Source organism: Dendrobates tinctorius, unplaced genomic scaffold, assembly GCF_039654945.1.
Source record: "Dendrobates tinctorius isolate UK_male_01 unplaced genomic scaffold, ASM3965494v1 ptg000134l, whole genome shotgun sequence".
In the NCBI taxonomy this organism is placed as follows: Eukaryota; Metazoa; Chordata; class Amphibia; order Anura; family Dendrobatidae; genus Dendrobates; species Dendrobates tinctorius.
Window position 1 is genome coordinate 18155073 of NW_027361802.1, and position 288358 is coordinate 18443430.

Here is a 288358-nt window from a genome sequence, read left to right on the forward strand (position 1 = left end):
GCTACAGTGGGTACGGAAAGTATTCAGACCCGTTTAAAATTTTCACTGTTTGTTTCATTGCAGATTTTTGATAAATACCAAAAAGCTCATTTTGTTCTCATTAATGTACACTCTGCATCCCATTTTGACTGAAAAAAACAGAAATGTAGACATTTTTTCAAATTTTTAAAAAAGAAAAATTTAAATATCACATGGTCATAAGTATTCAGACCCTTTGCTCAGTATTGAGTAGAAGCACACTTTTGAGCTAGTACAGCCATGAGTCTTCTTGGGAACGCTGCAACAAGTTTTTCACACCTGGATTTGGGGATCCTCTGCCATTCTTCCTTGCAGATGCTTTCCAGTTCCATCAGCTTGGATGGTGAATGTTGGTGGACAACCATTTTCAGGTCTCTCCAGTGATGCTCAATTGGGTTTAGGTGAAGGCTTTGGCTGGGCCAGCCAAGGATGGTTACAGACTTGTTCTGAAGACACTTTTTTATTATTTTAGCTGTATACTTAGGGTCATTGTCTTGTTGGAAGGTGAACCTTTGGCCAAGTCTGAGGTCCAGAGCACTCTGCAAACGGTTTTCATCCAGGATATCTCTGTACTTGGCCACATTCAAGTTTCCTTCAATTGCAACCAGTCATCCTGTCCCTGCATCGTAAAAACACCCCCATAGAATGATGCTGCCACCATCATGCTTCACTGTTGGGATTGTATTGGGCACGTGATGAACAGTGTCTGGTTTTCTCCACACTTACCTCTTAGAATTATCACCAAAAAGTTCTACCTTCGTCTCATCAGACCAGAGAATCTTATTTCTCATAGTCTGGGAGTCCTTCATGTGTTTTTAAGCAAACTCTATGTGGGCTTTCATATGTCTTGCACTGAGCAGAGGCTTCCGTCGGCCACTCTGCCATAAAGGCCCGACTGGTGGAGGGCTACAGTGATAGTTGACTTTGTGGAACTTTTTCCCATCTCCCTACTACATCTGTGGAGCTCAGCCACAGTGATCATGGGGTTCTTCTTTACCACTCTCACCAAGGCTCTTCTCCCATGATTGCTCAGTTTGTTTGGACAGCCAAGTCTAGGAAGACTTCTGGTGGTGCCAAACTTCTTCCATTTAAGGGTTATGGAGGCCACTTTGCTCTTAGGAACTTTGAGTACTGCAGAAATTCTTTTGTAACCTTGGCCAGATGTGTGCCTTGCATCATTTCTGTCTCTGAGCATCTTGGCCAGCTCCTTTGACCTGATGATTCTTATTTGGTCTGACATGCACTGTGAGCTGTGAGGTCTTAGGCTAGGTTCACATTTGTGGATGGCTGAGCTGTGGAGGGCTGCAGACTTCCTCTGTGAAGCTCCGACCACTGCCACACCTTCTCCGGTCAGCTCCGCCTATGTCAGCATGCAGCCTGCGTACCTATCTTTAGGTACATTAGGTACATGCGGATGTATGCAGATGCCTTCGCATGCGTCGTTTTGACGATGCGGCGACCACATCAAAATTGCAACATGTTGCGTTCGACATGGGTCACCACATCGTCACAACGATGCATGGGGATGGGGGCCATGCATACCAGGATGAGGATGAGGGGGCCATGCATACCAGGATGGGGATGAGTGGGCCATGCATACCAGGATGTGGATAAGGGGGCCATGCATACCAGAATGGAGATTAGGGGGTTATGCATACCGTGATGAGGATAAGGGAACCATGCATACCAGGTTGGGGATGAGGGGACCTTGTATACCAGAGTGGGGATGAGGGGACCATGCATACCAGAATGGAGGATGAGGGGACCATGTATACTTGGATTGGGGACATTAGTACAGAATTGACCACATTTTTTGCTTCTATTACTTTTTCATTATTTTCCTCAAAAACCTAGATGTGTCTTGTCGTCCAGTGCATCTTATAGTCTGAAAAATACGGTAACTTATAGATCCAATAAGATTCTCTTTTTAATAACCAAATCTCCACTTCTTGCTGATCCCTTCCAATTGCTTCTTGAAATATCATCTATCTTAGCTCCCATACCTGATGTCTATGTTCCAAAAAATGCCAAGCAATGGTTGTTTCTATGTATTTTTTCTCAATCTAAATTTTTTAGGATGTTTATTTTCTATTTCTTTTTTCTTCCGTTCAAACATTCTGATAGCTGAATGATGTTGTTACAAATGAGTTTTAATTATTCCCGATGTCTATCCCACATATGCCATCCCACATAAGCATTTCTGTGGTTACCTCAACACCAAGAGAAAAAGTGCAGCTCAGTGACTTCACCTCAGTTCAGCCCTGTGACTTCAGTTCAGCTGCACCGTGAGACATTTTCTTGATGTCACAGGACAATACAAAGGTGACATCAACCCCACAAATATGATATATCAAATATCGATGGGTCTATCTCTGCTATATCTCGGTGATAGGCTGCATTGTTGCATGATGCAACAATACAGTCTTCCAGCAGAGACACTGAGTAGTATGTGCTAGCCAACATCGATGGCATCTTACCAGCCTGAGAATACCAATCCCCAGCTGTCACCTTTAGCTCGGCTGGTTGTCAAAAATAAGGGGGACCCTAAGCCATTTTTTATAATTACTTATTTAAATAATTTAAAAAACAGCATGGGGACCCCTCCATTCTTGATAACCAGCCTTGCTAATGCTGACAGCTGAGGGTTTCAACCCACAGCTGTCAGTTTTGATTGGCTGGTTATCAAAAATACAGGGGAACACAATTTTTTTTTAAATTATTTATTCAAATTGCAATTGACAGGTTAATTGATTCCACTTTGACTGGTGTCTGCCCCTGATTTGAGCTGTTTTGGTGGTTTTGGGCTCCCCTTGAAACTGTATGCATTTGGTTTTAACTCCCATTGAATTCAATGATGTTCTGTTATGTTGGTTGAACTATTCAGCAAAAATAGGGAAGTTCAGCGAACATTACCTAACCGAACATTAAAAGGTTCGCTCATCTCTAGTGGAGACATTTCAGCATAAAAAGGAACATTAAATTTGCAGAGAATAATTTCAATTCAAATTTCCTGGTAAAAACACGTGAACAGGCAAATTTGGATTTTGCATGATCTGTTCATCTCTACTAAACAGAATGTTAAAGTAAAAATTACCTATTTTAAAAGTAAATGCAGTTCACTAGTAAAATTTGTTTAATAGGGATAATCTGATATGGGACTGCTACTAAAGACTTTAAATATTGTTTGACGATATTTCCATTTCTTTATTTCATTGTGGCCAAATAGATTTAGCAAAACATTAACATTTCTTATACTGCATGACTCTACAGAGAAACAGAGAATGTTTTGGAACATTTGCCACAGAATGTTTTACCTGGCACACTTGGTAGCATGGAAAAACAACTGTACAGCCATTGATGCAACTGCAGGTGAACAAGGTTTTGGATGCAAGACAGATTAATTTTGCTGATTTTAAAAAGCTCAGCTGTTGCTGTGGCCCAGACACTGCCAATGACCACATGGTTTTGTATTGTAACCTGCAACCAATGACCACCTGAGGGTGGGCACTGTTTTGACTACATCAATAGCCAGGGCAATGCTAGTCTTAATGAATTGGTGCCAAAATCTTACATAAAACAAGTGGTGCATCATCTGACAGGAGCAAGGTTGCTAACAGTCCAGAAATTTCAGGACAGTATGTAAAAATAGGGCACTTTTTTACCCTGTCTGTAGAAAAAATTGATGCAAAACAGAAGCCGCAGAGACACCATCACATGTTTCTCAATGCAAGCAATGACTAGCCAGGTCTTTCACCGGGAAGGAACAACCACGGGAAGGGCAGTCTCCAATGAAGGAAACCACCTATGCCAAAACATGGTATCCATCCACAGACAGCTGTTTCGGGGTATTTGCCCTTCATCAGTGTGGAGTAGGAAACTCGCTAGTAGGAGCAATGCCTAGTAGAAGACTGTGAAAAATGAGGTCAATCATCCTCATTTTTCACGTAAAAAAAATTGAGGCATCCATGATGGTTTTTGAGGCTGAAGAATATTATTCTGTAATTATCATTTTAGAGTTTACAGTGAATGCAGCTAATGTCTTATTATCATAATTATAGACTGTAGACAAGTATCACTTATAATCAAAATGATTTATGATGGTTTTCCAATGTGTCCTTAAATATTATTGTCTGTCTGTGGTTTTTTTATAAGGTGTCCAGAAAAAATAAAAACTTCATGTTGGCAACCCTGATCAGGAGCCAGCAATCACATATGTTGTAGCACAAAAAAGCACATTGAACCCTGTTTTAGACAAAAAAATGAGTTTAAATTTATTTATGTCTCTGCATGTTGGACTATACAGTTTTGACTGTAAGGGTACTGTCACACTTAGCGATGTACCAGCGATCCCGACCAGCGATATGACGCGGTCAGGATCGCTGGTACATCGCTAAGTGGTCGCTAGTGAGCTGCCACACAGGCAGATCTCACTAGCGACATCGCTGGGGATGGGGGTCGCTACTTACCTGTCACACCAGGCGATCCTGCGTCCTCCCGCCCGGCTCCACGCGTCACTCGTCGTCACAGCAGGAAGCCCAGCAGGAAGCTGACGACGAGAAACAATCCAGGAGCTTCTCGCGTGATCAGCGATAACCAGCGGGGGAGCCGGTCGGAGGTAAGTATCACACACAGCGATATCGCTAGCAATATCGCTATAACGTCACTAGTTATAGCGATATTGCTAGCGATATCTCTTAGTGTGACATGCCCTTAAGGACTCGTTTACAGTATTAGGTCAGTATTTTACATCAATATCTGTAAGCCAATACAGGTGATAAATCCAGAAATGGTGACGTGGGTGATAAATCCAGAAATGGTGACGTGTTTCCATTATACTTTTCCTCTGATTGTTCCTCTCCTGGTTTTGGCTAATAGATACTGAGGTAAAATACTGACCAAATACAAATAATGGTAGTAGCATAAATATTCTGATAAAAGGTTGGAACATATACACATATAAGATAATTCATTACATAAATGCAATGTGTGTCCAGAAATATATATATATATATATATATATCTATCTCAAACATGTAGCACATGATGCATAATTGCCTTTTATGTCCATGTTATATGGTGGGTACTGAAAGTATTCAGACCCCTTTAAATTTTTCACTCTGTTTCCTTATAGCCTTTTGGTAAATTCAAAAAAGTTCATTTATTTCTCATTAATGTACATTCTGCACCCCATCTTGACAGGAAAAAACCAGAAATGTAGAAATTTTTGCAAATTTATTAAAAAAGAAAAACTGAAATATCACATTTTCATAAGTATTCAGACCCCTTGCTCAGACACTCATATTTAAGTCAAATGCTGTCCATTTCCTTGTGATCCTGCTTGAGATGGTACTACTCCTTCATTAAAGTCCAGCTGTGTTTAATTAAACTGATAGGACTTGATTTGTAAAGGCACACATCTGTCTATATAAGACCTCACAGCTAGAGTTGAGCGACTTTTGGTTTTTTAGGGTGGCGTTTCGTTTCGTGAAACCCGACTTTTCCAAAAGTCGGGTCGAGCAAGATCGTCCGATTATAGGGAAAAGTCGGGGTCGTCCCGAAACACGAAACCCAATGTAAGTCAATGGGGAATAAAAGTCGGCAGTGAGAGGAGGACAGGAAATACACCTACAGTGCCCATTTGAATGCCAAAAGCATCAATTTCTCTTACTTAAGCTTGTCAACCTTAATTAACTTCATAATATAAGTTACGCACTGAAAAATGGGGGTTATTTGGCTAAAGTTGTGGGGGGGGGAGGGCTGGCTGCAGGTTTTCATGTGCCCTGGGCGAAAGAGCGCCCCTTTAACACATACCACAACTCATCATGCTCCGATACGGCAGATAAATAGCGGTATAGTACAATGAAAAACACCTCACTTTTTACATCTCATGACGAGGCCCATCTATTTCTCCATACAGAATCATTGGTCCCATATAATGTTTGAAACAGTATATGATGAGCTCCACATAATGCTACAGTATATGTTGGTCCCCATGGATGAAGCTCCACTGTCTTATGGGCCCAAATAATGCTCCAAACATAATGGGCCCCATTTCTAATGCTCTAGTGTATAATGGGCCCTGTAAATGCTGCTCCAGTGTCTGATGTCCACCTTTGGAATGTTCCAGTGTATGGTGGGCCCCAGCTATCATTCTCCAGAGTATAGTGCTCCCCAAAAATTGCTGTCCCAACATTGAAAACAATCAAATAAGTCTCCTCGCTAGGGAATCCCTGTACTTGTCTGGACAGGTGCTGTAGCTTGCTTAACAGCTCGCCAGCCGTTCTCACGCCCAGTATGGATTGCACGTGATTGCACAAAGGTTAGAAAGGGTACCGTATCCCTGGATAACATGTATGGATAGCGTACACATTCAAAATATATGTCTCAGGAGGCAGGCTCAGACGGTGTCAGGCCCAGTATGGATTGCACGTGATTGCACAAAGGTTAGAAAGGGTACCGTATCCCTGGATAACATGTATGGATAGCGTACACATTCAAAATATATGTCTCAGGAGGCAGGCTCAGACGGTGTCAGGCACAGTATGGATTGCACGTGATTGCACAAAGGTTAGAAAGGGTACCGTATCCCCGGATAACATGTATGGATAGCGTACACATTCAAAATATATGTCTCAGGAGGCAGGCTCAGACGGTGTTAGGCCCAGTATGGATTGCACGTGATTGCACAAAGGTTAGAAAGGGTACCGTATCCCCGGATAACATGTATGGATAGCGTACACATTCAAAATATATGTCTCAGGAGGCAGGCTCAGACGGTGTTAGGCCCAGTATGGATTGCACGTGATTGCACAAAGGTTAGAAAGGGTACCGTATCCCCGGATAACATGTATGGATAGCGTACACATTCAAAATATATGTCTCAGGAGGCAGGCTCAGACGGTGTTAGGCCCAGTATGGATTGCACGTGATTGCACAAAGGTTAGAAAGGGTACCGTATCCCCGGATAACATGTATGGATAGCGTACACATTCAAAATATATGTCTCAGGAGGCAGGCTCAGACGGTGTTAGGCCCAGTATGGATTGCACGTGATTGCACAAAGGTTAGAAAGGGTACCGTATCCCCGGATAACATGTATGGATAGCGTACACATTCAAAATATATGTCTCAGGAGGCAGGCTCAGACGGTGTTAGGCCCAGTATGGATTGCACGTGATTGCACAAAGGTTAGAAAGGGTACCATATCCCCGGATAACATGTATGGATAGCGTACACATTCAAAATATATGTCTCAGGAGGCAGGCTCAGACGGTGTTAGGCCCAGTATGGATTGCACGTGATTGCACAAAGGTTAGAAAGGGTACCGTATCCCCGGATAACATGTATGGATAGCGTACACATTCAAAATATATGTCTCAGGAGGCAGGCTCAGACGGTGTTAGGCCCAGTATGGATTGCACGTGATTGCACAAAGGTTAGAAAGGGTACCGTATCCCCGGATAGCATGTATGGATAGCGTACACATTCAAAATATATGTCTCAGGAGGCAGGCTCAGACGGTGTTAGGTCCAGTATGGATTGCACGTCATTGCACAAAGGTTAGAAAGGGTACCGTATCCCCGGATAACATGTATGGATAGCGTACACATTCAAAATATATGTCTCAGGAGGCAGGCTCAGACGGTGTTAGGCCCAGTATGGATTGCACGTGATTGCACAAAGATTAGAAAGGGTACCGTATCCCCGGATAACATGTATGGATAGCGTACACATTCAAAATATATGTCTCAGGAGGCAGGCTCAGACGGTGTTAGGCCCAGTATGGATTGCACGTGATTGCACAAAGGTTAGAAAGGGTACCGTATCCCCGGATAACATGTATGGATAGCGTACACATTCAAAATATATGTCTCAGGAGGCAGGCTCAGACGGTGTTAGGCCCAGTATGGATTGCACGTGATTGCACAAAGGTTAGAAAGGGTACCGTATCCCCGGATAACATGTATGGATAGCGTACACATTCAAAATATATGTCTCAGGAGGCAGGCTCAGATGGTGTCAGGCACAGTATGGATTTGACGGCCCAGATTACACAGCGGAGGAGCAGGGAGAGGTAAAGATTGCAAATGCTGGGGCCCTGCCCAAGCAAGGGGGGCCCACTCGTGGGCGTCGGTACTGGCACTGGGCCCCTCATAGTACAGCGGTGTGTCTGACGGTGGGTGTGCTCCACCAGCGTCAGAGACACTTGATTGCACTATGAGGGACCCTGTGCCAGTGCCCGCGCCCAAGAGTCGGCCTACCCACCTGTCCAGGGCAACGGCACTCGCACGGTGTCGTGCGCTAGGTGGTGACCCCGGCCATGGGGGGGAGGCAGCACAGTTAGGGAGTTTTAGAAAGTGGCATATGTTGATGTTGGACATTCAGCTGATGCAAAAGGCGAAATAGGTGAAGTACCAGGAAGAGGTGGACCAAAGCAAGCCATTTTTCTGTCACCCTATGTGTCATCAGGGGAAGGTGGGACAAAATCCTTGGAAACCCATGCGTGGTTCATTTTAATGAAGGTTAGATCATCCACATTTTGGGTTGACAGACGGGTCCTTTTTTCTGTCAGGATTGATCCAGCTGCACTGAAGACTCTTTCCGATAGCACACTTGCAGCTGGGCAAGCGAGCTCCTGTAAGGCATATTGGGCCAATTCAGGCCAGGTGTCCAGTTTAGCGGCCCAATAGTCAAAGGGGAATGACCTGTGTGGGAGAACATCGATATGGGAGGAAAAGTAGTTTGTAACCATAGTTGACAACTGCTGTCTCCTGTCACTTTCCATCGATGCAGTATTACCAGTTGTGTGAGCGGTATTTGAAAAATCAGTCCACAACATTGTCATGAAACCCCTGTCTCCAACGCCACTTCTGCTGTGTGCACCACGAACACCTCTGCCAAGCTGCCCCTGGCCCGTACGACTCGTGTGAGAACCATCACCGCTGCTGTGTGCTGGGAATGCCTCAAGCAACCGATTTACCAGAGTTGCTTGTTTATTAGCCAATATTAGGTCAAGGTTCTCCTGTGCATGATGTTTTGTAATTTGCCTTTATAGCGTGGATCCAGGATGCTGGCCAACCAGTAGTCGTCATCGTTCATCATTTTGGCAATGCGGGGGTCCCTTTTTAGGATCCGCAAGGCATAATCTGACATGTGGGCCAATGTTCCCGGTGTCAATGATGCACTGCGAGTGCTGGGTGGAGGAGCACTTTCTGGCAAATCCACATCCCTCCAGTCACGCACAAACCCTGTACCAGACCTTGCCACGCCAACATTTTCACTTGCCCCACGAGATGCATCCTCCTCCCCTAAGTAATCATCCCCATCATCCTCCTCCTCCTCCTCTTCTTCCTCCACCTCGTCCAGGAGAGGTCCCTGAGCAGACAATGGCTGAATGTCATCAAGGATTCCCTCCTCCTCTTCCTCCTCATCAACATTGGCTGCAGACGCCTGCTCCTTAAGGTGCGTCAAAGTTTGCATGAGCAGACGCATAAGTGGGATGCTCATGCTTAGGATGGCGTCGTCTGCGCTTACCAGCCGTGTGCATTCCTCAAAACATTGAAGGACTTTATAAAGGTCTTTCAGCTTCGACCACTGCACGCCTGTCAACTCCATGTCTGCTCTCAAAGTGCCTGGCCGTGTATCCTCCCACAAATGCATTATGGCCTGCCTCTGCTCGCACAGCCGCTCCACCATGTGCAGGGTGGAGTTCCACCTTGTTGCAATGTCGATAATGAGGCGGTGGTTGGGAAGGTGGAGCAATCGCTGCAGCTTCTGCATACGAACGGAGTGTACAGGCGACCGGCGGATGTGCGCGCACAGTCTTCGCACCTTCTGGAGCAGGGCTGTTAACTCCGGATAATTTTTGAGGAAGCACTGCACCACCAGGTTCAAGGTGTGAGCCAAGCAAGGTATGTGGCTGAGTTTTGAAAGGGCTATGGCTGCCACAAAATTACGCCCGTTATCACTAACTACCTTGCCTGCCTCAAGATGTACACTGCCCAGCCATGACTCAGTTTGTCGCTTCAAGTACTCGGCCAGCACCTCGGCGGTGTGTCTGTCGCCCAAACACATCATCTGCAACACAGCCTGCTGACGCTTTCCACTAGCTGCTCGATAGGGGGACACATCGTGTGCAACAGTGGCAGCTGCAGATGGAGTGCTCGTACGACTGCGCTCTGTGGACGAGCTTTCGCTTCTGGAGGAGGAGGAGGAGGGTCGAACGCCTACAGCCAACTGTTTCCTATACCGTGGGCTAGGCAGCACTGTCCCACCACTGCTGTCCCCTGTGGACCCTGCATCCACCACATTAACCCAGTGCGCAGTGATGGACACGTAACGGCCCTAGCCATGCCGACTGGACCATGCATCAGTTGTGAGGTGCACCTTTCCGCTCACTGACTGCTTGAGTGCATGGACAATGCGGTCTTTCACTTGATGGTGGAGGGCTGGGATGGCTTTGCGAGAGAAGAAGTGGCGACTGGGTAGGTCATAGCGTGGTACTGCATAGGCCATGAGTTCGCGGAAAGCTGTGCTTTCCACCAACCGAAAAGGCATCATCTCAAACGAGATTAGTTTGGCAATGTGGGCGTTCAAACCCAGTGTACGCGGATGAGAGACTGAGTACTTTCTTGACCAACTCATAGTGTCTGGGAGGGTGAGCTGGACTTGAGAGCTGCATATGGTGGAAGTAGCGGTGGACAGGGCGGACTGAGAGAGGGTTGATGATGGTGATGGAGTTGGTGTTCTTTCTGATGGCCTAGAATCAGTCTTTCGTTGATATAACAGTGGGATTCCCTGACTGCTGTGGCCTTGCAACGACACCTCAACATTTGCTGCTGTGCTAACCGGTGGGCTTACAGTGGGGGAAACAATGTAGCGTTGCTGACTACCTTCGTTGTGATCAGTTGCACATGTGGCACTTGAGGTTTGGTGTTGTGTCCACGCTTGCAAGTGCATGCTGGTTAAATGTCTAAGCATTCAACTGGTATTCAAATTTTTCAGATTTTTCCCTCGGCTAAAGGTCTTTGTGCACTTCTTACAGATAACCTTGGCCTGATCATGAGGATTTTGTTCAAAAAAGTGCCACACTGCACTCTTCCTACTTTGGCAGACATTTTGCGGCCTAGCACGCTGTGATCTTTTGACCCTCTGGACAAGCTGTCCAGCAACTCTTTTGATGTTTGGAACCTGTCTTTGGAGTGCTCCGGACCTGCCAGATAACAGCTGTTGAGATGTCGATGTCTGCTGTGGATGCTCCTCATCTGAGCTATTGGAAGCAGCACCCTTTTCCCCCAATGGATGCCAATCTGGGTCAACAACTGGGTCATCCATCACCTCCTCTTCTATGTCATGTGCACCTTTCTCTGTGTCACCGTGTATGGTGGTATAGTGTGCGGGAAGGGGGACCTGAGTCTCATCAGGGTCAAAATCTGGCTCTGTACACTGCGAGGACAATGTAGTGCTCTGAGTGAATGTACCAGCAGAATCATCCATCAGCGGCTGTGCATCAGTGCACTCCATGTCAGATTCATCTTGGCCTGGGTAATTCACCATTTGACTTGATAATCCAGGCATGGTATGTGAAAACAGCTCCATGGAGTAATCAGTAGTATGGCCTGCGTCATCCTTCAATCTTGGTTGGGGTGAAGGACACAAGGAAAGGTGTGGTTCATGAACATGAGCCTCCAATGACGACTCAGTGCTTTTACTTTTTACAACTGAAGAAGAGGAGGCGATAGAGCTGGAGGCTGAGTCAGCAATGTAAGACAAAACTTTTTCCTGATGCTCTGCCTTTAAAAGCGGTTTGCCAACTCCTAGAAAACTAAGCGTTCGAGGCCTTATGTAGACAGACGATGACGCAGGGTCAGCACCTCCTGCATTCGGTCCTATTTTGCTCTTGCCACTACCATCAGATCCACCACCAACACCATCATTACCAGCTGCCAACCCCCGCCCAATTCCACGGCCTCTTCCACCAGCCTTCCTCATTTTTGGTAGAAATGTAGACAAAATCCAACAAACTATATAGTAATGTAAAACAAGGTACAAGGTGTCTATAGGACAGGGGAGATTTAGAATTTCTGCACACACTTGTGGACAGTGGACACTTTTGGATTGTGTGAGGCCCACTGATATCTGAGCGCTATGTCACACGCTCTATGGCACAGCTGCCTGTGACCAAAGTGACGAGAGGATAATGGAGATTTTGAATCTCTGCGCACACTTTTGGACACTGGACACTTGTGGATTGTGTGAGGCCCACTGATATCTGAGCGCTATGTGACAGGCTCGATGGCACAGCTGCCTGTGACCAAAGTGACGAGAGGATAATGGAGATTTTGAATCTCTGCGCGCACTTTTGGACACTGGACACTTGTGGATTGTGTGAGGCCCACTGATATCTGAGCGCTATGTGACACGCTCGATGGCACAGCTGCCTGTGACCAAAGTGACGAGAGGATAATGGAGATTTTGAATCTCTGCGCACACTTTTGGACACTGGACACTTGTGGATTGTGTGAGGCCCACTGATATCTGAGCGCTATGTGACAGGCTCGATGGCACAGCTGCCTGTGACCAAAGTGACGAGAGGATAATGGAGATTTTGAATCTCTGCGCACACTTTTGGACACTGGACACTTGTGGATTGTGTGAGGCCCACTGATATCTGAGCGCTATGTGACATGCTCGATGGCACAGCTGCCTGTGACCAAAGTGACGAGAGGATAATGGAGATTTTGAATCTCTGCACACACTTTTGGACACTGGACACTTGTGGATTGTGTGAGGCCCACTGATATCTGAGCGCTATGTGACACGCTCGATGGCACAGCTGCCTGTGACCAAAGTGACGAGAGGATAATGGAGATTTTGAATCTCTGCGCACACTTTTGGACACTGGACACTTGTGGATTGTGTGAGGCCCACTGATATCTGAGCGCTATGTGACACGCTCGATGGCACAGCTGTGACAAAAGTGACTAGAGGATAAGGGAGATTGGATTGCTTTTAAAAAAGCAGTTTGCGGAGCAGTGGGTAAACAGCAATGCCAGCGTGTCAGGAAGCCTTAAAAGGCAGCCCAACAACCAACACCACTGATACACCACTATATAGCTTCCCCTTGCACTGCACACACAGTGACTTGTGTGTTGTGCAGGCCAAATCGCTAGCAGCAGAAGCAGTTTTTTTGTCTTCTTCCCTGCCTAACGCTCTCCCTACAGAATCAGCAGCAACCTCTCCCTATACTAAGATCGGCAGAAGTAAGATGGCGGTCGGCGTGCACGCCCTTTTATACCCCCTGTGACGCCCACCAAAGCAAGCCAATCACTTGCATGCCCTTCTGAAAGATGGTGGTGACCCGTGCCTAGGTCATCACGTTGCCCACAGTGTCCGTGGATCCTGATTGGCTGAAAAAGAGCGCAAAACAAACTTTTGAAACGCGACTTTGGGGTGTAAGTCGCCAACCTCGTGGCCGACCTCATCCTAGGGTCGGGTTTCGTTTCATGAAACCCGACTTTGCCAAAAGTCGGCGACTTTTGAATTTTTTCGACCCGTTTCGCTCAACTCTACTCACAGCTCACTGTGTATGTCAGACCAAATGAGAATCATGAGGTCAAAGGAACTGACCAAGGAGCTTAGAGACGGAATTGTGGCAAGTCACAGATCTGGCCAATGTTACAAAAGAATTTCTGCAGTACTCAAGGTTTCTAGGAGCACAGTGGCCTACATAATCCTTAAATGAAAGAAGTTTGGGACCACCAGAAGTCTTCTTAGACCTGGCTGTCCAGCCAAACTGAGCAATCGTGGGAGAAGAGCTTTGGTGAGAGAGGTAAAGAAGAACCCCAAGATCACTGTGGCTGAGCTCCACAGATGCAGTAGGGAGATGGGAGAAAGGTCCACAAAGTCATCTATCACTGCAGCCCTCCACCAGTCAGGCATTTATGGCAGAGTGGCCCTACGGAAGCCTCTCCTCAGTGCCAAACATATGAAAGACCGCATAGAGTTTGCTATAAAACACATGAAGGACTCTCTGACTTTGAGAAATAAGATTCTCTGGTCTAATGAGATGAAGATAGAACATTTTGGTGATGATTCTAAGTGGTATGTGTGGAGAAAATCAGGCACTGCTCATCACCGGCCCAATACAATCCCAACAGTGAAACATGGTGGTGTGTTAAGATTGGGTCACCGAGGAGGAAAACAAGACAAAGCTAAGCCACAGAAAACTAGAGAGGTTGGTAACTAAGCGGATTGCAGACCCCTGATCCTATCCACACAACTAGCACTAGCCTTGGAGCATACCTGGGATGATTCTAGACACCTCGACAAAGCCGGAGGACTAAATAAGCCTAAAGCAAGAAAAGGGGAAATCTAAACTGCCCCAGAGCAGACCCCAAAGGAATAGATAGCCCCCAAACATATATTATCAGTGAATCAAGATGAAAACACAAACACAGGTAGGAAAATAGGCTGAGCAAATGATGGGGACCACACTAACTAGAAAGGACAGGAAAAGAAAGATACTGTCTGCAATCACGCCAAAAAACCCTGCAAAAATGTCCAACACTTCTGATAGCAAAAAAAACCCTGAAGTCACTAGACTTCACCCACTATATCAGCACTCTGGCGTATTCTGAAAACAGAGCAAAAAGAGGCCAATCTAATAAGGGACAAAAAGCAAACTGGCACAAACAGTAATATAAGGATGGAAATTCAGCACAGCCCCAGCCGGGGCAGGCTGACCACAAAAAACTGAATAGACAAAACCAAATCAAATGTGAACAATAGCAAAGAACACTTAGCTTGAGAATGCAGGGACTGAAGTGGAAACTAAGACCTCAGGGGGCAGGAAAAATCACCAGCAGGGATAGGAGTCGGCTATCTTAAATCCAGTCAGAGACTCCAGATGTCCAATCGTCATCCTCCTTATCAGGTGGCAGGTCTCTGTTAATTAGATTAGCTTCATTACCTCCTGCAACCACCAGAGGGAGCCCGGAAAGAGAACTCATGACTAGAGCTGAGCGACTTTTGGTTTTTTAGGGTCGCGTTTCGTTTCGTGAAAGCAGACTTTTCCAAAAGTCGGGTCGAGCAAGATCGTCCGATTATAGGGAAAAGTCGGGGTCGTCCCGAAACACGAAACCCAATGTAAGTCAATGGGGAATAAAAGTCGGCAGTGAGAGGAGGACAGGAAACACACCTACAGTGCCCATTTGAATGCCAAAAGCATCAATTCTTCTTACTTAAGCTTGTCAACCTTAATTAACTTCATAATACAAGTTACGCACTGAAAAATGGGGGTTATTTGGCTAAAGTTGTGGGGGGGGAGGGCTGGCTGCAGGTTTTCATGTGCCCTGGGCGAAAGAGCGCCCCTTTAACACATACCACAACTCATCATGCTCCGATACGGCAGAGAAATAGCGGTATAGTACAATGAAAAATACCTCACTTTTTACATCTCATGACGAGGCCCATCTATTTCTCCATACAGAATCATTGGTCCCATATAATGTTTGAAACAGTATATGATGAGCTCCACATAATGCTACAGTATATGTTGGTCCCCATGGATGAAGCTCCACTGTCTTATGGGCCCAAATAATGCTCCAAACATAATAGGCCCCATTTCTAATGCTCTAGTGTATAATGGGCCTTGTAAATGCTGCTCCAGTGTCTGATGTCCACCTTTGGAATGTTCCAGTGTATGGTGGGCCCCATCTATCATTCTCCAGAGTATAGTGCTCCCCAAAAATTGCTGTCCCAACATTGAAAACAATCAAATAAGTCTCCTCGCTAGGGAATCCCTGTACTAGTCTGGACTCCTCGTCGTCCCCATCTTCCATCTCACTGCACAGTATTTCAACCTTGCAAGTGCTGTGATCCTAAGCAAGCAGGGGGGGCCCACTCGTTGGCGACGGCACTGGCACAGGGCCCCTGATAGTACGGTGGTGTGTCTGATGGCGGGTGGGCCGAACCTGCACTTTCATCTGCAGCTTCCTCTTTGTCACAGTGTAAGATGGAACTGTATATGGGAAGGGTAACCTGAGTTTCATCAGGGTCAGATTCAGGCCGGGTAGCGTGCGAGGGGAATGTAGTGGTCTGGGTCAATGTACCAGCAGATTCATTGAGCAATGGCTGGGCATCAGTGCACTTGTGTCGCCCCCAGGAGTACGGTCGCCACAGTGGCATTACCTTCCTCCTAGGGAGTGTGATGTCATGCTTGGGAGCAACGAACGATCTCTCTAGCAGGTTAACTGATTGGGCGGCGTTATTCCCACGAGTCATGACCCTCCAAACAGCGTTCATGAAGGCAAAGTGTTTGTTTTACGTGGGCAGTATGGTTGCAAAGCTGAACCTTAAAGGAATGTCCAGAAAGGCACCAGCAGGAGTGGAGCCAACGGCGTAATTTGACTCAACACTGGCAACCTCAACCATGCCAGCTACAGAACAGATGCACACATTGCAAGCTTAATTCCGTTAACGAACGAGACTCCGTCATGCCCCGTGGTCCGAGTCCGGCTTACTAGAAGGACACGTGAGGCTCTGGCACATGAGATTGGCCAATAACTGGTGTGTCATGCCCTTACATGTCCGTGGCTGCATGTGCGCTACACTGAAAAGGCCAGCGTTTGTCGCTTACGGGTGCAGATAACCCGCTGAACAACGTTAGTGATGGGGATCACTGATTACAATTATTACCCGCGAACGATGATTTCCCAGTAAGTGCAGGTCAACCGCAGTTCCGGAATTAGGCCTAACCGTCATTCCTGAAAAAATAAAAAACTTACGTGTGCAAACCACAGGTGCTGTAGCTTGCTTAACATCTCGCCAGCCGTTCTCACGCCCAGTATGGATTACACGTGATTGCACAAAGGTGAGAAAGGGTACCGTATCCCCAGATAACATGTATGGATAGCGTACACATTCAAAATATATGTCTATACATCAGGAGGCAGGCTCAGACGGTGTTAGGCCCAGTATGGATTGCACGTGATTGCACAAAGGTTAGAAAGGGTACCGTATCCCCAGATGACATGTATGGATAGCGTACACATTCAAAATATATGTCTCAGGAGGCAGGCTCAGACGGTGTTAGGCCCAGTATGGATTGCACGTGATTGCACAAAGGTTAGAAAGGGTACCGTATCCCCAGATAACAAGTATGGATAGCGTACACATTCAAAATATATGTCTCAGGAGGCAGGCTCAGATGGTGTTAGGCCCAGTATGGATTGCACGTGATTGCACAAAGGTTTGAAAGGGTACCGTTTCCCCGGATAACATGTATGGATAGCGTACACATTCAAAATAGATGTCTCAGGAGGCAGGCTCAGACGGTGTTAGGCCCAGTATGGATTGCACGTGATTGCACAAAGGTTAGAAAGGGTACCGTATCCCCGGATAACATGTATGGATAGCGTACACATTCAAAATATATATCTCAGGAGGCAGGCTCAGACGGTGTCAGGCCCAGTATGGATTGCACGTGATTGCACAAAGGTTAGAAAGGGTACCGTATCCCCGGATAACATGTATGGATAGCGTACACATTCAAAATATATGTCTCAGGAGGCAGGCTCAGACGGTGTTAGGCCCAGTATGGATTGCACGTGATTGCACAAAGGTTAGAAAGGGTACTGTATCCCCGGATAACATGTATGGATAGCGTACACATTCAAAATATATGTCTCAGGAGGCAGGCTCAGACGGTGTTAGGCCCAGTATGGATTGCACGTGATTGCACAAAGGTTAGAAAGGGTACCGTATCCCCAGATAACATGTATGGATAACGTACACATTCAAAATATATGTCTCAGGAGGCAGGCTCAGACGGTGTTAGGCCCAGTATGGATTGCACGTGATTGCACAAAGGTTAGAAAGGGTACCGTATCCCCAGATAACATGTATGGATAGCGTACACATTCAAAATATATGTCTCAGGAGGCAGGCTCAGACGGTGTCAGGCCCAGTATGGATTGCACGTGATTGCACAAAGGTTAGAAAGGGTACCGTATCCCCGGATAACATGTATGGATAGCGTACACATTCAAAATATATGTCTCAGGAGGCAGGCTCAGACGGTGTCAGGCCCAGTATGGATTGCACGTGATTGCACAAAGGTTTGAAAGGGTACCGTTTCCCCGGATAACATGTATGGATAGCGTACACATTCAAAATATATGTCTCAGGAGGCAGGCTCAGACGGTGTCAGGCACAGTATGGATTTGACGGCCCAGATTACACAGCGGAGGAGCAGGGAGAGGTAAAGATTGCAAATGCTGGGGCCCTGCCCAAGCAAGGGGGGCCCACTCGTGGGCGTCGGTACTGGCACTGGGCCCCTCATAGTACAGCGGTGTGTCTGACGGTGGGTGTGCACCACCACCGTCAGAGACACTTGATTGCACTATGAGGGACCCTGTGCCAGTGCCCGCGCCCAAGAGTCGGCCTACCCACCTGTCCAGGGCAACGACACTCGCACGGTGTCGTGCGCTAGGTGGTGACCCCGGCCATGGGGGGGAGGCAGCACAGTTAGGGAGTTTTAGAAAGTGGCATATGTTGATGTTGGACATTCAGCTGATGCAAAAGGCGAAATAGGTGAAGTCCCAGGAAGAGGTGGACCAAAGCAAGCCATTTTTCTGTCACCCTATGTGTCATCAGGGGAAGGTGGGACAAAATCCTTGGAAACCCATGCATGGTTCATTTTAATGAAGGTTAGATCATCCACATTTTGGGTTGACAGATGGGTCCTTTTTTCTGTCAGGATTGATCCAGCTGCACTGAAGACTCTTTCCGATAGCACACTTGCAGCTGGGCAAGCGAGCTCCTGTAAGGCATATTGGGCCAATTCAGGCCAGGTGTCCAGTTTAGCGGCCCAATAGTCAAAGGGGAATGACCTGTGTGGGAGAACATCGATATGGGAGGAAAAGTAGTTTGTAACCATAGTTGACAACTGCTGTCTCCTGTCACTTTCCATCGATGCAGTATTACCAGTTGTGTGAGCGGTATTTGAAAAATCAGTGCACAACATTGTCATGAAACCCCTGTCTCCAACGCCACTTCTGCTGTGTGCACCATGAACACCTCTGCCAAGCTGCCCCCGGCCCGTACGGCTCGCGTGAGAACCATCACCGCTGCTGTGTGCTGGGAATGCCTCAAGCAACCGATTTACCAGAGTTGCTTGTTTATTAGCCAATATTAGGTCAAGGTTCTCCTGTGGCATGATGTTTTGTAATTTGCCTTTATAGCGTGGATCCAGGATGCTGGCCAACCAGTAGTCGTCATCGTTCATCATTTTGGCAATGCGTGGGTCCCTTTTTAGGATCTGCAAGGCATAATCTGACATGTGGGCCAATGTTCCCGGTGTCAATGATGCACTGCGAGTGCTGGGTGGAGGAGCACTTTCTGGCAAATCCACATCCCTCCAGTCACGCACAAACCCTGTACCAGACCTTGCCACGCCAACATTTTCACTTGCCCCACGAGATGCATCCTCCTCCCCTAAGTAATCATCCCCATCATCATACTCCTCCTCCTCTTCTTCCTCCACCTCGTCCAGGAGAGGTCCCTGAGCAGACAATGGCTGAATGTCATCAAGGATTCCCTCCTCCTCTTCCTCCTCATCAACATTGGCTGCAGACGCCTGCTCCTTAAGGTGCGTCAAAGTTTGCATGAGCAGACGCATAAGTGGGATGCTCATGCTTAGGATGGCGTCGTCTGCGCTTACCAGCCGTGTGCATTCCTCAAAACACTGAAGGACTTTACAGAGGTCTTTCAGCTTCGACCACTGCACACCTGTCAACTCCATGTCTGCTCTCAAAGTGCCTGGCCGTGTATCCTCCCACAAATGCATTATGGCCTGCCTCTGCTCGCACAGCCGCTCCACCATGTGCAGGGTGGAGTTCCACCTTGTTGCAATGTCGATAATGAGGCGGTGGTTGGGAAGGTGGAGCAATCGTTGCAGCTTCTGCATACGAACGTAGTGTACAGGCGACCGGCGGATGTGCGCGCACAGTCTTCGCACCTTCTGGAGCAGAGCTGTTAACTCCGGATAATTTTTGAGGAAGCACTGCACCACCAGGTTCAAGGTGTGAGCCAAGCAAGGTATGTGGCTGAGTTTTGAAAGGGCTATGGCTGCCACAAAATTACGCCCGTTATCACTAACTACCTTGCCTGCCTCAAGATGTACACTGCCCAGCCATGACTCAGTTTGTCGCTTCAAGTACTCGGCCAGCACCTCGGCGGTGTGTCTGTTGCCCAAACACATCATCTGCAACACAGCCTACTGACGCTTTCCACTAGCTGCTCGATAGGGGGACACATCATGTGCAACAGTGGCAGCTGCAGATGGAGTGCTCGTACGACTGCGCTCTGTGGATGAGCTTTCGCTTCTGGAGGAGGAGGAGGAGGGTCGAACGCCTACAGCCAACTGTTTCCTATTCCGTGGGCTAGGTAGCACTGTTCCACCACCGCTGTCCCCTGTGGACCCTGCATCCACCACATTAACCCAGTGCGCAGTGATGGACACGTAACGGCCCTGGCCATGCCGACTGGACCATGCATCAGTTGTGAGGTGCACCTTTCCGCTCACTGACTGCTTGAGTGCATGGACAATGCGGTCTTTCACATGATGGTGGAGGGCTGGGATGGCTTTGCGAGAGAAGTGGCGACTGGGTAGGTCATAGCGTGGTACTACATAGGCCATGAGTTCGCGGAAAGCTGTGCTTTCCACCAACTGAAAGGGCATCATCTCAAACGAGATTAGTTTGGCAATGTGGGCGTTCAAACCCAGTGTACGCGGATGAGAGACTGAGTACTTTCTTGACCTACTCATAGTGTCTGGGAGGGTGAGCTGGACTTGAGAGCTGCATATGGTGGAAGTAGCGGTGGACAGGGCGGACTGAGAGAGGGTTGATGATGGTGATGGAGTTGGTGTTCTTTCTGATGGCCTAGAATCAGTCTTTCGTTGATATAACAGTGGGATTCCCTGACTGCTGTGGCCTTGCAACGACACCTCAACATTTGCTGCTGTGATAACCGGTGGGCTTACAGTGGGGGAAACAATGTATCGTTGCTGACTACTTTCGTTGTGATCAGTTGCACATGTGGCACTTGAGGTTTGGTGTTGTGTCCACGCTTGCAAGTGCATGCTGGTTAAATGTCTAAGCATGCAACTGGTATTTAAATTTTTCAGATTTTTCCCTCGGCTAAAGGTCTTTGCGCACTTCTTACAGATAACCTTGGCCTGATCATGAGGATTTTGTTCAAAAAAGTGCCACACTGCACTCTTCCTACTTTGGCAGACATTTTGCGGCCTAGCACGCTGTGATCTTTTGACCCTCTGGACAAGCTGTCCAGCAACTCTTTTGATGTTTGGAACCTGTCTTTGGAGTGCTCCGGGCCTGCCAGATAACAGCTGTTGCGATGTCGATGTCTGCTGTGGATGCTCCTCATCTGAGCTATTGGAAGCAGCACCCTCTTCCCCCAATGGATGCCAATCTGGGTCAACAACTGGGTCATCCATCACCTCCTCTTCTATGTCATGTGCACCTTCCTCTGTGTCACCGTGTATGGTGGTATAGTGTGCGGGAAGGGGCACCTGAGTCTCATCAGGGTCAGAATCTGGCTCTGTACACTGCGAGGACAATGTAGTGCTCTGAGTGAATGTACCAGCAGAATCATCCATCAGCGGCTGTGCATCAGTGCACTCCATGTCAGATTCATCTTGGCCTGGGTAATTCACCATTTGACTTGATAATCCAGGCATGGTATGTGAAAACAGCTCCATGGAGTAATCAGTAGTATGGCCTGCGTCATCCTTCAATCTTGGTTGGGGTGAAGGACACAAGGAAAGGTGTGGTTCATGAACATGAGCCTCCAATGACGACTCAGTGCTTTTACTTTTTACAACTGAAGAAGAGGAGGCGATAGAGCTGGAGGCTGAGTCAGCAATGTAAGACAAAACTTTTTCCTGATGCTCTGGCTTTAAAAGCGGTTTGCCAACTCCTAGAAAACTAAGCGTTCGAGGCCTTATGTAGCCAGACGATGACGCAGGCTCAACACCTCCTGCATTCGGTCCTATTTTGCCCTTGCCACTACCATCAGATCCACGACCAACACCATCATTACCAGCTGCCAACCCCCGCCCAATTCCACGGCCTCTTCCACCAGCCTTCCTCATTTTTGGTAGAAATGTAGACAAAATCCAACAAACTATATAGTAATGTAAAACAAGGTACAAGGTGTCTATAGGACAGGGGAGATTTTGAATTTCTGCAGACACTTTTGGACACTGGACACTTGTGGATTGTGTGAGGCCCAATGAATATCTGAGCGCTATGTGACAGGCTCGATGGCACAGCTGTGACCAAAGTGACTACAGGATAAGGGAGATTTTGAATCTCTGCACACACTTTTGGACACTGGACACTTGTGGATTGTGTGAGGCCCAATGAATATCTGAGCGCTATGTGACAGGCTCGATGGCACAGCTGTGACCAAAGTGACGAGAGGATAAGGGAGATTTTGAATCTCTGCACACACTTTTGGACACTGGACACTTGTGGATTGTGTGAGGCCCAATGAATATCTGAGCGCTATGTGACAGGCTCGATGGCACAGCTGTGACCAAAGTGACTACAGGATAAGGGAGATTTTGAATCTCTGCACACACTTTTGGACACTGGACACTTGTGGATTGTGTGAGGCCCAATGAATATCTGAGCGCTATGTGACAGGCTCGATGGCACAGCTGTGACCAAAGTGACTACAGGATAAATGAGATTTTGAATCTCTGCACACACTTTTGGACACTGGACACTTTTGGATTGTGTGAGGCCCAATGAATATCTGAGCGCTATGTGACAGGCTCGATGGCACAGCTGTGACCAAAGTGACGAGAGGATAAGGGAGATTTTGAATCTCTGCACACACTTTTGGACACTGGACACTTGTAGATTGTGTGAGGCCCAATGAATATCTGAGCGCTATGTGACAGGCTCGATGGCACAGCTGTGACCAAAGTGACTACAGGATAAGGGAGATTGGATTGCTTTTAAAAAAGCAGTTTGCGGAGCAGTGGGTAAACAGCAATGCCAGCCTGTCAGGAAGCCTTAAAAGGCAGCCCAACAACCAACACCACTGATACACCACAATATAGCCTCCCCTTGCACTGCACACACAGTGACTTGTGTGTTGTGCAGGCCAAATTGCTAGCAGCAGAAGCAGTTTTTTTTTCTTCTCAGCAGGAGAAAAAAAAAAATGGGATTGCTTTTAAAAAAGCAGTTTGCGGAGCAGTGGGTAAACAGCAATGCCAGCCTGTCAGGAAGCCTTAAAAGGCAGCCCAACAACCAACACCACTGATACACCACAATATAGCCTCCCCTTGCACTGCATACACAGTGACTTGTGTGTTGTGCAGGCCAAATCGCTAGCAGCAGAAGCAGTTTTTTTGTCTTCTTCCCTGCCTAACGCTCTCCCTACAGAATCAGCAGCAACCTCTCCCTATACTGAGATCGGCAGAAGTAAGATGGCGGTCGGCGTGCACGCCCTTTTATACCCCCTGTGACGCCCACCAAAGCAAGCCAATCACTTGCATGCCCTTCTGAAAGATGGTGGTGACCCCTGCCTATGTCATCACGTTGCCCACAGTGTCCGTGGATCCTGATTGGCTGTAAAAGAGCGCAAAACAAACTTTTGAAACGCGACTTTGGCGCGTAAGTCGCCGACCTCGTGGCCGACCTCATCCTAGGGTCGGGTTTCGTTTCATGAAACCCGACTTTGACAAAAGTCGGCGACCTTTGAAATTTTTCGACCCGTTTCGCTCAACTCTACTCATGACTCCTCTGTCAATACAACCAGCTCCAACACCCTCACCAGCAACCAGAGGTAGACCAGAAAGTGAATTCACAACAGTGGTGGCAACTCCATGCTATGGGAGTGTTTTCAGCTGCAGGGACAGGACAACTGGTTGCAATTGAAGGAAACATGAATGCGGCCAAGTAAAGAGATATCCTGGATGAAAAGTGCTCTGGACCTCAGACTTGGCCGAAAATTGACCTTCCAAGAAGACCATGACTTAAGCACACAGCTAAAATAACAAAGGAGTGGCTTCAGAACAACTCTGTGACCATTCTTGACTGGCCCAATCAGAGCCCTGACCTAGCCCAATTGAGCTTCTCTTTAGAGACCTGAAAATGGCTGTCCACCAATGTTCACCATCCAACCTGACGGAACTGAAGAGGATCTGCAAGGAAGAATGGCAGAGGATCCCCAAATCCAGGTGTGAAAAATTTGTTGCATAATTCACAAAAGAAGACTCATGGCTGTACTAGCTCAAAAGTGTGCTTCTACTCAATACTGAGCAAAGGGTCTGAATACTTATGACCATGTGAAATTTCAGTTTCTGTTTTAATAAATTTGCAAAATTTTCTACATTTCTGTTTTTTTCAGGCAAGATGGGGTGCAGAGTGTACATTAATGAGAAAAAAAATAAACCAAAGGGGTCTGAATACTTTCCAAACCCACCGTATAAGATATTATGGCATTGGTTCTACATTTTAAAAATTTGAAACAGAAGTTTATTATGGTAACTTTATATGAGACTGTAAATTGCCATACTGCAAATAATAAAGGTCAGAAGAAAGGAGGAAAGTGACCAATAATATAAAAAAAAGATAAACGGGTGAACCAACTTGTACTGTCTTTCTATCTACAGTAGGCATAATTTGAAGATCGTTCTAATGGCGGATACAAACTGTGACTTTTTTGCAGATTTTCAATTCTGTTATTTTTTTAACTTGTCATTTTCCTTTGCATTATGTGTCCTTTGATTGACTGTATTCATATTTCCATTCACATCTCCCTTTTATCTATGAGAAAGATCACAAAGTTACCGGTTGCATCCAATATGAATGAATCTGTGCCAACTTGCAAAGCATGCTTTGTAAACAGTGTAATTTTGAGTAGCAGGAGCACTAGCCACAATGCCTCAGCAGACAATTACATTTAAATGTGTCTTCTATTTCTTTGGGACAACAAAAAGAGGAAGCAGGACATCACTTGTGTACAAACAATGTACCGCTTCACTCAAGACCACCTGCACACAATTGTATCTTCTCTCCGCTGGAGAATTCAATGCTGCGTCAATGCAATCAATTGTCCATGGAAGCCTAACAATGAATCGAGACCTGTTAGAAACTTACATTTACTAAAATTAGTTAGAAATTATAAAGAAAAGTTTTTATGTTTTATTTTGTTTTGTATTTTCTTAATAATATGTTGACGCTTTGAAACCAAGCAAAATGAAATAAAACAGATTCAGAAAATCAAGGCAATGCTTACTACTTTCTTTAAAATATAATTGTTATAGCAAGTAAATACAAGAATTCTAAATTATTTATGATGGAAATCATTGCTCGGCGTATATTTCTCTAAATGGAGTGAATTGGTTAACTGTATGTAATAAGAGGGCAAGAAAGAGTTAACTTAATCCAGAGAAATCAATTTATTATTCTTTTTGTGTGAGAAATTACGTTCTCTAAGAGCAAAAATCGTCATCAACCTCAAATAATGCTACTGTTCCATTTTTTCCTGAATTGAAAAAAGGTTATGTCTTACAAGAGTTGACTGGATGTACCAACGCAACTTACAATATAGCCATGTGTAGAAGGCTGTACAGCAGCATGCTAAGACCATGCTTCCACGTGGTGTAAATACTGTGCTTTTTCCACTGTATTTTTGAGTTCAGAAAGTCTTCAGAATTTACAGTGGGTACGGAAAGTATTCAGACTCCTTTAAATTTTTCACTCTTTGTTTCATTGCAGCCATTTGGTAAATTCAAAAAAGTTAATTTTTTTCCTGACGGAACAGGAGAGAATCTGCAAGGGAGAATGGCAGAGGATCCCAAATCCATTTGTGAAAAACTTGTTGCATCATTCCCAAGAAGACACATGGCTGTACTAGCTCAAAAGTGTGCTTCTACTGAATACTGAGCAAAGGGTGTGAATACTTATGACCATGTGATATTTCAGTTTTTCTTTTTTAATAAATTTGCAAAAATTTCTACAGTTCTGGGTTTTATAAGTCAAAATGGGGTGCAGAGTATACATTAATGAGAAAAAAATGAACTTTTTTGAATTTACCAAATGGCTGCAATGAAACAAAGAGTGAAAAATTCAAAGGAGTCTGAATACTTTCTGTACCCACTTTAACTGCCCAAGCAAAGTGGACAAGATTTCATGAAAACTTCTGCCCACTGTAACGCTGCAGCTATGCAGGTAGCTGCAAGCTCCACTACATGGCAATAGAGTGGGAGGAGGACAGCACATCTGCAAGAGCAGACCTGCAGCGCTGCAGTGAGGCTACCACCAGGTGGCAGCAGAGTAGCAATCAAGCTGAGTCAAAACCTAGATTGTCACGCAGTACAAAGAGAAAAAACAAGCACAGAGTCAGCGGAGCACCAGAGAGTCAATACCAGTCCAAAGCAGAAGTACCAGAAGAAAAAGACAGAGTCAGGTCAGAGCCAAAGCTGAATCAGACACCGGGAAATCCAAAAACAAAGGAAAACACCAAGACGGGATGGGCAGAGAGGAAGGAACAGACACAGTCAAAGTCAGTAAGCACAGCAGGACAAATCAGGGTACTACCAGAGTCAGAAACTCACGCCGTAGGCAGAAAATATAACTGACATTGCCTGCAGGATGCAGCGGGGAGATATAGCCGACCTGAAACCAAACCGAGGCAAGGCAAAGTTAACCCCTGACATGACCAGTCTGAGAAAAGGGGCAGACAGGACTCCAAACCCGGTCTGGATCATGACAGTACCATCCTCTCAAGGGCCATCGGACCCCCAGGTTTCCCAGGATAACGTTCATGAAATGCCCGAACCAGACGATCAGCATGGATGGATCGTGCCGGAACCAAAGATCGATCCTCAGGGCTGTAACCCCTCCAATGGACCAAGTATTGAAGTGCACTGGAACTCTGAGAATCAACAATCCATTCATCTTCATACTCAGTTTGAACACTTGCAGAGACAGGAGGTGGACGGGGTGGAGACACAGCAGAGGAAGGTATACATGGCTTAAGAAGGGACTTATGGAATACAGTCATATGTTAAAGTTTGGGCACCCCTATTAATGTTAACCTTTTTTCTTTATAACAATTTTGGTTTTTGCAACAGCTATTTCAGTTTCATATATCTAATAACTGATGGACTCAGTTATATTTCTGGATTCAAATGAGGATTATTGTACTAACAGAAAATGTGCAATCTGCATTTTAACAAAATTTGACCGGTGCAAAAGTATGGGCACCTCAACATAAAAGTGACATTAATATTTCGTAGATCCTCCTTTTGCAAAAATAACAGCCTCTAGTCACTTCCTGTAGCTATTTATGAGTTCCTGGATCCTGGATGAAGGTATTTGTGACCATTCCTGTTTACAAAACAATTCCAGTTCAGTTAAGTTTGATGGTCGCCGAGCATGGACAGTCCGCTTCAAATCATCCCACAGATGTTCAATGATATTCAGGTCTGGGGACTGGGATGGCCATTCCAGAACATTGTAATTGTTCCTCTGCATGAATGCCTGAGTAGATTTGGAGCGGTGTTTTGGATCATTGTCTTGCTGAAATATCCATCCCCTGCGTAACTTCAACTTCGTCAATGATTCTTGCACATTATTGTCAAGAATCTGCTGATACTGAGTTGAATCCATGCAACCCTCAACTTTAACAAGATTCCCGGTGCCGGCATTGGTCACACAGCCCCAAAGCATGATGGAACCTCCACCAAATTTTACTGTGGGTAGCAAGTGTTTTTCTTGGAATGCTGTGTTTTTTAGCCTCCATGCATAACGCATTTTTGTATGACCAACAACTCAATGTTTGTTTCATCAGTCCACAGGACCTTCTTCCAAAATGTAACTGGCTGGTCCAAATGTGCTTTTGCATACCTCAGGCGACACTGTTTGTGGTGTGCTTGCAGAAACGGCTTCTTTCGCATCACTCTCCCATACAGCTTCTCCTTGTGCAAAGTGCGCTGTATTGTTGACCGATACACAGTGACACCATCTGCAGCAAGATGATGCTGCAGGTCTTTGGAGGTGGTCTGTGGATTGTCCTTGACTGTTCTCACCATTCTTCTTCTCCGCCTTTCTGATATTTTTCTTGGCTTGCCACTTCTGGGCTTAACAAGAACTGTACCTGTGTTCATCCATTTCCTTACTATGTTCCTCACAGTGGAAACTGACAGGTTAAATCTCTGAGACAACTTTTTGTATCCTTCCCCTGAAAAGCTATGTTGAATAATCTTTGTTTCCAGATCATTTGAGAGTTGTTTTGAGGAGCCCATGATGCCACTCTTCATAGGAGAATCAAATAGGAGAACTACTTGCAAGTGGCCACCTTAAATACCTTTTCTCATGATTTGATACACCTGGCTATGAAGTTCACAGCTCAATGAGGTTACAAAACCAATTTAGTGCTTCAGGAAGTCAGTAAAAAGTAGTTAGGAGTGTTCAAATCAAGAAAATGATAAGGGTGCCCATACTTTTGCACCGGTCAAATTTTGTTTAAATGCAGATTGCACATTTTCTGTTAGCACAATAAACCTCATTTGAATCCAGAAATATAACTGAGGCCATCAGTTATTAGATATATGAAACTGAAATAGCTGTTGCAAAAACCAAAATTGTTATAAAGAAAAAAGGTTAATATTAATAGGGGTGCCCAAACTTTAACATATGACTGTACATTGGAGGTCCAAAGAGACGGAGGTAAGCGTAAACAGAAGGCAACTGGGTTGACATCCTTAATGATCTCGTAAGGACCAATAAACTTAGGACCCAGCTTAACAGAAGGAACCTTCGGACGTATGTTCCTGGTAGACAACCACGCCTTGTCTCCCACCAGCATCTTAGGTCCCACAGATTGTTGCTTATCATTAAAATGTTTTTGTTTGCCCAGAGCCACCCCAATGTTCTTCTGAACCTCCCTCCACACTTCCTCCAACTGTTGGACCGCCGAATCAGTCACAAGACACCTGGAATCCAGCCTGGAAAATTCACCAAAATGGAGGTGAAAACTGTAGTTACAGAAGAATGGAGAAGAACCAGTGGACTGATTAACCTGATTATTAAATGCGAATTCAGCCATCGGCAGAGAGGAGCACCAATAATCTTGCCAATATGTGGCAAGACACCGCATAATTTGTTCAAGTGGCTGCTTGGTCCTCTTCGTCTGCCCGCTGGTTTTAGGATGGTAGGCTGAGGAGAATGTCAAGTCAATACCCAATCTCTTACAAAATATCCTCCAGAACTTGGACACAAATTGTACCTCTCTATCAGACACCAAATTCAGAGGCACCCCATGCAACCACACAACATGCTCAATAAATAACTTGGATAAATTTTCCGCATTAGGTAGTCCTGCCAACGGTACAAAATATGTCTGTTTACTAAATCTGTCAACCACCCCCAAACCACAGTATTGCCATTGGAAGAAGGGAGATCAGTAATAAAACCCATGGACAAATGAGTCCATGGTCTATCCGGAATTGGCAATGGCACCAATTCCCCAGCTGGCTGGTTATGGGAGCTAATAGCATGTTCATACATATCACAAGCAGACACAAACAAGGACCACCAGAACAGTCTAGCAATAGCTCTCCGGGTAGCTGAGACTCCTGGATGCACACTGAGAGCAGAGTCATGAAACTCCTGGAGAACTCTCAACTGATACTGAACAGGAATGAAGAGCTTATTATCAGGCAATGACAAGATACTGAGCCTTATGAATCTCCCGCTCCAACTCGGAGGGCACCCCAGCAATGACCACCCTGTGCTGAAGAATGGAGGAAGGAGATTCAGGAGGTGATACTGGATCCAAACTGTGAGACAAGGCATCGGCCTTGACATTCTTTGAACCAGGTCAAAAGGTGATGGAAAAATTAAAACGTGAAAAAAAAGTGACCACCTCGCCTGTCTAGCAGTTAGGTGCTTAGCCAACTCAATGTAGGACAGGTTATTGTAGTTTGTAATCACTGTAATCCAATGAACAGCCCCCTCCAAAAAGTGCCTCCATTCTTCAAAAGCCAGTTTTATGGCTAATAACTCTCGATTCCAGACATCATAATTACTCTCAGCAGGAGAAAATTTCTTGGAGAAAAAGGCACAAGGTCTTAATTTAGTCAAAGTGGCGGGTCCCTGGACAGCACTGCCCTCACCTCCACCTCCAATGTGTCCACCTCAACAATGAATGGTTCAGACGGATGAGGCTGGACAAATACAGGAGCAGAATGGAAACATTTTTTCAATGAAGAAAAGGCTGCAACTGCTGGGATCAACCAGTTTTTAAGATCAGCCCCCTTATGAGTGAGATAAGTGAGAGGCTTGACAACCTGAGAAATCCCTCTAACAAATTTACGATAGTAATTGGCAAACCCTAAAAAATGCTACAGACTAGAGTTGAGCGACTTTTGCTTTTTTAGGGTCGCGTTTCGTTTCGTGAAACCCGACTTTTCCAAAAGTCGGGTCGAGCAAGATCGGCCGATTATAGGGAAAAGTCGGGGTCGTCCCGAAACACGAAACCCAATGTAAGTCAATGGGGAATAAAAGTCGGCAGTGAGAGGAGGACAGGAAACACACCTACAGTGCCCATTTGAATGCCAAAAGCATCAATTCTTCTTACTTAAGCTTGTCAACCTTAATTAACTTCATAATACAAGTTACGCACTGAAAAATGGGGGTTATTTGGCTAAATTTGTGGGGGGGGGAGGGCTGGCTGCAGGTTTTCATGTGCCCTGGGCGAAAGAGCGCCCCTTTAACACATACCACAACTCATCATGCTCCGATACGGCAGAGAAATAGCGGTATAGTACAATGAAAAACACCTCACTTTTTACATCTCATGACGAGGCCCATCTATTTCTCCATACAAAATCATTGGTCCCATATAATGTTTGAAACAGTATATGATGAGCTCCACATAATGCTACAGTATATGTTGGTCCCCATGGATGAAGCTCCACTGTCTTATGGGCCCAAATAATGCTCCAAACATAATGGGCCCCATTTCTAATGCTCTAGTGTATAATGGGCCCTGTAAATGCTGCTCCAGTGTCTGATGTCCACCTTTGGAATGTTCCAGTGTATGGTGGGCCCCATCTATCATTCTCCAGAGTATAGTGCTCCCCAAAAATTGCTGTCCCAACATAGAAAACAATCAAATAAGTCTCCTCACTAGGGAATCCCTGTACTTGTCTGGACTGGTGCTGTAGCTTGCTGAACAGCTCGCCAGCCGTTCTCACGCCCATTATGGATTGCATGTGATTGCACAAAGGTTAGAAAGGGTACCGTATCCCTGGATAACATGTATGGATAGCGTACACATTCAAAATATATGTCTATACAGCATGAGGCAGGCTCAGACGGTGTTAGGCCCAGTATGGATTGCACGTCATTGCACAAAGGTTAGAAGGGGTACCGTATCCCCGGATAACATGTATGGATAGCGTACACATTCAAAATATATGTCTATACAGCATGAGGCAGGCTCAGACGGTGTTAGGCCCAGTATGGATTGCACGTCATTGCACAAAGGTTAGAAGGGGTACCGTATCCCCGGATAACATGTATGGATAGCGTACACATTCAAAATATATGTCTATACAGCATGAGGCAGGCTCAGACGGTGTTAGGCCCAGTATGGATTGCACGTCATTGCACAAAGGTTAGAAGGGGTACCGTATCCCCGGATAACATGTATGGATAGCGTACACATTCAAAATATATGTCTATACAGCATGAGGCAGGCTCAGACGGTGTTAGGCCCAGTATGGATTGCACGTCATTGCACAAAGGTTAGAAGGGGTACCGTATCCCCGGATAACATGTATGGATAGCGTACACATTCAAAATATATGTCTATACAGCATGAGGCAGGCTCAGACGGTGTTAGGCCCAGTATGGATTGCACGTCATTGCACAAAGGTTAGAAAGGGTACCGTATCCCTGGATAACATGTATGAATAGCGTACACATTCAAAATATATGTCTATACAGCATGAGGCAGGCTCAGACGGTGTTAGGCCCAGTATGGATTGCACGTCATTGCACAAAGGTTAGAAAGGGTACCGTATCCCTGGATAACATTTATGGATAGCGTACACATTCAAAATATATGTCTATACAGCATGAGGCAGGCTCAGACGGTGTTAGGCCCAGTATGGATTGCACGTCATTGCACAAAGGTTAGAAGGGGTACCGTATCCCCGGATAACATGTATGGATAGCGTACACATTCAAAATATATGTCTATACAGCATGAGGCAGGCTCAGACGGTGTTAGGCCCAGTATGGATTGCACGTCATTGCACAAAGGTTAGAAGGGGTACCGTATCCCCGGATAACATGTATGGATAGCGTACACATTCAAAATATATGTCTATACAGCATGAGGCAGGCTCAGACGGTGTTAGGCCCAGTATGGATTGCACGTCATTGCACAAAGGTTAGAAGGGGTACCGTATCCCCGGATAACATGTATGGATAGCGTACACATTCAAACTATATGTCTATACAGCATGAGGCAGGCTCAGACGGTTTTAGGCCCAGTATGGATTGCACGTGATTGCACAAAGGTTAGAAAGGGTACCGTATCCCTGGATAACATGTATGGATAGCGTACACATTCAAAATATATGTCTATACATCAGGAGGCAGGCTCAGACGGTGTCAGGCACAGTATGGATTTGACGGCCCAGATTACACAGCGGAGGAGCAGGGAGAGGTAAAGATTGCAAATGCTGGGGCCCTGGCCAAGCAAGGGGGGCCCACTCGTGGGCGTCGGTACTGGCACTGGGCCCCTCATAGTACAGCGGTGTGTCTGACGGCGGGTGTGCACCACCACCGTCAGAGACACTTGAATGCACTATGAGGGACCCTGTGCCAGTGCCCGCGCCCAAGAGTCGGCCTACCCACCTGTCCAGGGCAACGGCACTCGTGCACTCGGCACTTGTGCGGTGTCGTGCGCTAGGTGGTGACCCCGGCCATGGGGGGGAGGCAGCACAGTTAGGGAGTTTTAGAAAGTGGCATATGTTGATGTTGGACATTCAACTGATGCAAAAGGCGAAATAGGTGAAGTATCAGGAAGAGGTGGACCAAAGCAAGCCATTTTTCTGTCACCCTATGTGTCATCAGGGGAAGGTGGGACAAAATCCTTGGAAACCCATGCGTGGTTCATTTTAATGAAGGTTAGATCATCCACATTTTGGATTGACAGACGGGTCCTTTTTTCTGTCAGGATTGATCCAGCTGCACTGAAGACTCTTTCCGATAGCACACTTGCAGCTGGGCAAGCGAGCTCCTGTAAGGCATATTGGGCCAATTCAGGCCAGGTGTCCAGTTTAGCGGCCCAATAGTCAAAGGGGAATGACCTGTGTGGGAGAACATCGATATGGGAGGAAAAGTAGTTTGTAACCATAGTTGACAACTGCTGTCTCCTGTCACTTTCCATCGATGCAGTATTACCAGTTGTGTGAGCGGTATTTGAAAAATCAGTCCACAACATTGTCATGAAACCCCTGTCTCCAACGCCACTTCTGCTGTGTGCACCACGAACACCTCTGCCAAGCTGCCCCCGGCCCGTACGGCTCGTGTGAGAACCATCACCGCTGCTGTGTGCTGGGAATGCCTCAAGCAACCGATTTACCAGAGTTGCTTGTTTATTAGCCAATATTAGGTCAAGGTTCTCCTGTGGCATGATGTTTTGTAATTTGCCTTTATAGCGTGGATCCAGGATGCTGGCCAACCAGTAGTCATCATCGTTCATCATTTTGGCAATGCGGGGGTCCCTTTTTAGGATCCGCAAGGCATAATCTGACATGTGGGCCAATGTTCCCGGTGTCAATGATGCACTGCGAGTGCTGGGTGGAGGAGCACTTTCTGGCAAATCCACATCCCTCCAGTCACGCACAAACCCTGTACCAGACCTTGCCACGCCAACATTTTCACTTGCCCCACGAGATGCATCCTCCTCCCCTAAGTAATCATCCCCATCATCCTCCTCCTCCTCCTCCTCTTCTTCCTCCACCTCGTCCAGGAGAGGTCCCTGAGCAGACAATGGCTGAATGTCATCAAGGATTCCCTCCTCCTCTTCCTCCTCATCAACATTGGCTGCAGACGCCTGCTCCTTAAGGTGCGTCAAAGTTTGCATGAGCAGACGCATAAGTGGGATGCTCATGCTTAGGATGGCGTCGTCTGCGCTTACCAGCCGTGTGCATTCCTCAAAACACTGAAGGACTTTACAAAGGTCTTTCAGCTTTGACCACTGCACGCCTGTCAACTCCATGTCTGCTCTCAAAGTGCCTGGCCGTGTATCCTCCCACAAATGCATTATGGCCTGCCTCTGCTCGCACAGCCGCTCCACCATGTGCAGGGTGGAGTTCCACCTTGTTGCAATGTCGATAATGAGGCGGTGGTTGGGAAGGTGGAGCAATCGCTGCAGCTTCTGCATACGAACGGAGTGTACAGGCGACCGGCGGATGTGCGCGCACAGTCTTCGCACCTTCTGGAGCAGGGCTGTTAACTCCGGATAATTTTTGAGGAAGCACTGCACCACCAGGTTCAAGGTGTGAGCCAAGCAAGGTATGTGGCTGAGTTTTGAAAGGGCTATGGCTGCCACAAAATTACGCCCGTTATCACTAACTACCTTGCCTGCCTCAAGATGTACACTGCCCAGCCATGACTCAGTTTGTCGCTTCAAGTACTCGGCCAGCACCTCGGCGGTGTGTCTGTTGCCCAAACACATCATCTGCAACACAGCCTGCTGACGCTTTCCACTAGCTGCTCGATAGGGGGACACATCGTGTGCAACAGTGGCAGCTGCAGATGGAGTGCTCGTACGACTGTGCTCTGTGGACGAGCTGTCGCTTCTGGAGGAGGAGGAGGAGGAGGAGGGTCGAACGCCTACAGCCAACTGTTTCCTAGACCGTGGGCTAGGCAGCACTGTCCCACCACCGCTGTCCCCTGTGGACCCTGCATCCACCACATTAACCCAGTGCGCAGTGATGGACACGTAACGGCCCTGGCCATGCCGACTGGACCATGCATCAGTTGTGAGGTGCACCTTTCCGCTCACTGACTGCTTGAGTGCATGGACAATGCGGTCTTTCACATGATGGTGGAGGGCTGGGATGGCTTTGCGAGAGAAGAAGTGGCGACTGGGTAGGTCATAGCGTGGTACTGCATAGGCCATGAGTTCGCGGAAAACTGTGCTTTCCACCAACCGAAAGGGCATCATCTCAAACGAGATTAGTTTGGCAATGTGGGCGTTCAAACCCAGTGAACGCGGATGAGAGACTGAGTACATTCTTGACCAACTCATAGTGTCTGGGAGGGTGAGCTGGACTTGAGAGCTGCATATGGTGGAAGTAGCGGTGGACAGGGCGGACTGAGAGAGGGTTGATGATGGTGATGGAGTTGGTGTTCTTTCTGATGGCCTAGAATCAGTCTTTCGTTAATATAACAGTGGGATTCCCTGACTGCTGTGGCCTTGCAACGACACCTCAACATTTGCTGCTGTGCTAACCGGTGTGCTTACAGTGGGGGAAACAATGTAGCGTTGCTGACTACCTTCGTTGTGATCAGTTGCACATGTGGCACTTGAGGTTTGGTGTTGTGTCCACGCTTGCAAGTGCATGCTGGTTAAATGTCTAAGCATGCAACTGGTATTAAAATTTTTCAGATTTTTCCCTCGGCTAAAGGTCTTTGCGCACTTCTTACAGATAACCTTGGCCTGATCATGAGGATTTTGTTCAAAAAACTGCCACACTGCACTCTTCCTACTTTGGCAGACATTTTGCGGCCTAGCACGCTGTGATCTTTTGACCCTCTGGACAAGCTGTCCAGCAACTCTTTTGATGTTTGGAACCTGTCTTTGGAGTGCTCCGGGCCTGCCAGATAACAGCTGTTGCGATGTCGATGTCTGCTGTGGATGCTCCTCATCTGAGCTATTGGAAGCAGCACCCTCTTCCCCCAATGGATGCCAATCTGGGTCAACAACTGGGTCATCCATCACCTCCTCTTCTATGTCATGTGCACCTTTCTCTGTGTCACCGTGTATGGTGGTATAGTGTGCGGGAAGGGGCACCTGAGTCTCATCAGGGTCAAAATCTGGCTCTGTACACTGCGAGGACAATGTAGTGCTCTGAGTGAATGTACCAGCAGAATAATCCATGAGCGGCTGTGCATCAGTGCACTCCATGTCAGATTCATCTTGGCCTGGGTAGTTCACCATTTGACTTGATAATCCAGGCATGGTATGTGAAAACAGCTCCATGGAGTAATCAGTAGTATGGCCTGCGTCATCCTTCAATCTTGGTTGGGGTGAAGGACACAAGGAAAGGTGTGGTTCATGAACATGAGCCTCCAATGACGACTCAGTGCTTTTACTTTTTACGACTGAAGAAGAGGAGGCGATAGAGCTGGAGGCTGAGTCAGCAATGTAAGACAATACTTTTTCCTGATGCTCTGCCTTTAAAAGCGGTTTGACAACTCCTAGAAAACCAAGCGTTCGAGGCCTTATGTAGACAGACGATGACGCAGGTCAGCACCTCCTGCATTTGGTCCTATTTTGCTCTTGCCACTACCATCAGATCCACCACCAACACCATCATTACCAGCTGCCAACCCCCGCCCAATTCCACGGCCTCTTCCACTAGCCTTCCTCATTTTTGGTAGAAATGTAGACAAAATCCAACAAACTATATAGTAATGTAAAACAAGGTACAAGGTGTCTATAGGACAGGGGAGTTTTAGAATTTCTGCACACACTTGTGGACAGTGGACACTTGTGGATTGTGTGCGGCCCACTGATATCTGAGCGCTATGTGACACGCTCGATGGCACAGCTGCCTGTGACCAAAGTGACGAGAGGATAATGGAGATTTTGAATCTCTGCGTACACTTGTGGACAGTGGACACTTGTGGATTGTGTGCAGCCCACTGATATCTGAGCGCTATGTGACACGCTCGATGGCACAGCTGCCTGTGACCAAAGTGACGAGAGGATAATGGAGATTTTGAATCTCTGCGTACACTTGTGGACAGTGGACACTTTTGGATTGTGTGCGGCCCACTGATATCTGAGCGCTATGTGACACGCTCGATGGCACAGCTGCCTGTGACCAAAGTGACGAGAGGATAATGGAGATTTTGAATCTCTGCGTACACTTTTGGACACTGGACACTTGTGGATTGTGTGCGGCCCACTGATATCTGAGCGCTATGTGACACGCTCGATGGCACAGCTGCCTGTGACCAAAGTGACGAGAGGATAATGGAGATTTTGAATCTCTGCGTACACTTTTGGACACTGGACACTTGTGGATTGTGTGCGGCCCACTGATATCTGAGCGCTATGTGACACGCTCGATGGCACAGCTGCCTGTGACCAAAGTGACGAGAGGATAATGGAGATTTTGAATCTCTGCGTACACTTGTGGACAGTGGACACTTGTGGATTGTGTGCGGCCCACTGATATCTGAGCGCTATGTGACACGCTCGATGGCACAGCTGCCTGTGACCAAAGTGACGAGAGGATAATGGAGATTTTGAATCTCTGCGTACACTTGTGGACAGTGGACACTTGTGGATTGTGTGCGGCCCACTGATATCTGAGCGCTATGTGACACGCTCGATGGCACAGCTGCCTGTGACCAAAGTGACGAGAGGATAATGGAGATTTTGAATCTCTGCGTACACTTTTGGACACTGGACACTTGTGGATTGTGTGCGGCCCACTGATATCTGAGCGCTATGTGACACGCTCGATGGCACAGCTGCCTGTGACCAAAGTGACGAGAGGATAATGGAGATTTTGAATCTCTGCGTACACTTGTGGACAGTGGACACTTGTGGATTGTGTGCGGCCCACTGATATCTGAGCGCTATGTGACACGCTCGATGGCACAGCTGCCTGTGACCAAAGTGACGAGAGGATAATGGAGATTTTGAATCTCTGCGTACACTTGTGGACAGTGGACACTTGTGGATTGTGTGCGGCCCACTGATATCTGAGCGCTATGTGACGCGCTCGATGGCACAGCTGCCTGTGACCAAAGTGACGAGAGGATAATGGAGATTTTGAATCTCTGCGTACACTTTTGGACACTGGACACTTGTGGATTGTGTGCGGCCCACTGATATCTGAGCGCTATGTGACACGCTCGATGGCACAGCTGCCTGTGACCAAAGTGACGAGAGGATAATGGAGATTTTGAATCTCTGCGTACACTTTTGGACACTGGACACTTGTGGATTGTGTGCGGCCCACTGATATCTGAGCGCTATGTGACACGCTCGATGGCACAGCTGCCTGTGACCAAAGTGACGAGAGGATAAGGGAGATTGGATTGCTTTTAAAAAAGCAGTTTGCGGAGCAGTGGGTAAACAGCAATGCCAGCGTGTCAGGAAGCCTTAGAAGGCAGCCCAACAACCAACACCACTGATACACCACAATATAGCCTCCCCTTGCACTGCACACACAGTGACTTGTGTGTTGTGCAGGCCAAATCGCTAGCAGCAGAAGCAGTTTTTTTGTCTTCTTCCCTGCCTAACGCTCTCCCTACAGAATCAGCAGCAACCTCTCCCTATACTAAGATCGGCAGAAGTAAGATGGCGGTCGGCGTGCACGCCCTTTTATACCCCCTGTGACGCCCACCAAAGCAAGCCAATCACTTGCATGCCCTTCTGAAAGATGGTGGTGACCCGTGCCTATGTCATCACGTTGCCCACAGTGTCCGTGGATCCTGATTGGCTGAAAAAGAGCGCAAAACAAACTTTTGAAACGCGACTTTGGCGCGTAAGTCGCCGACCTCGTGGCCGACCTCATCCTAGGGTCGGGTTTCGTTTCATGAAACCCGACTTTGCCAAAAGTCGGCGACTTTTGAATTTTTTCGACCCGTTTCGCTCAACTCTACTACAGACTATTAAGGTCTCTGGGTTGCACCCAATCAGCAATGGCCTGCACCTTTCCAGGGTCCATGCGAAACCCCTTAGCAGACAGAATGACCCCCAGAAAGGACAGTTCTTGGACAAAAATACAACATTTCTCAGGTTTAGCAAACAGCAAGTTTTCCCGGAACCTCTGAAGAACTGCACGCAGATGACCCATGTAAGATTCCTTGTCAGATGAAAATATCACGATGTCATCTAAATATATCACCAGAAAGCGCCCAATGAAGTCAGAAAAAACATTATTAATGAAATCCTGAAACACCGCTGGCGCATTAGTGAGACTAAAGGGCATAACCAAGTTTTCAAAAAACCTTCAGAGGTGAGAATTGCTGTTTTCCACTTATCCCCCTCCCGAATATGGATAAGATTATATGCTCCCCGGAGGTCTAACTTGGAAAACCACTTAGCCTTGGACAATTGGTTGAAAAGATCAGGGATAAGTGGCAGAGGGCAGGTATTTGTCACCGTAATCTTATTAAGTTCCCAAAAATCAAGGCAAGGGCATAAACCACCATCTTTTTTCTTAACAAAAAAAATCCAGTAGTCACAGTAGAGACAGAAGGATGGATGTGTACTTTACGTAAACCTTCTCTGCTTGATTTCTGACCTGCCCATCCGTCTTCCGTTCCTGTTTTGGATTGTTCTGATAGCTCTGATCTTTGTCATGTTTCTGGCAGTGATTTTGTCTCGTCCACTTGATACAGAGCTCCTGACCGGCTTTTTGACCTCTAGCTTGCTTCAGACCTTGCTCCTGCCTTCCGCTCTGACACTGCTTTCCTGGCTGTTGCTGAGTTGGCTTGTATGACTGCTTTACTGCCCCCTAGCAGAGTTTGCTCAGGTCTACAGGTCTTCGCTTGAGGTGAGCTCCTGTTACCTCTCTTCCTTGCCCTCTGGTGGTTGTCCTTGTATTGCACGACAGTCAGTAAGTGCAGCAGGACAAATCAGGGTGCTACCAGAGTTAGATACTCATGCCGTAGGCAGAAAATATAACTGACATTGCCTGCAGGATGTAGCGGGGAGAAATAGTCAACCTGAAACCAAACCAAGGCAAGGCAAAGTTAACCCCTGACATGACCAGACGGAGAAAAGGGGCAGACAGGACTCAAAAACCGGTTTGACACCCACTAGATGCTTTTGAACTGTGTGTTTTCCTGTTGTTTTTTTTTTATTTATAGGAACCAGAAACAAAAAACAAGTGAAAAATTCATGTAAATAAGCATGTAAAAAAGTGTTTGTTTTTTTTAGTGCAGAATACAAACTTAACAGTATTAAAAAATGAGTTATAAAAACATTGCTTCAAATCTGCACCAAAAACACATCAAATATAAAGGAAAATATTTTTAAGAAATGCAGCAAAAATACAATAATCAGAGAAGATTGGTATTGCATTTTATCATATGGATTTCTGCAGAAAATGTAATAACGTGCAGGAGTAGAGATGAGCGACTTTGCCTTTTTTCGGGATGAGTCGGGTTTCACGAAACCCGACTTTCGCAAAAGTCGGGTCGAATGCAATCGGCCGATTATCGTGAAAAGTCGAAGGCCGACTGAAACATGAAACCCAATGCAAGTCAATGGGGAAGAAAAGTCGGAAGTGAGTGAAGTACAGGAAACACACCTACAATGCCCATTTTAATGCCTAAAACATCAATTCTTATTACTTAAGCTTGTCAACCTTAATTTACTTTATAATAATAGTTAGGCATTGAAAACTGGGGGTTATTTGGCTAAAGTTGTGGGGGGGTAGGGCTGGCTCCAGATTTTCGTGGGCGCAGGGCCAAAGAGTGTCACTGGGCTCCTTTAACACATGCCACAATTCATGATCCTCTGATATGGCAGAGAAATAGTGTTATAGTAAAATGACTGATATCCTTTTTAAATTCTCCAATAGCTCCAAAAACGGACAGTATATTACTCCATACAGTATTATGGCCACTGCATAGTGCACTATATAGAGTAATGAGGCCCATATATTTCTCTATACAGAATCATTGGTCCCATATAATGTTCGATACAGTATATGATGAGCTCCACATAATGCTACAGTATATGTTGGTCCCCATGGATGAAGCGCCACTGTCTTATGGGCCCAAATAATGCTCCATATATAATGGGCCCTATTTCTAATGCTCCAGTGTATAATGGGCCCTGTAAATGCTGCTCCAGTGTCTGATGTCCCCCATGTGGAAAGCTCCAGCATTTGATGGGCCTCACGGATGATGCTCTAGTGTACGATTGGTCCAAATATTGCTCCATATATAATCTGCCCCATTTACAATGCTCCAGTATATCATGGGCCCCATGGATGATGCTCCAGTGTCTTATGGGCCCAAATAATGCTCCATATATAATGGGCCCCATTTCTAATGCTCCAGTGTATAATGGGTCCTGTAAATGCTGCTCCAGTGTCTGATGTCCACCTTTGGAATGCTCCAGTGTATGGTGGGCCCCATATATCATTCTCCAGAGTATAGTCCTCCCCAAAAATTGCTCCCAACCTTTAAAACAATTAAATATGTCTCCTCGCTAGGGAATCCCTGTACTCTGGACTCGTCATCCCCATCTTCCATCTCTCTGCACTTGGACTGTTTAGGCAGAGGGCGTACAGACGTGATGTCATCGTGCTCTCTGAAAAGAATGTCACTGTCAGGAAATGCGGAAGACGTCACGGCGGTGGAGCAGGGAGAGGTAAGTATTTCAACTTTGTAAGTGCTGTGATCCTGAGCAAGCAGGGGGGCCCACTCGTTGGCGACGGCACTGGCACAGGGCCCCTCATAGTACGGCGGTGTGTCTGACGGTGGGTGAGACGGGCCCTCCCACCGGCAGAGACACTTTTGTGTACTATGAGGGGCCCTGTGCCAGTGCGTCGCCCAAGAGTATGCCCCCCACCTGCTCAAGGAACCTTCACTTTCATCTGCACCTTCCTCTTTGTCACCGTGTAAGGTGGTACAGTATGCGGGAAGGGGAACCAGAGTTTCATCAGGGTCAGATTCTGGCTGTGTAGAGTGCGAGGGAATGTAGTGGTCTGGGTCAATGTACCAGCAGAATCATCTAGCAGTGGCTAGGCATCAGTGCACTTGTGGCGCCCCCAGGAGTACGGTCGCCACAGTGGCATTACCTTCCTCCTAGGGAGTGTGATGTCATGCTTGGGAGCAACGAAGGATCTCTCTAGCAGTTAAACCAACACACAACACAGTTCCCACTCCAGGCCAGCAGGGAGAGCTCTGAACCTGACTGCTGAGGAGCTGCTCTCTGTGGTCAGGCGGAGGGAAGTTAGGGCAGTCTGTGAAGGGAAGGGGAAGTGTGTGGACATGAGAAGGGGAGCTGGAGGATGAGCAGAGTTAAGGCACACTCCTAGCTGGAGCGCATGGTCCAGATTCCGGTCTCCGAGTTTGTAGGGACACTGACGGTCCTGCAGCAGAAACCGGAGGAAGTAGCAGCTGTAAATGCTCTGTTCCCAATGAAGGCTCGGAGGCCCCAGTAGCGACGTGTGTGAGCCAGAAGGAAAAGGCTGCGGCTGCCTGCCATATGAGAAAGTTCCAAAAGAGAGTCAACAGGGGGAACTTCAGTGAACTCAGTACTGCGAGTACCTCAGATAAGCGCTAGAATGGAGGCCACACTACCTATCTGCAGAGAGAGAATTCCTAATTTGCTTCCAGGCTGACCAACTCCTTCTCCATCTGTACTCTGGGTCCTGGATGGCATTTACCAAGTGCAGGTAAAGGAACTGCACGACTGTGTCTGTCATCTTTCTCTTGCTCCTGGCACATGGCTCTGCTACATCCTGCACTGCACACCATCTACCAACTCTTTCATCTGCCCTGCGACTACGGCCCTACCTGTGCAGGGCTTCTACATCTTAGCTGCACCAAAACATCTGTCCCAGAGAAGCGACACTGCAGCCCTGGTCAATCTGATCAGAAACCACAAGTGGCGTCATGTATCATTCACCTATAAACGTTATTCACCCCTTTGCATAGACGCCCAGGGCCACGGACCGGGTCACCACCACCGTGACACATCCCTCTGAGACACCGGTACCGATTAACCCCACTGCCCTGGCTGGCGACCCACACTCCATATCAGATTCATATTGGCCTGGGGAATTCACGATTTGACTTGATAACCCAGGCATGGTATGTGAAAAGAGCTCCTTGGAGTAATCTGTAGTGTGGCCTGCTGCATCCTTCACTTTTGATAGGGGTGAAGGACACAAGGAAAGGTGTTGTTCCTGACTAGGAGCCTCCACTGACGACTCAGTGCTTTTATTTTTGAAACTTCAGAAGAGGAGGCGATAGAGCTGGAGGCTGTATCAGCAATGTAAGCCAAAACTTGCTTCTGAAGCTCCGGCTTTAAAAGCAGTTTACCTACTCCCAGAAAAGGGAGCCTTCGAGGCCTTGTGGAGCCAGATGATGATGCAGGCTCAAAACCTCCTGCCTTAGGAGCTATTGTGCTTTTGCCACTACCAGCAGATGCACCACCACCACCACCATCAGTACCAGCTGGCAACCCCTGCCCACTTCCACGGCCTCTTCCACCATACTTCCTCCTTTTTGGGAAAATGTACCCAAAATACCACCAGCTATATGGTACTGTAAAACAAGGTACAAGGTGTATACAGTATTGGGGAGAATTTGAATCTCCCTAGAGATTGTATGAGGCTGAACAATTATTTCAGGCCCACTTTAGATTACACCTCAATTTAACAGGCTGAAATTGGCTGCTGTATGGCAAGGTACAAGGTGTATATAGTATTGGGGAGAATTTGAATCTCCCTAGAGATTGTATGAGGCTGAACAATTATTTCAGGCCCACTATAGATTACACCTCAATTTAACAGGCTGAAATTGGCTGGTGTATGACAAGGTACAAGGTGTATATTGTATTGGGGAGAATTTGAATCTCCCTAGAGATTTTAGGAGGCTGAACAATTATCTTAGGCCCACAATAGATTACACCTCAATGTAACAGGCTGAAATAGGCTGGTGTATGGCAAAGTACGAGGTGTATATAGTATTGGGGAGAATTTTATAGCACCTGTGACGCCACACAAAGCAAGCCAATCACTTGCATGCCCTTCTCATAGATGTTGGTGACCGCTGCCCATGTCATCGCATTGCCCACAGTGTGCGTCCTCCATCATTGGCTGAAAAAGGGTGCTGGAAGCATCATTTGAAACACGACTTTGGTGCTCTGGTCATTGACCTCATGGCCGCCCTCACGCTATGGTCAGGTTTCCACTCCTTTATTGAGAGTGTCTTGATAATCGCCAATAATTTCCATCTGTTGTCTATTCCATTTGCACAACAGCATGTGAAATTGATTGTCAATCATGGTTGCTTCCTAATTGAACAGTTTGATTTCACAGAAGTTTGATTTACTTGGAGTTATATTTTGCTGTTTATGTGTTCCCTTTATTTTTTTGAGCAGTGCATTATGTGAATAATGAATATGTATGTAATTTTCCTTTTTTTTTTTTTTTTAACAGTGAGCACAGGTGCCGGCAGATGATACTACTCTCCCATCAGCGGCAACTGTTGTCACTGTTATCAGTGACACCAGACATAGCCGGATGGGAGCAGTGGTCTCATCGGGCCAAGCCTGCTTCACCGCTGCGGGTCACAGTCAGCTCCGGAATCACGCTGACACCTGACAGCATGAACCCGCAGTGCTGTGACCGACAGTATCGGCGGTAGCATTACCGCACACACAGTCATGTGCACACACCTGCAGACACACGCACACACACACACAGACACCCTCACACAGCTGCACATACAGACAGCTGCACACACATGCAGACACCCACACACACGCAGATACCCACACACCCCCAGACACCTGCACACACACAGACAACTGCACACGGACACAGACAGCTGCAGAGAGACACACACATTCTCTGCTAAATTTCAAAACGCAACATTCTTCACAGCTGTGACCTGGGAGTCAGAAATGCTTCCAGGTGTCTTCCCCATTCTGTTGTCATGTCATTTGAGCACTTTTCCCATTAATTTTCCACAGTTTATCGACCCTCAAAAGACATTTGTGGGATTGCGGCCTTAAAGCTTTGGTTTCCCATAGACTTACATTGGGCTCGTTGCTCGGGTCGAGCACCCGAGCATTCCAATTTACTTGACCCGAGCAACGAGCACCTGAGCATTTTAGTGCTCACTCATCACTGCTTATGTGTAATAATGAGAAATGACACAGGGAAAAAGTATTGAACATGCTTACTGAAATATATTCAATACTAAATACAAAAGCCTTTGTTAGTGAGAACAGCGTAAACAGCCTCCTGTATGGAGAAACTAGCTGCTCAGGTATGATTTTGGCCCATTGCTCCACATAAAGACTCTTCAAATCCTGAAGGTTCCATGGGCTCCTTCAATGACCTCTGAGCTTAAGTTCCTTCCATACATTTTCTATTGGATTATTGTCAGATGATTGGCTGGGCCATTCAAGCAGCTTTATTTTATTTTTCTGAAACCAATTGAGAGTTTCCTTGGCTGTGTGTTTGTGATCTTTATCTTGCTGAAATGTCCACCCTCATTTCATCTTCATCATCCTAGTAGATGGCAGCAGATTTTTATCAAGAATGTCTGTGTACATTTGCTTATTCATCCTTCCTTCAATTGCATGACATTTTATTGCAATATTCTGAAAAACAGCCCCATAAAAAGATGGTCTCACCTCCAAACTTCACTGTTGGTATATTATTTTGGGGTAATATGCAGTACCTTTTTGCCTTCAAACATGGGGTGTATTATGGCATCCAAACAGTCCAATTTTGGTCTTCTCTGACCAGACTATATTCTCTCAGCATTTCTCAGGCTTGTCTAAATGTTCTTGATCAAACTATAAATGCACTTGAACAAGCTTTTTGTTTAGCAATGGAGACTTGTGGGTGAGCATGCATATGGGTCATGGGGGTTGAGTGCATAATTTTCTTTGAAACAATTGTACTTGCTGATTACAGGCCTTTCTTTAGCTCCCCAAAAGTGGTTGTTTTCTCTTCAACAACTCTTCTGATAATTTTTTTCACTCTGTGAAATCTGGCAGGGAGCACCTGGTTGTGGCAGTTTATGGTGATAAGATGTTCTTTCCATTTTCAAATTATGGTCCCAAAATTACTCACTGGAACCTTCAGTAGTTTAGAAATTCTGCTGTAACCAATGCCATCAATATGTATTGCAACAATAAGGTTGCAACAGTCTTCAGACAGCTCACTAGTTTTACCCATCATGAGAGGTTTCTAGTGTGGCACCTTGGTAATGAGACACTTTTTTATAGGCCATCAGTTGAACCAGCTGATATTTTTCACTAAGTGGGAGGATTGATTTCTAATTACTGATAGATTTCAGATGGTGTTGTGATTTTCCATACCTTTTTGCATCTCTCTTTCTTCATGTGTTCAATACTTTTTCCCTGTAAAAATAAATCAAAAGAGAGGGTGCTCAATGTGAAGAAAGTCACAACACATATGTGGCAGGGCCGTACTCAACTTACCTCTGGTAGCTGTGCATGCCAATGATGATGCTAAGCGAAATGACGGTGGTCCGGGAGCGCTGCAGCACCTTTCACCCACTCCCGACATCCTGCTCAGGAGCCATAATGCAGTAAAAAACAAGTGAAGGGTGGGTGGTGGAGATCCACAGGGCACAACGCTCTGAGTCACGAACCACCCAGGTCACATAAGAAAAATTGTTTTATTGAACTTGAATAAATTGACTTTTCTTATTGGACATGGGTGATTTGTGACTCAAAACGTGGCGCCTTGTGGATCTCCACTCTTTATCGTTTTTCAATACTTTTTTCCAGTGTTACTTCTCATTATTACACATAACCTAATGTACGAACATCTATGGTTTGATTTCCTTGTCTGTGAGGATTTGATGGGTTGTTACCAACATCTGGTGAGAATTTCATGTCAATAGCACCTTTAGAAAAATATTTAGTTTGAAAATTGGTAATGTGTTCATTACTTATTTCACCTGATATATACATGTATACCATAAAGAAAATACATGCATACCATCTAATTATACGCACATCAAACAGTAAATCTTTTGCTCCAAAAGTAATGATTCACAGAAATCACAATAATATAAATTGAAATATAATACCTGCTGTTTGACCAGCAGGTAACTTTAATGCATAAATATTCAGGCAAATAAAAAGGTGATGAAAACTTACCAAATAAACTACACTGTAGAAGGAAACAAAAATGCTGAAGAGAAATAGTCTTCAAACAATTTCCAATGACAGCAGGATTTACATTATTCACATTTAACAAGAGGATGACAATGTATTTCAGTGTATTTCTAGTCTCACACTGCTTCCATGAATTGTATCTGAATTTCAAGAAATGTTTTTTTTTTATTGTTACGGTTTTCTTTTGGTTAAGAGAATGTATTGATTTGATGTTTATACACCGATTAACCATGCCACTTAAACCACTGACAAGTAAAGGGAATTTCATTTTTACATCTGTCAAGAAGTGATAATGAGGCAGCAATTGGTCATTTTGTAAAGTTGGAATTGGAAGCATGAAAAGTGGGCTGGTGTAATTTTGATCTGTAGACTGTCCCAGCATTTGTAAAACAGGAAGTCTTGTGGGGTGTTTCCAATATGCAATGATTATTATGTCCCACAAATGGTCCAAGAATGTCAGACAGTGGACCAAAGTAAGAGTGCACCCTCTGTGACCGTAATCCATTCTTTGTGTTAGTGGGGCAAATGTATTGTGGTGAAGAGAGTGGTAGCTACCAGCATTGCAATACACCTCAATGGGCTATAAGAATCCAGCAGCTGACATCAGGGTGCCAGTCACAGGAAGCTCATGGAAGTGACATTGCAAGGTGCCCAGGACGGTAGACGTGAGTGAGCTGCTTCTCCATAACGCCCTTGCACATTACAAGAAAATAGTGTCCCAGTCCATATGTGTTGTTCTGTGTATGGTCAGTACACTCACTTTCTCTATGTCCATAGTTCCAGGAACAGCTACACACCCCTAAGGGGACACCAGGTTCATGTTAACAAGTTCAGCTTTACTGGATAGTTCAATCACATGAGTTTTTAACATTCAGTATAGGGCACAGCACCCTTCACCACTTACTTTGTTCACGCACTACATTTTCATCATTTTCTTAAGTTCAGCTCAGACTATTCCTACTTTAAGAGATCCTGTTAGTCCTAGGATATTCCCAAGTGGCAGCTCCGGATTGACCTGTGGGCGATGTCAGTGAGAATGTTTGGACTGGAGCATTGGGTATAAAAGGCTCCCAGCGATGCCTGCGGGTGCGCTAGTATCATTAAGTTATGTGTGTGTAAGGAACATTGTAGCAGTGTGATCTTTTCCATCATGCGCGCACGGTAGGCGGTAAGCCATTAGAATTCCGGTACCTCCGAAGAGGAGTTTGTGTGAATTCAGGGCTGGTGTCTATCCATTAGAATTCTGGCACCTCCGGAGAGGAGTTTGTTGAGTGCATTCGCTATTTGTGTGATCTCTGTGTAGGTAACAGCAGGTTCGCAGGATGCAGTGACGAGACGCGAGACTGGTTGAACTTTGAAAAGCAAACTCTTTATAATTTAAAGCCGGTAGGGCTATACTAAGCAACCAAAAAGGGGTAACAACAGTTGTCCTCGCAGGGACTCAGTACAACCAAACACTATTTGGAAAGAACACGGCTAACCCGGCCGAGGCCGGATACTATGGGGCCACGGTATGGCCGTCTACGAGTCCTTATACTCTATAATGTCACTTATCTGTCCTGACATCCCTCGGCATCTCTGTGGAAGCTGCGTTGCTGATGAAGCTGCTTTGGCATCTTTGATGAGGCTGCTGTGGCGTCTTTGATGAGGCTGCTGTGGAGTCTTTGATGAGGCTGCCTTGGCGTTGCAGCCGCTGGGCCCAGCTGCTGAAGATTTGGAGTAGTCTTCGGGCGCCCCAGCGCCCAGGAGGAGTTGGGGCACAACAGGCCCTGATGGAGTCCTGAGATGAAGTAACCCCCTGTTGTAACAGCGGGGTTGCACTTGTTAGCGAGTTCAATGGGACTCCTGTCCACAAGCAGGGTGGTGTTGCAGTGCTCAAGAGTGGCGGTTTACTGGCCGCGTGAACAGCCTGGGGCTGTGTGCAGAGTGTCTCTGTTGACGAGGAACAGGCCCCCATTGCCGACTGCAGCGGGGTGCAGGCGGCTGTGAGCGGTGATAGACAGGCCGCAACCACGGGCTGACGTGAACCGTCAGCGTCCGCGGGTGGCAGCGGGCAGGCCGCAACCGCGGGCTGAAGAGGAATAGCAGCAGCCGGGAGAGGGAGCGGACAGGCCACGGAGGGCTCGAGTTCAGCGGTAATGGCCGAGGATGACCGGGGGCAGGCCGTAACCCGGAATTGGGGTGGAGAGACAGTCCCCTGTCAGTAGGCTCTGCAACTCTTTCCTGAGGGCCACGGCGTATCTACCCTCTGCTGCTGGTCTCTTCTTTCAACTGTCAGTGTCCTTCACGCTCTGTCACGCCTCCTCCGTCTCCTGCTCCGTGTCTGAAACGATGGTAGTATCCGGCCAACCCCAGGAAGGCCCGCATGTCTTTTATCGTCTCGGGGGTAGGCGATCCCTGAATGACAGCAACCTTTTCCTGGGATGGCCTTATGTCCTCTGCCGAGACGACATGGCCCAGATATTCGATCTGGGTGCGAAATAGGTGGCATTTTTTGGGTTTTACCTTCAACCCGTACTTTTGCAACTGGCCAAGTACCTTCCCCAACCGCTTCAGGTGGTCCTCAAACTTGGCAGCATAAATGATGATATCGTCCAGGTATATCAACGTGGCCTCAAAATTGAGATCTCCCAGACACCGCTTCATCAACCGCTGAAAGGTCCCCGGGGCGTTGGCCAGTCCAAACGGCATTCGATTGAACTCAAATAGTCCCATAGGAAGTATGAACGCCGTCTTAGCCCTGTCTTCTGACATGGGCACCTGCCAGTACCCACTGGCCAGGTCCAAAATAGAAAAGTACGTCGCCTTCTCCAAGGCGGACAAGGATTCTTCTATTCGGGGCAGTGGGGTACAAGTCTTTGATGGTGCAAGCATTCAGCTTTTGATAGTCCACGCAGAATTGTAAGGTGCCATCCTTTTTGCAGACCAACACAATGGGAGCTGCCTAGGGGCTTTGGCTTTCTCGAATCACTCCCTTTCGTAGCATTTGGGCCAGCAAAGTTTTTTATCAATTGGTAGAGTTGTGGAGGAATCTGTCGATATCGTTCACGGATGGGGGCTGCTCCTGCCGTCGGAATTCCATGGGTGATGGTGGTGGTACATCCAAAATCTTCCTCATGACTAGCAAATACCTTGTGGTAAAAAACCTGAGCAGTGTTTTTATCTGAGAGAGCTGGGCCGCAGTTAGTCCAGAGAGCTTGGCCCGCATTTGTTCCAGGATGTCTCAACCCTTTTCCTGAGTTGAAATCTCGGTAGCCTGCAGAGTCTGGATAGTTACTTCCCAAGGGTCCTCGGACTGCACTCACAATTGAACCGCAGGGGTCGGTAGCACTTCTTCAAAAGGCCTTACTAGCTTGGCCAATTCTGTCCGGGGCTTCAGGATGATGTCTTGGTCTTCAAGGTTGACACAGCGCACCAGGACAGTCCCCTTCTGCACTGTGGTCAGGGAGCGAGCCACCAGTATGCCAGGGGGTAAGCGCTCCGAGTAGCATGGCTCCACCTGCATCTCCACGCCTTCCAATGGTATCGGGGCTCGGATGGGTAGAGCCACCACTGTCTGTCCAGGGGGCCGTACAAGCAGGGGAGCCACTGGCGTGATGACTTTGACCAGGGCCTTGCCCTCCTAGCAATCCTGGAGGACTCGTGCTTCCCGCACCAACTGCTGGAATACATGTCCTTGGGCCGTGCGGGAACCCCACTGTTTCAAGGTCTCATTGGTGGGATCATTGAGGAGTAGGTTGCCAAACTCTCGCAGTATGTTCATGCCCAAAATGACTGGGTGTTGTTTATCAGTTTCTCCATGGGTAAGAACCACTCCTCTGCGGCCGAGGAATTTACTGCACAGCGTCACCTGTACCCACACCACCCCGGCAACAGGGACTGGTAGTTGATTGGCGGCTACCAGTCTGATCATGGGTCCCCACTGGGGTCTCGCTGCTTCAGGAAAATTTTGCCGGAAATAAGTTGCAGGCATAGTTGTCACTTGTGACCCTGTGTCCACTAGGCACCCTAGGACTAGGATTGCCCGGCCCTCTACTTCTGCCCATACCACCGGACATTTTGCAACAAAATCTTCAGGACTTCCACTACCCCTAATCATGGGTTCTGGCCCCGAACGACGTCCCCCAGCCCGGAGCCCTCTAGTTTTATTGGCCGCTGAGGTGGGTATCTCCCACGCCGCAGACACTCTCGGGCGAAGTGGTCCGGCTCCCCGCACTCTTAGCACCGGGTCTATGCAGACCGACCGCCCTGGGGGGAGCGGGGTCCCCAAGGACCAGGGTTAACACTAGCCCGTCCAGTCCAGGACTCCGTCCTTCTTTTCACTTCAGTCAACTAGCCCTGGATGTTCTTCAACTCCTGTTTCATTTCCTCTACCCATTGAGGCTCTGCAACTGCGTTCAGGGAAGCCTCCATGCTCCGGACCTACTCCACGGGGACCAACATTCCCTGCTCTTGCTCTCGAGCGTGTGCTTGACTTCCCACCTCGGAAAAGTCTATACGTGGATTCATTCTAATCTGTTCACGTAATGCCTGCTTTACTAATGGGTCCCGCAGTCCAGTCACCAACAGGTCGCGTAGTGTAATGTCAACAGGTCCTACCCCTACACCATCCTTTCTTTCGATGGCCATATGTAACTCTTGGAGGACATTCATATACTGGGTGATGGTCTCCCCCTCCCCCTGCATCCGACTGAACAACCGGTTACTATGGGGCCACGGTATGGCCGTCTACGAGTCCTTATACTCTATGATGTCACTTATCAGTCCTGTCATCCCTCGGCATCTCTGTGGAAGCTGCGTTGCTGATGAAGCTGTTTTGGTGTCTTTGATGAGGCTGCTGTGGCGTCTTTGATGAGGCTGCCTTGGTGTCGCAGCTGCTGGGCCCAACTGCTGAAGATTTGGAGCAGTCTTCGGGCGCCCCAGTGCCCAGGAGGAGTTGGGGCACAGCAGGCCCTGATGGAGTCCTGAGATGAAGTAACCCCCTGTTGTAACAGCGGGGTTGCGCTTGTTAGCAAATTCAATGGGACTCCTGTCCACAAGCAGGGTGGTGTCGCAGTGCTCAAGAGTGGCGGTTTACTGGCCGTGTGCACAGCCTGGGGCTGTGTTCAGAGTGTATCTGTTGACGAGGAACAGTCCCCCACTGCCGACAGCAGCGGGGTGAAGGCGGCTGTGAGCGGTGATAGAAAGGCCGCAACCACGGGCAGGAATGACAGCAGCCGGGAGAGGGAGTGGACAGGCCATGGAGGGCTCAAGCTCAGCGGTAATGGCCGAGGATGACCGGGGGCAGGCCGTAACCCAGGATTGGGGTGGAGAGACAGTCCCCTGTCGGTAGGCTCGGTGCCTCTTTCCTGAGGGCCACTGCATATCTACCCTCAGCTGCTGGTCTCTTCTCTCAACTGTCAGTGTCCTTCCCGCTCTCTCACGCCCCCTCTGTCTTCTGCTCCGTGTCTGATGTATCACCAACTAACTCCCCTGTGCGCTCCCTGTCCCTTTTATACTCACCCCTCTCCTTGCTGTCCTGTCAATCTCAGCAGTCCACTCTCCTCCTCTGCTCCCCGGGTACTGTTTCCTTAGCAACTCAGATGGCGGTCCCCTTGGTTCCGGCCCAGACACTCTGCGGGGGTCCTCCTCCCTACATCTAATAATAATAATAATAATTTTTATTTATATAGTGCCAACATATTCCGCAGCACTTTACAATTAAGCGGGGACATGTACAGACAATAAATTCAATACAAGTTAAGACAATTCAAACAATGACATTAGGAGTGAGGTCCCTGCTCGCAAGCTTACAATCTACAAGGAAATGGGGGGACACAGTAGGTGAGAAATGCTTGTTAATTCAGGTCTGGCAATTATAATAGGGATTTTCATATAAAGCTGCATGATCCGGTCATCAGCCCGTGTGTTTAAGTGCAATAGACAAGTATCAAGTGCAGTTATCATGTGCATTAAGGGTGTGAAGACAGATGAATAGTAGGGTGCAGATTCAGAATAATATTTGGAAGGAGGGAACAGGGCAAAGTTAGCTTGCTGAGTAGTTGATATGATAGGATTCTTTGAAGAGATGGGTTTTCAAAGCGCGCTTGAATAGGTCAGGGCTAGGTATCAGTCTGATCGTCTGGGGAAGTGCATTCCAGAGAGCTGGAGCAGCACGAGAGAAGTCTTGGAGACGGAGGTGCGAGGTTCGGATTACGGGGGATGTTAGTCTTAGGTCATTTGTAGAACGGAGGGCACGTGTAGGGCGATAGACAGAGATGAGAGAGGAGATATAAGGCGGTGCACAACAGTGGAGAGCTTTGTGGGTGAGAGAGATGAGTTTATCCTGGATCCTGTAGCGAATAGGTAGCCAGTGTAATGACTGGCACAAGATGGAGGCATCGGTGAAGCGGCTGGACAGAAATATGACCCTGGCTGCCGCATTCAAGATGGATTGGAGAGGAGAAAGTTTGGTAAGAGGGAGACCGATCAGAAGAGAGTTGCAGTAGTCCAGACGAGAATGAATAAGAGCGACAGTAAGAGTCTTAGCAGTTTGAAAGGTGAGAAAAGGTCGGATTCTGGAGATGTTTTTAAGATGCAGGTGACAAGAGTGACTGAGTGATCGGATGTACGGAGTAAAGGAAAGTTCAGTGTCGAATATGACCCCGAGACAGCGGGCATGCTGCTTGGGAGTTATGGTTGAACCCTCCAGGGTTATTTCGATGTTAGGTAGAGTGAGGTTAGTAGAGGGGAGAAACACAAGAAGTTCAGTTTTAGAGAGATTTAGTTTCAGATAGAGGGAGGACATGATGCTAGAGACAGCAGACAGACAATCCTTGGTATTTTGAATTAGGGTAGGGGTGATGTCAGGGGAAGAAGTGTATAATTGGGTGTCATCAGCATAGAGATGATACTGGAACCCAAATCTGCTGATTGTTTGTCCAATAGGGGCAGTGTATAAAGAGAAGAGGAGGGGGCCTAGGACTGAGCCCTGCGGGACCCCGATAGTAAGGGGACGAGAAGAGGAAGAGGAGCCGGAAAAAGATACAGTGAAGGAGCGGTCAGAGAGGTAGGAGGAGAACCAGGAGAGGGCTGTGTCCTTGAGGCCTATAGAGCGGAGCATAGTGAGGAGGAGCTGGTGATCCACAGTGTCAAATGCGGCAGAGAGATCCAGGAGAATCAGCAGGGAGCAATGACCTTTCGATTTAGCTGTTATTAAATCATTAGAGACTTTAGTGAGGGCAGTTTCAGTAGAGTGTAAAGAGCGGAAACCAGATTGTAAGGGGTCGAGAAGAGAGTTATCCGAGAGATAGAGGATTAGACGGGAGTGGACCAGGCGTTCCAGGAGTTTAGAGATGAAGGGAAGGTTAGAGACAGGTCTGTAGTTAGCAGTGCAGTTCTGGTCCAGGGATGGCTTTTTAAGTAAAGGGGTTATGATGGCATGTTTAAATGAGGAGGGAAATATACCTGAAGAAAGAGAGGTTAAATATTTTAGTCAGGTGAGTGGTGACCACTGGTGAGAGAGACTGCAGGAGCTGTGAAGGAATAGGGTCACTGTTGCAGGTTGTAGGCCGAGCAGAAGCGAGGAGCTTGGAAACTTCTTCTTCTGAAACAGGCTCAAAGATGTCTAGTGAGCTTGAGGTGTGGCAGGGAAGGGGATCCAGGCACTGAGGAGATAGGGCTGAGATATCCTGATGGATGTGGTTGATTTTTTCTAGGAAATAAGTGGCCAGATCCTCACCGCTGAGGTTGGTGATGGGGGCCTGTACTTTAGGTTTCAGGAGGGAGTTTAAGGTTTCAAAAAGTCGTCTTGGGTTGTTGGATAGTGAGGTGATGAGGGTGGTGAAGTAGGATTGTTTGGCCAGATGAAGGGCAGAGTTATAGGTTTTGAGCATGAACTTATAGTGGATGAAGTCTTCTGCTAAGAGAGATTTTCTCCACTGCCGCTCTGCACACCTCGAGCAGCGCTGAAGAGAGCGTGTTTGCGTTGTGTGCCAGGGCTGCCTTTGTCTGTGTCGGGTCTTTCTGCGTATAGAAGGTGCTGCTTCATCTAGGGCATTCTTCAGTGTATTATTGAAGTGTGACAATGCTATGTCTGGACAGGAGAGGGTGGAGATGGGGGCTAAAGATGTGTGGAGATTGTCCCTAAGCTGTTGGGTATTAATGGTACGTGTATTCCGATAAGTGTGGTAAGTGGGGGTGTCCCGGGTGAGGAGACAATTCTTGACAGAGAAGGAAAGAAGGTTGTGGTCCGAGAGCGGGAGAGGTGAATTAGTAAAGTCGTGCAGCGAGCCGGGACGGGAGAAAACCAGGTCCAGAGTATTCCCGTCCTCATGTGTAGGAGAATTAGTATACTGTGAGAGGCCGAATGAAGAAGTTAGAGAAAGAAGATGAGAGGCAGACTGGGAGAGCGGATCATTGATGGGGATGTTAAAGTCTCCCATGATGAGGGTGGGGATGTCACAGGACAGAAAGTGAGTAAGCCAGATGGTGAAGTGGTCTAGAAACTGGCGGGAGGAGCCTGGAGGGCGATAAACGACTGCCACTCGTAAGGAGAAGGGCTTAAAGAGTCTGACGGCGTGGACTTCAAAGGAAGGAAATGTAAGTGAGGGAACCGGGGGGATGACCTGGAAAGCACATTGTGATGAAAGGAGCAAACCAACACCTCCACCCTGTCTGTTCTCAGGTCTGGGGGTATGTGAAAATTTCAGCCCACCAAACAAGAGAGCGGCAGCAGCGGTGGTGTCTGAATGCTGGATCCAGGTTTCTGTAATAGCCAGAAGGTTAAGGGAATTAGAGAGAAAAAGATCGTGAATGTAAGTCAGTTTGTTACACACAGACCGTGCATTCCAGAGAGCACATTGGAAAGTGAGAGGAGAAGGAATGCACTGAATGTTAATAAGATTAGCAGGGTTTCTATATGCAGCTGGAGGAGAGTAATGTATGCTGGTGGAGGGAGGCCCAGGGTTGGGGGAGATGTCACCTGCAACTATTAAAAGGAGAAAAAACAGAAAAAGCAGGTGGTGGGATGATTTGTATGAACGTTTTGAGTGCTGCATGGAGGTTTTGGATGGTTTGGTGTGGGTAAGAAATGTCAATAGAGCCTCAGAGTTATACATGGGAGAGGGGAAAAGGGAGGGGTGGATATGCAGAGAGTGCACAGAATGTGTAAAAGGGCAGGCGAGTTGTTAAAAAGCAGAAGTGAAGACAAATAAGCAGCAGGTTAATATGATCAATGCATATGTAGTACGACTGACCAAGAAGCATGCGTGCATGAAAAGCTTATGCACCTTACCTGTCTCCTGCCCAACTGCATTGTCTAACTGCTAAGCACTTTATCCTGTTGCACTTAATATCTGTTGCACGCGTGAGCCCGCACGCTATCCCAGCCAGAGCTAAATATATATGAAATGAAATGTCTGCTAGCTTCAGCCACCAAAAGGCCACAATCAGTAATTAACCAATTAGCACAAGGCCAGAGCAGGCATTGCTATGCAGGGTAAATAACTAACGCTGGACAAGGCCATCAAACAGAGAAAGGAAAAAAAAAAAAAAAACACCTTTCTACACTTCAAAGCAGAAAACAAATAGATAAAAAATAAAGACCCACCACAGGAGTGATGGAATGAAATACCATAAAAATATCTGGCAATATACAGTATATGATGCAGTTCACACTTGTCAGACAGCATACATGGATGATGGAATGAAATACCATAAAAATATCTGGCAATATATGATGCAGTTCACACTTGTCAGACAGCACACATGGATGATGGAATGAAATACCATAAAAATATCTGGCAATATATGATGCAGTTCACACTTGTCAGACAGCATACATGGATGATGGAATGAAATACCATAAAAATATCTGGCAATATATGATGCAGTTCACACTTGTCAGACAGCATACATGGATGATGGAATGAAATACCATAAAAATATCTGGCAATATATGATGCAGTTCACACTTGTCAGACAGCATACATGGATGATGGAATGAAATACCATAAAAATATCTGGCAATATATGATGCAGTTCACACTTGTCAGACAGCATACATGGATGATGGAATGAAATACCATAAAAATAACTGGCAATATATGATGCAGTTCACACTTGTCAGACAGCATACATGGATGATGGAATGAAATACCGTAAAAATATCTGGCAATATATGATGCAGTTCACACTTGTCAGACAGCAAACATGGATGATGGAATGAAATACCATAAAAATAACTGGCAGTATATGATGCAGTTCACACTTGTCAGACAGCACACATGGATGATGGAATGAAATACCATAAAAATATCTGGCAATATATGATGCAGTTCACACTTGTCAGACAGCATACATGGATGATGGAATGAAATACCATAAAAATATCTGGCAATATATGATGCAGTTCACACTTGTCAGACAGCATACATGGATGATGGAATGAAATACCATAAAAATATCTGGCACTATATGATGCAGTTCACACTTGTCAGACAGCACACATGGATGATGGAATGAAATACCATAAAAATATCTGGCAATATATGATGCAGTTCACACTTGTCAGACAGCATACATGGATGATGGAATGAAATACCATAAAAATATCTGGCAATATATGATGCAGTTCACACTTGTCAGACAGCATACATGGATGATGGAATGAAATACCATAAAAATATCTGGCAATATATGATGCAGTTCACACTTGTCAGACAGCATACATGGATGATGGAATGAAATACCATAAAAATATCTGGCACTATATGATGCAGTTCACACTTGTCAGACAGCATACATGGATGATGGAATGAAATACCATAAAAATATCTGGCAATATATGATGCAGTTCACACTTGTCAGACAGCATACATGGATGATGGAATGAAATACCATAAAAATAACTGGCAATATATGATGCAGTTCACACTTGTCAGACAGCATACATGGATGATGGAATGAAATACCATAAAAATATCTGGCAATATATGATGCAGTTCACACTTGTCAGACAGCACACATGGATCATGGAATGAAATACCATAAAAATATCTGGCACTATATGATGCAGTTCACACTTGTCAGACAGCATACATGGATGATGGAATGAAATACCATAAAAATAACTGGCAGTATATGATGCAGTTCACACTTGTCAGACAGCATACATGGATGATGGAATGAAATACCATAAAAATATCTGGCAATATATGATGCAGTTCACACTTGTCAGACAGCATACATGGATGATGGAATGAAATACCATAAAAATATCTGGCAATATATGATGCAGTTCACACTTGTCAGACAGCATACATGGATGATGGAATGAAATACCATAAAAATATCTGGCACTATATGATGCAGTTCACACTTGTCAGACAGCACACATGGATGATGGAATGAAATACCATAAAAATATCTGGCAATATATGATGCAGTTCACACTTGTCAGACAGCATACATGGATGATGGAATGAAATACCATAAAAATATCTGGCAATATATGATGCAGTTCACACTTGTCAGACAGCATACATGGATGATGGAATGAAATACCATAAAAATAACTGGCAGTATATGATGCAGTTCACACTTGTCAGACAGCACACATGGATGATGGAATGAAATACCATAAAAATATCTGGCAATATATGATGCAGTTCACACTTGTCAGACAGCATACATGGATGATGGAATGAAATACCATAAAAATATCTGGCAATATATGATGCAGTTCACACTTGTCAGACAGCATACATGGATGATGGAATGAAATACCATAAAAATATCTGGCACTATATGATGCAGTTCACACTTGTCAGACAGCATACATGGATGATGGAATGAAATACCATAAAAATAACTGGCAATATATGATGCAGTTCACACTTGTCAGACAGCACACATGGATGATGGAATGAAATACCATAAAAATATCTGGCAATATATGATGCAGTTCACACTTGTCAGACAGCATACATGGATGATGGAATGAAATACCATAAAAATATCTGGCACTATATGATGCAGTTCACACTTGTCAGACAGCATACATGGATGATGGAATGAAATACCATAAAAATAACTGGCAGTATATGATGCAGTTCACACTTGTCAGACAGCATACATGGATGATGGAATGAAATACCATAAAAATATCTGGCAATATATGATGCAGTTCACACTTGTCAGACAGCACACATGGATGATGGAATGAAATACCATAAAAATATCTGGCAATATATGATGCAGTTCACACTTGTCAGACAGCATACATGGATGATGGAATGAAATACCATAAAAATATCTGGCACTATATGATGCAGTTCACACTTGTCAGACAGCACACATGGATGATGGAATGAAATACCATAAAAATAACTGGCAATATATGATGCAGTTCACACTTGTCAGACAGCATACATGGATGATGGAATGAAATACCATAAAAATAACTGGCAATATATGATGCAGTTCACACTTGTCAGACAGCATACATGGATGATGGAATGAAATACCATAAAAATATCTGGCACTATATGATGCAGTTCACACTTGTCAGACAGCACACATGGATGATGGAATGAAATACCATAAAAATAACTGGCAATATATGATGCAGTTCACACTTGTCAGACAGCATACATGGATGATGGAATGAAATACCATAAAAATATCTGGCAATATATGATGCAGTTCACACTTGTCAGACAGCACACATGGATGATGGAATGAAATACCATAAAAATATCTGGCAATATATGATGCAGTTCACACTTGTCAGACAGCATACATGGATGATGGAATGAAATACCATAAAAATATCTGGCAATATATGATGCAGTTCACACTTGTCAGACAGCATACATGGATGATGGAATGAAATACCATAAAAATATCTGGCAATATATGATGCAGTTCACACTTGTCAGACAGCATACATGGATGATGGAATGAAATACCATAAAAATATCTGGCAATATATGATGCAGTTCACACTTGTCAGACAGCATACATGGATGATGGAATGAAATACCATAAAAATATCTGGCACTATATGATGCAGTTCACACTTGTCAGACAGCATACATGGATGATGGAATGAAATACCATAAAAATATCTGGCACTATATGATGCAGTTCACACTTGTCAGACAGCACACATGGATGATGGAATGAAATACCATAAAAATAACTGGCAATATATGATGCAGTTCACACTTGTCAGACAGCATACATGGATGATGGAATGAAATACCATAAAAATATCTGGCAATATATGATGCAGTTCACACTTGTCAGACAGCACACATGGATGATGGAATGAAATACCATAAAAATATCTGGCAATATATGATGCAGTTCACACTTGTCAGACAGCATACATGGATGATGGAATGAAATACCATAAAAATATCTGGCAATATATGATGCAGTTCACACTTGTCAGACAGCATACATGGATGATGGAATGAAATACCATAAAAATATCTGGCAATATATGATGCAGTTCACACTTGTCAGACAGCACACATGGATGATGGAATGAAATACCATAAAAATAACTGGCAGTATATGATGCAGTTCACACTTGTCAGACAGCATACATGGATGATGGAATGAAATACCATAAAAATATCTGGCAATATATGATGCAGTTCACACTTGTCAGACAGCACACATGGATGATGGAATGAAATACCATAAAAATATCTGGCAATATATGATGCAGTTCACACTTGTCAGACAGCATACATGGATGATGGAATGAAATACCATAAAAATAACTGGCAGTATATGATGCAGTTCACACTTGTCAGACAGCATACATGGATGATGGAATGAAATACCATAAAAATATCTGGCAGTATATGATGCAGTTCACACTTGTCAGACAGCACACATGGATGATGGAATGAAATACCATAAAAATAACTGGCAATATATGATGCAGTTCACACTTGTCAGACAGCATACATGGATGATGGAATGAAATACCATAAAAATATCTGGCAATATATGATGCAGTTCACACTTGTCAGACAGCATACATGGATGATGGAATGAAATACCATAAAAATATCTGGCAATATATGATGCAGTTCACACTTGTCAGACAGCACACATGGATGATGGAATGAAATACCATAAAAATATCTGGCAATATATGATGCAGTTCACACATGTCAGACAGCACACATGGATGATGGAATGAAATACCATAAAAATATCTGGCAGTATATGATGCAGTTCACACTTGTCAGACAGCACACATGGATGATGGAATGAAATACCATAAAAATAACTGGCAATATATGATGCAGTTCACACTTGTCAGACAGCATACATGGATGATGGAATGAAATACCATAAAAATATCTGGCAATATATGATGCAGTTCACACTTGTCAGACAGCATACATGGATGATGGAATGAAATACCATAAAAATATCTGGCAATATATGATGCAGTTCACACTTGTCAGACAGCATACATGGATGATGGAATGAAATACCATAAAAATATCTGGCAATATATGATGCAGTTCACACTTGTCAGACAGCATACATGGATGATGGAATGAAATACCATAAAAATATCTGGCAATATATGATGCAGTTCACACTTGTCAGACAGCATACATGGATGATGGAATGAAATACCATAAAAATATCTGGCAATATATGATGCAGTTCACACTTGTCAGACAGCATACATGGATGATGGAATGAAATACCATAAAAATATCTGGCAATATATGATGCAGTTCACACTTGTCAGACAGCATACATGGATGATGGAATGAAATACCATAAAAATAACTGGCAGTATATGATGCAGTTCACACTTGTCAGACAGCATACATGGATGATGGAATGAAATACCATAAAAATATCTGGCAGTATATGATGCAGTTCACACTTGTCAGACAGCATACATGGATGATGGAATGAAATACCATAAAAATATCTGGCAATATATGATGCAGTTCACACTTGTCAGACAGCACACATGGATGATGGAATGAAATACCATAAAAATATCTGGCAATATATGATGCAGTTCACACTTGTCAGACAGCATACATGGATGATGGAATGAAATACCATAAAAATATCTGGCAATATATGATGCAGTTCACACTTGTCAGACAGCATACATGGATGATGGAATGAAATACCATAAAAATATCTGGCACTATATGATGCAGTTCACACTTGTCAGACAGCACACATGGATGATGGAATGAAATACCATAAAAATAACTGGCAATATATGATGCAGTTCACACTTGTCAGACAGCATACATGGATGATGGAATGAAATACCATAAAAATATCTGGCAATATATGATGCAGTTCACACTTGTCAGACAGCACACATGGATGATGGAATGAAATACCATAAAAATATCTGGCAATATATGATGCAGTTCACACTTGTCAGACAGCATACATGGATGATGGAATGAAATACCATAAAAATATCTGGCAATATATGATGCAGTTCACACTTGTCAGACAGCATACATGGATGATGGAATGAAATACCATAAAAATATCTGGCAATATATGATGCAGTTCACACTTGTCAGACAGCATACATGGATGATGGAATGAAATACCATAAAAATATCTGGCAATATATGATGCAGTTCACACTTGTCAGACAGCATACATGGATGATGGAATGAAATACCATAAAAATATCTGGCACTATATGATGCAGTTCACACTTGTCAGACAGCATACATGGATGATGGAATGAAATACCATAAAAATATCTGGCACTATATGATGCAGTTCACACTTGTCAGACAGCACACATGGATGATGGAATGAAATACCATAAAAATAACTGGCAATATATGATGCAGTTCACACTTGTCAGACAGCATACATGGATGATGGAATGAAATACCATAAAAATATCTGGCAATATATGATGCAGTTCACACTTGTCAGACAGCACACATGGATGATGGAATGAAATACCATAAAAATATCTGGCAATATATGATGCAGTTCACACTTGTCAGACAGCATACATGGATGATGGAATGAAATACCATAAAAATATCTGGCAATATATGATGCAGTTCACACTTGTCAGACAGCATACATGGATGATGGAATGAAATACCATAAAAATATCTGGCAATATATGATGCAGTTCACACTTGTCAGACAGCACACATGGATGATGGAATGAAATACCATAAAAATAACTGGCAGTATATGATGCAGTTCACACTTGTCAGACAGCATACATGGATGATGGAATGAAATACCATAAAAATATCTGGCAATATATGATGCAGTTCACACTTGTCAGACAGCACACATGGATGATGGAATGAAATACCATAAAAATATCTGGCAATATATGATGCAGTTCACACTTGTCAGACAGCATACATGGATGATGGAATGAAATACCATAAAAATAACTGGCAGTATATGATGCAGTTCACACTTGTCAGACAGCATACATGGATGATGGAATGAAATACCATAAAAATATCTGGCAGTATATGATGCAGTTCACACTTGTCAGACAGCACACATGGATGATGGAATGAAATACCATAAAAATAACTGGCAATATATGATGCAGTTCACACTTGTCAGACAGCATACATGGATGATGGAATGAAATACCATAAAAATATCTGGCAATATATGATGCAGTTCACACTTGTCAGACAGCACACATGGATGATGGAATGAAATACCATAAAAATATCTGGCAATATATGATGCAGTTCACACATGTCAGACAGCACACATGGATGATGGAATGAAATACCATAAAAATATCTGGCAGTATATGATGCAGTTCACACTTGTCAGACAGCACACATGGATGATGGAATGAAATACCATAAAAATAACTGGCAATATATGATGCAGTTCACACTTGTCAGACAGCATACATGGATGATGGAATGAAATACCATAAAAATATCTGGCAATATATGATGCAGTTCACACTTGTCAGACAGCATACATGGATGATGGAATGAAATACCATAAAAATATCTGGCAATATATGATGCAGTTCACACTTGTCAGACAGCATACATGGATGATGGAATGAAATACCATAAAAATATCTGGCAATATATGATGCAGTTCACACTTGTCAGACAGCATACATGGATGATGGAATGAAATACCATAAAAATATCTGGCAATATATGATGCAGTTCACACTTGTCAGACAGCATACATGGATGATGGAATGAAATACCATAAAAATATCTGGCAATATATGATGCAGTTCACACTTGTCAGACAGCATACATGGATGATGGAATGAAATACCATAAAAATATCTGGCAATATATGATGCAGTTCACACTTGTCAGACAGCATACATGGATGATGGAATGAAATACCATAAAAATAACTGGCAGTATATGATGCAGTTCACACTTGTCAGACAGCATACATGGATGATGGAATGAAATACCATAAAAATATCTGGCAGTATATGATGCAGTTCACACTTGTCAGACAGCATACATGGATGATGGAATGAAATACCATAAAAATATCTGGCAATATATGATGCAGTTCACACTTGTCAGACAGCACACATGGATGATGGAATGAAATACCATAAAAATATCTGGCAATATATGATGCAGTTCACACTTGTCAGACAGCATACATGGATGATGGAATGAAATACCATAAAAATATCTGGCAATATATGATGCAGTTCACACTTGTCAGACAGCATACATGGATGATGGAATGAAATACCATAAAAATATCTGGCAATATATGATGCAGTTCACACTTGTCAGACAGCACACATGGATGATGGAATGAAATACCATAAAAATATCTGGCACTATATGATGCAGTTCACACTTGTCAGACAGCATACATGGATGATGGAATGAAATACCATAAAAATATCTGGCAATATATGATGCAGTTCACACTTGTCAGACAGCATACATGGATGATGGAATGAAATACCATAAAAATAACTGGCAGTATATGATGCAGTTCACACTTGTCAGACAGCATACATGGATGATGGAATGAAATACCATAAAAATATCTGGCAATATATGATGCAGTTCACACTTGTCAGACAGCACACATGGATGATGGAATGAAATACCATAAAAATAACTGGCAATATATGATGCAGTTCACACTTGTCAGACAGCACACATGGATGATGGAATGAAATACCATAAAAATATCTGGCAATATATGATGCAGTTCACACTTGTCAGACAGCATACATGGATGATGGAATGAAATACCATAAAAATAACTGGCAGTATATGATGCAGTTCACACTTGTCAGACAGCATACATGGATGATGGAATGAAATACCATAAAAATATCTGGCAATATATGATGCAGTTCACACTTGTCAGACAGCATACATGGATGATGGAATGAAATACCATAAAAATATCTGGCAATATATGATGCAGTTCACACTTGTCAGACAGCATACATGGATGATGGAATGAAATACCATAAAAATATCTGGCAATATATGATGCAGTTCACACTTGTCAGACAGCATACATGGATGATGGAATGAAATACCATAAAAATATCTGGCAATATATGATGCAGTTCACACTTGTCAGACAGCATACATGGATGATGGAATGAAATACCATAAAAATATCTGGCAATATATGATGCAGTTCACACTTGTCAGACAGCATACATGGATGATGGAATGAAATACCATAAAAATAACTGGCAGTATATGATGCAGTTCACACTTGTCAGACAGCATACATGGATGATGGAATGAAATACCATAAAAATATCTGGCAATATATGATGCAGTTCACACTTGTCAGACAGCATACATGGATGATGGAATGAAATACCATAAAAATATCTGGCAATATATGATGCAGTTCACACTTGTCAGACAGCATACATGGATGATGGAATGAAATACCATAAAAATAACTGGCAGTATATGATGCAGTTCACACTTGTCAGACAGCATACATGGATGATGGAATGAAATACCATAAAAATATCTGGCAATATATGATGCAGTTCACACTTGTCAGACAGCACACATGGATGATGGAATGAAATACCATAAAAATATCTGGCAATATATGATGCAGTTCACACTTGTCAGACAGCACACATGGATGATGGAATGAAATACCATAAAAATATCTGGCAATATATGATGCAGTTCACACTTGTCAGACAGCATACATGGATGATGGAATGAAATACCATAAAAATAACTGGCAGTATATGATGCAGTTCACACTTGTCAGACAGCATACATGGATGATGGAATGAAATACCATAAAAATATCTGGCAGTATATGATGCAGTTCACACTTGTCAGACAGCATACATGGATGATGGAATGAAATACCATAAAAATATCTGGCAATATATGATGCAGTTCACACTTGTCAGACAGCATACATGGATGATGGAATGAAATACCATAAAAATATCTGGCAATATATGATGCAGTTCACACTTGTCAGACAGCATACATGGATGATGGAATGAAATACCATAAAAATATCTGGCAATATATGATGCAGTTCACACTTGTCAGACAGCATACATGGATGATGGAATGAAATACCATAAAAATATCTGGCACTATATGATGCAGTTCACACTTGTCAGACAGCATACATGGATGATGGAATGAAATACCATAAAAATATCTGGCAATATATGATGCAGTTCACACTTGTCAGACAGCACACATGGATGATGGAATGAAATACCATAAAAATATCTGGCAATATATGATGCAGTTCACACTTGTCAGACAGCATACATGGATGATGGAATGAAATACCATAAAAATATCTGGCAATATATGATGCAGTTCACACTTGTCAGACAGCACACATGGATGATGGAATGAAATACCATAAAAATAACTGGCAATATATGATGCAGTTCACACTTGTCAGACAGCATACATGGATGATGGAATGAAATACCATAAAAATATCTGGCAATATATGATGCAGTTCACACTTGTCAGACAGCATACATGGATGATGGAATGAAATACCATAAAAATATCTGGCACTATATGATGCAGTTCACACTTGTCAGACAGCATACATGGATGATGGAATGAAATACCATAAAAATATCTGGCAGTATATGATGCAGTTCACACTTGTCAGACAGCATACATGGATGATGGAATGAAATACCATAAAAATATCTGGCACTATATGATGCAGTTCACACTTGTCAGACAGCATACATGGATGATGGAATGAAATACCATAAAAATATCTGGCAATATATGATGCAGTTCACACTTGTCAGACAGCACACATGGATGATGGAATGAAATACCATAAAAATAACTGGCAATATATGATGCAGTTCACACTTGTCAGACAGCATACATGGATGATGGAATGAAATACCATAAAAATATCTGGCAATATATGATGCAGTTCACACTTGTCAGACAGCATACATGGATGATGGAATGAAATACCATAAAAATATCTGGCAATATATGATGCAGTTCACACTTGTCAGACAGCACACATGGATGATGGAATGAAATACCATAAAAATATCTGGCAATATATGATGCAGTTCACACTTGTCAGACAGCATACATGGATGATGGAATGAAATACCATAAAAATATCTGGCAGTATATGATGCAGTTCACACTTGTCAGACAGCACACATGGATGATGGAATGAAATACCATAAAAATATCTGGCAATATATGATGCAGTTCACACTTGTCAGACAGCACACATGGATGATGGAATGAAATACCATAAAAATATCTGGCAATATATGATGCAGTTCACACTTGTCAGACAGCATACATGGATGATGGAATGAAATACCATAAAAATATCTGGCAGTATATGATGCAGTTCACACTTGTCAGACAGCACACATGGATGATGGAATGAAATACCATAAAAATATCTGGCACTATATGATGCAGTTCACACTTGTCAGACAGCATACATGGATGATGGAATGAAATACCATAAAAATATCTGGCAATATATGATGCAGTTCACACTTGTCAGACAGCACACATGGATGATGGAATGAAATACCATAAAAATATCTGGCACTATATGATGCAGTTCACACTTGTCAGACAGCATACATGGATGATGGAATGAAATACCATAAAAATATCTGGCAATATATGATGCAGTTCACACTTGTCAGACAGCATACATGGATGATGGAATGAAATACCATAAAAATAACTGGCAATATATGATGCAGTTCACACTTGTCAGACAGCATACATGGATGATGGAATGAAATACCATAAAAATAACTGGCAATATATGATGCAGTTCACACTTGTCAGACAGCATACATGGATGATGGAATGAAATACCTGTGTGAAGAAGAGAAGAGAGGAACATCAGCTTCAATGCATTGTCTAACTGCAAAACACTTGATCCTGTTGCACTTAATATCTGTTGCACGCGTAAGCCCGCACGCGTGCTATCCCAGCCAGAGCTAAATATATATATTTATATAAAAATATATATATTTATATAAAACATCTGCATGCCTTTTACCCCGTGAGTGGGTTACGTATCTAGCGCCATATCTCTTTACTTTGCACCAAACTGCATCGTTCTGTGCAGGGACAGCTCTATTTCTGTGTGCACCTCTCTGAGTAGCTATCAGAGTTGGGTAATTAGTGTTCTGTTCACACAGGGTGACATTTAACCCCATGTGCTCTTTGAGATTGCTCATTGAATGGTTCTGATATTACTCACTAGCAGCAGGTTAACATCTCTGCATGGTGGACCCTCAGTTGTGATCACACTTTATTAGTTATTTATATTTTAGTGCAATCCGCCATCCTTTACACATACACATAGGTCCATCAAATTCAACATTTCTCCACTAGTTATACACTGTCTATTTCTAGATTATATATAACCCACAATGCCATTTTGGTAAGAAATGCATCCAGCCCTTTTTTAACCGCTTAGTGACTGAGCCAATTTTGACCTTGATGACCAGGCCAATTTTTTTAAATTTGACCATTGTCCATTTATGTGGTAATAACTCTGGAACACTTAAATGGATCCTGCTTATTCTGAGACTGTTTAAGACTTTTTGTAAATATCGAACATTTAAAATTTGTTATTCTTATGCCCTTAAACCAGATAGTTATGCCACACAAAAAAGTTAATAACATTTCCCACATGTTTACATTACATCTGCATAATTTTTAAACATAATTTTTTTGCTAGGAAGTTAGAAGGGTTAAAAGTTGACTAGCAATTTCTAGTCCTGACGAAGAAGGTCTGTGAAACGCATCGGCAGTAGTTTGGTCCTCCTGTGCTCCCATCCCCACTTGCGGTGATGTCACCCAATCCTGCCTCCTCACCCCCGCCGCTGGTTTGGCGCTGGTCCGCACGTGTATGCTGTAACATGCTGCCGCTGCCTGCTCTTCCCAACTCTCAGCTCCTATGGAATTTTTAGTGCACCACACAGGGGGGACGCCCCCTTGGTGCCGTCACAGCACGCCTCATTACAGTACCTCCTTCAGCACTGAACCACCAGCATGTGTCATTACTACCACAAGTTCCAGCATTAACCCCATCCAAGCCTCTTATCAAAATAAGTTCAATACTACTTATGTCTTTTATTGTGGGCACAATAGCGATTATTGGTAATAACCACTGAGCTTAATCTAATCATTGAGCACCATGGAGTACCATTTGTTTTGATGTATTCCTACCATTAACTGTACCTGCTTAACTTTACAATTGACTCTCCTCCTGCGTATAAAACACATTCAGATAAACTGTCTTTACAGACAGTTAGCGCAGGTGTCCTATCTAATATATAAAGCTCAAAGTATGTATGTATGTATGTGTGTGTGTGTATGTATGTGTGTGTATGTCCGGGATAGGCATCCGCACCGTCGCAGCTACAGCCACAAAATTTGGTACAGTCGCACGTCTGGACCCCGAGAGCGTCCTAAGCTATGTTGTGAGGCAAAATTTTAACCCCGCGCGTTCCAATTAACCAAACAAATTTGCCCCCATCTTCATACTGGGGAAAAAGTGTGTGTGTGTCAAGCCCCGTCCCTCATTATGATGTCATAATGCCCCTATTTGCATACTGGGGAAACAGTGTGTGCGGATCAAGCCCCACCCCTCATTATGATGTCACAATGGTGCCATGGCGACTCTGATGTCATCATAGGTTGCAAGCCCTGCCGCCGCTCATTATGATGTCATAATGGTTGACTATGGGATGGAGGATGTGTGATGGGTATATGGGCACTGGACTATGGGATGGAGGATATGTATGACAGGTATATGGGCACGGGACTATGGGATGGCGGATATGTATATGGGCACGGGACTATGGGATGGAGGATGTGTGATGGGTATGTGGGCACTGGACTATGGGATGGAGGATATGTATGACGGGTATATGGGCACAGGACTATGAGATGGCGGATATGTATGATGGGTAGTGTTGAGCGATACCACCCAATACTGAAAAATATCGTATCGGAATGGATCGGCCGATCTAAAAAAAGTATCAGGTATCGCCAATTCCGATCCCGGAAGTCCCATTCAAGTCAATGGAACGGAAATATCGGAATTAAAAAAAACCCTTTCTTTCCCTGTTGGTTAATTCTACATGGAGAAAAGCAACTAATAATAATGTAGAATGTATTGTGGGAGGTGTAGGAGACATTAAAGCCATAGAGCTTTAGCCCAATCAAATGGAATAGCAGGAATTTGTTTTTTTTTTAAAGAGGTTCGTAGTTACAAAGATATTGACTATGTTAAAGACTTTAATTTTTTGTCAGATATGTTTGTTTCACTACTTCCATGCTCTTCACCTTCTTTTTTACTTCTCCCACACTTTCTCCTTCATCATCTTCAGCAGCAGCAGTATCTTCTTCTTCTTATTTGTGTCAGGCATTCATGTAGTTGTTATCTCTAAAAGTTTCAAGATTACACCTTCCGTTCAGCCTGTCACAAAAGATTTACAACAGGATTTGTCCGCGTTCAGTTTGGCCTGCAGCAGCAGGCCTTTTCCAGGGGCACCACGAGGAGGAACGGACTCACCCCCATACACTGCTTAGTCTTCTTCTGCTTATAAATTTGATAATCTCATTTGCTCAGATTTTTAGTCTTATGCTTAATGTTCTTCTGCTTTTGGTTTTTATGCTTCTTGGTCTTCTGTCTCTTGTTGTTCTGCATCTTGGTGGTTGTCTTCCTGTTCTTTGTCCTCTTGGTCATCTTCTTCAGGGTCATCTTTTAGGTATTCTTCTGTGTGGTCTTCAGGGTCGTCTTCAGGGTCATTGTCAGGGAGATCCAGAGTGAGAATCAAAAACCATTTCCACAAGCTTGAACTTTGAAAAGTAGCAGAAGTTACAAGAAGGCTGAGGAACTGGCGAGAACCAGCTGATGGTACTGGAACCCGGAATGGCAGCAGAATGAACAAGAGCCAATGGCACAACCGTGGACCAGCTGACGGTGCTGGAACACGGTTACTAAGCAGGAGGTACCTGTGCTCCAAAGCACTACCAAGGACCAGCAGACGTTGGTGGAACTCGGATACCGACAAGGAGGCACATAGGCCAAAGGCACTGCCGAGAACCAGCTGACGGTGCAGGAACCCGGATGGGCAGCATAAGCTGCAAGAACAAATGAAACTAGCGAGGATCAGCTGATGGTGCTGGAACCCGGAGGGGCAGCAGAAGAACAAGAGCCAATGGGACAACCGTGGAACAGCTGACGGTGCTGTTACTAAGCAGGAGGTACCTGTGCTCCAAAGCACTACCAAGGACCAGCAGACATTCCTGGAACTCGAATACCGACAAGGAGGCACCTAGGCCAAAGGCTCTGCCAGGAACCAGCTGACGTTGCTGGAACCCGGAAGGGTAGCAGAAGGTACCCATGATTAACAAAGTGTCGCGTCCGCGAGCAGGCCGCAGTTACCGAAACCCACAGTCCTACAGGGGGTGCTTTTCCTATTGGCTCTATGGAACCAGCCTTTGTTACCAGAACCCGCAGTCCACATAGGAAGCACTGAAACTGCAGGCACCATAGACTCGGCTAACCTGACCGCAACACCACAGGACAATGTATCAGCGGCAAAGTGACATTGACACTACCCGGAAACAGCAGGCGTGCTGTAACCAGGCTGGGCAGGAGGGAGTGCCCATGCCAAAGACACTTCTGAGAACCAGCTGACGGTGCTGGAACCCGGATGGGTAGCATTAGCTACAAGAGTCAATGGAAATACCGAGAACCAGCTGATGGTGCTGGAACCCGGAGGGGCAGCAGAAGGAACAACAGCCAATGGCACAACCGTGGACCAGCTGACGGTGCTGGAACACGGTTACTAAGCAGGAGGTACCTGTGCTCCAAAGCACTACCAAGGACCAGCAGACGTTGGTGGAACTCGGATACCAAGAAGGAGGCACCTAGGCCAAAGGCACTGCCGAGAACCAGCTGACGGTGCTGGAACCCGGATGGGTAGCAGAAGGTACGCAGGAAAAAGCATAGTTGCAAGGCCGTGAGCCGGCCGCAGTAACCGAAATCCACAGTCCAACAGGGGGTGCTTGTCCTATTGGCACTACGGAACCAGCCTTTATTACCAGAACCCGCAGCCCACATAGGAAGCACCAAAACTGCAGACACCATAGACTCGGCTAACCCGGCCGCAACACGACAGGACAATGTATTGGTGGCAAAGTGATGTTGACACTACCCGGAAACAGCAGGCGTGCTGGAACCAGGCTGGGCAGGAGGGAGTGCCCGTGCCAAAGACACTTCCGAGAACCAGCTGACGGTGCTGGAACCCGGATGGTTAGCATTAGCTACAAGAGTCAATGGAACTACCGAGAACCAGCTGACGGTGCTGGAACCTGGAGGGGCAGCAGAAGGAACAACAGCCAATGGCACAACCGTGGACCAGCTGACGGTGCTGGAACACGGTTACTAAGCAGGAGGTACCTGTGCTCCAAAGCACTACCAAGGACCAGCAGATGTTGCTGGAACTCGGATACCGAGAAGGAGGCACCTAGGGCAAAGGCTCTGCTGAGAGCCAGCTGACGGTGCTGGAACCCGGATGGGTAGCAGAAGCTGCAAGAGCAAATGACACTAGCGAGGACCAGCTGACGGTACTGGAACCCGGAGGGGCAGCAGAAGGAACAAGAGCCAATGGGACAACCGTGGACAAGCTGACGGTGCTAGAACACGGTTTCTAAGCAGGAGGTACCTGTGCTAAAAAGCACTACCAAGGACCAGCAGACGTTGCTGGAACTCGGATACCATGAAGGAGGCACCTAGGCCAAAGGCTCTGCCGAGAACCAGCTGACGGTGCTGGAACCCGGATGAGTAGGAGGGAGTACCCGTGGCAAACACACTTCTGAGCAGCAACATGCAATGTTGAAGCCCAGGGGTCAATCAGGCAGCAGGCTGAGGCCAACTTGGAACGAGTTTTATATTGGTTGTACACAACTACTGATTGTAACCGTGATCCACTTTGGCCTCTGGCTCTACTGTCTCTAGTATTTCCCCTGGCCTCCAACCACGGCAGTTGCTGCTCTGCAGAGTTGTCTGCACAATCCACACTTGTTCCTGAGTTACTGGGGCTCAGTCACGTCAGTTGATCCCCTGATGTGTGTCCGGCAAGGTGTCCTGCTCTGTCCACATTCCCACAACTATTAATGGGAATGGGGACAGAGCAGGAGACATTGCCGGACACACCACAGGGGATCAACTGACGTGACTGAGCCCCAGTAACACAGGAACAAGTGTGGATTGTGCAGACGGCACATCAGAGCAGCGACTGGCGGGGTTGGAGGCCAGGGGAAATACTAGAGACAGTGCAGCCAGAGGCCAAAGTGGACCACGGTTAAAAGTCAGTAGTAGTGTGATGTTGTAGGCAGCAGGAGACTTTGCCATCCGCATAGCAGGGGAACAGCTGTCGTTATTGAACCCCACAGACACAGGAGCGAGTGTTTCTATCTGTGCGGACGGCACTTCCAAGCTACAACTGGCTGTGTTGAAGCCCAGGATCAATGCTCCGAGCAGGCTGAGGCCTACTTGGAGCAAGTGGAAAATAACGTGTTGTGTGATGTTGCAGGCAGCAAGAGACTTTGCCATCTGCACAGCAGGGGAACAGCTGGCATTACTGAACCCCACTAACACAGGAGCTAGTGTGTGTTTCTCTGTTAAGATGGCACTTCTGAACACCAACTGGCATTGTTGGAGCCCAGGATGAGGCATGGAGTTGGCTGAGGTTGTAGACTACTACTGATTGTAACCGTGCTCCACTTAGGCCTCTGGCTCCACTGTCTCTAGTATTTCCCCTGGGCTCCAACCCTGCGAGTGACAGCTCTGAAGTGGCGTCAGCACAATCCACACTTGTTCCTGTGTTACTTGGCCTCAGTCCCGTCAGTTGATCCCCCGATGTGTGTCCGGCAAGGTCTCCTGCTCTGTCCTCATTCACACTACTAGTAATGGGAATGTGGACAGAGCAGGAGACCTTTACAGACACACATCAGAGGATCAACTGACGTGACTGAGGCCAAGTAACACAGGAACAAGTGTGGATTATGCTGAAGCCACTTCAGAGCTGTCACTCGCGGGGTTGGAGGCAAGGGGAAATACTAGAGACACTGAGAGACACTGGAGCCAGAGGCCTAAGTCGAGCATGGTTAAAAATCAGTTGTAGTTTGAATGTGTATGGAGCAGGAGACTTTGCCGTCCACACAGCAGGGGAGCAGCTGGCATTACTGAACCCCACTAACACAGGAGCGAGTGTTTCTATCTGTGCGGATGGCACTTCCAGGCTACAACTGGCTGTGTTGTAGCCCAGGATCAATGCTCCGAGCAGGCTGAGGCCTACTTGGAGTGAGGAGAAAAAGCGTTGTAGTGTGAGTTTGGAGGCAGCTGGAGACTTTGCCGTCCACACACCAGGGGAACAGCTGGCATTACTGAACCCCACTGACACAGGAGCTAGAGTGTTTTTCTCTGCGGAGACGGCACTTCAGAACACCAACTGGCGTTGTTGGAGCCCAGGATGACGCATGGAACAGGCTGAGGCCTGATGGTGTTGGCATGTGTATGGAGCAGGAGACATTGCCGTCCACACAGCAGGGGAACAGCTGGCGTTACTGAACCCCACAGACACAGAAGCGAGTGTTTCTATCTGTGCGGACGGCACTTCCAAGCTACAACTGGCTGTGTTGAAGCCCAGGATCAATGCTCCGAGCAGGCTGAGGCCTACTTGGAGCAAGTGGAAAATAACATGTAGTGTGATGTTGGAGGCAGCAGGAGACTTTGCCATCCGCACAGCAGGGGAACAGTTGGCGTTACTGAACCCCACAGACACAGGAGCGAGTGTTTCTATCTGTGCGGACTGCACTTCTAGGCTACAACTGGCTGTGTTGTAGCCCAGGATGAAGCATGCAGCAGGTGGAGGACAACTTGCAGCTGGTTTTATAGAGGTTGTAGACTACTACTGATTGTCGCCATGCTCCACTATGGCCTCCGGCTCCACTGTCTCTAGTATTTCCCCAGGCCAACAACCATGCCAGTTACAGCTGTGAAGTGGCGTCTGCACAATCCACACTTGTTCCTGTGTAACTGTGGCTCAGTCCCATCTGTTGATCCTCTGATGTGTGTCTGGCAAGCTCTCCTGCTCAGTCCTCATTCACACTACTAGTAATGTGAATGTGGACAGAGCAGGAGACCTTGCCGGACACACTTCAGGGGATCAACTGACGGGACTAAGCCACAGTAACTCAGGAACAAGTGTGGATTGTGCAGACACCACTTCACAGCTGTAACTGGCGTGGTTGTTGGCCAGGGGAAATACTAGAGACAGTGGAGCCAGAGGCTTAAGTTGACCAAAGTTACAAATCTGTAGTAGTTTGCATGTGGAGGCAGCAGGAGACTTTGCCGTCCACACAGCAGGGGAACAGCTGACGTTACTGAACCCCACTAACACAGGAGCTAGTGTGTTTTTCTCTGCGGAGACGGCACTTCTGAACACCAACTGGCGTTGTTGGAGCCCAGGATGAGGCATGGAGCAGGCTGAGGCCTGATGGTGTTGGCATGTGTATGGAGCAGGAGACATTGCCGTCCACACAGCAGGGGAACAGCTGGCATTACTGAACCCCACTGACACAGGAGCTAGAGTGTTTTTCTCTGCGGAGATGGCACTTCTGAACACCAACTGGCGTTGTTGGAGCCCAGAATGAGGCATGGAGCAGGCTGAGGCCTGATGGTGTTGGCATGTGTATGGAGCAGGAGACATTGCCGTCTACACAGCAGGGGAATAGCAGGCATTACTGAACCCCACTGACACAGGAGCTAGAGTGTTTTTCTCTGTGGAGATGGCACTTCTGAACATCAACTGGTGTTGTTGGAGCCCAGGATGAGGCATGGAGCAGGCTGAGGCCTGATGGTGTTGGCATGTGTATGGAGCAGGAGACATTGCCGTCTACACAGCAGGGGAACAGCTGGCGTTACTGAACCCCACTAACACAGGAGCGAGTGTTTCTATCTGTGCGGACGGCACTTCCAGGCTACAACTGGCTGTCTTGTAGCCCAGGATGAAGCATGCAGCAGGCGGAGGACAACTTGCAGCTGGTTTTATAGAGGTTGTAGACTACTACTGATTGTCGCCGTGCTCCCCTATGGCCTCCGGCTCCACTGTCTCTAGTATTTCCCCAGGTCAACAACCCCGCCAGTTACAGCTGTGAAGTGGCATCTGCACAATCCACACTTGTTCCTGTGTAACTGTGGCTCAGTCCCGTCTGTTGATCCCCTGATGTGTGTCTGGCAAGCTCTCCTGCTCAGTTCTCATTCACACTACTAGTAATGTGAATGTGGACAGAGCAAGAGACCTTGCCGGACACACATCAGGGGATCAACAGACGGGACTGAGCCACAGTAACTCAGGAACAAGTGTGGATTGTGCAGACGCCTCTTCACAGCTGTAACTGGCGTGGTTGTTGGACAGGGGAAATACTAGAGACAGTGGAGCCAGAGGCCTAAGTTGACCAATGTTACAAATCTGTAGTAGTTTGCATGTGGAAGCAGCAGGAGACTTTGCCGTCTACACAGCAGGGGAAGAGCTGGCATTACTGAACCCCACTAACACAGGAGCTAGTGTGTTTTTCTCTGTGAAGACGGCACTTCTGAACACCAACTGGCTTTGTTGGAGCCCAGGATGAGGCATGGAGCAGGCTGAGGCCTGCTGTTTTTAGGCATGTGGAGGCAGCAGGAGACTTTGCCGTCCACACAGCAGGGGAACAGCTGACGTTACTGAACCCCACTAACACAGGAGCTAGTGTGTTTTTCTCTGTGAAGATGGCACTTCTGAACACCAACTGACATTGTTGGAGCCCAGGATGAGGCCTGGAGCAGGCTGAGGCCTGATGGTGTTGGCATGTGGAGGCAGCAGGAGACTTTGCCGTCTACACAGCAGGGGAACAGCTGGCATTACTGAACCCCACTAACACAGGAGCTAGTGTGTTTTTCTCTGTGAAGACAGCACTTCTGAACACCAACTGGCGTTGTTGGAGCCCAGGATGAGGCATGGAGCAGGCTGAGGCCTGCTGTTTTTTGGCAAGTGGAGGCAGCAGGAGACTTTGCCGTCTACACAGCAGGGGAACAGCTGGCATTACTGAACCCCACTAACACAGGAGCTAGTGTGTTTTTCTCTGTGAAGACGGCACTTCTGAACACCAACTGGCGTTGTTGGAGCCCAGGATGAGGCATGGAGTAGGCTGAGGCCTGCTGTTTTTTGGCATGTGGAGGCAGCAGGAGACTTTGCTGTCTACACAGCAGGGGGACAGCTGGCAATACTGAACCCCACTAACACAGGAGCTAGAGTGTTTTTCTCTGTGAAGACGGCACTTCTGAACACCAACTGACGTTGTTGGAGCCCAAGATGAGGCATGGAGCTGGCTGAGGCCAACAGCAGCACGTTTTATAGAGGTAGTAGACTACAACTGATTGTAACCGTGCTCCACTATGGCTTCCGGCTCCACTGTCTCTAGTATTTCCCCTGGTCTCCAACCCCGCCAGTGACAGCTCTGAAGTGGCCGATCTTAAAAAAAAGTATCGGTATCGCCGATTCCGATACCGGAAGTCCCATTCAAGTCTATGGGACTTCCGGTATCGGAATAAGAAAAACCCTGTTTTTGCCTTGTACAGCCTCTCTGGCGTCTGTACGGGCCTTTCGGGGGGCTGTGCCGGCCTGCCAGGGGGTCTGTGCAGGCTCCGGTGGTCTGTGCCGGCCTGCCGGGGGATGTGCCGGCCTGCCGGTGGTCTGTGCAGGCTCCGGTGGGCTGTGCCGGCCTGCCGGGGGGCTGTTCCGGCCTGCCGGTGGTCTGTGCAGGCTCCGGTGGGCTGTGCCGGCCTGCCGGAGGGCTGTGCCGGCCTGCTGGGGGGCTGTGCCGGCCTGCCGGGGGGCTGTGCAGGCTTCGGGGGTCTGTGCAGGCATCGTCCGATGGGACTACAAGTCCCATTGGGCGATGCCTGCTACACTGACAGTGATTGACACATTAGCCAATGATGGGACAGTAGTAGTCCCATCATCCGGCTAATGTGTTGAATGTAAAAAAAAAAAAAAAATTACATGCTACATACATGCTACATTCATACTACATACTACATACATGCTACATTCATACTACATATATACTACAGGCAACATACATACTACATATATACTACATGCATGCAACATGCATACTACATATATACTACATGCAACATACATACTACATATATACTACATGCATGCAATGGCATAAAGTGAGACTAGGGACTTTTTTTTTTTTAAGTGGCGGAGGAATACAGTGCGGAAGGATACCTACCTTCCGTCATTGGATTCCTGCAGCCCGTAGAGAACGGCAGCATCAGCTGATGCTGCAGTTCTCTACCCAAGATCGTCGTGGGACACACTCGTGGACTGCTTCGGATCGTGGGTGAGTATTTTTGTGGTTTGTTATGTTAATATTTATTCCGTAAAAGACAATGGCTTCGGGGAACAATGTGACAAGTATTGGTAAGTATGTTACTCTATGTTATATGTACTGTATGTCTATGTATGTATTGTATGAATGTATTGTATGTAGTATGTATGTAGTATATATGTGGTATGTATGTAGCATGTAGTATGTATGTAGTATGTATGTAGCATGCATGTAGCATGCAGTATGTATGTAGCATGCATGTAGTATATATGTAGTATGTATGTAGCATGTTGCATGTAGTATGTATGTAGTATGTATGTGGTATGTATGTAGCATGTAGTATGTATGTAGCATGCATGTAGTATGTATGTAGTATATATGTAGTATGTATGTAGCATGTAGTATGTATGTAGCATGCATGTAGTATATATGTAGTATGTATGTAGCATGTAGTATGTATGTAGCATGCATGTAGTATGTATGTAGTATGTATGTAGTATGTATGTGGTATGTATGTAGCATGTAGTATGTATGTAGCATGCATGTAGTATATATGTGTTATGTATGTAGCATGCATGTAGTATGTATGTAGTATGTATGTAGTATGTATGTAGCATGCATGTAGTATGTATGTAGTATATATGTGGTATGTATGTAGTATGTATGTAGCATGCAGTATGTATGTAGCATGCATGTAGTATATATGTAGTATGTATGTAGCATGTAGTATGTATGTAGCATGCATGTAGTATATATGTAGTATGTATGTAGCATGTAGTATGTATGTAGCATGCATGTAGTATGTATGTAGTATGTATGTATGTAGTATGTATGTAGCATGCATGTAGTATATATGTGTTATGTATGTAGCATGCAAATGAGTATGTATGTAGTATGTATGTAGCATGCATGTAGTATGTATGTATTATATATGTGGTATGTATGTAGTATGTATATAGCATGCAGTATGTATGTAGCATGCATGTAGTATATATGTAGTATGTATGTAGCATGTAGTATGTATGTAGCATGCATGTAGTATATATGTAGTATGTATGTAGCATGTAGTATGTATGTAGCATGCATGTAGTATGTATGTAGTATTTTTTTTTTTTTTTAACATTTAACACATTAGCCGGATGATGGGACTACTACTGTCCCATCATTGGCTAATGTGTCAATCACTGTCATGGTAGCAGGCATCGCCAGATGGGACTTATAGTCCCATCGGACGATGCTTGCACAGACCCCCGGACATCAGCACAGCCCCCCGGCAGGCCGGCACAGCCCCCCGGCAGGCCAGTACAGACCCCCACAGGGTGCACAGACCACCGGCAGGCCGGCACAGCCCCCCGGCAGGCCGGTACAGACCCCGGGCAGTCCACACAGCCCCCCGGCAGGCCGGCACAGCCCCCCGGCAGGCCGGTACAGAACCCGGGCAGTCCACACAGCCCCCCGGCAGGCCGGCAGAGACCCCCGGAAGGCCCGAAATGACGGCGCATCATGATGCGCACACACCGCGCATCATGATGACGTCAGGCTGTCAATCAACTTTGAACTTCCGATTCCGATGCCGACTTCCGATATTGAAAAAATATCGGAAGTCGGTATCGGAATTCCGATACAGCAAGTATCGGCCGATACCCGATACTTGCGGTATCGGAATGCTCAACACTAGTCAGTGATGGTGTAGCCAATTGTGGCGGACACACAAAATTTTGCCACATTTGGGCCATAGTGGTCTTGCCCTGTGCTGAGGCGTTGCCTCTGCTCCCTCTTTGTGCCGAGTTTCCTCCACTGGGTCGACGCACAGAGGTGCTTTGTAAAGCGCTAGCACCACTGCTGTCGGGTGGAATGGAAAACATGATGGACTGCACCAGTGTGTCTTGGTACTCCCGCAGTTTACGCTCCTGGTTCAACGTTGGTATGAGGGTTTGCAAGTTGTCCCGGTAGCAAGGATCTAGGAGGGTGTACACCCAATAATCAGCCTTGTAGAGAATGTGGGCGATGCGGCGGTCGTTTCTCAGGCACTGCAGCATGAAGTCAACCATGTGCTGCAGACTCCCAACTGCCAAAGAACCGCTGTCCCCTGCTTGAGTCGTGATCTCTGCCTGCTCTGTGTGACGAACAACCCACGGCCGTTCGTCTACTTACGGGCGACTAACGGGGGTCCCGCTGCCACCAAAACGCGACGGACAGCGGACCCTGTGTCACCACTATGTCACAGTCCCACCACTGACACGGGTGTATCAGCGGACGGAGGGACGAGACACACTGCCGGCACACGGCTATCACAGGCACAGTTGGGGCTTATCTTAGTTATCCTACCACTGGCACCATGTGACCAAAATATCCAGCAAGCTACTCTCGCTCTACAATTTGCCGCAGGGGGAGTTTAATTTGGATGCCCCGCTACTGCTATCAATCTTCCAAGTACTGCGGGGATTTGTGTATATCCCACTTTCTCAGTTCCACTTTGGAACTCGCAGCTCTCCGGCGCCCCCCTTACCCTCAGGTCAGTCAGGGAACTGCACCTAGGATAATTAGTCGCCAGACGGGCTGCCTGTTGTGAACCAGCAATCAGGCTTCTGCAGTAAGGGAATTATCAATGCTGTGGCCGCAGCCCCTCATTCAGCAATATAAGACCCTTCTAAACTGCCAGCAAGCCGCAATAGCTGTACACAACGCGCTGCCACCAGTCACGGTTACTTAATTCACAGTGTTAAATTAAGAGGGTCCGTGGCAAACCCCTTGAATTAATAGCGATTATCTATCAAAGGCGTATAGTTCGATTCTTAGAGCATGGAGACAGATCTAAATAATTATATCATTTATTTTCCGAAAGAGGACAGTGATTACAGATAAAAGTTGCTATAAAATTGAGACATAAAATATGTACAGTACAGATATAAAATAAAAGGATTAAAAGGATAGAAAGTCACACTCACATGTGGTCAGTTGGCATCCCATGTGGCTTTAAGGGGGGTGGAGGCGGAGCTGCACGTCTCCGCTCATCTGGGTTCTGCTCAGCACAAGGATTGGAGCTCTTGTGAGCTGGTTTTTCCAGGGAATGCCTTATAGACTTTCCTATATGACATCACGGAGAGGTGCATTCTGGGTTGATCCCACCTCTCTTATCCAAGTTATGTTTTGGCTACAAAACTTAGATTAGCTATAACTTTATGGGAGAAGCTGGTATGGACTCATCAGTGGTATCATGTTTCCCAGCGTAATGAGCCTATCAAGAAAACATCAAACATCTATGCGATATGACCGTCCATTTGGGCGCAAATCCTATCTCATGTTCTGGACAGGGTAGAACTTCGAAAGATATGCGGTATCGAAGCTGGGACCGCTCAGGTTACAAAAATATGATTTTCATATCTCTACTTGGTACGGTTTTCGCAGGGCAGGCTCTTATAGTTTTATTCAAACCTCTTTGTTTCAAACAAAGAACCATCCTGCACTTTGTCTCTCAGCTGTGGAGAGGAAACAAATGGTTGTAACAGCAGGGGGCCTCCTATTACTAGTGTGAACACAGGCTGTAGAGGAGGGGGGTGGCACTGCTCTGTGTGTGTGTGAAGGGAGGAGGGGTGAAGCTGCAGAGCTAGCAGCCTGGATTGTCATATGTGCCGGATCTTTCTGGAAAGTTACAACAGAAAACATCATATTTTGTAGACAAAACCCCATACCTCACAGACATTGTACATCACACTCTGCATCACCCCACCCTCGCTGTACATACTGACTACAGCTTTGTGTACCTCCCTCCTGTGGAGAGATGTCTTCCTCCTCCATCGACTCCTCCTCATCCTCCTCACAAAGTGTCCCCTGCCTAGGCCTTTGTGAGGAAGCACGTAGCGCAGACTGTCCAGAAGCAGATGGCATTTGGGACTCATCATCCTCCACCTCTTCCAAAACCTCATCCCTTAGTGCTTGCAGTGTTTTTTGAAGCATGCAGATAAGGGGGACAGTCATGCTGACTAGTGCATCATCTGCACTCGCCATCCGCGTGGAATTATCGAAGGCACGCAAAACGAAGCAGATGTCCTTCATAGAGGCCCACTCAGTGGTGCTGAAGTGTGACCGGCGCACATTGCGACTTGTTTGCGCCTGATGCAGCTGGTACTCCATGACTGCTGCCTGCTGCTCACACAACCGCTCTAACATATGTAACGTTGAATTCCACCTGGTGGGTAGGTCACATATGATGCGATGTTCCGGAAGGCGTAATCGGCGCTGCAGAGCAGCAAGGCGCTATCTTGCCGTGCTGGAACGCCGCAAGTGAGCGCACTCTATGCGGACCTTGTGCAGCAGTGCATCAAGATCTGGATAGTCCCTCAGAAAGCTCTGCACGACCAAGTTGAGCACATGTGCCAGACATGGGATGTGAGTGAGGTTGCCAAGGCCAAGAGCTGCCACCAGATTTCGGCCATTGTCACACACTACCAAGCCTGGCTGGAGATTCGCTGGCAGAAACCACACATCGCTCTCCTGCTTGATGGCATTCCAGAGCTCCTGCGCTGTGTGGCTTCGATTCCCCAATGAAATTAATTTCAGTATGGCCTGTTGACGTTTGGCCACGGCTGTGCTCACATCGGTCGTAACAGGCTCCTGCTGCGCTGTTTCAAAGGAACTGGAGTAGGAGGAGGAGTCAATGTGTACAGACTGGATTCCTGCAATCCGTGGAGTTGGCAGAACACGAAGAGCGCCACTCTCCAGATCTGTACCCGGCTCCACAACATTGACCCAATGGGCAGTGAGGGAAAGGTATCGTCCCTGTCCATGGTTACTGGTCCACGCTTCGGTGGTCAGGTGGACCTTGCTAGTGACGCCGTTTAGTAGCGCATGTTTTATGTTTGCCTCCACATGTTTCTGCAGGGCAGGGACGACTCGCCTGCTGAAATAAAAGCGGCTGGGCACAGTGTATTGTGGGACTGCCAATGCCATGAAGTCCCAGAAGGAGTCAGTCTCCACCAGCCTGAATGACAGCATTTCAAGGGCCAATAGTTTGGCAATGCCAGCATTCTGAGCCTGTGCTCGGGGATGGTTTGCTGAGTATGGCCGTCTTTTCTCCCATGCCTGTGCTACCGACGGCTGCCGAGTGGCCTGGGAGTGTGAGAATGACTGGGAACGTGGTGCTGTGGGTGGAATGTCACAGGGTCTCCGGACAACAGAGGTTCTTCCTTGGCGATCCTGTGAGGAAGCCGAACCAGCTGTGTGTGAGCTGGAGGAAGAGGCCCCAACACGAGCTGAAGAGGTGGTAGGTGGTGCTGTACGTTGGCCTACGTCTTCAGTGTGTCTGTGTAACTCCAGCTCGTGCTTGGTCCGCACATGTTTCCACATATTAGTGGTATTGAGGTTGCTGACATTTTTCCCTCTTTTGACTCTCTGATGTCACAGCTTGCATTTGACAAAGCAAATGTCATCTGCAACTGTGTCAAAAAAGGACCACGCACTGCAAGTCTTGGGAGCGCCCTTTTTGCCTTTTGAAAGTGGAATGCTCCTAACGGGTGCCGAAGTGGAGGCTACAGGCAACCAAGTCTGCCCCCTCCCTCTCCCTCCGGTTTTGGCCGTTCGGGGAATCTCTTCCTCAGAGCTGCTCCCACCACCTTCCTGTTCCTCACGCCATGATGGGTCAAGGACCTCATCATCTACACTCCCCTCTTCAAACACCTGCTTCTCCTGGGTTGTCTCGCCAGCACCGTATGCAACAGAAAGTGGTAACTGAGTCTCGTCATCATCTGATGCGTACTGAGGTGTGCTGACCATAGGCACTGGCCCACCCAACTCTTCAGATTCTGAGGGACAAAGAAGTTGCGCATCACTGCATACTCCCTCTTCTTCACATTCTGGAATGCTGCTTGGCTGGCCCCCTCTTTCCAAACCAACAGATTCCGAGAACAGAAGTAGAGACTGTGATGGCTCCTGTCCAGGGGTCTCTGACTGCCTGGGCACTTTGGCAGGTGGTGAAGAGACAGATGGTTGCTCTTCGGTGCTTTGGCCTTGAGAGGATGTGGAAATAATTGAAGTCGATGCGTTAGCTGCCATCCATCCGACAACGGCTTCAATTTGTTCCTCCCGCAGCAGTGGGGTACCGTGAGGTCCTACAAAGCTGCGCATAAAGGACTGTTGCCTGCTAAAACTGGGGGATGCTGACTCACTGGTGCCAACAGCAGGCACGGAATCCCCACGTCCTCTCCCTGCAGAATCCCCACGTCCTCTCCCTGCAGAATCCCCACATCCTCTCCCTGCTGAAACTCCACGCCCACGGCCACGTGCCTTACTCCCTGCCTTCTTCATCTTGCTAGACTGAGAAAGATAGGCAGAAAAGTACAAAGGGGGGCCTTAGTGTGCTTATTCCTGAACAGCTGGTTACAGGTATAAGAAACACTAATTTTATAAAGTGTGTGTGTCGACTACACTTTAATAGGAGATAATGTGGCCTACACAACTTTCAAATGTAGTGTTTGGTGAACTTTGTTGTTTTTTTTGGGGGGGAAAAAAACTAAAAGGATGTGACCAAAGATTTAAAAGTCAGAGTATCACCAACTTTCTGGAGCTATTACAATGCAGGCAGGTAACCTACAATGCAAAAGATGAGGCTCCATAAAAAATTGGGTAATACTAATCTGGCTGCAGCTGAAGGGCACAAGCCAGAAAAAAGGCTCCTCTATCTACTCCTATATAGTGTTTGCAACCAACCAATGTAGATGGATATGGATGGATGCACACTAATAGGAGAAGAAAAAATGAGCTGCAATTAAAGAAAAATATGTGTGAGGCAGTGACGCACGCTGAGCAGCCTACAACCAGACGTAGCTGCAGGACACACTACTCAGCGTGAGCTGCACTCACACACATTCAGAACCTCTCAGACAGCCGTGAACAGTGCAGCTAAGTGGGCACTAGCACTGACAGGATGCAGAAAGGCTCCGCTGTGTACTCCTAGAGTAATTGCAACCACCGTATATGGATACGGATAGATGCACACTAATCGGAGAAAAAATGAGCTGCAATAAAAGAAAAATGTGTGAGGCAGTGACACGCTGAGCGGCCTACAACCAGACGTAGCTGCAGGACACACTACTCAGCGGAGCTGCACTCACACACAGTCAGAGACCTCTCAGACAGCCGTGAACAGTGCAGCTAAGTGGGCACTAGCACTGACAGGCTGCAGAAAGGCTCCGCTGTCTACTACTAGTGTTTGCAACCAACGTATATGGATACGGATGGAAGCACACTAGATAGAATTTTTTTAAAATAAGCAGCTCAAAAAGAAAAATATGTATGAGGCAGCAGTGAGGCACGCTGAGCGGCCTACAACCAGACGTGGCTGCCGGACCCACTCCACAGCGTGAGCTGCACTCACACAGCCCTTGCAGACAGCTGTGAACACTGCTGCTAGGGAAAAGCAAGCTACAGTGGTGGTTTATGTAGCCTGGGTAAAGCACAATATTGTTTTGAGAATCGCTATTTCTAACTGTCCCTCACAGTCTTCAACAGCAGCCTGTCCCTAGCTGAATTCACAGCAGAGTGACCAGAAATGGCGGCGGCAGTGGCTTTTATAGTGCATCATGACATCATTTCAGCAGCCAATCACAGCCATGCCAATAGTTAACTTGCCTACATGCCTAACAGGATGTGCCCACACTTCTGAGGAATCCCATTGGCTGAATCAAAGCGAGCGGGCTGATAGCATTATGGGAACTTCCGATTCCGGTATCCGATATGAAAAAAGAATTGGAAGTCAGTATCGGAATTCCGATACAGCAAATATCATCCGATACCCGATACTTGCGGTATCAGAAAGCTCAACACTAATGATGGGTATATGGTCACGGGACTATGGGATGGAGGATATGTATGATGGGTATATGGGCATAGGAGTATGAGATGAAGGATGTGTGATGGGTATATGGGCACTCGACTATGGGATGGCGAATATGTATGATGGGTATATGGGCATGGGACTATGGGATGGAGAATATGTATGATGGGTATATGGGCATGGCACTATGGGATGGAGGATGTGTGATGGGTATATGGGCATGGAACTATGGGATGGAGGATGTGTGATGGGTATATGGGCATGGGACTATGGGATGGAGAATATGTATGATGGGTATATGGGCATGCGACTATGGTATGGCGAATATGTATGATGGGTATATGGGCATGGGACTATGGGATGGAGAATATGTATGATGGGTATATGGGCATGGGACTATGGGATGGAGAATATGTATGATGGGTATATGGGCATGGAACTACGGGATGGAGGATGTGTGATGGGTATATGGGCATGGGCCTATGGGATCGTGGATATGTATGATGGGTATATGGGCAAGGGACTATGGGATGGAGGATAATTATAATTTGCTATAACTAACCACAGTTAGTTACTATGCCCAGGCAGCGCCGGGCTCTTCAGCTAGTATATATATATATATATATATATATATATATATATATATATATAGCAATTTCTCATTTTTCTAACGAAATTTACAAAACCATTTTTTAGGGACCACATCATATTTGAGGTAACTTTGAGGAGTCTATATGACAGAAACAATGCAAAAGTGGCACCATTCTAAAAACTGCACCCCTCAAAACCACATTCAAGAAGTGTATTAACCCTTCAAGTGCTTCACAGGAAATAAAGCAATGTGGAAAGAAAAAATGAAAATTTACCTTTTTTCACCCAAATTTTACTTTATCCCCATTTTCTTATTTTTACAAGGGAAACAGGATAACATGGACTTCAAAATTTGTTGCACAATTTCTCCTGAGTATGCTGACACTCCATATGTTGGGGAAAACCATTATTTCGGTGCACGGCAGGGCTCGTAAAGTAAGGCCGGGGTCACACTGGCGAGGAATACGGCCGAGTGAGAGGCACTAAAAGCCCGCATTAGACACGGACCACTGATTCTCTATGGGGTCCCTCGCACCAGCCGTATATTTCTCATCCATATTCTATGCTCCGTGCCAATCGCAGCATGCTGCGCTTGTCAGCGTACTACGGCCGTAGTACGCCAATGCAAGTCTATGGGTGCATAAAAAATACGGATTACACACGGACCACACATGTGACTTGCGAGAAATACGCACCCAGTGTCTTTTAGCAAAGCCGGCAATTCAGTGCGCTATACAGTAAACTCACACTGACAGTTTTAATAAAGAAACGAAAGAATAGATATATACACATAGAATACATATATATATATATGCATTCTTAGGCCAGGGTCACACTGGCGAGGAATACGGCCGAGTGAGAGGCGCTAAAAGCACGCATTAGACGCGGACAAATGATTCTCTCTGGGGTACCTCGCACCAGCCGTATATTTCTCATCCGTATTCTACGGTCCGTGCCAATCGCAGCATGCTGCGATTGTCAGCGTACTGCGGCCGTAGTACGCCAATGCAAGTCTATGGGTGCACAAAAAATACGGATTACACACGGACCACACATGTGACTTGCGAGAAATATGCACCCGGTGTCTTAGCAAAGCCGGCAATTCAGTGCGCTATACAGTAAACTCACACTGACAGGTTTAATAAAGAAACGAAAGAATAGATATACAGTGGGGCAAAAAAGTATTTAGTCAGTCAGCAATAGTGCAAGTTCCACCACTTAAAAAGATGAGAGGCGTCTGTAATTTACATCATAGGTAGACCTCAACTATGGGAGACAAACTGAGAAAAAAAAATCCAGAAAATCACATTGTCTGTTTTTTTTTAATTTTATTTGCATATTATGGTGGAAAATAAGTATTTGGTCAGAAACAAAATTTCATCTCAATACTTTGTGATATATCCTTTGTTGGCAATGACAGAGGTCAAACGTTTTCTGTAAGTCTTCACAAGGTTGCCACACACTGTTGTTGGTATGTTGGCCCATTCCTCCATGCAGATCTCCTCTAGAGCAGTGATGTTTTTGGCTTTTCGCATGGCAACACGGACTTTCAACTCCCTCCAAAGGTTTTCTATAGGGTTGAGATCTGGAGACTGGCTAGGCCACTCCAGGACCTTGAAATGCTTCTTACGAAGCCACTCCTTCGTTGCCCTGGCGGTGTGCTTTGGATCATTGTCATGTTGAAAGACCCAGCCACGTTTCATATTCAATGCCCTTGCTGATGGAAGGAGGTTTGCACTCAAAATCTCACAATACATGGCCCCATTCATTCTTTCATGTACCCGGATCAGTCGTCCTGGCCCCTTTGCAGAGAAACAGCCCCAAAGCATGATGTTTCCACCACCATGCTTTACAGTAGGTATGGTGTTTGATGGATGCAACTCAGTATTCTTTTTCCTCCAAACACGACAAGTTGTGTTTCTGCCAAACAGTTCCAGTTTGGTTTCATCAGACCATAGGACATTCTCCCAAAACTCCTCTGGATCATCCAAATGCTCTCTAACAAACTTCAGACGGGCCCGGACATGTACAGGCTTAAGCAGTGGGACACGTCTGGCACTGCAGGACCTGAGTCCATGGTGGCGTAGTGTGTTACTTATGGTAGGCCTTGTTACATTGGTCCCAGCTCTCTGCAGTTCATTCACTAGGTCCCCCCGCGTGGTTCTGGGATTTTTGCTCACCGTTCTTGTGATCATTCTGACCCCACGGGGTGGGATTTTGCATGGAGCACCAGATCGAGGGAGATTATCAGTGGTCTTGTATGTCTTCCATTTTCTAATTATTGCTCCCACAGTTGATTTCTTCACTCCAAGCTGGTTGGCTATTGCAGATTCAGTCTTCCCAGCCTGATGCAGGGCTACAATTTTGTTTCTGGTGTCCTTTGACAGCTCTTTGGTCTTCACCATAGTGGAGTTTGGAGTCAGACTGTTTGATGGTGTGCACAGGTGTCTTTTTATACTGATAACAAGTTTAAACAGGTGCCATTACTACAGGTAATGAGTGGAGGAAAGAGGAGACTCTTAAAGAAGAAGTTACAGGTCTGTGAGAGCCAGAAATATTGATTACTTGTTTCTGACCAAATACTTATTTTCCACCATAATATGCAAATAAAATGAAAAAAAAACAGACAATGTGATTTTCTGGATTTTTTTTTCTCAGTTTGTCTCCCATAGTTGAGGTCTACCTATGATGTAAATTACAGACGCCTCTCATCTTTTTAAGAGGTGGAACTTGCACTATTGCTGACCGACTAAATAATTTTTTGGCCCCCTGTATACACAAAGAATACATATATATATATATATATATATATATATATATATGCATTCTATGTGTCTATATCTATTCTTTGGTTTCTGTTAGGCCGGGGTCACACTGGCGAGGAATACGGCCGAGTGAGAGGTGCTAAAAGCACGCATTAGACACGGACCAATGATTCTCTATGGGGTCCCTTGCACCAGCCGTATATTTCTCATCCGTATTTTACGCTCCATGCCAATCGCAGCATGCTGCGATTGTCAGCGTACTATGGGCGTTGTACGCCAATACAAGTCTATGGGTGCGCAAAAAATACGGATTACACAGGGACCACACATGTGACTTGCGAGAAATACGCACCCGGTGTCTTTTAGCAAAGCCGGCAATTCAGTGCGCTATACAGTAAACTCACACTGACAGGTTTAATAAAGAAACGAAAGAATAGATATAGACACATAGAAAACATATATATATATATACGCATTCTATGTGTCTATACCTATTCTTTGGTTTGTGTTATAAAACCTGTCTTAGGGCTCCATTATATGTCCATTTTGCAAGCCTGCGAGAAAATCTCGCCATACGGATGCCATACGGATTACGTATGGATGCTGACATGCGCAAAATATGCGACCACACCTTGCTTACGGATGACATACGGAGCACTGTTTAGGGGCCATTCTTCCGTATTACGCATGTAAAATACTGACCGTATTTTGCGTCTGTTAGTGTGACCCCGGCCTTAGAAACCCTGTCATAGGGCTCCATTATATGTCCATTTTGCAAGCCTGCGAGAAAATCTCACCATACGGATGCCATACGGATTACGTATGGATGCTGACATGCGCAAAATACGCGACCACACCTTGCTTACGGATGACATAGGGAGCACTGTTTAGGGGCCATTCTTCCGTATTACGCATGTAAAATACTGACCGTATTTTGCGTCGGTTAGTGTGACCCCGGCCTTAGAAACCCTGTCATAGGGCTCCATTATATGTCCATTTTGCAAGCCTGCGAGAAAATCTCACCATACGGATGCCATACGGATTACGTACGGATGCTTACATGCGCAAAATACGCGACCACACCTTGATTACGGATGACATACGGAGCACTGTTTAGGGACCATTCATCCGTATTACGCATGTAAAATACTGACCGTATTTTGCGTCGGTTAGTGTGACCCCGGCCTAAGGAGCACTGTTTCTCAAAAATAGCTGGAATCGAGAGCGGATGCCATTTCACATTTGGATAACCCCTGATGTGCCTACACAGTGAAACCCCCCACAATTGAACCCATTTTAGAAACTATACCTTTGAATGAATCTGTTTAGATGTGTGGTGAGCACCTTGAATCCCCAGTTACTTCACAGAAGTTTATAACATACAGCTATGAAAATAAAAAAAATCTAATTTTTCCCACAACAATCTACTATTAGTCCTCAATTTTTTTTATTTTCGCAAAGGTAACTGGAGAGCATGGACCCAAAAATTTATTGTGCAATTCCTCCTGAGTGCACCGATACCCCATATGTGGGAAAAAATTACTGTTTAGGTGCACGGCAGGGCTTAGAAAGGAAGGAGCGATGTTTTGGCACGCAGACTTTGATGGAAAGGTCTGCGGGAGTCAGGTCGCATTTGGAGAGCCCCTGATGAGCCCCCTCCAAGTGACCAAATTTTGAAAACAACACCCCTCAAGGATTTCATCTGACATTTTGAACCCACGGGTACTACACAAAATGTAATAATATTAGGTCATCATATGGAAAATTCTCATTTTTTTCTCAAAAATTAATAATAGGTAAAAACAGACAACATAATTTGTTCCGCAAATTTCTCCACAATGTGATCATATGTGGTCAAAAACTTTTGCTTGGGCACATGTCAGGGATAGGAAACGAAAGCATGCTATTTGCTTGGAATAGATTGTGAATGCAATGTCACAGTTGTAGAGCCGCTGAAAGGGAAAAACAGCAGAAAACACCCTCAAATTACTGCATTTTGGAAACTAGATCCATCAAGTAATTCATCTAGGGGTTTACTGAGCATTTTATCCTACAGGTGATTCATAAAACTTAATAATATTTAGATGTTGTTAGGTTTGGGTGTGAGACCCTCAGAGTATATTGGACGGCTGCCAAATTGGATGTACTTGCTCATTCCTGACAGCTGACATATGCAGTTTAATCTCTATCTCTTTCTTTTCTACTATCCAAAGCACGTTTTTAGTCAAATACCTCAAATTTTGAATCAAGCCACTCTGATTCCTATTAAGTGGTGTATTTAAAAGGGGGGTAAGGAAGGGAGGACAGCCATTGTTTTGGTTTTGTTTTTGCTCTCATATACTGTAAGTTAACATGACACAAGAATCTTTAAGTTTTTCACATGTTTCTAATGTACCTCTCACTAATCCAGATGTTGAGCTTTTTTTGTAAAAGGTTCAAGAAACATCGGTGAGGACGGACGGTTCCACACTGGGTATGCAGTGGTCACACAGTATGAGGTAGTAAAAGCAGAACCACTCCCTCCTCATTTGTCTACAAAAGAGGTGGAGTTGACGGCACTCACTAAAGCGCTTAAAGGAGCTCAAGGTAAGCAATACACGGTGTACACAAAGTCCAGATATTGTTTCGGAGTGGCCCACGACTACGACCTCGTATGGAGGGCATGGAACTTTCTTACATCAGCAGGCATTCCTGTCAAACATGGGCACCTCGTCAGACAGTTGATGGAGGCCTTACTGCCCCAAAAGAGGTCGCCATAGTGAAGGTAAGGGCACATACAAATCTCAGTACCAGTGAAGCCAGAGCTATTGACAAGGCGGACTGTGCAGCTAATGAAGCAGCAAAGAAGCCAAGGCAAAATGAGACCCCTGAGGCACCTCCATTAGTCATGATAAGCACTGAGTGTAACCAGCTAGACTAGAGTATCTTGCAGGCTCTGACTTTGAGAGCCACCAGGGAAGAGAGAGAGATCTGGTTGAGGGCTGGAGCACTGGAACATGAAGGTTTGTGGATGGTGGGACAGCGTGTATGCCTGCCAAGATCCTTGTATCTCGCAGTGGTTCAAATGGCTCATGGTCCAACGCACTTGTCCGAAGATGACATGTCCGCTCTGGTAGCTAGCCAATGGGTCGCTCCTGGTTTCATAATGGTTGCTATTAGCTTTACGCAAGCATGTTTAACATGTGCACAACACAGGTAGAATAGTAGACCACAGAAACACATACCTAAGCCCCTCTACCCGTTTCAATGACTGCAGAATGACTTCATACAACTACCCCCAGGTAGGAACGTATGCATGTGCTCGTGTATGTTGATCTCTTCTCCGGGTGATCATAAGCCTTCCGGATGCCAAGAGCCACTACAGCAGGAGAGGTAATGCAATGTGTTATGCACATGTTGGTAGTAACGTAGGCCACACAGAAAGTGAGGGATGGGGTGTTTGGGTCAGCATCAAGGTTAGGCCTGTGCTTCCTCACAAACATTGCAACTACAGTGTGACAGCCTCACCAGCCATGTCCAGAGTCTCCAAAAGAGACTCTCATCTGTGCATAAACTAGTCTTTGGTTCTATTCCAGGAGATTGAGTAAGTGACCAAAAGACATACAAGGAAAAACCACTGAAGCCAAGGTCTGACGGTCCCTTCCAAGTTCTCCTCACTACAGCCACATCAGTAAAGCTTGAGGAAAAACTGACTCATATCCATGATGAACCTGTTCCTGATAGCACTGTCAGCCTCACCACAGGAGGGACAGATGGCTAAGATAACTCGAGATGATGGAGAAATAACCATGTGGTTTGATAATTCTAAGAACTCTACTACCTTTAGAATTGAATTATGTAACATAGTGAAATGCCAATGGGAAAAGTTTGGTAGGGAAAGTAGTGATCCTAACTATAATTTCCTGACAGGGATCGATGAGGCTACGGTATTTATTTGTGCAACTAGACCTGGGAATGAAAATTGTAACTACTGGTCAGATGCAGCCTGGAATATGGGGGCCTCATGGAGACATAAGCCAAAAGAAGCTAATGTATGACTCATGTTAGTTTATCAGGGAATCCTCTTCTGGAAAGGATGAGAATTGCTATAGCCCGTCCGAGATGGGCTTGTGATCCGGACACTGTAGCCTGGGCATCATCTTGTAACCCTTTCCTCATAGCCATAGAAGAACCTTCTCCTGGAGATGAAGGACTTTATGTGCTAGGGCTATATGTCCCACAAAGAGAAGTTCAGCAGGAAACATTTTGGTTGAAGGCTATTCCTCAATAGGACAGTGAAAGCACGGGGAAAGCAGGGGAGAGATCAAGGTTCAATGTAATTGAGGAGATAAGCTACGAGGAGAAGTTAGCCATAGAAACAGGTTATACAGAAAGAAATGAGTGGCTTATGTGGATGAAGTATACTACAGAGCAGAATAGTAAATCTAACTGTATTGCATACGCAACTGCCAGACTCTATTTAGGGACAATTCCTCTTAGACTCTCAGAGCAGGACCAAAGAGATTTGCAATGTATTTTAGCCTTGTATAATGCTACATATGACCCTAGTGATAATACCCTGTGTTACGCTCTCTCAGCCTTGTACCCACCAGTAAAAACTGCCAAGTGCCCCCTATGGTTTTCACTTACCCAGGTACATACACCTATTTCCTGAGGAAAGGGACAGGACCATGAAGATGGGTAGAAAACCTAACTTCAGAATTTTGTGAATCCACCATCCCTATAGACAGATACGGGTGGTTTTAAAGCTAAATGGTTTGAGGCGCAAACTGCAGCTAGAAGTGATATATGGTGGTTATGTTGGGACCTAAAGCTAAGGGCCAGATTACCAACAAACTGGATAGGTGGCTGGGCCTTAGCCCAGATACTCATGCTATTCCAAATAATTTCATCAGAAGAAATACAAAGGGGTGAGATGAATGCTGGAACCCTGCATAGAAATGATCCAAGAATATACATAGATAACATAGGAGTTCCTAGAGGGGTACCAGATGAATACAAAGCTAGGAACCAGATCGTAGCAGGGTTTGGATCAAGTTTCTTTTGATGGGTTACAATTAATAAAAATGTGGACTGGATCAATTACATCTACTATAATCAGTAAAGGTTTATAAAGTATATGAGGGATGCATTAAGGGGATAGCAGATCAACTAGGTCCAACTTCTTTAATGACTTGACAGAATAGAATGGCTAGCAGAAAAAGGAGGTGTCTGTAAAATGTTTGGGACTTATTGCTGTATGTTTATCCCCAATAACACAGCGCCAAATGGCAGCATCACAAAGGCACTGGGGGGTTTTACATCACTATCTTACAAACTAGCAGAAAATTCCAGAGTCAACAACCCATTCACAGAATGGCTTGAATCTTGGTTTGGAAGATGGAGTCATCTAGTATCGAGTCTTCTCATCTCCCTGGCAGTCGTGACAGCGATACTTGTGACCTGTCGATGCTGCTGCATGCCATGCATCAGAGGACTGTTTCAAAGACTGATAGATGCAACCATTACTAAAACTATGTACATTGAAGTGAAACCCCACAATGATGAATATGATAAAATAATATAGAGTTGAGAATAGGATATGATTTCCTCTCCTTACGGGGAATTTGGCCAAAGAAAGTAATGATAAGTTAGGCACTGTCATTAGGACTTTGAATGTACCTGTGGGTTAAGGGAAGAATCATATCTGTTCTCAAAAGGGGGGATTGATAGAGAATCCAGTGACCAAGGGTCTTCTCTCATATATATATATATATATATATATATAATTCTGACATAAGTCAAACTATGGCTGGATTATTGTCTTACCTCTTATCTCTGTACTTCTCATGCCTCAAACAGCTGACAGCTAGGAGCTGCACCCCAATGAATATTGACTTTACATGGCTAATATGTGTATAGTTCTAGAAATAGCCAGATCAATGTAGATAACAAGGCTATAAACCTCATTAGGAAAGGCCAATTACAAGGACATTAGGGTCTTGTATAACAAACACCTGTCCACCTTTTCATATGGTTGATAAATCACTTCATGAATAGTAATAATGATCTCATTCCTGACAGCTGACATATGCATGATAGGATATTTCACTGTAATAAATAATTTCAATAACAAGTCCTGACATGCTTACAGCATAGAGATGATGTAATGTGTATGCCCATTTTGAAGTGTATATAAACAGCCAACTTTGGAATAAATGGCATGTGACTTTGTCTGTGTTCATTTGTCCATCACCTTGCTCGAGCAAGTACATCCAATTTCGCAGCTGTCCAATATACTCTAAGGGTGTCACACCCAAAAAAAAAATGTTTCCACTAAAATACTGCTTTAGCACCAAATTTATAATTTACACATGGGGTAATGCGAGAAATTGGACCCCACAATGTTTTATGCAATTTCTCCAGAATGTGGCAGTATTCCATATGTGGTTGAACACTCTTGTTCATGACAGGATCGGGTGTGAAGCAGTGCTACTTGGCCTTAAGAATGCAGGTTTCATTTAAATAGATTGTGGTCTCCTGTTATGAATGGGTCACCGAGGAGGATGGTAGGAACAGGCTAAGCCACCAGAAGACCAGAGAGGTTGGTAACTAAGCGGATTGCAGACCCCTGATCCTATCCACACAACTAGGAGTAGCCGTGGAGCGTTCCTATGATGCTCTAGATGCTTCATCACAGCCGGAGGACTAAATAAGGTTAAAGACAGAAAGATGAAATCTAAACTGCCCCGGAGCAGATCCCCAAAGGAATAGACAGCCCCCAAACATATATTGTCGGTGAGACAAGATGAGACAAAAACACAGGCAGAGAACAGACTGAGCAAACGGCGGGGCCCAAGCTGTCTAGACAGGACAGGACAGAAAAGATACTGTCTGCAATCACGCACAAAACCCTGAAAAAGTCCAACACTTCTGATAAACAAAATACCTGAGGTCACACGACCTCACCCCCGCTAGAGCAGCACTCTGGTATAAACTGGCAGCAAGCAAAAAGATACTAACATAACATGGGACTGAACAAGCTGCAACATATGAAGTAGGGCCCAGCGCTGCCCCCAGCAGGGAGCACACTGAACCCTAGTAGCAAAACAGAAAGCAAAAAAAGACATAACCAGATTAGATGCAAAGGATTAGCAAAAGAATCACTTAGCTGAACCATGCAGATCAGGCAGGGGACAAAAGAACTCCAAATGCACACAGAGGAAATCACCAGCAACCTCCAAGAGCAGCCAGCTCAATTATATGCTCCCAGCCAGTAATCCCAGGTTACCAATTATTGACGGCAGGTGGAGAACTTCCATCTACCTGGCTAGCTCCACTACTCTCAGTAACCACCAGAGGGAGCTTCGGCTCAGAACTTCGAGCAAGGGAATTCACAACAATCTCCATTAGCTAAACCCCTGAAGTGACAAAACAGCAGAAATTCCCCCCCAGTGACCCCATATTGTAAACTTCACTGCCTAAGGAGTTCATCTATGGGTGTACTGAGTATATTTAACCCATAGGTGCTTCACAACATTGAGATGTGGAAATATAACATTTTAGCTGTAAAAATGTAATTTTTGCATTCATTGCAAATTTATCAGGTACACAAGGATTAGTAGGTGGAGCTTTTGCGCAATTTCTCCCGAATGTGGTGATGTCCAACATGTCATCAGAAATTACTGTTTTGACCAGGACCACACATCAGGGCTGATAAGGAAAGAGTGCTGTTTTGCTTTTGGAGCATACATTTTGCTAGAATAGTTTATTGGCGACATTTGCAGAACCCAGCAGGTGCCCAAATAGCATAAGCATAAAAGCCCCAAAAGTTTCCGCATTGTAGAAGTTGCACCTCTCATGGAATTAATCTATGGCTGCAGTGACTATTTTATAACATCCTTTAACATAATGTGCTTTATTCTGTAATATTGCAAATATGCCAGTTTAGTGCCCATACAATGTGCTGCCATAAAGTGTAGTACCCCCATATATTGTAGCGCCCCCATACATTTTGCCCAGCTTGTGCTTCTGGAGACACGCACCCCATAAATTGCTACAATAACACTAAACATGTGGCCGCTTACAGTTGCATATGCACATGTCGCTTTTCCAGAGTATTTGTTACACCAGTAACGTGGGAACCACCTATAGTTCCAATGACAGAAGACAGACCCCCGGCAGCCCACACAGACCCCCGGCAGGCCCGTACAGACCCCCAGCAGGCCTGCACAGACCCCCGGCAGGCCCGCACAGACCGCCGGCAGGCCCATACAGACCCCCTGCAGCACCCACAGACCCCCAGCAGACCCGCACAGACCCCCGGCAGGCCCGTACAGACCCCCAGCAGGCCTGCACAGACCCCCGGCAGGCCCGCACAGACCGCCGGCAGGCCCATACAGACCCCCTGCAGCACCCACAGACCCCCAGCAGACCCGCACAGACCCCCGGCAGGCCCGTACAGACCCCTGGCAGCCCGCACAGACCCCCGGCAGCCCGCACAGAGCCCCAGCAGGCCCGCACAGACCCCCAGCAGGCCCGCACAGACCCTCGGCAGCCCGCACAGACCCCCAGCAGGCCCACACACACCCCCGAGAGGCCCGTACAGACCCCGCCCGCACACACAGACACGCAGTGTCCACCCACGCACCGCCCACACTCTTCCCCCCTCCCAAACTGGATGTACAAGTAAAGAAAGGGTTTTTTTTAATTCCAATATTTGTGTCCCATTGACTTGAATGGGGTTTCCGGTATCGGAATCGGCGATACCCGATACTTTTTGGGTATCGGTCTGATCCAATCCGATCCGATACTTCACGGTATCGGATGGTATTGCTCAATACTAGTTGTGATTACACCACTTTTATGTAATCCCAGTTGCATCAGGTTCATGGGCCCAGGGACCAAATAGAATTGTGTAGAAAGAAAGAAGTGGAAAAAAATGGACCAAAAGAAAGTCACATGGTGTGTCAAAGTTCATCTTTTGCATTTTGGTATGACAGAAAAAATTAAAGAAGAAATGGTGGTAATAAAAGTTTAAAAAGGTATCATTGCATACTAATCACAAAATAAAATGCACTAAAATTGGAAAAATAAAGATATAAATGTGTGTTTGTAAATTGTGGTGGTTTATTTCATTTAAAATAATTATAAATGTGGTGTAAAAATAGTGTACAATGTACATAAAAGGCTACAAGTCATGTTTAAACAGGATTATTGTAACATGATGGTGAAGTACCACAGAGGAGATTGAGTGAACCCAGTAGGATAGAGATAGATGAGGAGCCCGATGGAGCCAGGTTTATTCAAATAAAATTGTAGTGGTTAAAATTATTTTGATGGATTAATATTCACATTAAAATATCAAAATGTTAAAAAAATATGTTAATATATAAAGGAAAGAACCAAGAAATACTAGAAAGCAATCCATAGAAATTGCTACAGACATACTGTAGCGTTGGAAAAAAATACAGTGGGTACAGAAAGTATTCAGACTTCTTTTAATTTTTCACTGTTTGCTTCATTGCAGCCATTTGGTAAATTCAAAAGACTTCATTTTTGTTCTCATTAATGTACACTCTGCATCCTGTCTTAACTGAAAAAAACAGAAATGTAGAAATGTTTGCAAATTTATTAAAAAAGAAAAACTGAAATATCACATGGTCATAAGTATTCAGACTCTTTGCTCAGTATTGAGTAGAAACACCCTTTTGAGCCAGTGCAGCCATGAGTCTTCTTGGGAATGATGCAACAAGTTTTTCACACCAGGATTTGAGGATCCTCCGCCATTCCTCCTTGCAGATCCTCTCCAATTCTATCATTCATGTTTCCTTCAATTGCAACCAGTCCTGTCCCTGCAGCTGAAAAACACCCCCAGAGCATGATGCTGCCACCACCATGTTTCACTGTTGGGATTGTATTGGGTAGGTGATGAGCAGTGCCTGGTTTTCTCCACACATACCACTTAGAATTATCACCAAAAAGTTTGATATTCATCTCATCAGACCAGGGAATCTTATTTATCATAGTCTGGGAGTCTTTCATGTGTTTTTTTTTAGCAAACTCTATGTGGGCTTTCATATGTCTGGCACTGAGGAGAGGCTTCTGTCGGGCCACTCTGCCATAAAGGCCCGACTGGTGGAGGGCTGCAGTGATAGTTGACTTTGAGGAACTTTCTCCCATCTCCCCACTGCATTTGTGGAGCTCAGCCACAGTGATCTTGGAGTTCTTCTTTATCTCTCTTACAAAGGCTCTTCTCCCATGATTGCTCAGTTTGACTGGACGACCAGGTCTAGGAATACTTCTGGTGGTTCCAAACTTCTTCCATTTAAGGATTGTGGAGGCCACTGTGCTCATAGGAACTGTGACGAGGTCAGCTTACGCTGAGTTGACTTTTTCTTTAGAGTGGACCCTCTGGGTCGTGGCACCCACCCACCTAGGGCGGGCTGACCTTGTGAGGAATGACCCCCTATACAGGGAGTGTCAGGGGCAAGACCAAGGGGGAGAGCCACCACGACTGCTGGCACCAGACGGCCGGCTCAGGTAGACACTAGGTATGAGTGTCTGACAACAAGGACGTGCAGGAAACAAGACAGGACAAGACGTAAGTTCATGGTATCTTCATTAAGACAAATTCAGGATAACATTCAGTGCAAAACGTGATAACGAGCAAACACGGCAAGGTGCGTGCGTGGCATGCCAAGATCCATGGAATAGTATGTGCTAGAAGGCAAGCCTGGTTACCGGCAAGGACACGATGACATCGGACTCCGGACAGGTGGCAGGGATCAGGGCATCAGGCTGTAGACTTCATGCTTACAATCTCTGGCAGGGATGGCAGGCTCCGGGAATCCAGCAGGCAAACCAGGGTACAAGCAAGGAGGCACGACGGATCTCCAGGCATGGTGCGTGTTAGAGAACACACCGACGTCCAAGGCAAGATTCCAGGCAGGGTGCGTGCTAGAGGCACACCAGGGTCCAGGGCAAGGTGCAAGGCAAGGTGCGTGTGTAGGGGACACGCCAGGTTCAAAGTGCGAAACACGGTGCGTGTGTAGGGGACACGCCAGGGTTCAAAGTTCAACATACAAGACTGGATGCGTGTATAGAGACACGCCAAGGCACAAGGGACAAGGCAGAGTCATGCGTGTGCAGAGGACACATCAGGGTCATAGTTCAAGGCAGAGTCCTGTGCGTGCAGAGGGGCATGCCAGGGTCCGGGTACAAGGCAGAGTCCTGTGCGTGCAGAGGGGCACACCAGAGTCAGGGTACAAGGCAGAGTCCTGCGCCTGCAGAGGGCATGCCAGGGACAGAGTACAGGCTAGGACCTGTGTGTGCGAGAGGGCACTACAGGGTACGGAACATGGGCAAGATCTGCGCATACTTTTACAGAAGCACGGGGAGGTATGCCATGGGACAGGCGAAGGCCTGCGCATGCTAAGAGAAGCACGGAGAGCACAGTGCAGAGACAGCGTAGGTGCAAGGGAGCACAGAGAGCATGGCTGGGCACTGGCTAGCTGGACGGGCTGCAGCACAAACTGGCGGGTAAGACTCCAGCGAACCCGACTGGGGTATAGCAGGCGACACAGCTGTCACTGACCGACGAGCACGGCTGAGGCACAAGCAGGCGGGCACGGCTAGGGCAGGCACGGCTGAGGCACAAGTAGGAGGCTAGGAAGGCCAGGTGCATGCAAAGGGCACACGAAGAAACAAGGCAAGGCAAAGCAAGAAACAAGCCAAGGCTAAGCGAGAAACAAGGCAAGACAGGGTATGGAACACAGAGCGGAACGTAGGCAGAAACAGAGCCAGGTCAGAGCGAGAACAAAGCTAGCAGCGGAGCGTAGGCCGAAGCCCAGAGCCGGATGAAGGGAGCACCTTGAGACTAGACATGGAAATGTGCAAGAGAGCACCATAGGACAGAGTACGGAAAACCAGGCAGAGACAAGAAACATGAGAAGCACTACAAGTCTCAGAATAGCAAAGACCAGACATGGTGAAACAGGCAAGGCAGAGAACATCGGAAGGACTACAAGTCCAAGCATGACACAGACAAAACATGACACGAGAGACAACACAAGACAAGGCACGAGACAGGAGGCAGAGTACAAGCACAGAGTGTGTGCACAGACGCACGACGGGGCAGAGTGCAGGGGCACAGAATACAGAGAGTGACCGAGCAGACCAAGCAGCCATGCAGGGAAGCAACATGATACTCAGACCCCGACCATAGGAAGGGGCTGTCTGATATAGCACCATAGCACCTGCAGTTCCGGGTCAGGATCAGGGAAGGACTTCCGGTTCAGATCCTCCATTATCATAGAGAGCGTTGCTAGATCAGACTGGGTAGAACCATAGAGAAGGTCACATGATCAGGGCTGCAGGAATACATAGAGGATTGCAGAATCAGACAGTGCTGGAACATAGGAAAGGTCACATGATCAGGGGTTCCAGGAATAGAGAGGATTGCAGTATCAGAGTACAGATGGATGGTTACCTAGCAACGGCGTGCAGCCATGAGGTAAGGCGCACGTGCACACCGCTCCAGGCATCTTGCAGCATGAGACATAACGGGCATGAGAATTCAGTACACATGCACACCGCTCCAGGAGTCATGCGGCATACCAGACATGGCGGGCATGATAGTTCGGTGCACGTGCACACTGCTCCAGGGGTCATGCGGCATAACAGACATGACGGGCATGACGGACATGACAGGACATGACAGGACATGGTGGGCATGACAGGAACCTTGAGTACTGCAAAAATTCTTTTGTAACTGTGGGGATGTGGCTCGCTTAGGTGCAGCGGGAGACAAATATGAGACAGGTCCTTCAACAGTGCTTGCGGTTTATTCACGGCATAAACGCACAAGGCAACGTAACACCAAACAAATAGCCTTTTAGCTCAGGCAAAATAACACAAAATGTCCGTAGTTGTAGACTCAGAGCAGGAGTCTCAGCACACATGGGAGGCTTAGTCCTCCCCACACACAACTCCCTGGTTCAGGAGCAGGCCACATTATAAGGCTGTAGCCACACCCACAAACTCAGCAGCTGACTGGTCACCTGACTGTGACCTCACCACAGGTCCTTCAAACAACCACAATAATAATATCTGGTACGCTTTACTTATGCCTTACATTATAGAGACAAGCCATTTATGAGGCACATATCTCCCATCAATTACACGACCCTTAGCCCTGCCACATACCTCCCCCCTCTGCCTAAAGCTGGCACTTTCACCTACCAGGCAAGGGATTCTGGAGAGGGCATCGGCATTCCCATGTAGCTTCCCGGCCCTATGCTCTACATGGAAGCTGAAGTCTTGTAGGGCTAAGAACCAGCGGGTGACCCTAGCATTCTTGCCCTTTGTTTCCCTCATCCACCTGAGTGGGGCATGGTCGGATATTAATCTAAACTTCCGTCCCACCAGGTAGTACCGTAATGTGTCCACTGCCCATTTTATGGCCAAACACTCCTTCTCTACAACTGAGTAATTTCTCTCACAAGGAGTCAACTTCCTACACAAGTAGAGAACAGGATGCTCCTCCCCACGTATCTCTTGGGAGAGGACAGCTCCTATCCCGACATCTGAGGCATCTGTCTGGAGGAGAAATTCACGTTTAAAGTCTGGGGCCACCAAAACGGGTTGCTTGCAAAGAGCTCCCTTCATTTCTTGGAAGGCTGACTCTGCTTCTTCGGACCAGCTGACCATCACTGACTTCGTCCCCTTAAGCAGATCAGTTAGAGGTGCAGCCATTGTGGCGAAGTTTGGGATGAACCTCCTGTAATATCCCACAATCCCCAGGAAAGCTTAAACTTGCTTCTTTGACAGAGGTCTCGGCCATGTCTGAATTGCTTCCACTTTATTGATTTGGGGTTTGATCTCGCCATGCCCCACTACATATCCGAGGTACTTGGCTTCTTCTCTCCCCAAGGCACACTTCTTCGGGTTTATTGTAAACCCCGCCTCTCTTAGAGCATCAAACACTGCTTGGACCTTCTCCAGGTGAGTCTCCCAGTCCAGGGTAAAGATGACGATATCATCTAGATATGCGGCAGCATATAGCTTATGAGGCGCAAGGATTCTATCCATCGCCCTCTGGAAGGTTGCTGGAGCTCCCTGTAGGCCAAACGGCATCCGGACATACTGGAAGCAACCGTCTGGTGTGGAGAATGCCGTCTTCTCCTTGGCTTCCTGTGCCATGGGAATCTGCCAATATCCCTTTGTCAGATCCAAAGTGGTTATGTATCTGGCCGGTCCAAGTCTCTCGATGAGCTCATCAACGCGTGGCATGGGATAAGCGTCGAACTTGGAGACCTCATTCAGCTTTCGGTAATCATTGCAGAACCTCCATTCACCATCAGGTTTTGGGACCAGGACAATCGGGCTCGACCAGCCGCTCTTGGATTCCTCAATGACCCCGAGCTTCAACATACGCTGCACCTCCTTGGAGATTACCTCTCGCCGGGCCTCAGGAATACGATAGGGTTTCACGTTCACCCGCACATGTGGCTCGGTCAGAATTTCGTGCTCCACCACCTTCATGCTCCCCGGCAACTCTGAGAACAGGTCGCGGTTTTTCTGGAGTAACTCCCGGCACTGCTGTTTCTGGGCCTTCGACAGAGTCTCCGCTATGGTAACGGCTCCAACCTCCCCTTCTAGGTTGCCCAGCAAGCACGGAGTTACCCCTGGCTCTCTATCTTGCCATGGCTTGATAAGGTTAATATGGTAAACCTGGTATGGCTTCCGTCTTCCGGGTTGGTGGATCTTGTAGTTTACGTCTCCCAGCTTCTCCACCACCTCATATGGCCCTTGCCACTTGGCCAAGAACTTACTTTCCACCGTCGGGATTAGCACGAGAACTCGGTCTCCCGGATTGAACTGCCTCACTCTGGCTGACCGGTTGTAGACCCTGGCCTGAGCCTCTTGTGCCTGGCGGAGATGTTCTTTAACAATGGGCATCACCTTCGCAACCCTCTGCTGCATCAGTGCCACATGCTCAATGACGCTTCTGTGGGGCGTGACTTCGGCTTCCCAGGTTTCCTTGGCTATATCTAGGAGACCTCGTGGATGCCGGGCGTACAGAAGCTCGAAGGGGGAGAACCCCGTGGAGGCCTGGGGAACTTCACAGATAGAAAACAGTAAATACGGTAGGAGACAATCCCAGTCTCTACCATCTTCCTCTATGACTTTTCTCAGCATGCTCTTCAGTGTCTTGTTAAACCTCTCAACAAGGCCATCTGACTGCGGATGGTACACTGAAGTCCTTAACTGGGAAATTTGCAAGACTCTGCACAATTCTCTCATCACTTTGCTCATAAAAGGTGTCCCCTGGTCGGTCAGGATCTCCTTCGGCAAACCCGTCCGGGAAAACACATGGACCAGCTCACGGGCTATACTCTTCGCGGAGGAGTTTCTCAGGGGAATGGCCTCAGGATAGCGTGTGGCATAGTCCAGGATGACTAATATATACTGATGCCCCCGAGCTGATTTAACTAAGGGACCGACCAAGTCCATGGCAATTCTCTCAAATGGCACCTCAATAATGGGCAGTGGCACAAGAGGGTTCCGAAAATGAGATGTGGGGGCAGTTAACTGACATGTCGGGCAGGACCTGCAATAGTTTACTATTTCCCGGTGACACCCAGGCCAATAGAACCTCTGTACAACCCGTTCCTGGGTTTTTTCCACCCCCAGGTGTCCCCCCAAGATGTGTGAATGGGCCATGTCCAACACTTTTCGTCTATAGGGGCCTGGTACTATTAACTGCTCTGCCACCCCCTCCCTTATTTTCGTGACGCGGTACAACAATTCCCCACTCAACATAAAATGGGGAAACCTTGTGTCTGCTCCTGGCTCTTGTGCAACCCCATTAATGACGGTGACATTGTTAAAGGCTTCCCTTAGTGTGGGGTCCCTATGTTGGGAAGTCCCAAAATTCTCCCCGGCCACCCCTAACTCCGGGATGTCAGGTACAGGGGACTCTTCCTCTTCATCCCCAACAAGGACACATAAAGGAAAGTCGTCTGCCTCTGGTGGTGGCGATACCTCAGTGGGTTGGATTGGTTCCCTGCTCTTGCTAGCACACTCAGAACCCCTCCCCCACAGATCCCAAAACAGACAGAAATCCCGGCCAATAATTATGGGATGCAACAAGTCTCGAACAACACCAACTTCATGCGACTCGGTGCCATGCGCCGTTTCAATCTTCACCCTAGCCATAGGGTAGTCCTTTGCATCGCCATGTATGCACCGAACACCAATCTTTTTACCCGGGAGTATGTTTAGAGGAAAACTGGCCCTCACAAGGGTCACCAAGCTCCCGGAGTCCAGAAGCGCCATTGCTGCTCGACCGTTCACCTTCACGGGACACGCTTGTGGCCCCTTGTTAGGTAGCGAGTTCACACTGCAAGCTGGATATGCGTAGTATGAACTACGGCGTCCCATGCTGCAGTCCATCTGCTCGGTGGTCTGGGGACAACGGGCCGCTATATGTCCTGGCTCATGACATTTCCAGCAAATAACACCCGAGAGGACCTTGGGCACCGCCTCCCCCACCCCTTTTGACCTTGGACGCACCACGCATTTTTGTGACTCCGCCCCCTGCTGGGACCCCCAATACGGAATGGGCTGCTTCCCCAGGGAACCTTCCATCCCCTGGTATCTCTCGACCAGCCCAACCAGTTCATCAGCATTTTGGGGATCACCCTGGGCAACCCAAGTCTGTAGAGGTCTCGGCAGAGAATGCACAAACCGATCCATCACAACTCGCTCTACCATCTGTGCTGGGGAAGCCGACTCTGGCTGCAGCCATTTCTGGACCAGGTGCAACAGGTCAAACATTTGGGAGCGCGGGGGTTTGTCCCGGTGATAGGCCCAACGATGCACTCTCTGTGCCCTGGTAGTCATTGTTACCCCCAAGCGGGCGAGAATTTCCGCTTTTAATTTGGGATACTCTCTGGCATCTTGTACCGTCAGGTCAAAGTACGCCTTCTGGGGCTCCCCCGTTAGGTATGGGGCCAGTACCTCCGCCCACCGCTCTGGCTGAAGTTTTTCCCTCTCAGCCACCCTTTCAAACACCGTCAGGAAGGCCTCAACATCATCCTCAGGGGTCATTTTCTGTAATGCGCGTCTTACCGCCTTCTCGACGTCGGTGGCATCAGCCCGACCTGGGGTTGGGGCGCTCGTCCTGCCCTCCTGGATGGCGGTTGCCAGAAGCTGCATCTGCTGCCGTTGTTCCTGCTGGCTCTGCTGGAACTGCTGCCGCTGCTCCTGCTGGCCTTGCTGGATCTGCTGTAACAACAGCTTGTTGGTTTCCTGCTGCAGTGCCTGGGACTGGACCAGGTGTTTCAGTAGGTCACCCAGGACATGCAGCAACTGTCTCAAGTCTCTGCTGGGACCGCTGCCCGCACGTGTACCACCAATTGTGGGGATGTGGCTCGCTTAGGTGCAGCGGGAGACAAATATGAGACAGGTTCTTCAACAGTGCTTGCGGTTTATTCAGGGCATAAATGCACAAGGCAACGTAACACCAAACAAATAGCCTTTTAGCTAAGGCAAAATAACACAAAATGTCCGTAGTTGTAGAATCAGAGCAGGAGTCTCAGCACACATGGGAGGCTTAGTCCTCCCCACACACAACTCCCTGGTTCAGGAGCAGGCCACATTATAAGGCTGTAGCCACACCCACAAACTCAGCAGCTGACTGGTCACCTGACTGTGACCTCACCACAGGTCCTTCAAACAACCACAATAATAATATCTGGTACGCTTTACTTATGCCTTACATTATAGAGACAAGCCATTTATGAGGCACATATCTCCCATCAATTACACGACCCTTAGCCCTGCCACATAACCTTGGCCAGATCTGTTGCGAATTCGCTTTCTGTCCTCCCTCTGGTTATTAGTAAAGGTAGTGGAGCTGATCTGATTGACAGAGGCTTGCCTCCTGATAATGGTGATGATGATTGGAGATCTGGGGTTTCAGATTGGGATTTAAGACAGCCGACGCCCTCTATCCCTGCTGGTGATTTGCTTCCTGTTCCTCCATAGGTCTGATTTCTCCAGCTCTGTCCCTGCATGTTCAGCTAAGTGGTTTATTTGCTATTCTGTTTGCATTTGATATGGTTTTGTCAATCTCTTCTTGGTGCGGGTCAGCCAGCTCCGGCTGGGGCTGTGCTGAATCACCGCCCATATGTTATTGCTTGTGCCAGTTTGTTTTATCCCCTGTTAGATTGATCTCTTTTTGCTCTGCTTTCAGAAAATACCAGAGTGCTGATATAGTGGGGGGCAAAGTCGTGTGACTTCAGTGTTTTTTGCATCAGACGAGTTGGACTTTTTGCAGTTTTTTTTGCGTGATTGCAGACAGTGTCTTTCCTTTCCTGTCCTGTCTAGTCAGTGTGAGCCCCATCATTTGCTCAGTCTATTTTCCTGCCTGTTGTCGTAGCTGTTTTCGTTCTGACCAAAGTCAGTTCGCCAGATCACCAGTGAGTCCGAATTGTGAGGTTTTTCGCCCTTCTGATGACAAGCGCTTGGAGACAAAGGGACTCGACACACAAGCCGTGGTCAAATCAGTTTATCTGACGTAATGAAATACAAGACATGTTTTTATACCATTTACAACAATATGTGACTCTATGGAGCTCATTTGGCCCCCACCATCACCTCAGGGTCGTACCTTGTTTACAATGTTCCCAGAACACGTTGTTGAGAACAAATATGATAACAAGTATAGTTTCCTTGAAGACAGAGGCTACTAGTCTACATAAGAATAATACATAGCAATATTAGGCAAAAGGCAATTGAAGTCTTAAAGGCATTTAAAGAGATATAAAAGCAAACCATTAACTCTTCTACATCACTGTGTTTGTGTTTTCATCTTGTTTCACCGACAATATATGTTTGGGGGCTATCTATTCCTTTGGGGTCTGCTCTGGGGCAGTTTAGATTTCCCCTTTCTTGCTTTAGGCTTAGTTAGCTCTCCGGCTGTGCCGAGGCATCTAGGATCATCGTAGGTATGCTCCACGGCTACTGCTAGCTGTGTGGATAGGATCAGGGGTTTGCAATCCGCTTGGGTACCAACCATTCTGGTTTTCTGTGGGCTTAGCCTGGACCTGCTCTCCTCCTCGGTGACCCATTCATAACACAGATCTGGGCATTGCCACAATTCTGTCTCTGAGCTCCTTGGCCAGTTCCTTTGACCTCATGATTCTCATTTGGTCTGACATACACTGTGAGGTGTGAGGTCTTATACGGACAGGTGTGTGCCTTTACTAATCAAGTCCTATCAGTTTAATTAAACGCAGCTGGACTCCACTGAAGGAGTAGAACCATCGCAAGGAGGATCACAAATAAACAGACAGCATGTGACTTAAATATGAGTGTCTGGGCAAAGGGTCTGAATACTTATGACCATGTGATATTTCAGTTTTTCTTTTTTAACAAATTTGCAAAAAATTCTTAATTTCTGTTTTTTTCAGTCAAGATGGGGTGCAGAGTGTACATTAATGAGAAAAAAATGAACTTTTTTGAATTTAACAAATGGTTGCAATGAAACAAAGAGTGAAAAATTTAAAGGGGTCTGATTACTTTCCGTAACCACTGTATGTTCTTTAAAAATCCTCCATTGAACTCAAATGAACTCAATATTCAGAGAATACCCTGCTGCTATAGTGAGCTATATCTGTGATGTAACATGGGAAAAAAGTGAAACGGGCCTCCAGTAAATCTGTACTGGGAAAATACAGAACAGGACTCAAAGCCAGATGAAAGAAGAAGTGCAAACGAGGAGACGGAATGAGTTGAAATATCATTCAAGGTGACAAGTTAATGTAAGTTAAATTAGTTTTAAAAAGTTTATAAATAGTAAGTAATAAATTTAAAATGTAAAATTTTTAGAAAAACAATATAAAGGTGCATGGAAAAGGCATTGTTCACTGGGATGGCAAGGGTTTTACAAAAACATCTGTGGTCTCATTCAGACCATTTGATTTTTGAATGTTTAGCTTGTATAGCTAGATGATTGCTTTTCTGTTAGGATACTGAATGCGGTTTTGGGTCGCCAATGTGACAAATTCGATGGGACTACCCAAGATCATGTTGTGATCTTTATTTTGCTTTAGGCTGTATTGTCGGAATAATCCATGATTAACCCCTTTCTGACATCAGAAATACTATCCCGTCCACGGTACCTGGGCCCGTATGAAATGGGATGGAATAGTACGTCTAAGCGATCAGCGGCACCCCCGGGGGGGAGCACTGCTGATCATGGCTGGGTGTTAGCATATTATCACAGCTGACACCTGGCATTATGTGTCAGGGGCTGTCATGGAAAAAGTCAAATGGTGCTCCTTCCCTTCCAAGCTCTGCCATGTGCCAAAATAGTGGATTACCCCCACATATGGACATATTGCATACAAACTTTTGGGATCCAATTTCTCCTGTTACCCTTTGGAAAATAAAAAATTGGGAGCAAAAATATAATTTTTGTGGAAAAAAATATGATTTTTTTATTTATATGGCCCTACGTTATAAACTTCTGTGAAGCACTTGAGGATTCAAAGTGCTCACTACACATCTAGATAAGTTCCTTGGGGGGTCTAGTTTCCAAAATGGGGTCACTTGTTGGGGGTTTCCACAGTTTAGGCATATCAGGGGCTCTCCAAATGTGACATGGCATCCGATCTGAATTCCAGCCAATTTTGCGTTGAAAAAGTCAAACGGCGCTCATTCCCTTCCGAGCTCTGCCATGCGCCGAAACAGTGGTTCCCCCCATATATCAGGAATCAGCATACAAAGGACAAATTGCACAATAACTGTTGCAGTCCAATTTCTCCTCTTACCCTTGGTAAAATAAAAAAAATTGGACTTGAAAAAATTATTTTGTGAAGAAAAGTTAAATGTTCATTTTTTTTAAACATTCAAAAAATTCCTGTGAAGCACCTGAAGGGTTAATAAACTTCTTGAATGTGGTTTTGAGCACCTTGAGGGGTGCATTTTTAGAATGGTGTCACTTTTGGGTATTTTCTATCATATAAACCCCTCAAAGTGACTTAAAATGTGATGTGGTCCCTAAAAAAAATGGTGTTTTAAAAATGAGAAATCGTTGGTCAACTTTTAACCCTTATAACTTCCTAAAAAAATCATTTTTTTCCAAAATTGTGCTGATGTAAAGTAAACATGTGGGAAATGTTACTTATTAAGGTTTTTGTGTACCATATATCTGTGATTTAAGGGCATAAAAATTCAAAGTTGTGAAATTTTCAAAACGTTTGCCAAATTTCCATTTTTTTCAAAAATAAACACAAGTTATATGAATTAAATTTACCACTAACATGAAGTACAATATGTCACAAGAAAAACAATGTCAGAATCACCAGGATCCATGGAAGCGTTCCAGAGTTATTACCTCATAAAGGGACAGTGGTCAGAATTGTAAAAATTGGCCCGGTCATTAACATGCAAACCACCCTTGGGAGTAAAGGGGTTAAGGTAAACTTTTCTTATGTTTTGTCTAAGAGAGTTCAATCTTTTATGTAACAGTTGTATTGTGCAACCTACATACTGTTTGCCACATGGACATTTGATCATGTAGATGACAAAATATTTTGAATTGGTCAGATGTTGTTCAATCGGGAAGTTAGTGTTCAGACAATCGGATATTATCAGCGTAGCTCTATGGCAGGTGGATGAGCAGCAAAGACAGTTTTTAGTGCTGCACTTGAAAATCCCACACGGTAAGGAATTAGTATCCAATTAAAAATTGCATTTTGTGTTTACTTGTGTTAACTTTGTCTAATATTTACATTTGCTTGGTGATCTGAACCATTTAAGTGTGATAAATAGCATGTAATCCCAGCTGCACCAGGTCCTTAGGTCCAGGGACCAAGTAAAATTATGTGGAAAGGAAAAAGTAGAATAATCCACACTGCTAGTACATGGTAATAAATCGAAGTACTCACTGGAATAATGTGCATTTCTTTATTTTGTCTACGTGTTTCACAGTACCTGTCATAACTCTGTAGTCAGCTGTCCCAGGACCAGAGGCTCCTTCCCTTTTCACAATGCTAGGGCCTCTAGATCACCCTGGATTACTTCTGTTGGTGAAGACACCAGGGCCACATACGTTTCCTTAGCTCCTGAATTCTCACTGTCTCTCTCTCCTAGAGGCCCCAGGGAGAAAATGCTCAGACCGAACCCATTCCCACTACTAACTAACAAATCAGCAGAGCAAAAACGCATTACAATCCACAAGAAATCCGCATCAATTCCGCAGGAAACCCACAAGCGTTTTTGCCCTGTGTTTTCTGCAAAGAGATGTGGATTCTGTGCAGAAAATTCCGCTTGCTAATCTGCAACGTGTGCACATACTCTTACTCTTTTCCGACTTCCATAAAAAAATTTCATATCCTGCAAGCAGCCGGTATCTCATTGTGGTTGATTGGGGTGTTTTTTTACTATGTCAATAATACAGAACTGTGATCTCTAATCACAGTCTACCTTACATCTTAACAGGAAACCTGCTTGTCAGGAGCCATGTTACTTATCTTATTATTTATCTGATTTTTGTGATAACCAAAAAATTATGTTTCAAAGCTATTAAAAGAGTTGAGTCAGATCTTGACTTACACGGTAGCTACCAATAATCAGCATTAGAAAGACTGCTTCTTCCATTTAGAGGAGAGCTATTTCTGCATTGTTTTCACAACTTAGTACATTATTTCAGGTGATTATAGTATAACTGGAACCTTAGCAATATTTCTGAACTAAGCATATTGTATATTTAATATTTACTGTTCAAAAAATGCATTATTTTTATTTTTTAAATGATACCAAACACTATAATATTCTTGGATGGACCAATCAATGATAAAAGTATACGAAAGTTAAAATGACACGAAAAACGCCAAATGCAAAATGTCCTGGAATATTTCTATTATTAGATGTCACATTTTATAGATTTTACAGTAATTTGGGAAAGATTAAATTGCAGTGTATTAACCTCCAGCTGGCTGTGCTGTTACTGGAGTTGTTATGGATCAGAATGGCCTGGTCTCCTGACCAGGTATTAATAGACTACTTCTCAGCCACATTAAAGTGATTAATGAGATGAAAGGATAAAATACTTCACCTGCTGCAGTAGCTGCAGCCCTGAACACTGAATTAATGAGTGCTTTAAAAAAGGAATCTCAGGGTTTCTCAGTGCTATACCACCACAATGATTATTTATCTTGACTCGTAATGATGGTGTTTGGAAATGAGTTAGTGCCTCTAGAATTAGCACACTCGAGAAGACTCAGTTTGAAGGAAATTATTCATTACATTAAAAATGACTTTGTATCATAAAACATGTTCCGCTACTGGTTGACATTATTTAAATAACTTGCATCTGTAATTTCATTGTGCATTGTTTTCCAGCATTCAAAAGTCTCTAAAGATTCTCAGATGAATAATGGCTTTATTGTTGCCGCTGAAAATACTAGATCTTAAATGCTATACACTCAGATGAACAATATCTATTACAGAAGCTCTAATTGATTTCAAAGTGTGCAATATTTTAGACTGCAGTATTGACTGCCATGTATCCTCACTTATCACTTCTTCGTTTTAAGGGGAAAAAACATTTATATAAGTCGGTACATAAAAACATGCTGTTCCCTTGAGATATCTTGCTCTGTAGCAAAATGAGAGCTGAATGTATTTTTAATATATTTGGTGCTCATAATAGATAGCGCTAAATCCAATAGAATTGTACATCTTGTTAATCATTACCTCTATTAAGCACATGGAGGCACATCTTTTCGGACTTTCTGTCTGTCCGGCTGCAGTAGGCTAATCAATCGTAGCTTGATACCAGCCTGGAAAATCCCAGGTGTTCTTCAACATATCTCTCAGGCCCCGAGGTGAATTTCAACTGTTTATCTAAAAATTACTCATATTTATATCTGGGATTTGAATAATTAATGATGTTTTTAGTTTTTAAAATAAATATGCCCATTTATTTCTAAAAGTACACTTTTCAAGATCTTTCATGGACACAAATATTCTGGAAGTGAATTTAAAGTTTTGAGATCAAAGTTTTAACAACCTTACAATTTTAGGAAACATTTATAAATCCCATGAAACAAACTCTGGATTCACAATGTATAGTTATCCTTAACTTGTAGTGAATTCACAAATCACAAATGTGGCCCCAAATAATGTTTCTCTAACACCTCACTGATTGGGACCATTTTCATTTTTTGTATTTTTGTTTTTCCCTCTAGTTCAAACAAGAGACATAATTTTTTTTGTCAATATAGATTAATGAGGGCTTGTTTTTAGCAAGATGCATTGCTGTTTTGTATGACACCTTCTATTTTTCCATAAGCTGTGCTAAAAAGGGGAAAAAAATCCAATTGATGCTAAAAAAAACAATCTCAGCAGAGCTTTTAGAATTTTGGATTTGAAGTGTTGATTGTGTGGCAAAATGATGGCAATATGGATTTTCAAGGTTACTATGAGTATAGGAATTTCAAATGTTTATTTTTTATATATTTCTCACTGTTGCATAAAAAAAATCTAAATTTTATAAAAAAAATTTTTTGTTAACATTTAAGTAGGAGGTTTACACAAAGAGGTACTGAGAAAGGTGTGTATAAGGAGGCTTACTTGAAATAACCCTATTATCTATTGTTAAGTACATATTAAAATTGACCCAAACCAAAAAGAAAAAAGTGCAAAGGGTAAAAAGCGTACTGAGGACTGAAGGTTAACAGGGGGCATACTAGTAAGGTGAATACAGTACTAAGGCTACACTACCCTACCTAAAGAGGTGACGATGCCAATAATATCTTGATACCTCCGTTCAAGTGTAGGCTTTGTCTGACTAGACCCCAAGTCAATGACACATGGAAGTGGAAAAAAGCCCTACAGAAAAACCTCACCTGAGGAAATACTAATAAAAAGAATGCATAACTGCATGCATACGTTTCTAGGGTGCTGCTAATAAAGATAAAGCCTACAGAAACTATACATGGGTCACCAACTGTTGCATCTATTATAGGGACCCAAAGTTTAATTGGTGATATAGCCTAGAGGGTTAGATATGTGTGCTAGGGGTTTTTGCCATGCCGTCAGTGCAACACATACACACTAACAGCAGATGTGAGGAACAGGTGCACTGGCCCTACCCAAGGTCCTACTGCATACCTTCCTACTTACAGAGGTTGGCACCCTAAGATGGCGTGAGATGGCGCCCCCACTCGTGCGTTGGCTGTCCCTTGACTCCTATCGGATACCCTAAACACAGACGTACAGTGGGGAAAAAGTATTTAGTCAGCCACCAATTGTGCAGATTCTTCCACTTAAAAAGATGAGAGAGGCCTGTAATTGACATCATAGGATAGACCACAACTATGAGAGTCAAAATGAAAAAACAAATCTAGAAAATCACTTGTCTAATTTGTCAAGATATATTTTGCAAATTATGGTGGAAAATAAGTATTTGTTCATTAACAAAAGTTCATCTCAATATTTTGTTATATATTGTTTTAGCATAATCTAGTTAGATGCTGGAAGATCTATCTAGATAACTGACAAGTTCACTTATAGCAACAGCAGCACTAGCAGGAGCACCTTCTCAGAACTTCGACACTGAGAAAATGGCTCCAGTAAAAAATATGTCTGCTTTTTATATGGACAGGGCATGTGCAGGGGTGGGATTCAGCCAGCTCTCCCTGGTTCGGTGGAAACGGTTGTTAAAAAAGCAGCCGGTTCCGCGAACCGGGGAGATCTAGAGCCACAATCCAGTACTTTGTGCAGCGGCGCCTGCGAGCAAGGGAAGAGGAGTACGAGGAGGACTCTCTCCTTCGACTTCCTACACGCTAGCCCCACCCACCAGATACCACGAGCGGCGCACTGATACGTCCGTACGCCGCTCTGACTGAGCACACACCCTGCTGGACCCCAGCGGCCACCGTGCACTGATACCTGCGACAGAGCTGAGCCGCTATTAGGTATCTGGAGGAGTCACCGCGTGCCCCTACCTACCCAGTGTGAGCTGTGCTGTGCGGCCTGCATGCCTCCATCATCCAGGAGGCCAGGTCAACCACCAGACTCACTTACTGCAGACGCATCGCAGCCTGTCACTGTGTACTATACTCCAACGCCAGATCAGTATGTCTGTGCTGCCTATTGGGGACCTGTGCTGCCTATTGGGGACCTGTGCTTGCCTATTGTGGACCTGTGCTGCCTATTGGGGACCTGTGCTGCATATTGGGGACCTGTGCTGTTTATTGGGGACCTGTGCTGCCTATTGGGGACCTGTGCTGCCTATTGGGGACCAATGTTGCCTATTGGGGACCTGTGCTGCCTATTGGGGACCTGTGCTGCCTATTGGGGACCAATGCTGCCTATTGGGGACCTGTGCCTGCCTATTGGGGACCTGTGCCTGCCTATTGGGGACCTGTGCTGCCTATTGGGGACCAATGCTGCCTATTGGGGACCAATGCTGCCTATAGGGAACAATGCTGCCTATAGGGAACAATGCTGCCTATTGGAGGACCTGTGCCTGCCTATTGGGGACCTGTGCTGCCTATTGGTGACCTGTGCCTGCCTATTGGGGACCTGTGCCTGCCTATTGGGGACCTATGCTGTCTATTGGGGACCTGTGCTGCCTATTGGGGACCAATGCTGCCTATTGGGGACCTGTGCTGCCTATAGGGAACAATGCTGCCTATGGGGAACAATGCTGCCTATTGGGGGACCTGTGCCTGCCTGTTGGGGACCTGTGCATGCCTATTGGGGACCTGTGCTGCCTATTGGGGACCTGTGCTCCCTATTGGGGACCTGTTCTGATCTCATTCCAATTTCTTTTTTTCAACTGTTTGACTGCACCCCTACTTGTATATGTTTGAGAAAAAGGTGCATGTAAATGGGTGTGGCTTAATGATGGGTGTGGCTTAATAATGGGTGTGGCTTAAAATGGGTGTGATTTTCCTACACACAAACACATAACCTGTTGTTAAAAATTTGAATCCCACCCCTGAGCATGTGACTTCGGTATCTAATCACAGAAGATCTTTTGACATGACATTGTGGGTGGTTTATGCACCCTGACTGGCTGCTGGAATGTACACACATTAATTTAGATTAGGAAAGGTGGTATACATATTTACATTGGGATAGCGTTTACTTATGTTATAACGGCCATAGTCTTGTATTATCCTGCTATTTGGACATTTAATTAATTTTATCAGACATCTCTATTTATTGTTGACTCTGTATTTGTACGGCGTTTAAATAGCATCCTACTGGGCATACTTGTTATTTTTTAACTAATATTTTAATATATATCAATAAAGCATAATTCTTTTAATATTATTTTGCTGCGTCTCTTCCTTTTTGGCTATAATTATATAAGTCTGAAATTTGTCTTTTGATTTATGTTATAAAGTGCCAGTTTGTTTATTTATATGGACAAATTTTGGTGTATTTACTTGCAGCAGGAGCATCCTCTTTGTGCTTTTACACCGACAAAATGGGGCAAAAAAAGTGTCCGTTTTTTATATGAAGACGACATGTGTCTTTGGTAGTGTTGAGCGATACCGTTCGATACCCAAAAATATCGTATCGGATGGTATCGCCCGATACGAAAAAAATATCGGGTATCGCCGATTCCGATACCGGAAGTCCCATTCAAGTCAATGGGACTTCCGGTATCGGAATTAAAAAAAGCCCTTTATTTCCTTGTTGGCTAATTCTACATAATTGAAAACAAATAAGAATCATGTAGAATGTATTGTGGGAGGTGGAGGAGACATTAAAGGCATAGTGGTTTATTCAAATCACATGGCATAGCATTAATTCCAATATTTTTTTTCAAGACGTTCGGAGTTAAAAAGATATTGACTATCTTAACTTTTTTATATTTTGTCAGATAAGTATGTTTCACAACTTCCATGCTCTTCACCTTCTATTGTACTTCTCTCACACTTTCTCCTTCATGATCCGCAGCAGTAGCATTTTTTTTCATCAACTTTTTCTTCACCTTATTCATCTTCTTCTTATTCACCTCCTTGTCATTAATTTTTTTTTTCCATTCTTCATATTCTTCTTATTCAGCTATTACTAATTTTCATATGCTATTTCTTCATCTTCTTCCTATTCTTTTTCTTATGGTGACAGGCATTCCTGTAGTACTTATCTATAAAAGTTATAAGATTACACCTTACGTTCTGCCAGTCACAAAAGATTTAAAACAGGATTTGTCCGCGTTCAGTTTGGCCTGCAGCAGCAGGCATTTTCCAGGGGCACCACGAGGAGGAACGGACTCACCCCCATTTACTGCTTAGTCTTCTTCTGCTTATAATTTTGATTTCTTCTATGCTGATTTTTAGTCTTACGCTTAATGTTCTTCTGCTTTCTGTTCTTCTGCTTTTGCTTCTTCTGCTTCTTGTTCTTCTGTCTTTTGTTCTGTATCTTGGTGGTTGTCTTCATGTTCTTTGTCCTCTTGGTCATATTATTTAGGGTCATATTTCTGGTGTTCTTTGGTGTGGTCTTCAGGGTCGTCGTCATCAGGGTCGTCGTCATGGAGATCAATAAGGATTACCAAAGACAATTTCAAAAAGCTTGATCTTGGAAATGTAGCAGAAGGTACAAGAAGGCTGAGAAATTGGCGAGAACCAGCTGACAGTACTGGAACCCATAGTGGCAGCAGAAGGAACAAGAGCCAATGGCACTACTGAGGAACAGCTGACGGTGCTGGACCCCGGTTGCTATGCAGGAGGTACCTGTGCTAGAAACCACTACCAAGGACCAGCTGACGTTGCTGGACCTCGGATACCGAGATGGAGGCACCTAGGCCAAAGGCTCTGGCGAGAACCAGCTGACAGTGCTGGAACCCGGATGGGTAGCAGAAGGAACAAGAGCCAATGGCACTACCGAGGACCAACTGACGGTGCTGGACCACGGTTACTAAGCAGAAGGTACCTGTGCTAAAAAGCACTACCAAGGACCAGCTGACGGTGCTGGACCTCGGATATCGAGATGGAGGCACCTAGGCCAAAGGCTCTGGCGAGAACCAGCTGACAGTGCTGAAACCCGGATGGGTAGCAGAAGGAACAAGAGCCAATGGCACTACCGAGGACCAACTGACGGTGCTGGACCACGGTTACTAAGCAGAAGGTACCTGTGCTAAAAAGCACTACCAAGGGCCAGCTGACGGTGCTGGACCTCGGATACCGAGATGGAGGCACCTAGGCCAAAGGCTCCCGGATGGGTAGCAGAAGGTACCCATCCAAAGTAAAGTAGCCAGGGCCGCAAGCTGGCCGCAGTTACCGAAACCCACAGTCCTACAGGGGGTCCATGTCGCATTGGCACTACGGATCCAGCCTTCAGTGCCAGATCCCGCAGTCCACATAGGAGTCACCTAAACTGCAGGCACCGTAGAGTCGGCTAACCTGGCCGCAAGACGGCAGGACTACGGATTGGTGGCATAGTGACCTTGACACTAGACAGAAACAGCAGGCGTGCTGAAAACAGGCTGGGCAACAGGAAGTACCCGTGCCAAAGACACTGCCGAGAACCAGCTGACGGTGCTGGAACCCAGATGGGTAGCAAAAGCTACAAGAGCCAATGGCACTACCGAGGAACAGCTGACGGTGCTGGACCACGGTTACTAGGCAGGAGGTACCTGTGCCTTAAAGCACTACCAAGGACCAGCTGACGGTGCTGGACCTTCGGATACCGAGATGGAGGCACCTAGGCAAAAGGCTCTGGCGAGAACCAGCTGACAGTTCTGGAACCCGGGTGGGTAGCAGAAGGTACCCATCCAAAGCAAAGTAGCCAGGCCGCAAGCCGGCCGCAGTTACCGAAACCCACAGTCCTACAGGGGGTCCATGTCCTATTGGCACAACGGATCCAGCCTTCAGTGCCAGATCCCGCAGTCCACATAGGAGTCACCTAAACTGCAGGCACCGTAGAGTCGGCTAACCCGGCCGCAAAACGACAGGACAATGGATTGGTGGCAAAGTGAAATTGACACTACCTGGAAACAGCTGGTGTGCTGGAACCAGGCTGGGCAACAGGGAGTACCCATGCCAAAGACACTGCCGAGCACCAACTGGCGTTGTTGGAGCCCAGGGACAATCATGGTGTAGGCCGAGGCCTACTTGGTGGTAGTTTTATATCGGTTCCGGACTACAGCTGACTGTCAGCGTGCTCCAATTAGGCATCTGTCTCCACTCTGTTTCCAGGATTTAACCTGACCACCAATACCGCCAGTTTATGCGCACAGTAGCCGTCAGCCCAATCCACACGTGTTCCTGTGTTACTGGGGTTCTGTAATGTCAACAGATCCCCTGAGTGTGTCTGCCAATGTCTCCTGCTCTGTCCACATTCCCACCACTTGTAGTGGGAAGGTGGACAGCGCAGGAGACTGTGCCGGACACACATTGGGGGATCAGCTCACGTAACAGAACACCAGGAACACAGGAACAAGTGTGGAATGCGTGGACGGCAACTGTGAGCAGGAACTGGCGGTGTTGGAGGTCAGGGGAAATACTAGAGACAGAGTGGAGACAGAGGCCAAATCAGAGAATGTTTAAATCAGAAGTAGTTACAATTTGGACACAGCAGGGGATCAGCTGACGTTACTGACCCCCACTTTCACATGAACGAGTGTTTTTTTCTGTGCGGACAGCACTTCCGAGCACCAACTGGCCTTGTTGGAGCCCAGGGACAATCATGGTGTAGGCTGAGGCCTACTAGGAGCCAGGTGTAAATCGGAGGTATTTTGACTTTGGAGGGAGCAGGACACTTTGCCCTCCACACAGCAGGGGATCAGCTGACGTTACTGACCCCCACTTTCAAACGAACGAGTGTTTTTTTCTGTGTGGACAGCACTTCCGAGCAAAAACTGATGATGTTGGAGCCCAGGGATAGTCATTTTGTAGGCTGAGGCCTACTTGGAGGCAGTTTAATATAAGACGTTGTTTGAATTTGGAGGCAGCAGGAGAGTTTGCCGTACACACAGCAGGGGATCAGCTGATGTTACCAAACCCCACTTACACATGAGCGAGTGTTTTGTCTGTGCGTACAGCACTTCTGAGCACCAACTGGCAGTGTTGGAGCCCAGGGACAATCATGGTGTAGGCCGAGGCCTACTTGGTAGCATTTTTATATCGTTTGTAGGCTACAACAGACTGTCAACGTGCTCCAATTAGGCATCTGTCTCCACTCTGTTTCCAGGATTTAACTTACCACCAACACCGCCAGTTTATGCGCACAGTAGCCGTCAGCCCAATCCACATGTGTTTCTGTGTTACTGGGGTTCTGTAATGTCAGCAGATCCCCTGATGTGTGTCTGCCAATGTCTCCTGCTCTGTCCACATTCCCACCACTTGTAGTGGGATGGTGGACAGCGCAGGAGACTGTGCCGGACACACATTGGGGCATCAGCTCACGTAACAGAACACCAGGAACACAGGAACAAGTGTGGAATGCGTGGACGACAACTGTGAGCAGGAACTGGCGGTGTTGGAGGTCAGGGGAAATACTAGAGACAGAGTGGAGACAGAGGCCAAATCAGAGAATGTTTAAATCGGAAGTAGTTACAATTTGGAGGCAGCAGCAGTTTGCCCTCCACACAGCAGGGGATCAGCTGACGTTACTGACCCCCACTTTCACATGAACAAGTGTTTTTTTCTGTGCGGACAGCACTTCCGAGCACCAACTGGCGTTGTTGGAGCCCAGGGACAATCATGGTGTAGGCTGAGGCCTACTAGGAGCCAGGTGTAAATCGGAGGTATTTTGACTTTGGAGGGAGCAGGACACTTTGCCCTCCACACAGTAGGGGATCAGCTGACGTTACTGACCCCCACTTTCACATGAACGAGTGTTTTTTTCTGTGTGGACAGAACTTCCGAGCAACAACTGACGATGTTGGAGCCCAGGGATAGTCATTTTGTAGGCTGAGGCCTACTTGGAGGCAGTTTAATATAAGACGTTGTTTGAATTTGGAGGCAGCAGGAGAGTTTGCCGTACACACAGAAGTGGATCAGCAGACGTTACCGAACCCCACTTACACATGAACAAGTGTTTTTTCTGTGTGGACAGCACTTCTGAGCACCAACTGGCGGTGTCGGAGCCCAGGGAAAATCAGGTAGTAGGCTGAGGCCTACTTGAAGCCAGGTGTAAATCTGAGGTACTTTGAGTTTGGAGGGAGCAGAACACTTTGCCATACACAAAGCAGGGGATCAGCAGACGTTACCGAACCCCACTTACACATGAACAAGTGTTTTGTCTGTGCGTACAGCACTTCTGAGCACCAACTGACGGTGTCGGAGCCCAGAGAAAATCAGGTAGTAGGCTGAGGCCTACTTGGTGGCATTTTTAGATTGTTTCTACACTACTACTAACTGTCAACGTACTCCAATTAGGCCTCTGGCTTCACTCTGTTTCGAGTATTTCCTCTGGCTTCCAACCACGCCAGTTGCTGCTCTGAAATGCCGTCTGCACAACCAACACTTGTTCCTGTGTTACTGGGGTTCTTTAACAGCAGCTTCTCCCTAGAGGTGAGTCAGGCAATGTCTCCTGCTCTGTCCACTTTTCCACTACAAGTAGTGGGAATGTAGACAAAGCAGGAGACATTGCCGGACTCACCTCTGGAGATGAGCAGATGTTACAGGACCCAGGTAACACAGGAACAAGTGTTGATTGTGCAGACGGCACTTGAGAGCAGAAACAGGCGGTGTTGTAGGCCGGGGGTAAATACTCAAAACAGAGTGGAGACAGAGGGCAAATCAGAGAACATATTAAATCAGAGGTAGTCAGAAGTTGTAGGCAGCAGGAGAGTTTGCCATACACACAGCGGGGGATCAGCTGATGTTACCGAACCCCACTTACACATGAGCGAGTGTTTTGTCTGTGCGTACAGCACTTCTGAGCACCAACTGGCGGTGTCGGAGCCCAGGGAAAATCAGGTAGTAGGCCGAGGCCTACTTGGAGCCAGGTGTAAATCTGAGGTACTTTGAGTTTGGAGGGAGCAGGACACTTTGCCACACACACAGCAGGGGATCAGCAGACGTTACCGAACCCCACCTACACATGAACAAGTGTTTTGTCTGTGCGTACAGCACTTCTGAGCACCAACTGGCGGTGTCGGAGCCCAGGGAAAATCAGGTAGTAGGCTGAGGCCTACTTGGTGGCATTTTTAGATTGTTTCTACACTACTACTAACTGTCAACGTACTCCAATTAGGCCTCTGGCTTCACTCTGTTTCGAGTATTTCCTCTGGCTCCAACCACGCCAGTTGCTGCTCTGAAATGCAGTCTGCACAACCAACACTTGTTCCTGTGTTACTGGGGTTCTGTAACAGCAGCTTCTCCCTAGAGGTGAGTCAGGCAATGTCTCCTGCTCTGTCCACTTTTCCACTACAAGTAGTGGGAATGTAGACAAAGCAGGAGACATTGCCGGACTCACCTCTGGAGATGAGCAGATGTCACAGGACCCAGGTAACACAGAACAAGTGTTGATTGTGCAGACGGCACTTGAGAGCAGAAACAGGCGGTGTTGTAGGCCGGAGGAAATACTCAAAACAGAGTGGAGACAGAGGGCAAATCAGAGAACATATTAAATCAGAGGTAGTCAGAAGTTGTAGGCAGCAGGAGAGTTTGCCATACACACAGCAGGGGATCAGCTGACGTTACCGAACCCCACTTACACGTGAGCGAGTGTTTTGTCTGTGCGTACAGCACTTCTGAGCACCAACTGGCGGTGTCGGAGCCCAGGGAAAATCAGGTAGTAGGCCGAGGCCTACTTGTAGCCAGGTGTAAATCTGAGGTACTTTGAGTTTGGAGGGAGCAGGAGAGTTTGCCATACACACAGCAGGGGATCAGCAGACGGTACCGAACCCCACTTACACATGAGCGAGTGCTTTGTCTGTGCGTACAGCACTACTGGGCACCAACTGGCGGTGTCGGAGCCCAGGGAAAATCAGGTAGTAGGCCGAGGCCTACTTGGAGCCAGGTGTAAATCTGAGGTACTTTGAGTTTGGAGGGAGCAGGACACTTTGCCATACCCACAGCAGGGGATCAGCAGACGTTACCGAACCCCACTTACACATGAGCGAGTGTTTTGTCTGTGTGGACAGCACTTCTGAGCAACAACGGGCGTTGCTGTAGCCCAGGAAATAAAGTTCAGGTCATAGAAACATGAACACAACAGGAGACCTGGATCCTGTTGCCATGCAATTATTTATTCTGGAAGAGGACTGGCAAATTCAGGTGAGATCCAGGCCTTGTTCATTTTCACAAATGTAAGCCGGTCAAAATTATCGGCGGATAGTCGCGTGCGACGGTCTGTTACCACACCACCTGCAGCACTAAAGACATGTTCCGATAATACACTTGCAGCAGGGCAAGCCAGCACCTCCAATGCATACTGACTAAGCTCTGGCCATGTATCCAGCTTAGTGACCCAAAACTTGAACGGGGAAGAGCCGTCTGGGAGTACACTAACAGGGCAAGACAAGTAGTCTGTCACCATCTGACGGAAACGTTGCCTCCTGCTGACTGAAGCCGTCTGTGATGGTGTAGCCGTTTGTGGCGGTCCCACAAAACTTTTCCACATTTGGGCCATACTGGCCTTGCCTTGTCCTGCGGCACTGCCTCAACTACCTCTTTGTGCAGAGCTTCCTCCACTGCCTCTACCCACATGGCTGCTTTGAAAAGCACTACCAGCAACACTTGCGGGGGGAATGGAGAACATGATGGCCGGCACAAGTGTTTCTTGGTACTCCCGCATTTTACACTCCCGGTTCAACTGTGGTATGAGGCTTTGTAAGTTGTCCCGGTAGCGAGGATCTAAGAGGGTGTACACCCAATAATCAGCCGTGTGGAGAATGTTGGCGATGCGGCGGTAATTTAACAAGCACTGCAGCATGAAATCAACCATGTGCTGCAGACTGCCAACTGGACCAGAAACGCTGTCCCCAGCTTGAGGCAGCATCTCAGCCTGCTCAGCATCACCCCACCCTCGCTGTACACACTGACTACTAGAGCCTTGTGTACCTCCCTCCTCTGGAGAGATGTGTTCCTCCTCCTCCGTTGACTCCTCGTCATTCTCCTCACTAAGTGTCCCCTGCATGGGCCTTTGTGTGGAAGCACGTTGCGCAGACTTGCCAGAAGCAGATGGCATTTCTGACTCCTCATCCTCAACCTCTTCAAAAACCTCCTCACTTAGTGCTTGTAAGGTTTTTTGAAGCAGACAGATAAGGGGGACAGTCATGCTGACTAGTGCATCATCTGCACTGGCCATCCGCGTGGAGTCATCGAAGGCACGCAAAACTTGGCAGATGTCCCTCATAGTGGCCACTCAGTGGTGGTGAAGTGTGTCCGGCGCACAGTGCGACTTGTTTGCGCCTGATGCAGCTGGTACTCCATTACTGCTGCCTGCTCCTCACACAACCGCTCCAACATATGTAACGTTGAATTCCACCTGGTGGGGAGGTCACATATGATGCAATGTTCTGGCAGGCGGAATCGGCGTTGCAGAGATGCAATGCGCGATCTTGCCATGCTGGAACGCCGCAAGTGAGCACACTCTAGGCGAACCTTGTGCAGCAGTGCATCAAGATCTGGATAGTCCCTCAGAAAGCTCTGCACGATCAAATTGAGCATGTGTGCCAGACATGGTATGTGAGTGAGGTTGCCTAGGCCCAGAGCTGCCACTAGATTTCGGCCATTGTCACTCACTACCAAACCTGGCTGGAGATTCGCTAGCACAAACCACACATCGCTCTCCTACTTGATGGCATTCCAGAGCTCCTGTGCTGTGTGGCTCCGATTCCCCAAAGAAATTAATTTAAGGACGGCCTGTTGACGTTTGGCCACACCTGTGCTCATATCTGGCCTAACAGGCTCATGCAGTGCTGATTCCGAGGAACTAGAGTAGGAGGAGGACTCAATATGTACAGACTGCATTCCTGCAATCCTTGGAGTTGGCAGAATATGTACAGAGTCACTCTCCAGATCTGTACCCGTCTCCACAACATTGACCCAAAGGGCAGTGAGGGAAAGGTATCGTCCCTGTCCATGGCTACTGGTCCACGCATCGGTGGTCAGGTGGACCTTGCTACTGACGGCGTTTAGTAGCACATTTTTAATTTTTCCCTCCACATGCTTTTGCAGGGCAGGGACGGCTTGCCTGCTGAAATAAAAGTGGCTGGGCACATTGTATTGTGGAACTGCCAATGACATCAAGTTCCGGAAGGTGTCAGTCTCCACCAGCCTGAATAACAGCATTTCAAGGGCCAGTAGTTTGGCAATGCCGGCATTCAGAGCCAGTACTCGGGGATGGTTTGCCGAGTATGGCTGCTTTTTCTTCCATGCCTGTGCTACCGATTGCTGGTGAGTGGCCTGGGAGTGTGCTGATGACTGAGAACATGGTTCAGTGGGTGGAATTTCACTTGGTCTCTGGACAACAGTGGCAGAGGTTCTTCCATGGCGTTCCAGTGAGGAAGCCGAACCAGCTGTGTGTGAGCTGGAGGAAGAGACCCCAACACGAGCTGAAGAGGTGGTAGGTGCTGCTGAAGGTTGGCCTACATCTTCAGTGTGTCTGTGTAACTCCACCTCGTGCTTGGTATGCACATTTTTCCACATATTTGTGGTATTGAGGTTGCTCACATTTTTCCCTCGTTTAACGTTCTGATGACACAGCTTGCCTTTGACAAAGCAAATGTCATCTGCAACTGTGTCAAAAAAAGACCACGCACTGCAAGTCCTGGGAGCGCCCGTTTTGTGTTATGGAAGAGGATTACTCCCCATGGGTGCCAAAGTGGAGGCTACAGGCAACCAAGTCTGCCCCCGCCCTCTCCCTCCTCTTTTGGCCGTTCGGGGAATCTCTTCCTCAGAGCTGCTCCCACCACCTTCCTGTGGCTGACGCCATGATGGGTCAAGGACCTCATCATCTCCACTCCCCTCTTCAAGCACCGGCTGGTCCTGGGTTGTCTCGCCAGCACCGTACGCACCAGAAATTGGCAACTGAGTCTCATCATCATCAGATGAGTACTGAGGTGTGCTGACAAAAGGCACTGGCCCACCCGCCTCTTCAGATTCAGAGGGACAAAGCAGTTGCGCATCACTGCATACTCCCTCTTCTTCACGCTCCAGAATGCTGCCTGGCTGGCCACCTCTTTCCAAGCCAACAGATTCTGAATACAGAAGTAAAGATTGAGATGGCTCCTGTCCAGGGCTCTCAGACTGCCTGGGCAATTTGGCAGGTGGTGAAGAGACAGATGGTTGCTCTTCATTGCTCTGGCCCTGGGAGGATGCGGAAGTCATTGAAGTGGATGCGTTAGCTGCCATCCATCCGACAACGGCTTCAATGTGTTCGTCACGCAGCAGTGGGGTACGGCGAGGTCCTACAAAGCTGAGCATGAAGGACTGTTGCCTGGTAAAAGTGGGGGATGCCGGGTCACTGGTGGCCGCAGCAGACACTGAATCCCCACGTCCTCTCCCTGCTGAACCCCCCGTCCTCTCCCTGCTGAAACTCCACGGCAACGACCACGTGCCTTATTCCCTGCCTTCTTCATCTTGGTAGACTGATAAAGATAGGCAGAAAAGTAAAAAAGGGGTGGCTTAGTGTTCTTATTCCTGAACACCTGCTAACCAGTATAAGAAACACTAATTTTGCTAAGAGTGTGTGTACTACACTTTAATATGATCTAATGTGGCCTACACAACTCTAAAGTGGAGTGTTTGGTGAACTTTATTTCCTTTTTTTGGGGGGGAAAAAATAAAAGGATGTGACCAAAGTTTGAAAGCTATAGTATCACAAACTTTTTGGAGCGATTGCAATGCAGGAAGCTAACCTACAATGTAATTGATGAGGCTCCAAAAAATAGGGTGATACTAGTCTGGCTGGCCCTGAAGGGCACAAGCCAGCAAAAAGGCTCCTCTATCTAATCCTATATAGTGTTTGCAACCAACCAATGACAATGGATGCGGATGGAAGCACACTAATATAGGAGCAAAAATCTGGACAAATTACCTGCAAAAAAAGGACTATGTATGAGGCAGTGACGCACGCTGAGCGGGCTACAACCAGCGGTGGCTGTAGAACACACTGCAACGTGAGCTGCACTCACACACAGAGAGACCTATCAGACAGCCAAAAACAGTGCAGAGAAATGGGCTATAGCACTGAAAGGCTGCTGAAAGGCTCCACTGTCCACTCCTTTAGTGTTTGCAACCAACGTATATGGATACGTATGGAAGCACACTATACAGGAGAAAAAAAAAGCAGCAATAAAACAAAAATGTGTATGAGGCAGGGACACACGCTGGGCGGCCTACAAGCAGACGTGCCTGCAGGACACACTACACAGTGTGGGTCTGCACTCACACAGCCCTTGCAGACAGCTATTAAAACAGCGCTGCTGGGCTAAAAAAATGCTACAGTGGTGGATTATGTAGCCTGGGTAGAGCAATAGATATGTTTGATGATCGCTATTTCTAACTGTCCCTCACAGTCTTTAACAGCAGCCTGTCCCTAACTGAATTCACAGCAGAGTGAACCCGAAATGGCGGCTGCTGCGGTTTTTATAGTGCATCATGACATCATTTCAGCAGCCAATCCCAGCCATGCCAGTAGTTAACATGCCTACATGTCTAACAGGATGTGCCCACACTTCTGAGGATCCCCATTGGCTGAATCAAATCGAGCGGGCTCCTAGCATTATGGGAACTTCTGATTCCGGTATTCAATATGAAAAAAGTATCGGAACTAAGTATCGGAATTCCGATACAGCGAATATCGGCCGATACCCGATACTTGCGGTATCGGAATGCTCACCACTAGTCTTTGGAAGGCAATGACAGAAGCCTTTTTGGCTGGCAGCTGTGGATGATTTCTGTGTCCTGATTGGCTGCCAGAATCTCCAACTACTTTATGAAGAAAAGTAAAAATTACAGTCTGTCACTAGTCCCCCTCACCCCAACCAAAACATCTTTGAACCTCCATCATATTGGACTGTAGATACTGTGTTCTTATCTTTATAGTCCTCAATGTGTTTTCAGTAAACAGTAGAATGGTATACTTTATCAAAAGCCTCTATCTTGGTCTCATCTGTCCATAAGAAGCTTTCCCAGAAGAATTTTTGCTTACTCGCGTACAGTTTGCTAAACTACAGACTAGTTTTTTAATGTCTCCATGTCAGCAGTGAGGTCCTCCTGGGTCTCCTGATATAGCATTTAATTTTATTCAAATTTTGACGTATAGTTCGCACTGACACTGATGCACCCTGAGTCTGCAGGACAGCTTGAATTTTTTTGGAACTTGATTGGAGATACTCATCCACTATTTGGACTATCCTGCGTTGTGACTGTTCATCAATTTTTCTCTGCCATCCACATCCAGGGAGATTACCCACAGTTCCATGGGTTGTAAACTTCTTGATTACATTATGCACCATGGACAAAAACATTAATATCTCTGGAGATGGACTTGTAACTTTGAAACTGTTGATATTTCTTAATAATTTTAGTTCTCAAGTTCTCTTCTCCTCTTTCTGTTCTCCATTCTTAGTCTGGCACACACAGACACATAATTAAAAGATTGAGTGAACTTCTTCACATTTTTGCCTGGTAACAAGTATGATTTTCATATCACCCAAGCCTTCTACAAGTTTGAAACAGCAAACAGCATCACATGCTTGAAACAAAGTAGTTTACCCCAATTTTGGAAAGGTGCCAACAATTTTGTCAGACCAATTTTTGGGCTTCTGTGTAAAATTATGTCCAATTTGCCTTCTTTTTAAGATAGTTTAGGTGCTGATTCAATATACACAAAGGAAATTAACATGTGTATAATAACTGTAATAGCTATAATTTTCTGGGAGAAATACTTCATTTTTTCCTGCAAAAAAAATATGCATGTATGCTATGTGTGTGTAATATAAAGTGTTACATTAAGCACCACATGCAAAATACTCAACTGAGCCACCTGGAGGGAGTGAGGACTGGAACCCCAATGCATGTTTCACCAGTGTTTGGCATATCGAATGCTGCTCCCCTACTGTGCCATTGTTTGTTGTCATGCACTGACATTAGCTGTGGGCGGGGTTTTGTGATGTGGACGCGGCACCTGTGGTTTCCGGAGTGGCTTTGCCTCTGGAAGCACCAAACGCAGTACTCACATTTACCGGTGAGAGCATATTTAAAGAAGCCCTACACCCCACCCAATATATTCACCACTGAAAAAAGCTAAGGCAAAAAGTGTGCGGGGCTACCAGTCCTTACTTCCGCCAGGTGGCTCAGTTGAGTATTTTACATATGTTGCTTTCTTGTGTATCTATGTACTAGCTTGATTTCAGTCATACACTGAATGGCAAGATACCACTGGGTTGTATTTTACAGTTACTATATTTTGATATGCCTTAATAGAGTCAGGATTAGGCTGAATAGACTATTTGAAAAGGCACTTGCTTTGTTTTATGACTACTATCTAATCACTGACTTTATCTGTTATGGTATCTACTGTATACATGTACATCTATATACTGTAATTATGATTTGTTGTACTGACTTATGCTTGTTCTTTGTGGTATTTGAGCATTGATCACCCATTTTAGATATCCACATAATAGGTTTGACCATAGTTAAACATCCTTTGATACTAATTGTATGCCAATATGTTCACTTACTAGGCCATAACATTGTTTTATTTAAGTATTTTTAGAGTGTTGTGAATTGATAAATATTTACTATTTTATTATGCAGTGGTATTCTGCTTCCTTTTTCTTTGTTGGCTTTCTATATTTGTAGGAAGTATTAACCTTAATAGGCCGGACTTGATTCAGATTTCTTATGTGTGTATGTGTAGCATTTAATCATAAATCCCGGCTGCATAGACAAGAATTCATAGGTGTAATCATGTTGCCAATCACCCGATGAAGGAGTGTAGGCAGAAGGACCGAGCCGGGGGTACCTGCTTTCTGCCAGGTCAAGAACTATTGGGGCTGTCTCTGTTGTCCTGGGAAAAACTTAAGCAACTGGACCAACCTTTGCACTTAGCTTCAGGAGGCATGGCTGAGCGAGGGAAGCTTGAGCAGCGCTCGTGGGAACAGGCAGTTCTGGTGGGAAGACACAGCATGTGGCTGGAAAAGAGTGAGCTCCTGCCCTGGAGCTTGGTAGCAGTGCAGGTCCGCGCCCAGCTGCATCGATCACAGTGACTCTGAGCAGAAGCTCGCCGTGTGCAGATCAGCTACAACACAGCCATGTGTCAAGCGCTCCGTAACAGTCAGTGCTGCGAGCATGCCGCCTAAGGAAGACTGGGAGTGTCACCAGGATCTGCTCCCTGAATCCCCAGTGTATATCTGTCAGGCCTCGCTAGGCTCTTGCAGTGCTTTGAACTGGGCCCGACTCTCTGCACTGAACCTCAGACCAGGAAACCCACAAAAGTCTTCAGAGACTGATTGCTCCTGTCAGAACCCGGCTCATCGACGTCTGCAGGACTACATCTTATTATCTTCGCACTGACCATTGTTGGTGCTGTTGTCTGCTCAATGTACATTCCAGCCTGGGAGTCGACAGAACTGGATAAGTTACACCTTAAGGCCTCTTTCACACTTCAGTTGTTTGACGTCAGTTGAAATTTTGTTGGCGGAATCCGTTTTTTTCCATAGACATACATTAGTGGCTGATTGTGATGGATGTTCATCCGTTGCATCTGTTTTTTGATGGATCCATTTGATTTTTCCGCCGTCTGAAGTGGACGGACAAAGCAACGTTTTTTTCAGCGGCGGACCCACTTTTTTAAACTGAGCATGCCTGGAAGATTTTACCATGCAAGCAATTTAACCCTAAATGCCGTTCTGGAACAGACCAAAAAAACTCTCTCACAGGAGCAAAATGCTGCCCATTCATTGGGTGATTGAATTGTTATTGGTTGAGCAATAATCACTGCTCTCGGCAGCCTGGTGTACACTGCAGATGTGCTGCTGATAACATGGTACTGTATTGATTGATTGATTGATCTTCCAGAGATCATTCTGTGTCCAACATACTTTGTCAGCCTGTGTAAAGAGGTTGGTAAACAAGGGCTGATCGACTTCAATATTGCTAATTGCACTTGTTTAACGGTGTGAACTCAGTGCATGTAAATGCAATCTAAATTTTTTCCCAGGGCCTCACTTTGTCTAAAACCAGCCATAAGTGAACCTAATACCCTACTCTGTTATTTTTTTCATATACTGAATGAATAGTTAAAACACAAAGTAGTAGCTTCCTAACAGTATTACATATTTGTATTAGTTATTGCATGGATAGCAATATTTTTTATTTTTTCCTCTCATGCTGCATTGCTGTAAGTTTTGAAAGCATTTAAAATAAGTTCACACTGCATATGGCATTTATTTGACATGGCTTGTGATATAAAAATAGCAGCCTACCATCTGCCATTGCAAATAGGTTTTTTCTTATCAAAGTAAAAAGAGGAAGCCCAAAGGTTGTCAATTAAAATATACATTGTTAGTATTCTAAAGGATGAAAATGTTCACTTTCACCTTAGATGAACCTGATTTTTTGATGTTGGAGATTGCCAGACTACTCAGTATCATTATTTAAAGAAAATGATGTTTTTTTTAATTAAAATACATTATATTCATGTGGCCTTATAATTTAAAAAATAACAGTTTAGTAATCTTTTTTTAGGAGAATGTATGTGGTTATAGGGCATTATCAGATTACTTAATACAATACACAGATAGCTTTTAAAAAAATATGGGTATTGCATATCTATGTAGATGTTCATACATATGTTTCTCAGATAAATACATACAAAAGACTTCTATAAGTTATATAACCTTTGCAAATAAATGGTCTATCCATAAGAGAAGACATAAATATGCAATTGGAGTGGGTCTGCCCCATTTGATCAGAAGTATAAGGGATCACAGCCTTTTCACTGCTGGCATTAGGTTGCAAACTGTTCAGACTTTAATCTGATATACTTTTTTAGCAATCTTGCAAGATGTTGCAGCATTTTCACATTCACTTAATTTGGTGCTTTAATGGGACAACTTTACAATCTTAAGCTCCGCCTACTAAAATATAGAACAAGAAAATGGAAGCCTTCTGCGACCTGTTGTAAACATTGAAAAGACCATGGCCAGTTCAAAATCCTGATCAGCAGTGACAGAGAGAGTAAGGACTTCACAGATCTTAAATTAATGACCTACTCTATGAATAGGTACACAAGATCCCTATTGGTTCTGCATGGATCGGCTCGTGGACCAGATCTTGCCCTCTGGCTGTTCCAGTCAGGCCTGTGATTATAGACAACTAAACGGCTGAAAACAGTGACTCAGCTTGTCCGACTGAGACAGCAGGCTTCGCTTCTACTATGCAGAGATTCAGTGGACTGAAGACAAGAGTTGTGCGCTGGGAGGAATACAAAGCCAGGTAAATATGGGCTTTGTTTCACATATTTATGGCATGTTTGCATGTATCTAGTAGGCTATGTGGTAGCTAATGCTGCATATGAAAGGTTATGTGGGGGATCACACCATATATAGGGAGTTATGTGGAATCTCAAAGTGTACATAGTTAGTTGTCCTTGTAGCCCGGATCCAGCAAGATGGCAACCCAGTAATCTGCAGTGGTAACAATATGGGCAACTTGGCTGTCACTGTGCAGGCACTGCAGCATGTATTGGGTCATGTGTGCCAGGCTGCCCAGAGGCAACTACAAACTGTCCTTGTGGTAAGTGTATCATCTGGATCCTCTGTATCCCCCAGCCATGATCCAGTGATGCTCATAAGAGCCATCCTGCTGTGAACATGGTTTTTACTCCTCTTCATTAGCATTGTTCTGTCCTCACTGACTGAGACAGATGTCATTGCAGCTTATACAGGCAGCTAAACCGCTATACTGATGTCCAATAGGGAGACTGTAGGTTGAATCTGAGCTTTATTGAATGTGATGGTATATTTGCGTGGTGAAACTACAATATAAACATACATACACTCAGTCAGTACGGAGTACATTGGAATACATATATACATTATAAATCAACATCTGCTCTACTAGCTGAGCAGGGGGAAACTAACTAGGCTAATATGGGACAGAAATTAGATACAGGAAACATAAGTATATAACAGCAATGCTGTCACAAGGGGAGAAGAAAAATGAGATGCTTCCTGGATGCAGGCTGAGGGAAAATGGAGAACTGGAGGGAAAATGGGGGCTGGACTAACCATAATCCTTTGCAAAGCGTACCAGAATGCTTTGCGATGGAGGGAAAAAGAGATTCAGGAAGTGAAAGTAAAATAACACAATAACACTGCGGTTATGACTCTGGTCACTAGATGGAACCAGACACAAGGAAAACAATAGAATCTATGGAAAAAACTGAACATTCTGCATATTCACTAGTAATTACTGTAAATAATATCAGACAGACAATTGAAGACTATGAATTAAATGTCGGAGACAGAAAAGCATTATCCCAAAATTGTCCCCTGGCTGTACAGTTGGGTATCTGGCTGCCGAGCCATGTGTGGACGATAGGCCTGATAATGGTGTTAATTGTCCCTGCTCCTCTTGCTCCTCTTCCTCCTCTGCTATCACCTCATCCATCATCACCTGAATAGTTTTTTTTCCAGCAGGCAAAAAAAAAGTATAGTAACATGGTATAAAATGGTATAGCAGTGCAACATGGCACATACAGGGGTTGGACAAAATAATGGAAACACCTAACGTTTTGGCATCATAATCTTCGAACATGTTATAAACATGCAAACCGTGACATATGGTAATGTTTTGTAGTTGGTTATTTGTGTTATGTGATATGTGTATGTAAATTAACTGTTTGTTTTGCAGAATTGTAAGAACATTGATGAGAACCTGAAACCAATGGCAGACCTCTCGGATTTTCAAAGAGGCCATATTGTTGGTGCTCGTATGGCAGGTGCCAGTGTAACAGAAAGTGCCCGAATGCTTGGAGTGTCAAGAGGTACTGTCTCCAAAGTAATGACTGAGTTTGAAAGAGAAGGAAAAACGTCCGCAGCAAAGCACAGGTCCAGCCAAAAGTCGAAGTTGACTGAGAGAGACCGTCGGACTCTAAAGCGAATTGTGAGAGAGGATCGCAAGACCACGGCTCCAAAAATCACTGCTGAGCTCAATGAACACCTACAGAACCCAGATTCCATGAAAACTGTTCGCCGGGAGCTGCACAAATATGGATTCCTCAGAAGAGCTGCAATTAGAAAACCGCTGCTCTCAATGACAAATGTTTCCAAGCGTTTAGAGTGGTGTAGAAACCTCCAGAATTGGTCCCTTGAGCAGTGGAAACATGTGATATTCTCAGACAAATCATCGTTTACCCTATTTCCGACCTCCGGCCGAGTGTACGTTTGGAGACAGCCGAAAGAAGCATTCCATCAAGACTGCCTTCTCCCAACCGTAAAACATGGCGGAGGTTCTGTGATGATCTGGGGTGCTATTTCGTGGAGATCCGCCTGGCCAATGATATCCCTTCATGGAAGAATTAACAGCCGCGATTATTTAGGCATTTTGGGCGACCAAGTGCATCCTATGGTTCAAGCACTGTTCCCGGAGGGGAACAGCCATCTTTCAGGATGATAATGCACCAATTCATACAGCTAGAATCATTAAAGCATGGCACGAGGATCATTGTAATGAAGTTGAGCATCTCATCTGGCCCCCACAATCCCCAGACCTCAACATTATTGAGCATTTATGGTCGATTTAAGAGATTCAAGTTAGACTTCGATTTCCGCCACCATCGTCGTTCAAAGAACTGGAGGGTGTTTTACCTGAAGAATGGGCTGCAATTCCTTTGGAAACAATTCACACCTTGTATGAATCCATACCTCGGAGAATTGAGGCTGTAATTGCCGCAAAAGGTGGACCTACACCATATTAAACTAACTTTTGTTGATGTTTCCAGGTCTATCCATTATTTGTCTAACCACTGTACATCCCGCATGGAGGTCCACTCATTGATGATGAAATGCTGTTGTTATGCAGAGTGACTCAGTTGTGCATGCTGCAGCTGAAACTCCACTATTGCCTGCTACTCGTCATACAGTCTCTCTAGCATATGTAAGGTGGAAATACACTTTTTTGTTACTTCGCATTTGAGGTGGTGCACCAGAAGGAAGAAGTGATGCTGCACTGCAGACAAGCGAGCAGTAGCATGGTGATAATGCTGAATGCGTGCAAGCACTGCCGAGACTTTCATCAGCATCTCTGACATATGTGGGTAGTTTTTCAGGAAGCTCTGCACTACCAATGTCACGCCGTTCTGTCTGTATTTGCTTGTCGGCGTGACAATGCATATGTTTGCTTTAACCCCTTACTCCTTTCCCCCTAATTGAGCTGGGATACTGCTGGCTGTTACCTGTATGGAGCCTGCTCAGTTCCCTGCTCTGCTGCATAGCTGCACATGTGTTGTTAGGTCTTTGCTCTGCTGCTTGACCATCCGCATGTGTGGTCCCTGGTTGTTGCTGTGGAAGCTGTCCGTGAGTTGCGAGGTCATTTGCAGCTGGTGCATGACTTTCCACGTGTGTCTAGGCTTGCAGATGATGCCAGGTGCTCTAGGCAGCAGTTTCTACACTGACTGAGCTGCAATGGTTTCTGTGTGTGCTTAGGGCATGCGCGGCCACACCTCCCCTGATTTTATCAGGGTTAGTGTGTATACTTGAAATGCTGCCCCAGCCAATTGCTGAGAGGCAGCTCCTTTATAAACTTACCCTGCCCTATGGGTGGGGCCAGAGCTACTCACCGCTCACTAAAATCCTGAACCTTGCCAAGTGTGTCTCGTGTCTGTGTCCCTGGACCTGGTCTGTCTCTGTTTTGGTACCAAAGTCCCTGCCTTGATTCCAGCTTTGCCCTTTTCCCTCGCCCTTCCCCGGAGGCGGTATATCCGGGCTTGAATCCTTGATCCTGTACCTATCCCGAACTTGACTAAGTCAGAACTGTCTGCTGTGTTATGTTCCTGGAACCCCTCTGTGTTTGGAGCCTCGCACCCAGTGACTCTGAGTCTCTTGTAATCAGTGTTCCTGCTGAGCATCTACTACCCTGTGCTCTGACTACCATGCGGTGCTAGCTCCATGCAGGCCCAGCAATCCTGCGGTTCTAGCACCATCACTCTTGAGTTCCTTCCTAGGTCCGATGCCCGGAGCCTGACGACCGCAGTCTGGAACCTGATGACCGCTGCCTGTAACTTGATGACTGCCTGTAGGTCATGTTGGATGTCCGGAACCAAACGACTCCTGTCTGATGTCTGCCGGTGACTCGGTTGTCCTGTGGATGATCCTGATGTCCTGATGACCTCGTGTGTCCTGATGTCCTGATGACCTCATGTGTCCTGATGTCCTGATGTCCTCGTGTGTCCTGATGTCCTGATGATCTCGTGTGTCCTGATGTCCTGATGACCTCGTGTGTTCTGATGACCTCGTGTACCCTGATGTCCTGATGACCTCGTGTACCCTGATGTCCTGATGACCTCTTGTACCCTTATGTCCTGCCTGTGTCCCAATGTCCCGACTATTTGTGCCTCGGTGATCCATTGGTGCCTTGGGTTCCACTGGGTGGTACCCTTCTGTGAGGTGTGGAATCGGGAGCCTGGCATAACCCTGTTTCGTCTATGTACTGTGACTTTACTTTAGTAAACTTTACGCTTTTGATACTGAAGTTGTGCGGTGTTATCTAGTCCTACATGTCTTCTTTGTCCACATGCTCAGCTGCCACAGCATACCGGTTGCTGCCCTTCCCTACTTTAGGTATGCTCGGGTCCCCTTTGTGGTATAGAGGGTCCACATTGCGTCCCCGGGGGATGCTCGCCCCTCGCATCAGCGTGGAGGCGCCTGCTGGGCTGCGTCTGCGGCCGCAGTCGTGACACCAAGTTCAGAACATACACCAGGAAAGGGATGTGCAACAAACCAGCTAAGCTCCAAGCTGCAAACAGATTTCCCCCACCACCAGGCCGGGCTTGATGTTCACCAGCACCAACCACTCATCTGTCTGCAGTTTGGTCCCCATCCACATCTCCTGTGCGTTGTGGGATTTGTCCCCCAAACAGACCTTGTCCCCTGCCTGCGCTGGTCTTCCTGTGACCCGATGATGAGGCAGTGGAGCAAGCAAAGTAGGAGGAGGGGGCAAACTGGACAGAGAAAAGTCCAGGAATCCTCGGTGGTGGTAAGATGTGGGCTAGAATGCCTTCCACCTCTGTCCCAGCCACCACCACCTATACCCAGTGGGCAGTTAGTGAGATGTAATGCCCCTGGCAAGCTTAGTGGTCCATACATCGATGGTTAAGTGGACCTTGCCACTGATGGCATTGCGCAGTGCACACATTTTGTTAACAATGTGTGCTTAGGGCAGGGATAGCACGCCTGGAAAAGAACATACTGTAGGACAGCCACCACCATAAGTTTTTTTTATTAAACTATCCATCTACACCAGCAAAATGGAAACATTTCAAAGGCTAGCAATTTAGAAATGCTGTTATTCAAGAACATGGCTACTGGGTGGTATCTCCTCTTTCTCTTGAGAGTTTGGGCAATGGAAATAATTCCATGAGACAGTGTGGAGATACTCTGTAACACTGGTGATAATAGTGGTGCTGTCACATTCTATGTTTACAGTGAGGCAGGTGGCCCTGTTGATCGTGAAAGGGAGGAAAAGCAGAAAATGGAGCAGGAGTAGCTCAGATCCATCATGCTTTTTAAGCTGTGAACTCCACTGCATCTCGTGCTTGGAATTCAAATGCTTCATCATGCTAAGGTTCAGAAAATATATGTCTTGCTTCAGGCTCTGAAGCTACAGCATGCAAACCATCCGACATTTGTTGTCAGCACATTCCCTGAAGAAATTCCATGCCAATGTGCTCTTTTGAGTTGGCTTTGGTGTGCTGATTTCAGAAGTGCATTGGACAGTAGCAGCCGATGAACTGGCTAGGAGCCGCCACTGTGCATTTGCACCCTGCTCCATCTTTTGCTGTGCTGCTGGGACAGCATGGCCACCTCCTCTTCCTCCAAAATGCACATCACTAGGATGGCCTTCACTCCATGTGTTGTCTAGGACTTCATCGTCCCCTACATCTTTTACCCATTCTCACTTTGCCAATCTGCACACTGCAGAAAGATGTTGCAGTTTGCAACTGTGTTTTTCATCCTGTCAGGAGCTTTGCTTAAGTGAAAGCGAAGCCTTGGCTGAATCTGCCAGGAGCAGTGCCCGCACTGCCCCAAGTTGTTTAACCCCCTAATGTGATAGGTACCTCCACAACGTCATCGCAAGGGCCCCAACATTGTAATTATCTGTGCTTTTCATGATGACGTTCCAGATCACCCAGCTACAGTTAGCCTTTTGGACCATGCTCAGAGCGTGGTCTGAGAAGCTTCTGTCAGTGCAGCACTGGTACAATGCTGGTGCCTTTCAATGCACTATACCTGCGATCAGACTAATTGTAAAAAATTGTAAAAATATAAAATAAAAGAAAAAATATTAAATCAATAAATAGGTATATTTACAGTATGTAAAACAATACAAAAAATACATATTTGTTATTGCTGTGTCCTCAAAGACCTGACCTATGAAACTGTCACACTACTTAACACCTTCAGTAAATTTCATAATTTTTTTGCCAAGCATAAAAAAGTGGCCAAAAAAACTATGCTTTCTGATCATGCCTCCAAAAAAATGTGAAGTAAAACTCGATCAAAAAGTTGAATGCAAATTAAAAAGGTATCACTGAAAACCATCATCTTCTCCCACAAAAAACAAGCCACCACACAGCTCCATTGGCAGAGATATAAAACAATTATAGCTCTCAGAATAAAGCGATGCAAAAATAATTCTATTTTCTATAAAATATTTATTTTGTAAAAGCAGCAAAAGATTAAAAAATTATTTAAATGTGTTATTGCTGCAATCATACTGATCAGAAGAATAAAGTTGTCATCACTTTTACAACACTGAACAGCATAAGAAAAAAAAAAAAATTCCAGAATTTTTGTTCATTCTGGCTCTCAAAAATCAGAATAGAAAGCGATCAAAAAAAAGTTTTTGACTGAAAATGATATCAAGAAAAACATCAACTTGTCATGCAAAAAATTACCCCTCAAGTGACTGTAGGCAGAAATATGGAAAAATTATAGCACTCAAAATATGGTGATGCAAAAATTTCTTTTGCCAAAAAAGTGTCTTTTAGTGTGTGACAGCTTCTAGCAATAAAAAACAATATAAATCTAGAATCATACAGACTACAGACTTGAAAAATAGTCATTGAATCACTTATATTGCAAGAGGAACAGTGTAAAAAATATCTTAACCTATTCTTCATGTGCTGTTGATTTGTTCAATCTGCCTATCTAAGGTCGCAATAAGGCTCACATTTAGGATAAATGTGATCCAAAATGTTATATAAAACATTTCCGATAAAATCTTCAACTCAGTCGACAGAAAAAGCATGTCCACTCTCAATTTCATCATCTCTCAATGGAAATATAGGGGCTTCCATGTTACTGGTAGGACAAAGGCTCTGAAAAGGTGCTATGGCTCCTCAATCTCCAAAATAAATCAAGGAAATAATGTGCTCCCAGATCCAAATGCCCCTCTCCCTTCTGATCCCCACAGTGTTTCTAAACCACATTTAGCATCCATATGTTTGGTATTTCTAATGCGATGAGAGCCCGTTTGATTTATGGTTGCATGTCTCCAGAAGCACGAACTGGGCACAATGTATGGATACTACATTGTATGGGCACTCCAATGTCAGATTTCACTGATGAACATCCAGTGCTGCTTGCTTCTAGAAAACACCCATTGAGTCAAAATAGTCACTTTATTTAAAATTTAGGGCCAAAGCAACATTTTATTGGAAAATATTCAATTTACTTAGCCTAATATTATACCATTCTGTGAATCACCTGGAGGTTAAAAATGCTCACTACACCCCTACATGAAATCCTCAAGAGGTGTACTTACCAAAATGGGGTCATGTGTTGCTGTTTCTGCTGTCTTGTCAAGCTTTTCATATTGGACAACTATATTACAGCCAAAAATGGGCTCCAGAATTCAGTTGGTAGACTTTCCCTTCCAAGCACTGCTGTGCACCCAAACAGTACTTTTCCCACATAGAGGTTATCAACGTACTCAGGAGAAATTGCAGAACAAATTGCACGGTCCATTTTCTCCTGTAACCCTTGTGAAAATACAAAAAAAGGGGCTAAGTCAACATTTTTTATGGAAAAGATAAAATTTTTATTTTTCCTTCCACATAAATATCTAGAATGTGGTTTTGAGAACTTTGAGGGGTGCAGTTTTTAAAATGGTGTCACTTTTGGGTATTTTCTGTCATTCAGACCCCTCAAAGTCACTTCAAATATGATGTGGTTCCTAAAAACAAATTGGTATTGTAGATTTTGCTAGAAAATTGAGAAAGTGCTGGTCAAATTTTAACCCTTCTAACATTCTAACAAAAAAAATATGTTTACAAAATGATGCTTATGTACAGTAGACATATGGTAAATGTTATTCATTAATAATTTATTAACTTTTATTGGTTAAATTAATTTTGGGTGATGTAGCTATATAATTTAAGGGCATAAAAATTAAAAGTTTGAAAATTGCTACATTTTCTTCAAAATTCCAATATTTTCGCAAATCAAGGAAAAAAAAATATAGGCCTAACTTTACAATTAACATAAAGTACAATGTGTGGTAACAAAAAAAAAATATCAAAATCACTAGGATACATTAAAGTGTTCCTGAGTCATTACCACATAGTGATACTGGTCAGAATTGTAAAATTTGGCTTAGTCAGGAAGGTGAAAATAGGCTCAGGGGCGAATGGCTTAAGTGCTGGTGAGCAGCGTATTTTTTTTCTAAAATGGTTTTAGGGTGTAAAATGCTTGTTCCATTGGAAGGTGCATGAAGTGCATTACAGTCAAAAGGGGATCAATCCATAAGGCAATAACAGTATTTTTAGTAACTTTATAAAGTGCTGTGTGGGTGCTGTTTCAATATGGTAATGTGCATGAATTCATAAAATAGGTAATGAATTGTTGATCAATAAACATATGACAACCAGGACCTCAACTAATCCCAAGAATGGACTGATACAGTGGGTACAGAAAGTATTCAGATCCCTTTAAATTTTTCACTCTTTGTTTCATTGCAGCCATTTGGTAAATTCAAAAAAGTTCATTTTTTATCTCACTAATGTACACTCTGCCCCTATCTTGACTAGAAAAAAAACAGTAATGTAGAATTTTTTGCAAATTTATTAAAAAATAAAAACTGAAATCTCACATGGTCATACGTATTCAGACCCTTTGCTCAGACACTCATATTTAAGTCACATTTGCAATGTCCATTAACAAGGCTCAGAGACAGTCCTTGAAACTAGTAGGGATCGATTTGCAATCTCCATGCTTTTCTCATGGTCAACTTTACGTGGCCTGTTCAAGAGTTGGAACTGCCAAAAATCTGTTCATCTTTGCACCGAAAGGAAAAACCAAAAATGTTGTTCATCAAAAGGCTCTTGAATGATTTGAAAATAAAATACTATCAATACTTGGGTAATCGTTTAGTTAATTTGTGTTGCAAATCTGTAGTGTTGAATATATGATGTGAAATGTTTAATGTGCAATATAATCATTATAATTTGTTATAAATATCCTTCAGTTAGCCACTATTCCCGGGCAACACCGGGCTCTTCAGCTAATATATATATATATATATATATATATATATATATATATATATATATATATATGTGTGTGTGTAATGTTTATTCAGATTGGGAATGAGCACTAGCAGCTTGAGCCAGGCAGGAAAAGGAAAATTATTATTTCAGCCGTCAATCTATATCATGGTGACTTCTTCAGAAATTGAATGTTGTACTAACGGCCTGCAGTTATTCTGAAATGCAGAGATGATGATTAAGAGGTCAGTTGTTACCAACATTAGCAGATGTTGTTGGTGTTTGCCTCAGTAAGGTGCTCTGTGCCTGCAAAACAAAGTTCTATTGAAAAAAAAAATCTAAGTGCATCTTCTCTAGAGGATTATATTTCCATTTAATTTTTAACTTGACAAACTGCCAGAATAAATCACATTCTTCAGCCAAAGTGATGCCATTTATCCATTTTCCTCTAGATTTGCCTGTTTTGTTTGGTTTTCATTTTCCATGCTTTTTAAAACTCTGAAATTCTTAAGCCTTTTATATATCATTTAAAAGAAGATTAGATTTTGTTGCTTTCACGTATAATCTGAATTTGGCAGTAATATTAAAACATTATGTCAAGTTACAGTTAATTGATTTGTTTTAGAAGTTCTGTAGTAGGAAATGTAGAGACTTATTTATCACAACTAATTAATTGATCAATTATTTGTATGACTGCAGTGACTACAGGAAATGACACAGTCCATTAGTCCAAAGCTTTGTGTGTAGTTTTGGATAGTGAAATCAATTATTTAAAGTATGATTGTATTATTGTTAATTGTGACCTATTTAAATTGTTGGTCCAGCACTGAAAATGTTCTTATAAAATATCTATCTTTACACCCTAACCACTTTTGGAATTAGATTTATAATACAATACCCTACACTTCCCCCTATTCTGCTAATCCCTATATGTGCTTAACTTTCTGTGATATTTCATTTGAGAGGAGTCTCAAACAAGAAGTCAGAGGAAACTGAGACTGCACTCTTTTTCATGCATCTCTTATCACTGCTCCTGGAACAAGATGTCATCAGGTGGCTGCTTCTGCCCTTGCTTCTCTGCAGCATCTATTGCTTATCTTGGAACAGGATGTTGTCAAGGGGCAGTGCTGAAGAAACTTAGTTTCTTGCATCACTGCCCTCTTAAGATGTCCTGGATCCATGGTGATAGATGCTGCTTGAGAGGTGAGTGCAGCGCCGGCACTCTGCTTCTATCTCTGCATTCAATTCATTGAAACAAAACATCATCAGGGTATGAAGATAGAAACAGTGAGTTACATCTGCACATCCCCACAGCGTCTAACACCATCCTCAAGCAAATCATTATCAGAGGGTGGTGATAGAATCAGAGAGTGACAGCAGCACTGTCCCCTGATGACAAATTCTTTGAGGACAGTGATAGAAGTTATGGGACTGTGCTGGTGTCACTTATTGCTTCTATCTTCTCCCCATGACTACATCTTGTTTCAAAGTTAGAAGATATGGAGACAGATAGAAGCAGAGTGTCAGCGCTGCGCTCACCTCACCCCTCACCCACAGAGCTTTTCAAGATGAATCCAAAACTATTTAAAGGAGCCGCATCATGGGCTAACCACCATCGCAGCAACACTGCAGGGCAGGCAATCTGGTGCCTCAAAGAGCCCATATTGAATGTCTGAGTCCCCATGACTCCAGACCGCAGCACCCCACAGCACCAACACCAAATGAAACGAGCATTGGAACTTTGACACTGTTGTCAGGTGGTTCTTTAGGCACCGGTTTTTGAATTTTGAACCTACATATATAGCAAATCATGACTGTTTCTTTCTATGAATGTGGTATTTCCTGAGGAAGAAGTCTTTTTTTGACTAAGATACGCATTGAATAAACCCACCATTCCTTTTCATCAGTACGTCCGGATATCTATTTGATCAGCAGCTCAGACAATATCCACAGAATCCCTTTGTATGGTTCCTGATATGGTCAATCTGTGACCCGTGGATCTGTGGCAGATGACGTTTATGTGCCTTATCAAAGGGGCACCAGGTGAGCAGTTTTCTGATTAACAGATTCTGAAACTGTTGGATAAGACCCTATGTGCGTTTCTTCTCTCCTATAGTTTCTTTGTTTGTTCTTTTTTTCTTATACAAGAAAAACTGATGGAACCCGAATAGAAAAAAATCAACACACTGACAAAACTGATTACAATCTGATCAAAATCACTAATGAAATTCTAATTGTTTTTTGCATACAAGGTTGATGCCTGTAGACAAAATTTTGACAACCCTAAATATCATTTAAATGTGTGATTTTATTTTTTTTTAACAAGGTCTAATGTGAAATCAGTTAATTGCAAATTCCAAATTAGGAAACACTATAACGAAGTAAAAAATCTAGAGCTGTGATGCCTAAAAAGATGTATGCTTGTACATTTTCTAAAAATTATTTCTCTCTTTATTTTTGTTCAAACAAGGCCTAATATTAATTCAATTTAACAAATTTGGATTACAAATTTTGAAATATATCCCAGAACCTTGTGGCTCTCAAATCACTTGAATATTTATTTTTTATTATTATTCTTTTAATAGACAGCTAAAGTATATTTAAGCAAAAAAGGAAATCTATAAATAATTTTAAAGATACCTGTGTTAAGGAAAAAATGAAAAGAACATCCTAATGAATTTCAAAACAGCAGATGAAGTGAAAGAACATATTTACAGTTTTGTTTATTTTTTATTCTAAACGAAATGGATTTTTTTAGTTTTCAGTTTTCTTAAGAGTTAATAAACCAGCAGATGCTGCATAAATTGACTTAAAAATATGTTGTATCCCCCCAATCCATCCAAGATTCCTTTTGAGATTCCTGACCTTCTAAATTTGTTTATCACATCCCTTGATATACCATATACCTATATCATAATAATTCCTATATCACTCAATTTCACTACTCTTGGTATACAGTAGAACTTAATGGCTCCTCCTTCTAGATGACAGCATATTACTGTATTCTTCTACTAAAGTATGATTTTATTATATATTTCTTTAAAAATAGTGATGTGACTGGTTGGACTGTATTCTCCATATAAAACAAATAGATATTCCGCTTTGGAATCGAGTTCCTTATTAGCTCAACGTGCATCTGCACAGACTTAACTTTCTAGTCTTACTTGATGCATTGTGCCTATATTCAAGTCTGAAATCCAGGCAATTATGTCATAATTTTCTATTGACTTATACGTGGTTATGACATGTTTTCTTCCACTATTTTTTTAAATTGTTTGAGATTGTTTCTTCGGACTGAGAACTGGATATTCATTATAAATTGGACAGGTCGGGCAACTACTTGCACTTTAACAAGTGGAGAAGCTTTTCTTGCCGGCTCATAAATGACCCTTCATGGGCCTAACTATCCAATTAGCAAACCAGTTATATTTAAAACAAGTTTATACCTTAAGTCATATCCGGGAATCATATTTCACACAGCAAACTCAATAGGATTAAGAGAAACTGCAGTAATTTAAGGCGATATTGATAAGTAGAGTTGAGCGACTTTTGGTTTTTTAGGGTCGCGTTTCGTTTCGTGAAACCCAACTTTTCCAAAAGTCGGGTCGAGCAAGATCGTCCGATTATAGGGAAAAGTCGGGGTCGTCCCGAAACACGAAACCCAATGTAAGTCAATGGGGAATAAAAGTCGGCAGTGAGAGGAGGACAGGAAACACACCTACAGTGCCCATTTGAATGCCAAAAGCATCAATTCTCCTTACTTAAGCTTGTCAACATTAATTAACTTCATAATACAAGTTACGCACTGAAAAATGGGGGTTATTTGGCTAAAGTTGTGGGGGGGGGAGGGCTGGCTGCAGGTTTTCATGTGCCCTGGGCGAAAGAGCGCCCCTTTAACACATACCACAACTCATCATGCTCCGATACGGCAGAGAAATAGCGGTATAGTACAATGAAAAATACCTCACTTTTTACATCTCATGACGAGGCCCATCTATTTCTCCATACAGAATCATTGGTCCCATGTAGTGTTTGAAACAGTATATGATGAGCTCCACATAATGCTACAGTATATGTTGGTCCCCATGGATGAAGCTCCACTGTCTTATGGGCCCAAATAATGCTCCAAACATAATGGGCCCCATTTCTAATGCTCTAGTGTATAATGGGCCCTGTAAATGCTGCTCCAGTGTCTGATGTCCACCTTTGGAATGTTCCAGTGTATGGTGGGCCCCATCTATCATTCTCCAGAGTATAGTGCTCCCCAAAAATTGCTGTCCCAACATTGAAAACAATCAAATAAGTCTCCTCGCTAGGGAATCCCTGTACTTGTCTGGATTCCTCATCGTCCCCATCTTCCATCTCACTGCACAGTATTTCAACTTTGCAAGTGCTGTGATCCTGAGCAAGCAGGGGGGGCCCACTCGTTGGCGACGGCACTGGCACAGGGCCCCTGATAGTATGGTGGTGTGTCTGGTGGTGGGTGGGCCGAACCTGCACTTTCATCTGCAGCTTCCTCTTTGTCACCGTGTAAGATGGAACTGTATATGGGAAGGGTAACCTGAGTTTCATCAGGGTCAGATTCAGGTCGTGTAGCGTGCGAGGGGAATGTAGTGGTCTGGGTCAATGTACCAGCAGATTCATCGAGCAGTGGCTGGGCATCAGTGCACTTGTGTCGCCCCCAGGAGTACGGTCGCCACAGTGGCATTACCTTCTTCCTAGGGAGTGTGATGTCATGCTTGGGAGCAACGAAGGATCTCTCTAGCAGGTTAACTGATTGGGCGGCGTTATTCCCACGAGTCATGACCCTCCAAACAGCGTTCATGAAGGCAAAGTGTTTGTTTTACGTGGGCAGTATGGTTGCAAAGCTGAACCTTAAAGGAATGTCCAGAAGGGCACCACCAGGAGTGGAGCCTATGGTTAAATTCGACTCCACCTGGGAAACCTCAACCATGCCAGCTACAGAACAGATGCACACATTGCAAGCTTAATTCCGTTAACGAACGAGACTCCGTCATGCCCCGCGGTCCGAGTCCGGCTTACTAGAGGGACACGTGAGGCTCTGGCACATGAGATTGGCCAATAACTGGTGTGTCATGCCCTTACATGTCCGTGGCTGCATGTGCGCTACACTGAAAAGGCCAGCGTTTGTCGCTTACAGATGCAGATAACCCGCTGAACAACGTTAGTGATGGGGATCACTGATTACAATTATTACCCGCGAACAATGATTTCCCAGTAAGTGCAGGTCAACCGCAGTTCCGGAATTAGGCCTAACCGTCATTCCTGAAAAAATGAAAAACTTACGTGTGCAAACCACAGGTGCTGTAGCTTGCTTAACAGCTCGCCAGCCGTTCTCACGCCCAGTATGGATTACACGTGATAGCACAAAGGTGAGAAAGGGTACCGTATCCCCAGATAACATGTATGGATAGCGTACACATTCAAAATATATGTCTATACATCAGGAGGCAGGCTCAAACAGTGTTAGGTCCAGTATGGATTGCACGTAATTGCACAAAGGTTAGAAAGGGTACCGTATCCCCGGATAACATGTATGGATAGCGTACACATTCAAAATATATGTCTATACATCAGGAGGCAGGCTCAGACGGTGTTAGGCCCAGTATGGATTGCACGTGATTGCACAAAGGTTAGAAAGGGTACCGTTTCCCCGGATAACATGTATGGATAGCGTACACATTCAAAATATATGTCTATACATCAGGAGGCAGGCTCAGACGGTGTTAGGCCCAGTATGGATTGCACGTGATTGCACAAAGGTTAGAAAGGGTACCATATCCCCAGATAACATGTATGGATAGCGTACACATTCAAAATATATGTCTATACATCAGGAGGCAGGCTCAGACGGTGTTAGGCCCAGTATGGATTGCACGTGATTGCACAAAGGTTAGAAAGGGTACCGTATCCCCAGATAACATGTATGGATAGCGTACACATTCAAAATATATGTCTATACATCAGGAGGCAGGCTCAGACGGTGTTAGGCCCAGTATGGATTGCACGTGATTGCACAAAGGTTAGAAAGGGTACCGTATCCCCAGATAACATGTATGGATAGCGTACACATTCAAAATATATGTCTATACATCAGGAGGCAGGCTCAGACGGTGTTAGGCCCAGTATGGATTGCACGTGATTGCACAAAGGTTAGAAAGGGTACCGTTTCCCCGGATAACATGTATGGATAGCGTACACATTCAAAATATATGTCTATACATCAGGAGGCAGGCTCAGATGGTGTTAGGCCCAGTATGGATTGCACGTGATTGCACAAAGGTTAGAAAGGGTACCATATCCCCAGATAACATGTATGGATAGCGTACACATTCAAAATATATGTCTATACATCAGGAGGCAGGCTCAGACGGTGTTAGTCCCAGTATGGATTGCACGTGATTGCACAAAGGTTAGAAAGGGTACCGTTTCCCCGGATAACATGTATGGATAGCGTACACATTCAAAATATATGTCTATACATCAGGAGGCAGGCTCAGACGGTGTTAGGCCCAGTATGGATTGCACGTGATTGCACAAAGGTTAGAAAGGGTACCGTATCCCCAGATAACATGTAGGGATAGCGTACACATTCAAAATATATGTCTATACATCAGGAGGCAGGCTCAGACGGTGTCAGGCACAGTATGGATTTGACGGCCCAGACTACACAGCGGAGGAGCAGGGAGAGGTAAAGATTGCAAATGCTGGGGCCCTGCCCAAGCAAGGGGGGCCCACTCGTGGGCGTCGGTACTGGCACTGGGCCCCTCATAGTACGGCGGTGTGTCTGACGGCGGGTGTGCACCACCACCGTCAGAGACACTTGATTGCACTATGAAGGACCCTGTACCAGTGCCCGCGCCCAAGAGTCGGCCTACCCACCTGTCCAGGGCAACGGCACTCGCACGGTGTCGTGCGCTAGGTGGTGACCCCGGCCATGGGGGGGAGGCAGCACAGTTAGGGAGTTTTAGAAAGTGGCATATGTTGATGTTGGACATTCAGCTGATGCAAAAGGTGAAATAGGTCAAGTCCAAGGAAGAGGTGGACCAAAGCAAGCCATTTTTCTGTCACCCTATGTGTCATCAGGGGAAGGTGGGACAAAATCCTTGGAAACCCATGCGTGGTTCATTTTAATGAAGGTTAGATCATCCACATTTTGGGTTGACAGACGGGTCCTTTTTTCTGTCAGGATTGATCCAGCTGCACTGAAGACTCTTTCCGATAGCACACTTGCAGCTGAGCAAGCGAGCTCCTGTAAGGCATATTGGGCCAATTCAGGCCAGGTGTCCAGTTTAGCGGCCCAATAGTCAAAGGGGAATGACCTGTGTGGGAGAACATCGATATGGGAGGAAAAGTAGTTTGTAACCATAGTTGACAACTGCTGTCTCCTGTCACTTTCCATCGATGCAGTATTACCAGTTGTGTGAGCGGTACTTGAAAAATCAGTACACAACATTGTTATGAAACCCCTGTCTCCAACGCCACTTCTGCTGTGTGCACCACGAACACCTCTGCCAAGCTGCCCCCGGCCCGTACGGCTCGTGTGAGAACCATCACCGCTGCTGTGTGCTGGGAATGCCTCAAGCAACCGATTTACCAGAGTTGCTTGTTTATTAGCCAATATTAGGTCAAGGTTCTCCTGTGGCATGATGTTTTGTAATTTGCCTTTATAGCGTGGATCCAGGATGCTGGCCAACCAGTAGTCATCATCGTTCATCATTTTGGCAATGCGTGGGTCCCTTTTTAGGATCTGCAAGGCATAATCTGACATGTGGGCCAATGTTCCCGGTGTCAATGATGCACTGCGAGTGCTGGTTGGAGGAGCACTTTCTGGCAAATCCACATCCCTCCAGTCACGCACAAACCCTGTACCAGACCTTGCCATGCCAACATTTTCACTTGCCCCACGAGATGCATCCTACTCCCCTAAGTAATCATCCCCATCATCCTCCTCCTCCTCTTCTTCCTCCACCTCATCCAGGAGAGGTCCCTGAGCAGACAATGACTGAATGTCATCAAGGATTCCCTCCTCCTCTTCCTCCTCATCAACATTGGCTGCAGACGCCTGCTCCTTAAGGTGCGTCAAAGTTTGCATGAGCAGACGCATAAGTGGGATGCTCATGCTTAGGATGGCGTCGTCTGCGCTTACCAGCCGTGTGCATTCCTCAAAACACTGAAGGACTTTACAGAGGTCTTTCAGCTTCGACCACTGCACACCTGTCAACTCCATGTCTGCTCTCAAAGTGCCTGGCCGTGTATCCTCCCACAAATGCATTATGGCCTGCCTCTGCTCGCACAGCCGCTCCACCATGTGCAGGGTGGAGTTCCACCTTGTTGCAATGTCGATAATGAGGCGGTGGTTGGGAAGGTGGAGCAATCGCTGCAGCTTCTGCATACGAACGGAGTGTACAGGCGACCGGCGGATGTGCGCGCACAGTCTTCGCACCTTCTGGAGCAGGGCTGTTAACTCCGGATAATTTTTGAGGAAGCACTGCACCACCAGGTTCAAGGTGTGAGCCAAGCAAGGTATATGGCTGAGTTTTGAAAGGGCTATGGCTGCCACAAAATTACGGCCATTATCACTAACTACCTTGCCTGCCTCAAGATGTACACTGCCCAGCCATGACTCAGTTTGTCGCTTCAAGTACTCGGCCAGCACCTCGGCGGTGTGTCTGTTGCCCAAACACATCATCTGCAACACAGCCTGCTGACGCTTTCCACTAGCTGCTCGATAGGGGGACACATCGTGTGCAACAGTGGCAGCTGCAGATGGAGTGCTCGTACGACTGCGCTCTGTGGACGAGCTTTTGCTTCTGGAGGAGGAGGAGGAGGGTCGAACGCCTACAGCCAACTGTTTCCTATACCGTGGGCTAGGCAGCACTGTCCCACCACCGCTGTCCCCTGTGGACCCTGCATCCACCACATTAACCCAGTACGCAGTGATGGACACGTAACGGCCCTGGCCATGCCGACTGGACCATGCATCAGTTGTGAGGTGCACCTTTCCGCTCACTGACTGCTTGAGTGCATGGACAATGCGGTCTTTCACATGATGGTGGAGGGCTGGGATGGCTTTGCGAGAGAAGAAGTGGTGACTGGGTAGGTCATAGCGTGGTAATGCATAGGCCATGAGTTCGCGGAAAGCTGTGCTTTCCACCAACCGAAAGGGCAATAATCTCAAACGAGATTAGTTTGGCAATGTGGGCGTTCAAACCCAGTGTACGCGGATGAGAGACTGAGTACTTTCTTGACCTACTCATAGTGTCTGGGAGGGTGAGCTGGACTTGAGAGCTGCATATGGTGGAAGTAGCGGTGTACAGGGCGGACTGAGAGAGGGTTGATGATGGTGATGGAGTTGGTGTTCTTTCTGATGGCCTAGAATCAGTCTTTCGTTGATATAACAGTGGGATTCCCTGACTGCTGTGGCCTTGCAACGACACCTCAACATTTGCTGCTGTGCTAACCGGTGGGCTTACAGTGGGGGAAACAATGTAGCGTTGCTGACTACCTTCGTTGTGATCAGTTGCACATGTGGCACTTGAGGTTTGGTGTTGTGTCCATGCTTGCAAGCGCATGCTGTTTAAATGTCTAAGCATGCAACTGGTATTCAAATTTTTCAGATTTTTCCCTCGGCTAAAGGTCTTTGCGCACTTCTTACAGATAACCTTGGCCTGATCATGAGGATTTTGGTCAAAAAAGTGCCACACTGCACTCTTCCTACTTTGGCAGAAATTTTGCGGCCTAGCACGCTGTGATCTTTTGACCCTCTGGAAAAGCTGTCCAGCAACTCTTTTGATGTTTGGAACCTGTCTTTGGAGTGCTCCGGGCCTGCCAGATAACAGCTGTTGCGATGTCGATGTCTGCTGTGGATGCTCCTCATCTGAACTATTGGAAGCAGCACCCTCTTCCCCCAATGGATGCCAATCTGGGTCAACAACTGGTCATCCATCACCTCCTCTTCTATGTCATGTGCACCTTCCTCTGTGTCACCGTGTATGGTGGTATAGTGTGCGGGAAGGGGCACCTGAGTCTCAACAGGGTCAGAATCTGGCTCTGTACACTGCGAGGACAATGTAGTGCTCTGAGTGATTGTACCAGCAGAATCATCCATCAGCGGCTGTGCATCAGTGCACTCCATGTCAGATTCATCTTGGCCTGGGTAATTCACCATTTCACTTGATAATCCAGGCATGGTATGTGAAAACAGCTCCATGGAGTAATCAGTAGTATGGCCTGCGTCATCCTTCAATCTTGGTTGGAGTGAAGGACACAAGGAAAGGTGTGGTTCATGAACATGAGCCTCCAATGACGACTCAGTGCTTTTACTTTTTACAACTGAAGAAGAGGAGGCGATAGAGCTGGAGGCTGAGTCAGCAATGTAAGACAAAACTTTTTCCTGATGCTCTGGCTTTAAAAGCGGTTTGCCAACTCCTAGAAAACTAAGCGTTCGAGGCCTTATGTAGCCAGACGATGACGCAGGCTCAACACCTCCTGCATTCGGTCCTATTTTGCTCTTGCCACTACCATCAGATCCACCACCAACACCATCATTACCAGCTGCCAACCCCCGCCCAATTCCATGGCCTCTTCCACCAGCCTTCCTCATTTTTGGTAGAAATGTAGACAAAATCCAACAAACTATATAGTAATGTAAAACAAGGTACAAGGTGTCTATAGGACAGGGGAGATTTTGAATTTCTGCAGACACTTGTGGACACTGGACACTTTTGGATTGTGTGAGGCCCACTGATATCTGAGCGCTATGTCACAGGCTCGATGGCACAGCTGTGACAAAAGTGATGAGAGGATAAGGGAGATTTTGAATTTCTGCAGACACTTGTGGACACTGGACACTTTTGGATTGTGTGAGGGCCACTGATATCTGAGCGCTATGTAACAGGCTCGATGGCACAGCTGTGACAAAAGTGACGAGAGGATAAGGGAGATTTTGAATTTCTGCACACACTTGTGGACACTGGACACTTTTGGATTGTGTGAGACCCAATGAATATCTGAGCGCTATGTGACAGGCTCGATGGCACAGCTGTGACCAAAGTGACTAGAGGATAAGGGAGATTTTGAATTTCTGCACACACTTGTGGACACTGGACACTTTTGGATTGTGTGAGGCCCAATGAATATCTGAGCGTTATGTGACAGGCTCGATGGCACAGTTGTGACCAAAGTGACTAGAGGATAAGGGAGATTTTGAATTTCTGCAGACACTTGTGGACACTGGACACTTTTGGATTGTGTGAGGGCAACTGATATCTGAGCGCTATGTCACAGGCTCGATGGCACAGCTGTGACAAAAGTCACGAGAGGATAAGGGAGATTTTGAATTTCTGCAGACACTTGTGGACACTGGACACTTTTGGATTGTGTGAGGCCCACTGATATCTGAGCGCTATGTCACAGGCTCGATGGCACAGCTGTGACTAAAGTGACTAGAGGATAAGGGAGATTTTGAATTTCTGCACACACTTGTGGACACTGGACACTTTTGGATTGTGTGAGACCCAATGAATATCTGAGCGCTATGTGACAGGCTCGGTGGCACAGCTGTGACCAAAGTGACTAGAGGATAAGGGAGATTTTGAATTTCTGCACACACTTGTGGACACTGGACACTTTTGGATTGTGTGAGGCCCAATGAATATCTGAGCGCTATGTGACAGGCTCGATGGCACAGCTGTGACCAAAGTGACTAGAGGATAAGGGAGATTTTGAATTTCTGCACACACTTGTGGACACTGGACACTTTTGGATTGTGTGAGGCCCAATGAATATCTGAGCGCTATGTGACAGGCTCGATGGCACAGCTGTGACCAAAGTGACTAGAGGATAAGGGAGATTTTGAATTTCTGCACACACTTGTGGACACTGGACACTTTTGGATTGTGTGAGACCCAATGAATATCTGAGCGCTATGTGACAGGCTCGGTGGCACAGCTGTGACCAAAGTGACTAGAGGATAAGGGAGATTTTGAATTTCTGCACACACTTGTGGACACTGGACACTTTTGGATTGTGTGAGGCCCAATGAATATCTGAGCGCTATGTGACAGGCTCGATGGCACAGCTGTGACCAAAGTGACTAGAGGATAAGGGAGATTTTGAATTTCTGCACACACTTGTGGACACTGGACACTTTTGGATTGTGTGAGGCCCAATGAATATCTGAGTGCTATGTGACAGGCTTGATGGCACAGCTGTGATCAAAGTGACTAGATGATAAGAGAGATTTTGAATTTCTGCACACACTTGTGGACACTGGACACTTTTGGATTGTGTGAGACCCAATGAATATCTGAATGCTATGTGACAGGCTTGATGGCACAGCTGTGACCAAAGTGACTAGAGGATAAGGGAGATTTTGAATTTCTGCACACACTTGTGGACACTGGACACTTTTGGATTGTGTGAGGCCCAATGAATATCTGAGTGCTATGTGACAGGCTCGATGGCACAGCTGTGACCAAAGTGACTAGAGGATAAGGGAGATTTTGAATTTCTGCACACACTTGTGGACACTGGACACTTTTGGATTGTGTGAGGCCCAATGAATATCTGAGCGTTATGTGACAGGCTCGATGGCACAGCTGTGACCAAAGTGACTAGAGGATAAGGGAGATTTTGAATTTCTGCACACACTTGTGGACACTGGACACTTTTGGATTGTGTGAGGCCCAATGAATATCTGAGCGCTATGTGACAGGCTCGATGGCACAGCTGTGACCAAAGTGACTAGAGGATAAGGGAGATTTTGAATTTCTGCACACACTTGTGGACACTGGACACTTTTGGATTGTGTGAGGCCCAATGAATATCTGAGCGCTATGTGACAGGCTCGATGGCACAGCTGTGACCAAAGTGACTAGAGGATAAGGGAGATTTTGAATTTCTGCAGACACTTGTGGACACTGGACACTTTTAGATTGTGTGAGGGCCACTGATATCTGAGCGCTATGTCACAGGCTCGATGGCACAGCTGTGACAAAAGTGACGAGAGGATAAGGGAGATTTTGAATTTCTGCAGACACTTGTGGACACTGGACACTTTTGGATTGTGAGAGGCCCACTGATATCTGAGCGCTATGTCACAGGCTCGATGGCACAGCTGTGACAAAAGTGACTAGAGGATAAGGGAGATTGGATTGCTTTTAAAAAAGCAGTTTGCAGAGCAGTGGGTAAACAGCAATGCCAGCCTGTCAGGAAGCCTTAAAAGGCAGCCCAACAACCAACACCACTAATACACCACAATATAGCCTCCCCTTGCACTGCACACACAGTGACTGGTGTGTTTTGCAGGCCAAATCGCTAGCAGCAGAAGCAGTTTTTTTTTCTTCTCAGCAGGACAAAAAAAAAAATTGGGATTGCTTTTAAAAAAGCAGTTTGCGGAGCAGTGGGTAAACAGCAATGCAGGAATGTCAGGAAGCCTTAGAAGGCAGCCCAACAACCAACACCACTGATACACCACTATATAGCCTCCCCTTGCACTGCACACACAGTGACTGGTGTGTTGTACAGGCCAAATCGCTAGCAGCAGAAGCAGTTTTTTTTTCTTCTCAGCAGGACAAAAAAAAAAAATTGGGATTGCTTTTAAAAAAGCAGTTTGCGGAGCAGTGGGTAAACAGCAATGCAGGAATGTCAGGAAGCCTTAGAAGGCAGCCCAACAACCAACACCACTGATACACCACTATATAGCCTCCCCTTGCACTGCACACACAGTGACTGGTGTGTTGTGCAGGCCAAATCGCTAGCAGCAGAAGCAGTTTTTTTGTCTTCTTCCCTGCCTAACGCTCTCCCTACAGAATCAGCAGCAACCTCTCCCTATACTGATATCGGCAGAAGTAAGATGGCGGTCGGCGTGCACGCCCTTTTATACCCCCTGTGACGCCCACCAAAGCAAGCCAATCACTTGCATGCCCTTCTGAAAGATGGTGGTGACCCCTGCCTATGTCATCACGTTGCCCACAGTGTCCGTGGATCCTGATTGGCTGAAAAAGAGCGCAAAACAAACTTTTGAAACGCGACTTTGGCGCGTAAGTCGCCGACCTCGTGGCCGACCTCATCCTAGGGTCGGGTTTCGTTTCATGAAAAGTCGGCGACTTTTGAAATTTTTCGACCCGTTTCGCTCAACTCTATTGATAAGCATTGAAACTAGTGATGAGTGAGTATACTTGTTGCTTAGGCTTTACCGAGCATGCTCGGGTATCCTCTGAGTATTTTGGTGTGCTCGAAGATTTATATTTCGCTGTCTTATCTGCATGATTTGCGACTTGTAGACAGGCTGAATACATGTGTGGAATGCCTGTTTGTTAGGGAATTCTCACATGTATTCAGGCTGTCCAGCACCCGCAAATCATGCAGATAAGACAACGAAATATAAACCTCCGAGCATGCCAAAATACTCGGAGGATACCCGAGCATGCTCGGAAAAGCCCGAGCAACGAGTATACTCACTCATCACTAATTGAAACATTTGTAAGTCTATTGGAAAATTATACAAATGAATACTTCATGATCTGAAAAGCAATTTTATAAAAATAAATAACATCTGCTAAATGACAAACCTTAAAGGTGTTACAAAATAACTACAGGAAAGATGTATATCTTTGTACCGTGTTAGCCAGTAGATAGAAAAATATTCAGAATTGAGAGTCCTCAGTGGTTGATACCTTTTAATGGCTAACTGAAAAGATGGTAACACATTGCAAGCTTTCGAGACTACTCAGGTCTCTTCATCAGGCATAGACTAATACAAAATCTGAAGGGTCACATAATTATGCACAATACAGCACAGAAAAAATGCAATAGATGAGACAAGTGACGTGAAGCAGAATTATGATTATGGGAGAGGGAGAAACATAAATTTTGCTCCGGTTCATAGATAAGTAGTCCGGATGTTTTATTGTCCTTTGATTGGGGACTCCTAATGTGTTGTGATGCCCCCACAAGGTCTTGGGAGCAAATTCCTTAATTGATGTAAAAAGACATAAATCCATGCAATACATTCATTTCAGCATTGAGAGTGTTAAAGGTCATCATAAAGTTATACTCACAGACTCTTCGCTCTCTCCGAGATGTGAAGTTACCTTTCAATACCAGTAATTTCATATCCCTGGTGTTGTGGTCCATCATACAAAAATGTTTTGCCACAGGTAGATCCATTCTTTTTTCTCTTATTGTGTGATGATGAGCATTCATCCTTGTTCTAAGCTTTTGCCCGGTCTCGCCCACATACAGACCCCCAGTTGGACATTTAGTACAAATAATTAAGTACATCACATTAGATGTAATGCAGCTGAAAGTACCTGGGATCTTGTAGTCCTGATGTGAATTGGGGATCTTTATCTTGTCCGTGGTCATTATAGATGGACAGGTTTTACATTTTTTCTGGTGGAAAGGAAAGGTTCCTCCAGCTGTTGGAGAGGACAGGGAGCTTTTGACAATGATGCTTCTTAGATTTGGGGGCTGCCTAAAGCACAGTAGTGGGGGGTCTGGAAAAATGGATTGTAATCGGGCATCTTTTTGTAGTAAAGGTTGTAATTTACGTGCAGCACCCCTTAGCACTTCCAGATTTGGGTTGTAGGTGACTACTAGAGGCACCCGGTTATTTTTTTCTTTAGCTTTGTAATGTAGCAGGTGATCCCTTGACATTCTGGTGGTGTCATGTCGGACGCTGTTCACACCACAGCGTCCGGCAGACATAAAACTCAAAATTCCATCTTTAAAACTGGGTCCAAGGTTTATTGGGCCTTTTAGGATTTCTGCCATCATTAACCCAGTGGCTTATCGGTTGGAACTTCCTGCGGTGTACAAAATACATAACGTTTTTCACAGGGCTTTATTGAAAAAGGTGGTAGGCTTGGTGGACATGACGCCGATGCCACCTCCAGTCATGGTGGATGGCGATTTAGAGTTCGAGGTCGCCAAGGTAGTGGACTCTCGAGTAGTACGCCGTACTCTTCAGTATTTGGTGCACTGGCGGGGGTATGGTCCGGAGGAGAGGTCTTGGGTTCCAGCCTCAGACATACATGCGGATCGGCTGGTCAGTTCTTTTCACCGTCGTCATCCGGACAAGCCGGGTCCTATGAGTCTTGAGGGCCCTGGGGTCCCTCGTAGAAGACGGGGTACTGTCATGTCGGACGCTGTTCACACCACAGCGTCCGGCAGGCAGAGGTAGTTCCACCTCCAGCCACTATAGCCTCAGTGGCGCCGGCTTGATCTTCAGGCTCTCGGGGGTTAATCCTGCTGGAGACCAGGTTGGAAGGTTAGTCGCGCCCACGGTCTTTAAATAGTCATACTGGCATATGGGCGTCGCCGATTATAGCTTGTGTTTTCATACCAAGTGGTTCCGGTCTGGAGTGGAGGTGTTGCAGAGAGAGAGATTCGTATCTGGTGTCGTATGATCCGTCGTTATCCTTTCTCCTTCCCATATTTGTGTTTAGTTGTGCCCTGTTCACATTACTGTATATTCCTGTGTGTGTGCGGCGCAGTGCAGTTTAAGTTCTCCCTGTCTGTCTTATTTGTGTGGGAGCTTTGGTGGTGTGTCTCCTCACTGGGTGGAGGGTGGAGGGTTAAGTGCAGGGCTGAGCAGGAGATAAGGAAAGGGTGGAGGCTCAGGCATTTGCACCTTCAGCAAAAACCCTGGGTTGAGGGTCAGACAGGGTTTCCCCTAGTGAAAGGGACACCACAGGGGCCCCGGGTATTTCTGCCTTAGTTGTCCTAAGCCCCGTGTGACATTATAATCGGCCCACATTTTTTCAGAAGTCCATGGATCCCATGGATTCCATAACCCACCAGTTGGCGGCGCTGTCCTTACAGGTCTCCGAGTTGAAAGGGGCAGTTCAGCAGCAGGGCCTGGTAGTAGCAAAGGTGCAAACGGCATCTGCAGGTATCTAATAATAATAATTTTTATTTATATAGCGCCAACATATTCCGCAGCACTTTACAATTAAGCGGGGACATGTACAGACAATAAATTCAATACAAGTTAAGACAATTCAAACAGTGACATTAGGAGTGAGGTCCCTGCTCGCAAGCTTACAATCTACAAGGAAATGGGGGGACACAGTAGGTGAAAAATGCTTGTTAATTCAGGTCTGGCAATTATAATAGGGATTTTCATATAAAGCTGCATGATCCGGTCATCAGCCCGTGTGTTTAAGTGCAATAGACAAGTATCAAGTGCAGTTATCCTGTGCATGAAGGGTGTGGAGACAGATGAATAGTAGGGTGCAGATTCAGAATAATATTTGGAAGGAGGGAACAGGGCAAAGTTAGCTTGCTGGGTAGTTGATGTGGTAGGCTTGTTTGAAGAGATGGGTTTTCAAAGCGCGCTTGAATAGGTCAGGGCTAGGTATCAGTCTGATCGCCTGGGGAAGTGCATTCCAGAGAGCTGGAGCAGCACGAGAGAAGTCTTGGAGGCGGAGGTGCGAGGTTCGGATTACGGGGGATGTTAGTCTTAGGTCATTTGTAGAACGGAGGGCACGTGTAGGGCGATAGACAGAGATGAGAGAGGAGATATAAGGCGGTGCAGAACAGTGGAGAGCTTTGTGGGTGAGAGAGATGAGTTTATACTGGACCCTGTAGCGAATAGGTAGCCAGAGTAATGACTGGCACAAGATGGAGGCATCGGTGAAGCGGCTGGACAGAAATATGACCCTGGCTGCCGCATTCAAGATGGATTGGAGAGGAGAAAGTTTGGTAAGAGGGAGACCGATCAGAAGAGAGTTGCAGTAGTCCAGGCGAGAATGAATAAGAGCGACAGTAAGAGTCTTAGCAGTTTCAAAGGTGAGAAAAGGTCGGATTCTGGAGATGTTTTTAAGATGCAGGTGACAAGAGCGACTGAGTGATCGGATGTACGGAGTAAAGGAAAGTTCAGTGTCGAATATGACCCCAAGACAGCGTGCATGCTGCTTGGGAGTTATGGTTGAACCCTCCAGGGTTATTTCGATGTTAGGTAGAGTGAGGTTAGTAGAGGGGAGAAACACAAGAAGTTCAGTTTTAGAGAGATTTAGTTTCAGATAGAGGGAGGACATGATGCTAGAGACAGCAGACAGACAATCCTTGGTATTTTGAATTAGGGTAGGGGTGATGTCAGGGGAAGAAGTGTATAATTGGGTGTCATCAGCATAGAGATGATACTGGAACCCAAATCTGCTGATTGTTTGTCCAATAGGGGCAGTGTATAAAGAGAAGAGGAGGGGGCCTAGGACTGAGCCCTGCGGGACCCCGATAGTAAGGGGACGAGAAGAGGAAGAGGAGCCGGAAAAAGATACAGTGAAGGAGCGGTCAGAGAGGTAGGAGGAGAACCAGGAGAGGGCCGTGTCCTTGAGGCCTATAGAGCGGAGCATAGTGAGGAGGAGCTGGTGATCCACAGTGTCAAATGCGGCAGAGAGATCCAGGAGAATCAGCAGGGAGCAATGACCTTTCGATTTAGCTGTTATTAAATCATTAGAGACTTTAGTGAGGGCAGTTTCAGTAGAGTGTAAAGAGCGGAAACCAGATTGTAAGGGGTCGAGAAGAGAGTTATCCGAGAGATAGCGGATTAGACGGGAGTGGACCAGGCGTTCCAGGAGTTTAGAGATGAAGGGAAGGTTAGAGACAGGTCTGTAGTTAGCAGTGCAGTTCTGGTCCAGGGATGGCTTTTTAAGTAAAGGGGTTATGATGGCATGTTTAAATGAGGAGGGAAATATACCTGAAGAAAGAGAGAGGTTAAATATTTTAGTCAGGTGAGTGTTGACCACTGGTGAGAGAGACTGCAGGAGCTGTGAAGGAATAGGGTCACTGTTGCAGGTTGTAGGCCGAGCAGAAGCGAGGAGCTTGGAAACTTCTTCTTCTGAAACAGGCTCAAAGATGTCTAGTGAGCTTGAGGTGCGGCAGGGAAGGGGATCCAGGCACTGAGGAGATAGGGCTGAGATATCCTGATGGATGTGGTTGATTTTTTCTAGGAAATAAGTGGCCAGATCCTCACCGCTGAGGTTGGTGATGGGGGCCTGTACTTTAGGTTTCAGGAGGGAGTTTAAGGTTTCAAAAAGTCGTCTTGGGTTGTTGGATAGTGAGGTGATGAGGGTGGTGAAGTAGGATTGTTTGGCCAGATGAAGGGCAGAGTTATAGGTTTTGAGCATGAACTTATAGTGGATGAAGTCTTCTGCTAAGAGAGATTTTCTCCACTGCCGCTCTGCACACCTCGAGCAGCGCTGAAGAAAGCGTGTTTGCGTTGTGTGCCAGGGCTGCCGTTGTCTGTGTCGGGTCTTTCTGCGTATAGAAGGTGCTGCTTCATCTAGGGCATTCTTCAGTGTATTATTGAAGTGTGACAATGCTATGTCTGGACAGGAGAGGGTGGAGATGGGGGCTAAAGATGTGTGGAGATTGTCCCTAAGCTGTTGGGTATTAATGGTACGTGTATTCCGATAAGTGTGGTAAGTGGGGGTGTTCCGGGTGAGGAGACAATTTTTGACAGAGAAGGAAAGAAGGTTGTGGTCCGAGAGCGGGAGGGGTGAATTAGTAAAGTCGTGCAGCGAGCCGGGACGGGAGAAAACCAGGTCCAGAGTATTCCCGTCCTCATGTGTAGGAGAATTAGTAAACTGTGAGAGGCCGAATGAAGAAGTTAGAGAAAGAAGATGAGAGGCAGACTGGGAGAGCGGATCATTGATGGGGATGTTAAAGTCTCCCATGATGAGGGTGGGGATGTCACAGGATAGAAAGTGAGTAAGCCAGGTGGTGAATTGGTCTAGAAACTGGCGGGAGGAGCCTGGAGGGCGATAAACGACCGCCACTCGTAAGGAGAAGGGCTTAAAGAGTCTGACGGCGTGGACTTCAAAGGAAGGAAATGTAAGTGAGGGAACCGGGGGGATGACCTGGAAAGCACATTGTGATGAAAGGAGCAAACCAACACCTCCACCCTGTCTGTTCTCAGGTCTGGGGGTATGTGAAAATTTTAGCCCACCAAACGAGAGAGCGGCAGCAGCGGTGGTGTCTGAATGCTGGATCCAGGTTTCTGTAATAGCCAGAAGGTTAAGGGAATTAGAGAGAAAAAGATCGTGAATGTAAGTCAGTTTGTTACACACAGACCGTGCATTCCAGAGAGCACATTGGAAAGTGAGAGGAGAAGGCATGCACTGAATGTTAATAAGATTAGCAGGGTTTCTATATGCAGATGGAGGAGAGTAACGTATGCTGGTGGAGGGAGGCCCAGGGTTGGGGGAGATGTCACCTGCAACTATTAAAAGGAGAAAAAACAGAAAAAGCAGGTGGTGGGATGATTTGTATGAACGTTTTGAGTGCTGCATGGTGGTTTTGGATGGTTTGGTGTGGGTAAGAAATGTCAATAGAGCCTCAGAGTTATACATGGGAGAGGGGAAAAGGGAGGGGTGGATATGCAGAGAGTGCACAGAATGTGTAAAAGGGCAGGCGAGTTGTTAGAAAGCAGAGGTGAAGACAAAAAAGCAGCAGTTTGATATGATCAATGCATATGTAGTACGACTGACCAAGAAGCATGCGTGCCTGAAAAACTTATGCACCTTACCTGTCTCCTGCCCTGTCCAACTGCATTGTCTAACTGCAAAACACTTGATCCCGTTGCACTTAATATCTGTTGCACGCGTGAGCCCGCACCTGAGGTATCGGTGCAGAGCCGAAGTTTCCGCTGCCAGAACGATTTTCAGGCGATCGCAGCAAATTTGTCGTATTTCGGGAGGCCTGCAAATTATACTTCCGCATGCGACCAATCTCCTCAGGTAATGAGGCCCAGCGAGTAGGGCTGGTGTTGTCATTACTGAGTGGTGACCCCCAAGCATGGGCATTTTCCTTACCAGCTGACTCTGCTACATTTCATTCGGTCGATAATGTTTTTTCTGCCCTCGGGCTCATTTACGATGACCCTGACCGACTGGCTCTAGTGGAATCTAAAATCCGCGCCCTCCACCAGGGGGAGCGCTTGGCAGAGGACTATTGTTCAGAATTTCGCCGCTGGGCTGTAGACACACAGTGGAATGACCCAGCACTGCGGAGCCAGTTTATTCATGGGGTATCAGGGAGGGTGAAACAAGCCCTCCTGATGTATGAGACTCCGGCATCATTGGAGTCTGCCATGAGTTTGGTGATACGTATTGATCGCCGTTTTCGCCAGGGGGCACAGGAGACGCTACCTCTGGGGGAAAGCAGAGGTGCAGGTGTGGTTGAAGTAGATGAGTCCCCTGAACCTATGCAGATTGCTGGCGTGGCACAGGTTCAGCCTCGCGCTCCGGGATTCCGGAAGCCCGGAGCATGTTTCTACTGTGGTAAAAGAGGTCATTATGTTAACGTTTGCCCGGTACTACCTAAGAGGGTCACATCGGCGGAAAACTGTTAAGCTCAGAGGGTATGGAGGAGACCCAACTGAGCGTATGCATATCCTCCATGATAGTATCTCAATGTATGCTCCCTGCCAAGGTTATTATCGCCGGCAGAGAGCTACCTATATCAGTGTTTGTGGATAGCGGTTCCGCTACCAATCTCATAGATGAGGAGTTTGCACACCGCCGGGTTTAAGATCGAAAAACTTCCTCACCCCATACAGGTGGTGACCATTAATGCTGTTCCCCTCCCTCAAGGGGAGATTACTGAGTTTGTGGCAGAGGTGAAACTCCACATTGGGGTCCTACATTCTGAGTCGGTTACATGTAGGGTCCTCCGTAATCTCCCAGCTCAAATGGTCCTGGGTTTTCCATGGCTGTCCAGGCACAACCCGGTAATTGATTGGAAAACTCAGGACATAGTGCAATGGAGTGGTTTCTGCCAAGACAATTGCTTGGCCACATGTGTGACCGCCGTGACGCCCAGCCTGCCGGAGGCTTTGCAGGATTTCGCGGATGTTTTCTCTGAGAAGGGTTGCTCAGAACTGCCTCCACATAGAGCCTATGACTGTGCGATTAGGTTAAAACCCGGGGCCAAATTACCTAAGGCCAGGATGTTTAATATTTCTGGTCCTGAGAGGCAAGCTCTGAAAGACTACATCGCGGAGAGTCTGAGCAAAGGACACATCCGGCCTTCGTCCTCGCCTGTAGCCGCGGGGTTTTTCTTCATTAAGAAGAAAGATGGGGGGTTACGCCCGTGTCTGGATTTCCGAGAGTTAAACCAGATTACTATCCGTGATCCCTACCCAATGCCGTTGATCCCGGATTTGTTCAACCAGGTAGCGGGGGCGAAATGGTTTTCCAAGCTGGACCTCAGGGGGGCGTATAACCTCATAAGGGTCCGTCAGGGGGATGAGTGGAAGACGGCGTTTAACACTCCTGAGGTTCTTTTTTAGAGTCTGGTTATGCCGTTTGGGTTGACCACCACGCCTGCCGTTTTCCAACATTTTATTAATGATGTATTTGCTCATGTCCTGGGGAGATTTGTGATTGTATACCTGGATGATATCCTCATTTATTCTAGCGATCGGACACTCATTTGGAGCATGTTAGGCAGGTGTTACAGTTGCTCCGGGAGAACCAGCTCTATGCTAAGCTGGAAAAATGTTTATTTTTTGTCCAGGAGTTGCCCTTTTTGGGATATATTGTGTCCGCAGCCGGTTTTAAAATGGACACCGCTAAGGTGCAAGCGGTGCTGCAATGGGAGAGGCCGGAGAGTCTGAAAGCACTCCAGCGGTTCCTTGGGTTTGCGAATTATTATAGGAAATTTATAAAACACTTTTCGACTGTCGCCAAACCGCTCACGGACATGACAAAAAAGGGTGCCGATCTGGCGAACTGGCCTGAGGTGGCTATACGTGCATTTGAGCGTCTGAAGAATAGTTTTGCTTCAGCCCCCATTCTGGTGCAACCAGACGTGTCTAAACCTTTTGTGGTAGAGGTTGATGCGTCGGAGGTGGGAGTGGGGGCAGTACTGTCTCAAGGCTCGTCCTTGAGCGAGATGCATCCATGCGCCTACTTCTCCAAGAAGCTGTCGCCGGCCGAACGGAATTATGATATCGGCAACAGGGAGTTGTTGGCCATCAAACTGGCTTTTGAGGAATGGCGACACTTCTTGGAGGGGGCGGCTCACCAGGTCACAGTTATCACCGACCATAAGAATCTGCTCTATTTGGAGTCGGCCAAGCGTCTGTCTCCTAGGCAGGCTCGCTGGGCATTGTTTTTTACTCGTTTCAATTTTCTTGTGACGTACCGTCCCGGGGCTAAAAACACCAAGGCGGATGCTTTGTCTAGGTGTTTTCCGGGGGGAGAACCTCGGGAAGAGCCGGTACCCATCCTCCAGAAAGGGGTAGTGGTCTCGGCTCTCACGACGGAGGTAGAGGCGGAGATTGCCGAGGCCCAAGAGGAGGTACCACCAGGACTTCCCGCCAACAAATCATTTGTACCCCTGCATCTTTGGCTTAAGGTGTTGAAGGAACACCACGATTCGGTACTGGCTGGTCATCCAGGGGTGAAGGGCACCTTAGAGCTGGTATCGCGTCGTTTCTGGTGGCCCAAAATCCGGCAGGACGTGGTCTCGTACATGGCAGCTTGCATCACGTGCGCTAGGGCTAAGTCACCCCGAACCCGTCCTGCTGGCACGCTACAGCCTCTGGGGGTACCCAATAGGCCATGGACAGAAATCTCCATGGATTTTATCACTGACTTGCCAGCCTCGGCAGGGAACACGGTCATCCTGGTGGTGGTTGACCGTTTTTCAAAGATGGCGCATTTTGTGGCGTTGTCTTCTTTGCCCAATGCTAAGACGTTGGCTCAGGTATTTGTGAAGGAGGTGGTCAGACTCCACGGAGTACCATCTGACATAGTATCTGATAGGGGTACACAATTTGTGGCGAGGTTTTGGAAAGCATTTTGCTCAAGGTTGGGGATCAAGTTGTCACATTCATTGGCGTTTCATCCACAGTCTAATGGACAAACTGAGCGCATGAACCAAAATCTAGAACAGTATTTACGATGTTTTGTGTCCGACAACCAGGAGGAGTGGTCTACTTTCCTTCCTCTGGCCGAATTCGCGTTAAATAATCACCGCCAAGAGTCATCAGGAGAGTCTCCATTCTTTTGTGTGTACGGTCAACATCCTCAGTTTTGTACCTTACGTCAGGGTGACTCCGGGGGTGTCCCGGAGGAGGATCAGCTAGGAGCCCAATTGTCATCAGTCTGGAGGCGGGTGAAACAGCGTTTGTTGAGCATGAGTGCCAGGTACAAACGGGTGGCTGACAGTAGACGCGTGCCAGGTCCGGACCTGTGTGTGGGTGAATGGGTGTGGTTAGCTACGAAGAACATAAAACTCAAAATTCCATCTTTAAAACTGGGTCCAAGGTTTATTGGGCCTTTTAGGATTTCTGCCATCATTAACCCAGTGGCTTATCGGTTGGAACTTCCTGCGGTGTACAAAATACATAACGTTTTTCACAGGGCTTTATTGAAAAAGGTGGTAGGCTTGGTGGACACGACGCCGATGCCACCTCCAGTCATGGTGGATGGCGATTTAGAGTTCGAGGTCGCCAAGGTAGTGGACTCTCGAGTAGTACGCCGTACTCTTCAGTATTTGGTGCACTGGCGGGGGTATGGTCCGGAGGAGAGGTCTTGGGTTCCAGCCTCAGACATACATGCGGATCGGCTGGTCAGTTCTTTTCACCGTCGTCATCCGGACAAGCCGGGTCCTATGAGTCTTGAGGGCCCTGGGGTCCCTCGTAGAAGACGGGGTACTGTCATGTCGGACGCTGTTCACACCACAGCGTCCGGCAGGCAGAGGTAGTTCCACCTCCAGCCACTATAGCCTCAGTGGCGCCGGCTTGATCTTCAGGCTCTCGGGGGTTAATCCTGCTGGAGACCAGGTTGGAAGGTTAGTCACGCCCACGGTCTTTAAATAGTCATACTGGCATATGGGCGTCGCCGATTATAGCTTGTGTTTTCATACCAAGTGGTTCCGGTCTGGAGTGGAGGTGTTGCAGAGAGAGAGATTCGTATCTGGTGTCGTATGATCCGTCGTTATCCTTTCTCCTTCCCATATTTGTGTTTAGTTGTGCCCTGTTCACATTACTGTATATTCCTGTGTGTGTGCGGCGCAGTGCAGTTTAAGTTCTCCCTGTCTGTCTTATTTGTGTGGGAGCTTTGGTGGTGTGTCTCCTCACTGGGTGGAGGGTGGAGGGTTAAGTGCAGGGCTGAGTAGGAGATAAGGAAAGGGTGGAGGCTCAGGCATTTGCACCTTCAGCAAAAACCCTGGGTTGAGGGTCAGACAGGGTTTCCCCTAGTGAAAGGGACACCACAGGGGCCCCGGGTATTTCTGCCTTAGTTGTCCTAAGCCCCGCGTGACAGGTGGCTCTTGTAATTTGGTTTTCAATTGTTCTTGGATGGTAGCCCTGATTCAAAAAGGTTTTTTTGAGGCGACCAAGGTGTTTGTCTCTATCCATGGGGTTGGAACATATACGATTGTGTCTGATGGCTTGGCTATAGATAATAGAGTTCTTTATGTGTTTTGGATGGAAACTGTCCCATTTAAGGCATGTTGGACGGTCGATTGGCTTCTGATACAGAGATGTCTCTATTTCATTGTTTTTTAGCTTAATGATGGTGTCCAAAGAGTTAATCTCAGTGCTGGAGTAGTTGAGTGTTAAATTGATGGTGGGATGAAATTGATTAAAATGTTCGTGGAACGTCTTTAGCTGTTGCTCAGACTCCGTCCAGATGATTAAAATATCATTAATGAAGCGGTAGTTGGCCAGGGGCCTGATGGGGCATGAGGACAAAAAGTCGCTTTCAAGCTTGGCCATGAAAAGATTTGCATACTGCGGAGCCATTTTACTTCCTACTTCCCATAGCTGTGCCAGTCTCCTGTAGATAGATCTTGTTGTCAAATTCAAAGCAATTGTGGGTGAGGGTGAATTTTATAAGTTTCACCACAGCATCAGCATCAGTCCCTGTGTTTTCCATGAAGAATTTGCAGGTATTTAACCCCTTAACGACCGCCGATACGCCTTTTAACGGCGGTAATTAAGGGTACTTAAACCACAGCGCCGTTAATTCACGGCGCTGTGATTTAAGTGAATAGCGCCCCCCAGTGTCGGATTTTCTCCGGGGTCTCGGCTGCCAGGGGTAGCCGAGACCCCAGAGAACATGAATCGGTCGGTTTTTACCGACCCCCACTTTTGCGATCGCCGTTATTAACCCTATAACGGCGACCACAAAAAAAAAAAAGCCGCGATTTTGCATTTAATTTCTCTTTCCTCTGATGTGATCGCACATCAGAGGATAGAGAAATAGGGTCCCCGATCCCCCCGGTCCCCTCCCGATACCTCTCCCTTGTCCTCCGTCCCATCCCGGTGGTCCCGCGCCCGCCGGCGTCATCCGATGGGCGCCGCCATCTTGAAAATGGCGGGCGCATGCGCAGTGCGCCCGCCGGGAATCTGCTGGCTCCGGCTGGCAGATTCCATTCATTATTTTGATCACTATGATAAACGATCATAGTGATCAAAATAATAAAAATAGTACATAACCCCCCCCGTTTATCACCCCCTTATATAGGCACACATAATGAAATAAAAAAAATATTTTTTCTTTCAGTTTTCCATAAGGGTTAGGGTTAGGGTTAGGCTAGGGTTAGGCTAGGGCTAGGGTTAGGGTTAGGCTAGGGTTAGGGTTAGGCTAGGGTTAGGGCTAGGGTTAGGCTAGGGTTAGGCTAGGGTTAGGCTAGGGTTAGGGTTAGGCTAGGGTTAGGGTTAGGCTAGGGTTAGGGTTAGGCTAGGGTTAGGCTAGGGTTAGGGTTAGGCTAGGGTTAGGCTAGGGTTAGGCTAGGGTTAGGGTTAGACTAGGGTTAGGGTTAGGCTAGGGTTAGGGTTAGGCTAGGGTTAGGGTTAGGCTAGGGTTAGGGTTAGGCTAGGGTTAGGCTAGGGTTAGGCTAGGCTAGGGTTAGGGCTAGGGTTAGGGTTGGGCTAGGGTTAAGGGTTAGGGTTGGGCTAGGGTTAGGGTTGGGCTAGGGTTAAGGGTTAGGGTTGGGCTAGGGTTAAGGGTTAGGGTTGGGCTAGGGTTAGGGCTAGGGTTGGGCTAGGGTTGGGCTAGGGTTAGGGCGAACTAGGATTAGGGTTAGGATTAGGGATTAGGGTTGGGATTAGGGTTAGGGGTGTGTTGGGGTTAGGGTTGGAGCAAGAATTGAGGGGTTTCCACTATTTACCAACTTTGGGGGTCTAAAAATTGGGGTCTAAAAAAATCACTTTTGTGGAAATAAAAAAGACTTTTTATTTTCACGGCTCTGCGTTTATAAACTTCTGTGACGCGCTTGGGGGTTCAAAGTGCTCACCACACATCTAGATAAGTTCCTTAGGGGGTCTAATTTCCAAAATGGGGTCACTTGTGGGGGGTATCCACTGTTTAGGCCCATCAGGGGCTCTGCAAACGCAACATGATGCCCGCAGACCATTCCATCAAAGTCTGCATTCCAAAATGGCACTCCTTCCCTTCCGAGCTCTCCCATGCGCCCAAACAGTGGTTCCCCCCCACATATGGGGTATCAGTGTACTCAGGACAAATCGCATAATAACTGTGCAGGTATGATTTCTCCTGTTACCCTTGTAAAAATAAAAATTTGGGCGCGAAAAGATCATTTTTGTGGAAAAAAAATGGATTTCTTATTTTCACGGCTCTACGTTATAAACTTCTGTGAAGCACTTGAAGGTTCAAAGTGCTCACCACACATCTAGATAAGTTCCTTCATGGGTCTAGTTTCCAAAATGGTGTCACTTGTTGGGAGTTTCCACTGTTTAGGCCCATCAGGGGCTCTGCAAACGCAACATGATGCCCGCAGACCATTCCATCAAAGTCTGCATTCCAAAATGGCACTCCTTCCCTTCCGAGCTCTCCCATGCGCCCAAACAGTGGTTCCTCCCCACATATGGGGTATCAGCGTACTCAGGACAAATCGCATAATAACTGTGGGGGTATGATTTCTCCTGTTACCCTTGTAAAAATAAAAATGTGGGGGGCGAAAAGATCATTTTTGTGGAAAAAAAAATGGATTTCTTATTTTCACGGCTCTACGTTATAAACTTCTGTGAAGCACTTGAAGGTTCAAAGTGCTCACCACACATCTAGATAAGCTCCTTCATGGGTCTAGTTTCCAAAATGGAGTCACTAGTTGGGGGTTTCCACTGTTTAGGCCCATCAGGGGCTCTGCAAACGCAACATGATGCCCGCAGACCATTCCATCAAAGTCTGCATTCCAAAATGGCACTCCTTCCCTTCCAAGCTCTCCCATGCACCCAAACAGTGGTTCCTCTCCACATATGGGGTATCAGCGTACTCAGGACAAATCGCATAATAACTGTGGGGGTATGATTTCTCCTGTTACCCTTGTAAAAATAAAAATTTGGGGGCGAAAAGATCATTTTTGTGGAAAAAAAAATGGATTTCTTATTTTCACGGCTCTACGTTATAAACTTCTGTGAAGCACTTGAAGGTTCAAAGTGCTCACCACACATCTAGATAAGTTCCTTAATGGGTCTAGTTTCCAAAATGGGGTCACTTGTTGGAGTTTTCCACTGTTTAGGCACATTAAGGGCTCTCCGAACGCAACATGGCATCCGATCTTAATTCCAGCCAATTCTGCGTTGAAAAAGTCAAACGGTGCTCCATCCCTTGCGAGCTCTGCCGTGTGCTGAAAAAGGGGTTTACCCCCACATATGGGGTATCGGCGTATTCAGGAGAAATTGTACAACAAATTTTGTGGTTGATTTTCTCTTTTAACACTTGTGAAAATAAAAAAAATTGGTTCTGAAGTAATTTTTTTCCAAAAAAAAGTTAAATGTTAATTTTTTCCATCCACATTGCTTTCGTTCCTGTGAAGCACTTAAAGGGTTAATAAACTTCTTGAACGTGGTTTTGAGCACCTTGAGGGGTCTAGTTTTTAGAATGGTGCCACTTTTGGGTATTTTCTGTCATGTACACCCCTCAAAATGACTTTAAATATGATGTGGTCCCTAAAAAAAATGGCTTTGTAAATTTTGTTGTAAAAATGAGAAATCGCTGGTCAACTTTTAACCCTTATAACTTCCTAACAAAAAAAAATTTTGCATCCAAAATTGTGCTGATGTAAAGTAGACATGTGGGAAATGTTATTTATTAAGAAATTTATGTGACTCATCTCTCTGATTTAAGGGCATAAAAATTTAAAGTTTTAAAATTGCAAAATTTTAAATTTTTTTGCCATATTTCTGTTTTTTTCATAAATAAACACAAGACTTATCGAAGAAATTTTACCACTATCATGGAGTACAATATGTCACGAAAAAACAGTCTCAGAATCAGCAGGATCCATTAAAGCGTTCCAGAGTTATAACCTCATAAAGGGACAGTGGTCAGAATTGTAAAAATTGGCCTGGTCATTAAGCTGCAAACTGGCTCTGTCGCTAAGGGGTTAATCCATCTTGGCGTGGGATATTAGAGTACAAAGATTCCACATCCATGGTGGCCAGGATGGTTCCTTCTGGTAGAGGACCTATTGCTGCTAGTTTATTCAATAGGTCAGTTGTGTCCTGAATGTAGCTAGGTGTATCCTTCACCAGTGTTTGAGAATACCCTCTACCCATCCAGATACCTGCTCAGTGAGGGTGCCCACACATGAAATAATTGGTCTTCCTGGATTTCCAGATTTGTGGATTTTGGGAAGCATGTAGAATGGCCCTATTCTTGGACTCTCTGGTATCAGGTCATCACCGGCTCTTATGAACTGGTCAGGCAGACAAGATACCAACTTGTATAGTTCCTTGTAATAGTACTGTGTAGGATCCGACTCCAGTTTTCTATAGTAGCGTGTGTCCATAAGTTGCCTGTTTGCTTCCTTCATGTAGTCTGACGTATTCATCATGACTCTTGCACCTCCCTTGTCAGCAGGTTTAATGATGATTTCTTTGTTTTTAAAGACCGTATGGCCTTTCTCTCCTGGGCACTGATGTTGGATGCTTGTCTCCTGTTAGTGTCTATGATTTTATCAAATATCTGAAGGAGTCTATATATTTATCCAAATGAGGGTTGCGTTCAGGTGGAGGTGTCCAGTCTGACCTTTTCCTAGTTGTTAGGATCCCTTTTCCTTCGGTCTGAGTGTTTTCTAAATCTTCTGTATCATTGAAATATTCCCTCAGGCGCAGTCTCCTGAAATAATGTTCCATATCACTGCAGAGTTCAGTTTTATCTAGGGCCTTAGTGGGACAAAATGAGAGTCCTTTAGAAAGCACGGCCAGTTCCACTTTGTTGGGTTTATAATCTGAGAGATTGATGACACAGTTAGATGCTTTTGTGTCTGGAATGGAGTGGTTGTCCAAGTTGTCAGGTTTTGTAATTGTTTTATATCTGTTTGTATAGAGTCCTGAATTGAGACACAATCTGTGTAGTTTCTTTTCCTTGTTATGAACCAGAAAGGTTCGTAGTTTGTTGTAGCGTTGTTGTAATTTTTGCTCTGTGCTTTCTGTAAGTGTATTCCTCAGAGATAAAGATCCCCAATTCACATCAGGACTACAAGATCCCAGGTACTTTCAGCTGCATTACATCTAATGTGGTGTACTTAATTATTTGTACTAAATGTCCAACTGGGGGTCTGTATGTGGGGGAGACAGGGCAAAAGCTTAGAACAAGGATGAATGCTCATCACACAATAAGAGAAAAAAGAATGGATCTACCTGTGGCAAAACATTTTTGTATAATGGACCACAACACCAGGGATATGAAATTACTGGTATTGAAAGGTAACTTCACATCTCAGAGAGAGAGAAGAGTCTGTGAGTATAAATTTATGACGACCTTTGAAACTCTCAATGCTGGAATCAATGTGTCGCATGGATTTATGTCTTTTTACATCAATTAAGGAATTTGCTCCTAAGACCTTGTGGGGGCATCACAACACATTAAGAGACCCCAATCAGAGGACAATAAAACATCCAGACTCCTTATCTATGAACTGGAGCAATATTTATGTTTCTCCCTCTCCCATAATCATAATTCTGCTTCACGTCACTTGTCTCATCTATTACAATTTTTCTGTGCTGTATTGTGCATAAATATGTGACCCTTCAGATTTTGTATTAGTCTATGCCTGATGAAGAGACCTGAGTAGTCTCGAAAGCTTGCAATGTGTTACCATCTTTTCAGTTAGCCATTAAAAGGTATCAACCACTGAGGACTCTCAATTCTGAATATTTTACAAAATAACTAGTGTCACAGCTATAACAGTGGGGTCATAATGATCACAATTGTGAACAGAACTAAAAGTCACATTTTTCAAAAAAAACTTACTTTACTAACTAGATAATGTATGATCTACATTAGGAAAGATATTACCAGCCCTTATACCTACAGCACAGTGACATGTCCATAAAATACTAGGACATGACAGTGAGTGATATTAGGACTGTGCCCACATTTGAAGAGACAGACTCATCAGTAAGGAGTGCTTAGTGTATTGAGTGCAAATAATATGTTATGGAGAATTAATACATATATATTTATATATATACTGTATATATATATATATATATATATATATATATATATATATATATTAACAGTTTATATACTGTACAGGAAACCTATAGGGCAACTCAAGTCACAATGCAAAAACATTTGCATCACTGGATTTTAAAAGATTCAGTTGTGGGCATGTGTTCAACAATCCTTAACACTGTTTCAAACCTGAGGATGATGCAGTCACAAAAAAAATCAGTTTTTGTTCAGCGCAACTAAGAATACATGTTCACATACCTATTCACGCATAGTGCAACATTCCATTTCATGATACTGCCACTGGCTATTTAACTTATTTAACTGGCAGTCCGAATCTAAGAATACATTTGTATGGAGTGGGTAGTTCAGCGGAATCCTTCATACTGCTCTGGTGCACTATGTCCTTCTAATAAATTAGCTACTAAGATAAGTAACAATAAAGAGTAACAAATATCTCTTATGTACAGTATAAAGCACCTTAAGTCTTCTAACATAGTTAATTTATAGACCTTTATTGTTATGAAAGATTTTGTGCAGATCTGGTGATTGAATGATGACACTTTGCCATGGGCAGCAAATCATTCTAATTAGTACAAATGAGTGAACCCATGGATGTATGTGTTCAGCTAGACAGGGTCGACTTTTTCTAGTTTGCGTCAAAAACTTGACCCAAGACCCGAAAATAAGTTAATGGGGACCTGATCTTCAGAGTTGTAAAATGGCTATAAAATGGTGGTAGTAAAGGCTATGGGACTGCAAAAGGAAGCAAAATGCGGGTAAGAGGAGGACAATTGCCCTGCAAACAAATGTGGATTGGAAAATGATTTAAAGGCAATTATGGTAAAAGATTCTGTATTCATGGAAATCCTGGAGAACAGAAGTCCAATCTTCAAAAAAGGAAAGATGGAGCCAGGAATTTACAGGCCATTGAGCATAGCTTCTACACCATCTACACCAGGAAAGATCTTTGAACAAATATTAAGCAGCATGCATGTAAATACTTGGATAAGAATACAGTAATTACTTAGGGCCAACAAAGGTTTGTAGCAAACCAGTCATGCCATACTTATTTAATTTCCTTCTATGATGGAATCACTAACTGGCTGGATCAGAGAAATGCAGAAGATATAGTAAATCTCGACTTCAGCAAAGCATTTGATGAAGTATCTTATACGTGCAAACACGTTTCCTGCAGCGGTGCTCCAGGTGCGCCGAACGTCTGTGGAGAAAATCTAGTCTACATGAAGATTTCATCCATTATAAGTTTACACTTAGAACATACAACACTGCCCTACACCTCTCCAAACAAACCTATTTCAACACCCTCATCACCTCACTATCCAATAACCCTAAACGTCTCTTTGACACTTTTCATTCCCTGCTCAACCCAAGAGTGCAGGCCGCAACCACGGAGCTTTGAGCTGACGATCTGGCCAATTACTTCAAAGAAAAAATTGACCATATCCAACAGGAAATTATCTCCCAATCACCTCATACCATGCACTGTCCTCCCTCCCCCACTGCATCTAGCTCACTCTCTGATTTTGAACCAGTCACAGAAGAAGAAATAAGCAGGCTCCCTGCATCTTCTCGCCCAACCACTTGCACCAGTGACCCATTTCCATCACATCTCCTCCAGTCCCTTTCCCCTGCTGTCACCACTCACCTAAGTAAAATATTTAACCTCTCTCTCGCTTCTGGTATCTTTCCATCCTCATTTAAGCATACCATCATACACCCACTACTTAAAAAACCTTCCCTCGACCAAAACTGTGCCGCTAACTATAGACCTGTCTCTAATCTTCCCTTCATCTCTAAACTCTTGGAATGCTTGGTTCACTCCAGTCTGATCCGCTGTCTCTCTGATAACTTGCTTCTCGACCCTCTCCAATCCGGTTTCCGCTCTCTACACTCTACTGAAACTGCCCTCGCTAAAGTCTCTAATGATCTACTAACAGCTAAATCTAATGGTCACTACTCCATGCTAATTCTCTTGGATCTCTCTGCAGCATTTGACACTGTGGATCATCAGCTCCTCCTCACCATGCTCAGCTCCATCGGCATCAAGGACACCATTCTCTCCTGGTTTTCCTCCTATCTCTCTGACCACTCCTTTACTGTATCTTTTGCTGGTTCCTCCTCCTCCTCTCATCTTCCACTTACTGTTGGGGTCCCTCAAGGATCAGTCCTAGGCCCCCTCCTCTTCTCTTTGCATACTGCCCCTATTGGTCAAACAATCAGTAGATTTGGGTTCCAGTACCATCTCTATGCTGATGACACCCAATTATACACTTCTACTCCTGATATCACGCTTGCCTTTTTAGATAACACCAGCGATTGTCTAAATGCTGTGTCTAACATCATGTCCTCACTACAGTTGTGGCAAAAAGTATTGACACCCCGGCAATTTTGTCAGATAATACTCAGTTTCTTCCTGAAAATGATTGCAATCACAAATTCTTTGGTATTATTATCTTCATTTAATTTGTCTTAAATGAAAAAACACAAAAGAGAATAAAGCAAAAAGCAAAACATTGATCATTTCACACAAAACTCCAAAAATGGGCCAGACAAAAGTATTGGCACCCTCAGCCTAATACTTGGCTGAACAACCTTTAGCCAAAATAACTGCGACCAACCGCTTCCAGTAACCATCAATGAGTTTCTCACAATGCTCTGCTGGAATTTTAGACCATTCTTCTTTGGCAAACTGCTCCAGGTCCCTGATATTTGAAGGGTGCCTTCTCCAAACTGCCATTTTTAGATCTCTCCACAGGTGTTCTATGGGATTCAGGTCTGGACTCATTGCTGGCCACCTTAGAAGTCTCCAGTGCTTTCTCTCAAACCATTTTCTAGTGCTTTTTGAAGTGTGTTTTGGGTCATTGTCCTGCTGGAAGACCCATGACCTCTGAGGGAGACCCAGCTTTCTCACACTGGGCCCTACATTATGCTGCAAAATTTGTTGGTAGTCTTCAGACTTCATAATGCCATGCACATGGTCAAGCAGTCCAGTGCCAGAGGCAGCAAAGCAACCCCAAAGCATCAGGGAACCTCTGCCATGTTTGACTGTAGGGACCGTGTTCTTTTCTTTGAATGCCTCTTTTTTCTCCTGTAAACTCTATGTTCATGCCTTTGCCCAAAAAGCTCTACTTTTGTCTCATCTGACCAGAGAACATTCTTTCAAAACGTTTTAGGCTTTTTCAGGTAAGTTTTGGCAAACTCCAGCCTGGCTTTTTTATGTCTCGGGGTAAGAAGTGGGGTCTTCCTGGGTCTCCTACCATACAGTCCTTTTTCATTCAGACGCCGACGGATAGTATGGGTTGACACTGTTGTACCCTCGGACTGCAGGGCAGCTTGAACTTGTTTGGATGTTAGTCGAGGTTCTTTATCCAACATCCGCACAATCTTGCGTTGAAATCTCTTGTCAATTTTTCTTTTCCGTCCACATCTAGGGAGGTTAGCCACAGTGCCATGGGCTTTAAACTTCTTGATGACACTGCGCACGGTAGACACAGGAACATTCAGGTCTTTGGAGATGGACTTGTAGCCTTGAGATTGCTCATGCTTCCTCACAATTTGGTTTCTCAAGTCCTCAGACAGTTCTTTGGTCTTCTTTCTTTTCTCCATGCTCAATGTGGTACACACAAGGACACAGGACAGAGGTTGAGTCAACTTTAATCCATGTCAACTGGCTGCAAGTGTGATTTAGTTATTGCCAACACCTGTTAGGTGCCACAGGTAAGTTACAGGTGTTGTTAATTACACAAATTAGAGAAGCATCACATGATTTTTCGAACAGTGACAATACTTTTGTCCACCCTCTTTTTTATGTTTGGTGAGGAATTATATCCAATTTGGCTTTAGGACAATTCTTTTTGTGTTTTTTCATTTAAGACAAATTAAATGAAGATAATAATAACAAAGAATTTGTGTTTGCAATAATTTTCAGGAAGAAACTGAGTATTATCTGACAAAATTGCATGGGTGTCAATACTTTTGGCCACAACTGTATATCTGAAACTGAACCTGTCAAAGACTGAACTCCTTGTGTTTCCTCCCTCTACTAATGTACCTATACCCGACATTGCCATTTCTGTGTGTGGTTCCACTATTACTCCCCAGCAACATGCCTGCTGTCTTGGGGTCATACTTGACTCCGAACTTTTAGTCGCCCCCCACATCCGATCACTGGCTCGCTCTTGTTATCTGCACCTCAAAAATATTTCTAGAATTCGACCTTTTCTTACTTTTGATTCCGCAAAAACTCTTACTGTTTCTCTTATTCATTCTCGTCTAGACTATTGTAACTCTCTTCTAATCGGTCTCCCTCTTACCAAACTCTCCCCCCTCCAATCTGTCTTGAATGCCGCAGCCTGGATCATATTCCTCGCCAATCGTTACACCGATGCCTCTACATTGTGGCAGTCATTACACTGGCTACCCATCTGCTCCAGAACCCACTATAAGCTTATTACCCTCACCCACAAAGCTCTCCATGGCTCAGCACCACCCTACATCTCCTCCCTCATTTCAGTCTACCACCCTACCTGTGCCCTCCGTTCTGCTGATGACCTGAGGTTAGCATCCTCAATAATCAGAACCACCCACTCCCGTCTCCAAGACTATACACGTGCTGCACCAATTCTTTGGAATGCACTACCCAGGTCAATACAATTAGTCCCGAATCCCTACAATTTTAAGCATGCCCTGAAAACGCATTTATTCACACTGGCCTACCGCCTCAACACATTAAACTAACTATCCCTGTGTGGCACAGTCAAAAATTTTACCATAACCAGGTTCCCCGCATCATGTTCCCACATGCTTTTTGCATCTATTAGCCCTCTGTGTCTGTACTGTTACATACTTAACATTATGGCTGGTCCAAATAATCAGGGCAATTGTTACCACCCACCTTTCGTGTCTCCCTTTTTTTCCTCATAGATTGTAAGCTTGTGAGCAGGGCCCTCATTCCTCTTGGTATTTGTTATGATCTATGTGATTATTGTTATGCTGTAATGTCTATCGTCTGTACAAGTCCCCTCTGAAATGTAAAGTGCTGCGGAATATGTCGGCGCTATAGAAATAAAATGTATTATTATTATTATTATTATTTATTACTGTCCTTATTGAAAAAATGACCAAGTATGGGATTAACAAGGTTACGGTTAGGTGGACTCATAACTGGCTGATGAATCAATAGCAAAACGTGCGTTGGAGTGATGTGTGCAGGGGAACCATAGGGAACTGGTGGTTAGTATGATCCTATATTTATTGATGCCCTTATAAATTTAGAATGGGTTACTTGTAACATGTCATTTATGAGGTGCAGTAGATTATGAAGCACTAAGCACTTAATTTTTGCATATTGCACAGGTTCACAGTGGATATTTTTGTTATAAGTATCCCCTAATGATATGTATTGGACCACTGATGATATATAGGAGACTTTGTAGGCACTAAGCACTTTTACATACACTGCACAAATTCATTGTGTGCATTTTTATTTATAATTGGTCGTTCTATATTAGTTAAAGTGACTAGAGGACCTAATATTGCATTCAACACTTTATTTATTTATAATTGTCATTGGTATTTGGCATATTAATTTATTTTGCATATGGCACTTTTCATGCACTATATTATATACTGAATAATAAAAAAATTTATTTTATGCACTTTATTAGTTTTTCTTTATGAATTTTGTTACATCTTTGGATCTTCTTTCTGACCGGTCTGTTTCTTTGTGTACTCCCTGCGCACATGTACTTACTATGTATTTTTTATGCCTTTTTATTGATTTAGTGAAAATAGAGATTAAAAATAAATAAAAAAATTATTTTTCACACATCTTTTTGTCATCATTTTATATATATATATATATATATATATATATATGCTTCATATATTTTCATCTTGTGGAATATATTTCTTTGGTGGTGTCTGGAAAATAGTCGATATTGTTTGAATATCTTCTTTTGGGTTTGTGGACTCATAACTGGCTCTGTGATCATACTCATAGAATCATAGAATCATAGAATCATAGAATCGTAGAGTTGGAAGGGACCTCCTGGGCCATCTGGTCCAACCCCCTGCTCAAAGCAGGATTCGCTAAATCATCCCAGTCAGATGTCTGTCCAGCCTCTGTTTGAAGACTTCCATTGAAGGAGAACTCACCACTTCTCGTGGCAGCCTGTTCCACTCATTGATCACTCTAACTGTCAAAAAGTTTTTTCTAATATCTAATCTGTGTCTCCTCCCATTCAGTTTCATCCCATTGCTTCTAGTCTTTCCTTGTGCAAATGAGAATAAAGTTGATCCTTCTACAATGTGACAGCCCTTTAGATATTTGTAGACAGCTATTAAGTCTCCTCTCAGTCTTCTCTTTTGCAAACTAAACATTCCCAAATCCTGCAACCTTTCCTCATAAGACAGGGTTTGCAGACCGGTCACCATTCTGGTCGCTCTTTTCTGAACTTGCTCCAGTTTGTTGATGTCTTTTTTAAAATGTGGTGCCCAAAACTGGACACAATATTCCAGATGAGGTCTGACCAAAGAGGAGTAGAGGGAAATAATGACTTCACGTGATCTAGACTGTATGCTTCTGTTAATACATCCTAGAATTGCATTTGCCTTTTTTGCTGCTGCATCACACTGTTGACTCATATTCAGTCTGTGATCTATTAGTATACCCAAGTCTTTTTCACATGTGCTGTCACTTAGCCCTATTCCTCCCATTCTATATATGCTTTTTCCATTTTTATTGCCCAGATGTAGTACTTTGCATTTCTCCCTGTTAAAAACCATTCTGTTTGTTGCTGCCCACTTCTCCAGTTTATTTAAATCTTTTTGAATCCTCTCTCTCTCTTCTCTAGTATTAGCTATCCCTCCTAGCTTTGTGTCATCAGCAAATTTAATCAGTTTACCCTCAATTCCTTCATCTAAATCGTTGATAAAGATGTTGAACAATACAGGGCCCAGGACAGAGCCCTGTGGTACCCCACTTGAGACATTCTTCCAACTGGATGTGCAGCCATTTACGACCACTCTTTGGGTCCGATCACTAAGCCAGTTATGAATCCACCTAACAGTTGCCTTGTCCATTCCATACTTAGTCATTTTTTCAATAAGGATTGTATGAGAGACTTTGTCAAATGCTTTGCTGAAGTCAAGATATACTATATCTACAGCATTTCCTTGATCCACCCAATCAGTGATACCGTCATAGAAGGAAATTAAGTTAGTCTGACATGACTTATTAGTTACAAACCCATGCTGACTCTGTTTAATCACTTCATTCTTATCCAGGTATTGACATACATGTTGTTTAATAATTTGTTCAAAGATCTTTCCTGGTATAGAAGTCAGACTCACCGGCCTATAGTTACCTGGGTCCACCTTCTTCCCCTTTTTGAAGATAGGAACAACATTTGCTCTTCTCCAGTCTTCTGGCACTTCTCCTGTTCTCCAAGAATTTTCAAAGATTATAGAGAGGGGTTCAAAAATTTCTTCTGCTATCTCCTTCAGTACTCTGGGGTGTAATTCATCTGGACCTGGAGACTTGAATTCATTTAGGCTTGCTAAGTGTTTCCTCACTATCTTTCTGTTTATAGATATCCTGGATTCTTCTATTCCCTTAATAGGACAGTGAATAACAGTTGATGTTACATTTCCTTTCTGAGAGAAAACAGATGCAAAATAGGAATTTAAAAGTTCAGCCTTCTCAACATCCTGTCTTACCATTGCATCATTTTCATCCTGTAAAAATCCTATAGCATCTTTGACTTTTCTTTTACTTTTGACATATCCCCAAAATCCTTTATTATTGCTTTTGACATCTCTTGCAAGCCTCAATTCATTTTCAGCTTTAGCTAATCTGATTTGTGCCCTGCAGGTTCTGCAGACAGCATTATATTCTTCTTTAGATATGCCTCCCTCTTTCCATTTTATAAACATTTTTTTCTTCCTTTTTAGCATGTGCTTAAGTTCTGTGTTCATCCATCCTGGTTTCCTTAACTGCTTCCTATTCTTCCCTCTTTTCGGAATTGTTAACAACTGTGCTTTGAGAATTTCATTTTTCAAGATTTCCCATCCTTCCTGGACATTTTTGTCTTTAAGGATATCCAGCCATTGGATCCCTCCAATTCTCTTTCTGAATCCCTTAAAATCTGCCTTTCTGAAATCTAACCGTGACGTCTGAGTCTTCACAGGTCTTCCGCCTCTAGTTATCCAAAATTCTAAAATAGCATGGTCCAAAGTGTGGTAATAAATGGTAATAAACCCATCGACTATACTGAAACATATGGACGCTGCAGGTTGGATGCGGCAGATGTAAGCAAAGTCCAACCTGCAGCATTTACTGACCATGTGAACATACCCTAATACTCACATGCTCTTGAGTAACCAGTATAATGGGAGTCAATGGGAAAGCCTAGATTTTTCTGTCATACACTACAAGGAGATGTAGGGGGGGGCAGTGAAAATGTTGGAATGGATGGCAAAAGTGCTGAATGGAAGGACAACAGCATGGGGAAGACCCCTGGAAGCATCTGAGTCCCAGATCGCTCATGCGAACAATGGTATCACACTTTTATTCCACTTTAAGGAGTGACAATAAAACCTTCCAAACCCATGAGAAATTGCATTATCCAAGAAAAAAATGTTTTTCCTGTATAATGACTTGAATATAAGGAAAAATTAAAAAAGCACGTAAAATATAGTTTAAGTAGACCAATGTTTTTGCATTACAAAAATAAGAAATTTAAATTTAATGTATGAAGGAAACAAGAACTGCCAAAAATTAAGGACTCAGATACACCCAGCAAAATTTTAAACATTTTTTTCAGTCTTATATTTGACAAAAATGTACCCCAGAACACGGTATAGTGTATGCATAAGTAATGTGAAGCAACAAGCAAAATTTCCAAATGCTTTTATCTACTGTTATATGCCACCAAAATATGACAGAACACACATAATACTGTATGGATAAGTAATCTAATCCTGATCTACTTTTCTACATTTTACATACCACTGAAATACAACGATAACCGTGTTAAACTGTAGGGAAGAGTCAATGAATTCATAACAATTTACTGAAAATATTTTCAGTGTGTAGTTGATATACTTATACAGTCATAAAGGCTTTGCAGAAAGTGCAAAGCCAGACAGAAAATATGATTAGGGTCATCCATACACCCCTAAAAGGCAACAACTGGTGGGTCTCATTAAAATATTGAATATTACAAACACTTTGTGCTGCTGTCATCTGGTGGTGTGGAAAAGTGTTGGCTAATCCTGGCTTTGTTCATTTTTATGAGTGTGACCCTGTCTGCATTCTCTCTTGACAGACGAAAGCTCATCTGTTAGGACACCCCCGTTGACACTAAAAACTTCTTCAGAGAAGACGCTGGCAGCAGGGCAACACAACACCTCCAAGGCAAAGAGGGAAGGCTAATGCCAGGTGTTCAGCTTTGAGACCCAATAGTTGAAAGTAACAGAGGAATTAGGGAGTACTCTAGTTTGGTCAGCCAGGTTTTGTGCTAAAAACTTTTCCCTCCTTGTCAAAAATACTCAGTCATCAGGTTCTGGGCTGACATCATGAAATCGACTTACACCTTTGACAGTTTACCCCTATCTCTGCTGTGTGTCTCCCTTGCCTCTCCTCCTTGATTGGGCAAGGAAGCTTGCCCCCTGCCACTAGCATTGTCTGATGGGAATTTTTTCAAAATATTTTCCACAATGGCCTTCTGGTATAACACCATTTTAGAGGACCTCTTCAACTCAGGAAGAAGATATGCAAAGTTCTCCTTGTAGCTTAGGTCTAGCAGGGTGAACATCCAGTACTCTTTCTTTGCCAAGATGAATGTAATGCTAGGGTCACAGGAAAGGCAGCGGTACATAAAGACGACCATATGTACCAAGCTCCATACAGCCAACACTTTCCTATATCCACCATGATAACGACTCTCCATCTCCTCCTCATTCCTCAGTTCCTGATAATTGCTATCCATGTAGGAGAGATGGGATGAATGTTGTGTGGCTACAAGCCTCTGTTGTGCTTGCCATCAGCTCCTGTCCCTCTTCGTCTTCAACATTCATCTCCTCATTGTTACCCAATCTGCACTGAATAGATGAGATGAAGCTGGGTGGGCTACAATCTCTGTGTTAGGTCTCCTTTCATCCCCACCTGGTCTGCATGCAAAGCTTCATGTTTAATTGTGAGCAGTGACTGTTTAAGTAGACACAGAAACAGGATGGTTGCACTAACTATGGTGTCATCACCTCTCACCATCTTTATGGAGTCCTCAAAGTTTTAGAGAACCAAGCAAGTGTCAGACATCCATGAACACTCTTCAGTTTTATTGTATGGAGGCTGACTGCGAATGCCAACTGATGTGTTGGACCTGGCACTAAACCATTAGCCTGTTCTTATCACAAAGCCTTGCCAGTATGTGCAGTGTGGAGTTCAAGCATGTGATGACGTTGCACAACAGTGAGTGAGTTGGTACTTGCATGCAATTCTGCAGCACTGTCGAAGCGGCTGCAGCTTTAGCCAACTTGTGGAAATGGGCGCTGATGTGGCATACCTTGATCAGAAGCTCTGACAAATCTGAGTGTGTTTTCAGAAACTGTTGAACTACCAATTTGAGCATATGTGCCAAGCTTGCTATGTGTGTAAGCTTGCCAAGATTCACAGCCACTACCAGGTTCTACCCATTATAACACATGACAATGTCTGGTTGGAGGTTCAATGGCAAAAATAACAGATTTGTCTGGTCTTTTGTTCCTTTAAGTAACTCTGCCGCACTTTGACTCCAAGACAAATTAGCTTCAGCAGAACCTGTTACCGCTTTGCTGAGGAAGTGCTGCCAGTTTCTGACTGATGTGAATGACGTGCTCTAAGATACCACATTGGAACTGGAGGATGAGGAGAAGTGTGAGGGGGTGCAGGAAGTGGTGGAAACTCTAAAAGAAGTAGAGCCAGCAATTCCTCGGCATCGGGAGTACATGCGCCATGCCAGGGTATGAATCAACCCCAGCCACCACAATGTTCACTCAGTGTGTCATCGGGGAAATGTAGCGTCCTTGGCCACAAGCGCTTGTACACGTGTCTGTCGCTAAGTTGACAATGCTAGTGTCAGGAATGGTAGCTCAGTACCTTAGCAGACCACTCGCGCCTCTGGGTGGGCTCTGGCTCTCTGGTGGGTCACTCATCACCCTTCACTGGCCATGATACATGATAAGCAGGGTACCATCTCCAGGGAGCGACATGAGGTGGTGCTTACTTATTCCGGATGTCATATCCTAGGAGAAACACTCCTAGCATCGCTGGGAGGTGGGACATTGCTACTTCCAGTGATTATGCTGTGTGAGGACCATGGGTCCCTTGGTATTAGCTGCTGCCAGTGGTTGTGAGATTCCCTTATTGCTGAGCAAATAGATGGTGGAGGTTTCTTCCAGTCTTCACTTCCTTCCTCTGGTGTCTCTGTGGTCTGGGGGTGGAGTTAGGGTGTTGCCCCAGCTTGGTCAGGTGACTTCTGGGAGGCAGATTTAAACTTGCCATTTTTTTGCTTGCTTCCTTTCGTTGTGGATTATTTCCCTCCTGGTGTGTGGTTAAAGGTCAGTGTTTCTGTGCTTCTGAGAAGATTCATACTTAGGTGCCTGTGCTTGGTTTATCATTGTTCACCTTAGTTTATGCAGTTGCACTATTTTAGCTCGGGTGTGTTTGCCTTATCTACTGTTTTTGTGTTTAGTCACTAGCCACCATTCAGCTCTCCACCTTGGAAGGGTTCTGCTAAAGTTCTCCCTTGCCAGGACCTGGAGGCGAGTGAAGAGTATACCTGGCAGTCAAGAGTGTGCGGTAATGCGTTACTGCAAATTGTGACCGAAACACTGCTCTAGCAATTGGTCATTTCACCATCACCCAACATAACAGCCATTAAGTGCATTGCTAAGGCCATCAGTGATGTTCCTGGACAAGTGCTGGTACAAGGCGGAGATGCCACACCAAGAGAAAAAGTGACAGCTGGAGACCAAGTACAGAGGAATGGCTGCTGCCATGGGCCAGCGGAAATCACCATTGTCTACCAATCTAGATGGCAACATTTCCACAGCAAGCAGCCTGGAAATGTGCCCGTTTAGCATTTGTGTCTGTGGGCTGGTGGCTGGAACTTTCTTTTTCATTACAAGGCCTGAGGTAGGGATAGCTAAATGCTGGGACAAGGATTTTGGAATTCCCTCATGATGGCAAGACAGAATCTGCATGGAAAGGTGCAGGGCAGGAGGCATCTGCACCAGTGTTTTGGACAGGGGATTGAAAAGCAACTAGCACAGGGGAACAGGCAGTGGTGTCACCCGACGGCACCAATCGTGGACCCAAGTGTTCTGCCCACCGAGTTGGATGCTTAGATGACATGTGCCTGATCGTGCAGGTGGTGTTTGGGTACTTAGTGGTCAGGCCCCTGCTAATCTTTGCATGGCACAGGTTGCAATGGGCCATTTTGTTTGTCTCAGATTGCTGTTTAAAAAGTCCCAGGGTGGGGAAAACCTACGTAACTCTTTGATGGAGAAATTCAGGACTGTCTGCGGAACAGTTGCCCACCTTCTCCCTCTGGTCAACCCACTGCCTCTTCATGTCTGTTTCGGTTCTGATGATCTCTCCCCCTCAGTGCTGCTGGCCTTGCTCTGTATGCCAATTTCCCAGGTTGGGTCAGTGACTTCGTCATTCACCACCCACCAACGCACGCTGGTCCTTGTGAATTTGTGACTTCACAACAAGACTTAGTGGTAACTGTGCCTCATTATCGTTCTCCTTATCCCAATTTTGCCATTCCTCACCGTCATGTTCTTGTGGCCACTCTAAGTTTTGGGCATCACTAAACAGCATGTCGTCCTATCTCTCTCGGAGGATGCAGGTTGAGAGGCCACAATCAAGAAAAGTAGTGGTAGAGAACTCCTCGGAGTGTCACAGTGTAGGATCACTAGTCTCCTGTGACTTACCATGGTGCGACAAAGGAGGATAAAGGGGAGGATTAAATGATCCAGACTTTAGGCTGGTGAGACTGGATCGTGTCAAAGACTGTGTTGTGCTGTCAAGCCTGCTGGAAGCATTATCTGCTATCCAAACCGACCTATTCCTACTGCGTTGGCTTCAGAAGTGCCTAGTAGGACAGGAACCTGTGTGTTGTAGATGAGCATGTTTCTTGTGCTCCATGAACAGGCATGGTCGGCCCTGCCCCACTTCCTTGGCAACAGCGTGCACCATCAGCACTTCCCTTAATGCACACCTTATGCATTATATAATTGCTAGGTCTATTGAAACCAAGTTTATTCTTAATAAAAGAAAAAAGTAGTCACCTGCAGCAATTAAAGCATTTTTTGTGAGCTTACTCCACCGTAATGTAACACAAATAACGCAAATGTGTATGGATGACAATCAAATTCAATCCAGAAAAACGTTTCAATGCTCAATTTTAGAGATCACTAGATTGTTCATAGACCACGTAACAGTATATATCTGAGAAATGGAGGCCTACAAAAAATTTTAAAAGCTATTTAGCAGGTTTACAGATCACAGAAATTTACTGAATAGGTTATAGCTGAGAAATGTAGCTCAGGACAATGCTTCAAAGATTTTTGGATGTGATATATAACACAAAAAAAGACCTCCAAGGATGAAATACTTGCTGGATCAAGATATATTCAATTTTTTGCAGCAATATATTTGTCAACAGACTGCACAGGCTTAATCCCTGTCTACAGACTGGATTCTGTCACTCTTCGTGCCCTGTGACCCTCTTCCACCCTAGGCTAAATGCAGATTGTGTGTGCTGCAAATGATTAGCCCTTAGAAGGGCTGTTAGTGTGATGACGCAGCTTCAGCACCAATATCAAAACTGATTCATTGTACTGTGCACACAGTCCTTGACAAGCACTCTCTTATGTCAAAGAGCTGTGCAATAGTGTCAATGTACTGAGTCGGGTGATGCCTGTCCTTTTATAGCCTCTGATCCTGTCACACAGCAAGCCAAATACAGTAATGCCACAACCAAAATGGCTATGGGATTACAGTGATTCACAGGCAATCCCCCCATGCTTATTGGCTGTGTAACAGGCACGAAAGATGTGGGCTGGGAATTTGAGTTTTCACTCAAGAAGTGCCCTTTGCTTGGCAAGTAGCGAGCACATCCGAGCACTGTTATACTTGAGTGATAACCGAGTATCACCGAGCATGGTCGCTCATTCCTATAGCCAGCACATTTTTATTTTTTCTTATTTATTTATTTTTTGGGGAAGGAAGGTGCGGAGTCCCCAAAATTTAACAAATGGCAAATAGAGTCTAACCATGGCTGGTATAGTTGTGGGTGCAGCTGGTATAGTTCTCTAGTCAGCCAAAAGGAACAGACAAGTCCTTTGTGATCCATGCTTGGTTTATTTTAATGAATGTGAGCTTGCCTTTGTTGGCTGTGGAGTTGCGGATTCGCCTGTCTGTGAAAACATCCCCCTGCCATGCTAAAGCACACATTTAGACAGTACATTTGCCACAATACAGGCCAACACCTCCAAGGCATTAAGAGCAAGCTCGGGCCATGCGTCCAATTTGGAGACCCAAAAGTTATATGGGGCAGACCCATCATTTATAACATGGAGACGTACAGTATGGATAGGTATTCTTCCACCATGTAGTGAAAACACAGACCCCTACTGATATGGACCAGTGCTGCTGCTGAAAGTGAACTTATCAGTTAGCTAGACAGGATTCTGTCCTATGTGAAATCGATCTTCCAGCATCTAATTAGAATGCCACATTTTTTGCACAGTCTACAGAGACACCATTTGCTAATCCAAATCGTTTGTGATAAAGCAATGTTGCAGTGAGGAATTAGAAGGCCACATTTCCTAATAAAATAATTTGGGATTATTCTGTGGCCTAGCCTCACTATATCAGTCAATAAATACTGATTACTAATTAAGTGACAGGTGACTGACATGTCTGGGCCTAGGGTTGTGAAACAGCAGGTTAAAAAAGGGGAAGGGTACATACAACATGAGTGGGAAAAGCGAGGACATGGTGGAAGGGGGAATAGGATTGGCGTTCAATGTGTATGTGGGATAGGTGTTAATGTTAATGAAAGCTCAACTGAACAAACACAGACTCATCCTATCCAAAGACCACTGAGATCATCTGACACTGGATGGACGACTCCACTCCATTTCTTTGGCAGTCACCCGGTGGTACGCCCTGTAGATGAGGCTCAGAAAGAGCATCTGCTGCAGTGGATGGCAAGTGCTGCATCAAGTGGCCTCTCTTCCACCCTAACAATGCCCCAATCAACCTTGTTTCCGAATTGTTTCCAAAACCCCAACTGATTGTGGGGAAACACAGATGGGCTATTCTGCAGATCAATTCACACATTCTATTCCATGGGTATCAGAGGTCTGCTTCAAAGATTCACAGAATCCAGAGGAGGAAAGCATCTGCACCAATGCCTAAAATTTGTTCATGTTGTATGTGGAAATATAGAGACTCCAATTTGGGTCTCCATCTGATGGGTTGCCTGTAGTGGAAGGTGTGTCATAGACCTATTATACAGTTTTTGCTCTGTGGAAATTGATGCCACCTTTGAGGTTTGTGGCAATATTTTTTTTTAAATGTGGAGAATTCAAGTTGGGTCTCCTTTATTTGTGTTGCCTGTAGCAGTAGGGCTCCCAGACAGGCCTGCACTTACTTTCATTCAACTACTCCTGTTACTTTCCTTCCATTTTCCTACTAATAGTACTGTATGAAGCTGATGTTTTTTGCCATCTGAGTGTGGCTGGAAAAAAAAAATTGGAAGTGTTGCATGAGGTATCAGGGCTCCCAGTTAAGAAGGCTTACACTGCTCCCTTAACCACCAGGTCCTCATTTAAACTTTAATTCAAAGTTGTAAATGCTGGCCCAGACAATGATACCTAATGCATGGCCCATGACTGACTGTTGCTGTGCCATTAGCAAATTTCTACTGTGGGTTAATTGCTTCCACGTTTCATGGTGTCTGTCCTTAATTTTAGCTGTTTGGGAAGCTTTTTGTCACTCCTTAAGGTGTTGTGTATACCTTTGGTTTGGCCTCCCATTGAATTTAATGTTTAATATTCATCGAACGTCTATACGTGCAGCGATTCAAACCGAACTTTAAAAGGTTTGCTTATCTCTATTTGTCACTAGTTCAAAGCTTGCTATTCAGTGTACAGTGCACACATACTATCTCCTTTTTTCATGCATTTTTATTGGTTTTTATTTATATATGTACCCATTGTGCTGGTAATGTATACATAACGTTTTTTGCAATTTAGCACACTTGCTGTGGGTCCTATGGGTTCCTGGAACGGACATACTAGCACAAAGGTATATACTTTTTATGGTTACTTGAGTGTATCTTATTTAAGTTTGCACACATTTGAAAGGGTGTGTAGTTTTTGTTTTCACCCATAGACTGTCCTTTTCTGAAGCCTTTTAGAGCAGGTGTTTCATTTTGTGTCCGAGAGATTCAAGCTAAACCTTTGCAACAGGGCCCATTATTCTTTAGTTTTTCCTCTGAAAATAAACAGTATTTTTTCAGGTACTGTTATATAAGGTTCCTGTTACAGAAGATTTAGAATAGTGAGGCTATGCTACAGCTCACAACTCAGCAAGTGATAGGACTACAAAACCCTAAGCCATTGAACAAATATTCCGGATAGGGATGTGATGTACAACTCCAGCAGTAAGGAAGATGATTGTTATAGTATGTTAGTAATGCAGCGAATCGATTGAAAGGGGGAGAGAGTGATAGAAGAAGTGCTAAAAACAGCAGGGACAGACTAAGGTTGATTGATCAGTGATATGGTATACCTGATATCTGTCCTGCTGAATTTGAATTACGATTCATTTTTAATGAAACAGAAAGCAGCAGCAAGGTGCATATACAGATGCTTCTCACAAAATTACAATATCATCAAAAATGTAATTTATTTCAGTTCTTCAATACAAAAAGTGAAACTCATATATTATATCGAGTCATTACAAACGCAGTGATCTATTTCAAGTGTGTATTTATGTTAATGATGATTATGGCTTACAGCCAATGAAAACCCAAAACTTATTATCTCAGTAAATTAGAATACTTTATAACACCAGCTTGAAAAATTATTTTATAATACGAAATGTTGGCCTATAGAAATGTATGTTCAGTAAATGCACTCAATACTTGGTCGGGGCTCCGTTTGCATCAATTACTGCATCAATGCGGCATGGTGGCAATCAGCCTGTGGCGCTGCTGAGGTGTTATGGAAGCCCAGGTTGCTTTGATACCAGTCTTCAGCTTGTCTGCATCGTTGGGTCTTGTATCTCTCATCTTCCTCTTGACAATAACCCATAGACTCTCTATGGGGGTTAATGTCAGGTGAGTTTGCTGGTCAATCATGCACAGTGATACTGTTGTTTTCTCCAGGTGTTGGTACTTTTGACAGTGTGGACAGGTGCCAAGTCCTTCTGGAGAATGAAATTTCCATCTCCAAAAAGCTTGTTGGCAGAGGGAAGCATGGAGTGCTCTAAAATTTCCTGGTAGATGGCTGCGCTGACTTTGGTCTTGATAAAACACAGTGCACTTACACCAGCAGATGAAGTGGCTCCACAAACCGTCACTGATTGTGGAAACTTCACACTAGACCTTAAGCAGCTTGGTTTGTCTGCCTCTCCACTCTTCTTCCAGATTATGGGGCCATGATTTCCAAATGTTCCAAATGATATGCAAAATTTAATTTAATCTGAAAACAACACCTTGGACCAAAGAGCAACAGTTCAGATCTTTTTCTCCTTGGCCCAGGTAAGACACTTATGGCATTTTTTATTGGTCATGAGTGGCTTGACACAAGGAATTTGACACTTATAGCCCATGTCCTGGATACATCTGTGTGAGGTGGCTCTTGAAGCAATGACTCCAGCAGCAGTCCATTCCTTGTGAATCTCTCCCAAATTTTTGAATTACCTTTTCTTAACAATCCTTTCAAGGCTGCGGTTATCCCAGTTGCTTGTGCACCTTTTTGTACCACACTTTTTCCTTCCACTCAACTTTCCATTAATATGCTTGGATACAGCACTCTGTGAACAGCCAGCCAGCATCTTTAGCAATGAACTTTTGTGGCTTACCCTCCTTGAGGAGTGTGTCAATGACTGACTTCTGGACAACTGTCAAGTCAGCAGTCTTCCCCATGATTTTGGAGCCTACTGAAACAGACTAAGGGACCTTTTTAAACCCTTAGGAAACCTTTGCAGATGTTTTTTGTTAATTATTCCAATTTCATGAGATAATGAATTTTGTGTTTTCATTGGCTTTAAGCCATAATCATCAACATTAACAGAAAAAACACTTGAAATAGATCACTCTGTTTGTAATGACTCTATATAATATATGAGTTTCACTTTTTGTATTGAAGACCTGAAATAAACTTTTTGATGATATTCTAATTTAGTGAGAAGCACTTATATCTCACCCCTACTACTTTCCCATTGACTTTGTCACAATATATATACATATTTTTTTTACCCAAAAGAATCTGAAATCAATGTATGCCAGTGAAGACTTGCTTACTAGTCACTAGCAGCTGTAATGAATATTTTAATTTCTTGTGGAAATGTAAGGGAGAGATAGTTCATTAGATGCAGTGAGTAACTGGAGACAGAGAAGGGGTTAACAGTAGAGATGAGCGACTTTGCCTTTTTTAGGGTCGAGTCGGGTTTCATGAAACCCAACTTTCTCAAAAGTCGAGTCGAACGAAATCAGCCGACTATAGGGAAAAGTCGGGAAACATGAAACCCAATGCAAGTCAATGGGGAGAAAAGTCGGCAGTGAGTGGAGGACTGTAAACACACCTGGCATGAATTTTAACCCTAGAGGCGGCGAAATCTCTCTTCTCTCTCTTCTCTCTCTCTCCCTCTCCCTCTCTCTCTCTCCCTCTCCCACTCCCACTTCAGCTACGCTCCCACTACGCTCCCGCTACGCTCCGCTTCTCTCATTGGCTGAAAAAAGTCACGTGCAAGCATTCGGCGAAACCCGACATTGGCGCTTGGCTCACCGACCGCATGGCTGACTTCACACTGTGGTCAGGTTTCGTTTCATGAAACCCGACTTTGGCGAAAGTCAGCGACTTTTGAATCTGACCGACCTGTTTCACTCAACTCTAGTTAACAGGAATTTACTGAACAATCAATAATAGGCAATATTCCACACAGGGAGGAAAAGGATATGGCAATGAAAACACACAAAATAAACAGGACACTTATCGGTTGCAGTTCTGGCAATGGGAAGGCTGGAATATCTTTTGGCGGCGTCTCAAACGATGCACAAAGTGTCTGACTCTGCTGCGAAGAAACGAGTAACACTCCCGTCCAACAGTGCTGAAGAATTTTTGGTCTTGGGTAGGCTGGAACGTGGAAACAGTCCTTTGTGGGAATTCCTCAGAAATGGCATCTGGCACGGGTCGCAAGCACATGTACCAGCCTCAACAACCTGCGGTTTTTCGAAGTAGGCTCTAAACAGTTGTTCCGGTATCTCTGGTGAAACAGGGGTAGTCTATGGTGTGGGTACAGATGGTAACTAAATAGTGTCAAGAGTAATCTTGAAGTCAGCACATGAACGTCTGGAAACAGGGGAGTTGTCAACAGAAGCAGCGGAGATGGAGTCAACCATCTCCTGTCGCCTTCCCGCCAAGTCTGGCCCGTTCCCGCCCTCACGTCTCCTTTTATGCCCCTTGCCCCCTGCTGTCTGACAGAGAGGTCTCTACCTTTCAAAGGAAAACTCCTCCGCTAACAGTGCTGACAGCCCCATTCTGGCCTTAAGGGGCACCGCACACGGCTGACTCCGTCCTGTCTCATCTTCTTACACCATCATGATTTTGAAACTCGAATAATAGGTTTTTTTTCTTTAAATACAAAAGAAAATTACTGAAAATCCAGATATATAACTTCAATATCTATCTCATAGTGTGCATGTTTATGTTTTCAAGTAGAAATCATAGAATCATAGAATCATAGAATCGTAGAGTTGGAAGGGACCTCCTGGGCCATCTGGTCCAACCCCCTGCTCAAAGCAGGATTCGCTAAATCATCCCAGTCAGATGTCTGTCCAGCCTCTGTTTGAAGACTTCCATTGAAGGAGAACTCACCACTTCTCGTGGCAGCTTGTTCCACTCATTGATCACTCTAACTGTCAAAAAGTTTTTTTCTAATATCTAATCTGTGTCTCCTCCCATTCAGTTTCATCCCATTGCTTCTAGTCTTTCCTTGTGCAAATGAGAATAAAGTTGATCCTTCTACAATGTGACAGCCATTTAGATATTTGTAGACAGCTATTAAGTCTCCTCTCAGTCGTCTCTTTTGCAAGCTAAACAATCCCAAATCCTGCAACCTTTCCTCATAAGACAGGGTTTGCAGTCCGGTCACCATTCTGGTTGCTCTTTTCTGAACTTGCTCCAGTTTGTTGATGTCTTTTTTAAAATGTGGTGCCCAAAACTGGACACAATATTCCAGATGAGGTCTGACCAAAGAGGAGTAGAGGGAAATAATGACTTCACGTGATCTAGACTGTATGCTTCTGTTAATACATCCTAGAATTGCATTTGCCTTTTTTGCTGCTGCATCACACTGTTGACTCATATTCAGTCTGTGATCTATTAGTATACCCAAGTCTTTTTCACATGTGCTGTTGCTTAGGCCTATGCCTCCCATTCTGTATATGCTTTTTTCATTTTTATTGCCCAGATGTAGTACTTTGCATTGTTCCCTGTTAAAAACCATTCTGTTAGTTGCTGCCCACTTCTCCAGTTTATTTAAATCTTTTTGAATCCTCTCTCTCTCTTCTCTAGTATTAGCTATCCCTCCTAGCTTTGTGTCATCAGCAAATTTAATCAGTTTACCCTCAATTCCTTCATCTAAATCGTTTATAAAGATGTTGAACAATACAGGGCCCAGGACAGAGCCCTGTGGTACCCCACTTGAGACATTCTTCCAACTGGATGTGCAGCCATTTACGAAAACTCTTTGGGTCCGATCACTAAGCCAGTTATGAATCCACCTAACAGTTGCCTTGTCCATTCCATACTTAGTCATTTTTTCAATAAGTATTGTATGAGAGACTTTGTCAAATGCTTTGCTGAAGTCAAGATATACTATATCTACAGCATTTCCTTGATCCACCCAATCAGTGATTCCGTCATAGAAGGAAATTAAGTTAGTCTGACATGACTTATTAGTTACAAACCCATGCTGACTCTGTTTAATCACTTCATTCTTATCCAGGTACTGACATACATGTTGTTTAATAATTTGTTCAAAGATCTTTCCTGGTATAGAAGTCAGACTCACCGGCCTATAGTTGCCTGGGTCCACCTTCTTCCCCTTTTTGAAGATAGGAACAACATTTGCTCTTCTCCAGTCTTCTGGGACTTCTCCTGTTCTCCAAGAATTTTCAAAGATTATGGAGAGGGGTTCAAAAATTTCTTCTGCTATCTCGTTCAGTACTCTGGGGGGGAAATTCATCTGGACCTGGAGACTTGAATTCATTTAGGTTAGTTAAGTGTTTCCTTACTATCTTTCTGTTTATAGATATCCTGGATTCTTCTATTTCCTTAATAGGACAGTGAAGAACAGTTGATGTTACATTTCCTTTCTGAGAGAAAACAGATGCAAAATAGGAATTTAAAAGTTCGGCCTTCTCAACATCCTGTCTTACCATTTCATCATTTTCATCCTGTAAAAATCCTATAGCATCTTTGACTTTTCTTTTACTTTTGACATATCCCCAAATATCCTTTATTATTGCTTTTGACATCTCTTGCAAGCCTCAATTCATTGTCAGCTTTAATAATCTGATTTGTGCCCTGCAGGTTCTGCAGACAGCATTATATTCTTCTTTAGATATGCCTCCCTCTTTCCATTTTATAAACATTTTTTTCTTCCTTTTTAGCATGTGCTTAAGTTCTGTGTTCATCCATCCTGGCTTCCTTAAATGCTTCCTATTCTTCCCTCTTTTCGGAATTGTTAACAATTGTGCTTTGGGAATTTCATTTTTCAAGATTTCCCATCCTTCCTGGACATTTTTGTCTTTAAGGATATCCAGCCATTGGATCCCTCCAATTCTCTTTCTGAATCCCTTAAAATTTGCTTTTCTGAAATCTAACCTTGACGTCTGAGTCTTCACAGGTCTTCCTCCTCTAGTTATCCAAAATTCTAAAATAGCATGGTCACTACCTCCTAGGGTCCCAGCTAGAGTTGAGCGAAACGGGTCGAAAAATTTCAAAAGTCGCCGACTTTTGGCAAAGTCAGGTTTCATGAAGCGAAACCCGACCCTAGGATGAGGTGGGCCATGAGGTCGGCGACTTACGCGCCAAAGTCGCGTTTCAAAAGTTTGTTTTGCGCTCTTTTTCAGCCAATCAGGATCCACGGACACTGTGGGCAACGTGATGACATAGGCAGGGGTCACCACCATCTTTCAGAAGGACATGCAAGTGATTGGCTTGCTTTGGTGGGCGTCACAGGGGTTATAAAAGGGCGTGCACGCCGACCGCCATCTTACTTCTGCCGATCTTAGCATAGGGAGAGGTTGCTGATTCTGTAGGGAGAGCGATTGGCAGGGAAGAAGAAAAAAAAACTGCTTCTGCTGCTAGCGATTTTGCCTGTGCAACACACCAGTCACTGTGTGTGCAGTGCAAGGGGAGGCTATATTGTGGTGGATCAGCGGTGTTGGTTGTTAGGCTGCCTTCTAAGGCTTCCTGACAGCTGCATTGCTGTTTCCCCACTGCTCTGCAAACTGCTTTTTTAAAAGCAATCCCAATTTTTTTTTTTGTCCTGCTGAGGTACTGAGCGTGCATTTATTCACACCATACAGCGGTGTACGCTCCTCACACAGTACCGTGTAACGGCTGTTATCACAGCCACAGTGAAGCTATCTGTGTGTCACTGTGGAAGGATAAGTGGAGGACTTGTTCCGTTCTTACAGACCTACACTATAGGGAGATTCCTATTCTGCCCAATTCTACATACATCTTGTAGTTTGTGATACACTAGCCAATTTCTGCCTGTGACATAGCGCTCTGATATTCAGTGGGCCTCACACAATCCAAAAGTGTCCAGTGTCCACAAGTGTCTGCAGAAATTCAAAATCTCCCTTATCCTGTAGTCACTTTTTTCACACCTGCTGCATCGAGCCTGTGACATAGCGCTCTGATATTCAGTGGGCCTCACACAATCCAAGTGTCCAGTGTCCACAAGTGTCTGCAGAAAATCAAAATCTCCCTTATCCTGTAGTCACTTTTTTCACACCTGTTGCATCGAGCCTGTGACATAGCGCTCTGATATTCAGTGGGCCTCACACAATCCAAAAGTGTCCAGTGTCCACTAGTGTGTGCAGAAAATCTAAATCTCCCCTGTCCTATAGACACCTTGTACCTTGTTTTACATTACTATATAGTTTGTTGGATTTTGTCTACATTTCTACCAAAAATGAGGAAGGCTGGTGGAAGAGGCCGTGGAATTGGGCTGGGGTTGGCAGCTGGTAATGATGGTGTTGGTGGTGGATCTGATGGTAGTGGCAAAAGCAAAATAGGACCGAATGCAGGAGGTTCTGACCCTGCGTCATCGTCTGGCTCCATAAGGCTTCAAAGGCTTAGTTTTCTAGGAGTTGGCAAACCACTTTTAACGCCAGAGCATCAGGAAAAAGTTTTGTCTTACATTGCTGACTCAGCCTCCAGCTCTATCGCCTCCTCTTCTGAAGTTGTAAAAAGTAAAAGCACTGAGTCGTCATTGGAGGCTCATGTTCATGAACCACACCTTTCCTTGTGTCCTTCACCCCAACCAAGATTGTAGGATGACGCAGGCCATACTACTGATTACTCCATGGAGCTGTTTTCACATACCATGCCTGGATTATCAAGTGAAATGGTGAATTACCCAGGCCAAGATGAATCTGACATGGAGTGCACTGATGCACAGCCGCTGATAGATGATTCTGCTGGTACATTCACTCAGAGCACTACATTGTCCTCGCAGTGTACAGAGCCAGATTCTGACCCTGATGAGACTCAGATGCCCCTTCCCGCACACTATACCACCATACACGGTGACACAGAGGAAGGTGCACATGACATTGAAGAGGAGGTGATGGATGACCCAGTTGTTGACCCAGATTGGCATCCATTGGGGGAAGAGGGTGCTGCTTCCAATAGCTCAGATGAGGAGCATCCACAGCAGACATCGACATAGCAACAGCTGTTATCTGGCAGGCCCGGAGCACTCCAAAGACAGGTTCCAAAAATCAAAAGAGTGGCTGGACAGCTTGTCCAGAGGGTCAAAACATCACAGCGTGCTAGGCCGCAAAATGTCTGCCAAAGTAGGAAGAGTGCAGTGTGGCACTTTTTTGAAAAAAATCCTCATGATCAGGCCAAGGTTATCTGTAAGAAGTGCGCAAAGACCTTTAGCCGAGGGAAAAATCTGAAAAATTTGAATACCAGTTGCATGCTTAGACATTTAACCAGCATGCACTTGCAAGCGTGGACACAACACCAAACCTCAAGTGCCCCATGTGCAACTGATCACAAAGAAGGTAGTCAGCAACGCTACATTGTTTCCCCCACTGTAAGCCCACCGGTTAGCACAGCAGCAAATGTTGAGGTGTCATTGCAAGGCCACAGCAGTCAGGGAATCCCACTGGTATATCAACGAAATACTGAATCTAGGCCATCAGAAAGAACACCAACTCCATCACCATCATCAACCCTCTCTCAGTCCGCCCTGTCCACCGCTACTTCCACCATATGCAGCTCTCAAGTCCAGATCACCCTCCCAGACACTATGAGTAGGTCAAGAAAGTACTCAGTCTCTCATCCGCGTACACTGGGTTTGAACGCCCACATTGCCAAACTAATCTCGTTTGAGATGATGCCCTATCGGTTGGTGGAAAGCGCAGCTTTCCGCGAACTCATGGCCTATGCAGTACCACGCTATGACCTACCCAGTCGCCACTTCTTTTCTCGCAAAGCCATCCCAGCCCTCCACCATCATGTGAAAGACCGCATTGTCCATGCACTCAAGCAGTCAGTGAGTGGAAAGGTGCACCTCACAACTGATGCATGGTCCAGTCGGCATGGCCAGGGCCGTTACGTGTCCATCACTGCGCACTGGGTTAATGTGGTGGATTCAGGGTCCACAGGGGACAGCGGTGGTGGGACAGTGCTGCCTAGCCCACGGTATAGGAAACAGTTGGCTATAGGCGTTCGACCCTCCTCCTCCTCCTCCAGAAGCGAAAGCTCATCCACAGAGCGCAGTTGTACTAGCACTTCATCTGCAGCTGCCACTGTTGCACACGAGGTGTCCCCCTATCGAGCAGCTAGTGGAAAGCGTCAGCAGGCTGTGTTGCAGATGATGTGGGACCCCCGCATTGCCAAAATGATGAACGATGACGACTACTGGTTGGCCAGCATCCTGGATCCACGCTATAAAGGCAAATTACAAAACATCATGCCACAGGAGAACCTCGACCTAATATTGGCAAATAAACAAGCAACTCTGGTAAATCGGTTGCTTGAGGCATTCCCAGCACACAGCAGCGGTGATGGTTCTCACACGAGCCGTATGGGCCGGGGGCAGCTTGGCAGAGGTGTTCATGGTGCATACAGCAGAAGTGGCATTGGAGACAGGGGTTTCATGACAATGTTGTGGACTGATTTTTCAAGTACCGCTCACACAACTGGTAATACAGCATCGATGGAAAGTGACAGGAGACAGCAGTTGTCAACTATGGTTACAAACTACTTTTCCTCCCATATCGATGTTCTCCCACACAGGTCATTCCCCTTTGACTATTGGGCCGCCAAACTGGACACCTGGCCTGAATTGGCACAATATGCCTTACAGGAGCTCACTTGCCCAGCTGCAAGTGTGCTATCGGAAAGAGTCTTCAGTGCAGCTGGATCAATCCTGACAGAAAAAGGACCCGTCTGTCAACCCAAAATGTGGATGATCTAACCTTCATTAAAATGAACCATGCATGGGTTTCCAAGGATTTTGTCCCACCTTCCTCTGATGACACATAGGGTGACAGAAAAATGGCTTGCTTTGGTCCACCTCTTCCTGGGACTTGACCTATTTCGCCTTTTGCATCAGCTGAATGTCCAACATCAACATATACCACTTTCTAAAACTCCCTAACTGTGCTGCCTCCCCCCCATGGCCGGGGTCACCACCTAGCGCACGACACCGTGCGAGTGCCATTGCCCTGGACAGGTGGGTAGGCCGACTCTTGGGCGCGGGCACTGGCACAGGGTCCCTCATAGTGCAATCAAGTGTCTCTAGCGGTGGTGGTGCACACCAGCTGTCAGACACACCGCCGTACTGTGAGGGGCCCAGTGCCAGTACCGACGCCCACGAGTGGGCCCCCCTTGCTTGGGCAGGGCCCCAGCATTTGCAATCTTTACCTCTCCCTGCTCCTCCGCTGTGCAGTCTGGGCCGTCAAATCCATACTGTGCCTGACACCGTCTGAGCCTGCCTCCTGATGTATAGACATATCTTTTGAATGTGTACGCTATCCATACATGTTATCCGGGGATACGGTACCCTCTCTCACCTTTGTGCAATCACGTGCAAGCCATACTGGGCCTAACACCGTCTGAGCCTGCCTCCCGATGCATAGACATATCTTTTGAATGTGTACGCTATCCATACATGTTATCCGGGGATACGGTACCCTTTCTCACCTTTGTGCAATCACGTGTAATCCATACTGGGCGTGAGAACGGCTGGCGAGCTGTTAAGCAAGCTACAGCACCTGTGGTTTGCACACGTAAGTTTTTCATTTTTTCAGGAATGACGGTTAGGCCTAATTCCGGAACTGCGGTTGACCTGCACTTACTGGGAAATCATCGTTCGCGGGTAATAATTGTAATCAGTGATCCCCATAGCTAACGTTGTTCAGCGGGTTATCTGCACCTGTAAACGACAAACGCTGGCCTTTTCAGTGTAGCGCACATGCAGCCACGGACATGTAAGGGCATGACACACCAGTTATTGGCCAATCTCATGTGCCAGAGCCTCACGTGTCCCTCTAGTAAGCCGGACTCGGACCGCGTGGCATGACGGAGTCTCGTTCGTTAACGGAATTAAGCTTGCAATATGTGCATCTGTTCTGTAGCTGGCATGGTTGAGGTTGCCCGTGTTGAGTCAAATTACGCCGTAGGCTCCACTCCTGGTGGTGCCCTTCTGGACATTCCTTTAAGGTTCAGCTTTGCAACCATACTGCCCACGTAAAACAAACACTTTGCCTTCATGAACGCTGTTTGGAGGGTCATGACTCGTGGGAATAACGCCACCCAATCAGTTAACCTGCTAGAGAGATCCTTCGTTGCTCCCAAGCATGACATCACACTCCCTAGGAGGAAGGTAATGCCACTGTGGCGATCGTACTCCTGGGGGCGACACAAGTGCACTGATGCCCAGCCACTGCTCGATGAATCTGCTGGTACATTGACCCAGACCACTACATTCCCCTTGCATGCTACCCGGCTTGAATCTGACCCTGATGAAACTCAGGTTACCCTTCCCATATACAGTTCCATCTTACACGGTGACAAAGAGGAAGCTGCAGATGAAAGTGCAGGTTCGGCCCTCCCGCCATCAGACACACCACCGTACTATCAGGGGACCTGTGCCAGTGCCGTCGCCAACGAGTGGGCCCCCCCTGCTTGCTCAGGATCACAGCACTTGCAAGGTTGAAATAGTACAGGGATTCCCTAGCGAGGAGACTTATTTGATTGTTATCAATGTTGGGACAGCAATTTTTGGGGAGCACTATACTCTGGAGAATGATAGATGGGGCCCACCATACACTGGAACATTACAAAGGTGGACATCAGACATTGGAGCAGCATTTACAGGGCCCATTATACACTAGAGCATTAGAAATGGGGCCCATTATGTTTGGAGCATTATTTGGGCCCATAAGACAGTGGAGCTTCATCCATGGGGACCAACATATACTGTAGCATTATGTGGAACTCATCATATACTGTTTCAAACATTATATGGGACCAATGATTCTGTATGGAGAAATAGATGGGCCTCGTCATGAGATGTAAAAAGTGAAGTATTTTTCATTGTACTATACCGCTATTTCTCTGCCGTATCGGAGCATGATGAGTTGTGGTGTGTGTTAAAGGGGCGCTCTTTCGCCCAGGGCACATGAAAACCTGGAGCCAGCCCTACCCCCCCACAACTTTAGCCAAATAACCCCCATTTTTCAGTGCGTAACTTGTATTATGAAGTTAATTAAGGTTGACCAGCTTAAGTAAGAAGAATTGATGCTTTTGGCATTCAAATGAGCACTGTAGGTGTGTTTCCTGTCCTCCTCTCACTGCCGACTTTTATTCCCCATTGACTTACATTGGGTTTCGTGTTTCGGGACGACCCCGACTTTTCCCTATAATCGGCCGATCTTGCTCGACCCGACTTTTGGAAAAGTCGGGTTTCACGAAACGAAACTCGACCCTAAAAAACCAAAAGTCGCTCAACTCTAGTCCCAGCCACTTTTACCTCATCAACCATTTCCTCCCTGTTTATAAGGATTAGATCCAAGGTAGCAGTTCCCCTTGTTTTCTCCCCTACCTTTTGGAAGATAAAGTTGTCAGCAAGAGAGGATAAGAATTTCCTTGACCTGTTAGTTTTGCCTGAGAGAGATTCCCAACAAATGTCTGGATAGTTGAAATCTCCCATGACAACTATGTCATATTTTTTGGAGAACTTGGCCATTTGATGCATAAAGAGTTCATCCATATCTTCAGCTTGCACAGGCGGCCTGTAGTAAATGCCTACAATGGTGTCCTTTCCATTGTTCTGTCCTTGTATTCTTACCCAAACAGTTTCCACAGAACTCCCAGTCTCTGAAGCTTCATTCTCTGTGCAGATATACGCGTTTCTAACATACAATGCGACACCTCCTCCTCGTTTAGCAAGTCTGTTTCTTGCAAATAAGTTTTATCCTTCTAGTCTTGTATTCCAATCATGTGTATTGTCCCACCAAGTTTCAGTGATTCCAATGACATCATATTTCTTTTCCTGTGTTAGTAGTTCCAATTCTCCTTGTTTGTTGCCCATGCTTTGTGCATTAATATAGAAACATTTTAGTTTGTGACTGGTTTCTCTTTCTCCAATATTTTTATTAATTAGATTATTTTGTCTTTGTTCTTCCTTTCCACTTCTAATAGCAGAGTTCTCAATAGCATTTGTCAGATGTATGGCTTTTTCTGGTATTTTGCTTCCCTTCCCATGTTGTTCTAGTTTAAAGCTCTCCTTACAAGTGTAGCAAGGCGACTTCCAAATACATGCTTTCCAGTCTTCGTAAGGTGCACCCCATCTCTAGCAAGTAGTCCATCGTAGAGGTAATTCACTCCGTGTTCCATAAATCCAAACCGTTGCTGACGGCACCATCGACGTAGCCAGTTGTTCACCTGCAGAATCTTATTCCACCTCCTTGTTCCATGGCCATCCACTGGGAGGATGGAAGAGAAGACCACCTGCGCTCCCAGTTCTTTCACTTTCTTGCCTAAGTCTTCAAAGTCTCTGCAGATGGTTTCCAGGTCGTTTCTTGCAGTGTCATTTGTCCCCACATGTAGTAGCAGGAATGGGTAGTCATCTGTAGGTCTGAAGAGTCCTGATATCCTGTCAGACACATCTTTAATTTTTGCACCTGGAAGACAGCACATTTCTCTTGAAGTTATATCCGGTCTGCAGATAGCGGCCTCTGTTCCTCTCAACAGGGAATCCCCCATGACCACCAATCTCCGTTTCTTCTTCATAACATTTTTCTTTCTCCATCCAGGAGGACTCTGAGGGCGTACAAGGTTGCTGTTTGTGGGCAAAGCATTATCCTAATGTTTTTCTTCATCGTTTTCCTGCGTGAGAGCCTGGTACTGGTTCCTGAGAAGTATGGGTGCTGACTGCCTCCTGATCCTCCTGCTTCTCTGGGTCACTTGTCTCCATTCCTCTGTTTCTTCAGGTGCACTTCGAATTTCTTCTCTTTCTGTAACATGAAGAGATAATTCTGCTCTGTCTAAGAGCTCTTCACCTTCCTTAATGATCTTCAACGTAGCTAACCTCTCTTCGAGATTTTGCAACTTTTCCTCCAACAGGGACACAAGCTTGCATTTGTGGCATGTGAAGTTTGGGTTTTCCACTGGTAAGTCTGTGAACATGTAGCAAGAAATGCAGCTCACCAAATGGCTCCTGGCCTCTTCCATATTGAGATTTCTTAAAAACGATGAATGATGAGCCAAAATTATATGTCATTTTTTGCACACCTGTGTAGACAATATCACACATTACACCTAAATTGCAGCCTGCTGCCACATTTTGCTTTCAGTATGTCTACCTACCTACCTAACGTTTCGTCTTGGGTCCTTTTTGACAAGGCTTGAAAAGAATGTCAAGTTAATCACAGTTTTAAACAAATAGTTTGGTAAAAGAAAAAGTGGCACATGCAATAGATAAGTAATGTAAAAGAAAAAACTTTATACCATAGCTAAGAATGAGAGAGTCACTCAAAGCAAAACCACCACCACTGGAACCAGCTGTGCGGGCAGTAGTACTACCAAACACAGGCCACAATTGGCCTCCCTTGCCTCCAGCAAGGGTGTCAGTGGGGATGAAGTAGAGCGTGTTTTGGAATATAAGGCAAACCACTAATTTCGGTTAAATCAGGATGATGTTAGCGCTGACAGCGACACTGTCAGTTTGAGTCAGTGTTCCACAAAGAACAGTCTGTCTAATGACTTGGTTGGATCACTTTTGGACTATTTTAAATCATGAAAAGTCTGTTATTGCAGTGTATTATGAAATAGGCAGTTGGTTATTGATGGTTACCATTTGTTTCTACGGTGAGCATAGTTTCACATTACTAAGATTTTGTTTGCGTTAAAGAACTTGAAAGTGTTGTATACAATAATAGGCGACCTCCGAGCGATATACACCTCTTTTCAGGGCAATTGAAAGCTTTGCAGTATTTTGTTTTGTGGCAAACTGTCTGAGAATCATATTTTTGGAAAAATGTTTTGAATTTTTGGTGAAATAAAATTCCTATATACAGTATTTAATCATCTCTGTTTAATACATTTATAAATATAATAAAATGTATACATTGCATAGATTTTTTAATATCAGTTAGTGGCAGATGATTGTAACTTCCACAACATGTACTAGTCAAAGGCAGTGTGTATCTAGCGGAACAAACTTCCATTCCCACTGTCTCTTACATTGTCAACTTTTTCTTAGACGGTTCTATTGGAGTGGAAAAAAGTGTGGTATTGGGCACAAAATATGAGCAAAAGTGATGCTGTTTATGCAAAAAAAATATATTTTCATGCAGACTATTTAACTTGCCTTATGTAAAATTTTACCACCTTAGGTGTCTACAATATTGTTTCGTTTAAAGCTGTACCACAAATAATCCACTATTTCATTTAGCAGACATAATTTGCAAAATGTGTAATTTTATTTAATAAAATGTTACGGCTATATCAGAATATAATTAAGTTTAAGATTTGTCCCATTTTTGAAACCATTCATTCAAACAGTAGTAAATGGTAGTTTAAGCAAATAGATATATGTAGTGAGTTTTGGACAAATAGCCTAAGGCAAAGAAAACCACTTACGTTTCTTTGGTTATTATGTTGTAAAAAAAAAAATATAACAACCACATAGAAAAGCTTTCTTATGAACTGCAAATTGACACCTCATGGCAGAACAAATAGGATAGTAATAATACTCAAGGTCAGGCTAAAATACAATTTATTAACTTCAATCTTTTACAAAGTAACTTACAGTTACAGTTGCAAGTAAATGCTGCTTTTAACTGACTAGGAAACAGGACCACTCCAAATGCTCTAATATGACATTATATTATTATAACCGGAGGGAATGAGTCCTTCTTAATATCACTGATTTGAAGGGTGAAAAATCTCATGTGTTGTATTTTTATATCATTTTTACTAACATAGGTAAACTGCCAAACTAACATTTTGTGTGTTACACTATTTTAGCAGTGTGGCTGTACCAATGCAAAGTGTATGTATGGTATACTACCTACAAAGTCTTATATTCGTTTGATGGCTGACAAATCTGCGTGTTTTATCATTCATAATAAAAGATTCATTGATAGACATAGAGGGGTAAGTTGATTCACCTGTGAGGCAAAGCAAAATCTGTACCGGGTTCTCACCTACCAGACACTGTTTATAGTACTAGTGTCATTTTATGTGGCAGAAATACTTTTAGACCACCTTAAGCAAGAATGTCAAGGTGCCTAAGTGCTACTGTTAACTCTGCACCCACTATAGCTACATCCATATGGGTCAGTTCATGATAAAATGCATCTCTTGAATACAGATGAGTGAACCTTTTAAGGTTCGGTTAAATTCGACAAAAGTCCGGATGTTTGCGGAACATGTTTGCCTAATGGTTCGTCAAACATACCCAACCCCATTGAATTCAACGGGAGGCAAAACCAAACACTTAGACAACACCTATAGGAGGGCCAGAAAGCTTCCCAAACAGCTCAAATTAGGGGCAGATACCAGAAAAGTGGCGTCAATTGATGCAGAGTAGAAATAGTATAATTGTGCAGCATGGATGCATGGGGCATGGACTGGATTAACATTTCTAGCTGAAATATTGATCAGTAACAGGTAGATGAGTGACAGGTGTAGGCCTGGTACTCTGAGATCCCTGCCAAATTTATGCAACACACATGAAGGATAATAGAAAAAAATGGAGTCTGGCTCAACAGGACTGGATTTTCCTTTTCTTTTTTTTTTCATAAGAAATTTTAGTGCATAGAAAAGAAAAATGTACACGGCCGACATGCCACAGTCGACGCTCTTCGACTGCACTAGGCAGTTTTACTCATGTCTTGATGTGAGGCCAGGGTGAGGTCAGTGTCTGAGCCCCAGGTGGATGAGCATAGAGCAACTGTGTGAGCTGTAATTAATATTTCACACATGAAGGATACCCAAATTGGAGTCCAAACATTTCCAAAAATTAGGGTCAGACAACAGGAAAAGTGGCATCAATTGGTACACAGTAGAAATTTGATAATGGCTCAGCAGCAGTCAGCCATAGGCCATGCATGAGGAATCAGGGTGTGGGCCAGCATTTAGAACTTTGAATTGAAGTTTCATTTAAGATGAGGTGGGTGAGAGAGCGGTGTAAACCTTCTTTGCTGGAAGCCCTGATGCCTCATGCAACAGCTCAAACTGGATTATTGCCCAGCCACACTAAGGTGCTGCAAACAAGAGTTTTGTATACTATTATTGGTAGAAAAATGTAAGGATAGTAACACAGGTAGTTGACTGATGATCAATTCGCCCACAGTAGAAATTTGATAATGACACAGCAGTGGTCAGCCATAGGCCATGCATGAGGTATCAGAGTCTGGGCCAGCATTTAGAGCTTTGAATTGAAGTTTCAATTAAGTTGAGATGAGTGAAGGCAGCAGTGTAAGCCTGCTTTGCTGGGAGCCCTCATACCTCACGCAACAGCAAAAGTTCAAGCTGCTTTTCTGCTCAGCCACACACAGGTGGCACAAATATCAGCTTGGAAGGCCACTAATGTTAAAAAAAATTAAAGATAGCAATACAGGTAGTTGACTGAAAGTAAATGCAGGCCTGCCGGTCTGGGAGCCCTACTGCTACAGGCAACACACATGAAGGAGACCCAGTTTGCAGTGCAAACATGTCAAAATATTTTTGCCACGCAACACCAAAGTGTTATCAACTTCCCCAGAGTACAAATAGTATAATGGGCCTCTGACAGCCCTTCTGCTACAGGCAACACACCAGACGGAGAGCCAACTTGGAATCTAAACATTTCCAAAAATTATTGTCACACACCACTAAAGTGTCAACGATTTCCCTAGAGCAGAAATAGTATAATGGGTCTCTCACACCTCTTCCACTACAGGCAACACACCAGATGGAGACCCAACTTGGAGTCTCCACATTTAAAAAGATAGTTTGTAACATCAGCAGCAGTAGCTATAAAAGGCAAAGAAGCCACAACTAGCATGCTCAAGCCACTTTTCCATTTTAGAAGACCAAAATGCAAAAGGGTCCAAAGAACCCCTGATAATAAAAAAGAAAACTTGGCACTCAAATTCTAGAATATTTTTTTGGATTTTTTAATGCAGCCAGAAAATAATAGACGTTTCGGCCTCACTGGCCTTCATCAGTAACAGACTGCAGTATAGTAGTTAATCGCATTCAGTGTAATAGTAGAAGTGACACCATAGTCACTTTAAATTTGCCTGGTCATGCAATAGGCGCTGGGCATGGAGCCACTGTTGGTCAGTGGATTCTGGGTCGCTGATGTCTGCATGGCACCCCCACCCACCCAGGTACTATTTCATAGAATCATAGAATCATAGAATCGTAGAGTTGGAAGGGACCTCCTGGGCCATCTGGTTCAACCCCCTGCTCAAAGCAGGATTCGCTAAATCATCCCAGTCAGATGTCTGTCCAGCCTCTGTTTGAAGACTTCCATTGAAGGCGAACTCACCACTTCTCGTGGCAGCCTGTTCCACTCATTGATCACTCTAACTGTCAAAAAGTTTTTTCTAATATCTAATCTGTGTCTCCTCCCATTCAGTTTCATCCCATTGCTTCTAGTCTTTCCTTGTGCAAATGAGAATAAAGTTGATCCTTCTACAATGTGACAGCCCTTTAGATATTTGTAGACAGCTATTAAGTCTCCTCTCAGTCTTCTCTTTTGCAAACTAAACATTCCCAAATCCTGCAACCTTTCCTCATAAGACAGGGTTTGCAGACCGGTCACCATTCTGGTCGCTCTTTTCTGAACTTGCTCCAGTTTGTTGATGTCTTTTTTAAAATGTGGTGCCCAAAACTGGACACAATATTCCAGATGAGGTCTGACCAAAGAGGAGTAGAGGGAAATAATGACTTCACGTGATCTAGACTGTATGCTTCTGTTAATACATCCTAGAATTGCATTTGCCTTTTTTTGCTGCTGCATCACACTGTTGACTCATATTCAGTCTGTGATCTATTAGCATACCCAAGTCTTTTTCACATGTTCTGTCACTTAGCCCTATTCCTCCCTTTCTGTATATGCTTTTTTCATTTTTATTGCCCAGATGTAGTACTTTGCATTTCTCCCTGTTAAAAACCATTCTGTTAGTTGCTGCCCACTTCTCCAGTTTATTTAAATCTTTTTGAATCCTCTCTCTCTCTTCTCTAGTGTTAGCTATCCCTCCTAGCTTTGTGTCATCAGCAAATTTAATCAGTTTACCCTCAATTCCTTCATCTAAATCATTCATAAAGATGTTGAACAATACAGGGCCCAGGACAGAGCCCTGTGGTACCCCACTTGAGACATTCTTCCAACTGGATGTGCAGCCATTTACGAAAACTCTTTGGGTCCGATCACTAAGCCAGTTATGAATCCACCTAACAGTTGCCTTGTCCATTCCATACTTAGTCATTTTTTCAATAAGGATTGTATGAGAGACTTTGTCAAATGCTTTGCTGAAGTCAAGATATACTATATTTACAGCATTTCCTTGATCCACCCAATCAGTGATACCGTCATAGAAGGAAATTAAGTTAGTCTGACATGACTTATTAGTTACAAACCCATGCTGACTCTGTTTAATCACTTCATTCTTATCCAGGTATTGACATACATGTTGTTTAATAATTTGTTCAAAGATCTTTCCTGGTATAGAAGTCAGACTCACCGGCCTATAGTTGCCTGGGTCCACCTTCTTCCCCTTTTTGAAGATAGGAACAACATTTGCTCTTCTCCAGTCTTCTGGGATTTCTCCTGTTCTCCAAGAATTTTCAAAGATTATGGAGAGGGGTTCAAAAATTTCTTATGCTATCTCCTTCAGTACTCTGGGATGTAATTCATCTGGACCAGGAGACTTGAATTCATTTAGGTTGGCTAAGTGTTTCCTCACTATCTTTCTGTTTATAGATATCCTGGATTCTTCTATTCCCTTAATAGGACAGTGAATAACAGTTGATGTTACATTTCCTTTCTGAGAGAAAACAGATGCAAAATAGGAATTTAAAAGTTCAGCCTTCTCAACATCCTGTCTTACCATTTCATCATTTTCATCCTGTAAAAATCCTATAGCATCTTTGACTTTTCTTTTACTTTTGACATATCCCCAAAATCCTTTATTATTGCTTTTGACATTTCTTGCAAGCCTCAATTCATTTTCAGCTTTAGCTAATCTGATTTGTGCCCTGCAGGTTCTGCAGACAGCATTATATTCTTCTTTAGATATGCCTCCCTCTTTCCATTTTATAAACATTTTTTTCTTCCTTTTTAGCATGTGCTTAAGTTCTGTGTTCAACCATCCTGGTTTCCTTAAATGCTTCCTATTCTTCCCTCTTTTCGGAATTGTTAACAACTGTGCTTTGAGAATTTCATTTTTCAAGATTTCCCATCCTTCCTGGACATTTTTGTCTTTAAGGATATCCAGCCATTGGATCCCTCCAATTCTCTTTCTGAATCTCTTAAAATCTGCCTTTCTGAAATCTAACCTTAACGTCTGAGTCTTCACAGGTCTTCCGCCTCTAGTTATCCAAAATTCTAAAATAGCATGGTCGCTACTTCCTAGGGTCCCAGCCACTTTTACCTCCTCAACCATTTCCTCCCTGTTTATAAGGATTAGATCCAAGGTAGCAGTTCCCCTTGTTTTCTCCCTTACCTTTTGTAAGATAAAGTTGTCAGCAAGAGAGGATAAGAATTTCCTTGACCTGTTAGTTTTGCCTGAGAGAGATTCCCAACAAATGTCTGGATAGTTGAAATCTCCCATGACAACTATGTCATATTTTTTGGAGAACTTGGCCATTTGATGCATAAAGAGTTCATCCATATCTTCAGCTTGCACAGGCGGCCTGTAGTAAATGCCTACAATGGTGTCCTTTCCATTGTTCTGTCCTTGTATTCTTACCCAAACAGTTTCCACAGAACTCCCAGTCTCTGAAGCTTCAATCTCTGTGCAGATATACTCGTTTCTAACATACAATGCGACACCCCCTCCTCGTTTATCAAGTCTGTTTCTTGCAAATAAGTTTTATCCTTCTAGTCTTGTATTCCAATCATGTGTATTGTCCCACCAAGTTTCAGTGATTCCAATGACATCATATTTGTTTTCCTGTGTTAGTAGTTCCAATTCCCCTTGTTTGTTGCCCATGCTTTGTGCATTAGTACAGAAACATTTTAGTTTGTGATTGGTTTCTCTTTCTCCAATATTTTTATTAATTAGATTCTTTTGTCTTTGTTCTTCCTTTCCACTTCTAATAGCAGAGTTCTCAATAGCATTTGTCAGGAGTATGGCTTTTTCTGGTCTTTTGCTTCCCTTCCCATGTTGTTCTAGTTTAAAGCTCTCCTTACAAGTGTAGCAAGGCGACTTCCAAATACATGCTTTCCAGTCTTCGTAAGGTGCACCCCATCTCTAGCAAGTAGTCCATCATATAAGTAGTTCACTCCGTGATCCAGAAATCCAAATCGTTGCTGACGGCACCATCGACGTAGCCAGTTGTTCACCTGCAGAATCTTATTCCACTTCCTTGTTCCATGGCCATCCACTGGGAGGATGGAAGAGAAGACCACCTGAGCTCCCAGTTCTTTCACTTTCTTGCCTAAGTCTTCAAAGTCTCTGCAGATGGTTTCCAGGTCGTTTCTTGCGGTGTCATTTGTCCCCACATGTAGTAGCAGGAATGGGTAGTCATCTGTAGGTCTGAAGAGTCCTGATATCCTGTCAGACACATCTTTAATTTTTGAACCTGGAAGACAGCACATTTCTCTTGAAGCTATATCCGGTCTGCAGATAGCGGCCTCTGTTCCTCTCAACAGGGAATCCCCCATGACCACCACTCTCCTTTTCTTCTTCACAACATTTTTCTTTCTCCATCCAGGAGGACTCTGAAGATGTACAAGGTTGCTGTTTGTTGGCAAAGTCTTATCCTGATGTATTTCTTCATCGTTTTCCTGCGTGAGAGCCTGGTACTGGTTTGTGAGCAGTATGGGTGCTGTATGTATGGTATACTACCTACAAAGTCTTATATTCGTTTGATGGCTGACAAATCTGCGTGTTTTATCATTCATAATAAAAGATTCATTGATAGACATAGAGGGGTAAGTTGATTCACCTGTGAGGCAAAGCAAAATCTGTACCGGGTTCTCACCTACCAGACACTGTTTATAGTACTAGTGTCATTTTATGTGGCAGAAATACTTTTAGACCACCTTAAGCAAGAATGTCAAGGTGCCTAAGTGCTACTGTTAACTCTGCACCCACTATAGCTACATCCATATGGGTCAGTTCATGATAAAATGCATCTCTTGAATACAGATGAGTGAACCTTTTAAGGTTCGGTTAAATTCGACAAAAGTCCGGATGTTTGCGGAACATGTTTGCCTAATGGTTCGTCAAACATACCCAACCCCATTGAATTCAATGGGAGGCAAAACCAAACACTTAGACAACACCTATAGGAGGGCCAGAAAGCTTCCCAAACAGCTCAAATTAGGGGCAGATACCAGAAAAGTGGCGTCAATTGATGCAGAGTAGAAATAGTATAATTGTGCAGCATGGATGCATGGGACATGGACTGGATTAACATTTCTAGCTGAAATATTGATCAGTAACAGGTAGATGAGTGACAGGTGTAGGCCTGGTACTCTGAGATCCCTGCCAAATTTATGCAACACACATGAAGGATAATAGAAAAAAATGGAGTCTGGCTCCACAGGACTGGATTTTCCTTTTCTTTTTTTTTTCATAAGAAATTTTAGTGCATAGAAAAGAAAAATGTACATGGCCGACATGCCACAGTCGACGCTCTTCGACTGCACTAGGCAGTTTTACTCATGTCTTGATGTTAGGCCAGGGTGAGGTCAGTGTCTGAGCCCCAGGTGGATGAGCATAGAGCAACTGTGTGAGCTGTAATTAATATTTCACACATGAAGCATACCCAAATTGGAGTCCAAACATTTCCAAAAATTAGGGTCAGACAACAGGAAAAGTGGCATCAATTGGTACACAGTAGAAATTTGATAATGGCTCAGCAGCAGTCAGCCATAGGCCATGCATGAGGAATCAGGGTGTGGGCCAGCATTTAGAACTTTGAATTGAAGTTTCATTTAAGATGAGGTGGGTGAGAGAGCGGTGTAAACCTTCTTTGCTGGAAGCCCTGATGCCTCATGCAACAGCTCAAACTGGATTATTGCCCAGCCACACTAAGGTGCCGCAAACAAAAGTTTTGTATACTATTATTGGTAGAAAAATGTAAGGATAGTAACACAGGTAGTTGACTGATGATCAATTCGCCCACAGTAGAAATTTGATAATGACACAGCAGTGGTCAGCCATAGGCCATGCATGAGGTATCAGAGTCTGGGCCAGCATTTAGAGCTTTGAATTGAAGTTTCAATTAAGTTGAGATGAGTGAAGGCAGCAGTGTAAGCCTGCTTTGCTGGGAGCCCTCATACCTCACGCAACAGCAAAAGTTCAAGCTGCTTTTCTGCTCAGCCACACACAGGTGGCACAAATATCAGCTTGGAAGGCCACTAATGTTAAAAAAAATTAAAGATAGCAATACAGGTAGTTGACTGAAAGTAAATGCAGGCCTGCCGGTCTGGGAGCCCTACTGCTACAGGCAACACACATGAAGGAGACCCAGTTTGCAGTGCAAACATGTCAAAATATTTTTGCCACGCAACACCAAAGTGTTATCAACTTCCCCAGAGTACAAATAGTATAATGGGCCTCTGACAGCCCTTCTGCTACAGGCAACACACCAGACGGAGAGCCAACTTGGAATCTAAACATTTCCAAAAATTATTGTCACACACCACTAAAGTGTCAACGATTTCCCTAGAGCAGAAATAGTATAATGGGTCTCTCACACCTCTTCCACTACAGGCAACACACCAGATGGAGACCCAACTTGGAGTCTCCACATTTAAAAAGATAGTTTGTAACATCAGCAGCAGTAGCTATAAAAGGCAAAGAAGCCACAACTAGCATGCTCAAGCCACTTTTCCATTTTAGAAGACCAAAATGCAAAAGGGTCCAAAGAACCCCTGATAATAAAAAAGAAAACTTGGCACTCAAATTCTAGAATATTTTTTTGGATTTTTTAATGCAGCCAGAAAATAATAGACGTTTCGGCCTCACTGGCCTTCATCAGTAACAGACTGCAGTATAGTAGTTAATCGCATTCAGTGTAATAGTAGAAGTGACACCATAGTCACTTTAAATTTGCCTGGTCATGCAATAGGCGCTGGGCATGGAGCCACTGTTGGTCAGTGGATTCTGGGTCGCTGATGTCTGCATGGCACCCCCACCCACCCAGGTACTATTTCATAGAATCATAGAATCATAGAATCGTAGAGTTGGAAGGGACCTCCTGGGCCATCTGGTTCAACCCCCTGCTCAAAGCAGGATTCGCTAAATCATCCCAGTCAGATGTCTGTCCAGCCTCTGTTTGAAGACTTCCATTGAAGGCGAACTCACCACTTCTCGTGGCAGCCTGTTCCACTCATTGATCACTCTAACTGTCAAAAAGTTTTTTCTAATATCTAATCTGTGTCTCCTCCCATTCAGTTTCATCCCATTGCTTCTAGTCTTTCCTTGTGCAAATGAGAATAAAGTTGATCCTTCTACAATGTGACAGCCCTTTAGATATTTGTAGACAGCTATTAAGTCTCCTCTCAGTCTTCTCTTTTGCAAACTAAACATTCCCAAATCCTGCAACCTTTCCTCATAAGACAGGGTTTGCAGACCGGTCACCATTCTGGTCGCTCTTTTCTGAACTTGCTCCAGTTTGTTGATGTCTTTTTTAAAATGTGGTGCCCAAAACTGGACACAATATTCCAGATGAGGTCTGACCAAAGAGGAGTAGAGGGAAATAATGACTTCACGTGATCTAGACTGTATGCTTCTGTTAATACATCCTAGAATTGCATTTGCCTTTTTTTGCTGCTGCATCACACTGTTGACTCATATTCAGTCTGTGATCTATTAGCATACCCAAGTCTTTTTCACATGTTCTGTCACTTAGCCCTATTCCTCCCTTTCTGTATATGCTTTTTTCATTTTTATTGCCCAGATGTAGTACTTTGCATTTCTCCCTGTTAAAAACCATTCTGTTAGTTGCTGCCCACTTCTCCAGTTTATTTAAATCTTTTTGAATCCTCTCTCTCTCTTCTCTAGTGTTAGCTATCCCTCCTAGCTTTGTGTCATCAGCAAATTTAATCAGTTTACCCTCAATTCCTTCATCTAAATCATTCATAAAGATGTTGAACAATACAGGGCCCAGGACAGAGCCCTGTGGTACCCCACTTGAGACATTCTTCCAACTGGATGTGCAGCCATTTACGAAAACTCTTTGGGTCCGATCACTAAGCCAGTTATGAATCCACCTAACAGTTGCCTTGTCCATTCCATACTTAGTCATTTTTTCAATAAGGATTGTATGAGAGACTTTGTCAAATGCTTTGCTGAAGTCAAGATATACTATATTTACAGCATTTCCTTGATCCACCCAATCAGTGATACCGTCATAGAAGGAAATTAAGTTAGTCTGACATGACTTATTAGTTACAAACCCATGCTGACTCTGTTTAATCACTTCATTCTTATCCAGGTATTGACATACATGTTGTTTAATAATTTGTTCAAAGATCTTTCCTGGTATAGAAGTCAGACTCACCGGCCTATAGTTGCCTGGGTCCACCTTCTTCCCCTTTTTGAAGATAGGAACAACATTTGCTCTTCTCCAGTCTTCTGGGATTTCTCCTGTTCTCCAAGAATTTTCAAAGATTATGGAGAGGGGTTCAAAAATTTCTTATGCTATCTCCTTCAGTACTCTGGGATGTAATTCATCTGGACCAGGAGACTTGAATTCATTTAGGTTGGCTAAGTGTTTCCTCACTATCTTTCTGTTTATAGATATCCTGGATTCTTCTATTCCCTTAATAGGACAGTGAATAACAGTTGATGTTACATTTCCTTTCTGAGAGAAAACAGATGCAAAATAGGAATTTAAAAGTTCAGCCTTCTCAACATCCTGTCTTACCATTTCATCATTTTCATCCTGTAAAAATCCTATAGCATCTTTGACTTTTCTTTTACTTTTGACATATCCCCAAAATCCTTTATTATTGCTTTTGACATTTCTTGCAAGCCTCAATTCATTTTCAGCTTTAGCTAATCTGATTTGTGCCCTGCAGGTTCTGCAGACAGCATTATATTCTTCTTTAGATATGCCTCCCTCTTTCCATTTTATAAACATTTTTTTCTTCCTTTTTAGCATGTGCTTAAGTTCTGTGTTCAACCATCCTGGTTTCCTTAAATGCTTCCTATTCTTCCCTCTTTTCGGAATTGTTAACAACTGTGCTTTGAGAATTTCATTTTTCAAGATTTCCCATCCTTCCTGGACATTTTTGTCTTTAAGGATATCCAGCCATTGGATCCCTCCAATTCTCTTTCTGAATCTCTTAAAATCTGCCTTTCTGAAATCTAACCTTAACGTCTGAGTCTTCACAGGTCTTCCGCCTCTAGTTATCCAAAATTCTAAAATAGCATGGTCGCTACTTCCTAGGGTCCCAGCCACTTTTACCTCCTCAACCATTTCCTCCCTGTTTATAAGGATTAGATCCAAGGTAGCAGTTCCCCTTGTTTTCTCCCTTACCTTTTGTAAGATAAAGTTGTCAGCAAGAGAGGATAAGAATTTCCTTGACCTGTTAGTTTTGCCTGAGAGAGATTCCCAACAAATGTCTGGATAGTTGAAATCTCCCATGACAACTATGTCATATTTTTTGGAGAACTTGGCCATTTGATGCATAAAGAGTTCATCCATATCTTCAGCTTGCACAGGCGGCCTGTAGTAAATGCCTACAATGGTGTCCTTTCCATTGTTCTGTCCTTGTATTCTTACCCAAACAGTTTCCACAGAACTCCCAGTCTCTGAAGCTTCAATCTCTGTGCAGATATACTCGTTTCTAACATACAATGCGACACCCCCTCCTCGTTTATCAAGTCTGTTTCTTGCAAATAAGTTTTATCCTTCTAGTCTTGTATTCCAATCATGTGTATTGTCCCACCAAGTTTCAGTGATTCCAATGACATCATATTTGTTTTCCTGTGTTAGTAGTTCCAATTCCCCTTGTTTGTTGCCCATGCTTTGTGCATTAGTATAGAAACATTTTAGTTTGTGATTGGTTTCTCTTTCTCCAATATTTTTATTAATTAGATTCTTTTGTCTTTGTTCTTCCTTTCCACTTCTAATAGCAGAGTTCTCAATAGCATTTGTCAGGAGTATGGCTTTTTCTGGTCTTTTGCTTCCCTTCCCATGTTGTTCTAGTTTAAAGCTCTCCTTACAAGTGTAGCAAGGCGACTTCCAAATACATGCTTTCCAGTCTTCGTAAGGTGCACCCCATCTCTAGCAAGTAGTCCATCATATAAGTAGTTCACTCCGTGATCCAGAAATCCAAATCGTTGCTGACGGCACCATCGACGTAGCCAGTTGTTCACCTGCAGAATCTTATTCCACTTCCTTGTTCCATGGCCATCCACTGGGAGGATGGAAGAGAAGACCACCTGAGCTCCCAGTTCTTTCACTTTCTTGCCTAAGTCTTCAAAGTCTCTGCAGATGGTTTCCAGGTCGTTTCTTGCGGTGTCATTTGTCCCCACATGTAGTAGCAGGAATGGGTAGTCATCTGTAGGTCTGAAGAGTCCTGATATCCTGTCAGACACATCTTTAATTTTTGAACCTGGAAGACAGCACATTTCTCTTGAAGCTATATCCGGTCTGCAGATAGCGGCCTCTGTTCCTCTCAACAGGGAATCCCCCATGACCACCACTCTCCTTTTCTTCTTCACAACATTTTTCTTTCTCCATCCAGGAGGACTCTGAAGATGTACAAGGTTGCTGTTTGTTGGCAAAGTCTTATCCTGATGTATTTCTTCATCGTTTTCCTGCGTGAGAGCCTGGTACTGGTTTGTGAGCAGTATGGGTGCTGTATGTATGGTATACTACCTACAAAGTCTTATATTCGTTTGATGGCTGACAAATCTGCGTGTTTTATCATTCATAATAAAAGATTCATTGATAGACATAGAGGGGTAAGTTGATTCACCTGTGAGGCAAAGCAAAATCTGTACCGGGTTCTCACCTACCAGACACTGTTTATAGTACTAGTGTCATTTTATGTGGCAGAAATACTTTTAGACCACCTTAAGCAAGAATGTCAAGGTGCCTAAGTGCTACTGTTAACTCTGCACCCACTATAGCTACATCCATATGGGTCAGTTCATGATAAAATGCATCTCTTGAATACAGATGAGTGAACCTTTTAAGGTTCGGTTAAATTCGACAAAAGTCCGGATGTTTGCGGAACATGTTTGCCTAATGGTTCGTCAAACATACCCAACCCCATTGAATTCAATGGGAGGCAAAACCAAACACTTAGACAACACCTATAGGAGGGCCAGAAAGCTTCCCAAACAGCTCAAATTAGGGGCAGATACCAGAAAAGTGGCGTCAATTGATGCAGAGTAGAAATAGTATAATTGTGCAGCATGGATGCATGGGACATGGACTGGATTAACATTTCTAGCTGAAATATTGATCAGTAACAGGTAGATGAGTGACAGGTGTAGGCCTGGTACTCTGAGATCCCTGCCAAATTTATGCAACACACATGAAGGATAATAGAAAAAAATGGAGTCTGGCTCCACAGGACTGGATTTTCCTTTTCTTTTTTTTTTCATAAGAAATTTTAGTGCATAGAAAAGAAAAATGTACATGGCCGACATGCCACAGTCGACGCTCTTCGACTGCACTAGGCAGTTTTACTCATGTCTTGATGTGAGGCCAGGGTGAGGTCAGTGTCTGAGCCCCAGGTGGATGAGCATAGAGCAACTGTGTGAGCTGTAATTAATATTTCACACATGAAGGATACCCAAATTGGAGTCCAAACATTTCCAAAAATTAGGGTCAGACAACAGGAAAAGTGGCATCAATTGGTACACAGTAGAAATTTGATAATGGCTCAGCAGCAGTCAGCCATAGGCCATGCATGAGGAATCAGGGTGTGGGCCAGCATTTAGAACTTTGAATTGAAGTTTCATTTAAGATGAGGTGGGTGAGAGAGCGGTGTAAACCTTCTTTGCTGGAAGCCCTGATGCCTCATGCAACAGCTCAAACTGGATTATTGCCCAGCCACACTAAGGTGCCGCAAACAAGAGTTTTGTATACTATTATTGGTAGAAAAATGTAAGGATAGTAACACAGGTAGTTGACTGATGATCAATTCGCCCACAGTAGAAATTTGATAATGACACAGCAGTGGTCAGCCATAGGCCATGCATGAGGTATCAGAGTCTGGGCCAGCATTTAGAGCTTTGAATTGAAGTTTCAATTAAGTTGAGATGAGTGAAGGCAGCAGTGTAAGCCTGCTTTGCTGGGAGCCCTCATACCTCACGCAACAGCAAAAGTTCAAGCTGCTTTTCTGCTCAGCCACACACAGGTGGCACAAATATCAGCTTGGAAGGCCACTAATGTTAAAAAAAATTAAAGATAGCAATACAGGTAGTTGACTGAAAGTAAATGCAGGCCTGCCGGTCTGGGAGCCCTACTGCTACAGGCAACACACATGAAGGAGACCCAGTTTGCAGTGCAAACATGTCAAAATATTTTTGCCACGCAACACCAAAGTGTTATCAACTTCCCCAGAGTACAAATAGTATAATGGGCCTCTGACAGCCCTTCTGCTACAGGCAACACACCAGACGGAGAGCCAACTTGGAATCTAAACATTTCCAAAAATTATTGTCACACACCACTAAAGTGTCAACGATTTCCCTAGAGCAGAAATAGTATAATGGGTCTCTCACACCTCTTCCACTACAGGCAACACACCAGATGGAGACCCAACTTGGAGTCTCCACATTTAAAAAGATAGTTTGTAACATCAGCAGCAGTAGCTATAAAAGGCAAAGAAGCCACAACTAGCATGCTCAAGCCACTTTTCCATTTTAGAAGACCAAAATGCAAAAGGGTCCAAAGAACCCCTGATAATAAAAAAGAAAACTTGGCACTCAAATTCTAGAATATTTTTTTGGATTTTTTAATGCAGCCAGAAAATAATAGACGTTTCGGCCTCACTGGCCTTCATCAGTAACAGACTGCAGTATAGTAGTTAATCGCATTCAGTGTAATAGTAGAAGTGACACCATAGTCACTTTAAATTTGCCTGGTCATGCAATAGGCGCTGGGCATGGAGCCACTGTTGGTCAGTGGATTCTGGGTCGCTGATGTCTGCATGGCACCCCCACCCACCCAGGTACTATTTCATAGAATCATAGAATCATAGAATCGTAGAGTTGGAAGGGACCTCCTGGGCCATCTGGTTCAACCCCCTGCTCAAAGCAGGATTCGCTAAATCATCCCAGTCAGATGTCTGTCCAGCCTCTGTTTGAAGACTTCCATTGAAGGCGAACTCACCACTTCTCGTGGCAGCCTGTTCCACTCATTGATCACTCTAACTGTCAAAAAGTTTTTTCTAATATCTAATCTGTGTCTCCTCCCATTCAGTTTCATCCCATTGCTTCTAGTCTTTCCTTGTGCAAATGAGAATAAAGTTGATCCTTCTACAATGTGACAGCCCTTTAGATATTTGTAGACAGCTATTAAGTCTCCTCTCAGTCTTCTCTTTTGCAAACTAAACATTCCCAAATCCTGCAACCTTTCCTCATAAGACAGGGTTTGCAGACCGGTCACCATTCTGGTCGCTCTTTTCTGAACTTGCTCCAGTTTGTTGATGTCTTTTTTAAAATGTGGTGCCCAAAACTGGACACAATATTCCAGATGAGGTCTGACCAAAGAGGAGTAGAGGGAAATAATGACTTCACGTGATCTAGACTGTATGCTTCTGTTAATACATCCTAGAATTGCATTTGCCTTTTTTTGCTGCTGCATCACACTGTTGACTCATATTCAGTCTGTGATCTATTAGCATACCCAAGTCTTTTTCACATGTTCTGTCACTTAGCCCTATTCCTCCCTTTCTGTATATGCTTTTTTCATTTTTATTGCCCAGATGTAGTACTTTGCATTTCTCCCTGTTAAAAACCATTCTGTTAGTTGCTGCCCACTTCTCCAGTTTATTTAAATCTTTTTGAATCCTCTCTCTCTCTTCTCTAGTGTTAGCTATCCCTCCTAGCTTTGTGTCATCAGCAAATTTAATCAGTTTACCCTCAATTCCTTCATCTAAATCATTCATAAAGATGTTGAACAATACAGGGCCCAGGACAGAGCCCTGTGGTACCCCACTTGAGACATTCTTCCAACTGGATGTGCAGCCATTTACGAAAACTCTTTGGGTCCGATCACTAAGCCAGTTATGAATCCACCTAACAGTTGCCTTGTCCATTCCATACTTAGTCATTTTTTCAATAAGGATTGTATGAGAGACTTTGTCAAATGCTTTGCTGAAGTCAAGATATACTATATTTACAGCATTTCCTTGATCCACCCAATCAGTGATACCGTCATAGAAGGAAATTAAGTTAGTCTGACATGACTTATTAGTTACAAACCCATGCTGACTCTGTTTAATCACTTCATTCTTATCCAGGTATTGACATACATGTTGTTTAATAATTTGTTCAAAGATCTTTCCTGGTATAGAAGTCAGACTCACCGGCCTATAGTTGCCTGGGTCCACCTTCTTCCCCTTTTTGAAGATAGGAACAACATTTGCTCTTCTCCAGTCTTCTGGGATTTCTCCTGTTCTCCAAGAATTTTCAAAGATTATGGAGAGGGGTTCAAAAATTTCTTATGCTATCTCCTTCAGTACTCTGGGATGTAATTCATCTGGACCAGGAGACTTGAATTCATTTAGGTTGGCTAAGTGTTTCCTCACTATCTTTCTGTTTATAGATATCCTGGATTCTTCTATTCCCTTAATAGGACAGTGAATAACAGTTGATGTTACATTTCCTTTCTGAGAGAAAACAGATGCAAAATAGGAATTTAAAAGTTCAGCCTTCTCAACATCCTGTCTTACCATTTCATCATTTTCATCCTGTAAAAATCCTATAGCATCTTTGACTTTTCTTTTACTTTTGACATATCCCCAAAATCCTTTATTATTGCTTTTGACATTTCTTGCAAGCCTCAATTCATTTTCAGCTTTAGCTAATCTGATTTGTGCCCTGCAGGTTCTGCAGACAGCATTATATTCTTCTTTAGATATGCCTCCCTCTTTCCATTTTATAAACATTTTTTTCTTCCTTTTTAGCATGTGCTTAAGTTCTGTGTTCAACCATCCTGGTTTCCTTAAATGCTTCCTATTCTTCCCTCTTTTCGGAATTGTTAACAACTGTGCTTTGAGAATTTCATTTTTCAAGATTTCCCATCCTTCCTGGACATTTTTGTCTTTAAGGATATCCAGCCATTGGATCCCTCCAATTCTCTTTCTGAATCTCTTAAAATCTGCCTTTCTGAAATCTAACCTTAACGTCTGAGTCTTCACAGGTCTTCCGCCTCTAGTTATCCAAAATTCTAAAATAGCATGGTCGCTACTTCCTAGGGTCCCAGCCACTTTTACCTCCTCAACCATTTCCTCCCTGTTTATAAGGATTAGATCCAAGGTAGCAGTTCCCCTTGTTTTCTCCCTTACCTTTTGTAAGATAAAGTTGTCAGCAAGAGAGGATAAGAATTTCCTTGACCTGTTAGTTTTGCCTGAGAGAGATTCCCAACAAATGTCTGGATAGTTGAAATCTCCCATGACAACTATGTCATATTTTTTGGAGAACTTGGCCATTTGATGCATAAAGAGTTCATCCATATCTTCAGCTTGCACAGGCGGCCTGTAGTAAATGCCTACAATGGTGTCCTTTCCATTGTTCTGTCCTTGTATTCTTACCCAAACAGTTTCCACAGAACTCCCAGTCTCTGAAGCTTCAATCTCTGTGCAGATATACTCGTTTCTAACATACAATGCGACACCCCCTCCTCGTTTATCAAGTCTGTTTCTTGCAAATAAGTTTTATCCTTCTAGTCTTGTATTCCAATCATGTGTATTGTCCCACCAAGTTTCAGTGATTCCAATGACATCATATTTGTTTTCCTGTGTTAGTAGTTCCAATTCCCCTTGTTTGTTGCCCATGCTTTGTGCATTAGTACAGAAACATTTTAGTTTGTGATTGGTTTCTCTTTCTCCAATATTTTTATTAATTAGATTCTTTTGTCTTTGTTCTTCCTTTCCACTTCTAATAGCAGAGTTCTCAATAGCATTTGTCAGGAGTATGGCTTTTTCTGGTCTTTTGCTTCCCTTCCCATGTTGTTCTAGTTTAAAGCTCTCCTTACAAGTGTAGCAAGGCGACTTCCAAATACATGCTTTCCAGTCTTCGTAAGGTGCACCCCATCTCTAGCAAGTAGTCCATCATATAAGTAGTTCACTCCGTGATCCAGAAATCCAAATCGTTGCTGACGGCACCATCGACGTAGCCAGTTGTTCACCTGCAGAATCTTATTCCACTTCCTTGTTCCATGGCCATCCACTGGGAGGATGGAAGAGAAGACCACCTGAGCTCCCAGTTCTTTCACTTTCTTGCCTAAGTCTTCAAAGTCTCTGCAGATGGTTTCCAGGTCGTTTCTTGCGGTGTCATTTGTCCCCACATGTAGTAGCAGGAATGGGTAGTCATCTGTAGGTCTGAAGAGTCCTGATATCCTGTCAGACACATCTTTAATTTTTGAACCTGGAAGACAGCACATTTCTCTTGAAGCTATATCCGGTCTGCAGATAGCGGCCTCTGTTCCTCTCAACAGGGAATCCCCCATGACCACCACTCTCCTTTTCTTCTTCACAACATTTTTCTTTCTCCATCCAGGAGGACTCTGAAGATGTACAAGGTTGCTGTTTGTTGGCAAAGTCTTATCCTGATGTATTTCTTCATCGTTTTCCTGCGTGAGAGCCTGGTACTGGTTTGTGAGCAGTATGGGTGCTGTATGTATGGTATACTACCTACAAAGTCTTATATTCGTTTGATGGCTGACAAATCTGCGTGTTTTATCATTCATAATAAAAGATTCATTGATAGACATAGAGGGGTAAGTTGATTCACCTGTGAGGCAAAGCAAAATCTGTACCGGGTTCTCACCTACCAGACACTGTTTATAGTACTAGTGTCATTTTATGTGGCAGAAATACTTTTAGACCACCTTAAGCAAGAATGTCAAGGTGCCTAAGTGCTACTGTTAACTCTGCACCCACTATAGCTACATCCATATGGGTCAGTTCATGATAAAATGCATCTCTTGAATACAGATGAGTGAACCTTTTAAGGTTCGGTTAAATTCGACAAAAGTCCGGATGTTTGCGGAACATGTTTGCCTAATGGTTCGTCAAACATACCCAACCCCATTGAATTCAATGGGAGGCAAAACCAAACACTTAGACAACACCTATAGGAGGGCCAGAAAGCTTCCCAAACAGCTCAAATTAGGGGCAGATACCAGAAAAGTGGCGTCAATTGATGCAGAGTAGAAATAGTATAATTGTGCAGCATGGATGCATGGGACATGGACTGGATTAACATTTCTAGCTGAAATATTGATCAGTAACAGGTAGATGAGTGACAGGTGTAGGCCTGGTACTCTGAGATCCCTGCCAAATTTATGCAACACACATGAAGGATAATAGAAAAAAATGGAGTCTGGCTCCACAGGACTGGATTTTCCTTTTCTTTTTTTTTTCATAAGAAATTTTAGTGCATAGAAAAGAAAAATGTACATGGCCGACATGCCACAGTCGACGCTCTTCGACTGCACTAGGCAGTTTTACTCATGTCTTGATGTTAGGCCAGGGTGAGGTCAGTGTCTGAGCCCCAGGTGGATGAGCATAGAGCAACTGTGTGAGCTGTAATTAATATTTCACACATGAAGGATACCCAAATTGGAGTCCAAACATTTCCAAAAATTAGGGTCAGACAACAGGAAAAGTGGCATCAATTGGTACACAGTAGAAATTTGATAATGGCTCAGCAGCAGTCAGCCATAGGCCATGCATGAGGAATCAGGGTGTGGGCCAGCATTTAGAACTTTGAATTGAAGTTTCATTTAAGATGAGGTGGGTGAGAGAGCGGTGTAAACCTTCTTTGCTGGAAGCCCTGATGCCTCATGCAACAGCTCAAACTGGATTATTGCCCAGCCACACTAAGGTGCCGCAAACAAAAGTTTTGTATACTATTATTGGTAGAAAAATGTAAGGATAGTAACACAGGTAGTTGACTGATGATCAATTCGCCCACAGTAGAAATTTGATAATGACACAGCAGTGGTCAGCCATAGGCCATGCATGAGGTATCAGAGTCTGGGCCAGCATTTAGAGCTTTGAATTGAAGTTTCAATTAAGTTGAGATGAGTGAAGGCAGCAGTGTAAGCCTGCTTTGCTGGGAGCCCTCATACCTCACGCAACAGCAAAAGTTCAAGCTGCTTTTCTGCTCAGCCACACACAGGTGGCACAAATATCAGCTTGGAAGGCCACTAATGTTAAAAAAAATTAAAGATAGCAATACAGGTAGTTGACTGAAAGTAAATGCAGGCCTGCCGGTCTGGGAGCCCTACTGCTACAGGCAACACACATGAAGGAGACCCAGTTTGCAGTGCAAACATGTCAAAATATTTTTGCCACGCAACACCAAAGTGTTATCAACTTCCCCAGAGTACAAATAGTATAATGGGCCTCTGACAGCCCTTCTGCTACAGGCAACACACCAGACGGAGAGCCAACTTGGAATCTAAACATTTCCAAAAATTATTGTCACACACCACTAAAGTGTCAACGATTTCCCTAGAGCAGAAATAGTATAATGGGTCTCTCACACCTCTTCCACTACAGGCAACACACCAGATGGAGACCCAACTTGGAGTCTCCACATTTAAAAAGATAGTTTGTAACATCAGCAGCAGTAGCTATAAAAGGCAAAGAAGCCACAACTAGCATGCTCAAGCCACTTTTCCATTTTAGAAGACCAAAATGCAAAAGGGTCCAAAGAACCCCTGATAATAAAAAAGAAAACTTGGCACTCAAATTCTAGAATATTTTTTTGGATTTTTTAATGCAGCCAGAAAATAATAGACGTTTCGGCCTCACTGGCCTTCATCAGTAACAGACTGCAGTATAGTAGTTAATCGCATTCAGTGTAATAGTAGAAGTGACACCATAGTCACTTTAAATTTGCCTGGTCATGCAATAGGCGCTGGGCATGGAGCCACTGTTGGTCAGTGGATTCTGGGTCGCTGATGTCTGCATGGCACCCCCACCCACCCAGGTACTATTTCATAGAATCATAGAATCATAGAATCGTAGAGTTGGAAGGGACCTCCTGGGCCATCTGGTTCAACCCCCTGCTCAAAGCAGGATTCGCTAAATCATCCCAGTCAGATGTCTGTCCAGCCTCTGTTTGAAGACTTCCATTGAAGGCGAACTCACCACTTCTCGTGGCAGCCTGTTCCACTCATTGATCACTCTAACTGTCAAAAAGTTTTTTCTAATATCTAATCTGTGTCTCCTCCCATTCAGTTTCATCCCATTGCTTCTAGTCTTTCCTTGTGCAAATGAGAATAAAGTTGATCCTTCTACAATGTGACAGCCCTTTAGATATTTGTAGACAGCTATTAAGTCTCCTCTCAGTCTTCTCTTTTGCAAACTAAACATTCCCAAATCCTGCAACCTTTCCTCATAAGACAGGGTTTGCAGACCGGTCACCATTCTGGTCGCTCTTTTCTGAACTTGCTCCAGTTTGTTGATGTCTTTTTTAAAATGTGGTGCCCAAAACTGGACACAATATTCCAGATGAGGTCTGACCAAAGAGGAGTAGAGGGAAATAATGACTTCACGTGATCTAGACTGTATGCTTCTGTTAATACATCCTAGAATTGCATTTGCCTTTTTTTGCTGCTGCATCACACTGTTGACTCATATTCAGTCTGTGATCTATTAGCATACCCAAGTCTTTTTCACATGTTCTGTCACTTAGCCCTATTCCTCCCTTTCTGTATATGCTTTTTTCATTTTTATTGCCCAGATGTAGTACTTTGCATTTCTCCCTGTTAAAAACCATTCTGTTAGTTGCTGCCCACTTCTCCAGTTTATTTAAATCTTTTTGAATCCTCTCTCTCTCTTCTCTAGTGTTAGCTATCCCTCCTAGCTTTGTGTCATCAGCAAATTTAATCAGTTTACCCTCAATTCCTTCATCTAAATCATTCATAAAGATGTTGAACAATACAGGGCCCAGGACAGAGCCCTGTGGTACCCCACTTGAGACATTCTTCCAACTGGATGTGCAGCCATTTACGAAAACTCTTTGGGTCCGATCACTAAGCCAGTTATGAATCCACCTAACAGTTGCCTTGTCCATTCCATACTTAGTCATTTTTTCAATAAGGATTGTATGAGAGACTTTGTCAAATGCTTTGCTGAAGTCAAGATATACTATATTTACAGCATTTCCTTGATCCACCCAATCAGTGATACCGTCATAGAAGGAAATTAAGTTAGTCTGACATGACTTATTAGTTACAAACCCATGCTGACTCTGTTTAATCACTTCATTCTTATCCAGGTATTGACATACATGTTGTTTAATAATTTGTTCAAAGATCTTTCCTGGTATAGAAGTCAGACTCACCGGCCTATAGTTGCCTGGGTCCACCTTCTTCCCCTTTTTGAAGATAGGAACAACATTTGCTCTTCTCCAGTCTTCTGGGATTTCTCCTGTTCTCCAAGAATTTTCAAAGATTATGGAGAGGGGTTCAAAAATTTCTTATGCTATCTCCTTCAGTACTCTGGGATGTAATTCATCTGGACCAGGAGACTTGAATTCATTTAGGTTGGCTAAGTGTTTCCTCACTATCTTTCTGTTTATAGATATCCTGGATTCTTCTATTCCCTTAATAGGACAGTGAATAACAGTTGATGTTACATTTCCTTTCTGAGAGAAAACAGATGCAAAATAGGAATTTAAAAGTTCAGCCTTCTCAACATCCTGTCTTACCATTTCATCATTTTCATCCTGTAAAAATCCTATAGCATCTTTGACTTTTCTTTTACTTTTGACATATCCCCAAAATCCTTTATTATTGCTTTTGACATCTCTTGCAAGCCTCAATTCATTTTCAGCTTTAGCTAATCTGATTTGTGCCCTGCAGGTTCTGCAGACAGCATTATATTCTTCTTTAGATATGCCTCCCTCTTTCCATTTTATAAACATTTTTTTCTTCCTTTTTAGCATGTGCTTAAGTTCTGTGTTCAACCATCCTGGTTTCCTTAAATGCTTCCTATTCTTCCCTCTTTTCGGAATTGTTAACAACTGTGCTTTGAGAATTTCATTTTTCAAGATTTCCCATCCTTCCTGGACATTTTTGTCTTTAAGGATATCCAGCCATTGGATCCCTCCAATTCTCTTTCTGAATCTCTTAAAATCTGCCTTTCTGAAATCTAACCTTAACGTCTGAGTCTTCACAGGTCTTCCGCCTCTAGTTATCCAAAATTCTAAAATAGCATGGTCGCTACTTCCTAGGGTCCCAGCCACTTTTACCTCCTCAACCATTTCCTCCCTGTTTATAAGGATTAGATCCAAGGTAGCAGTTCCCCTTGTTTTCTCCCTTACCTTTTGTAAGATAAAGTTGTCAGCAAGAGAGGATAAGAATTTCCTTGACCTGTTAGTTTTGCCTGAGAGAGATTCCCAACAAATGTCTGGATAGTTGAAATCTCCCATGACAACTATGTCATATTTTTTGGAGAACTTGGCCATTTGATGCATAAAGAGTTCATCCATATCTTCAGCTTGCACAGGCGGCCTGTAGTAAATGCCTACAATGGTGTCCTTTCCATTGTTCTGTCCTTGTATTCTTACCCAAACAGTTTCCACAGAACTCCCAGTCTCTGAAGCTTCAATCTCTGTGCAGATATACTCGTTTCTAACATACAATGCGACACCCCCTCCTCGTTTATCAAGTCTGTTTCTTGCAAATAAGTTTTATCCTTCTAGTCTTGTATTCCAATCATGTGTATTGTCCCACCAAGTTTCAGTGATTCCAATGACATCATATTTGTTTTCCTGTGTTAGTAGTTCCAATTCCCCTTGTTTGTTGCCCATGCTTTGTGCATTAGTATAGAAACATTTTAGTTTGTGATTGGTTTCTCTTTCTCCAATATTTTTATTAATTAGATTCTTTCGTCTTTGTTCTTCCTTTCCACTTCTAATAGCAGAGTTCTCAATAGCATTTGTCAGGAGTATGGCTTTTTCTGGTCTTTTGCTTCCCTTCCCATGTTGTTCTAGTTTAAAGCTCTCCTTACAAGTGTAGCAAGGCGACTTCCAAATACATGCTTTCCAGTCTTCGTAAGGTGCACCCCATCTCTAGCAAGTAGTCCATCGTATAAGTAGTTCACTCCGTGATCCAGAAATCCGAATCGTTGCTGACGGCACCATCGACGTAGCCAGTTGTTCACCTGCAGAATCTTATTCCACCTCCTTGTTCCATGGCCATCCACTGGGAGGATGGAAGAGAAGACCACCTGCGCTCCCAGTTCTTTCACTTTCTTGCCTAAGTCTTCAAAGTCTCTGCAGATGGTTTCCAGGTCGTTTCTTGCGGTGTCATTTGTCCCCACATGTAGTAGCAGGAATGGGTAGTCATCTGTAGGTCTGAAGAGTCCTGATATCCTGTCAGACACATCTTTAATTTTTGCACCTGGAAGACAGCACATTTCTCTTGAAGCTATATCCGGTCTGCAGATAGCGGCCTCTGTTCCTCTCAACAGGGAATCCCCCATGACCACCACTCTCCTTTTCTTCTTCACAACATTTTTCTTTCTCCATCCAGGAGGACTCTGAAGACGTACAAGGTTGCTGTTTGTTGGCAAAGTCTTATCCTGATGTATTTCTTCATCGTTTTCCTGCGTGAGAGCCTGGTACTGGTTTGTGAGCAGTATGGGTGCTGACTGCCTCCTGATCCTCCTGCTTCTCTGGGTCACATGTCTCCATTCCTCTGTTTCTTCAGCTGCACTTTGAATTTCTTCTCTTTCTGTAACATGAAGAGATAATTCTGCTCTGTCCAAGAACTCTTCACCTTCCTTAATGATCTTCAACGTAGCTAACCTCTCTTCGAGATTTTGAAACTTTTCCTCCAACAGGGACACAAGCTTGCATTTGTGGCATGTGAAGTTTGGCTTTTCCACTGGTAAATCTGTGAACATGTAGCAAGAAATGCAGCTCACCAAATGGCTTGTGGCCTCTTCCATCTTGAGATTTCTTAAAAACGATGAAAGATGAGCTAAAATTTGCGCGCCGATAGGCGCGCGGTTTTTCCGATTTCCTCTTTTCAGCTGCAATGGCCAAAACCCAGTGATCGTTGAGCTCGCGGAGACTCTTCACTTATCCCAGAAGGCACTGGGAATATGCAAATGATCTCCTCAAGACTCTTCCCCTGGTTTTCCGATTTCCTCTTTTCAGCTGCAACTGCCAAAACCCAGTGATCGTTGAGCTCGCGGTGACTCTTCACTTATCCCAGAAGGCACTGGGAATATGCAAATGATCTCCTCAAGACTCTTCCCCTGGTTTTTTGATTGAGGCTCCATGCCCAGTGCCTAGTGCATGACCAGGCACATTTAAAGTGACTATGGTGTCACTTCTACTATCACACTGAATGCGATTAACTACTATACTGCAGTCTGTTACTGATGAAGGCCAGTGAGGCCAAAACATCTAATATTTTCTGGCTGCATTAAAAAATCCAAAAAAAATTCTAGAAGTTGAGTGCCAAGTTTTCTTTATTATTCATGTATGGTGTGGGGCCCTACTTGAGCACCTTCTGAAGTTGTGCATATGGTGTTTTTCCTTTTCAAAGAACCCCTGATGGCATTGATATTGAATGCAAGATACTCCTGCACCATCTTCTCCAGTTGTTTACAGCGTGTCAGACTTGTTCTCTGTTCTGCTGGTCCATGGGCTGGTCTAAAAAATGTGTGTAATGACTCACAGAAATTGCTTATGCTGCTACTAATGTTTTTGCATTGATGACCCATTGCTACCAGGAATGGAAGTCCATAACTGCGATTCACATTGTGTACCTCACTGCTATCTTTGGGAAAACCACTCTTAGGATTGTCTACAAGCATGTTTCGATACATCAACATGCTCACGTCCCTTTCTGGGGGGGAAGCATCTGGCAAAATTTACTCTTATACCAAGTGTCTACCCAGTAGTCAGCACTATTTTTCACACTAAGAATATGGGCATCATGTTGCAGCAAATGCAGCAAGAAGTCTCTCATGTGTTGGGTGCTTCCTTGATGTCCAAGTCCATGGTGTGTTTTAAGAATAAACTAGTTAGATGCTGGAAGGTTGATTCACACAGGACAGGATCCTATCTAACTATATGACAGCAGCAGGAGCAGCCTCTGTGCTATTACACTGACAAAATGGCACCAGCAAAACAACATGTCTGCTTTTTATATGGAGAGGGTATGTAACTTTGGCAACCAATGAAGCCCTTGTGTCTGGACAGTGTGGAAGGTTTCTGCACCCTGATTGACTGCTGGCATGTACGCACATTAACTTAATGAAAAAAAATAACGCTCCACCGTTCCTCTGACCTATACACACCTCTCCCCTCAGAAAACACATCCCCCCACTCATCATTCAGAACCACTATCCAATAAAATGTCCTCAGAAAACTATTAGTGGAAACAAGATCATTTAGTGAACTGTGCCCGAATTTGAAAAATGCTCTGGAAACACCAATTCGATTGAGCTACATTTGTGCTGAATTTGAGATTGGTGAATGTATTTCGAACAAGTTCACTCATATATATTCTTGAATACAAGTCAGGTGGCTTAGTAAAAGTAATATAGTAAACAGAATAATTCATATAAAAGATTAAGTGTGTGTGTTTGTGTGTGTTTATACACTGTGTATACAGTGGCATGTAAAAGCTTGTCCACCCCTGTTTAAAATTACTGTTATTGTGAACAGTTAACCAAGTTGAAGATGAAATGATCTCTAAAACGGCTGAAGTTAAGGAAGACACATATATTTTGTATTTTAGGGAGAAAAAATATTGTCATTTTTCACATTTTAAAAATGAGAAAAAAGCAAACGGGATGATGCAAAAATTTGGGCACCCTCGGAGATTTGTGTACTCGGATAACTTTGACAAAGGTTTCAGACCTTAATTAGCTTGATATGGTTATGGTTTGTTCACTCATCATCATCATCTTCATCATTGCAAGGAATGGCCAGGTGATGCGAATTTCTCAGCTTTATAAAAACCCAGCCTTCTCTAACCTTGTGCCAAAAAACAGCAGCCATGTGTTCTTCTAAGCAGCAGCCTAGCACTCTGAAAATGAAAATGGTGGAGGCCCAGTAAGCAAGAGAAGGCTATAAGATGATAGAAAACCATTTTCAGTTGTCCTTTCCTTAGTACGAAATATAATTAAGAAATGACAGTAAACAGGAACAGTAGATGTCAAAATAAGGTCTGGTAGACAAAGTAAATTTTCAGTGAGAGCTGCTCATAAATTTGTTTGTTCTTCAAGACCTTACCTTGACCTCCACTGTTCCTAATAGCTGTGATTTCTTAATTGCATTTCAAACTAATTAAAGGGCAACTTGAAAACCCTTTGTAATATTCTTATAGACTTCTCCTACTTTGTGAGCCTCCACCATTTTAATTTTCAGAGTGCTAGGAAACTGCTTAGAAGAACTCATGGCTGTTGTTTTTTGGCACAAGGTTAAAGGAGGCTGAGTTTTTATAAAGCTGGGAATTTGCATCACCTGGCCTTTCCTAAAGATGATAGTGAACAATCCATAAACCCAACAGACCAATTAAGGTCTGAAACCTTGGTCAAAATTATCTGAGTACACAAATCTCCGATGGTGTCCAAACGTTTGCATTGTACCATTTTCCTCTTTGTAATTTTTAAAAATGTAAAGAATGACAACTTTTTTTTAGAAAAATCCAGGCCTAATACGGGCACTTCCCACCAATTCAGAAAATACCTACAAAAACTTGGAAGTATACGCCAAATGTAAATAAATCATGATCCATCTTTATTTAAACAAACATATTAAAACGTTAATAACAGAGATACTCATGCAAATAATTACTGCTAATCACAGGTCATGCTAAATGATAAGGGACTCCCACTGCATATACTACTATGTTAAATATCATACTAAGAAGTGCTTGTGGTTATAAAATCTACATAGTAAAAGTTCTATATAGTGAATAAATTTCTTTGTACTATTATGCAAATGAGTGCCTTTAGACTGACAAATTTATAGTAAATACATATTCTAGGTACATGACAAAAGTGCTTGGTGCAATAGTAATTTGACTTTACCAGGTTATAAACAATTCCAATTCACATATTCACCCATAATAATAGACTAGCTTGCAAAAGAGCAGCAGTGCATAGCAGCAAAGGTTGGTGTAGGTCATATCAAGGTGAATGGGTCATAATTCAAAATGGAAAATCACACCAAAAGGTATACCTGACCTGTTAGCAGTACGGACGCCCAGACGCGCATTTCGCATTTATCTTCATCCTTGGGGGGTGTGTCAATATTGGTTATCAATCTTGAGTCTATTTATAGTCCGGTCTATACATTGGTGACAGCGGTATGTTATGGCCCTCTCCGTTGTGTATGGGAGTGATGTCAGGCGAGTAGGCGTCCCACGTGACTGATCCACTCCCCAATCCGACGCGTTTAAGCCCTTAGTGATGGAGCCAGTTTGCAGCTTAATGACCAGGCCAATTTTTACAATTCTGACCACTGTCACTTTATGAGGCTATAACTCTGGAACGCTTTAACGGATCACATTGATTCTGAGAATGTTTTTTCATGACATATTTTACTTCATGTTTGTGGGAATATTTCTTCGATATGACTTGTATTTATTGATGAAAAATGGAAATATGGCAAAAACATTTTAAAATTTTGCAATTTTCAAACTTTTAATCTTTATGCCCTTAAATCAGAGATATGTCATAGAAAATACTTAACAAATAACATTCCCCACATGTCTGCTTTACATCAACACAATTTAAGAACAATCTTTTTTTTGTTAGGAAGTTATAAGGGTTAAAAGTTGACAAGAAATTTATCACTTTTACTACAAAATTTGCAAAACTATTTTTTTAGGGACCACCTCACTTTTGAAGTCACTTTGAGAGGTCAATATGACAGAAAATACCCAAAAGTGACACCATTCTAAAAACTGCACCCCTCAAGGTGCTCAAAACCACATTAAAGAATTTTACTAACCCTTTATGTGCTTCACAGGAACTGAAGCAATGTGGAAGCAAAAAATAACATTTTAACAATTTCTCCTGAATACGCGAATACCCCATATGTGAGGGTAAACCACTGTTTGGGCGCATGGCAGGGCTTGGAACAGAAAGAGCACCATTTGACTTTTTCAATGCAGAATTGGCTGGAATTGAGATTGGATGCCATGTCGCATTTGGAGAGCCCCTCATGTGCCTAAACAGTGGAAAACCCCCACAAGTGACACCATTTTGGAAACTAGACTGCTTAAGGAACTTATCTAGATGTGTGGTGAGCACTTTGAATCCCCAAATGCTTCACAGAAGTTTATAACGCAGAGCAGTGAAAATAAAAAAATATTTTTATCCTCAAAAAGGATTTTTTAGCCCGCAATTTTTAATTTTCCCAAGGGTAACAGGAAAAATTAGACCATAAAAATTGTGCAATTTGTCCTGAGTACGCTGATACCCCATATGTGCAGGGGAACCACTGCTTGGGCACATGGGAGAGCTCGGAAGGGAAGGAGCGCTGTTTTGGAATGCAAACTTTGATGGAATGTTCTGCGGGCATCATGTTGCATTTGCAGAGCCCCCGGTGTGCCTAAACAGTAGAAACCCCGCACAAGTAACCTCATTTTGGAAACTAGACCCCTTTAACCCCTTCACCCCCAAGGGTGGTTTGCACGTTCATGACCGGGCCAATTTTTACAATTCTGACCACTGTACATTTATGAGGTCATAACTCTGGAACGCTTCCATGGATCCCAGTGATTCTGACACTGTTTTCTCATGACATATTGTACTTCATGTTAGTGGTAAAATTTCATTCAAATAACTTGCGTTTATTTGTGAGAAAAACGGAAATTTGGCGAAAATTTTGAAAATTTCGCAATTTTCCAACTTTGAATTTTTATGCCCTTAAATCACAGAGATACGGCACACAAAAAACTTGATAACTAACATTTCCCACATGTTTACTTTACATCAGCACAATTTTGGAACCAAAATTTTTTTTTGTTAGGAAGTTATAAGGGTTAAAAGTTGACCAGCGATTTCTCATTTTTACAACACCATTTTATTTTTAGGACCACATCACATCTGAAGCCACATTGAGGGGTCTATATGATAGAAAATACCCAAAAGTGACACCATTCTAAAAACTGCAAACCACATTCAAGAAGTTTATTAACCCTTTAGGTGCGTCACAGGAATTTTTTTGAATATTTAAAAAAAATGAACATCTAACTTTTTTTCACAAAAAAAATACTTCAGGTTCAATTTTTTTTATTTTACCAAGGGTAACAGAAGAAATTGGACTGCAAAAGTTATTGTGCAATTTGTCCTGAGTACGCTGATTCCTTATATGTGGGGGGGAACGACTGTTTCTCCATGTTACGTTTGGAGAGTCCCTGATGTACCTAAACAGTGGAAACCCCCTACAAGTGACCCCATTCTGGAAACTAGACCCCCCCAAGGAACTTATCTAGATATGTGGTGAGAACTTTGAACCCACAAGGGCTTTACAGAAGTTTATAACGTACAGCGGTACAATTAAAAAAATCATATTTTTTCAACAAAAATGATCTTTTCACCCAAATTTTTATTTTCCAAGGGTAACAGGACCCTAAAAGTTATTGTGCAATTTGTCCTGAGTACGCTGATACCCCACATGTGGGGGTAAACCACTATTTGGGCGCATGGCAGAGCTCGGAAGGGAAGCAGCGCCATTTGATGTTTTTGGCTGGAATTGAGATCGGACATCATGTCGCGATTGGAAAACCCCTGATGTACCAAAACAGTGGAAAACCCCCACAAATGACACCATTTTGGAAACTAGACCCCCTAAGGAACTTATCTAGATGTGTGGTGAGAACTTTGAACCCCCAAGGGCTTCACAGAAGTTTATAACATAAAGCCGTACAATTAAAAAATCATATTTTTTCAACAAAAATGATGTTTTCACCTTCAATTCTTATTTTCCAAGGGTAACAGGACCCTAAAAGTTTTTGTGCAATTTGTCCTGAGTACGCTGATACCCCATATGTGGGGGTAAACCACTATTTGGGCGCATGGCAGAGCTCGGAAGGGAAGCAGCGCCATTTGACGTTTTTGGCTGGAATTGAGATCGGACACCATGTCGCGATTGGAAAACCCCTGATGTACCTAAACAGTGGAAACCCCCACAAATGACACCATTTTGTAAACTAGACCCCCCAAGGAACTTATCTAGATGTGTGGTGAGCACTTTGAACCCCCCAGTGCTTCACAGAAGTTTATAACGCCCGGGCGTGAAAATAAAAAATTTGTATTTTTTCCACAAAAATGATCTTTTTGTCACCATTTATTTATTTTCCCAAGGGTACCAGGAGAAAATGGACCCCAAAAGTTGTTGTCCAATTTGTCCTGAGTACGCTGACACCCCATATGTGGGAGAAAACTACTGTGTGGACACACGTCAGGGCTCGGAAGGGAAGTAGTGACGTTTTGGAATGCAGTCTTTGATGGAATGGTCTGTGGGTGTCATGTTGCCTTTGGAGAGCCCCTAATGTACCTAAACAGTGGAAACACCCACAAATCACCCCATTTTGGAAACGAGACCCCCTAAGGAACTTATCTAGATGTGTGGTGAGTAGAGTTGAGCGACTTTTGGTTTTTTAGGGTCGAGTTTCGTTTCGTGAAACCCGACTTTTCCAAAAGTCGGGTCGAGCAAGATCGGTTGATTATAGGGAAAATTCGGGGTCGTCCCGAAACACGAAACCCAATGTAAGTCAATGGGGAATAAAAGTCGGCAGTGAGAGGAGGACAGGAAACACACCTACAGTGCTCATTTGAATGCCAAAAGCATCAATTCTTCTTACTTAAGCTTGTCAACCTTAATTAACTTCATAATGCAAGTTACGCACTGAAAAATGGGGGTTATTTGGCTAAAGTTGTGGGGGGGTAGGGCTGGCTCCAGGTTTTCATGTGCCCTGGGCGAAAGAGCGCCCCTTTAACACATACCACAACTCATCATGCTCCGATACGGCAGAGAAATAGCGGTATAGTACAATGAAAAATACTTCACTTTTTACATCTCATGACGAGGCCCATCTATTTCTCCATACAGAATCATTGGTCCCATATAATGTTTGAAACAGTATATGATGAGCTCCACATAATGCTACAGTATATGTTGGTCCCCATGGATGAAGCTCCACTGTCTTATGGGCCCAAATAATGCTCCCAACATAATGGTCCCTATTTCTAATGCTTTAGTGTATAATGGGCCCTGTAAATGCTGCTCCAGTGTCTGATGTCCACCTTTGGAATGTTCCAGTGTATGGTGGGCCCCATCTATCATTCTCCAGAGTATAGTGCTCCCCAAAAATTGCTGTCCCAACATTGAAAACAATCAAATAAGTCTCCTCGCTAGGGAATCCCTGTACTAGTCTGGACTCCTCGTCGTCCCCATCTTCCATTTCACTGCACAGTATTTGAACCTTGCAAGTGCTGTGATCCTGAGCAAGCAGGGGGGGCCCACTCATTGGCGACGGCACTGGCACAGGGCCCCTGATAGTACGGTGGTGTGTCTGAAGGCGGGTGGGCCGAACCTGCACTTTCATCTGCAGCTTCCTCTTTGTCACCATGTAAGATGGAACTGTATATGGGAAGGGTAACCTGAGTTTCATCAGGGTCAGATTCAGGCCGTGTAGCGTGCGAGGGGAATGTAGTGGTCTGGGTCAATGTACCAGCAAATTCATCGAGCAGTGGCTGGGCATCAGTGCACTTGTGTCGCCCCAAGGAGTACGGTCGCCACAGTGGCATTACCTTCCTCCTAGGGAGTGTGATGTCATGCTTGGGAGCAACGAAGGATCTCTCTAGCAGGTTAACTGATTGGGCGGCGTTATTCCCACGAGTCATGACCCTCCAAACAGCGTTCATGAAGGCAAAGTGTTGGTTTTACGTGGGCAGTATGGTTGCAAAGCTGAACCTTAAAGGAATGTCCAGAAGGGCACCACCAGGAGTGGAGCCTACGGTTAAATTCGACTCCACCTGGGAAACCTCAACCATGCCAGCTACAGAACAGATGCACACATTGCAAGCTTAATTCCGTTAACGAACGAGACTCCGTCATTCCCCGCGGTCCGAGTCCGGCTTACTAGAGGGACACGTGAGGCTCTGGCACATGAGATTGGCCAATAACTGGTGTGTCATGCCCTGACATGTCCGTGGCTGCATGTGCGCTACACTGAAAAGGCCAGCGTTTGTCGCTTACAGGTGCAGATAACCCGCTGAACAACGTTAGTGATGGGGATCACTGATTACAATTATTACCCGCGAATGATTTCCCAGTAAGTGCAGGTCAACCGCAGTTCCGGAATTAGGCCTAACCGTCATTCCTGAAAAAATGAAAAACTTATGTGTGCAAACCACAGGTGCTGTAGCTTGCTTAACAGCTCGCCAGCCGTTCTCACGCCCAGTATGGATTACACGTGATTGCACAAAGGTGAGAAAGGGTACCGTATCCCCGGATAACATGTATGGATTGCGTACACATTCAAAATATATGTCTATACATCAGGAGGCAGGCTCAGACGGTGTCAGGCCCAGTATGGCTTGCACGTGATTGCACAAAGGTGAGAAAGGGTACCGTATCCCCGGATAACATGTATGGATAGCGTACACATTCAAAAGATATGTCTATACATCAGGAGGCAGGCTCAGACGGTGTTAGGCCCAGTATGGCTTGCACGTGATTGCACAAAGGTGAGAAAGGGTACCGTATCCCCGGATAACATGTATGGATAGCGTACACATTCAAAAGATATGTCTATACATCAGGAGGCAGGCTCAGACGGTGTTAGGCCCAGTATGGCTTGCACGTGATTGCACAAAGGTGAAAAAGGGTACCGTATCCCCGGATAACATGTATGGATAGCGTACACATTCAAAATATATGTCTATACATCAGGAGGCAGGCTCAGACGGTGTCAGGCACAGTATGGATTTGACGGCCCAGACTAGACAGCGGAGGAGCAGGGAGAGGTAAAGATTGCAAATGCTGGGGCCCTGCCCAAGCAAGGGGGGCCCACTCGTGGGCGTCGGTACTGGCACTGGGCCCCTCATAGTACGGCGGTGTGTCTGACACTTGATTGCACTATGAGGGACCCTGTGCCAGTGCCCGCGCCCAAGAGTCGGCCTACCCACCTGTCCAGGGCAACGGCACTCGCACGGTGTCGTGCGCTAGGTGGTGACCCCAGCCATGGGGGGAGGAGGCAGCACAGTAAGGGAGTTTTAGAAAGTGGCATATGTTGATGTTGGACATTCAGCTGATGCAAAAGGCGAAATAGGTCAAGTCCCAGGAAGAGGTGGACCAAAGCAAGCCATTTTTCTGTCACCCTATGTGTCATCAGGGGAAGGTGGGACAAATCCTTGGAAACCCATGCATGGTTCATCTTAATGAAGGTTAGATCATCCACATTTTGGGTTGACAGACGAGTCCTTTTTTCTGTCAGAATTGATCCAGCTGCACTGAAGACTCTTTCCGATAGCACACTTGCAGCTGGGCAAGCGAGCTCCTGTAAGGCATATTGTGCCAATTCAGGCCAGGTGTCCAGTTTAGCGGCCCAATAGTCAAAGGGGAATGACCTGTGTGGGAGAACATCGATATGGGAGGAAAAGTAGTTTGTAACCATAGTTGACAACTGCTGTCTCCTGTCACTTTCCATCGATGCTGTATTACCAGTTGTGTGAGCGGTACTTGAAAAATCAGTCCACAACATTGTCATGAAACCCCTGTCTCCAACGCCACTTCTGCTGTGTGCACCATGAACACCTCTGCCAAGCTGCCCCCGGCCCGTACGGCTCGTGTGAGAACCATCACCGCTGCTGGCTGTGTGCTGGGAATGCCTCAAGCAACCGATTTACCAGAGTTGCTTGTTTATTAGCCAATATTAGGTCAAGGTTCTCCTGTGGCATGATGTTTTGTAATTTGCCTTTATAGCGTGGATCCAGGATGCTGGCCAACCAGTAGTCGTCATCGTTCATCATTTTGGCAATGCGGGGGTCCCTTTTTAGGATCCGCAAGGCATAATCTGACATGTGGGCCAATGTTCCCGGTGTCAATTATGCACTGCGAGTGCTGGTTGGAGGAACACTTTCTGGCAAATCCACATCCCTCCAGTCACGCAGAAACCCTGTACCAGACCTTGCCACGCCAACATTTTCACTTGCCCCACGAGATGCATCCTCCTCCCCTAAGTAATCATCCCCATCATCATCCTCCTCCAACTCGTCCAGAAGAGGTCCCTGAGCAGACAATGGCTGAATGTCATCAAGGATTCCCTCCACCTCTTCCTCCTCGTCAACATTGGCTGCAGACGCCTGCTCCTTAAGGTGCGTCAAAGTTTGCATGAGCAGACGCATAAGTGGGATGCTCATGCTTAAGATGGCGTTGTCTGCGCTTACCAGCCGTGTGCATTCCTCAAAACACTGAAGGACTTTACAGAGTTCTTTCAGCTTCGACCACTGCACACCTGTCAACTCCATGTCTGCTCTCAAAGTGCCTGGCCGTGTATCCTCCCACAAATGCATTATGGCCTGCCTCTGCTCGCACAGCCGCTCCACCATGTGCAGGGTGGAGTTCGACCTTGTTGCAATGTCGATAATGAGGCGGTGGTTGGGAAGGTGGAGCAATCGCTGCAGCTTCTGCATACGAACGGAGTGTACAGGCGACCGGCGGATGTGCGCGCACAGTCTTTGCACCTTATGGAGCAGGGCTGTTAACTCCGGATAATTTTTGAGGAAGCACTGCACCACCAGGTTCAAGGTGTGAGCCAAGCAAGGTATGTGGCTGAGTTTTGAAAGGGCTATGGCTGCCACAAAATTACGGCCGTTATCACTAACTACCTTGCCTGCCTCAAGATGTACACTGCCCAGCCATGACTCAGTTTGTCGCTTCAAGTACTCGGCCAGCACCTCGGCGGTGTGTCTGTCGCACAAACACATCATCTGCAACACAGCCTGCTGACGCTTTCCACTAGCTGCTCGATAGGGGGACACCTCGTGTGCAACAGTGGCAGCTGCAGATGGAGTGCTCTTACGACTGTGCTCTGTGGACGAGCTTTCGCTTCTGGAGGAGGAGGAGGAGGAGGGTCGAACGCCTACAGCCAACTGTTTCCTATACCGTGGGCTAGGCAGCACTGTCCCACCACCGCTGTCCCCTGTGGACCCTGCATCCACCACATTAACCCAGTGCGCAGTGATGGACACGTAACGGCCCTGGCCATGCCGACTGGACCATGCATCAGTTGTGAGGTGCACCTTTCCACTCACTGACTGCTTGAGTGCATGGACAATGCGGTCTTTTACATGATGGTGGAGGGCTGGGATGGCTTTGCGAGAGAAGAAGTGGCGACTGGGTAGGTCATAGCATGGTACTGCATAGGCCATGAGTTCGCGGAAAGCTGCGCTTTCCACCAACCGATAGGGCATCATCTCAAACGATATTAGTTTGGCAATGTGGGCGTTCAAACCCAGTGTACGCGGATGAGAGACTGAGTACTTTGTTGACCTACTCATAGTCTCTGGGAGGGTGAGCTGGACTTGAGAGCTGCATATGGTGGAAGTAGCGGTGGACAGGGCGGACTGAGAGAGGTTTGATGATGGTGATGGAGTTGGTGTTCTTTCTGATGGCCTAGATTCAGTATTTCGTTGATATAACAGTCGGATTCCCTGACTGCTGTGGCCTTGCAACGACACCTCAACATTTGCGGCTGTGCTAACCGGTGGGCTTACAGTGGGGGAAACAATGTAGCGTTGCTGACTACCTTCTTTGTGATCAGTTGCACATGTGGCACTTGAGGTTTGGTGTTGTGTCCACGCTTGCAAGTGCATGCTGGTTAAATGTCTAAGCATGCAACTGGTATTCAATTTTTTCAAATTTTTCCCTTGGCTAAAGGTCTTTGTGCACTTCTTACAGATAACCTTGGCCTGATCATGAGGATTTTGTTCAAAAAAGTGCCACACTGCACTCTTCCTACTTTGGCAGACATTTTGCGGCCTAGCACGCTGTGATGTTTTGACCCTCTGGACAAGCTGTCCAGCAACTCTTTTGATTTTTGGAACCTGTCTTTGGAGTGCGCCGGGCCTGCCAGATAACAGCTGTTGCGATGTCGATGTCTGCTGTAGATGCTCCTCATCTGAGCTATTGGAAGCAGCACCCTCTTCCCCCAATGGATGCCAATCTATGTCAACAACTCGGTCATCCATCACCTCCTCTTCAATGTCATGTGCACCTTCCTCTGTGTCACCGTGTATGGTGGTATAGTGTGCGGGAAGGGGCACCTGAGTCTCATCAGGGTCAGAATCTGGCTCTGTACACTGCAAGGACAATGTAGTGATCTGAGTGAATGTACCAGCAGAATCATCTATCAGCGGCTTTGCATCAGTGCACTCCATGTCAGATTCATCTTGGCCTGGGTAATTCACCATTTCACTTGATAATCCAGGCATGGTATGTGAAAACAGCTCCATGGAGTAATAAGTAGAATGGCCTGCGTCATCCTTCAATCTTGGTTGGGGTGAAGGACACAAGGAAAGGTGTGGTTCATGAACATGAGCCTCCAATGACGACTCAGTGCTTTTACTTTTTACAACTTCAGAAGAGGAGGCGATAGAGCTGGAGGCTGAGTCAGCAATGTAAGACAAAACTTTTTCCTGATGCTCTGGCTTTAAAAGCGGTTTGCCAACTCCTAGAAAACTAAGCCTTCGAAGCCTTATGGAGCCAGACGATGATGCAGGCTCAACACCTCCTGCATTCGGTCCTATTTTGCTTTTGCCACTACCATCAGATCCACCACCAACACCATCATTACCAGCTGCCAACCCCCGCCCAATTCCACGGCCTCTTCCACCAGCTTTCCTCATTTTTGGTAGAAATGTAGACAAAATCCAACAAACTATATAGTAATGTAAAACAAGGTACAAGGTGTCTATAGGACAGGGGAGATTTAGATTTTCTGCACACACTAGTGGACACTGGACACTTTTGGATTGTGTGAGGCCCACTGAATATCAGAGCGCTATGTCACAGGCTCGATGGCACAGGTGTGAAAAAAGTGACTACAGGATAACGGAGATTTTGAATTTCTGCAGACACTTGTGGACACTGGACACTTTTGGATTGTGTGAGGCCCACTGAATATCAGAGCGCTATGTCACAGGCTCGATGGCACAGGTGTGAAAAAAGTGACTACAGGATAAGGGAGATTTTGAATTTCTGCAGACACTTGTGGACACTGGACACTTTTGGATTGTGTGAGGCCCACTGAATATCAGAGTGCTATGTCACAGGCTCGATGGCACAGGTGTGAAAAAAGTGACTACAGGATAAGGGATATTTTGAATTTCTGCAGACATGTGGACACTGGACACTTTTGGATTGTGTGAGTCCCACTGAATATCAGAGCGCTATGTCACAGGCTCGATGCAACAGGTGTGAAAAAAGTGACTACAGGATAAGGGAGATTTTGAATTTCTGCAGACACTTGTGGGCACTGGACACTTGGATTGTGTGAGGCCCACTGAATATCAGAGCGGTATGTCACAGGCTCGATGCAACAGGTGTGAAAAAAGTGACTACAGGATAAGGGAGATTTTGAATTTCTGCAGACAATTGTGGACACTGGACACTTGGATTGTGTGAGGCCCACTGAATATCAGAGCGCTATTTCACAGGCTCGATGGCACAGGTGTGAAAAAAGTGACTACAGGATAAGGGAGATTTTGAATTTCTGCAGACACTTGTGGACACTGGACACTTTTGGATTGTGTGAGGCCCACTGAATATCAGAGCGCTATGTCACAGGCTCGATGGCACAGATGTGAAAAAAGTGACTACAGGATAAGGGAGATTTTGAATTTCTGCAGACACTTGTGGACACTGGACACTTTTGGATTGTGTGAGGCCCACTGAATATCAGAGCGCTATGTCACAGGCTCGATGGCACAGGTGTGAAAAAAGTGACTACAGGATAAGGGAGATTTTGAATTTCTGCAGACACTGGACACTTTTGGATTGTGTGAGGCCCACTGAATATCAGAGCGCTATGTCACAGGCTCGATGGCACAGGTGTGAAAAAAGTGACTACAGGATAAGGGAGATTTTGAATTTCTGCAGATACTTGTGGACACTGGACACTTTTGGATTGTGTGAGGCCCACTGAATATCAGAGCGCTATGTACCAGGCTCGATGGCACAGGTGTGAAAAAAGTGACTACAGGATAAGGGAGATTTTGAATTTCTGCAGACACTTGTGGACACTGGACACTATTGGATTGTGGGAGGCCCACTGAACATCAGAGCGCTATGTCACAGGCTCGATGGCACAGGTGTGAAAAAAGTGACTACAGGATAAGGGAGATTTTGAATTTCTGCAGACACTTGTGGACACTGGACACTTGGATTATGTGAGGTCCACTGAATATCAGAGAGCTATGTCACAGGCTCGATGCAACAGGTATGAAAAAAGTGACTACAGGAAAAGGGAGATTTTGAATTTCTGCAGACACTTGTGGACACTGGACACTTGGATTGTGTGAGGCCCACTGAATATCAGAGCGCTATGTCACAGGCTCGATGGCACTGGTGTGAAAAAAGTGACTACAGGATAAGGGAGATTTTGAATTTCTGCAGACACTTGTGGACACTGGACACATTTTTTGATTGTGTGAGGCCCACTGAATATCAGAGCGCTATGTCACAGGCTCGATGGCACAGGTGTGAAAAAAGTGACTACAGGATAAGGGAGATTTTGAATTTCTGCATACACTTGTGGACACTGGACACTTTTGGATTGTGTAAGGCCCACTGAATATCAGAGCGCTATGTCACAGGCTCGATGGCACAGGTGTGAAAAAAGTGACTACAGGATAAGGAAGATTTTGAATTTCTGCAGACACTTGTGGACACTGGACACTTTTGGATTTTGTTAGGCCCACTGAATATCAGAGCGCTATGTCACAGGCTCGATGGCACAGGTGTGAAAAAATTGACTTCAGGATAAGGGAGATTTTGAATTTCTGCTGACACTTGTGGACACTGGACACTTTTGGATTGTGTGAGGCCCACTGAATATCAGAGCGCTATGTCACAGGCTCGATGGCACAGGTGTTAAAAAAGTGATTACAGGATAAGGGAGATTTTGAATTTCTGCAGACACTTGTGGACACTGGACACTTTTGGATTGTGTGAGGCCCACTGAATATCAGAGCGCTATGTCACAGGCTCGATGGTACAGGTGTGAAAAAAGTGACTACAGGATAAGGGAGATTTTGAATTTCTGCAGATACTTGTGGACACTGGACACTTTTGTATTGTGTGAGGCCCACTGAATATCAGAGCGCTATGTCACAGGCTCGATGGCACAGGTGTTAAAAAAGTGACTACAGGATAAGGGAGATTTTGAATTTCTGCAGACACTTGTGGACACTGGACACTTGGATTGTGTGAGGCCCACTGAATATCAGAGCGCTATGTCACAGGCTCGATGCAACAGGTGTGAAAAAAGTGACTACAGGAAAAGGGAGATTTTGAATTTCTGCAGACACTTGTGGACACTGGACACTTGGATTGTGTGAGGCCCACTGAATATCAGAGCGCTATGTCACAGGCTCGATGGCACAGGTGTGAAAAAAGTGACTACAGGATAAGGGAGATTTTGAATTTCTGCAGACACTTGTGGACACTGGACACTTTTGGATTGTGTGAGGCCCACTGAATATCAGAGCGCTATGTCACAGGCTCGATGGCACAGGTGTGAAAAAAGTGACTACAGGATAAGGGAGATTTTGAATTTCTGCAGACACTTGTGGACACTGGACACTTTTGGATTGTGTGAGGCCCACTGAATATCAGAGCGCTATGTCACAGGCTCGATGGCACAGGTGTGAAAAAAGTGACTACAGGATAAGGGAGATTTTGAATTTCTGCAGAAACTTGTGGACACTGGACACTTTTGGATTGTGTGAGGCCCACTGAATATCAGAGCGCTATGTCACAGGCTCGATGGCACATGTGTGAAAAAAGTGACTTCAGGATAAGGGAGATTTTGAATTTCTGCAGACACTTGTGGACACTGGACACTTTTGGATTGTGTGAGGCCCACTGAATATCAGAGCGCTATGTCACAGGCTCGATGGCACAGGTGTGAAAAAAGTGACTACAGGATAAGGGGGATTTTGAATTTCTGCAGACACTTGTGGACACTGGACACTTTTGGATTGTGTGAGGCCCACTGAATATCAGAGCGCTATGTCACAGGCTCGATGCAACAGGTGTGAAAAAAGTGACTACAGGATAAGGGAGATTTTGAATTTCTGCAGACACTTGTGGACACTGGACACTTGGATTGTGTGAGGCCCACTGAATATCAGAGCGCTATGTCACAGGCTCGATGGCACAGGTGTGAAAAAAGTGACTACAGGATAAGGGAGATTTTGAATTTCTGCAGACACTTGTGGACACTGGACACTTTTGGATTGTGTGAGGCCCACTGAATATCAAAGCGCTATGTCACAGGCTTGATGGCACAGGTGTGAAAAAAGTGACTACAGGATAAGGGAGATTTAGAATTTCTGCAGACACTTGTGGACACTGGACACTTTTGGATTGTGTGAGGCCCACTGAATATCAGAGCGCTATGTCACAGGCTCGATGGCACAGGTGTGAAAAAAGTGACTACAGGATAAGGGAGATTTTGAATTTCTGCAGACATGTGGACACTGGATACTTTTGGATTGTGTGAGGCCCACTGAATATCAGAGCGCTATGTCACAGGCTCGATGGCACAGGTGTGAAAAAAGTGACTACAGGATAAGGGAGATTTTGAATTTCTGCAGACATGTGGACACTGGACACTTTTGGATTGTGTGAGGCCCACTGAATATCAGAGCGCTATATCACAGGCTCGATGGCACAGGTGTGAAAAAAGTGACTACAGGATAAGGGAGATTTTGAATTTCTGCAGAAAGTTGTGGACACTGGACACTTTTGGATTGTGTGAGGCCCACTGAATATCAGAGCGCTATGTCACAGGCTTGATGGCACATGTGTGAAAAAAGTGACTTCAGGATAAGGGAGATTTTGAATTTCTGCAGACACTTGTGGACACTGGAAACTTTTGGATTGTGTGAGGCCCACTGAATATCAGAGCGCTATGTCACAGGCTCGATGGCACAGGTGTGAAAAAAGTGACTACAGGATAAGGGGGATTTTGAATTTCTGCAGACACTTGTGGACACTGGACACTTTTGGATTGTGTGAGGCCCACTGAATATCAGAGCGCTATGTCACAGGCTCGATGCAACAGGTGTGAAAAAAGTGACTACAGGATAAGGGAGATTTTGAATTTTTGCAGACACTTGTGGACACTGGACACTTGGATTGTGTGAGGCCCACTGAATATCAGAGCGCTATGTACCAGGCTCGATGGCACAGGTGTGAAAAAAGTGACTACAGGATAAGGGAGATTTTGAATTTCTGCAGACACTTGTGGACACTGGACACTTTTGGATTGTGTGAGGCCCACTGAATATCAGAGCGCTATGTCACAGGCTTGATGGCACAGGTGTGAAAAAAGTGACTACAGGATAAGGGAGATTTTGAATTTTTGCAGACACTTGTGGACACTGGACACTTTTGGATTGAGTGAGGCCCACTGAATATCAGAGCGCTATGTCACAGGCTCGATGGCACAGGTGTGAAAAAAGTGACTACAGGATAAGGGAGATTTTGAATTTCTGCAGACACTTGTGGACACTGGACACTTTTAGATTGTGTGAGGCCCACTGAATATCAGAGCGCTATGTCACAGGCTCGATGGCACAGGTGTGAAAAAAGTGACTACAGGATAAGGGAGATTTTGAATTTCTGCAGACACTTGTGGACACTGGACACTTGGATTGTGTGAGGCCCACTGAATATCAGAGCGCTATGTCACAGGCTCGATGCAACAGGTGTGAAAAAAGTGACTACAGGAAAAGGGAGATTTTGAATTTCTGCAGACACTTGTGGACACTGGACACTTGGATTGTGTGAGGCCCACTGAATATCAGAGCGCTATGTCACAGGCTCGATGGCACAGGTGTGAAAAAAGTGACTACAGGATAAGGGAGATTTTGAATTTCTGCAGACACTTGTGGACACTGGACACTTTTGGATTGTGTGAGGCCCACTGAATATCAGAGCGCTATGTCACAGGCTCGATGGCACAGGTGTGAAAAAAGTGACTACAGGATAAGGGAGATTTTGAATTTCTGCAGACACTTGTGGACACTGGACACTTTTGGATTGTGTGAGGCCCACTGAATATCAGAGCGCTATGTCACAGGCTCGATGGCACAGGTGTGAAAAAAGTGACTACAGGATAAGGGAGATTTTGAATTTCTGCAGAAACTTGTGGACACTGGACACTTTTGGATTGTGTGAGGCCCACTGAATATCAGAGCGCTATGTCACAGGCTCGATGGCACATGTGTGAAAAAAGTGACTTCAGGATAAGGGAGATTTTGAATTTCTGCAGACACTTGTGGACACTGGACACTTTTGGATTGTGTGAGGCCCACTGAATATCAGAGCGCTATGTCACAGGCTCGATGGCACAGGTGTGAAAAAAGTGACTACAGGATAAGGGGGATTTTGAATTTCTGCAGACACTTGTGGACACTGGACACTTTTGGATTGTGTGAGGCCCACTGAATATCAGAGCGCTATGTCACAGGCTCGATGCAACAGGTGTGAAAAAAGTGACTACAGGATAAGGGAGATTTTGAATTTCTGCAGACACTTGTGGACACTGGACACTTGGATTGTGTGAGGCCCACTGAATATCAGAGCGCTATGTCACAGGCTCGATGGCACAGGTGTGAAAAAAGTGACTACAGGATAAGGGAGATTTTGAATTTCTGCAGACACTTGTGGACACTGGACACTTTTGGATTGTGTGAGGCCCACTGAATATCAAAGCGCTATGTCACAGGCTTGATGGCACAGGTGTGAAAAAAGTGACTACAGGATAAGGGAGATTTAGAATTTCTGCAGACACTTGTGGACACTGGACACTTTTGGATTGTGTGAGGCCCACTGAATATCAGAGCGCTATGTCACAGGCTCGATGGCACAGGTGTGAAAAAAGTGACTACAGGATAAGGGAGATTTTGAATTTCTGCAGACATGTGGACACTGGACACTTTTGGATTGTGTGAGGCCCACTGAATATCAGAGCGCTATATCACAGGCTCGATGGCACAGGTGTGAAAAAAGTGACTACAGGATAAGGGAGATTTTGAATTTCTGCAGAAAGTTGTGGACACTGGACACTTTTGGATTGTGTGAGGCCCACTGAATATCAGAGCGCTATGTCACAGGCTTGATGGCACATGTGTGAAAAAAGTGACTTCAGGATAAGGGAGATTTTGAATTTCTGCAGACACTTGTGGACACTGGAAACTTTTGGATTGTGTGAGGCCCACTGAATATCAGAGCGCTATGTCACAGGCTCGATGGCACAGGTGTGAAAAAAGTGACTACAGGATAAGGGGGATTTTGAATTTCTGCAGACACTTGTGGACACTGGACACTTTTGGATTGTGTGAGGCCCACTGAATATCAGAGCGCTATGTCACAGGCTCGATGCAACAGGTGTGAAAAAAGTGACTACAGGATAAGGGAGATTTTGAATTTTTGCAGACACTTGTGGACACTGGACACTTGGATTGTGTGAGGCCCACTGAATATCAGAGCGCTATGTACCAGGCTCGATGGCACAGGTGTGAAAAAAGTGACTACAGGATAAGGGAGATTTTGAATTTCTGCAGACACTTGTGGACACTGGACACTTTTGGATTGTGTGAGGCCCACTGAATATCAGAGCGCTATGTCACAGGCTTGATGGCACAGGTGTGAAAAAAGTGACTACAGGATAAGGGAGATTTTGAATTTTTGCAGACACTTGTGGACACTGGACACTTTTGGATTGAGTGAGGCCCACTGAATATCAGAGCGCTATGTCACAGGCTCGATGGCACAGGTGTGAAAAAAGTGACTACAGGATAAGGGAGATTTTGAATTTCTGCAGACACTTGTGGACACTGGACACTTTTAGATTGTGTGAGGCCCACTGAATATCAGAGCGCTATGTCACAGGCTCGATGGCACAGGTGTGAAAAAAGTGACTACAGGATAAGGGAGATTTTGAATTTCTGCAGACACTTGTGGACACTGGACACTTTTGGATTGTGTGAGGCCCACTGAATATCAGAGCGCTATGTCACAGGCTCGATGGCACAGGTGTGAAAAAAGTGACTACAGGATAAGGGAGATTTTGAATTTCTGCAGACACTTGTGGACATTGGACACTTTTGGATTGTGTGAGGCCCACTGAATATCAGAGCGCTATGTCACAGGCTCGATGGCACAGGTGTGAAAAAAGTGACTACAGGATAAGGGAGATTTTGAATTTCTGCAGACACTTGTGGACACTGGACACTTTTGGATTGTGTGAGGCCCACTGAATATCAGAGCGCTATGTCACAGGCTCGATGGCACAGGTGTGAAAAAAGTGACTACAGGATAAGGGAGATTTTGAATTTCTGCAGACACTTGTGGACACTGGACACTTTTGGATTGTGTGAGGCCCACTGAATATCAGAGCGCTATGTCACAGGCTCGATGGCACAGGTGTGAAAAAAGTGACTACAGGATAAGGGAGATTTTGAATTTCTGCAGACACTTGTGGACACTGGACACTTTTGGATTGTGTGAGGCCCACTGAATATCAGAGCGCTATGTCACAGGCTCAATGGCACAGGTGTGAAAAAAGTGACTACAGGATAAGGGAGATTTTGAATTTCTGCAGACATGTGGACACTGGACACTTTTGGATTGTGTGAGGCCCACTGAATATCAGAGCGCTATGTCACAGGCTCGATGGCACAGGTGTGAAAAAAGTGACTACAGGATAAGGGAGATTTTGAATTTCTGCAGACACTTGTGGGCACTGGACACTTGGATTGTGTGAGGCCCACTGAATATCAGAGCGGTATGTCACAGGCTCGATGCAACAGGTGTGAAAAAAGTGACTACAGGATAAGGGAGATTTTGAATTTCTGCAGACACTTGTGGACACTGGACACTTGGATTGTGTGAGGCCCACTGAATATCAGAGCGCTATGTCACAGGCTCGATGGCACAGGTGTGAAAAAAGTGACTACAGGATAAGGGAGATTTTGAATTTCTGCAGACACTTGTGGACACTGGACACTTTTGGATTGTGTGAGGCCCACTGAATATCAGAGCGCTATGTCACAGGCTCGATGGCACAGATGTGAAAAAAGTGACTACAGGATAAGGGAGATTTTGAATTTCTGCAGACACTTGTGGACACTGGACACTTTTGGATTGTGTGAGGCCCACTGAATATCAGAGCGCTATGTCACAGGCTCGATGGCACAGGTGTGAAAAAAGTGACTACAGGATAAGGGAGATTTTGAATTTCTGCAGACACTTGTGGACACTGGACACTTGGATTATGTGAGGCCCACTGAATATCAGAGAGCTATGTCACAGGCTCGATGCAACAGGTGTGAAAAAAGTGACTACAGGAAAAGGGAGATTTTGAATTTCTGCAGACACTTGTGGACACTGGACACTTGGATTGTGTGAGGCCCACTGAATATCAGAGCGCTATGTCACAGGCTCGATGGCACAGGTGTGAAAAAAGTGACTACAGGATAAGGGAGATTTTGAATTTCTGCAGACACTTGTGGACACTGGACACATTTTTTGATTGTGTGAGGCCCACTGAATATCAGAGCGCTATGTCACAGGCTCGATGGCACAGGTGTGAAAAAAGTGACTACAGGATAAGGGAGATTTTGAATTTCTGCAGACACTTGTGGACACTGGACACTTTTGGATTGTGTAAGGCCCACTGAATATCAGAGCGCTATGTCACAGGCTCGATGGCACAGGTGTGAAAAAAGTGACTACAGGATAAGGGAGAATTTGAATTTCTGCAGACACTTGTGGACACTGGACACTTTTGGATTTTGTTAGGCCCACTGAATATCAGAGCGCTATGTCACAGGCTCGATGGCACAGGTGTGAAAAAATTGACTTCAGGATAAGGGAGATTTTGAATTTCTGCTGACACTTGTGGACACTGGACACTTTTGGATTGTGTGAGGCCCACTGAATATCAGAGCGCTATGTCACAGGCTCGATGGCACATGTGTTAAAAAAGTGACTACAGGATAAGGGAGATTTTGAATTTCTGCAGACACTTGTGGACACTGGACACTTTTGGATTGTGTGAGGCCCACTGAATATCACAGCGCTATGTCACAGGCTTGATGGCTCAGGTGTGAAAAAACTGACTACAGGATAAGCGAGATTTTGAATTTCTGCAGACACTTGTGGACACTGGACACTTTTGGATTGTGTGAGGCCCACTGAATATCAGAGCGCTATGTCACAGGCTCGATGGCACAGGTGTGAAAAAAGTGACTACAGGATAAGGGAGATTTTGAATTTCTGCAGACACTTGTGGACATTGGACACTTTTGGATTGTGTGAGGCCCACTGAATATCAGAGCGCTATGTCACAGGCTCGATGGCACAGGTGTGAAAAAAGTGACTACAGGATAAGGGAGATTTTGAATTTCTGCAGACACTTGTGGACACTGGACACTTTTGGATTGTGTGAGGCCCACTGAATATCAGAGCGCTATGTCACAGGCTCGATGGCACAGGTGTGAAAAAAGTGACTACAGGATAAGGGAGATTTTGAATTTCTGCAGACACTTGTGGACACTGGACACTTTTGGATTGTGTGAGGCCCACTGAATATCAGAGCGCTATGTCACAGGCTCAATGGCACAGGTGTGAAAAAAGTGACTACAGGATAAGGGAGATTTAGAATTTCTGCAGACACTTGTGGACACTGGACACTTTTGGATTGTGTGAGGCCCACTGAATATCAGAGCGCTATGTCACAGGCTCGATGGCACAGGTGTGAAAAAAGTGACTACAGGATAAGGGAGATTTTGAATTTCTGCAGACATGTGGACACTGGACACTTTTGGATTGTGTGAGGCCCACTGAATATCAGAGCGCTATGTCACAGGCTCGATGGCACAGGTGTGAAAAAAGTGACTACAGGATAAGGGAGATTTTGAATTTCTGCAGACACTTGTGGGCACTGGACACTTGGATTGTGTGAGGCCCACTGAATATCAGAGCGGTATGTCACAGGCTCGATGCAACAGGTGTGAAAAAAGTGACTACAGGATAAGGGAGATTTTGAATTTCTGCAGACACTTGTGGACACTGGACACTTGGATTGTGTGAGGCCCACTGAATATCAGAGCGCTATGTCACAGGCTCAATGGCACAGGTGTGAAAAAAGTGACTACAGGATAAGGGAGATTTTGAATTTCTGCAGACACTTGTGGACACTGGACACTTTTGGATTGTGTGAGGCCCACTGAATATCAGAGCGCTATGTCACAGGCTCGATGGCACAGATGTGAAAAAAGTGACTACAGGATAAGGGAGATTTTGAATTTCTGCAGACACTTGTGGACACTGGACACTTTTGGATTGTGTGAGGCCCACTGAATATCAGAGCGCTATGTCACAGGCTCGATGGCACAGGTGTGAAAAAAGTGACTACAGGATAAGGGAGATTTTGAATTTCTGCAGACACTTGTGGACACTGGACACTTGGATTATGTGAGGCCCACTGAATATCAGAGAGCTATGTCACAGGCTCGATGCAACAGGTGTGAAAAAAGTGACTACAGGAAAAGGGAGATTTTGAATTTCTGCAGACACTTGTGGACACTGGACACTTGGATTGTGTGAGGCCCACTGAATATCAGAGCGCTATGTCACAGGCTCGATGGCACAGGTGTGAAAAAAGTGACTACAGGATAAGGGAGATTTTGAATTTCTGCAGACACTTGTGGACACTGGACACATTTTTTGATTGTGTGAGGCCCACTGAATATCAGAGCGCTATGTCACAGGCTCGATGGCACAGGTGTGAAAAAAGTGACTACAGGATAAGGGAGATTTTGAATTTCTGCAGACACTTGTGGACACTGGACACTTTTGGATTGTGTAAGGCCCACTGAATATCAGAGCGCTATGTCACAGGCTCGATGGCACAGGTGTGAAAAAAGTGACTACAGGATAAGGGAGAATTTGAATTTCTGCAGACACTTGTGGACACTGGACACTTTTGGATTTTGTTAGGCCCACTGAATATCAGAGCGCTATGTCACAGGCTCGATGGCACAGGTGTGAAAAAATTGACTTCAGGATAAGGGAGATTTTGAATTTCTGCTGACACTTGTGGACACTGGACACTTTTGGATTGTGTGAGGCCCACTGAATATCAGAGCGCTATGTCACAGGCTCGATGGCACATGTGTTAAAAAAGTGACTACAGGATAAGGGAGATTTTGAATTTCTGCAGACACTTGTGGACACTGGACACTTTTGGATTGTGTGAGGCCCACTGAATATCACAGCGCTATGTCACAGGCTTGATGGCTCAGGTGTGAAAAAACTGACTACAGGATAAGCGAGATTTTGAATTTCTGCAGACACTTGTGGACACTGGACACTTTTGGATTGTGTGAGGCCCACTGAATATCAGAGCGCTATGTCACAGGCTCGATGGCACAGGTGTGAAAAAAGTGACTACAGGATAACGGAGATTTTGAATTTCTGCAGACACTTGTGGACACTGGACACTTTTGGATTGTGTGAGGCCCACTGAATATCAGAGCGCTATGTCACAGGCTCGATGGTACAGGTGTGAAAAAAGTGACTACAGGATAAGGGAGATTTTGAATTTCTGCAGATACTTGTGGACACTGGACACTTTTGTATTGTGTGAGGCCCACTGAATATCAGAGTGCTATGTCACAGGCTCGATGGCACAGGTGTTAAAAAAGTGACTACAGGATAAGGGAGATTTTGAATTTCTGCAGACACTTGTGGACACTGGACACTTGGATTGTGTGAGGCCCACTGAATATCAGAGCGCTATGTCACAGGCTCGATGCAACAGGTGTGAAAAAAGTGACTACAGGAAAAGGGAGATTTTGAATTTCTGCAGACACTTGTGGACACTGGACACTTGGATTGTGTGAGGCCCACTGAATATCAGAGCGCTATGTCACAGGCTCGATGGCAAAGGTGTGAAAAAAGTGACTACAGGATAAGGGAGATTTTGAATTTCTGCAGACACTTGTGGACACTGGACACTTTTGGATTGTGTGAGGCCCACTGAATATCAGAGCGCTATGTCACAGGCTCGATGGCACAGGTGTGAAAAAAGTGACTACAGGATAAGGGAGATTTTGAATTTCTGCAGACACTTGTGGACACTGGACACTTTTGGATTGTGTGAGGCCCACTGAATATCAGAGCGCTATGTCACAGGCTCGATGGCACAGGTGTGAAAAAAGTGACTACAGGATAAGGGAGATTTTGAATTTCTGCAGACACTTGTGGACACTGGACACTTTTGGATTGTGTGAGGCCCACTGAATATCAGAGCGCTATGTCACAGGCTCGATGGCACATGTGTGAAAAAAGTGACTTCAAGATAAGGGAGATTTTGTATTTCTGCAGACACTTGTGGACACTGGACACTTTTGGATTGTGTGAGGCCCACTGAATATCAGAGCGCTATGTCACAGGCTCGATGGCACAGGTGTGAAAAAAGTGACTACAGGATAAGGGGGATTTTGAATTTCTGAAGACACTTGTGGACACTGGACACTTGGATTGTGTGAGGCCCACTGAATATCAGAGCGCTATGTCACAGGCTCGATGCAACAGGTGTGAAAAAAGTGACTACAGGATAAGGGAGATTTTGAATTTCTGCAGACACTTGTGGACACTGGACACTTGGATTGTGTGAGGCCCACTGAATATCAGAGCGCTATGTCACAGGCTCGATGGCACAGGTGTGAAAAAAGTGACTACAGGATAAGGGAGATTTTGAATTTCTGCAGACACTTGTGGACACTGGACACTTTTGGATTGTGTGAGGCCCACTGAATATCAGAGCGCTATGTCACAGGCTTGATGGCACAGGTGTGAAAAAAGTGACTACAGGATAAGGGAGATTTTGAATTTTTGCAGACACTTGTGGACACTGGACACTTTTGGATTGTGTGAGGCCCACTGAATATCAGAGCGCTATGTCACAGGCTCGATGGCACAGGTGTGAAAAAAGTGACTACAGGATAAGGGAGATTTTGAATTTCTGCAGACACTTGTAGACACTGGACACTTTTGGATTGAGTGAGGCCCACTGAATATCAGAGCGCTATGTCACAGGCTCGATGGCACAGGTGTGAAAAAAGTGACTACAGGATAAGGGAGATTTTGAATTTCTGCAGACACTTGTGGACACTGGACACTTTTGGATTGTATGAGGCCCACTGAATATCAGAGCGCTATGTCACAGGCTCGATGGCACAGGTGTGAAAAAAGTGACTACAGGATAAGGGAGATTTTGAATTTCTGCAGACACTTGTGGACACTGGACACTTTTGGATTGTGTGAGGCCCACTGAATATCAGAGCGCTATGGCACAGGCTCGATGGCACAGGTGTGAAAAAAGTGACTACAGGATAAGGGAGATTTTGAATTTCTGCAGACACTTGTGGATACTGGACACTTTTGGATTGTGTGAGGCCCACTGAATATCAGAGCGCTATGTCACAGGCTCGATGGCACAGGTGTGAAAAAAGTGACTACAGGATAAGCGAGATTTTGAATTTCTGCAGACACTTGTGGACACTGGACACTTTTGGATTGTGTGAGGCCCACTGAATATCAGAGCGCTATGTCACAGGCTCGATGGCACAGGTGTGAAAAAAGTGACTACAGGATAAGGGAGATTTTGAATTTCTGCAGACACTTGTGGACACTGGACACTTTTGGATTGTGTGAGGCCCACTGAATATCAGAGCGCTATGTCACAGGCTCGATGGCACAGGTGTGAAAAAAGTGACTACAGGATAACGGAGATTTTGAATTTCTGCAGACACTTGTGGACACTGGACACTTTTGGACTGTGTGAGGCCCACTGAATATCAGAGCGCTATGTCACAGGCTCGATGGTACAGGTGTGATAAAAGTGACTACAGGATAAGGGAGATTTTGAATTTCTGCAGACACATGTGGACACTGGACACTTTTGGATTGTGTGAGGCCCACTGAATATCAGAGCGCTATGTCACAGGCTCGATGGCACAGGTGTGAAAAAAGTGACTACAGGATAAGGGAGATTTTGAATTTCTGCAGACACTTGTGGACAGTGGACACTTGGATTGTGTGAGGCCCACTGAATATCAGAGCGCTATGTCACAGGCTCGTTGCAACAAGTGTGAAAAAAGTGACTACAGAAAAAAAGGGAGATTTTGAATTTGTGCAGACACTTGTGGACACTGGACACTTGGATTGTGTGAGGCCCACTGAATATAAGAGTGCTATGTCACAGGCTCGATGGCACAGGTGTTAAAAAAGTGACAACAGGATAAAGGAGATTTTGAATTTCTGCAGACACTTGTGGACACTGGACACTTTTGGATTGTGTGAGGCCCACTGAATATCAGAGTGCTATGTCACAGGCTCGATGGCACAGGTGTTAAAAAAGTGACAACAGGATAAGGGAGATTTTGAATTTCTGCAGACACTTGTGGACACTGGACACTTTTGGATTGTGTGAGGCCCACTGAATATCAGAGCGCTGTGTCACAGGCTCGATGGCACAGGTGTGAAAAAAGTGACTACACGATAAGGGAGATTTTGAATTTCTGAAGACACTTGTGGACACTGGACACTTTTGGATTGTGTGAGGCCCACTGAATATCAGAGCGCTATGTCACAGGCTCGATGGCACAGGTGTGAAAAAAGTGACTACAGGATAAGGGAGATTTAGAATTTCTGCAGACACTTGTGGACACTGGACACTTTTGGATTGTGTGAGGCCCACTGAATATCAGAGCGCTATGTCACAGGCTCGATGGCACAGGTGTGAAAAAAGTGACTACAGGATAAGGGAGATTTTGAATTTCTGCAGACACTTGTGGACACTGGACACTTTTGGATTGTATGAGGCCCACTGAATATCAGAGCGCTATGTCACAGGCTCGATGGCACAGGTGTGAAAAAAGTGACTTCAAGATAAGGGAGATTTTGTATTTCTGCAGACACTTGTGGACACTGGACACTTTTGGATTGTGTGAGGCCCACTGAATATCAGAGCGCTATGTCACAGGCTCGATGGCACAGGTGTGAAAAAAGTGACTACAGGATAAGGGGGATTTTGAATTTCTGAAGACACTTGTGGACACTGGACACTTGGATTGTGTGAGGCCCACTGAATATCAGAGCGCTATGTCACAGGCTCGATGCAACAGGTGTGAAAAAAGTGACTACAGGATAAGGGAGATTTTGAATTTCTGCAGACACTTGTGGACACTGGACACTTGGATTGTGTGAGGCCCACTGAATATCAGAGCGCTATGTCACAGGCTCGATGGCACAGGTGTGAAAAAAGTGACTACAGGATAAGGGAGATTTTGAATTTCTGCAGACACTTGTGGACACTGGACACTTTTGGATTGTGTGAGGCCCACTGAATATCAGAGCGCTATGTCACAGGCTTGATGGCACAGGTGTGAAAAAAGTGACTACAGGATAAGGGAGATTTTGAATTTTTGCAGACACTTGTGGACACTGGACACTTTTGGATTGTGTGAGGCCCACTGAATATCAGAGCGCTATGTCACAGGCTCGATGGCACAGGTGTGAAAAAAGTGACTACAGGATAAGGGAGATTTTGAATTTCTGCAGACACTTGTAGACACTGGACACTTTTGGATTGAGTGAGGCCCACTGAATATCAGAGCGCTATGTCACAGGCTCGATGGCACAGGTGTGAAAAAAGTGACTACAGGATAAGGGAGATTTTGAATTTCTGCAGACACTTGTGGACACTGGACACTTTTGGATTGTATGAGGCCCACTGAATATCAGAGCGCTATGTCACAGGCTCGATGGCACAGGTGTGAAAAAAGTGACTACAGGATAAGGGAGATTTTGAATTTCTGCAGACACTTGTGGACACTGGACACTTTTGGATTGTGTGAGGCCCACTGAATATCAGAGCGCTATGGCACAGGCTCGATGGCACAGGTGTGAAAAAAGTGACTACAGGATAAGGGAGATTTTGAATTTCTGCAGACACTTGTGGACACTGGACACTTTTGGATTGTGTGAGGCCCACTGAATATCAGAGCGCTATGTCACAGGCTCGATGGCACAGGTGTGAAAAAAGTGACTACAGGATAAGCGAGATTTTGAATTTCTGCAGACACTTGTGGACACTGGACACTTTTGGATTGTGTGAGGCCCACTGAATATCAGAGCGCTATGTCACAGGCTCGATGGCACAGGTGTGAAAAAAGTGACTACAGGATAAGGGAGATTTTGAATTTCTGCAGACACTTGTGGACACTGGACACTTTTGGATTGTGTGAGGCCCACTGAATATCAGAGCGCTATGTCACAGGCTCGATGGCACAGGTGTGAAAAAAGTGACTACAGGATAACGGAGATTTTGAATTTCTGCAGACACTTGTGGACACTGGACACTTTTGGACTGTGTGAGGCCCACTGAATATCAGAGCGCTATGTCACAGGCTCGATGGTACAGGTGTGATAAAAGTGACTACAGGATAAGGGAGATTTTGAATTTCTGCAGACACATGTGGACACTGGACACTTTTGGATTGTGTGAGGCCCACTGAATATCAGAGCGCTATGTCACAGGCTCGATGGCACAGGTGTGAAAAAAGTGACTACAGGATAAGGGAGATTTTGAATTTCTGCAGACACTTGTGGACAGTGGACACTTGGATTGTGTGAGGCCCACTGAATATCAGAGCGCTATGTCACAGGCTCGTTGCAACAAGTGTGAAAAAAGTGACTACAGAAAAAAAGGGAGATTTTGAATTTGTGCAGACACTTGTGGACACTGGACACTTGGATTGTGTGAGGCCCACTGAATATAAGAGTGCTATGTCACAGGCTCGATGGCACAGGTGTTAAAAAAGTGACAACAGGATAAGGGAGATTTTGAATTTCTGCAGACACTTGTGGACACTGGACACTTTTGGATTGTGTGAGGCCCACTGAATATCAGAGTGCTATGTCACAGGCTCGATGGCACAGGTGTTAAAAAAGTGACAACAGGATAAGGGAGATTTTGAATTTCTGCAGACACTTGTGGACACTGGACACTTTTGGATTGTGTGAGGCCCACTGAATATCAGAGCGCTGTGTCACAGGCTCGATGGCACAGGTGTGAAAAAAGTGACTACACGATAAGGGAGATTTTGAATTTCTGAAGACACTTGTGGACACTGGACACTTTTGGATTGTGTGAGGCCCACTGAATATCAGAGCGCTATGTCACAGGCTCGATGGCACAGGTGTGAAAAAAGTGACTACAGGATAAGGGAGATTTAGAATTTCTGCAGACACTTGTGGACACTGGACACTTTTGGATTGTGTGAGGCCCACTGAATATCAGAGCGCTATGTCACAGGCTCGATGGCACAGGTGTGAAAAAAGTGACTACAGGATAAGGGAGATTTTGAATTTCTGCAGACATGTGGACACTGGACACTTTTGGATTGTGTGAGGCCCACTGAATATCAGAGCGCTATGTCACAGGCTCGATGGCACAGGTGTGAAAAAAGTGACTACAGGATAAGGGAGATTTTGAATTTCTGCAGACACTTGTGGGCACTGGACACTTGGATTGTGTGAGGCCCACTGAATATCAGAGCGGTATGTCACAGGCTCGATGCAACAGGTGTGAAAAAAGTGACTACAGGATAAGGGAGATTTTGAATTTCTGCAGACACTTGTGGACACTGGACACTTGGATTGTGTGAGGCCCACTGAATATCAGAGCGCTATGTCACAGGCTCGATGGCACAGGTGTGAAAAAAGTGACTACAGGATAAGGGAGATTTTGAATTTCTGCAGACACTTGTGGACACTGGACACTTTTGGATTGTGTGAGGCCCACTGAATATCAGAGCGCTATGTCACAGGCTCGATGGCACAGATGTGAAAAAAGTGACTACAGGATAAGGGAGATTTTGAATTTCTGCAGACACTTGTGGACACTGGACACTTTTGGATTGTGTGAGGCCCACTGAATATCAGAGCGCTATGTCACAGGCTCGATGGCACAGGTGTGAAAAAAGTGACTACAGGATAAGGGAGATTTTGAATTTCTGCAGACACTTGTGGACACTGGACACTTGGATTATGTGAGGCCCACTGAATATCAGAGAGCTATGTCACAGGCTCGATGCAACAGGTGTGAAAAAAGTGACTACAGGAAAAGGGACATTTTGAATTTCTGCAGACACTTGTGGACACTGGACACTTGGATTGTGTGAGGCCCATTGAATATCAGAGCGCTATGTCACAGGCTCGATGGCACAGGTGTGAAAAAAGTGACTACAGGATAAGCGAGATTTTGAATTTCTGCAGACACTTGTGGACACTGGACACTTTTGGATTGTGTGAGGCCCACTGAATATCAGAGCGCTATGTCACAGGCTCGATGGCACAGGTGTGAAAAAAGTGACTACATGATAAGGGAGATTTTGAATTTCTGCAGACACTTGTGGACACTGGACACTTTTGGATTGTGTGAGTCCCACTGAATATCAGAGCGCTATGTCACAGGCTCGATGGCACAGGTGTGAAAAAAGTGACTACAGGATAACGGAGATTTTGAATTTCTGCAGACACTTGTGTACACTGGACACTTTTGGACTGTGTGAGGCCCACTGAATATCAGAGCGCTATGTCACAGGCTCGATGGTACAGGTGTGAAAAAAGTGACTACAGGATAAGGGAGATTTTGAATTTCTGCAGACACATGTGGACACTGGACACTTTTGGATTGTGTGAGGCCCACTGAATATCAGAGCGCTATGTCACAGGCTCGATGGCACAGGTGTGAAAAAAGTGACTACAGTATAAGGGAGATTTTGAATTTCTGCAGACACTTGTGGACACTGGACACTTGGATTGTGTGAGGCCCACTGAATATCAGAGCGCTATGTCACAGGCTCGTTGCAACAAGTGTGAAAAAAGTGACTACAGAAAAAAAGGGAGATTTTGAATTTGTGCAGACACTTGTGGACACTGGACACTTGGATTGTGTGAGGCCCACTGAATATAAGAGTGCTATGTCACAGGTTCGATGGCACAGGTGTTAAAAAAGTGACAACAGGATAAGGGAGATTTTGAATTTCTGCAGACACTTGTGGACACTGGACACTTTTGGATTGTGTGAGGCCCACTGAATATCAGAGTGCTATGTCACAGGCTCGATGGCACAGGTGTTAAAAAAGTGACAACAGGATAAGGGAGATTTTGAATTTCTGCAGACACTTGTGGACACTGGACACTTTTGGATTGTGTGAGGCCCACTGAATATCAGAGCGCTATGTCACAGGCTCGATGGCACAGGTGTGAAAAAAGTGACTACACGATAAGTGAGATTTTGAATTTCTGAAGACACTTGTGGACACTGGACACTTTTGGATTGTGTGAGGCCCACTGAATATCAGAGCGCTATGTCACAGGCTCGATGGCACAGGTGAGAAAAAAGTGTCTACAGGATAAGGGAGATTTTGAATTTCTGCAGACACTTGTGGACACTGGACACTTTTGGATTGTGTGAGGCCCACTGAATATCAGAGCGCTATGTCACAGGCTCGATGGCACAGGTGTGAAAAAAGTGACTACAGGATAAGGGAGATTTTGAATTTCTGCAGACACTTGTGGACACTGGACACTTTTGGATTGTGTGAGGCCCACTGAATATTAGAGCGCTATGTCACAGGCTCGATGGCACAGGTGTGAAAAAAGTGACTACAGGATAAGGGAGATTTTGAATTTCTGCAGACACTTGTGGACACTGGACACTTTTGGATTGTGTGAGGCCCACTGAATATCAGAGTGCTATGTCACAGGCTCGATGGCACAGGTGTGAAAAAAGTGACTACAGGATAACGGAGATTTTGAATTTCTGCAGACACTTGTGGACACTGGACACTTTTGGATTGTGTGAGGCCCACTGAATATCAGAGCGCTATGTCACAGGCTCGATGGTACAGGTGTGAAAAAAGTGACTACAGGATAAGGGAGATTTTGAATTTCTGCAGATACTTGTGGACACTGGACACTTTTGGATTGTGTGAGGCCCACTGAATATCAGAGCGCTATGTCACAGGCTCGTTGGCACAGGTGTGAAAAAAGTGACTACAGGATAAGGGAGATTTTGAATTTCTGCAGACACTTGTGGACACTGGACACTTGGATTGTGTGAGGCCCACGGAATATCAGAGCGCTATGTCACAGGCTCGATGCAACAGGTGTGAAAAAAGTGACTACAGGATAAGGGAGATTTTGAATTTCTGCAGACACTTGTGGACACTGGACACTTGGATTGTGTGAGGCCCACTGAATATCAGAGCGCTATGTCACAGGCTCGATGGCACAGGTGTGAAAAAAGTGACTACTGGATAAGGGAGATTTTGAATTTCTGCAGACACTTGTGGACACTGGACACTTTTGGATTGTGTGAGGCCCACTGAATATCAGAGCGCTATGTCACAGGCTCGATGGCACAGGTGTGAAAAAAGTGACTACAGGATAAGGGAGATTTTGAATTTCTGCAGACATGTGGACACTGGACACTTTTGGATTGTGTGAGGCCCACTGAATATCAGAGCGCTATATCACAGGCTCGATGGCACAGGTGTGAAAAAAGTGACTACAGGAAAAGGGAGATTTTGAATTTCTGCAGAAAGTTGTGGACACTGGACACTTTTGGATTGTGTGAGGCCCACTGAATATCAGAGCGCTATGTCACAGGCTTGATGGCACATGTGTGAAAAAAGTGACTTCAGGATAAGGGAGATTTTGAATTTCTGCAGACACTTGTGGACACTGGAAACTTTTGGATTGTGTGAGGCCCACTGAATATCAGAGCGCTATGTCACAGGCTCGATGGCACAGGTGTGAAAAAAGTGACTACAGGATAAGGGGGATTTTGAATTTCTGCAGACACTTGTGGACACTGGACACTTGGATTGTGTGAGGCCCACTGAATATCAGAGCGCTATGTCACAGGCTCGATGGCACAGGTGTGAAAAAAGTGACTACAGGATAAGGGAGATTTTGAATTTCTGCAGACACTTGTGGACACTGGACACTTTTGGATTGTGTGAGGCCCACTGAATATCAGAGCGCTATGTCACAGGCTCGATGGCACAGGTGTGAAAAAAGTGACTACAGGATAAGGGAGATTTTGAATTTCTGCAGACACTTGTGGACACTGGACACTTTTGGATTGTGTGAGGCCCACTGAATATCAGAGCGCTATGTCACAGGCTCGATGGCACAGGTGTGAAAAAAGTGACTACAGGATAAGGGAGATTTTGAATTTCTGCAGACACTTGTGGACACTGGACACTATTGGATTGTGTGAGGCCCACTGAACATCAGAGCGCTATGTCACAGGCTCGATGGCACAGGTGTGAAAAAAGTGACTACAGGATAAGGGAGATTTTGAATTTCTGCAGACACTTGTGGACACTGGACACTTGGATTATGTGAGGCACACTGAATATCAGAGAGCTATTTCACAGGCTCGATGCAACAGGTGTGAAAAAAGTGACTACAGGAAAAGCGAGATTTTGAATTTCTGCAGACACTTGTGGACACTGGACACTTGGATTGTGTGAGGCCCACTGAATATCAGAGCGCTATGTCACAGACTCGATGGCACAGGTGTGAAAAAAGTGACTACAGGATAAGGGAAATTTTGAATTTCTGCAGACACTTGTGGACACTGGACACATTTTTTGATTGTGTGAGGCCCACTGAATATCAGAGCGCTATGTCACAGGCTCGATGGCACAGGTGTGAAAAAAGTGACTACAGGATAAGGGAGATTTTGAATTTCTGCAGACACTTGTGGACACTGGACACTTTTGGATTGTGTAAGGCCCACTGAATATCAGAGCGCTATGTCACAGGCTCGATGGCACAGGTGTGAAAAAAGTGACTACAGGATAAGGGAGATTTTGAATTTCTGCAGACACTTGTGGACACTGGACACTTTTGGATTGTGTTAGGCCCACTGAATATCAGAGCGCTATGTCACAGGCTCGATGGCACAGGTGTGAAAAAAGTGACTACAGGATAAGGGAGATTTTGAATTTCTGCAGACACTTGTGGACACTGGACACTTTTGGATTGTGTGAGGCCCACTGAATATCAGAGCGCTATGTCACAGGCTCAATGGCACAGGTGTGAAAAAAGTGACTACAGGATAAGGGAGATTTAGAATTTCTGCAGACACTTGTGGACACTGGACACTTTTGGATTGTGTGAGGCCCACTGAATATCAGAGCGCTATGTCACAGGCTCGATGGCACAGGTGTGAAAAAAGTGACTACAGGATAAGGGAGATTTTGAATTTCTGCAGACATGTGGACACTGGACACTTTTGGATTGTGTGAGGCCCACTGAATATCAGAGCGCTATGTCACAGGCTCGATGGCACAGGTGTGAAAAAAGTGACTACAGGATAAGGGAGATTTTGAATTTCTGCAGACACTTGTGGGCACTGGACACTTGGATTGTGTGAGGCCCACTGAATATCAGAGCGGTATGTCACAGGCTCGATGCAACAGGTGTGAAAAAAGTGACTACAGGATAAGGGAGATTTTGAATTTCTGCAGACACTTGTGGACACTGGACACTTGGATTGTGTGAGGCCCACTGAATATCAGAGCGCTATGTCACAGGCTCGATGGCACAGGTGTGAAAAAAGTGACTACAGGATAAGGGAGATTTTGAATTTCTGCAGACACTTGTGGACACTGGACACTTTTGGATTGTGTGAGGCCCACTGAATATCAGAGCGCTATGTCACAGGCTCGATGGCACAGATGTGAAAAAAGTGACTACAGGATAAGGGAGATTTTGAATTTCTGCAGACACTTGTGGACACTGGACACTTTTGGATTGTGTGAGGCCCACTGAATATCAGAGCGCTATGTCACAGGCTCGATGGCACAGGTGTGAAAAAAGTGACTACAGGATAAGGGAGATTTTGAATTTCTGCAGACACTTGTGGACACTGGACACTTGGATTATGTGAGGCCCACTGAATATCAGAGAGCTATGTCACAGGCTCGATGCAACAGGTGTGAAAAAAGTGACTACAGGAAAAGGGAGATTTTGAATTTCTGCAGACACTTGTGGACACTGGACACTTGGACTGTGTGAGGCCCACTGAATATCAGAGCGCTATGTCACAGGCTCGATGGCACAGGTGTGAAAAAAGTGACTACAGGATAAGGGAGATTTTGAATTTCTGCAGACACTTGTGGACACTGGACACATTTTTTGATTGTGTGAGGCCCACTGAATATCAGAGCGCTATGTCACAGGCTCGATGGCACAGGTGTGAAAAAAGTGACTACAGGATAAGGGAGATTTTGAATTTCTGCAGACACTTGTGGACACTGGACACTTTTGGATTGTGTAAGGCCCACTTAATATCAGAGCGCTATGTCACAGGCTCGATGGCACAGGTGTGAAAAAAGTGACTACAGGATAAGGGAGAATTTGAATTTCTGCAGACACTTGTGGACACTGGACACTTTTGGATTTTGTTAGGCCCACTGAATATCAGAGTGCTATGTCACAGGCTCGATGGCACAGGTGTGAAAAAATTGACTTCAGGATAAGGGAGATTTTGAATTTCTACTGACACTTGTGGACACTGGACACTTTTGGATTGTGTGAGGCCCACTGAATATCAGAGCGCTATGTCACAGGCTCGATGGCACATGTGTTAAAAAAGTGACTACAGGATAAGGGAGATTTTGAATTTCTGCAGACACTTGTGGACACTGGACACTTTTGGATTGTGTGAGGCCCACTGAATATCACAGCGCTATGTCACAGGCTTGATGGCTCAGGTGTGAAAAAACTGACTACAGGATAAGCGAGATTTTGAATTTCTGCAGACACTTGTGGACACTGGACACTTTTGGATTGTGTGAGGCCCACTGAATATCAGAGCGCTATGTCACAGGCTCGATGGCACAGGTGTGAAAAAAGTGACTACAGGATAACGGAGATTTTGAATTTCTGCAGACACTTGTGGACACTGGACACTTTTGGATTGTGTGAGGCCCACTGAATATCAGAGCGCTATGTCACAGGCTCGATGGTACAGGTGTGAAAAAAGTGACTACAGGATAAGGGAGATTTTGAATTTCTGCAGATACTTGTGGACACTGGACACTTTTGTATTGTGTGAGGCCCACTGAATATCAGAGTGCTATGTCACAGGCTCGATGGCACAGGTGTTAAAAAAGTGACTACAGGATAAGGGAGATTTTGAATTTCTGCAGACACTTGTGGACACTGGACACTTGGATTGTGTGAGGCCCACTGAATATCAGAGCGCTATGTCACAGGCTCGATGCAACAGGTGTGAAAAAAGTGACTACAGGAAAAGGGAGATTTTGAATTTCTGCAGACACTTGTGGACACTGGACACTTGGATTGTGTGAGGCCCACTGAATATCAGAGCGCTATGTCACAGGCTCGATGGCAAAGGTGTGAAAAAAGTGACTACAGGATAAGGGAGATTTTGAATTTCTGCAGACACTTGTGGACACTGGACACTTTTGGATTGTGTGAGGCCCACTGAATATCAGAGCGCTATGTCACAGGCTCGATGGCACAGGTGTGAAAAAAGTGACTACAGGATAAGGGAGATTTTGAATTTCTGCAGACACTTGTGGACACTGGACACTTTTGGATTGTGTGAGGCCCACTGAATATCAGAGCGCTATGTCACAGGCTCGATGGCACAGGTGTGAAAAAAGTGACTACAGGATAAGGGAGATTTTGAATTTCTGCAGACACTTGTGGACACTGGACACTTTTGGATTGTGTGAGGCCCACTGAATATCAGAGCGCTATGTCACAGGCTCGATGGCACATGTGTGAAAAAAGTGACTTCAAGATAAGGGAGATTTTGTTTTTCTGCAGACACTTGTGGACACTGGACACTTTTGGATTGTGTGAGGCCCACTGAATATCAGAGCGCTATGTCACAGGCTCGATGGCACAGGTGTGAAAAAAGTGACTACAGGATAAGGGGGATTTTGAATTTCTGAAGACACTTGTGGACACTGGACACTTGGATTGTGTGAGGCCCACTGAATATCAGAGCGCTATGTCACAGGCTCGATGCAACAGGTGTGAAAAAAGTGACTACAGGATAAGGGAGATTTTGAATTTCTGCAGACACTTGTGGACACTGGACACTTGGATTGTGTGAGGCCCACTGAATATCAGAGCGCTATGTCACAGGCTCGATGGCACAGGTGTGAAAAAAGTGACTACAGGATAAGGGAGATTTTGAATTTCTGCAGACACTTGTGGACACTGGACACTTTTGGATTGTGTGAGGCCCACTGAATATCAGAGCGCTATGTCACAGGCTTGATGGCACAGGTGTGAAAAAAGTGACTACAGGATAAGGGAGATTTTGAATTTTTGCAGACACTTGTGGACACTGGACACTTTTGGATTGTGTGAGGCCCACTGAATATCAGAGCGCTATGTCACAGGCTCGATGGCACAGGTGTGAAAAAAGTGACTACAGGATAAGGGAGATTTTGAATTTCTGCAGACACTTGTAGACACTGGACACTTTTGGATTGAGTGAGGCCCACTGAATATCAGAGCGCTATGTCACAGGCTCGATGGCACAGGTGTGAAAAAAGTGACTACAGGATAAGGGAGATTTTGAATTTCTGCAGACACTTGTGGACACTGGACACTTTTGGATTGTATGAGGCCCACTGAATATCAGAGCGCTATGTCACAGGCTCGATGGCACAGGTGTGAAAAAAGTGACTACAGGATAAGGGAGATTTTGAATTTCTGCAGACACTTGTGGACACTGGACACTTTTGGATTGTGTGAGGCCCACTGAATATCAGAGCGCTATGGCACAGGCTCGATGGCACAGGTGTGAAAAAAGTGACTACAGGATAAGGGAGATTTTGAATTTCTGCAGACACTTGTGGATACTGGACACTTTTGGATTGTGTGAGGCCCACTGAATATCAGAGCGCTATGTCACAGGCTCGATGGCACAGGTGTGAAAAAAGTGACTACAGGATAAGCGAGATTTTGAATTTCTGCAGACACTTGTGGACACTGGACACTTTTGGATTGTGTGAGGCCCACTGAATATCAGAGCGCTATGTCACAGGCTCGATGGCACAGGTGTGAAAAAAGTGACTACAGGATAAGGGAGATTTTGAATTTCTGCAGACACTTGTGGACACTGGACACTTTTGGATTGTGTGAGGCCCACTGAATATCAGAGCGCTATGTCACAGGCTCGATGGCACAGGTGTGAAAAAAGTGACTACAGGATAACGGAGATTTTGAATTTCTGCAGACACTTGTGGACACTGGACACTTTTGGACTGTGTGAGGCCCACTGAATATCAGAGCGCTATGTCACAGGCTCGATGGTACAGGTGTGATAAAAGTGACTACAGGATAAGGGAGATTTTGAATTTCTGCAGACACATGTGGACACTGGACACTTTTGGATTGTGTGAGGCCCACTGTATATCAGAGCGCTATGTCACAGGCTCGATGGCACAGGTGTGAAAAAAGTGACTACAGGATAAGGGAGATTTTGAATTTCTGCAGACACTTGTGGACAGTGGACACTTGGATTGTGTGAGGCCCACTGAATATCAGAGCGCTATGTCACAGGCTCGTTGCAACAAGTGTGAAAAAAGTGACTACAGAAAAAAAGGGAGATTTTGAATTTGTGCAGACACTTGTGGACACTGGACACTTGGATTGTGTGAGGCCCACTGAATATAAGAGTGCTATGTCACAGGCTCGATGGCACAGGTGTTAAAAAAGTGACAACAGGATAAGGGAGATTTTGAATTTCTGCAGACACTTGTGGACACTGGACACTTTTGGATTGTGTGAGGCCCACTGAATATCAGAGTGCTATGTCACAGGCTCGATGGCACAGGTGTTAAAAAAGTGACAACAGGATAAGGGAGATTTTGAATTTCTGCAGACACTTGTGGACACTGGACACTTTTGGATTGTGTGAGGCCCACTGAATATCAGAGCGCTGTGTCACAGGCTCGATGGCACAGGTGTGAAAAAAGTGACTACACGATAAGGGAGATTTTGAATTTCTGAAGACACTTGTGGACACTGGACACTTTTGGATTGTGTGAGGCCCACTGAATATCAGAGCGCTATGTCACAGGCTCGATGGCACAGGTGTGAAAAAAGTGACTACAGGATAAGGGAGATTTAGAATTTCTGCAGACACTTGTGGACACTGGACACTTTTGGATTGTGTGAGGCCCACTGAATATCAGAGCGCTATGTCACAGGCTCGATGGCACAGGTGTGAAAAAAGTGACTACAGGATAAGGGAGATTTTGAATTTCTGCAGACACTTGTGGACACTGGACACTTTTGGATTGTATGAGGCCCACTGAATATCAGAGCGCTATGTCACAGGCTCGATGGCACAGGTGTGAAAAAAGTGACTTCAAGATAAGGGAGATTTTGTATTTCTGCAGACACTTGTGGACACTGGACACTTTTGGATTGTGTGAGGCCCACTGAATATCAGAGCGCTATGTCACAGGCTCGATGGCACAGGTGTGAAAAAAGTGACTACAGGATAAGGGGGATTTTGAATTTCTGAAGACACTTGTGGACACTGGACACTTGGATTGTGTGAGGCCCACTGAATATCAGAGCGCTATGTCACAGGCTCGATGCAACAGGTGTGAAAAAAGTGACTACAGGATAAGGGAGATTTTGAATTTCTGCAGACACTTGTGGACACTGGACACTTGGATTGTGTGAGGCCCACTGAATATCAGAGCGCTATGTCACAGGCTCGATGGCACAGGTGTGAAAAAAGTGACTACAGGATAAGGGAGATTTTGAATTTCTGCAGACACTTGTGGACACTGGACACTTTTGGATTGTGTGAGGCCCACTGAATATCAGAGCGCTATGTCACAGGCTTGATGGCACAGGTGTGAAAAAAGTGACTACAGGATAAGGGAGATTTTGAATTTTTGCAGACACTTGTGGACACTGGACACTTTTGGATTGTGTGAGGCCCACTGAATATCAGAGCGCTATGTCACAGGCTCGATGGCACAGGTGTGAAAAAAGTGACTACAGGATAAGGGAGATTTTGAATTTCTGCAGACACTTGTAGACACTGGACACTTTTGGATTGAGTGAGGCCCACTGAATATCAGAGCGCTATGTCACAGGCTCGATGGCACAGGTGTGAAAAAAGTGACTACAGGATAAGGGAGATTTTGAATTTCTGCAGACACTTGTGGACACTGGACACTTTGGGATTGTATGAGGCCCACTGAATATCAGAGCGCTATGTCACAGGCTCGATGGCACAGGTGTGAAAAAAGTGACTACAGGATAAGGGAGATTTTGAATTTCTGCAGACACTTGTGGACACTGGACACTTTTGGATTGTGTGAGGCCCACTGAATATCAGAGCGCTATGGCACAGGCTCGATGGCACAGGTGTGAAAAAAGTGACTACAGGATAAGGGAGATTTTGAATTTCTGCAGACACTTGTGGACACTGGACACTTTTGGATTGTGTGAGGCCCACTGAATATCAGAGCGCTATGTCACAGGCTCGATGGCACAGGTGTGAAAAAAGTGACTACAGGATAAGCGAGATTTTGAATTTCTGCAGACACTTGTGGACACTGGACACTTTTGGATTGTGTGAGGCCCACTGAATATCAGAGCGCTATGTCACAGGCTCGATGGCACAGGTGTGAAAAAAGTGACTACAGGATAAGGGAGATTTTGAATTTCTGCAGACACTTGTGGACACTGGACACTTTTGGATTGTGTGAGGCCCACTGAATATCAGAGCGCTATGTCACAGGCTCGATGGCACAGGTGTGAAAAAAGTGACTACAGGATAACGGAGATTTTGAATTTCTGCAGACACTTGTGGACACTGGACACTTTTGGACTGTGTGAGGCCCACTGAATATCAGAGCGCTATGTCACAGGCTCGATGGTACAGGTGTGATAAAAGTGACTACAGGATAAGGGAGATTTTGAATTTCTGCAGACACATGTGGACACTGGACACTTTTGGATTGTGTGAGGCCCACTGAATATCAGAGCGCTATGTCACAGGCTCGATGGCACAGGTGTGAAAAAAGTGACTACAGGATAAGGGAGATTTTGAATTTCTGCAGACACTTGTGGACAGTGGACACTTGGATTGTGTGAGGCCCACTGAATATCAGAGCGCTATGTCACAGGCTCGTTGCAACAAGTGTGAAAAAAGTGACTACAGAAAAAAAGGGAGATTTTGAATTTGTGCAGACACTTGTGGACACTGGACACTTGGATTGTGTGAGGCCCACTGAATATAAGAGTGCTATGTCACAGGCTCGATGGCACAGGTGTTAAAAAAGTGACAACAGGATAAGGGAGATTTTGAATTTCTGCAGACACTTGTGGACACTGGACACTTTTGGATTGTGTGAGGCCCACTGAATATCAGAGTGCTATGTCACAGGCTCGATGGCACAGGTGTTAAAAAAGTGACAACAGGATAAGGGAGATTTTGAATTTCTGCAGACACTTGTGGACACTGGACACTTTTGGATTGTGTGAGGCCCACTGAATATCAGAGCGCTGTGTCACAGGCTCGATGGCACAGGTGTGAAAAAAGTGACTATACGATAAGGGAGATTTTGAATTTCTGAAGACACTTGTGGACACTGGACACTTTTGGATTGTGTGAGGCCCACTGAATATCAGAGCGCTATGTCACAGGCTCGATGGCACAAGTGTGAAAAAAGTGACTACAGGATAAGGGAGATTTAGAATTTCTGCAGACACTTGTGGACACTGGACACTTTTGGATTGTGTGAGGCCCACTGAATATCAGAGCGCTATGTCACAGGCTCGATGGCACAGGTGTGAAAAAAGTGACTACAGGATAAGGGAGATTTTGAATTTCTGCAGACATGTGGACACTGGACACTTTTGGATTGTGTGAGGCCCACTGAATATCAGAGCGCTATGTCACAGGCTCGATGGCACAGGTGTGAAAAAAGTGACTACAGGATAAGGGAGATTTTGAATTTCTGCAGACACTTGTGGGCACTGGACACTTGGATTGTGTGAGGCCCACTGAATATCAGAGCGGTATGTCACAGGCTCGATGCAACAGGTGTGAAAAAAGTGACTACAGGATAAGGGAGATTTTGAATTTCTGCAGACACTTGTGGACACTGGACACTTGGATTGTGTGAGGCCCACTGAATATCAGAGCGCTATGTCACAGGCTCGATGGCACAGGTGTGAAAAAAGTGACTACAGGATAAGGGAGATTTTGAATTTCTGCAGACACTTGTGGACACTGGACACTTTTGGATTGTGTGAGGCCCACTGAATATCAGAGCGCTATGTCACAGGCTCGATGGCACAGATGTGAAAAAAGTGACTACAGGATAAGGGAGATTTTGAATTTCTGCAGACACTTGTGGACACTGGACACTTTTGGATTGTGTGAGGCCCACTGAATATCAGAGCGCTATGTCACAGGCTCGATGGCACAGGTGTGAAAAAAGTGACTACAGGATAAGGGAGATTTTGAATTTCTGCAGACACTTGTGGACACTGGACACTTGGATTATGTGAGGCCCACTGAATATCAGAGAGCTATGTCACAGGCTCGATGCAACAGGTGTGAAAAAAGTGACTACAGGAAAAGGGACATTTTGAATTTCTGCAGACACTTGTGGACACTGGACACTTGGATTGTGTGAGGCCCACTGAATATCAGAGCGCTATGTCACAGGCTCGATGGCACAGGTGTGAAAAAAGTGACTACAGGATAAGGGAGATTTTGAATTTCTGCAGACACTTGTGGACACTGGACACATTTTTTGATTGTGTGAGGCCCACTGAATATCAGAGCGCTATGTCACAGGCTCGATGGCACAGGTGTGAAAAAAGTGACTACAGGATAAGGGAGATTTTGAATTTCTGCAGACACTTGTGGACACTGGACACTTTTGGATTGTGTAAGGCCCACTGAATATCAGAGCGCTATGTCACAGGCTCGATGGCACAGGTGTGAAAAAAGTGACTACAGGATAAGGGAGAATTTGAATTTCTGCAGACACTTGTGGACACTGGACACTTTTGGATTTTGTTAGGCCCACTGAATATCAGAGCGCTATGTCACAGGCTCGATGGCACAGGTGTGAAAAAATTGACTTCAGGATAAGGGAGATTTTGAATTTCTGCTGACACTTGTGGACACTGGACACTTTTGGATTGTGTGAGGCCCACTGAATATCAGAGCGCTATGTCACAGGCTCGATGGCACAGGTGTTAAAAAAGTGACTACAGGATAAGGGAGATTTTGAATTTCTGCAGACACTTGTGGACACTGGACACTTTTGGATTGTGTGAGGCCCACTGAATATCAGAGCGCTATGTCACAGGCTCGATGGCTCAGGTGTGAAAAAACTGACTACAGGATAAGCGAGATTTTGAATTTCTGCAGACACTTGTGGACACTGGACACTTTTGGATTGTGTGAGGCCCACTGAATATCAGAGCGCTATGTCACAGGCTCGATGGCACAGGTGTGAAAAAAGTGACTACAGGATAACGGAGATTTTGAATTTCTGCAGACACTTGTGGACACTGGACACTTTTGGATTGTGTGAGGCCCACTGAATATCAGAGCGCTATGTCACAGGCTCGATGGTACAGGTGTGAAAAAAGTGACTACAGGATAAGGGAGATTTTGAATTTCTGCAGATACTTGTGGACACTGGACACTTTTGTATTGTGTGAGGCCCACTGAATATCAGAATGCTATGTCACAGGCTCGATGGCACAGGTGTTAAAAAAGTGACTACAGGATAAGGGAGATTTTGAATTTCTGCAGACACTTGTGGACACTGGACACTTGGATTGTGTGAGGCCCACTGAATATCAGAGCGCTATGTCACAGGCTCGATGCAACAGGTGTGAAAAAAGTGACTACAGGAAAAGGGAGATTTTGAATTTCTGCAGACACTTGTGGACACTGGACACTTGGATTGTGTGAGGCCCACTGAATATCAGAGCGCTATGTCACAGGCTCGATGGCAAAGGTGTGAAAAAAGTGACTACAGGATAAGGGAGATTTTGAATTTCTGCAGACACTTGTGGACACTGGACACTTTTGGATTGTGTGAGGCCCACTGAATATCAGAGCGCTATGTCACAGGCTCGATGGCACAGGTGTGAAAAAAGTGACTACAGGATAAGGGAGATTTTGAATTTCTGCAGACACTTGTGGACACTGGACACTTTTGGATTGTGTGAGGCCCACTGAATATCAGAGCGCTATGTCACAGGCTCGATGGCACATGTGTGAAAAAAGTGACTTCAGGATAAGGGAGATTTTGTATTTCTGCAGACACTTGTGGACACTGGACACTTTTGGATTGTGTGAGGCCCACTGAATATCAGAGCGCTATGTCACAGGCTCGATGGCACATGTGTGAAAAAAGTGACTTCAGGATAAGGGAGATTTTGAATTTCTGCAGACACTTGTGGACACTGGACACTTTTGGATTGTGTGAGGCCCACTGAATATCAGAGCGCTATGTCACAGGCTCGATGGCAAAGGTGTGAAAAAAGTGACTACAGGATAAGGGAGATTTTGAATTTCTGCAGACACTTGTGGACACTGGACACTTTTGGATTGTGTGAGGCCCACTGAATATCAGAGCGCTATGTCACAGGCTCGATGGCACATGTGTGAAAAAAGTGACTTCAGGATAAGGGAGATTTTGTATTTCTGCAGACACTTGTGAACACTGGACACTTTTGGATTGTGTGAGGCCCACTGAATATCAGAGCGCTATGTCACAGGCTCGATGGCACAGGTGTGAAAAAAGTGACTACAGGATAAGGGGGATTTTGAATTTCTGAAGACACTTGTGGACACTGGACACTTGGATTGTGTGAGGCCCACTGAATATCAGAGCGCTATGTCACAGGCTCGATGCAACAGGTGTGAAAAAAGTGACTACAGGATAAGGGAGATTTTGAATTTCTGCAGACACTTGTGGACACTGGACACTTGGATTGTGTGAGGCCCACTGAATATCAGAGCGCTATGTCACAGGCTCGATGGCACAGGTGTGAAAAAAGTGACTACAGGATAAGGGAGATTTTGAATTTCTGCAGACACTTGTGGACACTGGACACTTTTGGATTGTGTGAGGCCCACTGAATATCAGAGCGCTATGTCACAGGCTTGATGGCACAGGTGTGAAAAAAGTGACTACAGGATAAGGGAGATTTTGAATTTTTGCAGACACTTGTGGAAACTGGACACTTTTGGATTGTGTGAGGCCCACTGAATATCAGAGCGCTATGTCACAGGCTCGATGGCACAGGTGTGAAAAAAGTGACTACAGGATAAGGGAGATTTTGAATTTCTGCAGACACTTGTGGACACTGGACACTTTTGGATTGAGTGAGGCCCACTGAATATCAGAGCGCTATGTCACAGGCTCGATGGCACAGGTGTGAAAAAAGTAACTACAGGATAAGGGAGATTTTGAATTTCTGCAGATACTTGTGGACACTGGACACTTTTGGATTGTATGAGGCCCACTGAATATCAGAGCGCTATGTCACAGGCTCGATGGCACAGGTGTGAAAAAAGTGACTACAGGATAAGGGAGATTTTGAATTTCTGCAGACACTTGTGGACACTGGACACTTTTGGATTGTGTGAGGCCCACTGAATATCAGAGCGCTATGGCACAGGCTCGATGGCACAGGTGTGAAAAAAGTGACTACAGGATAAGGGAGATTTTGAATTTCTGCAGACACTTGTGGACACTGGACACTTTTGGATTGTGTGAGGCCCACTGAATATCAGAGCGCTATGTCACAGGCTCGATGGCACAGGTGTGAAAAAAGTGACTACAGGATAAGCGAGATTTTGAATTTCTGCAGACACTTGTGGACACTGGACACTTTTGGATTGTGTGAGGCCCACTGAATATCAGAGCGCTATGTCACAGGCTCGATGGCACAGGTGTGAAAAAAGTGACTACATGATAAGGGAGATTTTGAATTTCTGCAGACACTTGTGGACACTGGACACTTTTGGATTGTGTGAGTCCCACTGAATATCAGAGCGCTATGTCACAGGCTCGATGGCACAGGTGTGAAAAAAGTGACTACAGGATAACGGAGATTTTGAATTTCTGCAGACACTTGTGGACACTGGACACTTTTGGACTGTGTGAGGCCCACTGAATATCAGAGCGCTATGTCACAGGCTCGATGGTACAGGTGTGAAAAAAGTGACTACAGGATAAGGGAGATTTTGAATTTCTGCAGACACATGTGGACACTGGACACTTTTGGATTGTGTGAGGCCCACTGAATATCAGAGCGCTATGTCACAGGCTCGATGGCACAGGTGTGAAAAAAGTGACTACAGGATAAGGGAGATTTTGAATTTCTGCAGACACTTGTGGACACTGGACACTTGGATTGTGTGAGGCCCACTGAATATCAGAGCGCTATGTCACAGGCTCGTTGCAACAAGTGTGAAAAAAGTGACTACAGAAAAAAAGGGAGATTTTGAATTTGTGCAGACACTTGTGGACACTGGACACTTGGATTGTGTGAGGCCCACTGAATATAAGAGTGCTATGTCACAGGCTCGATGGCACAGGTGTTAAAAAAGTGACAACAGGATAAGGGAGATTTTGAATTTCTGCAGACACTTGTGGACACTGGACACTTTTGGATTGTGTGAGGCCCACTGAATATCAGAGTGCTATGTCACAGGCTCGATGGCACAGGTGTTAAAAAAGTGACAACAGGATAAGGGAGATTTTGAATTTCTGCAGACACTTGTGGACACTGGACACTTTTGGATTGTGTGAGGCCCACTGAATATCAGAGCGCTATGTCACAGGCTCGATGGCACAGGTGTGAAAAAAGTGACTACACGATAAGGGAGATTTTGAATTTCTGAAGACACTTGTGGACACTGGACACTTTTGGATTGTGTGAGGCCCACTGAATATCAGAGCGCTATGTCACAGGCTCGATGGCACAGGTGAGAAAAAAGTGTCTACAGGATAAGGGAGATTTTGAATTTCTGCAGACACTTGTGGACACTGGACACTTTTGGATTGTGTGAGGCCCACTGAATATCAGAGCGCTATGTCACAGGCTCGATGGCACAGGTGTGAAAAAAGTGACTACAGGATAAGGGAGATTTTGAATTTCTGCAGACACTTGTGGACACTGGACACTTTTGGATTGTGTGAGGCCCACTGAATATCAGAGCGCTATGTCACAGGCTCGATGGCACAGGTGTGAAAAAAGTGACTACAGGATAAGGGAGATTTTGAATTTCTGCAGACACTTGTGGACACTGGACACTTTTGGATTGTGTGAGGCCCACTGAATATCAGAGTGCTATGTCACAGGCTCGATGGCACAGGTGTGAAAAAAGTGACTACAGGATAACGGAGATTTTGAATTTCTGCAGACACTTGTGGACACTGGACACTTTTGGATTGTGTGAGGCCCACTGAATATCAGAGCGCTATGTCACAGGCTCGATGGTACAGGTGTGAAAAAAGTGACTACAGGATAAGGGAGATTTTGAATTTCTGCAGATACTTGTGGACACTGGACACTTTTGGATTGTGTGAGGCCCACTGAATATCAGAGCGCTATGTCACAGGCTCGTTGGCAAAGGTGTGAAAAAAGTGACTACAGGATAAGGGAGATTTTGAATTTCTGCAGACACTTGTGGACACTGGACACTTGGATTGTGTGAGGCCCACGGAATATCAGAGCGCTATGTCACAGGCTCGATGCAACAGGTGTGAAAAAAGTGACTACAGGATAAGGGAGATTTTGAATTTCTGCAGACACTTGTGGACACTGGACACTTGGATTGTGTGAGGCCCACTGAATATCAGAGCGCTATGTCACAGGCTCGATGGCACAGGTGTGAAAAAAGAGACTACTGGATAAGGGAGATTTTGAATTTCTGCAGACACTTGTGGACACTGGACACTTTTGGATTGTGTGAGGCCCACTGAATATCAGAGCGCTATGTCACAGGCTCGATGGCACAGGTGTGAAAAAAGTGACTACAGGATAAGGGAGATTTTGAATTTCTGCAGACACTTGTGGACACTGGACACTTTTGGATTGTGTGAGGCCCACTGAATATCAGAGCGCTATGTCACAGGCTCGATGGCACAGGTGTGAAAAAAGTGACTACAGGATAAGGGAGATTTTGAATTTCTGCAGACACTTGTGGACACTGGACACTATTGGACTGTGTGATGCCCACTGAACATCAGAGCGCTATGTCACAGGCTCGATGGCACAGGTGTGAAAAAAGTGACTACAGGATAAGGGAGATTTTGAATTTCTGCAGACACTTGTGGACACTGGACACTTGGATTATGTGAGGCCCACTGAATATCAGAGAGCTATGTCACAGGCTCGATGGCACAGGTGTGAAAAAAGTGACTACAGGAAAAGGGAGATTTTGAATTTCTGCAGACACTTGTGGACACTGGACACTTGGATTGTGTGAGGCCCACTGAATATCAGAGCGCTATGTCACAGGCTCGATGGCACAGGTGTGAAAAAAGTGACTACAGGATAAGGGAGATTTTGAATTTCTGCAGACACTTGTGGACACTGGACACTTTTGGATTGTGTGAGGCCCACTGAATATCAGAGCGCTATGTCACAGGCTCGATGGCACAGGTGTGGAAAAAGTGACTACAGGATAAGGGAGATTTTGAATTTCTGCAGACACTTGTGGACACTGGACACTTTTGGATTGTGTGAGGCCCACTGAATATCAGAGCGCTATGTCACAGGCTCGATGGCACAGGTGTGAAAAAAGTGACTACAGGATAAGGGAGATTTTGAATTTCTGCAGACACTTGTGGACACTGGACACTATTGGATTGTGTGAGGCCCACTGAACATCAGAGCGCTATGTCACAGGCTCGATGGCACAGGTGTGAAAAAAGTGACTACAGGATAAGGGAGATTTTGAATTTCTGCAGACACTTGTGGACACTGGACACTTGGATTATGTGAGGCACACTGAATATCAGAGAGCTATTTCACAGGCTCGATGCAACAGGTGTGAAAAAAGTGACTACAGGAAAAGCGAGATTTTGAATTTCTGCAGACACTTGTGGACACTGGACACTTGGATTGTGTGAGGCCCACTGAATATCAGAGCGCTATGTCACAGACTCGATGGCACAGGTGTTAAAAAAGTGACTACAGGATAAGGGAAATTTTGAATTTCTGCAGACACTTGTGGACACTGGACACATTTTTTGATTGTGTGAGGCCCACTGAATATCAGAGCGCTATGTCACAGGCTCGATGGCACAGGTGTGAAAAAAGTGACTACAGGATAAGGGAGATTTTGAATTTCTGCAGACACTTGTGGACACTGGACACTTTTGGATTGTGTAAGGCCCACTGAATATCAGAGCGCTATGTCACAGGCTCGATGGCACAGGTGTGAAAAAAGTGACTACAGGATAAGGGAGATTTTGAATTTCTGCAGACACTTGTGGACACTGGACACTTTTGGATTGTGTTAGGCCCACTGAATATCAGAGCGCTATGTCACAGGCTCGATGCAACAGGTGTGAAAAAATTGACTTCAGGATAAGGGAGATTTTGAATATCTGCTGACACTTGTGGACACTGGACACTTTTGGATTGTGTGAGGCCCACTGAATATCAGAGCGCTATGTCACAGGCTCGATGGCACAGGTGTTAAAAAAGTGACTACAGGATAAGGGAGATTTTGAATTTCTGCAGACACTTGTGCACACTGGACACTTTTGGATTTTGTGAGGCCCACTGAATATCAGAGCGCTATGTCACAGGCTTGATGGCTCAGGTGTGAAAAAACTGACTACAGGATAAGGGAGATTTTGAATTTCTGCAGACACTTGTGGACACTGGACACTTTTGGATTGTGTGAGGCCCACTGAATATCAGAGCGCTATGTCACAGGCTCGATGGCACAGGTGTTAAAAAAGTGACTACAGGATAAGGGAGATTTTGAATTTCTGCAGACACTTGTGGACACTGGACACTTGGATTGTGTGAGGCCCACTGAATATCAGAGCGCTATGTCACAGGCTCGATGCAACAGGTGTTAAAAAAGTGACTACAGGATAAGGGAGATTTTGAATTTCTGCAGACACTTGTGGACACTGGACACTTGGATTGTGTGTGGCCCACTGAATATCAGAGCGCTATGTCACAGGCTCGATGCAACAGGTGTGAAAAAAGTGACTACAGGAAAAGGGAGATTTTGAATTTCTGCAGACACTTGTGGACACTGGACACTTTTGGAATGTGTGAGGCCCACTGAATATCAGAGCGCTATGTCACAGGCTCGATGGCACAGGTGTGAAAAAAGTGACTACAGGATAAGGGAGATTTTGAATTTCTGCAGACACTTGTGGACACTGGACACTTTTGGATTGTGTGAGGCCCACTGAATATCAGAGCGCTATGTCACAGGCTCGATGGCACAGGTGTGAAAAAAGTGACTACAGTATAACGGAGATTTTGAATTTCTGCAGACACTTGTGGACACTGGACACTTTTGGATTGTGTGAGGCCCACTGAATATCAGAGCGCTATGTCACAGGCTCGATGGTACAGGTGTGAAAAAAGTGACTACAGGATAAGGGAGATTTTGAATTTCTGCAGATACTTGTGGACACTGGACACTTTTGGATTGTGTGAGGCCCACTGAATATCAGAGCGCTATGTCACAGGCTCGATGGCACAGGTGTTAAAAAAGTGACTACAGGATAAGGGAGATTTTGAATTTCTGCAGACACTTGTGGACACTGGACACTTGGATTGTGTGAGGCCCACTGAATATCAGAGCGCTATGTCACAGGCTCGATGCAACAGGTGTGAAAAAAGTGACTACAGGAAAAGGGAGATTTTGAATTTCTGCAGACACTTGTGGACACTGGACACTTGGATTGTGTGAGGCCCACTGAATATCAGAGCGCTATGTCACAGGCTCGATGGCACAGGTGTGAAAAAAGTGACTACAGGATAAGGGAGATTTTGAATTTCTGCAGACACTTGTGGACACTGGACACTTTTGTATTGTGTGAGGCCCACTGAATATCAGAGCGCTATGTCACAGGCTCGATGGCACAGGTGTGAAAAAAGTGACTACAGGATAAGGGAGATTTTGAATTTCTGCAGACACTTGTGGACACTGGACACTTTTGGATTGTGTGAGGCCCACTGAATATCAGAGCGCTATGTCACAGGCTCGATGGCACAGGTGTGAAAAAAGTGACTACAGGATAAGGGAGATTTTGAATTTCTGCAGACACTTGTGGACACTGGACACTTTTGGATTGAGTGAGGCCCACTGAATATCAGAGCACTATGTCACATGCTCGATGGCACAGGTGTGAAAAAAGTGACTACAGGATAAGGGAGATTTTGAATTTCTGCAGACACTTGTGGACACTGGACACTTTTGGATTGTGTGAGGCCCACTGAATATCAGAGCGCTATGTCACAGGCTCGATGGCACAGGTGTGAAAAAAGTGACTACAGGATAAGGGAGATTTTGAATTTCTGCAGACACTTGTGGACACTGGACACTATTGGATTGTGTGAGGCCCACTGAACATCAGAGCGCTATGTCACAGGCTCGATGGCACAGGTGTGAAAAAAGTGACTACAGGATAAGGGAGATTTTGAATTTCTGCAGACACTTGTGGACACTGGACACTTGGATTATGTGAGGCACACTGAATATCAGAGAGCTATTTCACAGGCTCGATGCAACAGGTGTGAAAAAAGTGACTACAGGAAAAGCGAGATTTTGAATTTCTGCAGACACTTGTGGACACTGGACACTTGGATTGTGTGAGGCCCACTGAATATCAGAGCGCTATGTCACAGACTCGATGGCACAGGTGTTAAAAAAGTGACTACAGGATAAGGGAAATTTTGAATTTCTGCAGACACTTGTGGACACTGGACACATTTTTTGATTGTGTGAGGCCCACTGAATATCAGAGCGCTATGTCACAGGCTCGATGGCACAGGTGTGAAAAAAGTGACTACAGGATAAGGGAGATTTTGAATTTCTGCAGACACTTGTGGACACTGGACACTTTTGGATTGTGTAAGGCCCACTGAATATCAGAGCGCTATGTCACAGGCTCGATGGCACAGGTGTGAAAAAAGTGACTACAGGATAAGGGAGATTTTGAATTTCTGCAGACACTTGTGGACACTGGACACTTTTGGATTGTGTTAGGCCCACTGAATATCAGAGCGCTATGTCACAGGCTCGATGCAACAGGTGTGAAAAAATTGACTTCAGGATAAGGGAGATTTTGAATATCTGCTGACACTTGTGGACACTGGACACTTTTGGATTGTGTGAGGCCCACTGAATATCAGAGCGCTATGTCACAGGCTCGATGGCACAGGTGTTAAAAAAGTGACTACAGGATAAGGGAGATTTTGAATTTCTGCAGACACTTGTGCACACTGGACACTTTTGGATTTTGTGAGGCCCACTGAATATCAGAGCGCTATGTCACAGGCTTGATGGCTCAGGTGTGAAAAAACTGACTACAGGATAAGGGAGATTTTGAATTTCTGCAGACACTTGTGGACACTGGACACTTTTGGATTGTGTGAGGCCCACTGAATATCAGAGCGCTATGTCACAGGCTCGATGGCACAGGTGTTAAAAAAGTGACTACAGGATAAGGGAGATTTTGAATTTCTGCAGACACTTGTGGACACTGGACACTTGGATTGTGTGAGGCCCACTGAATATCAGAGCGCTATGTCACAGGCTCGATGCAACAGGTGTTAAAAAAGTGACTACAGGATAAGGGAGATTTTGAATTTCTGCAGACACTTGTGGACACTGGACACTTGGATTGTGTGTGGCCCACTGAATATCAGAGCGCTATGTCACAGGCTCGATGCAACAGGTGTGAAAAAAGTGACTACAGGAAAAGGGAGATTTTGAATTTCTGCAGACACTTGTGGACACTGGACACTTTTGGAATGTGTGAGGCCCACTGAATATCAGAGCGCTATGTCACAGGCTCGATGGCACAGGTGTGAAAAAAGTGACTACAGGATAAGGGAGATTTTGAATTTCTGCAGACACTTGTGGACACTGGACACTTTTGGATTGTGTGAGGCCCACTGAATATCAGAGCGCTATGTCACAGGCTCGATGGCACAGGTGTGAAAAAAGTGACTACAGTATAACGGAGATTTTGAATTTCTGCAGACACTTGTGGACACTGGACACTTTTGGATTGTGTGAGGCCCACTGAATATCAGAGCGCTATGTCACAGGCTCGATGGTACAGGTGTGAAAAAAGTGACTACAGGATAAGGGAGATTTTGAATTTCTGCAGATACTTGTGGACACTGGACACTTTTGGATTGTGTGAGGCCCACTGAATATCAGAGCGCTATGTCACAGGCTCGATGGCACAGGTGTTAAAAAAGTGACTACAGGATAAGGGAGATTTTGAATTTCTGCAGACACTTGTGGACACTGGACACTTGGATTGTGTGAGGCCCACTGAATATCAGAGCGCTATGTCACAGGCTCGATGCAACAGGTGTGAAAAAAGTGACTACAGGAAAAGGGAGATTTTGAATTTCTGCAGACACTTGTGGACACTGGACACTTGGATTGTGTGAGGCCCACTGAATATCAGAGCGCTATGTCACAGGCTCGATGGCACAGGTGTGAAAAAAGTGACTACAGGATAAGGGAGATTTTGAATTTCTGCAGACACTTGTGGACACTGGACACTTTTGTATTGTGTGAGGCCCACTGAATATCAGAGCGCTATGTCACAGGCTCGATGGCACAGGTGTGAAAAAAGTGACTACAGGATAAGGGAGATTTTGAATTTCTGCAGACACTTGTGGACACTGGACACTTTTGGATTGTGTGAGGCCCACTGAATATCAGAGCGCTATGTCACAGGCTCGATGGCACAGGTGTGAAAAAAGTGACTACAGGATAAGGGAGATTTTGAATTTCTGCAGACACTTGTGGACACTGGACACTTTTGGATTGAGTGAGGCCCACTGAATATCAGAGCACTATGTCACATGCTCGATGGCACAGGTGTGAAAAAAGTGACTACAGGATAAGGGAGATTTTGAATTTCTGCAGACACTTGTGGACACTGGACACTTTTGGATTGTGTGAGGCCCACTGAATATGAGAGCGCTATGTCACAGGCTCGATGGCACAGGTGTGAAAAAAGTGACTACAGGATAAGGGAGATTTTGAATTTCTGCAGACACTTGTGGACACTGGACACTTTTGGATTGTGTGAGGCCCACTGAATATGAGAGCGCTATGTCACAGGCTCGATGGCACAGGTGTGAAAAAAGTGACTACAGGATAAGGGAGATTTTGAATTTCTGCAGACACTTGTGGACACAGGACACTTTTGGATTGTGTGAGGCCCACTAAATATCAGAGCGCTATGTCACAGGCTCGATGGCACAGGTGTGAAAAAAGTGACTACAGGATAAGGGAGATTTTGAATTTCTGCAGACACTTGTGGACACTGGACACTTTTGGATTGTGTGAGGCCCACTGAATATCAGAGCGCTATGTCACGGGCTCGATGGCACAGGTGTGAAAAAAGTGACTACAGGATAAGGGAGATTTTGAATTTCTGCAGACACTTGTGGACACTGGACACTTTTGGATTGTGTGAGGCCCACTGAATATCAGAGCGCTATGTCACAGGCTCGATGGCACAGGTGTGAAAAAAGTGACTACAGGATAACGGAGATTTTGAATTTCTGCAGACACTTGTGGACACTGGACACTTTTGGAATGTGTGAGGCCCACTGAATATCAGAACGCTATGTCACAGGCTCGATGGTACAGGTGTGAAAAAAGTGACTACAGGATAAGGGAGATTTTGAATTTCTGCAGACACATGTGGACACTGGACACTTTTGGATTGTGTGAGGCCCACTGAATATCAGAGCGCTATGTCACAGGCTCGATGGCACATGTGTGAAAAAAGTGACTTCAGGATAAGGGAGATTTTGTATTTCTGCAGACACTTGTGAACACTGGACACTTTTGGATTGTGTGAGGCCCACTGAATATCAGAGCGCTATGTCACAGGCTCGATGGCACAGGTGTGAAAAAAGTGACTACAGGATAAGGGGGATTTTGAATTTCTGAAGACACTTGTGGACACTGGACACTTGGATTGTGTGAGGCCCACTGAATATCAGAGCGCTATGTCACAGGCTCGATGCAACAGGTGTGAAAAAAGTGACTACAGGATAAGGGAGATTTTGAATTTCTGCAGACACTTGTGGACACTGGACACTTGGATTGTGTGAGGCCCACTGAATATCAGAGCGCTATGTCACAGGCTCGATGGCACAGGTGTGAAAAAAGTGACTACAGGATAAGGGAGATTTTGAATTTCTGCAGACACTTGTGGACACTGGACACTTTTGGATTGTGTGAGGCCCACTGAATATCAGAGCGCTATGTCACAGGCTTGATGGCACAGGTGTGAAAAAAGTGACTACAGGATAAGGGAGATTTTGAATTTTTGCAGACACTTGTGGACACTGGACACTTTTGGATTGTGTGAGGCCCACTGAATATCAGAGCGCTATGTCACAGGCTCGATGGCACAGGTGTGAAAAAAGTGACTACAGGATAAGGGAGATTTTGAATTTCTGCAGACACTTGTGGACACTGGACACTTTTGGATTGAGTGAGGCCCACTGAATATCAGAGCGCTATGTCACAGGCTCGATGGCACAGGTGTGAAAAAAGTAACTACAGGATAAGGGAGATTTTGAATTTCTGCAGATACTTGTGGACACTGGACACTTTTGGATTGTATGAGGCCCACTGAAT